The sequence below is a fragment of the Ochotona princeps genome, chromosome 21 (genome assembly GCF_030435755.1).
Source record: "Ochotona princeps isolate mOchPri1 chromosome 21, mOchPri1.hap1, whole genome shotgun sequence".
In the NCBI taxonomy this organism is placed as follows: domain Eukaryota; kingdom Metazoa; phylum Chordata; class Mammalia; order Lagomorpha; family Ochotonidae; genus Ochotona; species Ochotona princeps.
In genome coordinates, this window is record NC_080852.1 from 27,875,330 (window position 1) to 28,118,743 (window position 243,414).

Sequence of the window (243,414 nt, forward strand, 5' to 3'; positions counted from 1 at the left end):
GGGCTGGAGGGATGCCAGACCCCTGGAATTGGCGAGTAGATGGAGGAGCAGTGGAATGGCAGAGCAGACAAGGTTACCAGACTGTGTCAGCCCAAGGTTGGTAGAAGGAGCAAGCCCCTGATTACGTTGTGGAGTACAAATGGAGAATGTGTCTCAGAGACATCACAGAGTATTTTCCAACAGTAGATGGGCAGGTGAGAATCGGGCCAATCCTGCTGTTTCCTGCTGGTCAACAAAGGGGAAGGAATGTAGGTGGGAGTGCAGAATCCGAATGAGTGCTGTGGTGGCAGTGGGAGGTAACCACAGGGGCATCTGGAGCCATTTAAGGCTTCCAAGTGGAAGAGTGGTAGTAACGCAGCCAACTTACTAAGTCTACAGTTAAAAAAGTCCTCTGATGGTGGGTATGGAAACAAACCCCAAAAGCACCTTGCTACAGGACTGGTCAAGAATGCACTGATTCCAGACACGCTGGAACTCAGAGGGAACCCCAAGTGCTACGTGAGGCCTCAGGACCCTGGGATCCGAATGTGGTAGTGGACACTGCCCTTTTCACGTCTGACAGTTCTCCACTGAAACATGGATTTGTTCTTAGTGTCTTTTATGTTTTTATGCTTTTTTCCCTTCCTGCAGAAAAAAACAACCAAACAAAAAAAAAACAAAAAAAAAACAAAAACAAAAACATTTCCTTGGGAAAAAAGTATTTTTCTTTCCAGTTTCTTTCAAATGTCTCTGTTTAAATTTCATTCAGTTTCTTTCAAGTATCTGTTTTTTTCCCCTCTTTCAGTTCCTCCTGGACAAGATGAAAAAGACCTCACTGAAATTCAAAAATTAAACATGAGAAAAACTTCTGTTTTTCCTGCTGACCCAACGATGGCAAGACAATCCTTTGTTTGCGAGGATGGAAGAAGCAGTGTGCTGCCACGCCATGGCTGAACTACTGTGGGCAGGAATGACGCCGGGAGTGTGCGCTGCTGCTCCCGGTGGTAGCCCAGTTTCCAACAGGCTTGGTCCCTGCAGTCTCTCCACGGTGACCTGGTCACAGCACAGATGCAGAAGAGGCAGGCGAGGAGGAGCAGCAGAAGACTTCTGTTCAGGGAGGGCCCACACAGCCATGGCGGGTGGCAGTTATAGTTGGATGCAGCTTGAGCACATGGAAACCAGCAAGGCAGGTCCATGGTACCAGCTGCTGACCCGGCTTCTGCTCTGTGCTGTGCCTCTTGATGACCTAGGATTGAAGGTCTCAAGACCAGCACAGTGAGGCAGGACTTAAGCACCTGGAAAAACTGTATCCCCGGCAAGCTCACATTTTCACCCCCTCTTTGGGTCACTACCTCTCTTTGAGAGGGACTGTCCCTGGAAGGAAGTGCCTTATGTTTGTACCAGATCCCTATCCCACCACATCCTACCATCTCTGCCTTAGATGGTCAGGAGAGGAATGCAGCCCACACCAACCCCTCCCTCGTGGCAAGCCATGGGGGCCATAAACGTCCAGCAGTCTGTCTCTGGGTCGTACATCTCCACCGAACTTAGGTTTGACTGTCCATCATAGCCCCCAACAGCATAGAGGCGCCCACAGCTGGCCACAAGGGAGACCCTACTCCGGCGTGTATGCATGGGTACAATCAGGCTCCATTGGTCTGCCATCGAGCTGTACACCTCGGCGATGCTGAGGAAGCCAGAACCGTCGTAGCCCCCACACACAAACATCTTACTTCCAAGGGAGGCAGCTCCATGGCGGCAGCGTTTGTTGAGCATGCTAGCAGCTGGGTGCCATGTGGCTGTGTGATGGTTGTAGTGCTCCACCTGCAGTGAGGAGAGAGGCACAGGTACAGGGTGGTCAGAGCCAAAGCCTTGTCTAGGGAGTGACCTTCCAGGGCACAGCAAGGCACGTGATGTCACATTCCAGTGGGAGACCTGGGCATGAGGAGCTCTGCCAGCAGATGCTCCGGCTCCTCAGCTGCGTGCCGGCTCTTGGGTATATAGGAATGTGAAACACCCAATCTGCCTCTTTCTGCATCCAAGGAAGCCAAGGATTTGCTGAAGGAAGCAGCAACAGCGCTGGCTCCCCTTCAGTCTGTCTAGAGAGCTATCAATGGGATCACCACTATGGCTGCTCAAAGTTTTCATAGCTTCACACTGATTGTTTGGAACACAATTATCTACATAGTCACACTTGGTATATAATAGAGCTTAATGTGGGTGGGAATTTCACAAGGGCTGATGCAGCATCTAATGGGCAGTTAATCAAGGGAGTGGTGGTAGGCAGGTAGAGCTGACTACATTGGACATCTTTGTAGACACGGGCTCCCACTTTCTAAAAGTTAAGAATTTTTTTTTTAAAGATTTATTTATTTTTATTGGAAACTCAGATATACAGAGAGGAGGCGTGACAGAGAGAAAGATCTTCCGTCCACTGACTCACTCCCCAAGCGGCTGCAACGGCCAGAGCTGAACCAATCCGAAGCCAGGAGCTAGGAGCTTCTTCCAAGTTTCCCACGTGGGTGCAGGGTCCCAAGGCTTTGGGCCATCCTCGACTGCTTTCTTAGGCCACAAGCAGGGTAGGAAGTGGATAGGAAGTGGGGCCACCGGGATTAGAACCAGTGTTCATATGGGATCCTGGCATATGCAAGATAAGGATAAGCCACTAGGCTAGCACACCAGGCCCCATAAATTAAGAATCTTAGAGGATGAGCCAGAGAGCTTGAAATCTCATAAATTATGCAGCATCTGGCAGTGGCAAGGTTGGGGTGACCTTTTTTTTTTTTTTCCCAAGCAAACAGCTTTGAAATAACTATTAGGAAGTGGGCATTTAGTCTAGGAGTTAAGATGCCTGTGCTAGCTAAGGAGTGCCTGGGTCTGATTCTCCTCAGTCAGACTTTGGACTCCATTAACTGGATCCCTGACACTATATGGGAGACCTAGTTTGCATACTTGGCTTGTGGCTCCATGCCCTGGCCATTGTGAACACCTGGAAAGTGAAACAGTGGATGGGAGATCTCTCTCCTTCTCTATCTTTAAAATAATTTTTAACATGGAAGGAGTAGGTGCCCTTAGTCCAAGAGGAGCCCAGACTCACACTGTTGAAGATCTGCAAACCATCATGGCCGCCCGACACATAGATCCTGCCCTCAAAGACTGTAACCCCTGCAGCACTGCGATTTGAGCTCATCGGGGTCACCACTGTCCACCTTTAGGAAAGAGTCAAAACAAAGAGGAGGCATGAGAGCTGGTGTTCCTGGTCTCCTAAGACAACTTAGGAGGGTTTGGGTAGACTGTGGATACCCTCCCCACCTTTCCCATCACCTTTGCTGCTGCTCTCATCCAAGCTTCAGACACACAGCCTGTCTTCTTCACTCATTTCAATGGCCACTCAAGCCCAGCACATCTCAAACCAAGACTCTTTCCCACAGACTTTCTCCTCCCCTGTCCACTCCCTGGTCTTGCTATGGGGAGCCACCTGCTATCCAGTTGATGCATTTAATAAAATTCCGCTTTTTTAGGGGTGTCTCGTCCTTCACCTTTAACATTCTTGGGGTTCCTCAAGTTCTCACTGGTTTGCATCCTGGTCATTGTTATGTTCCCCTACTTATCCTATTGCCATAGCTGTGGTGTCTTACCAGGACCACAGCAACAGGCTTCTTACTAGTGGCCTGGCTTCCACAGCACTTCCCATCCCAATCCCATGTAGCCAGGACTATTCCTCCAGTGGCCATAACACATCCTCCCAGTGGCTCCATATTGTCTCCTCTGAGGCAGACTCCAAGTTCCTTAATGTGTTTCTTTAACACTTAGTCCTCACCACTTTTCAGAGTCACACCACGGCACACTGTGTGCTCCTGCCCATGGGCTAATTGCCATTCTTGGTCACAGTGAGCATTTTCTCACTTAAGCCTCTCACCATGACTGTGTCCCAGCACATGAGGAACGTCCCCCACTGTCTACCCACGATGGGTCTCACCTTAGAAGACAGTCCTGTCACTCAGTCTGTCCTCTCAACCAAAATGACCACTTACAGAATGAACCAAGCTGCCAGGGTAGGTTGATCACAATGCACTCACTGTGATATATTGTTACTTTAAGGACCTCACACCCGGCTTGCTGCCTGAGACCTGGGTAAGATGGTGAAGTGACAGAATACTGGCTCAAAAGTATTCCAGTAAGTTCATCCAACGCATTTGCTTCTATTTTGTTATACAATATGACAGTGTTCAAAAACTGAAATGAAAAATTTAGGCTAATTTTGTCAGTGGTTCCCAAACGCTATTTCAGAAAATAGCCTCACAAGATGTTGTTCAGTGTTACATAAAACACAAGGTTAAACAGGGTTCTTCACTGCAGGAGTTCTCAGAGCCTTCAGAATGTCAACAGGGTTAACTCTGAGGGTACAGAAATCAACATCTCTACCCTGCTCACCTCACCATTTAATGTTTTGGTTTTTTTTTCGAATCATATCCTACCCACCTTGGAACATGTTGCTTGTCTACTGGCTATTCTCTCTCACTCGCATGTCCATAAAAATGGGCTGAGTTATGAAGAGGTACAGACCATCAAACAAATGCTTCCAAGCATTTGCACAGATAATTTGCTTAAAACTTATGTAATCACTCATTTAACCAAAGACTTAAGGGGGAAAAAACCAGTTAAGAATCTGCACACAAAATTGCAGCCCCAAGTCTTTGAACCTTGCTGTTCATTAAGTTCCAGATGCACCGGGGAGCTGGGACCCTTACTTATCCGTCTCGGGTGAGTAGGTCTCCACGGAGTTGAGGGAGGAGTTGCCATCGTAGCCCCCACACACGTAGATCTGTCCATCCAGCACGACTGTCCCCATGGCACTGAAACAGACAGAACTGTCACTCCAGATGGGCCTCAACTTTCTAGGCACTGCCTCTCATGTCCACTGAGAAGTTAACCTGACTGCCAATGCCTCTTTCTGGAACAGGCACTTATCTAAGGCGGTAAAGTCCATGCTCCCCCACCTCTCTGTCCCCACTCACTACCTCCCATCCTGACTTTTCCCAGTCCTTGAGCTGTCTAAAATTGTCCCTTCCAAACTGCCACGATGGTCTAATATACCTTTATGGCCCAGGTCAAATTCTCCTTTCCCTCCCTAAAACTATGCAAGAGTTTCCAAACAAGAATTAACGTTCTCCCGACTCCATATTTCCACAGCAGCTTCTTCCTTCGTTAGAGTACTGGTTGCAGTCATTCATCATCCATCAGATTCCTGTCACTAGGCATACTGTCTCAGGCACTGTGGCAATGTGTAGCGTGCTGAACAAGCCCAGGCTCCTGCCCCCAAGATGCTTATGTTTTGCCTCCATTGAACACTGGCACTCTGCCTGCTACCTCTCAACAGGACAAAGGGTCTTCATGTGACCTTGACAGTAATTAGTGCAGTGCCTTCTATATACCCTCAATATACGGTCACTGTGTTACCTTTATTTGTGCCACTGAAAGTGATAGATGTGCTTTCACTGCAAGTCCGGTCCTGTCTGATCTCTAACTTGACTTAATGGGATGATGCTTCCTTGGTTCACACTTACTGTGTATGGCAGGTGCTCTAAATTTACAATTTGCTTAAAAAATTGTAACAGGAACCTAGTAAGATCATATGCTTCATTCTGTTCCACCTTGATGTGTTTTTAATAAATACTTCAAGAGCAATAATTTCCTAAGATTGATAATAGAAATTAGTCATTTTCTGTTCATATAATTGTTTTTTCTTTTTCTACTTCATATATTAGCTACCTCTGTTTACTAGTTTTAACCCTCTCCACACTCTGCGAGGAAGGTCAGGTCACCATCACCATTGCACAAATGAGCAGTTGTGGTACAGGAGGCTGAGTGCTCTTCTCCACGCTGTCCAGGGAAAGACCTGCCTTTGATGTAAATGAGATAAGCTCCACTCTCCTGCTAAACTCCCTGAGTAGTAAAGACCCAAGAGATCTGGTGAAATCATATAGTCTGTTCTATAAAAAGCCTCAAGAGAAATCAAACACCAACACTGATGGACTGTTTTCAAACATGATGCTGAAGATTATAAGAGGTGCTTCCAAAGTGTCTGAGATCAAACATCAGGACTGATGTGGTACTGCTACTTAAACCATCAGTAGCAATACCAGTATCCCATATGAGCACTGGTTTGAGTCCCAGCTGTTCTACCTCTGACTCAGCTCTCTGGTAATGTGCCTGGGAAAAGCAGTGGAAGATAATCGGAGTGTCTGGGCCCCTGCCACCCATGTGGGAGGCACAGATGGGGTTCCAGGCTCCCACCTTTGGGCTGGGCCAGCCTCAGCCACTGTGTCCATTTGGAGACTGAACTAGCAGATGAAAGATTCATGATCGTTTCCTGTAACTCTTTCTTCCAAATTAATAAATTTTAAAGGACAGAAGGAGAGAGTGGGAAAGAGAGAAAGAGAGATACAAAACAACAACTAAGTGGTAAAGACAAGTGTGTAGAAATATGAGAAAGTGTTGATCAGTGTGAGCTGGAATAGCCCAGAGCAAGAAAAGTTCCATGGATGTGGCCTGGAAGACTGGAGGTGACGGGAAGAACAAAGGAGGCTGTCACTGACAGGACGGAGAAGAGTATGGGATGTCAAAAAAGAAGCAATTGAGAACATTTTAAGGTAACCTGTAATTTAAAAGGGACGGGATGGAACTGGGCCCATGCTACTAATAACAGGGACATTGACCACAGTGAGGAAAGGAATGCCCAGGGGACTTTCCTCCAGACAACACTGTAAACCCAGTGACATCAAAGCAAGGAGAGGCCCAGGGCAAACACAAGGAAGGGCGACCAATGGCTGTTGGAGTGGAAAAGCCACTAAGACTGGGGATCCAGAACAATGAGTCACAGAGACTGCAAAGGTCTGGGGGGGGCGGCAGGAGAGAACTGTGAGAGCATTCCTGGGGGGAGGAGATCCATGTGATCATTGGTTTCCTCCAAGACAAACCTACTCTGACCCTTTCTGAGTCTGGTTAACTGGTACACAAGCAGATCTTTCCTGGCTCATGGTCACATGCGAACACTGCAGTATGGAAGATCTGCAACATGGCCACAACATTTTAATGTGACAAAGGACTTCTACGTTAACTCTTCTTTCTCACATGTGTCATCATTTGATTCTTTTCTCCTTCCCAGCCACATGTTCTCACAAGTAGAAACTCCTAAGCAGGGCTAGGTGAAGGAGTCTGGGAGGCAAATACTTTCTGAATTTTTTAAATAAAAAAATTAACTTATTTTTGTAAAGTTAAGAGTTACAGAGAGAGAGAGTGCGCTTCCACCCACTGGTTCACTCCCAAGATAGTCACAACGGTCAGGGTTGACCAGGTCAAAGTCAAGAGCCGGAAGCTCCAGCCAGGTCTCTCAGATGGGCAGCAGGGCCCAAACACTTGGGCCATCCTCCATGGCTTTTCCCAGGCCACTAGCAGGAAGCTGCCTTGGAAATGGAACAGCTGGGAAACAAACCAGTGCCCAGATGAGATGCTGGCAACAATGCAGCATCTTTATCCACTATGCCAGAAAACCAGTCCTGGAAAGCAAATACTTTGGACACATAATTACAGCAGAAACATCCTTAAAGAACAACCATGGTGGTTGCTAGTGAGTGGCCTCACCAGGGACTGAGGAACAGACTTTGCCTAGTCACGTGGCTTGAGAAGGATCTGCCTTCCCACAATCCAAGTGTGGGAACCCTGGGCCACACATCTACCTGTCACCTCTGCACTGAGAAATCTGAATGTGCTCACTACTGAGGTGTCCTCTAACCAAGTGGTAGAGAAAATGAGTGGCTGGAACGTGTTCAGCGACATATCAACTTGGTCCCCCTTGCTCATGTCCTGAAGAGAAAACTGCTTTAACTTGTGTACACCAGAGAAGTGAAAGCACATACGTGGCAAGAGTCCTGGGGGGAAAGAAAGGATAAAGAACACCCTGCATTTCCTTTCATCACTAATCAAGTTTAATCCTCCTTATTCTTCAAGTTTCAACTTTAATCCAACCTCTTCCAGATGTTCCAGTCCAGTTTCTCTCCCTCCTTGAATCTTCCATAAAACATATTTTCCAGTCCTTATCTGGCACTTAAATAACAATACAACTTCTACATGTTCACAGCTAATCTCCCCACATTCCTCAAAGGACAAGGCAGATACTTTACTGTTGGGCAGATGGGGACTTGTTCCCAGGAGGTCCCGGGAGTGGCTGACCTGGCTGCTGGACATTCCCAAGCCAGGGCTTGTGTTTTACTTTATCACGTGGCCCTGCTTGTCTAGCATGGCACTCTCTAAGTGCTCAGTGTGTATGCTCAGGCTGTACGTGGCTTCCAGAATACCTTCTCTTGCTATTCATGCTCCCCACTCTGGTCCATGTGTCCGTCTCTGGGTTGTAGGCCTCCACAGTGCTCAGGCGAAGTTGGCCGTCATATCCCCCGATGGCATAGAGAAGCCCATTCACCACAGCCACGCCCACACGGCTGCGCGCTGTGGTCATGGGATGGCATTTCTCCCAGCGGTTGGCAATGGGGTCAAACACTTCCACCACATTCAGGGAATCACCTGCATAAAAATTTGCTACTCAAAATTAAAACAGATGAGACCACTTGTTTAGATCATAACTATTAGGCAACAACAATATGGAATGTTGACTGGATTGTGTATTAGCTCTTTCTGTAGAACCACACAGGGCACAATGGCCCATGAAGAAATTTCAGCCCCAATAACTTTTTCCTTTTTTTTAAAATTTAATTTAAACTTCTTTATTATTATTATTTTTTGATATAGTTCCATAGGCCCTGGGATTTCCCTTAGGTCCTCCCTAAATCCCTCCCCCCCAATAACTTTCAATTTGATTCTTCGAGGAAAATATTAATCAGATAGCAAACTACTTTTCAGAGAAGGTAGTTTTCACTTACAATCAGGTTTGCTACCTATCTAAAGCCAAAGACATGGGCAGAGAGGAAAGAATATGGGTTTTAATGTTGTTTTGTGTCCCTACCCTCAGTTTCACACATGAAATAATGTTATGGCAGAATCATCATGATGATTAAGTGATATAATAGGTAAAGCACCCAGCATAGTTCCAGCACATAATTAGTGTTCAATAAATAGTAGTCAAAAGTAGCAAGGGGGGAAAAAAGCCCTATCTTTTTCACGGCATTTTTGTGACATCAAATTAAATGATTTCCCTTTCTGTCGCGTGCTACATTGCGGCACTCAGTGCTTGACACACTCCAATACTTCCTCAGTTTAGGACTTACCTTTCCCAGGTCACTCATCAACCTTCCATTCAAAATAAAACTGCCCAGGACTCTCAGGAAGACAGGACACCTATTGTAGCTTCCCTGAGAATCTGACTGTATAATACAAGGTCTGCCAGTAACAGAGGGGTTGTAAATGTATGTGCACCTCATGGAGAGTAGGGGTGAAGAGTAAAAGCCATTATGAGGTAGCAGGCGCTGCATTCTTTTTCTTGGAGACAGTCTCCTAGTGGGCTCCATAAGCCACAAGACCAAAGAAGAACAGTGTGGTAGATGGATGAGTCTCTGACTATGCCCTATCCAGGACTCAGCTGGTAAGCATTACTGCCATTGCCAATGTGATATTAAGGGAACAGGGTTGCTTTAGAAATGAGGACACCTGAGTTCTACTCCTAGTTCTTTCAAAAACAACCTGTGAGAACAGCGAGAGCTCTCCAGGACTCCGTGTCCTCATCTGTGAGGTCAGGGATAAGGCTTCAAGGATCTCTCGTGAAATGGCAAGAATACAGGATAAGCTCTAACTGCAGAGCAATTACATCAAATCAAGAGGGGGAGAGAAGGTGAGATTATAGAGAGAGACCAGAGGGCTGGGTTAAGTTAGTTTCTGATGTTTCCTCATCCCTGGAGTCTGACATGGGGCTCTGCAAAGGGGAGTTGCAAGATACCTGCTGAGTTGAGGCCCCCTACAGCATAGATGAGCCCAGCAATAGAGGTGCAGCAGCGAGGCCGAGTTCTGAAGGCTGGCAGGTGGGGCCGGCGCTCTGGCATGAGGTGATAGTCCTTGGCTTCGTCTACCAGATCCCTGGAATGAGGTACAAGACGCTGGGTCAGGAGGTATCTTCTCCACCTGGGCCACATTTGTACTTCTGAGCCTGGCTCTCCCATTCCTACTTCCCCCACAAAAAGGGGGAAATATGAGTGAGGAAACCTTCTGGAAAAGTTTGGTCTCAAAAACCCAAATACAGGGTTGATACTGTGGTGTAGCAACTTAAGCCACTGCCAGCAACACTGGATCCTATTTCATAGTATCAGTTTGAGTTCTGGCTGCTCCACTTATGACTCAACACCCTGCTAAAGGACCACCTAGAAAAGTAGGTACTTGGGTCCTTGCTACCCATGTGGGAGACCTGGATACAGTTCCTATCTTTGGCCTGGCCCAGCCCCAGCCATTGCGACCATTTGGCCATTTGGGACGTGAACTAGTGAATGGGAGCTGTCTCTCCCTCTTTCTCTGTCACTGGCCATTTCAAACAATAAAAAATAAATAAATAAAAACTTAAAAAAAAAAAAGGAAAGAAAAAAGAACTCAAGCAAGATCCAAGGAAACCACTCAGCTAGAGAAATGTTCAAAACTGAAAGAGCAAAATTGGGCCCTCCTTTAGTGCATGTGATCACTATGAACTTTTTTTTCTTCCACATGGGTGCAGGGGTCCAAGGACTTGAGGGTCATCTTTTGCCACTCTCCCAGGTACATCAGCAGGGAGCTAGATAGGAAATGGGGAAGCCAACTTGAATAGGTGCTCATATGGGATGCTGATTCCACAGGCGGAAGCTTAACTTGCTAGTCAACAGAGCCAGCCCTAGTGAGTATCTTTCACTAGGTGCAATAACAAGTGATAGCTAGCACAGCTGTGCCTTGGGAGGTTCAACAAGCAGCCTGTGTCCTGCACCACTCGGACCTAACTCCCCTTTCCACCCTAGGACTGCACTAGGGCTCACATCCTGCAACGAATCCTCTGTCCGGCATCATGGCACTCACAACTGACACACCTGATGGATCTCCCTGCCTCCAGCCTGCCCCTACACTACAATCCAGGCTGTTTTTCTAGGAACCACTGCTAGCTTCCTGTTAACAACGCAACAGTTCACACTGCTTAGTAGCACACTTGAGATTGCTGTCTCAGGCCTCCAGTTACCTCTGCCCCTTCCTCACATACACCTTCATACTGCCTGAATTGAGCCACCAATTTCCTCCCAAATCAGCGAATCCAGGGGTGAGAAAATGGCTCTGCTATGCCTATTATACAGAGGTACACAAGTTAAACTTCATTGGCTGGAAAGAAGTCCTCCTCTCGATCATCACTGTAGAGGCAGTAATTGCACTAATTCATATTTACTGAAGAGCATGAAGGTCTCCAGAGTCCTATTTGCACAACCAAGTCAGCTACTGGATTAGATAGGGTCAGGACAGGTGGTATAGTTGCTTGCACATTCATAAAAAAAACTTAGGGGGAACTGGTGCTATGGTTCAGCATGTAAAGACACCACCTGCAGTGCCAACATCTGATATGGATGGTGCTTTGAGATCCAGATGCTCCATTTGCAATTCACCTCCTTGATAGTGCCCCCGAGAAAGCAGCAGAGGTGGCCCAAGTCCTTGGCCCCTGCACCCACGTAGAGATGTGGAAGAAGCCCTGGCATCTGGCCTTAGATTAGCCTTGCTCCAGCCATTGTGGCTATTTGGGAAGTTTACCAGTGGATGGAAGATATCTCTGTCTCTGTCTCTCTCTCTCCCTTTCTCTTTCTCCCCGACTCCTTCCTAACTGCTTTTCAAATAACTAAACCTTTTTTTAAAGATGTGTTTATTTTTATTGTAAAGGCAGATATACAGATATAAATACAGAAAGATCTGTCTGCTGATTCACTCCCCAAGCAGCCACAATGGCTGGAGCTAAGCTAATCTGAAGCCAGGAGCCAGGAGCTTCTTCTGGGTCCCCCACAGGGCTGCAGGGTCCCAAGGCTTTGGGCCATCCTTTATTGCTTTCTCAGGCCACAAGCAGGGAGCTGCAAGGGAAGTAGAACAGCTGGGACATGAACCAGTACCCACATGGGATTCTGACACATGCAGAAGATTTAGCCACTAGGCTATTGTGCTAGGCCCACAAATAACTAAATCTTAAAAGAAACAAACAAAAAACCCTAAACAAACAAACAAACAAAACCCCACAACACAGTAGATGAAGATGCTGGAAAATCATCAAAAGAAAGCTCTTTTGCCTTGTCACTTCCAAACGGCACTTCTTTCTCTTCCCGGTTCCAGACAGGGCAGACCAATCCATATGCCATGATATCACTCCCCATTCTTCCTCCTTTAAGCTGAGGCAGGTGGGCAAGTCCTCTTCTCCATCCAGACCCTCAGCAGTCACTCACCTGCATTTGTGGCAGCAACGCACCAGGTCATCTTGCTGCACTCGATCTGACAGGAACTGGGGCCGACAGAGAGGCAGGCGGATGCTGGACAGCAGCTCAGGCAGGTAGGCTCCTCTCTGCTCCTGGTCATATCTGACCCAGGCCAGTGCAGCTTCAAAGACCTGCATAACAGAGCACAAGTTCTGACAACTTCCCTCACAGAGGATGATTCCAACCTGCACCCCCAATCTCAATCCTTCTGTTCTCTATACCAACATAACCCCTTGGGTTCATCAATCTGCTCCCCAGTTGATTTCATCGCTTTCTTGCCACTTCTCCAGTTACCTCTAAGTGGCCCAGTTTTTTTTTATTTATTGCCATGTATACTTGCAAAGATCTTTAATTTTGTATACTGTTAATGAATTTTTATGGGTGGCCCAGTTAGAGCAAAGTAAACCAGATGACTATAATAGCTTTCTGGATTTCATTATTATTTCTTTCTTTTTTTTTTTTTTTTTAAAGATTCATTTTTATCACAAAGTCAGATATACAGAGAGGAGAGACAGAGGAAGATCTTCCGTCCAATGACTCACTCCCCAAGTGACCACAATGGCCAGAGCTGCGCTGATCTGAAGCCAGGAGCCAGGAGCCAGGAGTTCTTCCAGCTCTCCCACATGGGTGCAGGGTCCCAAGGCCGTGTGTCATCCTCAACTGCCTTTCCAGGCCACAAGCAGGGAGCTGGACGGGAGGGGGGGGCGGCGCTGGGATTAGAACTGGCACCCATATGGGATCCCGGGGCGTTCAAGGTAAGGTCTCTAGCTGCTAGGCCAGGGCGCTAAGCCCTATTTAGCACTCTTTAATGCCAGCCCCTGCCACAGTAACATAACTTCAAATATAACTCCAAAATAACATTTGCTCTCTAGGACAACTCATACCACACGTGTGCTCCACCAAATATACAACCTCCAAGACCCTATGCTCTTTTTCCATTTCAGAACTTCATTCTAGCAACTATTTTCCCATGTGTCCTACATTAACATAAAATATGTTGCCACCTCTCTCATTTAAAACACACACTCTCATGGGAGTTTTACAGCTTAACACTATGGTCCAACAGGTTAAGCTGCTGCTTGCAACACCAGCATCCCATGCCAGAGTACCAGTTCAAGTACCAATTGCTGTGCTTCTGATACAGCTCCCTGTTAATCTGCCTGAGCATGGCAGAGGATGGTCCAAGTGCTTAGACCCCTGCAACCCATTGTTAGGAGACCTGGATGGAGTTCTGGGCTCCTGGCTTCTGCCATGACCCAGACTGCTGTCAAGGTCACTTGGGGAGTGAGCCAACAAACGGAAGCTCTGTTGTGCGTCAGTGTTCCTGTGTTTCCTTCTGTCACTCTTTCAAATAAATGAGTAAAACCTAAAAAAAAAAAAAAAAAATCCCAATTTCACATTCCTCTCCAGCAACTGTCCCAATGTTCTATCCTTCTCTAGGGAAAGATTCTTGCAAAATGTTATCTATCCTTGCCATTTCCACGTCATAGTAGCATTACTTTAAAAAGTAAATATTAAAAATAACCCAGAAATTCCAGAATAAGGGAAGTAACTGTGAGAAAATCAACAGAATACATTTAGGCACTAAAATATTTACGTTTTCATGAAAAACATACATAGTAGAACAAACCCACGCTCAGAGACCAACCACTCTGCCCTACATACTTGCTCCTCTGATTTAACATTCAGCTCATCCCGAGACAACAGCTCCAGCACGTCTTCCAAGGGCAGGGCCAGGAATTCTTCTGACATGGACACCTCCACAAAGTGCTGGTGGATGAAGCTGTTGGCCGCATCGTAGAGCACAGCGCACATCATCGTCTCAGCAAACTGGCGTACACCCAGGCAGTTTTTGGGGTGAAGCCTTTTGGCATTGAAACAAAAAAAAAAAAAAGAGAGAAACAAATTGGAGGGAAACGGGCAAAGGAAGGAAAAGGGAAAGCACAAGGGCTGTTAGTCTGGGATAATGAAGAGAAATAAAGACACGAAGATCTTCTATTCTGTCTAAATATTCACAGTGGCCAGGGCTGGACCAGGTCAGAAGTCAAGAGGCAGAAGCTCAGTCCAGATCTCCCGTGTGGCTGGCAGGAACCCAACCACTGCAGCTATTTCCTGCTTCCTAAGGATACACAGCAGCAGGAATTTGGAATTGGGAATAGACCGGGGATTTGTACCTAAGTGTTCTGATGAGGAAGTGAGCATTTTTTTTAAGATTTATTTATTTTTATTTTTATTACAAAGTCAGATATACAGAGAGAGGAGGAGAGACAGAGAGAAACATCTTCCGTCCGATGATTCACTACCCAAGTGAGCCGCAACGGGCCAGTGCACGCCGATCCAAAGCCGGGAACCAGGAACCTCTTCCGAGTCTCCCACGCGGGTGCAGGATCCCAATGCATTGGGCCGTCCTTGACTGCTTTCCCAGGCCACAAGCAGGGAGCTGGATGGGAAGTGGAGCTGCCGGGATTAGAACCGGCGCCCATATGGGATCCCAGGGCGTTCAAGGTGAGGACTTTAGCCGCTAGGCCACGCTGCCGGGCCCTGTGAGCATTTTTTTTTTTAAAGATTTATTTTATTTTTATTACAAAGTCAGATACACTGACAGGAGGAGAGACAGAGAGGAAGTGGAGCTGCCGGGATTAGAACCAGCGGCCATATGGGATCAAGGCGAGGACCTTAGGCACTAGGCCACACCGCCGAGCCCCCCTGTGAGCATTTTTTTAAAGACTTATTTATTTTTCACTGGAAAGACAGATTTACACAGAGGAGAGAGAAAGATCTTCCATCCACCTGCTGTTACTCTCCAAGTGGCCGCAATGACCAGAGCTGAGCAGATCTAAAGCCAGGGGTTTCTTCTGGGTCCTCCAATGTGGGTACAGGGTCCCAAGGCTTTGGACCATTTGACTGCTTTCCCAGGCCACAAACAGGGAAGTGGAGCAGTTGGGACACATACCAGAACCCATATGTGATCCTGGTACTTGCAAGGGGAGGTTAGGCCAATTGAGCCATTGCTCCAGGCCCAGAAATGTAAGCACCTTAACCACTAGGCCAAACACCCACCACAGGCTTACTTAAATTTATCAGAATATTTCTTTTTCCCCATTGTGTAATGAGTTAAGCCACCACCTGCAGTATCACTATCCCATATGGATGGGAAGCAGCTGTTCCCACAGGTGTTCCATTTTCTACCCAGCTCCCAGCTAATGGCATGGGACAGCAGTGGGAAACAATCCAAGTTCTTCGGCCCCTGCATCCACACGTGAAAACCAGAAGAAGCTTCCTGATACCTGGATCAGCTCAGACCATTGTGGCCATTTAGTGAGTGACCAGCAGATGGAAGATTTCTCTCTCTGATTTCTCTTTGTAACTCTGCATTTCAAAAAAATAATCACTTTCTAAGTACTTTTAGGTGACATTGCTTCTTGACCAAGCCTGGATCCAGTGTTGACAGTCTTGACTTCAACAGCCCCTAGGTGGAGCTGTTGTCCTTTGGTGAAGGCTTGAGGATGGATGGCCGATTACATCTTCTAGTGTCTACTTCATCAGAAAGCCATTCTCTGATTTCTATGAGAAGGGAGGCTAAGCTCAGTCTATGTCACAAATAAGCAGCAAAGACACTGTGTGCCCCACAGATTCCCACATGCCTGCTTCCAGCCTCCTAGGAGGCTTTCCGGGGTCTGACACACTCGACCTCAACACAATATTTACTTTGTTGGGCACGGGCTAATACCACGGGTTGAAATGGCCCTGCATTTTAGGCATCATTAATGCAGTTGTCGACTGGCTGCCACAATGCAGTGCTCAGGGATGCTCATGGGCACCTTGTAGGCAGGAGATGGATAGGGGACAACAAGCAGGGTCCATAGCGCTGCTAAGCAAATAGGATTGGTGGAACAGGAATGGGGGAAGGGCGGATCAGGTCTAAAAAACGATGAGGTTCAGAATGGCAGATCTGAGTCAGGAAGGGTTGCTGGTGGTAAGTGAAGGTTCAGTGGGGGGCTGGGTTGGGAAAGCACTGTACACCCAGAGGTGTTACCCCAGTTTCTCCCTTACTGTGCCTGGTCCAGTACTGTCCCTTACCCTCAAGCCTCTGGCAGTTAAATGGCATTCATCTTTTAACTAAGGGATCCTCTTTTGCAGGGTGGTGTAGGATCTTTTCCTCTGTTCAAAAATTATGAGACCCACAAGGGTTATTACCAAGCACTGAAAACAGGTGCAGGGATAATGTATGACCTTTACCCCTAAACAGCATAGACTGATTACTCCCAGTGTATTGAGGAGGATAGAGAATTCTCGGAGTTGGAGCCAGTGTTGTAGCATGGCAACTTAAGTGGCTTCCTGCAATACATCCCATAGGGATGCCGACTTGAGTCCTGGTCACTTCATTTCTGATTCAACACCTTGCTAATGACCTGGAAAGGAAACAGAGGATGACCCAAGCGTGTAGGTTTCCTGTCACCCATGTGGCAGACCCAGAAGAAGTTCTTGGCTTCAGCGTGGCCCAGCACCTGTCACTGCAGCCTTCTGGGGAGTGAACCAGTGAATAGAAGATCTTTCTCTGTCTCTACTGCTCTTTCAACTAAGCCCCCACCCTGCTTTTTAAAAATATTTATTTTACTTGAAAGAGTTGGAGGGAGAAAGACATGATCTTCCATCCACTGGTTCACTCCTTAAATTGTCACAAAGGCCAGAGTTGGGAATCAGGAGCTTCTTCTGAGTTTTCCATATGGGTGTATGGGACCAAGGATTTTAATCATCCTCATTGATTTCCCAGGCCATTAGCAGGGAGCTGGATAGGAACTGGGCCACTTGGGACTCAAACAAGTGCCCACATGACAGATACCAATGCTGCAGGCGGAGAGGATTAACTTACTATGCCACCACACCGGTCCTTCTAATTCTCCTTTTAAATAAGTAAAATAAAACCTTAAAAAAAAGGGGGGGGTTGTGCCTCCAATGTGGTAGCCTTGTGGCTAAAGTCCTCACCTTGAACGCACCAAGATTCTATATGGGTGCCAGTTCTAATTCCAGCGGCCCTACTTCCCATCCAGCTCCCTGTTTGTGGCCTGGGAAAGCAGCTGAGGACGGCCCAAAGCCTTGGGAACCTGCAACCATGTGGGAGACCCATAGGAAGTTCCTGGCTCCTGGTTTCAGATCAGCTCAGCTCTGGCCATTACAGCCGCTTGGGGAGTGAACCAGCAGACAGAAGATCTTTCTGTGTCTCCTTTTTTCTGTGTCTCAATATATCTGAATTTCCAATACAAATAAATAAATCTTTAAAAAAAAAAAAAAAAAGGCAAGAACTCCCAGAAGTTAAATTTGGTTGGATTCTGAAAAATTTTCGGTATAAAAAGCTGGCTTGGCAATCACTGGCAGTGAAGATGTGGGCAGACAGAGACACTAAAGTGGACTATAGCAGCCAGTGGATTCGGGAGCGATTTCATCATGATTGTAGTGGTGGGAACGCCAACAATTCAGGACTGCTGAACTGTCGAAACCTTTTGAGAAATTCATGGTATTATAAATTTCTATTTTTCGGGCCTGGTGGCGTGGCCTAGCAGCTAAAGTCCTCGCCTTGAACACCCTGGGATCCCATATGGGCGCCAGTTCTAATCCCGGCAGCTCCACTTCCCATCCAGCTCCCTGCTTGTGGCCTGGGAAAGCAGTCGAGGACGGCCCAAAGCTTTGGGACCCTGCACCCGTGTGGGAGACTCGGAAGAGGTTCCTGGTTCCCGGCATCGGATCGGCGCGCACTGGCCCGTTGCGGCTCACTTGGGGAGTGAATCTGGCTGTAATAAAATGAATAAATCTTTAAAGAAAAAAAAATAAATAAATCTTTTTAAAAAATGAAATGCCACAATACAAAATCAACAACAGGAAGAAAAATATAATTTTTTTTTTAAAGATTTATTTATTTTTGTTACAAAGTCAGATATACAGAGAGAGGAGGAGAGACAGAGAGGAAGATCTTCCGTCCGATGATTCACGGCCCAAGGCATTGGGCCGTCCTCGACTGCTTTCCCAGGCCACAAGCAGGGAGCTGGATGGGAAGTGGAGCTGCCGGGATTAGAACTGGCGCCCATATGGGATCCCGGGGTGTTCAAGGCGAGGACTTTAGCTGCTAGGCCACGCCACCGGGCCCTAAAGATTTATTTATTTATTTTATTACAAAGTCAGATATACAGAGAGCAGGAGAGACAGAGAGGAAGATCTTCTGTCCGATGATTCACTCCCCAAGTGACCACAATGGCTGGTGCTGAGCCGATCCGAAGCCGGGGACCTCTTCCGGGTCTCCCATGTGGGTGCAGGGTCCCAAGGCATTGGGCCGTCCTTGACTGCTTTCCCAGGCCACAAGCAGGGAGCTGGATGGGAAGTGGAGCTGCCGGGATTAGAACTGGCGCCCATATGGGATCCCGGGGCGTTCAAGGCGAGGACTTTGAGCCGCTAGGCCACGCAGCCGGGCCCAATGTGGCTTTTCATTTAAGAGGGATGTGTGGAGACTGTAATGGAGACTATCATGTCCAGATATGAGGATACAGTGCAGTGTGCATCTCTACTTCCAGATCAAAGATGGATTCACAATGAAACTATTAGCTGTATCTTGACAATAGGATGCTGGACTCTCTGCCATTGTCCACACCCGCAATGATGAATATGTGACTGTTTAAGAAGAGCTATGCTATAGTAATAATATAAGGGGATTTGGTGGGGGGGGGAAGGGGACTTGGGGAGGGAAGTAGGGGAAATCCCAGGGCCTATGGAACTGTATTATAGAATGATGATAATAACAACTTAAAAAGAAGTTAAAAAAAAAAAAAGAGCTGGCTCAGAAATTCCGGGAAAGGGGAAGTATCTAAACAAATTTGAAAATGGCTATGGAACAGTCAAAGAACACTGAATCACTCACCTAAATGAGTGGCTGGTGAGGTTGAACAGAATGGACCAGAGAATGTATATACCAAATCAAGGCAGAAAACAGGCAGGACTAAGTAAATCTATGTTCGGCAAAGATTCATCCCAAAGAAACAAATGTCGCTTGACAGTGATTCACTAGTCATCACTGCAGAGCAACCTTCATAAAATCCTCTGTACAGGGACCAGTGCAGTGGCATAGCAAGTTAATCCTGTGCCCTGTGGGACTGGCATCCCATGTGGGCACCGGTTCATGTCCTGGCTGCTAAACTTCTGATCCAGCTCTCTGCTTATGGTCTGGGAAAGCAGCAGAGGATGGCCCAAGTACTTGGGCCCTTGCACCTACAAGGGAAACCCAGAAGACACTCCTGGCTCCCAGCTTCAGATCAGCTCAGCCCTAGCCATTGTGGCCATTTAGGGAGTGAACCAGTTGATGGAAGATCTTTCTCTCTATCTTCCCTCTGTAGTATCTGTCTTTCAAATGAAAATAAATAGATCTATTTTTTTTTTAAAAAAAGTCCTCTGTACACCAAGAACTTGGCAAACTGGCAGGGGATTCTAGAAACGAGATGGCCATTCTGCCCACTACAGGCCAGGCCGTCCACATCACCTCACCGTTCTCGGAGGAATGTGCAGCAGGCGTCTTTGATGCTTTGCAGTTGTAAGAAGCTCGCACCCATCAACAGTGATTGCACATTTTGCTGGTCAATAGCAAGGTTGCCGTTGTAAGCAAAGTTGATCAGAGCCTCCAAGGCACTAGATGGAAGGGGGGAAGCTGTTAGAAGCTCTTTAGAGACAAGTCCTCGTGCCCAGCAGATTCAAGCCCTAACTGAACTGACATGACTACACACAGAACACAAGTGCCACACTAGAAAATCCAGTTAGCCTTGGAGAACTAGTCTCAGCAGACTCAGTTTAACACCACAGCCAAAGAATTATACTTTGGAGTTACCGTCACTGGCCAAATAATTTTACTACAGAAAATTCTAAAACAGAGAAAGCCATTACCCACAGACTCACTACTGAAAAAGTCAACAGTGGTCATTCCTCTAGTTCACTTTCGGTTTCTGCCCACAAGCATGCATAAATTACATGGAAATAACCATAAAACACTTATCAAGCCCTCTGCCATGTTACTTTATTATCTTTCTGTTTTCAGGAGTAGAGAATCTTTTTCCTGCCAAAGGCCAAGTGGATATTTATAACATAATTTGTGGGTCATACAAATTACCAGCTTAAAAATTAGCCTGCTATAGATTTATTGAACTTTAAGTCCTCCTGCAGTTGCCTTGGCGAGACTAGACCAAATGACTTTGCATGCCAGGCATTCTCTGCTCGTTAAGTGGCTGATAAGTAATATTTCAACTTACAAATATGTTATAATTTATTTCCTTTATTGGCAGGTATAATAGCTATTATCATCTTATTACCATTATGATGGTTTTGATTCATTACTATTTGGGCTAAGTTTCTTGAATCAGATGTCCAACTTTTCTTTTGGCTTCCAATTCACATGGAAGATGAAGCCTAAGCCACCTACAGAGTTGTCTGTGGCCCAGCCCTGCTCCATCTCTCTGGGCTCATTACTGTGGACTCCTCCCCTTCCTGCTTGGTGGGCTCTGTATTAAGACTGCTGATTCCTTCACTTTGATACGCTAACACATGCTGCCCACAGAGGCCAACTCTGTCTGACATTCTGAAACAGTATCAATCTCTACCATAATTTACTGATCTTTATTTTCTTCACATCACTTTCACTTCCAGTCACAGTAGGTGTCTGTTTCCTGGCAGACCCCCAAGAGAAAGCACCATGAGAAAATGTGATCTATTTAATTTTTTTCCTGTTAGACCTCAGTGCCTAGAACTATGAAAACCACAGTTGCTCACTTGCTGTTCAATGAAACCTCTAGCTAGAGTCCACAGAGTAATTCTGAAGGTTCCTCTGGAGCTCGGAGCAGCACACAGCCACCCTTGGAGATCCAATCCTTGTTGTTCCTCAGAGGCAGCTGACCAGATTTCATCCTGGCAATGGGGGTTAGGGGGAGACATTGCTTCTGGTCATCCAGAGGACATCATGGAGTCTCCTTTCCCTAGCTTTCACCATTAGATCATTAAGCAATAATAAAGTAAGGTTCCTGACTAACCTTGGCTTGAAGCTCTTGGGCTTGAATTTCCTGATCCATTAATTAATTACAACATTGCTACATTTTAGACCAACACTGTCTGACACACATGTGGCTATCTAGAATGAAATTTCAATTCATTAAAATAAAATTTTTTTAAAGCAAGTTTTTCGGTCTCACTAGTCACATCTCAGGTGCTCCAAAGTCTTCTATGGCTAACAACTACCATTACAGACAAATAGTGTATAAATAGAACACTTACTGTTCTGGACTGCTGAGAATAGAAGTGAATGTAGATACATATTTGAAGAACCACTCTGCAGGTTATAATGCCTAGCTTAGAAAAGCACCCAGACTATACTATACCACCACCTTGTACCTAGAGTATCTTGGCTTTTAGGTCTCATAAAAAGTATTATTCTGTACTTTTTCTTTTAAAGCATCCAATCTGCCTTCATTTTAACCCTATCTATGGCCACTGACGGTGGGTCCAATCTATTGACAAATCCCCCATCATGTGGATGGAGTTGCTGTGCTATTATACAACACACCCTGCTGCAGGCCCTTAGCACCTGCTGAAACTGCACCTGAAACCAGCCTATGAAAACAAAGGGAAAGATTCAGTACCTGGGGTCCATGCCTTGCATCACAATCTCATCCTGCTTGCACTCCATCATGTCATTTGTAAACATTGCATGGAAGTATGGAATTGAGGCTGCTAAGACGATCCGGTGAGCACTGAATTTGTGGTCCCCAATCTGTGGGCACAATAAAATACAAAGATAGATGCTGAGTAATGCAAATAAAAAACCCAACCTGGACTTTGCAGCTCAACCTTCTGCCCTCTATCCCTCTATGATAGTACTGAAGGTATTACAGGGACTAACAGCCAAGCTTACCACAGAGATCCTGAAGATCAATACATTCAATTACAGCAGAAAAATGAAAATACACTTTGGTGAGGTGTAAAATATTGAAAAGCCAAAGCCTGAATGCCTCATATACTCTCTCTCAACTCCTCCATCAACTTGGATACTTAATTCCCTTAACACTTTATCCCAACCCCAATTTTAAGAAAGCAGATGGAAAAGACAAACTAAGAATGTTGAAGCTCCCAACAGTATAATATGTTCAAGAAAAATCAACACACAGTGATAGAAAGAGACAAAGAGAAACTAAATCAGACTTCTGCTGGGGGCTTGTGTGTGTAAACAGAGCTAGAGTTATGGGCTTCAATGCTAGAGGTCCCTGGGCAACAAGCATGTTCTGATAGCAAAGATCCCAGAGTTCCTCTAGGCAAAATTACTCTATAGCAACCAGCAGCAACAAGCCGTACGGCAGTGGACTGGCCAGAGCTCTGGATGGCCTTTAGGGACAGAAACCCATTCTTGGTCTAATTTGCATCAAGTTATTCTCAGGGCAGGCACCATGACACAGCGGATTAAGCCACTACTTAGTACATACACTCCCATCTGTATCAGAGTGCCTGGCATAAGGCCCTCTTCCACTCCTCACCCAGCTTCCTGACAATGTGCACTCTGCGCAGCCGCAGATGATGGTTCAAGAACTTGGATCCCTGCCACCTATATGGGGACTCAGGTGGAGTTCCTGCCTCCTGGTTTTGGCTTTGCCAACACCTGGCTGTTGTAGACATTTAGGTAATAAATGAACAGTTGAAAAATTTCTTTCTGCTGCTTTGCTTTTCAAATTAAATAAAACCTCTTAGGGCTTGGCGGCGTGGCCTAGTGGCTAAGGTCCTCGCCTTGACCCCATATGGCCGCTGGTTCTAATCCCGGCAGCTCCACTTCCTCTCTATCTCTCCTCCTCTCAGTATATCTGACTTTGTAATGAAAATAAAATAAATCTTTAAAAAAAAAAAAAAAAAAAAAAAAAAAAAAAAAAAAAAAACCTCTTAAAAAAAACTTACAATCACATTTCAATTAAAAAAAAAAAAAGATCACCAATCTAAGCCTTAGGAATTCTGTAAAGCATTTTCCACCTTTCTGTTAAAAAGCCTTGCCACTTATAGCTTCAATCTTTGCAAACATTCCACTAAAGAACTTCCCATTCTCCAGGAGCAAATTGGTCTGTCACCCTGTTTTCAAGTTCCACATTAGTAGAATGCCTGAACATCTCGCTGCCTGGTGCTCATCAGCTGTGTCACATCCAGTCAGAGATTACAGATCAGGTGAAGTCATTAAGTCCTCTTTCACCGAGCTTCAGGGTTGCAGGTAGTAACCAGCCCTTCAAGGACACATGCAGACTCCAAATGGCAAAGGCATGTTAGTTTTTCCTACAATTCAGCTGTTGTTTTACTATCATATCAGTGTGGGGAGACACTATATGGTTGCATGTTTGGAGCAGAAGGGGGTGCTGATAATTCCTTTTATTTTTTTTTTAAGATTTTATTCATTTTTATTACAAAGTCAGATATACAGAGAGGAAGAGAGACAGAGAGGAAGATCTTCTGTCTGATGATTCACTCCCCAAGTGACCACAACGGCCGGTGCTGCGCCGATTCTAAGCCCGGAACCAGGAACCTCTTCCAGGTCTCCCACGTGGGTGCAGAGTCCCAAATCTTTGGGCTGTCCTCAACTGCTTTCCCAGGCCACAAGCAGGGAGCTGGATGGGAAGTGGAGCCGCCAGGACCAGAACTGGTGCCCATATGGGATCCCGGGGCGTTCAAGGTGAGGACTTTAGCTGCTAGGCCACGCCGCCGGGCCCTGATAATTCCTTTTAAATCATGGTAATACACATACATATCTCTTTAAGAATTGTTCAGTATGGCTTATAATACAAATCAGTGGTGTGCTTCCCTAAATTCCATCTGCTTTCAGAGGAAGCCTCTTCCTTCCTAGGATTTATCTCTTTCTAAACAATATGCCTACATATTACTTCTTGAACTTTCACTTAGCTATTACTTGCAGAAGCCAGTCTCCAAGCAGACCCCAATGACCTCTACTTCCTGGTATTCACACCCTAGAGCAGCCAGTTCTCTCCTACAGTGCCTCACGGTTGGTGGGTGAGAACACAGAACACAGCAAAGTGATGATGAGGCCCGGTGCAGTAGCCTAGTGGCAGTAGCCTGACCTTGTAATCACCAGGATCCCATATAGATGCTGGTTCATATCCAGGCTACTCCATTTCCCATCAAGCTCCTTGCCTGAGGCCTGGGAAAGCAGTGGGTGATGGCCTAAGGTCGTGGAACTTATCTGCATGGGAGACCAGGAGGAGGCTCCTGGCTCCTGGCTCCTGGCTTCAGCTCAGCTCCAGCCACTGAGGCCACCTGGGGAGTGAACCAGTGGATGGAGATCTTTCTCTTTGTGTCTTCTTCTCCCTGTAAATTTTTGCTTTCCAATAAGGTAAATAAATCTTAAAAAAAAAAAAGTGATGATGGGCTCGGCAGCGTGGCCTAGTGGCTCAGGTCCTCGCCTTGATCCCATGAGGCTGCGGGTTCTAATCCCGGCAGCTCCACTTCCTCTCTGTCTCTCCTCCTCTCAGTATATCTGACTTTGTAATAAAAATAAAATAAATAAATAAAAAAGTGGTGATGCTATTTCCCTTTCAAGGTTAGGTCATAAAATGCACTGAAATGCCTCTTCTCTCTCCTGGGTCACTTGCTCAGGGAGAAGCTACGTAACACCTCTTGAGAGATGGAGGCCCGTGGGAGGGGCTGAAGCCTCTGCAAGGCACATGAGTGAGCCCTGGATGATGAGCATTCTCCATCCTGTTCAAGACTTCAGATGAATGGCATCTGGACCGAAACCTCTTTGGGGAAATATGTGACAGTTTTCTCTGGAAGCTTTTATAGTTTTCCTTTTGGGACCAATGCTGTGGCATAGAGGATTTGGACGCCTGTTCGTGTCCCAGCTGTTCCACTTCTGATCCAGTTTGCTGCCAATGTCCTGGAGAAAAAGCAGCATGTTTGGGTCTCTGCATCCACATGGGGATTCCAGATGAAGCTCCAGGATTCATTCAGGCCCAGCCTGGGCATTATAGCCATTTGGGAAGTGAAACAGTGAATGAGAGATTCTTTCTCTAACTCTGCTTATCAAATAAAATAAATTTAAAATAAACAAGCAAAAAACACTTTCTCTTTATTCTTATTGTTCTGAAATTTCATAGTATTATAGCTTCATAGTGATTTTCTTTTGCCCTCTGTGCTATCAACCTACAGACATTTCAACTTTGAAAAAAGAATCTCTTCATAATAATTCTTTGATAAATTTCCTCCCCTCTATTGTCTCCGACTTTTCTTCCTGAATTTCTATTAGTTGTTGGACCTTTTGAAATAATCTTTTCCTTAAAAAAAATTTATTTATTTGAAAGTCAGAATGAGAGAGATGAAGAGGCAGAGACCTCTCATCTGGTGATTTACTCCCCAGGTATCTGCAATGGCCAGGGCTGAGCCAGGCTGAAGTCAGGACTCAGGAGCTTCACCCAGATCTCCGGTGTGGACTGCAGGGGCCCAAGCATTCGGGCCATCTTCAGGTCACTAGCAGGGAGCTGGATAGGAAGTGGAGTAGCTGGAACTGAACCAGTGCCCATATAGGATGCTGATGCTTGGCAGGTAAAAGCTTTAACTGCTTTGCTAGCCCTAATCCTCTACGGTCCTGTGTTCTCTCCTACTTTCCATTTCTTTCATTTGGTCTTTCACTTATGAAACTTCCTTACCGGGCCCGGCGGCGTGGTCTAGCGGCTAAAGTCCTCGCCTTGAAAGCCCCGGGATCCCATATGGGCGCCGGTTCTAATCCCGGCAGCTCCACTTCCCATCCAGCTCCCTGCTTGTGGCCTGGGAAAGCAGTTGAGGACGGCCCAATGCTTTGGGACACTGCACCCGCGTGGGAGACCCGGAAGAGGTTCCAGGTTCCCGGCTTCGGATCGGCGCGCATCGGCCCGTTGCGGCTCACTTGGGGAGTGAATCATCGGACGGAAGATCTTCCTCTCTGTCTCTCCTCCTCTGTGTATATCTGGCTGTAATAAAATGAATAAATCTTTAAAAAAAAAAAAAAAAAAAAAAAAAAGAAACTTCCTTACCTTTCAACTCTTTTGTGGTATACTGTTTTAAATAACTATCATACTGTTAAATTTCCAGGGAGCCTGTTTTTTGAAAGTTGCTTTCTTTTAAGATCTTACATTTGTGTTTTTCTCTTATTTTTCTAAGAGGGTATTTGAAAAAGCTCATAGAAAGTGGAATAAAAAACAGACTCAAAAGACAAGTTTAGGGATCAGTACGGCAATGCAGTGGATTAAGCTGCCACTGTGATGCCAACATCCCATACCAGCAGGCCAGATAAGAGGACCTGCCATTCCACTTCCATTTCAGCTTCCTGCAAATGCTGTTGAGAAAGTAGGGAAGGGATATTTAGGCATCATCTGGGGATTTAAAAAAAAAGTGTGTAAGATGGGCTTCACAATTTATTTTGGGGTTGGGCATTTATTTGGTCTGATCTTGGTTATACCATTTGAGACACTGGCATCCTATATTGGACTGAGCTTCGGACTTAGCTTCACTTCTGATGTCAGCTTACTGCTCATCTGCACCCTGGAGGGCAAGAGATGATAGTCCAAGAGATGTAGATTGATATTTCAGTTTTTAAGTTAAACGTAATTCAGCTCATGGTTGTTGTAGGCAGTTGGAGAGTGAAAGCAGCAGATGGGGAGTTCTTTCTCACTTTCTCTTTTTTTATCTGCTCAAATAAAAGCTTATCTATTCATGTTGGGGATCAGGTACAACGCTGGCATCCCACTATATGAACACATGCTTGAGTACCACTTACTCCAATTCCCTGCTAATGTGTCTTTCCTCTTACATCATTTTAATGGAAGGAAACAACAGGAAGAAACAAAGATTAAATTTAAGGAATATCTTCAAATAACTGTGTATTTTTTATTCTAGAAAAAATAAACAGGAGACAAAAAAGCTCTATGGGCATCAAAGCATAATCCGACTTTTATATAACACAGACAAACTTGGGGAGCTGACACCGTGGCATAGCAGGTAAAACAAGTCCCCTATGGAAATGCATCCTATATGGACCCAACAGTTCGAGTACTGGCTGCTCCACTTCCAATCCAGTTAATGTGCCGGGGGAAGCAGTAGATGACAGCCCAAGTCCTTGGGTTCCTGGTTTTTGGCTTTGGACAGGCCCAACCCCAGCTGCTGTGACCACTTGAGGAGTGAACTAGCATATGGAGGATCTCTTCTTCTCCATCGTTCAAGTGAAAACAATATTTAACCTTGACTATTAAAGAAGAGATCACAGATTCAGAATCTTTCTATTCATGACCCGGCCCTACTGGTATCCTTGATTTGACAGGGACAGTGCAGCATGATACCACAAATCCTGGTCTCTGTTCTAAGCAGATGGGCTCAACAATACAATCAGTTGAAGGCAAAACAGTAGGGCAAAAACTGAGCTGGCAGCAATCTGAGACAGGTGTTCACAAAGTAAGCCAAAAATATACCCAGAATAGAATTATCTCTAATGGAAAGCATCTTTATACAATTGTTCCTGCCTTCTAGGAGCTCTTTATGAACATAAATAAAACAGTAAGTGAATAGTTAAGTGCTCAGCCTGCAGGGACAGATGACCCTTGGGATCAGCAGGTTTAAGACTAAAGCTTTTAGGCAGCCACAAGAGATGCTGAAAGTGCATGATAAGCAATAACCCATAATTTTAGTGAGGACCAAATGGGATTCATAAAGGCTATGAAGCTGGTGTTTAAGAATAGATCTATAAAATGGAGAGGTAGTAGGAATAGATTAATTTCTAGAATTCCCTGAGGCTGGAAAGTCGATAGTCATAAATTCTTTAAGATAGCATTTCATGGCGAATAAAAATAGGAACTCAAGACAAACTACCTAGGAACAATCCATGTACCATGACTAGCTGTGTAACACTGGGCCAGTCTCATTCTCTCTGGGCTTTAATTTATTCATCTGTAAACTTGGGGAATACAGCATCTGCCTTTTGTGGTTATTGTGAGGATTAAATCAGCTAATAGGATCTGGGTGGAGCCACGGTTGCAATCTCCGTTCCACAAAATGGGGTTTGTTAAAGTTGTCAAGAACAAAGCCTACTTTAGAAAGCATGTGAAATTTAGAAGACGGTGCAAAGGTAAAACTGGTTACTGTGCTAAGGAATGCTTGGTGATGCAGGATAAAAATCAGTTCAACACACCTAAAGACTGGATGACAGCTCATGTAACAGACATACTGTCTGTCAGATTACTTTTAAGTACAGAAGGGGGTATGAAAGTCTGTGCAGCTTATGCACACAAACTATCAAAAGCAGAGTGGAAGTAGGCCTGACAAATTACATGCAGCATGTTGTACTGGCCTGCTGCTGGCTCGCAGGCTATTCAGTTAAGTCCAGCATGGACAGGAGCTGTGAAAGCCAACTGGGGTGACTGCAGATAAATACAAGATGGAGAGCATCGGTGGTCAGCTTGGCGCCTTTACCCACAGGCTTTGCCAGTGGAGTTTTTGAAGCCCTGAGGGAGCTGTGTGTGCAGGCTTGCCCATCCCTCACAGTATCAAACAACCCTTTAGTTACAATTTGAAAGCAAAGAGTTTAAGTGGAAACACATCACGGGTCAGAGGGCTGCAGATCCTCTGCTCACCTAATGGAAGGAGATGAAGAAGCAATCCTCTCACTACATAAAGAGCAGAGTAACTCAAGAGCAGTCTAATTCCAGAAATGACAGGGGTGTGTAAGAAAGCTCGTGCAGTTATGGACGAATCCAGCATAGGATAACACATTCAAGAGAGAAGTTAGAAAGAAGAGACGGAACCACTCCAAAATGTCTTATTCAGAAGGAAAGATCTGGTAGCTTGAGAGAAAGCTAGCTTCCTCAGGACAAAACCAACCAATTTTCTGTGAACACTTTTTTGATAAACTTGCTGATCAAACAAAAAAAATTAAAAGAAAATAGCTAATATTTGTAAGGCTTTCAGAAAGCTTCTGGCACATATTCAGTGCTTTGCAAGTACTTATCAAAATTAATATCCTCAAACTTAGACCCCTACAGTTTATTTTTAAGACTTTTAGAGAAGAGGTTGGCAAAGTATGGCTTATGAGCCAATTCTGTCCTGTTTCCTGTTTTTGTTTGGCCCGTGAATTAAGAACAGCTTCTACATTTTTAAACGGGGGGAAAAATCAAAATAAGACAACTATTTCATGACATGTGAAAGTCACATGAAACCTAAATTTTGACTGGAACAGAGACATACCATATGACTTCGAAGTAGTGATGACCAATGGCTCACTGAGCTAAAAACACTTACTTGCTGCCCTTTGATAAAGTGTTTGCTGACTTCTGCTCTAGAATAACTAGGAACAAATATTACAAAGAGGGAAGTGAGCACATTCCCCAGAAAGGAGAAGCTGGTCCTAATCTCAGGATGCTCCCATCTCCACAGCATCACCCCCAGCCCACATCACACCTAATTTCCTGCTGGTATTCATGGACTTCCCTACTGAACTAGCTTCAGTTTTATTGAGTTCAGCACTAAAATGAACCACATCTATGAAGGAGCCATGCCTGAAACAGAGGAACTCACAACAGAGCCAAAAATGGCCCTATAGGCCTGCCACCACCAATATGCCTTTCTGTTAAACTACAGTTTCTTTAGCACGCTTACTCCTTGTTCCTCCCACCTCCCATACAGTTGAAATGCAGGGCATAATTGGCTTGGGCCAATAATGCAGCAATGAAGGAGTTGGACCGCCTGGTGAAGCAGTGAGCCTTGTGCCTTCCTACTGCACATATCAATACTCCACCTTATTCACTCCACCAAGCATAAAGTCAGCTCAGCTTAGCTCTCCACCCAATCAAATCTTACTTAGCTGTTAAGAAAGGCTATTCAGGGCCCTAGCAGCTAAAGTCCTCGTCTTGAACGCACCGGGATCCCATATGGGCGCCGGTTCTAATCCCGGCAGCTCCACTTCCCATCCAGCTCCCTGCTTGTGGCCTGGGAAAGCAGTCGAGGATGGCCCAAAGCCTTGGGACCCTGCACCCGCGTGGGAGACCTGGATGAGGTTCCTGGTTCCCGGCTTCAGATCGGCGCAGCACCGGCCCGTTGCGGCTCACTTGGGGAGTGAATCATCGGACAGAAGATCTTCCTCTCTGTCTCTCCTCCTCTCTGTATATCTGACTGTAATAAAAATGAATAAATCTTAAAAAAAAAAAGAAAGGCTATTCCATGTATGAAATGTGAAGCCTTAGTGTGAAATGCTGGATGGTATTTTCCTACTCTGATGAATTTCAAACTCTCAAAGTTTCTACCAAGAGTTTTGTATATCCACTAAACAGCTAAGCACAGTCACAGAAATTAAAATACTCTGTCTTCCTAGTGCCTGGTAAAATTCAGCAAAATCAACAATTCCCTGTGACACCAATTTCACAGACAAGACAGCAATTTCACTATAAATCACAGTCAAAATAGGCTGTGGGCTATTAGGAAATTCAAAAAAGGATACTAAAGACCAAGCAGGAGGCACTGTGGCTTTCTATTCATTTCCTTAAAGTTTTTGTTCTACATATGAACAAGCACAGTAAATTTTCAAATAACCAAAACATTTGAGGGTTTTTATACGAACAAAGCATTATTATCGATTAATATACATGTATTTCTATAAAACAGGTAACTGTTAAGTATCTTAATCTTATAATACTATATAAAATATCAACTCTGAATTATCAATTTTCTGAAATACTGTAATGATGATGATCTATGAAATATTCTGGACTATTTGAAAGTCAAATGCTTTTAGGAAATGCTTTTAGTTTCAACACAAACCACTAAAAATCTTTCTAAAACTTTTGACCACCTCAGACCCCATCTCACGTCTTCTCTGTCCAGCAGCTGTCCACCACTCACTATTTTTTTCTATTCTTTCTTCATTTTTTCTTTTTTTAAAGATTTATTTATTTTAATTACAAAGTCAGATATACAGAGAGGAGGAGACACAGAGAGGAAGATCTTCCATCCAATGATTCACTCCCCAAGTGAGCCGCAACGGGCCGGTGCACGCCAATCCGATGCTGGGAACCAGGAACCTCTTCCGGGTCTCCCACATGCGTGCAGGGTCCCAAAGCCTTGGGCCGTCCTCGACTGCTTTCCCAGGCCGCAAGCAGGGAGCTGGATGGGAAGTGGAGCTGCCGGGATTAGAACCGGCACCCACATGGGATCCCGGTGCGTTCAAGACGAGGACTTTAGCTGCTAGGCCACGCCACCGGGCCCTTCATTTTTTTTCTTTATTTTTGACAATTTTTACATAGTTAATTAGGGTAAAAATGTTCAAGGGCTACAGGAAAGTGGGTAAGACTATTATTTCCACAATGTTTTTTTCCTGCATTTGGGGTTAAGGGGGAGATAAAGGGAGAAGCCCCACCCAGTCTCCCACCTATCCCAGGTCCCTGATGTGTGGCATGCTCCAAGGGTCTTGCTCAAGTGGTTTTGATAGTTCACCAGTTATGAATCGCTGCCAAACTCACCATTCTAAGCACGATGAGGTCACTGAAGAATCCACTGATTGACATGACATAGTCCATCTTAGTGTCTCTGTTTGCCCAGCTTTTCACTACCAACATATGGCTGAGGTAGTTGACTGACTTGTTCTGTCCTCTGTCTTTTCATGGTTAGTGTTCTGAGTCTGGCAGTTTGGGGAGATCCACAAAGAAACTTTATCTGAGGTGTTCCCAGTCCAGATTCTTATGTGTACTTGCTAATACAGGGCCCGGCACTCCATCGTCCCAATCAGCTGGTGGTTGTAATTGCTGGGTCAGTTCTGTTTCCAGTCCTGTCTTCCACTGGAACCAATGGGTATTGCAGTCCAGCCTGATTCTGCCCAGCACACACTCGGCCCTCACATAAACCAGTGAGCTGCAGCCTAGTCGGAGAGACCCACAATAACCCCCACCAGACCCGCCCCCTACCCTGGTACCCATGCTTGCCAGTATGTGCAGCAGACTAGTCCAGTCTGTTCCATACCCCTTTCAGCTCTCATACATGTCAATGGGCATTGAAGCCAGTTCAACCCAAGCAGCTCCACTATCCAACCCACACTCGTTGCTGGGTGCCTTTCTGTCTAGCCACCCCAGGCCCTGTCCTGGTTTTTGTGCCCTCCAGTGGGAGTGGTAACCCAAGAGCGAGGAGCCCACTATTTCCCGTCTAGGCCACGTCCACTCCTGGATTATGCACTCTCCAGGTGGTTCTGGGATTCAACTTGACAGATTTGGCCCCCAATGCCAGCCTCTGCCAGCTGACGCTACAGCAAAGCCCAACCATCCATCACGCACTCTAATTTTTATTTGCACCAGTAGAACAACCAGCCCAGCCTGGCTTTTCCCTGATCTTGTGCCCACAGGTGTTGTAGCCCTGCCTAGTCTGGTCTGCCCCCATCCCAACTCATGCTCTCCAGTGGGAGTAGCTGTCCAGCAGGAGAGCACCCCCCCCAGAACCCTGCCGGCTCCACCCCCTCTCTTCCTGGTTCTCAAGTGTGCTGATTGGGCACTGTGGTCACATCCAGTACAGGAAACCTCACCTTGACACTCTGTAATGTGCACTGGTTTTTACAGCAACCAAACCTGGCTCGACCCACACTCTGTTCTGGTGCCCAGATTTGCCAGTGGATGATGTGAACTGGTTCAGCCTGGTCTGCCCCTGACCCATGCCAAATGTATCCCAGTGGGAAACTTCCCATGGCCTGTTCTGGCCTCTTCTTAACGCTTACCTGCAGGGTCTGTGACCTGCCAGAGGAGCTGCCCAGGTTCCTCCATCAGAACCTCTCCCAATGCCAGATTTCGCACATACCAGGGGGTCTATGAGCCAGCCCTACTCTCCAAGTGTCTACAATGGCTGGAGCTAGTTCAACTCCTGTCCTAGCAGAACAGTGGCTTTTCCTGACTGGTCTTCAACACAATCTCGTTCTTACTGTTGGATGTTTCAGCCCAGTCACGGTTTGTCCTCACCCACATACAGCTCACACATGGCTCAGACCTAGCCTAGTCCATCCCACATCTACCCTGGTACTGCACAGCACCAGATGATGTTGGAGTCTGGCCCAGCTCGGTGCATCCAATCCCAGGCCACACTTGTACCAAGGGAGACTAAAACCGTTTCCTGATCAGACTGCAGCCCCCATTCCAGCCCCGTGCTCCTTGGTGGGAACCTCAATCCAGCTAGGGTGTCCCCTTAGTTTCCCAACCAGGCCTGTTTCCAGCCTTAGATCACGTGCAGGCCAGTGGTTGCTCTGACATTGCTTGGCACAGTCCCTCACCTGTCCCAGCCCCTGCCTCAGATGCTGTGGCTTAGTGCCCCTGGCTCACACAGACCAGTAGGTGTAAGAGCCTAGCTCACAATGACCTGTGCTCCATACTGATTTCTAATTTTGCTTGTGGGCTAAGGTTTGCTCAGTCTTGCCCGGTCCACCCCGTTCCATTACCAACCCACAGATTAGCCAGATGTTGGAGCTACTTTGCCCAGCTTGTCCGACCCCCAGGTCTGGACCATGTGTTCACCAGTGGGAGCTATGACCTGCCAGGGGAGTTTCCCAAGTTCCTCCACTTGACCCACTCCCAGACCCAGTTCACATACATGCCAGTGGATGTTAGGCCAGGGTCTGGCATAGTCTGGCCTTCCATTTGTCCTTGTGAACTCACTATTTCTTTCTTGAACTCCCTATCTTCATTGAGGTCACACTATGCAACATTGGATCCTTTCTCAGGATTTTTCAAATTAGAAAGAACCAAGGCACAGCAAGGAGCCATCAGGTGTGTGATAAACCAATCTGCAGTGCAAGGACAGGTGAATGGCACAAGCAGCAACCCAGCAGCATATCCACCTTCAACCCTGCCCCTCCTCCAGTTCATAACATTAACCAAGCTGATAAATGGGCGAGTTTAGTTCTCCCACTAAAAGTCAGTGTCCTAAGTCCTGTGGTGCAGAGAACTCACTGCAGGAGTTCAGGAAAGGGGTGCCTTTCATCAGGGTCTGAATGAATGAACAGTAACGAAAAGTGTTTCAGCTCTGTGTGGGTCCCTGTGGTGCCCAAGGGCCATGAGAGGTCTTTAAGGATCAATCTGTATAAGGTGAGTAACAGACCCTAGAGTGATAGCACTCCCTCCAGATAGCAAAGGTACACAGCTGACACTGTCCCACTGACCAGGAACACTGCAGGGCATGTAGAGATGGCCAACAGATATCTGCAGCATAGATGAGTCATTTGTTGAATTCCTAAGCAGCTTGTTTTCTTGGAAAAGTTGTCATTATTTGGGTCAGGAAAAACCAAGTCTACAATCTGAATTTCCACATCAGCTCAGGTATGTGATCCACCTGAGGTCAGGCAGGTAGGAACAGGGCTACTCATCCTCCTCGGAGGAGATGCTATGTCTGTTCCACAGCTCCAGTTTCCTCTTATCCCACCAGAGGCATGCCCAGCTGAGGGCAAACAATGGCTTTTCTGTGTTTCTGGATTCTACTAGTAAAGGCAGCGAGAATGTATGATTTCTTCAAGCGATTTCTCTTTGCACCTGCCTCAGCCTCCTGAGGCACTCTTGCTCCTCCTCAGAAGTTCCCCCCCCAAGTGCAATCCATGTGCACAAAACAGATGCTCCCTTCACTATGCCATTTCTTTGCATTTATACCTTTGCATTTTCTCAAAGGGCCACAGCATTTATGCAAACCTACAAAAACACACATCCTAGGGAATTCACTGCACAGTGGTCACTGGTTAACTACAGAAGCTGTAAAAGACCTATATGCCCATAACAGAGAAATGGTGAAACAGACTTCCTCTTTAGGTGGAAGCCAGGCTTCCAAAAACTGCCATTTCACTGTTTTCTTTCCATACCTGTTAATTAATGCTTTGCAACTCCAAGATTCAGACCCTTTCTTCTCAAACTTTTAACTGGAAAATCACTAGCAGAGACAAGAGAACAGAGGCCAACACAAAGGTGTATGCATACAAATAAGGGATTGAATTAGAGCAGTGAGAACAAATGAAAGAAGCAGAGATGATAACAGGGCTGACTGGCCACTGCAGTGCACAGAAAAAGCCAGCGCCACAGCAGCTACACTGCAGGCAAGAGGAACACCAGCCACACAGCAAACCCAGGTGATGGCATGGATGGGGGTGGGGGAGCAATATACAGGGCCTGGCGCAGGGGGCCAGTGCTGTGACACAGAGACATACTTGCAACTCGGGCATTTCAGATTGAAGTGTCAGTTCAAGACCTGGATTCTCTGCTTCCAAGCCCACTTCCTGCTAATACGCCTCAAAAGCCAGCAGAAGATGACTCAATGAATCCACTAGAAGGCTAACACATGTTTAAATAACCCACAGGTCAAAAAGGAAGTATCAAGAAAAAGAAGAAAACAACAACAAAAAAGAAACAAAAAACAGGCCAACTTAAACATACACTGAATAAAGGAAAATTATAATACAACATGATTTAGGGGACACAGATGAAGTAATCATGAGATTACAGCACTGAATGGTTATCTGGGATGACTGAAATAACTAAGCCTCAAAAACTAGAAAAAGAGGGCCCGGTGGCGTGGTCTAGCGGCTAAAGTCCTCGCCTTGAAAGCCCCGGGATCCCATATGGGCGCCGGTTCTAATCCCGGCAGCTCCACTTCCCATCCAGCTCCCTGCTTGTGGCCTGGGAAAGCAGTTGAGGACGGCCCAATGCTTTGGGACACTGCACCCGCGTGGGAGACCCGGAAGAGGTTCCAGGTTCCCGGCTTCGGATCGGCGCGCACCGGCCCGTTGCGGCTCACTTGGGGAGTGAATCATCGGACGGAAGATCTTCCTCTCTGTCTCTCCTCCTCTGTGTATATCTGGCTGTAATAAAATGAATAAATCTTTAAAAAAAAAAAAAAACTAGAAAAAGAGAAAGAAATAAAGTAAGTCAAAGAAATTAAAAATACAACTGCTTGGGGCCAACACAATGGCCAGTTAAGCTAATCCTCTTTCTGAACATGATGGCATCCCATATGGGCAACTGGTTCATGTCTCAGATGTTCCACTTCCCATCCAGCTCCCTGCTTGTGGCCTGGGAAAGCTGTAGAGGATGGACCAAGCCTTGGGATCCTGCACCTGCTTGGGAGACTCAGAAGACACTCCAAGTTCCTGGCTTCGGATCAGCTCAGCTCCAGCCACAGAGGCTATTTGGGGAGTGAACCAGCAGATGGAGGATCTTCCTCTGTCTGTCTTTCTCTCTGTGACTGCTTTTCAAATAAATACAAAAACCTTAAAAAAAAAAAGTCAATGGATTACTCCATAGCTGTTAAGAAAAAAAAAACTGATTAAATTAAAAAAGGATTAAAAAATGATAAAAAGCTGACTCCCTGAAAAGATCAATGAAATTTAAAATGCTCTAGGCGGGCCCGGCGGCGTGGCCTAGCAGCTAAAGTCCTCGCCTTGAAAGCCCCGGGATCCCATATGGGCGCCGGTTCTAGTCCTGGCAGCTCCACTTCCCATCCAGCTCCCTGCTTGTGGCCTGGGAAAGCAGTCGAAGACAGCCCACAGCTTTGGGACCCTGCACCCGCGTGGGAGACCCGGAAGAGGTTCCTGGTTCCCGGCATCGGATTGGCGCGTACCGGCCCGTTGCGGCTCACTTGGGGAGTGAATCATCGGACGGAAGATCTTCCTCTCTGTCTCTCCTCCTCTCTGTATATCCGGCTTTCCAATAACAATAAAATCTTAAATAAATAAATAAATAAATAAAATGCTCTAGGCAAGATTAACAAAGAAAAAGAGATCATCATGAATGTAGGGAAGAAACAAGTAATATTACTGTAGATCCTGCAATCATAAAAAGATAAAGGAGTGCTCTGATCAACTCTATCCACATGAATTAGATGACTCTGAACAAGTGGCCTAATTCTTTGGAATAATAACTACTCATAATGAAAGAAATAAATTAAGTAGTTCTATAACAAGCAAATTAAATTTGTAACTTTAGAACTCCCAAAAAGGAACTCTACAGGCAGAGTTTCACTAGAGACCTCTACCAAATTAAATACTTACATATATATGTATATATGTGTGTGTGTGTGTGCATATATATATATATATATATATATATATATGCGCAAGTTTTAAGCAATCTCTTCCACAAAATTGAAAAGGAAGGGAGTCTGTCGTCTACGGCCATACCACCCTGAACGCGCCTGCTCTCGAAAAGGAAGGGATAACACTAAATTCCTTTTTTTTTTTCCACATTATTATTTTTTTTCTCTGTGTCTGGGGTAAGGGGAGAGATAAAGGAAGAAGCTCCACCAGCCTCCCACCCATCCCAGGTCCCCGATGTGGGGAATGCTCCAAGGTTCCTGCTCAAGCAGTTTTGATAGTTCAACAGTTCTGAATTGCTGCCAATCTCGTCACTCCAAGCACAATGAAACCTCTTCAGAATCCACTGGCTGACATAGTCTCTTCATGGTTGGGTTCTGAGATCAGCAGCTTAGTTTCAGGTATCCCCAAAGAAATTTTGTCTGAGGTGACCTGATTCTTATGTGTGCTTGCCAGTACAGGGTCTGGCACAGTCCGTCGCCCCAATCAGCTTATGCATATGCTGGTGGCTGCAATTGCTGGGTCAGTTCTGCTTCCAGCCTCGTCTTCTACATGAACCAATGGGTGTCACAGTTCAGCCCATCCTGATCCTGCCCATCTTATTTTACTAAAAAAAAAAAAATCAAGTGGCTAAAAACCAAAACATCAAGGCTTAAATCTAACTAACCAAAGTATAAGACTTGTATGATACGACACAAAATATTGATGAAACAAGCTGAGACTGAAGTAAACAATGAGATATTCATTGTGACTGAGCATTATGACTCCATATGGTAAAGAAGTCAATTCTCTTGAAATTGATGAGCAAGCATGACGTAATTCCTACAAAAATCTCGGCAAGATTACTTTTATAGATAAAATTATTCCAAAATTTATATAAAAGACAAAGAAATTGGAATAACATACTCTGAGTAAAGGTCACATTGAAAAGATATCAACATCATTGGTTAGCACGGAAATGCCAATGGAAACATCAATATCTTACACCAGGCTACCATGCAAGGTCCCCAACGTAATATTTTATACCCATGAAGACAGCTATTTTAAAAAGTCCAGAAAGTGGGCCCGGCACCTTAGCCTAGCGGCTAAAGTCCTCGCCTTGAACGCCGCGGAATCCCATATGGGCGCCAGTTCTAATCCCGGCAGCCCTGGTTCCCATCCAGCTCCCTGGTTGTGGTCTGGGAAAGCAGTCGAGGACGGCCCAAAGCTTTGGGACCCTGCACCTGTGCAGGAGACTCAAAGAGCTTCCTGGTTGCCGGCTTCGGATCGGCACAGCACCGGCCGTTGTGGCTCACTTGGGGAGCGAATCATCAGACGGAAGATCTTCCTCTCTGTCTCTCCTCCTCTCTCTGTATATCTGACTTTGTAATGAAAATAAAATAAACCTTAAAAAGAAAAACGTCCAGACAGTAAGTAAATATATAATAAAATAATTAGAAAATATTGACAAAGATGTGCAGCTATTGAAACCTAAGCACTGATTGAGTAAAATACTGTAGCCACTGTGGAAATGAGTTTGGCAGTTCCTCAGAAGTTAAATGGAGAATTACAGTGGCTGTTACAATGGCTCAACTGGCCAATCCTCTGCCTGCAAGTACTAGCATCCCACATGGGTGTCTGTTTGTGTTCTGGTGCACCACTTCCCATCCAGCTCCCTACTAACGGCCTGGGAAGGCAGCAGAGGACAAAAGATCTGAGGTCTTAGACTCCCTGCACCCATGTGGGAGACCTAAAAGAAGCTTCTGACTTATGGCTTTGAACCAGCCCAGTTCCAGCTGCTGAGGCCATATGGGAAGTGAACCAGTGGGTGGAAGATCTCTGTCTGTCTCTAACTTTCAAAGAGAGGGAGAATCACAACATAAACCAACAATTTCAATACTTTCTGGAAAAATATCCCAAAGATATGAAAACCAGAGACCCAGACACTTCTTCATTAATGTTCACAGTCACATTATTCATAACAGGCAAAAGGTAAAAACAAACCAAATGGATGATGACAGGATAAACAAAAAATGGTACAGATGCACACTGGAGTACTATCCAGCCTTAGGAATAAAATCAAAATGAGACGAGAGATCACAGAATGTGGAAAAATATTTGGGAAAGACAGATTTAATAAAGGGCTGTTATCCAAAACAGGAAGAATTAATGTTCAATAAAAAGAAAACAATTCAAAAATGAGTGAAAGAACTGACAGACTCCCTCACTAAAGAAAATATATAAATGGCAGGAAGTATATGTATGCATTGTATTATCTTTAGTGAACTGCAAATTTAAACAATGAGTTTCTTATATATATCTTATTGGAATGATGAAAATCCAAGCGGTGAGGTCAAGTGCAAAACGCCATGTTGCTTTGAAACATAATTTGGTGCTCCTGAGAAAACAGACACTTGCATCCAGTTTTTGCTTTTTTTTTTTTTAGAACATTAGGAAGCAAAGAACAGTTTCATATCTTATGTCTTTTTTATTTATTTATTTATTTTATTTTTATTACAAAGTCAGATACACTGAGAGGAGGAGAGGCAGAGAGGAAGTGGAGCTGCCGGGACCAGAACCAGCGGCCATATGGGATCAAGGCGAGGACCTCAGCCACCAGGCCACGCTGCTGAGCCCCAGTTTTTGGTTTTTTAAATATCATGTTCATTTTCCTTTTTCAGAGACAGAGACAGAACTCCTATCTGCTGGTTCACTCTCGCAAATGCCCCCTACAGGCAGGGCTTGCCTAAGGCTGGACCCTGCAGTCAGGAGCCAATCCAGATGCATATGCAGGTAGCAGGAAACTACTCAAGTCATTATCGCTGCCTCCCAGAGCCGGCATTGACAGGAAGCTGGAGTCAGGAGCCAGACGCCCAGAGCTGAGAATCAAATTTAGGAATTCTGATGTGTGATGCAGGCGTCTTAATCCCTAAGCTAAACACCAGCTTCCTGCACATGGATAATTATAGCAGCATTATTTGTAACTGTCAAAACTAGGAAGCAACCGAGAGTCCTTCAGTTCCTAAGTAGGTAAATACAGAACTGTGGTATATCCAGACAACGGAGTATCATTCAGCACTAAAAAGATGTAAGCTGGGGCCAGTACTGTGGCATGTTGGGTTAAACCACTGCCTGCAACGCCAGCATCCTATGTAGTCACCGGTTCAAGTTCTTCCTGGCTGCTCTACTTTCAATCTAGCCCCAGCTAGCTAATGTACCTGGGAAGGCAGTGGAAGATGGACCAAGTGTTTTCTTTCTCTCTCTAACTCTGCCTTTCAAACAAAATAAAATAGATCTTAAAAAAAAAAAAAAGATGGGCTGGCATGATGGCACAGGATAGTGCCTTGTCTGCAAGTGCCAGCAAGCCATACGGGCACCAAATCGTGTTTAGGCTACTCTATTTTCAATCTGGCTCCCTGCTTATGGCCTGGGAAAGCAGCAGAGGATGGCTTTCAAATTGAAAAAAAAAAAAAGTATCTTTTAAAAAATATCTGATGAGAAATGGGTAAGAGACATGAAGGAATAATATAATTCATTATCAAAAAGGATTTTTGATTTCATCAAAAAGAATCTGAAAAGAAATATTCAGAATTAAAAGGCCAGAGGATTTAAGTTGCTTTTGCTTTCTGTATTCTGCTTAATATGTTTTTCTTTGCCTTCTGTATTCTGCTTGCGGTGGAGAATAGTGAATAGCTGAAAAAGCATTTTATCATTAGAGAGGGAAGTAAGGTAGTCTGAAATATAGCCTGGGAGCCTGAGAGACAAGGGGCTCCAGCAACTGCATCCTGATTAGGTCATGAGAAGGGTCCCAGGACAGGCATGAGAAAGGTCTTAGGACAGACACCTCAAGAAATATAGCCTGGGAGCGGAAAACCCCTGATTGTGTGACTCGCCCCTCCCTGCTTGTGACTTTAGCCTTTAAAAGAATGCAGTTGGGCCCGGCGGTGTGGCCTAGCAGCTAAAGTCCTCGCCTTGAACGCCCAGGGATCCCTTATGGGCACCAGTTCTAATCCCGGCAGCTCCACTTCCCATCCAGCTCCCTGCTTGTGGCCTGGGAAAGCAGTCGAGGACGGCCCAATACATTGGGACACTGCACCCGCGTGGGAGACCCGGAAGAGGTTCCTGGTTCCCAGCATCGGATTGGCACGCACCAGCCCGTTGCGGCTCATTTGGGGAGTGAATCATCGGACATAAGATGTTCCTCTCTGTCTCTCCTCCTCTCTGTATATCTGACTTTGTAATAAAAATAAATCTTTAAAAAAAAAAAAGAATGCAGTTAAAATGACTTGGGGTTAGTGTGCCTATCCTCCTGCGTGAGGAACTGGCCCTGGCCCCAGCGCGCTGGTGATCGAATAAAACCTCTTGCTTTTGCATCAAGCCTCGTCTTCGGCGGTCATTGGGGAAACTCACTTTCTCAAGACAGATGGTAAGGTTTCCCTGTCAGGGTGCCTTACAAATTGATTTCATCAAAAAGGATTGGTCCTACAATGCAGTGGGTTAAGTTGCCACCTGTGACATGAACATCTGATAGGAGTGCCAATTTGTGTACCAACTGCTCTGCTTCTGATCCAGCTCCCTGTAAATGTACCTGGGAAAGCAACCCATGATGGTCCACGTGCCTGAGCTGGTGCCACCCCTGTGGAAGACCTGAAAGAAGTTCCTGACTCTGGCCTGGTCGTTGTAGCCACCTACGGAGTCCAACAACAGATGGATGAGTCTCTCTCTTCCCCCCACCTCCTTCTCTCTATAATTCTGCCTTTCAAATAAATAAAAACTAATGTTGGCACCTCAGGGAGCAATTTTATCACAACAGCAGTCCTGATAAATCTTTTCATAAAAATTAAAAAAAAAACATATACAGATGACAAACACATAAACAGATTTATAGCTTCATAATCTGTTAGGGGAGTTTAAATCACAATCAATATGCATGAGCAGTATGTTCTCTCTTATATAAGGAAACCAGTGTGGAAAGTGTAGCTTCAATAATCCGATCCATACTGGTTTTATTTTGTTTTGTTTTGATGTTTTTCATTTCAGTTTTATTTATTCCAAATACTCTCTTTTCTCTTGTTGAATTCATTGCTGGCTCATGGATTATACAGTGGCATCATTCCCTCCCCCCTAACCCGCAAAAAAAATATGCATGAGCAGAATGGCTAAAAAAAAAAGTGATTAAAAATGAGATCACCAGATGCTGATAAGTACACAAAAAAATTAGCCAGTTCATGTGCCAGCTGCTCCACTTTCCATCTAGTTCCCTACCTGTGGCCTGGGAAAGCAGTAGAGGATGACTCAAAGCCTTGGGACCCTGTATCCTTGTGGGAAACCCGGAAGAAGCTCCTGGCTCCTGGCTCCTGGCTTCAGATCAGCTCAGCTCTGGCTGCTGTGGCCACCTGGGGAGTGAACCAGTGCCACCAGTGCCAGAAGATCTTTGTTTCTCCTTCTCTCTGTAAACTTTATTTTCCAATAAAAATAAATATTTTAAAAAAAAGGAAAAATGGAATAAAAATGTTTATTTGGTACAAGCCCCCCCCCCCCCAAAATCCATGCATACTCATAAAATTTAGTCTAATCATGTCTGTCCCCAGAATTGTGGGTATTCTACCAACTCCAAGACAGATCCAAATCCTAAACTGGACCCAAACACCTCATTCAGTTTTATCCTCCACCATGATTCATCTCCTCTAAGCTGCTAACAAGTTTCCAGAATTGTCCTGTACCTTTGCCGGGGATTTGCTTTTCTGCCCAGTGAAATCACTCTCCATCCTTGAAGATCCAGTTCTAGTGCTCCCTCCCTTGAGGGGCTTCCCTGGCTCCCCAACACTCAGTTCTTGCCTTCTGGGCCTGGGGCATCTGTTACAAACCTCCACTGTGTCACACGTGATGTCTCTCCATCCAGCCTGAATATTCTTCCCATAGAAAGGGAGGCTGTATCCTAACAGTGTCTCTTGCATGGGTAAAGGTAATGAATCCTAAAGCCTATTTCACCAAAAGATTTTTCATCTGAAATGCAAACGCCTGTTTGCATTTTTCCTCTTTTTAAAACTGTTGACTTTCAGCTCAGAACTGTGGAGCAGGTCAAAACCGGAGCTCAGCAGGAGGAGTTACTCTCTAACTTCATCTGAAAATTCCGCTGACTCAAGCAACATCAAATAAGGCACAGGCCAAACTTAGGGCAAGGGGACTTGGTTTCAGGTTAACAGTGCCAACACTAAAGAGATCAACAGGGGTAGGCACAGTGGCTCAATTGGCTAATTATCCACCTCCAAGCACTAGCATCCTATTTGGGCTGGTTCATGTCCCAGCTGTTCTACTTCCCATCAAGCTCCCTGCTTATGGCGTGGGAAAGCAGTCGAGGATTATCCGCCTCCTTGGGATCCTACACCTGTTTGGAAGACCTGGAAGAGGCTCCTGGCTCCTGCCTTCAGATTGGTTTAGTGCTGGCTGTTGCAGCCGTTGGGGAATGAACCAGCAAATGGAAAATCTTTGTCTCTCCTTCTTTATGGAAATCTGCCTTACAAGTGAAAATAAGTCAATCTTCAAAAAAAACCAAGAAATCAACAAACCATATGAGCTTCATTATTCAGGTGGGTTTCAAACAAAGCGACATGTAAGGCTCTGTACCTTCACTTTGAGTGCTGATGGTCTGCCCAACAGCCTAGAGTGTGGGCAGAGTGATGCCCTGTCCATTTCACTGGATGCAGAAGTGATCAAACCCACAAGAAGAAATAATAAAACTCGGTGGGCTTTATCTGGACTTCTGATGGTATTTTAAAACAACTATAATCTCCTCTATTGATGGAGTCTTGGTCTTTCTGTTTTAGGGAGCTCCACTGTGTTGTGACTCAGGAAGGAGGTGTGGGAGGAAGTGGCTGACCAACTGATACTTAAAAATACAAGCAAGGGCCCGGCAGCATGGCCTAGCAGCTAAAGTCCTCGCCTTGAAAGCCCCGGGATCCCATATGGGTGCTGGTTCTAATCCCAGCAGCTCCACTTCCCATCCAGCTTCCTGCTTGTGGCCTGGGAAAGCAGTCGAGGATGGCCCAAAGCTTTGGGACTGTGCACCCGCATGAGAGACCTGGAAGAGGTTCCTGGTTCCCATCATCGGATCGGCGCACACCAGCCTGTTGCGGCTCACTTGGGGAGTGAATCATCGGACGGAAGATCTTCCTCTCTGTCTCTCCTCCTCTCTGTATATCCGGCTTTCCAATAATAATAAATCTTAAAAATAAATAAAAAATAAATAAAAATACAAGCAAGCAAACAAAAAAACCCAACCTAGAGGGGCAAGTGTTTAACCTAGGGGTTAAGACATCAGTTAAGTTGCTGGTGTTCCCTATAAGACTATCTTATCTGGTCTGCTTCCAGACCTGAATCCTGACTCTAGCTTCTTGGTAATGCAGATCCTAGGAGACAGTAGTGATGGTTCAAGTAACCTGTGCCCCCCATATGGGAGACCAGCATTTAGCTTCTGGCTCCTGTTCAGTCCCACTCACTGAAGCCATTTAGCAGAATGAATTAACAGGTGAGCCCTGTTATTTGGAAGGCAGGAAAGAAGGTGACTGCTCAAGGCTATGGTCCCATATAAAGAACTGACTACAACACTCAGATCTGTCACCTCCACCCATCACCAATATCCAAGAATGTAAAGTGGGAAGAAGAGACAAGAATTGATTGGCAGGTATTTCTCACTAGTTCAAACTCCTTACCGTGAGAAGCGCACCCTCACTCTCACATTCTTTCTCTTCCACATCTTATTTCACAAACATGAGTACTCAATGTAAATGCCTGGTCCTTTAAACAGACTCCTCTGAGCCTGGAATATGCCTTCCCTTCGTATCTGTCAGTCTAGCGAGGCACCAAATACCTTCCTTCCCATTAAACTGCTGCATGCCCTCAGAAGGCAACAAAGGTGCAAAGAACTCCCATCCCTTTGGTGACACTTGCACAGTTAACTGAAAATAGAGCTGGTGTCTCATTCAGAGCAGGGTGCTTCATGTACCTAGTAAAGCATCATGCACAGATAAACGCACTGCTACTATATGCTAACTGAAGGAGCACTTCAAACATAAAGCCAGGGACCTTTTGAGGTCTTCAGAAAACACACCCTAGCACTTAAAGCACACCATGAACTACACCAGGTTAAAAATGCATCAGCTCAGCATCTAAAGAAGAAAAACATGCAAACATATTTTCACTCTATTCAATATGACAAGGGGTAAGAGCAAAATGTGTGAGTAATGCTTCTCGAAATGTCTTGGAAGGAGGAGTCAAGTTCAGTAGGTCTGAGGCGGGGCCTGGAATCCTGCATTTCACACAAGTTCTCATGTGATGCTGATGCAACTGGTCCAATGACCACACTCCAAAGAATGAGGAATTTTACATCACAACCAGGAAAGAGGGAGTAACTACACTTGGAGAAACATAAGAAGACTATCTTCAGAGACAAGGAAACTTGCACAATGCCCCTCTCAAGCCCCCAACAACGATAGTCAAAGGGCAGGGCAAAAGAAGATGGCAAGGTCCCTGGCCAAACACAAACCTACAGGTTGATGAGGAGACAGGTGTGCAAACTTGTAATCAGAAGATAACAGGCTCTAGGAAAACAAATGAGGGAGTGACTGGCCATCTCTCCCTGAAGCACAGATAGGACTCTGCCCAGCAGAGCTATGCAGATAAAGAAACACCACAGCAAAAATCCAGCACTTCAAGAACATGGGGCATGTGCCTGTCACGAAAGCCTAAGGCTAAATTCTCTCCTTGAATGCACCATATGGCCTCAGGTTCATATTCCAGATGTTTCACTTCCCTTCTAGCTCCCTGTTTGTGGCCTGGGAAAGCAGTCGAGGATAGCCCAAAGTGCTGGGACCCTGCACCCGTGCGGGAGACCCAGAAGAAGCTCCTGGTTCCTAGTTTTACGTCAATTCAATTCTGATTATTGCAGTCACTTGGGGAGTGAACCAGTGGATGGAAGATGTCTGTCACTTACTCGCTTTGTAAATCTGCCTCTCCAATTAAAAAAAGAAAAAAGATCTTTTTTAAAAAAAGAAGAAAAAGAAGAACACAGGTCATGAAGAGACAGCCTGTAACACAGCAGATCACAGGCACTTAGAAAAGAAAGATGGAAAGGGGCCAAATCTGGAGGACCCCAGACAAACACAGCCAGCAGGCCTAGAAAAACCAACTGAGAATGGCTGTCAACAACAGGACATCCTTAGCTTCTCACTCTTGTTGTATGCCCAGCAGAGGCAGCGAGAAGCTTAGAAAAATTGGAGGTTATACTGAATAATGCTGGGACAACTTTTCATATAAGGTGGTATCCATATACGAAAGCTGTCAGTAACATGGTTCATACCTGTTGCTATGAGTAAGACTTTACTGGAACACAGCCACATCCATTCATTCATCTATTGTGTACAACTGCTTCTGCACTGAAACATCAGAGATGAGGGATGTGTCTGGAACAGTATTAACCACACATGTGCTAAAATATTTACTAGCTGGCCCTTTACAGAAAATGACTGCACACTCCTAGTTCACACTACACACCTTGGCTCGCCCCATTTGATCTCCAACCCGGAAGCGAGTGGTGACATCATCAGTTATTGGGTACCCTTCCTAAGGTCTCCCCAAGCTAAATGCAGACAAGATTATGGGTACGGGCCTGGTGCGGTGGCCTAGCGGCTAAGGTCCTCACCTTGAACACACGGGATCCCATATAAGTGCCGGTTCTAATCCTGGCAGCTCCACTTCCCATTCAGCTCCTTGCTTGTGGCCTGGGAAAGCAGTCAAGGACGGCCCAAAGCCTTGGGACCCTGCACCCATGTGGGAGACCTGGAGGAAGTTCCTGGCTCCTGATCGGCAAAGCATCAGCCATTGTGCTACTTGAAGAGCGAATCATCAGACTGAAGATCTTCCTCTCTCTCTCTCCTCCTCTCTGTATATCTGACTTTGTAATAAAAATAAATCTTAAAAATATATATATATATGTATATATATATATTACGGATCCATGCCAAAGAAGCGACACAACACAAGTGTCAGCAAGAAAGGACTAGGGACACATCTTCAATGAAACAATGTGATCTCATTTTCAGTCTTAAAGCTAAACAAGGTGGGGCAGAGGGGGCACATAACAGAGTATCAGATACATTAAAGGAACTGTCTACAGTAAGAAGCACCCTCAATACAGGCTCCTTAGCCTCAGTCAGCCAGCTAGCCAGGTTCCAGCAATTCACCTCAGGGTGAATGAACACCATGAATGCTGCTTAGCTGGCAACAGATTTTCCAGGCTGTGGCTCCACCCTTGCCAGGTAGCTTCAAATTTTCATTCACCCAAATGGTGTACAAATGTACCAACTTTTTTTTTTTTGAAAGATTTTATTATTATTGGAAAGCCGGATATATAGAGAGGAGGAGAGACAGAGAGGAAGATCTTCCATCCGATCATTCACTCCCCAAGTGAGCCGCAACAGGCCGGTGCTGCGCCGATCCGAAGCCGGGAACCAGGAACCTCTTCCAGGTCTCCCACGTGGGTGCAGGGTCCCAAAGCCTTGGGCCGTCCTTGACTGCTTTCCCAGGCCACAAGCAGGGAGCTGGATGGGAAGTGGAGCTGCCGGGATTAGAACCAGCGTCCATATGGGATCCCAGGGCTTTCAAGGCGAGGACTTTTAGCCGCTAGGCCACGCCGCCGGGCCCCAAATGTACCAACTTTATCCATAACTTGAACAAGAAGAGATCAGAACTCAATTGCTGATGAATATGGTGGCTCAGGTAAATGGGAGACCTGGACCCTGTTCCTGGTTCCCAGCTCCAGTCCCAGTCAGGGAGCACGGTGCGGCCCGGGAGAGTGAACCTGCGGACAGTGCTGTGCTCACTCCCTCTGCCTCTCAAACCGTGAATCATCATTTTGTTTTTTTAGTGGGGGTGTGGGAGAAAAGGGAGGAAGGAAGCAAGAAGGAAGGCTGGTTGGTTGAAGATGAGTACAACAATTTGGGGAGGGGGAAAGCCAATAGAAAACCCAGGAGTTTAACACAGTACTGAAAAACACAAGTTTTTCAATACAATATCATTTCAAAGTAAAAAAACAATCAAGATTATGATGGTCTAGCAGACTGGCAGCAACAGCCTGCATCTATCTTCTCTCCTGAAACAGAGATGTGCAGTTGCATCTGGTCACGCGCATCACTGCCCTTCAGGCACAAAGACTGAGATGGTTTGTCCCCCCTGCCTTCTACCATCACCAAGGCAAGTGAGTGAGCTGACAGGATTTGGGAGCATCGCCTCTCCCAGTAAAAAGCTGTGTTGGGCCTCCGCTAACACAGCTTTATGCCTTGGTTAATCTCTTAACAGCATTTAGCCTTGGTGTTTTTTTAATCTGTAAAATGAATGGCTTTGATAAAAGACTTCTACAGGCTCCTTTAAATATGACTATTCTAGCTATGTAATTATCCCTGTGTAACTCACTACACTACACACGACACAAAAATGGCATGCATCAACAAGTCCTTACTTCATTTCCTGGTATCCTTCTCCACCTATTCTTTCATTACAAAGGAACAACCAAGTTGGCATGATTCCAGACCCAGATGTTCAACTTCTGAGTCCCATGTCAGCGCACCTGGATTTAGTAGGTCAAAAGCAAATATTCAGACACTATGTCCTTTATTCAGGAAAGAGACATTTTCTTCTGGAAGCTGAATTCTCAGATCCTGATTCAGCGGGATCAAAGCCTCAGCGGGATCTTGGCAAAACACTAACTAACACTGATGTCAGCACAAATTCAGGAACCTTTTATCAACTCTTTAAAACAGAGTGTGTAAATGAAGAAGTTCCTCTCTCCTCTAAAAGTGCAGGTCTGTGAGTAATATAAAATGTTTGGGGACCCCATTCTGCTCTCCCAGGGACAGAAGGAGAACAGAAAAGTGGGTGGGGACCACATGACCCCAATCTCCACACTAACAACCCTCAGGATTCTGAGGAGTCTGCCTAACTGGCTGGTGGTCCCCAATGGGCCTAACAACGCTGCTGGAGCAGCAGTGCCTGGAGGTCTAGAGGAAAAGAGACGGAATCACCCAGTGGGAAGAGGAGATAAGAACTTCCATTCATTTCACTCTCTCCACTGGAACCAAACCTGTGGCTGAGAAGTACTATACTACTGGCCTCTTAACCATTAAATAGTTTGCCAAAGATTATCAGGGGGTTTTTCTGAGAAGACTTTCATGGTATCACAGAAGTACAAAGTAACTGGGGAAAAAAAGATTTATTGGGGTTGATGTGGAGTAGCAAGTAAAGAAGCTGCTGACTGCGGTCTTGGTTCAAGTCCCTACTGCTCCATTTTAGGATCCAGCTGCCTATCAATGCACCTGAGAAAAAGCAGCAGAAAATTTCCCCAAGTGCTTGGGCCCCCGCACCTATGTGAGAGACCCAAAAGGGCTCCTGGCTCAGCCTGTCACAGCCACTGACACTGTGGCCATTTGGACAGTGAGACATTGCATGAAAGCTCTGTTTAAAAGATTTATTTATGTATTTGAAAGACAGAGTTACACAGTGAGAGAGAGCTTTCACCCATTGGTTCACTCCCCAAATAGCCACAACAGCCAGGGCCGTGCCAGGCTGGAGCAGGCAGCACAAGTGGAGATTCAACTTGCTGTGTCACAACAGCAGCCCTCTTGTTTTGTAATTTTTTACTGCTCTAGAGTTTGCAGGATATCGCCTCTGACTGAAATTAAGCAAGGATCCCAAGGCAAAGAAAAGCAGAAACAGACTAGGAAAATCAGCAAAACTCTAGAAGATGAAAAGCAGACAAATGAATAGCAACTATGTGAGATGAGAATTCTGAGTGCTGCAGATGGCAAGCCATTGATGAACATCTCCAAAATTCAAGCACTGGCAGTACCTGTCTCTGTGCTCCGGCAAGCAGCTGCTCAGAAACCACCTCAGAGAAGACTGCAGATCTACTCATCAGGCTCTACTACTAGACTTGAACTTGGGTAACCAGGGCACCATTTAGGGTGGGAGGGATTTATTGAACGTCTATACACAAAAGGAAGAGCCTTCCCCTCAAACAGTAAGGCCAGGTTTACACCACGTGGAAAGATGCCTCAAGGGAGATCTACGGACTCCACATGCGTATCCATTACCCTATATTCTCAGCTCTCACAATATGATGGCTGACCAGGAGCCACTTTTGGGCAACTTGACACAAATGGAAATTCTCAGGCTTGCCAGCCCTACAAATGGGCCATGCTAGGCTCAAGTCCCAAAGTCAGTATGTTAAGAAGACCATCAGCTAACCCTAACGCCCAGTCAGAAAGGCCCACGAACTAATAAACAATCCCACACCAAAAGGCTTCCTGCCAGTTTTGTTTATTTGAAAAATAGTGTGGAGGCATGGGAAGTTTAGCAAAGACTCTCATAAACAAGAGAGAGGCCAAGATCTAGTTTATGGAGCAGCCCTGAAGGAGAGTGGTGAGATGTGACCAGGCTTCTCCACAGGCCCCACCATCTCATGGCTTGGAGCTACACCTCAGTCTCCACACCCACTTCTGAGCCAGCCAATGTCCTGCACAGCACCAGCGTAAGCCTTTATAAAGGTTATTAATGCCTCCAGATCCTTGAAAAGAACACATTAATTCAGACTGACACTCCCCACTGAAAACTACAGCTGATAATTCCCTTGTCCCTTGGAATAAATAAAACACATTTTCATGGGAAAGCCATTTAAGAATTTTTCTGGGGCTCAGCGCGGTGGCCTAGCAGCTAAAGTCCTCGTCTTGAACACGCGGGATCCCATATAAGTGCCGGTTCTAATCCCAGCAGCCCCACTTCCCATACAGCTCCCTGCTTGTGGCCTGGGAAAGCAGTCGAGGACGGCCCAAAGGACGGCTCTACCCACATGGGAGACCTGGAGGAAGTTCCTGGTTCCTGGCTTCTGATCGGAGCAGTACCAGCCGTTGCAATCACTTGGGGAGTGAATCATCAGACAGAATGTCGTTCTCTCTGTCTCTCCTCTTCTCTGTATATCTGACTTTGTAATAAAAATAAATAAATCTTAATAAAAAAAAAGAATTTTTCTGCCAAGTGTTTTCTATGTTCTGTATTTGCCCTACTCGATGAACAAGTGACCACAGGACTCTGGCAGGGGCTTTTCTGCTTTTCTGTGTCTCCTGGGCTCATCCTGGATCACCCGCAAAGCTGAAATCTTAACATGGAACGTCTCCCTCATCACTGCTTTCCACCAGGGTTTACTCAGCAGATGTTACTGCCTCAACCACATTGTTCCTGTATTCACAAATCTCAAGTGGCCTTTACATCTTCCATCACACAAAGCACAGTGAACCCAAATTAAAGAAAACAAAACCAACCACCACAAACTTTCTACCTGTGTCCACCCTCTTCAGGAACACCCACCAGGACAGGTGGACAGTGAAGACAAAATTCTGTCGGGTATCATCCAAGGGACACCTTATATTTTTCTGTTAGTCCTCACAAACTGGGGCTTTGGAAGATTAAGGAAGTTACCCAAGGTCGTGACCACTAAGATTTTAATCCAAATCCTCCTTCCCAAAGCCATCCTCTTAACCATCCCACTCTAACATTTCAGTGGTCTGATGCCAATATACAGAAAGGTTGCCTTAACCATGGTAAAGCGCCAGAAAGGCAAAAAGATCTTTGCATCAATTCTCTCTCAGTCTCTCCGTCTCAAACACAAGGTCACCCACAAATGCTGTAGAGCCTTCCGGCCAAAGCCCCACGGGGAACATCAACCTGCAGGCGCACCTCCCTGCTCGGAGCCGGAAAAGACCCAAAGTCCGGGAGGGAAGCCGGCTCTGGCGACCAGGAATGCGGCTGGGGAGCAGGTAGTGACCACGCCTCTCCCGGCAGCCCAGCCAGGACCTCTGGTATTGGTGTGGTGAGAAGGAGGACGCCTTCAGTGTGGACTGAACAAGGGTTCTCCCCACCCCCTGCAAGGACCCCCCAGGGTCCTCCCGACTACAAAAATCTGCCCTTCAAGGGGAGGGAAGTGCCTCCCAGGAGAAGCCCTCGAGCGGCACAAAGCAACGTCTCCACAGCCGGGGAGGCTGGTTCCAGCGGCCCCCTCCTCCGCAGAGGGGCACCCTGGCCGCTCCGGGTGACAGGCGAGGGAGGCGGGCACACCCCACCGTCTCCCACTCCCGGACTCCCCGCCTTCCCTTCCGGAGGGCTTTCAATGCTGCGCCTCTTCGTCTCGCGCTTGGTCCCCATGCCGCCTCTCGCCAGAGCCCTCTCCGCCCAGCGTGCGGATCCCTCGCTAGCCCCTCTGCCCGGTCCCCCGGCCTCGGCGACCCCTCCACTCGGCCCTTGTCCCCCTCAGCGCCCAAGCCGCCCGGTACCTTGAGCGTCACATCGCACAGCTTGCCCTGCCGCCGGATCTCCTCCATGACACCGTAACCGCGACTGGGCAACTCGGACACCGAGAAGTGCACCAGGTCTTCCAGCTCCTCCGCGCCGTCCTCCACCATCTTCCAACGCCGCCGCAACTGCGCAGGCCTGGCCGGCCGGCCCCACACTAACCAGGGCGGGGCGAGGGTGCACGCCGACGGCGGCTTCGAGCGTGGGGCCAGAACCGAAGAAGCCTGCGCGGCCGCCGTAGTCCAAACTCCTCTGCGCCGGAAGCTCCGCAGCCCCGTTTCCTGATTCATACTCCGCCTCCCTTTCCTGACTACATTGACCTAGATTTCGTTTGGGCAACTGCGGCAGTCCTTCGAGACTAATTAGCCTCATCTCCCGTCTCCCAGATACCGCCCAAACCTCACCGCGGATCCCGGACGGAGAACCGCGGAGTCTCATTTCCGCCACCTTCCTGGACTTCCGGCGTTCCCCCAACGGCCCGTTACCATGACGACCGTATACAGCCCGGCAGCCGTGCACGCGGGTCGGAGTTGTCGGCGCTTGCAACCTTTGCGCTGCTGGAGCGCGGCCACCTCAAGAGCTTGTGAGGTGGAGAGCAGGGAGACGGCCGAGGGAGGCCCCCGGGGCGGGGAGGGTGGGGAGGAGGGAGACGGGGTCGCGAGCGCCGCTTCCTCCGGCGTTGTTGCCGGCGTCCCTGTCAGGGTTCCCCGGGAAGGCCTCTGATCCGAGCAGGAGCGGCGGCAGAGGGGACTGAGTCTGCCCTCCCACCCGGCAGGGGTGCTTGGCGGCAGTTCTCTCCATTCCCTGGAGGAGAGGGCATGTTCCCACAGGCTCTGCTACTGCAAGAGAAGGGCAGTACGAACGAACGGGAGGTGTGGTAGGGGGCTGAGCAGGCTTCCTGTACCTGGAAACCAAATGTCACCGGGCAGGGCTGTGGGTTCCGGGCGAGGGGTGCCGTGGGGGGAGGGTGACATTGTGCGCCCTTGGGACCCACCAGTGGCCACCTTGAGCCAAGAACCTGCCCTGTACGGGGAATTGTTCTGCTGGCGGACTCAAAGGGAGAGAAAAGGCACAGTGCTTGTCCCCAGACAGCTGATAATAAGACTGCCTATGAAGGCACCAGCAAGGGTCCAGCGAGATAGCTTAGTGGCTAAAGTCTTCACCTTGAACGCACCGGGATCCCATATGGGCACTAGTTTGTGTCCCTGCAGTCTCGCTTCCCATCCAGCTCCCTGCTTGTGGGGTGAGAAAGCGGTCGAGGATGGCCCAAAACCTTGGGACCCTGCACCCACGTAGGAGATCTGGAAGAGGCTCCTGGCTCCTGGGTTTGGATTAGCTCAGTTGCGGCCACTTGGGGAGTGAATCATCGGACTGAAGATGTTCCTCTGTCTCTCTTCCTCTCTGTGTATCTGACTTTGCAATAAAAATAAATATTAAAAAAAAAAAGCCAGCAAGCAGTATGGGAGGAGGGGCAGGATGGCACAGGCTTCCCAGCTGCCTGGGTATTGGGGAGCTGCCGAGGGGAAGGTCCCCAGGAGGGCTTGCGTGACTAAGGGAGAAGGCTTAGCGCTTGTGGGCATGGCTCCTGGAATGCTTGGAGAGCTGGCAGAGCATGGAGAGAGCATTTAGCACATTGCAGGCAGAGAAGTGGGCAGGCTTTGGTGGGAGGGCTTCAGGGAGGGTAGGCTGGCCTAGCACTCTGAGTGATACCTGAACTTCCCAGGCCCTTGTGGCTGATGTGAGGAGCAGTTCTCAGAGCTTTGGGAATTGAATGTATTTGAATCAAGCATTCAAACCTCCGTCCAGCTTCTCCACACCATAGTTCAAAGTGCAGTTGACAGATGAGATGTTCATTTCACTGTCCTCAGTTTGGGGTGTGTATTAGAGCTGTTTGTGGTGTTTTACTTCTACAGCTCAAATTGCAGACAGTAATGTTAGAACTTTACATCGGACAAGCTGTCACCTCTGCTTCTTGCAGTAGCCTTCAGATTCACGAAATAATAACTTTGAAAAATGCAAAAAGTATGTGCACACTCAACAGGCAAATATGTAAGTGCAAGTTTCTTGCACATCCAAAGAGCTTGAAAAGGATCAGTTTTGTTTTGTCCATGTCACTGAAGCAGTAAGCTGAATGGGCAGCATGTGTCTGACTTGCTTCTTATGGAAATCAAGTGGTCACCATAAATTGTGTTTGTAAATATGGAAGATTAGTATGATTTTAAAAGATCTGGAGACAATTTTGGTTAGATAAGATTGAGCTTTTCTTGGATAATTATATGTGAAACATTGTCATTCCTTCTTCAATATACTTATACGTTCTTTTTGGAGAGGCTGAGAGACAAGCAGAAGCGCAGGAGAGCGTGCATCTGCTGGTTCATTCTCTGAAGGCCTGTAGCTCTCTCTGACAACGGCTGCAGCCAGGAGTTCAGGTCAGGCCTCTCACATGAGGCAGCAGCTCTTCTATTTCAGATTTATTTGCTTTTATTGGGAAGGCAGATTTACAGAGAGAAGGAGACAAGAGAGAAAGCTCTTCGATTTGGTGGTGCACCCCCCAAACAGCCATCACTCACCTCTGTCTCCCAGGCTCTGCATTAGCAGGAGCCCGGAGCTGGATGGAATACCGTGATATGGGGATGCTGGTGTTCTAACTGCAAAGCCAAACATCCACCCATACATTCCAGCTTGAAGATTGAAATTGTCAGCTCCCTCTGCCTCAAGCGTACTGAGCCCTTCATAAAGTCAGCACATTCCTTTGATGGTTGTCTTTTTCAGAAGTATTTCTAGTTTTCTTCTTTGGCTTGATTTTGTACTCCCCTATGAACATACAAGTTCTTTTAAGAGTAAATGTTTTGGGCTTGGCAGCGTAGCCTAGTAGCTAAGGTCCTCGTCTTGATCCCATATGGCCGCTGGTTCTAATCCTGGCAGCTCCACTTCCTCTCTGTCTCTCCTCCTCTCAGTATATCTGACTTTGTAATAAAAATAAAATAAATCTTCAAAAAAAAAAAAAGAGTAAATGTTTCATTAAACTAATATAACCCTGGAAAGAAAGCAAGAGAACTGTGGTGTCTATCCTTTGGCCTTTTATCAATTTAGATTCTGTTTTGTATATTATGGAGAATTAGTACTAAATGGATTTTGATGTGCCTTATGTTCATTGTTCTGTGAAAGTGAAATTATTGAAACTAAAAAAGCTCAGTCTTGGGCCTGGCATGATATCATAATGGTTAAGGTCCTCGCCTTGAACGTGCCAGAATCCCATATGAGCACTGGTTCTAATCCTGGCTGCTCCACTTCCCATCCAGCTCCCTGCTTGTGGCCTGGGAAAGCAGTCAAGGACGGCCCAAAGCCTTGGGACCCTGCAACCACGTGGGAGACCTGGAAAGAAGTTCCTGGCTCCTGGCTTTGGATTGGCGCAGCACCAGCCGTTGCGGTCATTTGGGGGGTGAATCACCGGCCAGAGGATCTTCTTCTCTGTCTCTCCTCCTCTCTGTACATCTGCCTTTCCAATGAAATAAAAAAAAAAAAAAAAAAGCTCAGTCTTAGGGACTGATAGTGGTAGTATTCAAAATTTAAAAAATTTTAAAAAGGAAGTAAGTATAGACTGTTCTTAGAAGAATGTTTAGGGGCCACGGCAGTGGCTCAGAAGGCTAATCCCTCACATGCAAATGCCAGCATTCCACATGGATGCCAGTTTGTGTCCCGGCTTCTCCACTTCTCATCTAACTCCCTGTTTGAGGCCTGGCAGATCAGTGAAGGATGGCCTAAATGCTTGGGACCCTGCACCCATCTGGCTCCAGATTTTAGATCAGATCAGCTCTGTCTTGCTTCATTCAGGAAGTGAACCAGCAGATGGAAGACCTGTCTCGTAATATAAAATTTATCTTTATATACTCATTCTCTCTCTCTCTCTCTCTCTGCTTTTCAAATACACATTAGTGGAAGAAAAATTGTTTTAATGTAAGTCATACTATTAAAGGAGAAAACATAATAATCAATAATAATTAGGTAATGTGGGGCTCTGCACATTGACCTAACAGCTAAAGATCCCATATGAGCACTGGTTCTAATCCCAGCAGCTCCACTTTCCATCCAACTCCCTGCTTGTGGCCTGGAAAAGCAGTCAAGGATGGCCCAAAGCCTTGGGACCCTGCACCTGCGTGGGAGACCTGAAGGAAGTTCCTGGCTCCTGGCTTCAGATCGGCGCAGTACCAGCTGTTGTGGTCACTTGGAGAGTGAATCATTGGATGAAAGATCTTCCTCTCTGTCTCTCCTCCTCTCTGTATATCTGACTTTGCAATAAAAATAAATCTTTAAAAAAAATCAGGTAATGCATGCATGGATTAATCTTAGAGAATATTTCTAGAAATAACATCTCTGCTTAGGCTACTCAAGGGGCCTTCTTTTTCTTTTATTTTTGATGGTTAAATAGTTGAGAAGGATGTATATCCATGTTGATCACTGACTAGGATGGGAAGGGTTAAGGAAAAGGGAAATGTGGATGAGACAATGGTTTCCATTTTTTCTTCCTGCTTCTGTAGACAGGGAGGGAAGAAGGGGAGAGAGCTGCTCCCTGCAGTCTAACTGCATCAGTACCTAGGGATGTGGGACGGCCTCCGATGTTATCCCAGGGTGCTCAGTGTGGTGAGTGTTCCAAGGGTACTGCTTAAGTGGTTTTAATAGTTCAATAGGCTGTTGATTTCATTGGTCCAAGGTTGAGAAAATCCTTCGAAGGTCCATTGGCTGACATAGTTCACCTCAGAGTCTCCAATCGCCCAGATACATGCTATCAGATCTTGGCCGGGAGAGCTGTCCAGTTTATTCTGCCCTAAATGGTATTGGACATCCGCTGCAGTCCTCAGTGTACTATCATGTCCCCCATGTGCATCAGGGCATGCTGTCCACTGCACAGGCCTCAACAGCCGAGGAGGCCCAGTTCCAATAAATGCATTTCACAATCAGATTGTGATTGTGATTTTCCCTGTGGTTCGAGTTTTAAGACCAGTGGTCCAGTTGAAGGATCCCCAAAAAACCTCAGCAGAGGTGATCCCAGACCTGACTCCTTTGTGTGCCAGCCAGTGTGGGGTTCAGCTCAGACCATCAGCCTACACACATGCACTTGTGGTTGCAGTTGCCCAGTCAGTTCTGTCTCCAGTCCCAGCTCATATGTAAACTGACAACAGATGCTATGGTCCAGTCCTGTTGCCCACAATATACTCAGGCCTCACATACATGAGCAAGAACTGCAGCCTAATTAGAGCAAGCCCTAAAAATCCCACAAACCCAGCCCCCAGCCTCAGTTCATGCACATACCAGTATGTGTAGCAGATTGGTACAATTGGTCCCACATCCCATTCAGTTCTTGTATATACTAATGAATGTTGCAGCCTAACTCAGGCCCAACCAACCCCTCTACCCTGGTGAATGTTATCACCTGTCCAGCCATTCCTGCTCCCAGGTCAGGTTTGCATGCTCACCAGAGGGAGCCCACCTCTACAGTGTGATCGTGTTCCAGATGCCATTAAGAACAGAGATAGATGGCCCGGCGATATATTGGCCTAGTGGCTAAAGTTCTCACTTTGAATGTGCCCCGGGATCCCATATGGTCGCCAGTTCTAATTCCGGCAACTCCACTTCCCATCCAACTCCCTGCTTGTGGCCTGGAAAAGCAGTTGAGGATGGCCCAAAGCCTTGGGACCCTGCATCCATGTGGGAGACCTAGAAGAAGTTCCTGGCTTCTGGCTTCGGATTGGCACAGCACTGGCTGTTGCAGTCACTTGGGGAATGAATCATCAGACAGAAGATCTTTCTGTCTCTTTTCTCTATATATAACTGACTTTGTAATAAAAATAAATAAATCTTTGACTCGATGTTTCCTGCTTGGGATGACTACATTCCACATTGCAATATTGGCTTTGAGTCCCAGCTTAAAAACAACAACAACAACTTTCTAGTGATCAGATTTTTCATTATATAATCTTTTCAGCACTGAAGTAAGGATATCTTTCAGTTGATTACTTTTAAGTTTATCAAAGCAGGCAAGAAAGCCTGGCATGATGGCTTGATTGGCTAATCCTCCACCTCCAAATGCCAGGATACCATATGGGTCCCAACTCGTGTCCCAACTGCTCCACTTCCCTTCCAGCTCCCTGCTATGACCTGGGAAATTAGCAGAGTATGGCCCAAAGACTTAGGACCCTACACCCTGCATCAGAGACCTGGAGGAAGCTCCTTGCTTCAGATCAGCTCAGCTCTAGCCATTATGGCCATTTGGAAAGTGGATCAGCGGATGGGAAATCTTTTCTCTGTAAATTTGCCTTTCCAATAAAAAGAAATATTTTTTGTTTTGTTTTGCTTTGTTTTTTTGAAAAAAAAAAAAAGTGGAGCAGGCAGGAAACTGATCATGAGCTATGGCAAGTTTTTTTGAAAGAGACGTCGCATCTGCTGGTTCACTCTCCAAGCAGCTGCAGTGACCAAAACAGATGGGACCAGGTTGAAGCCAGGAGGCACATTTATGTTTTCCCATGGGCTTTCTATCACTGCTTTCCCAGGCCATTAACAGGGAGCTAGATAGGAAATGGAGCTGTCAGGACACAAACCAACACCTATATGGGTTGCTGGTATATGACACTCTGAAATGTATCATGTGAGATGGGAACCAAGGCCCAGGGAGGTTAAGAGCCTTGGATCCTGAGAATTGTAAAAATACAGATAGGTTTTTTGTCTCAACTGAATTGACAATTCCTTCCTGCTGAGTTTATTGGCCTAATAGATAGTTTCTGGCTCAAGATGCTGAGGAAGATCCCCTTTTGTCAAACCTGCTGCCAATGCCAAAGACAGGGCATATGTAGGACAAAGGTAAATGTGGCTTCCATGGCCCATGGTTGTCCCAGCAGATCTGCTGTGTCAACGCCCAACAGCAACTTTTGGGATGAGATCTGGCTCAAGCTGCCCAAGCCAAGAGGAAGAGTAGGTGGACACCCAGGGTGACTACATGTTCCAAAACCTGGTGGGGGTGGTAGCCCTACAGGTGTAAGAGGAACAAATGAAAGTGCTCAGTGTGGGCAGTGGCACCAGATCATGGCCTGGTCAAGTGGTCCATTTCTGGACCAGGAGTCACATTTGGTCCTATGGGAACTTGACGTCTTTTTTTTTTTTTGAAAGATTTTTATTTTACTTTTATTACAAAGTCAGATATACAGAGGAGGAGAGACAGAGAGGAAGATGTTCCATCCGATGATTCACTCCCCAAGTAGCCACAATGGCCAGTGCTGCGCCGATCCGAAGCCGGGAACCAGGAACCTCTTCCGGGTCTCCCACATGGATGCAGGGTCCCAAGGCTTTGGGCCATCCTTGACTGCTTTCCCAGGCCACAAGCAGGGAGCTGGATGGGAAGTGGAGCTGCTGGGATTAGAATTGGCGCCCTTATGGGATCCCGGGGCACATTCAAAGTGAGAACTTTAGCCACTAGGCCACCATGCCGCCAGGCCCGGGGAACTTGCCATCTACAAAGAATTCTTAGCATTGGCAGAAAATGGCCTCCTCCTTTTCTCCCTTCCTTCCTTCTGCCCTGCCTCCCTCTCTTCCTTTATCTATCTATCTATCTATGTATCTACCTACCTACCTACCTATCTAGGTTTTGAAAGCCCTTCTTGACTTGGAAAAATTGATGCTTCCTGCAGTCCTGAAACCCTAGCAGCTCATGGCTTTGCTACAGAAGATTCTTCTTCTTCTTCTTCTTTTTTTTTTAAGATTTCTTTATTTTTATTGAAAGGCGGTTATACAGAGAAGAGGAGAGACAGAGAGGAAGATCTTCCACCCGATGGTTCACTCCCCAAGTGCCTGCAACGGCTGGAACTGAGCCAATCCAAACCCAGTAGTTCTTCTGGGTCTCCCACGCGGGTTTAGGGTCCCAAGGCTTTGGGCTGTCCCCGACTGCTTTCCTAGGCCACAAGCAGGGAGCTGGATGGGAAGCAGGGCCACTGGGACCAGAATCGGTGATTATATGGGATCTTGGGGCATGCAAGGCGAGGACTTTAACCACTATGCTATCACACCGGGCCCTAGAGAAGATTCTAATGTTCTAATATCTCCATCATCTTTTTAGGAAAACACACACACACACCAGTTACCCTATTACCTAAGATTCCATATTCTCCCCTAGAAGTCCTAAGGCCAGCACAGGGACATTAGGGCATTGTGTAGACCATAGATTCTGGGCAGATGTCTGACTGTTGTAACCAGTAAGGTTCCTGTTCCCTGTCCACCCAAACTCCTCCACTGTGGAATCCCTGCTGTGCCTGACTGCTCACACTGCTCCCCTTCACATCATGGGTCCTGGCTGGCCCTGGGCTTGCTGAGGGGGATGGGATAACTGTCTTTGGAATGATTTTCTTGAGTGTCATGGAGACATGTTTTGAAATGTTTGCAGGCATTATCTGGTGAGATGGACAGACAGGAGCTGGCAGGACATACACCATGACGGGGGCAGTTAAAAATTATAAGCATCGAGTCCTCCCTTGTGCCCTGCAGCAGGTTGAGAATGGGATCATAGGAGGGACGCAACACCAATTTCCCATCTGCCATAAATGCTATCCATCTACTGAAGTAGTGGGATCATGATGCACATGACTGAGGGTCAGGCGGTCGGGGGGTGGCGGGTGAAAAGAGAGGGAAGGAGAGAAGAGGACTGTGTGTTCAGGTTCTGACCCACACACTGAAAGACAGCTGGTGTGCTAATTGACCTCTTCTGCTCTGATAGTCCATGATCCTGTAATTAAGGACTTAGAGGTCTTAATCATGTTCCTTCCTGGTTTTAATGAAGAGAATGGGGACCCTGCAGAGCTTCCTGATTAAGCTGCTCTGCCTTTTTCCACTACCACAGCCCCTGAATCATCAAAGGCCCAAAGCCAAGTGTAACCTCAGCTTTCAGTACTGTCAGCCCTGGGGTCCTGGAAATACAACTGAGCAGAAGTAGAAGGCAAAAGGCCCCTCTCTGAGAGCATCTTGGACTTCACAAAGCCCTGTCCTATAAGAAATGTAGACATCCCTCTAAAATATAAGCTATCTGTGCTCAATTTAAAATTTTGTGTGTTGTTTTGTTTTGTTTTAATGAAAAAGCAGGAGAGAGACTTCTCCCAGCTCCAAGAGTCTTCACACAGTAATAGAGTAATATTACAGCACCTATTCTTTACCTCCAGTTTGCCATGGAGCAGCATGGTGGTTAACACGTACATGTGTGTATGGTGGGGGACAGGTATCAATACTACTGTAGAGGAACTGCTCAATTATGAATGTCAGAATGGACATATTTATCCTGCTTCTCTTCTGTGCTGAGAAAAAGATTGAAAGGTGAGAGGAACAGGGTGGGGGAGAAAAAGATAAGAGAACAGTTTGTTTTCATTTTAAAATGTAAGCAAATCTTTTGCTTGTTCAAAGCGAGGACTTTAGCTGCTAGGTCACCGCACCAGGCCCCTGGGGATTAAATTTCAATCCATGGGGCTGGCGCTGTGTTGGAGTGAAGCCATCACCTGGGATGTTGATATCAATGAGCAATGATTGGAGTTCCAGGTGCTCCACTAGCAATCTAGCTCCCTGATAATGTGCGTGGGAAAGTAACAGAGAATGGCTCCAAGGAACACCCAGGAAAACCATACACAAAGGCACTCTCTGTGAACTGTCAGTATTTTTCTGTGTTCCTCTGTGTTCGGGGCTTAGAATCCCCACTGACTGACCCCTATGGTGTGATGTGCATTTTGCAATGGATTCTGAGAGGACCAATGCTATCAAGGAACCAGGCATTCCAGACTCTAGCCACACTTTCAGCAAGACAACTGTTACTCTGTTACCAAAGGAAACTTGTGCTTGACTCTCTCCCCTTCCCCCGCTCCACAGCCTTTCACTTCAGTTTCATTTCTGATCAGCTAATATTTTTTCTACTCCAACCACCTTCACCAAAAACAGCCCTGGTCTGCTCGTTCAACACGAAGTGACTCCCCACAGCCTACTGTGGCATCTAAGGCACAAGGTCACTATGGTTCTTTTGAAGCATGAAAGACAACACTCACAGGCACCTGTGCAAACTTCTTCATAGACTTTTCTGTGCGGGGAAGTGTGGGGGTGGGGTGGTGACATCTATTTTCCAGGCAAGGCACTGGAACCTCCAGGAGCCACCATGCCCCAGTGTGTTTGGCTGCTAAAAGGGTGGCCAGGAGCCACTGTGCCAGAGACAGCTAGTCAGTTCTTGATCATTGCCCTTTCAGGCATCTACAGAGGTTTAGGGCTTTCCACGTATTATCTCACTTAAGCCTCACAACTCGGAGGACCTGTGCACAATTCATCTCACAACAAAGCGAAGCACAGGGGAATTACTAAGTTTTTGGCGACCAAAGTGGCCACGGGAGACAGCCCTAGCGAATCAGGTGACCACTCCCACGCCCCAAGATTGATGCTGTACTTAAAGGAAAGGTAGGGGTGGGGTGGGGGGGGTTGGTTCGTCGAAATGCCAAGAATCTCCAAGATTGAAGTAATGCTAAAACACAACAGACAGGCTGATTTCCTAATAAATGACACAGGCACAGCTGTGAAGGATGAAGGCCATTACTGAGATCGCGTTTCATTAATTACGACATCCAATTGGTTGCTGGTCAAGTCCAATTTAAAAAATAGTGGGAAAAAAACATAGCTGACCTTAATGAATCCCTAATTTCAAAATGACCAACCGCTGCCAGTTGTTCTTCTAGGCCCCAAACGTTTCAATGCATTCTTGCTTCTCCTTCTCCCATCCCAAATAATGAAAACCTGGCAGTCCTTTCGAATCGTCCTCCTTTATCTCAGTCTTGCCATTTCTGTGTCCAAGTGATTTATAGCCCCTGCTTGAGGCTCTTACTGTCCTCCAAGGCCTCACGGTTAGCTGCAGCCTTTGGGTTTCGGGGTGCTTGGCAGCAGGCCTGACGGGAGGCGGGAGAGGAGAATGGGGTGTCCGGGAGGGAGGAGGGAGGAGGAAGGAGGAAGGGGGAGCTCGGTCTCGGAGCGAAGCCTTCGATTCCACGTTCCTCTGAGGGGCACGTCGCGGAGACCTGGGGGGAGGTAAAGAACTGGAGGAGAAATGAAGTTCCGCGAGGCGCGGCGGCCACATTTACCTCAGAGCCGGGAGTGCTGTGGAGGGACCTCGGCGCCGCTGCAGGCTCCGGGGCTCCGGGCGGCAGGATTGAGGTCTACCGAGGGAGGGTGTGCGGCGGCAGTCTAAGGCGGTCGCAGCGACGCCGCCCGCTAATCACCTCAGAACCGATCGGAACCACACCTCCGCCACCCTCCCTCCCCACCTCCGCTCCGGTTGCCAGGCAGACGGAGGGAGGGGGATCACGGCGCTGTGGCTTCAGATCCCACACCGGCCAACACACCCCTGGGACCCGGGCAGTTATTGTTTGGGGTAGCCGTAGTCAGCCAGGCAGGGTCCGCTGGACTGTGCCCGGCCCCGCCCGCTCCTGCCAGGCGATCTGCCCGCAGCTGCAGGCGCGCCGACTGGCGGCGGCCCGTGTGTGTCTCTTTAAGGGGCCGAGCCTGCCAGGCCGTGAGGCGGGTGGGGAGCGCGTCGCTCCCCGAGTGAGTGTGCGAGGGAGAGGGCGGCAGGCGGGCGAACGAGCGGGCGGGCGGGCGCCGGAGGGAGGGAGGAAGGGAGGGAGGGACGGAGCGAGTGTGCTAGCGACTCGGGCCGCCCCTGCCGCCGCCGCCGCGGTCGGACCAGCGGCCTCCTTCCCTCCCGTCCCCCTCCCCCGCGCGTCGCCCCTGCCGCGGGGAGGAGGGGGCTCGCGTCGCCGCCTCCAGCGGATCCCGATGAAGCAGCTGCCGCCGCAGCCGCCTCCGAAGATGGGGGATTTCTACGACCCCGAACACCCGACCCTAGAGTGAGTATCAGCTCCGCGGCCTCCAGCTGCTGTCCGTAGCCTCAGCTGAGGGCGGCGCGTCCTGATGGGTGGCGGCGACGGCGCGGGACCGGCGTGTGAGGACTAACGGGCCCGCGGCGGCCTCGCGCTATCGGTCGTAAGGAGCAGGCCCGCGTCGCCGGCCCCGGGGGCCGCCTGGCCTTGGGTCCGCGGCGGGCCGGCGCTTGGGGCCCGGCATGGGCGCCGCGGCTCGCGTCGCTGCGGCGGTTGGGCCGGCCCTGTGGGGGAGGGGCGGCCGCGGCCTCGGCGGCTGCTGCTCCTCCGGCTGCTGCCGCGTCCGCAAGGACTCGGCCGGTCGGGACTGGGCGCTCCCGGTGACTTCCCCCACGGGCGGCCCCGGTCCAGCTGTTAGGCGCAGGAGAGGAAGGGGGAGTGCGCCGAGTTGGAGCAGCTGCCGCCGGAGCCGACAGGAGGGCGGCCGGTGAGGGTAGGCCGCGAATCCCCGGGCTCGGGTGAAAGCCTGGCCCGGTTCTTTCCCAGCCTCTCGGCGATGGCGGCTCGAGCCGGAAGGGCCTAGCGTGCGTCGCCTAGCCTCGGGGTTTTGCTGATGGGGGCTCCCGCGCTGCACTCCTGGGATTTGACTTCTTTATTTCTTCCCCCCCCGCCCGGAAACTCGATCCTGGCCCTGCAATGTTTCCAGATTCACATTTTTGCACCTTTGGCACTTGGGTTTTGCAATGGTGGTGAGATCTGGGTGGCCCCGTTGTTGAGGTGACACCGGGTCGGTTTTTCTTTCCTTTTTTTTTTTTTCTGTTTGCCCGAAAATGAAAGCCGCCTGAGCGACCTTAGGTTTTCTTGTAGCTTAAGGGATGTGCACACTTTCGAAGACTTTTTTTTTCTTGGTCACGGGAAGCTCTCAACCCTAAATGGATGACTTTTACTTCTTGTGATGAAGACTTAGAAACCAAGGATCATTTGAGGATTCTTTAAAGAAGACAGTGTTGTAGAAAACCGAAGTAAAGACTTGAATGTACCCTCTTGAGCTTCTGTCTGCTGCTGGTAGCTAAAAGGGCTTCCCTTTTGGACCCTGCAGTCACCTCTTTTTCCCCTTAGCCTGGCAAAACCATTGTTTTGAAAAGCCCCATTTGCGGCGTTGAAGTTTAGGTATAGGAGCACGGAGCATTTCAAACTAACCTGGTTCAGTGTGTGAGTGTGTGTGTGTGTGGGGGGGGCGGGTTTCAAATGAAACTGTCAAACTTTTACCACAGGAATGATTCCAGAAATTTGCTCTTTTTTTTTTTTTTTTTTTTTGGCAAGCGTTTCGCCTTAAATTTGCTGTGTTCTTTTCCTTGCTAAAGCTTTTCACCTTGGTCTAGAAATGTCTGTTAGTTCTAGGACTGGTGGCAACACAGAATTTTGTTGGAGTACTTGTGGTCATCTTGGTGACAAAACATAACTGGTTCTTTTGCCTTTCTGAAACAAAACCGGTCTTCCCTTGAAATAGGGAGACCCAGCATGGCTTTATCTTTTCATGGTTTCTGGGCCATGGTTTAATATTACCTTAATTAGATTTTTGTGTTTTTATTGGACAGCTTAGCCCAATTGCAAAGTTCATGTTACAGATTTTTGGTTTGAGAAATCAGAAGTCTTAAAAAAAATGTGTATCATTGTTCAAGAAATGCTTTTTGAAGTAAGTGCTACAAAGTAACAGGGCAGCCTCTGACTGGACCAAGTGCATGCTTTCAGTTCCTTTTACCAACTGGTATGTTGAAGTCACGCAGCCTTAAGCATAACATTCTTGTATTTCCTGGGAGAAGACAGTTTTTCATAATATGCAGGTAAATGTACTCAGAGGGGGGCATCTTTGGTGAACATGAATGGGAGACAAATCAACATTTTCCCACATTCCAGAAGGTCTTCAGAGTTTTTACTATGTCTTTGTCTCTACTGCTTCAGATTTCTAACAGTGACTAAATTCTAAATATATGTATTTCTCCCTGTGTGTTAACCTGTATGGGATATGTAAGTAATTATACAGTTTCCTTTCATGATACTATATGGACTGGAGGGGGATCTTGTTAGGCATCCTGAACAATATCACCTGCTTTCCAGATGAAGAAAATGAAGCTTAACCCAGAAAATCAGAACTGAAGTGACACCAAACTCTATGAGAAAGTATGTATAAGTTAGTTAGTGTTTATACTATTACAGAGGGAAAGGCAGCACAGTACAGCGTTTAAAGAACTTGAATTTCAGATAGGCCTGAGTTTGAACACTAACTTAACCTTGGACAAATGACTTGCATCTTTCTGAGGTTCAGTTTTCTTGTCTTTGAAATAGGTCTTTGAAATAGTAGTAGCAGCAGCTTGGCAGGACTTTGGGAGGATTACATGAGATAATGCATGAAAAGCATTCAACAAAAATTTAGGGCTTCAGTTGCGCACAGAAGATTACCTTGGTTTGGTGGAGAGAAGAAATGTAGGCTTTGCAGAGTTTGAAATGGTGCTTAGATGTATGAAGAAATTGAGGTGAAAAGTAAATTTATCTTGATTAGAGTAACAGTTGAGGCCTCATGTTCTGTGCTTACTTTTGAAAATCAGATACAGCTGTAAGGTCTGATCTTTTTCATGCAGCATTTAGGATATTGTGTTTCAAGTGAGAATAACTGTAATCACTTGAGTATCTGTGTTAGCTGTTGCGTAGGAGGAGGCCCAAGGACAGGTGTTGGAGACACTGTTAATTACATCTAGTTAGAATGTTTTCTAATGAGGGAAGCAGGCAAGTACTTTGCCATGATGGAGGTGCTGTGCATTGAATGTGTGACTATTTCAGGGTGCCAGAAGTAGACACACTCAGGCCAACCATTTTGCTCATGTGAAGTTTACATTCTAATGAGGGGTAAATTGAATGTTCAAAGGCAAGTGCTTTAGAAAATGGAGGATGAGGGGAATTCAGAATTGTTGAAGAGGAGATTATGGTTTGAAATGGAGTAGACTAGGTAAGTCTCTTGTCATCGACTCCAGGGGAGGTAACCATGTTAATACTTGGAGAGAAAGCATTTCAAGAGGAAGCAGTTACTGCAAGATGCCGAGACTGATTTGTGAGTTTTGTCCATTGTGATTAGAATGGCAGGATCAAGAAGGAAAAGTAAATTGGATCAAAGTGAGATGGGGTACAAATTACATAGTATTTTCTGAAGCCTTTCTAAGAACTCTGCGGGGGATTTTGAGCTGAGGAATGGCTTGGTTTGCTTTCAGTTTTGGAGAGATCACTCATGTTGCAGAGGCAACAACAGTGGAAGCCTGGACACTAATTAGAAAGATAGTAATCCCGAAGAAAAGTGCTGGTGACTTGTACTCAGGTGGTTACAGAGGAGTGGTGAGAAATAGATGGATTTAGGGTATTTATTTATTAAGATGTATTTATTTTTATTGCAAAGTAACATATATGGAGAGGAGGAGAGACAGGAAGATTTTTCATCCGATGATTCACTCCCCACAATGGCTGGAGCCGAGCCGAGCCGAGCCGAGCTGATCCGAAACCAGGAGCCTGGAGCTTCATCCCGGTCTCCCATGCAGGTACAGGGTCCTAAGGCTTTGGGCCGTCCTTGACTGCTTTCCCAGGCCACAAGCAGGGAGCTGGATGGGAAGCAGGGCTGCCAGGATTAGAATCTGCATCCATATGGGATCCCTGCGTGTTCAAGGCAAGGACTTTAGCTACTAGGCCACCGCGACTGGCTCCTATGGTATATTTTGTTGATATAATTAGTAGGATTTGTTGATAAGTCAGATGTGATGTGTGATAGGAGTCAAGAATGGGTTCAGGTGTTTGGTCTGAGCAATTAGAAAGTTAAAATTATCGCTTCTTGGCCTTTTGGCTAAGATTAAGTGTGAAAGTTACCATTGACTCAGATATGGATTAGTGTGGAAAGAGCAGTTTTCAGGATAGATATTAGGATTTCAGTTTAAGATGTAGTAAGCTTGGTGGGACCGAGATTGTGGCACAGCAGGTAAAACCAACCAGTTCTGTGATGCTGGCTTTCCAGAAGGGTGCTGGTTGGTGTTCCCGTGTTCTACTTCTGATTTAGCTTCCTGCTGGTGTGCCTTTAGAAAAGCAGTGGAGGGTGGCTCAGGTGTTGCGTCCTTGCTACCCACATGGGAGATTGGATACCTCTCCTGGCTTTGGCCTGCCACAGTCCAGACGTTGGGGCCAGCTGGGGAGTTTACTAGTAGATGGAAGATCTTTCTCTGTCTCTTCCTCTCTGTAACTCTGCTTTTCCAGTAAACAGCTAAATCTCTTACAAAAAGAAGATTAGAAATTTGAGATGCTTGTTAGACATTTGTGTTGAATTGATATCCAAGTATGGAATTCAAGGAAAAGATCTGGATTGAAGAGAAAATTTTTCGTCCAAATTCAGCATTATTTCAAACCATGAGACTGGATGTGATTACTAAGGGAACCTCTGTAGAAAGAGAAGGATGAAGGATTGGTCCTTTAAATTCCAGGATGAAGAGGATTGTCTCAGTGTGCAGTAGAAAGGTCTTAAGATGGGTAACATTCATAAATTTGGGGGTGAAGTTAACATTTCATTCAGTTACTAAATAAACAACAAGCTAAAGTTTTACTAATGATACTTGAGATGTTACTGCAAGTACAAATCACAGATGTTTTAGAAAAGTTACAGTTATGAAGATATTTGTCATAAACTTTAAAATGACAGTGGATGTGAGAGCCACTTGACGTTTAGGTATTACTGTATCACAGATTAGTCATTTTCTGTCATAATGGGTTTCCTTTGTAATCATGTTTTTCTTTTCTCAATTATTTGAAAGGCAGAGTGACAGAGATCTGTCTGCTGGTTCATTGCCCCAGTTGGCTACATTGAAGCCAGGAACCAGACTGAAGCCAGGAACCTGGAACTACATCTGGGTCTCTGACTTGGGTGGCAGGAGCTCAAAGGGCAGGAGCTCAAGTCTTTGAGCTCCTGTGCTGCTTTTCCTAGGTGCTTTAGTAGAGCCCTCGATTGGAAGTATTATAGCTGGGACTTAAACTGGCACTAAGACACTGCTGGCATTGCAGTGACTGCTTAATGTGCTGTACCACAATGTTAGCCCCTTGTGCATCTAAAAATACTAGACTAAGAAGAATTTACATATATATATATATATATATATTATATATTTTGAAAGGCAGAATTACAAAGAAGAGTTATTCCATCCTCTGGATTATTTCCGAAATGGCTACAGGCTTTAACTGGGCCAGTCTGAAGCCAGGAGTCTGGAGCTTCTTCTCCGTCTCCCGTGTGGGTGTAAGAGTCCAAGGATTTGGACCATCCTCTGCTGTTTTGTTAGGGCATTAGCAGGGAGCTGAATCACAAGTGGAGAAGCTAGGACTAGAACTAGCACCCATATGGGATGCTGGTGTCATAACTGGAGGATTAACCTATCCCAGGGTGCTAACCCCAAGAAGAAATCTTTTTTATTATTATTATTTATTATTTGTAATTCATTAATTACATTGTATTATGTGACACAGTTACATAGGTACTTGGGTTCTCCCCACCCCTCCCCAAACCCTCCCACCATGGTGGATTCCTCCACCTTGTTGCATAACCACAGCTCAAGTTCAGTTGAGATTTCCCCATTGCAAGCGTATACCAAACATAGAGTCCAGCATCTTATTGTCCAGTCAAGTTCAACGGCGTCTTAGGTATACCCTCTCTGGTCTGAAGACAGAGCCAGCAGAGTATCATCCCAGTCAATTGAAAGCTCCAACATACCATCAGCAAAAATTTACATCATTATGGAATTAATTGACATAGTAATGAGTAACCAATATGTTAAAAGTAAATGCGAGTTCCTAGCCACCTTCTGTGACCACCTCACTTACATTTAAGAAGAAATCTTTAAACTTAGACTGCCAAGAAGGTTTAGGGCACACAAAAGTTAAACCTGTGAGTTCTGAGCCAAAATTCCTGGTTTACTTATTTTAAATACGTGTTTATTCAAAATGTAGAGTTAAAAGGAAAGGCAGCAAGATCCTCCATCTGTTAGTTTACTTTCTAAATGATGGCAACGCTCCATAGCCACCCAGATGGAATACCCGAGTTTCAGGTAGTGACTTATCTCAAGTGCCACAGACTGGCTTCAAGAGTTCTGGTTTAGAATCTAAATCCTTTAGTTAATAAGTTTGTGAACTTGAGCAAGTTTCTTCTTCCTCTTTTTTTTTTTTTTTTGAAGATTTACTTCTTTTTATTGGAAAGTCAGATACACAGAAAGGAAAAAGGAAGATCTTCTGTCTGATTCACTCCCCAACTGGCCACAGTGGCCAGAGCTGAGCTGATCCAAAGCCAGGAGCTTCTTCCAGGTCCCCCATGTGAGTGCAGCGTCCCAAGGCTTTGAGCCGTCCTCGACTGCTCTCCCAGGCCACAAGCAGGGAGCTGGAATGGAAGCGGGGCCGCCGGGACACCAACTGGTGCCCATATGGGATCCCGGTGTGTGCAAGGCGAGGACTTCAGCTGCTAGGCCGCTGCTGGGCCCTAATGAAAGTTTTTATTTGACAGTCAGAGAATGAAACAAAAGGAGATTGAGCCCTCTAGTTTAACCATTGTTGTGAGAAGGGATGCTAGAGGGTCATTGGTTTAACCCATTATACCACAGCAGTAATTTGTTCTTACCCTAACATTCATTGTTCTATGAACCTTGTGGGTTTTTGCAGAGAGGCTGTGAATCATACTGGATGATAAGATAACTTAGAGATTAAAAAGCTTCGTTATTTGTTAATTCTTCCAAGGGTATCTATAAAGTACCCTTATAATGCATTTAGAGCTATTCTTTTTTTTTCTTTTTTTTTTTTATTATTATTGGAAAGCCGGATATACAGAGAGGAGGAGAGACAGAGAGGAAGATCTTCCAACCGTTGTTTCACTCCCCAAGTGAGCCGCAACGATCCAAAGCCGGGAACCAGGAACCTCTTCCGGGTCTCCCACGCGGGTGCAGTGTCCCAATGTATTGGGCCGTCCTCAACTGCTTTCCCAGGCCACAAGCAGGGAGTAGAGCTGTTCTTCTAACATGCTGAGAGACTATTCATATTAGAAGCTATGCCGTTTATGTGGTGGTTAAGATGCTTCCCATATCAGAGTGCCTCTGCTTCTGACCCAGCTTCCTGCTGATGCACATCTTAGGAGGTAGCAAATGACTAGTGCTCAACTATTTGAATACCAGCCATTCACATGGAAGATACAGTTTGAGTTCTGGGGTCTTGGTTGTTATGGGCATGTGGGAGAGTAAACTGGCAGATGGAAGAACTCTCTGTCCTCCAAATGAAATAAAAATAAACTGGGGAAAAAAAGGGGAGCAGCCATATACATCTGGTTACTGAATCATATTTAGAAGTCTGTTTCTCTTTGAGAGAGCACACTCTTAATTTATAATTTTTCCCTAAATGCAGGAGCAGAATAAGTGAGACAGAAGATACAAAGGGAGCGCCCATCTATTGGTCTACTTGCTGAACACCTGGGGCAGAAGCCAGGAACTCAATCAAAGGACTCCTTAGGGGTGGCAGGGATCTAGTTACTTGAGCCATCACTGCTGCCTCCCTAGATCTACATCAGCAGGAAGCTGCAGTCAGAAGCTAGAACTGGGTATGTGGCATGTATGCTGATATTGGTTGTAGGCATCCTGTTAGTCTAAACACATACCCCCCCAGATCCATTTTGGAAAATTTATTTTGAAAAAAATTCAGTTGCAATAATGATACATTGAATTCTCATATACGTTTAACTTACCACTTTTTAAAAGGATTTATTTACCTTTTATTGGAAAAGCAGATTTACAGAGAGGAGGGAGAGAGACAGAAAGAGCTAACATGCACTGATTCTCTCCCCAAGTGGCTGCAATGGCTGTTGCTGAGGCAATCAGTTGCCAGAGCTTCAGCTGGGTCGCCATGCTGGTTTAGGATTCCAAGGCTTTGGGTCATCCTCTACTGTTTTCCCAGGCTATAAGCAGGGAGCTGGATGGGAAGTAGAGCAGCTGGGGCACGAACTGGTGGCCATCCTGGCTCATGCAAGGTGAGGATTTAGCCTTTGAGGCACCATGCTGGGCCAAAGTCATATCATTTAATATTTAAAATTTGCTAGTTGTCCAGAAAGTATCAATTTTTTCATTGTAGAATCAGGTTGCATTTAATTATCTTTTGTTTTAACTTTGTGAGGATAACATTACATTTAAGCTTTGGAGGTTATATGTGTGTGTGTATACATATATGTTTTGTGTGTGTGTATACATATGTATATGTGTATATGTTTGAATACAGAATGATCTGGTAGTGTGTTTAAGATGGTTTGTTTTATTGTTTTTTTTTAGGATGTATTTATATTGGAAAGGCAGTTTTCCAGAGAGAAGAGACAGATAGATTTATTTTCCATCTGCCACTTCATTCCCCAAATAACTGTAACCCAGGGCCGAGCTGATCCGAAGCCAGCAATCAGGAGCTTCCTCTAGGCTTCCCACAGGGTGTAGAGGCGGAAGGACCTGAGGGAGCCTCCACTGTTTTCCTAGGCTATAAGCAGGGAGCTGGATGGGAAGAGGGACAACTGGGACATGAACTGGAGAGCGTATGGGATGCTAGTGCTCACAGGTAGAGGATTAACTAGCTAAGCCATTGCACTGATCTTCAAAATGATTTCTTTAAAAAAAATTACTGCATAAAAATTGCTGTAGGCTCAGTACAGTGGCTCAATTAGCTAATCCTCTCCTTCAAGTGTCCCAGCTGCTCCACTTGCCATTCAGTTCTCTGGTTGTGACCTGGGAAAGCAGTAGAGGATGACTTGAAGCTTGGGGAATCTGTACCGATGTGGGAGTATCCATAAGATGTGAGGATACAATGAAGTGTGCATCTCTTTTTAACATATGCTATTTTTTTAAAGATTTATTTATTTTTTATTGGAAAGGCAGATATATAGAGAGGAGGAGAGACAGGGAGGAAGATCTTCCATTTGTTGATGTACTCCCCAAGTGACCGCAACAGCTGGAGCTGAGCCAACCTGAAGCCAGGAGCCAGGAGCTTCTTCCAGATCTCCCACGCGGGTGCAGGGTGCCAAGGTTTTGGGCCATCCTCGACTGCTTTCCTATGCTGCAAGCAGGGAGCTGGATGGGAAGCGGGGCCGCTGGGACTAGAGCCAGCGTCCGTATGGGATCCCAGTGCGTGCATGGTGAGGGCTTTAACTGCTACGCTATCATACCAGGCTGGCAGTATGCGTTTCCACTTAAAAATTAAAGATGGACTCCCAATGAGAGTGTTGAATGTGCTTTAACAGTGGGATACTGGACCCTGTGCCACTGCCTACAATTTCAGAATACACTTAAATAGCAGAATGATGAACTTAGGACTTATTGTGAAGGGCTATACTATTGTAATGACATAGGGGCAATTAGCACAGGATGGTTTGTGACTGCAGCCATTCCTGCTGCCCACTGACTGTATAGTCATCATTAATATTTACTTCATGAGTAGCTGTTTGTGAGTGCCTGGTCTAACTTTTGTATTTTGAGTCCTTTGATATTTGGCCTCTTGGGAATAGTTATACATTTTGTTTGAGTAGGCAGGTGATGCCAGGTTTGAGATTTTTATGAGTTCTGAATGAATGTAAAGTAGAGCAGACACTTTCTGGACAGCTGCAGAAGCCCTTTATCTGGAGACCCATTGTTTTTGATCTTAAATATGCATTACTTCATAAAACTTTTAGAGGCTGATGTTGGGGCACAGTGGGTTAAGCTGCCTGTGATGTCAGCATCGCATATAGCACCAGCTTGAGTCCCAACACCTCTGCTCGTGATACAGCTTTCTGCTTGATGTGCCCGGGAAGGCAAATATTTGGGGCACTTGATGCCCTTGTGGGAGACCTGGCTAGAGTTCTGTGGTCCTGGCTTTGATTTGGTCCAGTCTTGGCTTTTGTGACCGTTTGGGAAGTGAATCAGCTGTTGGAAGATCTTCTAAAATCTAGTGTTTTTTTTTTTTTTGAAGATTTATTTTTATTTTATGACAAAGTCAGATATAAAGAGAGGAGGAGAGACAGAGAGGAAGGTCTTCCATCCGATGTTTCACTCCCCAAATGAGCGCAACGGCTGGTGCAGCGCTGATCCTAAGCCAGAAGCCAGGAACCTCTTCCGGGTCTCCCACGCAGGTGCAGGGTCCCAAGGCATTGGGCCGTCCTAGACTGCTTTCCCAGGCCACAAGCAGGGAGCTGGATGGGAAGTGGGGCCGCCAGGATTAGAACCAGTGCCCATGTGGGATCATGCGTGTGCAAGGCAAGGATTTTAGCTACTAAGCTGTCGCGCGAGGCCTGGGTATGGGCATCTTAAACAGTGCTTGGACCGTCTGCTGCTGCTTTCCCAGGTGCATTATGCAGAAACCAGGTTGGAAATGGAGCTGCCTGGACTCAAACCAGGACTCATATGAAATGCTAGCATTTTTGGTGGTGATTTAACTTGGTGTGCTGTGCCACAAAGCCAGTTCTTGAGACAATCCTTTTATTTTATTCATTGACTGTATATATCCTATGGTGCTTTTAAATGTTTTTGTTTTCCATAGTTTGTGGAAAATGGTAATTATATCAGATCCTCACTCCTACCATCTACAATCATTTATTGGCTACTATTACAGCATATTGCACGTATTAGTTTATTTTTAAGTAGGTTGTGGTTTAGTCAGCTTGACTTACCAAATACACCTACTGGTTTTAGCTTCAATTGATGATTGTTGTCTAGATCCATTCCATAGGGATCATAAAATAGTGTTTTTTCTAATTTCATTCCTTCTGCATTTATTATTAGCTGAAATTCTTCTATAAAGAAGAACTAATCACAACTGTTTGATTGCCCAGAAGTACAGTTCTTGCAGGAAAGGTAGGAAATATATTGGATTCTTTTTCTATGTCAATTTTTAGCTAATATAATAATGTCCTATTGGCAGTCTAACTTCCAGAGATAACCACACACGTACATACATACTTATATACTGTGTCTCAATATGTAGCACTCAGTTTTGTTCTTATTGTTAAGCAGCTTCATTTTTGACCTTTAGAAGCCTTTCAGATGGGCTTCTGTGTCTTTTGCGGGATCCTGGTAATGTTTGATAACTTCATTGCCCCTGGCTTATGGTAAGGAACTCCCTACTTTAGTCCTGGCCATCAGCTATTTTTCTGTTGAGCCTTGGATCCTTTTAGTGAAAACAGCTTTTAGAAACTGTAGACAGTAGTCATTGTTAATGGGTTGTGAATGCTTCTAGCCCACTTCACTGAACAGAGTTAGGATATATGTACTTTTTAGAAGAAAGTTCATCATAGTGGATTTTCAAGTACACAAAAAGTTTTTTGGTTTTTCATTCTGAAAACTTGTTGCTCCTGACATTAACTTATTTGTTTTATCTATTTATAATAAGTTAATAATACCTATATGTTTTTAATTATTTATTTATTTGAAAGAGTTAGGGAGAAACGGAGATATCAATCTTCCGTTTGCTGATTCATTTCCCACAACAGTTGGAACTGAACTATACTGAAACTGGGAGCCAGCAACTCAACTTGGGTCTCTCAAATAGGGGACAGGGGTCATCTGCTGCCTTCCAGATGTGTTAGCAGAGAGCTGGATCCAGAATGGAGCCGCTGATACTTCTATATGGGATGTCAGCATCCGAGCTGTGGCTTAACCTGCTAGTGAGTGAGTCCCCTGTTCTTACTGTTTTGATCCTTAGTATCACTAAGTACAGCTTAAGAATTTAGTTTTTGACTCTAGGCTTTGTCTATTACAGTAAGAGATATATAGTCATAGTGGTTTTTAGTTTAACTTTATGTAGTTATGCTAATTAATCACTAAATTGACATAGTTTATAATAGCTTGACTACAGATTTTAGAAACTCTTTCTCTTTAAAATACATTTTACATTGTTTCCTAGTCAATTATAAGGATGTTCACACAAGCGTATCTTTCATCTCTGTTTTCCTTCTCCCATTTCCTTTATTATGTAGCCATTATGTTTCATTTTGGCTGAGACTCCCATTTTGAAAACAAAACAAGTATGTGTGTGGTATTCTTCACTTCTCTTTACCAGAAAAAAAAAAAACCCCACAAAAAACTTACTTAAATATTTTATTCTGTATTTTGCTTTTTTCATTTAATACATTCTGGAGATCATTTCAGACCAGGAATATACATTTCATGAGAAACTGGATTGAAAGGTGTTTATTTTGGTACAAAAGAACTTGAAATCTACTTGTAGTTTGTCTAATAGGTATTTCCACAAACTTTTTGAAGTACCCTTACCTAGAGAGGTATTCATCATTACTTCAAAGAAAAAAAACATTTATTTTTACTGGAAAATCAGATTTTTAGATCCTCTGCCACGTGGCTGCAACTTCCGGAGCTGAGCTGATCTGAAGTCTAGCGCCAGGAGCTTCTTCTGGGTCTCCCACATGGGTGCAGGATCCCAAGGCTTTGGGCCGTCCTCACTGCTTTCTCAGGCCACAAGCAGGGAGATAGAAGGCAAGTGGAGCTGCTGGGATATTAACTGGTGTCTGTATGGAATCCAGGAGCATGCAAGACAAGAACTCTAGCCACTAGGTTACCATGCTGGGCCCTCATGATTACTTTTTGAAATTGCATTCCATTCCAGCGAATGGATGTACTAAAGTTACTTAGCTACTCAATCAGTGGACATTTAGGATCTTCCATTCTTTCCCTAGTATATTGAGGACATTATGCTCAGTGCATTCGTGTTTATTCTGCATTATACTTGGCTTTGTTTTGGAAATTGTTTTTAAATGGTATGGGCAGTGGGTTACTTTTGCCCTGTTTTCCTCTTTGTTAGATGACTTAACATTTACATATTTCCAAACATTAATTGCAGCTTAAAATTAATGCTTTAACTCTTTACAAAAACCAGGCACTAAACGATGGTTTATTTTTAGTGCATTTAAACATTTCTTCAAGGAGATTTGGATTTCATTTTTTTCCCACTGTGTTCTAATTTGGGTCTGATAGTACTATATTTTCTATGTCACTAAAATAGAAATTAGTCCATGTTCACATTTATTTGATAGGGCCCAGCGCAGTGGCCTAGCAGCTAAATTCCTTTCCTTGAATGCCGGGATCCCATAATGGCGCCGGTTCTAATCCCGGCAGCCCTGCTTCCCATCCAGCTCCCTGGTTGTGGTCTGGGAAAGCAGTTGAGGATGGTCCAATGCCTTGGGACCCTGAACACTTGTGGGAGACCTGGAAGAAGTTCCTGGCTCCTGGCTTTGGATCGGCGCAGCACCGGCCGTTGCGGCTCACTTGGGGAGTGAATCATCGGACAGAAGATCTTCCTCTCTGTCTCTCCTCCTCTCTGTATATCTGACTTTATGATAAAAATAAAATCTTAAAAAGAAAGAAAGAGGGCCTGGCGGCGTGGCCTAGCAGCTAAGGTCCTCGCCTTGAAAGCCCCGGGATCCCATACGGGCACCGGTTCTAGTCCCGGCAGCTCCACTTCCCATCCAGCTCCCTGCTTGTGGCCTGGGAAAGCAGTTGAGGACGGCCCAATGCATTGGGACCCTGCACCCGCGTGGGAGACCCGGAAGAGGTTCCGGGTTCCCGGCTTCGGATCGGCGCGCATCGGCCCGTTGCGGCTCACTTGGGGAGTGAATCATCGGACGGAAGATCTTCCTCTCTGTCTCTCCTCTGTATATATCTGGCTGTAATAAAATGAATAAATCTTTAAAAAAAAAAAAAAAAAAAAAAAAAAAAAAGAAAGAAAGAAAAAAAAAAGAATGAGAGCCTGTTTTTTAGTTTATTTCACAGGTCTGGACCAGGAACCCTGCCCTTGTCTCTCACGTGGGTGGTGATAGGGACTCGGGTACCTAGCCCATCATCTGCTTTTCCAGGCACATTAATAGGGATCTGGATCAGAAGCAGAGTAGCCAGGATTTGAACCAGGATTCAGATATGTAATACCAGCATTGCAGCTGGAGGCTTAACCATACCAGTACCCCTTTCCTTTCTTTGTGACAGGAAAAAACTTTCTTGTGAAACATGAAAGAAATTGTTTTTGCATCATTAAAAAAAAATCTACTTATCTAGCTATCTGTTTATTTGAACTGCAGAATTACGGAGACAGAGAATCTCCAAGAGATAGAAAGATCTATCTCTTGCATCTGTCTGAGGCCAGGAGCTTTTTCTTGGTATTCATCATGCGTGCAGTGGTCCTAGTCCTTGGTGCCTGCTCGACTGCTTTTTCCAGGCTCGGTACCAGAGAACTGGGTCAGAAGTGGAGTAGTGCCTATCTGGGGTGTTGGCATTGCCTGCTATACCACAGTGCTAGCTGCTCTGCCATGGCTTTTTTTTTTTTTTTAATTTTTTAAAGATTTATTCATTTCCATTGGAAAGGTAGATCCACAGAGAGAGGACATGCAGAGAAAAAACTCTTCCATATGCTGGTTCACCCCCGCAAGTGGCCGAAACAGCCAGAGCTGAGCTGATCTGAAACCTTGAGCCAAGAGCTTCTTCTGGGTATCCTACGTGGTTTTAGGGTCCCAAGGCTTTGGGCCATTCTCTACTGCTTTCCTAGGTTACAAGCAGGGAGCTGGAAGGGAAGTGGTATATTAACTGGTGCCCAGATGGGGTCCTGGCATGTGCAAGGCAAGGATTTAGCCACTGAACCATTGTGCCGGGCCCTTTTACCCCATTTTAATAGGTTAAAGCAGATATTTATGGAGAAAGGAGGTCTGTGACTATTATCTTTGTGTATAAATGGAGACATCTTTTTTGTGTTTAGATTTAATTGCATATGAGATTTATTCATTTTTAAAGATTTGTGTACTTAGATATAGAGAGAAGAAACAGAAAGTGGTCTTTCATGTTGTACTGTTCCCTCCCCACGTTCAGAATGGGTAGAGCTGAAGCAGGCTGAAGCCAGGAGCAACCAAGAGCTTCATCTGGGTCTCCGGTGTGCATGGCCAGGGCTCAGGTCATTGGACTATCTTCTGCTTTTTCCAGGCTGTTGACAGGGAAATGGAGCAAAGGTGGAGCAGCCAGCAAATGAATCCGTGCCTAAAGAGATGCTGGCATTGCAGGCGGTGGCTTTATGGGTTTTTAAAATTTTTCTTGTTTTTATTTCGGAGGTTTGTTTTTGAAAGCTTGGTTTCATTGGTAACATTGTGAAAAAACTGACCATGGTGGTTTTTTTTTTTTTTTTTTCCCTGTTTAGTGATCCTGGGAGTCTGGCATAAATTTTCAGTCTGGTAAAATATGGGATAATGCAACTTAAACATTAACTAGATGAGGCTGTACCCTACGGTCTGATTATAACAAGCCATTTTCCTCAGGTTGCATTTATTACATCAATCACTTAGTAGGCATAATGATACCATATGCAAACATGTGAATAAGTACCTACCTTACTGATGGTATTTTGGGTCAAAGCATTACCTACACATCTTTGCTTTTCATGTTGTTTAGGATGTTCTAGGAGTATTTTCCTCGCAAAATAATCTAGTTATAAGTTGAAAACAATAATAACAGCAACCCATGACTTCTCATCTGGTTTAGAAGTTTCTGTTATAGTTCTGATACATGAAAATCAGGATTATTTTTGAACACTCTAGTATTTTTCCCAGGCAGATAAATTTGCTACTATATTCAGTTAAGTTAGGTTTCTCAAACTTTTTACTCTTTTGTCCCAGTTCTGTATAATAGCTAATATATAATTTGATTTAAATGGCAAAGGCTCTGCAGTTAAACTTGTCCCTGTCACTTCACTAACTAGGGCCTTAATTTTTTACTTATTACCTGAGAAGTGGGATATATTATAAACTAATTGCCGTAATAGTGAAGATGGTCTTAGCGATTGTGGCTGGAGGACAATAGTATAATGTGATCAGTTTATAAAAAACTTACCTTAAACTTTGTTATCCGTTGGCTGGTACTAAAGACGGAGTTCAACATTTATACATTTATTTTTTGAAGGTCTTTGATAATGGTAATGGGGGTTCTTCTGTATTGTGCTAATGGGGAAAACAAACTGAGTAATTCAAAAGGTTATCTTCAAATAGTGGGTAAAATTAATGGAATTAAATTTCATGCGGTAGTCTTTAATACTGGGCTTTAAAATGTTCACATTAAGTCACTTCACATCCCAGTTTATGGCTTTTGGAAAAAAATTGCCTTAAGTGGAGAACGTTATTGACTTCAGTATTCAAAATAATTTTGGAAACAATTTAGAAATTTAGTGTAAGTACAAGTGTTAATATTTGGGATCATATTTTGATCTTTCCTCTCTGGCTTTTGAAAATCTGTAGGGATATGTTTGAGGTCAACTTTGTGTATTTTTTTTTAAGATTTATTTATTTTTATTGAAAAGTCAGATATACAGAGAGGAGGAGAGATAGAGAGGACAATCTTCCGTCCAATGATTCACTCCCCAAGTGGCCGCAATGGCTGGAGCTGATGCAGCCTGAAGCCAGGAGCTAGGAGCTCTTCTGGATCCCCCACACTGGTGTAGGGTCCATAGGCCTTGGGCTACCCTTGACTGCTTTCCCAGGCCACAAGCAGGGAGCTGGATGGAAATCAGGGCTGCCGGGATTAGAACCGGCACCATCATGGGATCCTGGTGCATGCAAGGCGAGGAGTTTAACCACTACGCTGTTTCGCCGGGCCCAACTTTGTGTATTAACAGTGAAATCTTGTTTGCATTATACAAAATCTTAAGTTTCAGCCTTTTTTTTTTTTTTTTGAAGCAAACAGTATTTGAAAGGTGAGGAGAGGAGAGAAAGAGGATCTTCCATCTGTTGATTCATTCCTTAAGTGGCACACAATGGCCAGAACTGGACTGAAGTTAAGAGCTTTGAATCTCCCGCATGGGTAGTGGAGCGCAAGGATTTGGGCCATCATCTGCTGCTTTCCTAGGCGTATTAGCAGGTTGCTGGATTGGAAATGGGGCAGCTGGAACTCAAACTGGTGTTCATCTGCATGCTAGTATTGCAAGCAATGGCTCTATCCATTAGGCCGCAGAGCTGGCCCATTACCTATTTTGGAGCTTAAGAGTAGTTGATAGGTATTACTCTGTGGAGACTGCTGCTCTTTTGACCTATGTTTGTGTATTAGAGGTAGTGCAGCTTGTGAAAAAGTCTTGGCTTGTAAAACTTGTAATTATAACATTTTAAAGATATCAATGTGTTTTCTAGATTCAGATTTACTGAATAGCAGTAGGTGCTCTCTATCTTTGATATATTGTGCCTGGCTGAAGATGTGGTTCTATTTTTTTTTTAAGATTTTTTATTTTTTACCACAAAGTCAGATATACAGAGAGGAGGAGAAACAGAGAGGAAGATCTTCTGTCCGATGATTCACTCCCCAAGTGAGCACAACAGCCGGTGCTGCTCCGATCCGAAGCCAGGAGCCAGGAATTTCCTCCAGGTCTCCCACATGGGTGCAGGGTCCCAAGGCTTTGGGCCGTCCTCGACTGCTTTCCCAGACCACAAGCAGGGAGCTGGATGGGAAGCAGGGCTGCCAGGATTAGAACCGGCGCCCGTATGGGATCCTAGCGTGTTTAAGGCAAGGACTTTAGCTGCTAGGCCACGCCGCCAGGCCCAAGATATGGTTCTAAAACAGTAGTTTTAAACCACTGTGGCTTAAAAGTTCTAATTTTATCTTACTGCATTTTGTAATTTAAGAGATTGTGAGTTTTTCTGTTCTGAAAGGTAGATGCAGAAAAGGAGACAAAGATCTTCTATCTGCTGGTTCACTCCTCAAATGGCTGCAACGGCCAGAGCTGAGCCGATCCAGAGCCAGGAGCCAGGAGCCAAGAGCTTCATCTGGGTCGTCCATTGGGGTTGGACTCAAGGACTCGAGCCATCCTTGCTGTTTTCACATGTCAGAAGCAGGGAGATGAATGGGAAGTGGAGTAACTGGGGCACCACTTCATGCCCCCATGGGATGCCAGCATCATAGGTGAAGACTAGCATGATAAAACAACATGCTGGCCCTGGCATTTTTAAAGTAAAATAAATTTTAATAATTTGCTTTATATATTTATTTTTAATTAAATATTTGGGGGCCCTTTGCAGTGGCTCAGTTGGCTAAATCCTTGCCTTGGAAACACTGGGATTGGAACCACTGCATGTGTGTGATAAAATATTCTTCCATGAGCAACCTGGCCTTTGGACTTTGCCACTGACCCTTACTCCACATAATTGTTCACTTGTTTCTGAAGCCTTCTTTCATATACTCAAGTCATGTGAAGTGTTTGTTGTTTCTCCACACATCGTCCCATGTTTTAATTACTATTGCCTGTGATCTCCTTTTGCTTGGAATCTCCCATGAATATCTTCATAAAAATAAATCCTCTTGGAAAGGCCCTTTTGTGTTCCTCCCAATAAGTTGAGCTGCTTAGTATCCTTCATGTTGCTACACTGTATATATTTCTGTGCCTGAATTTACCTAGTTATATTGGAATTACTTTTGTTACAATTATTGTGTGAATTGTAGGAAGCTAAGCTCCTAATGGCAAAGATTCACTTTATTCACTTTTGATCTTTAACACTTAGCACAGAACATGGCATTGTCCTCAGTAAGTACTGAAGTAAATATAACAGAGGCTGTGAAGAAATGAATGGTCTGTGCAGATCATACCTATAGGTATTCAGTGTCATAGGCTTTAATGAGACTTTCATTTCAGTCAGTTTTAAATATTTATTTCTTTTTATTTTCTTGCATGTTTTCTTGGCTGAATGGAAATAGAGAAGAAGAAAATGAGGTGAGTACAATTTAGTCAGCTAATTATGGGATTGACCTATGTACGTTTTAGAGATTGGGTAAACTGAAAACATTCAAACTTTAACCTGTCATTTTGAATATGAAATGAAGTAGCAGGCTGTTTTCTTTTTAAAGAGTTCTTAGCTTTTTTTTTTTTTTTTTTTTTTTAAGATTTATTTTTGTTGGAAAGGCAGAGCTACAGAGAGAAAGATCTTCCATCTGCTGATTCACTCCCCAAATGGCTGTAGCTGAGCCGATCCAAACGTAGAATCCCAGAACTGCTTCTGGGTCTCCCATGTGGGTGCAGGGTCCCAAGGATTTGGTCCTCCTCCTACTTTCCAGGACCACAAACAGAGTGCTGGACAGAAAGTGGAACAGTACCCATATGGGATCCCGGTGATTTGAGGGCCCTGAAGTAGCAGGTTTTTTTTTTTTGTTTTTTTTTTTTTTTTGTTTTGTTTTTAAATTGGGAGATCAAATATACAGAGAGGAGGAAAGAGAGAAGACGACCTCCCGTCCTTTGATTCACTTCCCAAGTGGCTGCAATGGCCAGAACTGCACAAATCCAGAGCCAGGAGCCTCCTTGAGGTTTCCCACACGGGTGCAGGATTCCAAGGTCTTAAGCGTCCTCAGCTGCTTTCCCAGGCCACAAGCAGGGAGCCTGGTGTGAGGGAAGGCTGCTAGGACATGAACTGGCACTCATATGGGATCTTGGCATGCAAAGTGAGGTCTTCAGCCACTAGTTACTGTGTTGGGCCCTGAAATAACAGTTTTTAAAAAATTTTATTTTGTAGCTGCAGTAACTACTTCAATGAAGAATGGTTTGTATTTCAAGAAAATTGAGTTTCCCTGTGATGTTTAGTTTGAAGAGTGACTTGTGTTTTTTAAAAGTGTCTTCAAATCGCTACCCTGTGATAATGGATATGAAAACATGTGCTTTCCTACTTGAATGACTAAAACATATATTTAAAAACTCACTGATTTCATATGTTGAAGTAGGACATTACTTTCTTAAATAGTCAAAAGTTCATTAAAGAACATAAACTGGAAAAATGATCTAGAAAAATTTTGTAGATGGAAAGTATGCAATCTGTAATTTAGGCTTGTTTGTAGACTTTTGTTGTTAATCTAGGGATGTTATGCCTTTAATTTAAAAATTCACAATTTCCTTTGTTTGAGTAAACACAAAATGGCAATGTGCTAGGGCAGAATGATTTAGAGCAAGGCACAAACCTGTTCCTCAGTTACACCATGTGCAAGATGAAGTGGGAGGTTGCTCTATGAACAGTGACATCCCAGGTCTGCGAAGTTTATCACAATTGCTAGTGGTGCTTGTTTTCAAGGAAAAAGAAGACACAAACCACAAAGCAAATGTTTCTTGCTTCACTTTGGAGTTTATTGAAGTGATATTCCTTAGAGTATGAATTACAGACATGTATTTTTTACTTCACATTCAGCTCATCATCTAATGCCATGGGATCACTGGTTTTGATGACTTCTGATGTTTCTTAGCATACAAGAAAAGCTATTTTGAATATAGAAATATTAGCTGTTCTTTAGCCATACATTCTTTAAGTATATCAGTTTTTTAAAGGCTTTATTAAGAAATGCTGCCAGGAATTAATTACAAAACTGATCAAAGTTCTTTAGTAAGAAAATAAAAATGGAAAAATATTAGTTATGTTGAAGTGGGGAGTGAATTTTTTTTAAAAGATTTATTTATTTTAATTGCAAAGTCAGAGATACATACAGAGGAGGAGAGACAGAGAGGAAGATCTTCTGTCCGTTGATTCACTCCCCAAACGGTTGCAACAGCTAGAGTTGAGCTGATCTGGAGCAAGGAGCCTCTTCTGGGTCTCCCATGCCGATGCAGAGTCCCAGGGCCCAGGGCCCAGGGCCATCCTCGACTGCTTTCCCAGGCCACAAGCAGGGAACTGGAGGGGAAGTGGAGCTGCCAGAATTAGAACTGGTGCCCATATGGGATCCAGGCGTGTTCAAGGCGAGGACTTTAACCACTAGGCTACTATGCCAGGCCCTATACTATTCTTCATACATTTGAATATGTATGAAAATTGTAATCCTAATAGTTTTTTTTTAAATGTAGCTTAGTAAACTTTGTTATTTGGAATTAAATGAGTTTTCATTTCTTTGATGCATCTAGCAATTTGTAAGTACTGTTGTAATAATTGTTGTTTTGCTCATTTATAGGCAAAGATTGAAAATGTACAGAAAACGGGATTCATCAAAGGACCCATGTTCAAAGGAATTGCGTCTAGTCGATTTTTGCCCAAAGGCACTAAGACTAAAGTTAATTTGGAGGAGCAAGGACGACAGAAGGTGTCCTTTAGCTTCAGCCTTACAAAGAAGACTTTGCAGAATAGATTTCTCACTGCGCTTGGTAGTGAAAAACAAAATGATACTCCCAGCTCTGCAGCTGTACCTCTTCAAGTAGACTCAGCTCCTAAAAGTAAAATGGATACTGGAGATAATTTATCTACTACAGAAGAATCTTCCCCACCAAAATCAAGGGTGGAATTGGGCAAAATTCATTTTAAGAAACATCTGCTTCATGTAACATCCAGGCCGCTCTTGGGTAGTGTTACGGCAGTAGGATCTCCGCCTTCTTCCACAATACAGTTACCAGCAATGATAGCAGAGTCAACAACCTTAGATTCACCACCATCTTCTCCCCCTCCACCACCACCACCTCCCGAGACCACAGCACCATCTCCACCAGCACCAGTAATGGCTTTGCTGCAGACACCATTATCGTTACCATCCGATATAGCAGTCAAAGCTCTGAAAGAACCACCGCTTGCAGTTGTCACAGAATCTTCAGAAGCAGGTACAAGGCAGGCTGCTATATCTAATAGCTCAGAAGAACATGTAAGTCACAATTTGAATGAGCAAGCAGATACTCCTTCACACAGAGAAGATTCCCATATTGGGAAGGAAGAAGAAATTGTAGATAATGCTAAGACTAGCCTGAGCTCTAAAAAACCAGGTTCTAAGAAGAAGTCTTCACAATTTGAAGGCACCTTTTTTGGTTCAGAATCTGATGAAGATTCTGTACAGACTTCCTCAAGTCAAAGATCACATGATTTAAAATTTTCAGCAAGCATTGAAAAAGAGAGAGATTTTAAAAAGAGCTCAGTACCTTTAAAAAGCGAGGATTTAGGGAAATCTTCACGATCTAAAACAGAGAGAGATGATAAATATTTTAGCTACTCAAAGCTTGAAAGGGATGCTCGGTATATGTCTTCCCGATGTAGATCTGAAAGAGAACGAAGACGGAGCAGATCTCGTTCTAGATCTGACAGAGGCTCTAGAACTAGCTTATCTTATTCCAGATCAGAACGATCTCATTATTATGACTCTGATCGTCGCTACCATAGGAGTTCTCCGTATCGAGAGAGGACACGCTATTCTCGGCCATATACTGATAGCAGAGGCCGAGAGAGTTCTGATTCTGAAGATGAGTATAAGAAGACATACTCTAGGCGTACATCATCTCATTCTTCCTCTTACAGAGACCTGAGGACATCATCATTCTATTCTAAGTCTGATCGGGACTGCAAAGCTGAGACCTCTTATTTTGAGTTGGAGAGAAGAGGAAAATATTCGTCAAAACTAGAAAGAGAATCCAAAAGGACTTCAGAAAGTGAAGCAATAAAGAGATGTTCTCCCTCTAATGAACTGAGGTTTAGAAGAGGGTCATCTTATTCTAAGCACGATAATAGTACTTCCCGTTATAAATCCGCCAGTTCAAAGCCTATATCCAAGTCTGATAAATTAAAAAATTCTTTCTGTTGTGCAGAATTAAATGAGGGAAGCAAACAGTCTCATTCTTCCAGTTTACAGTCTCCTTGTTCCAAAGGTAATGAATTAAGAACAGGTAGTAAAATTCCTGAAAGAGAAAGGACTGGGTCTCCATCGCCATCAAATCAATTAAACGATTCACCTACTTTTAAAAAGCTAGGTGAATCACCTATTTTTAAGTCTGAACTTAAAGCACATGATAGCCATGATAGTATTAAGGAATTAGATTCTTCATCTGAAGAGAAGAATGATCAATTAAGAAGCTTTTGTCCCTCTGAATTGAATATAAATGGATCTCCTGGGGCAGAATCTGACTTGGCAACATTTTGCACTTCTAAAAGCAATGCTGTTTTGATAACCTCTGATGATAGTGTGACTGGATCAGAGGTATCCTCTTTGGTCAAAACATGTATGCTTTCATCAAATGGATTTCAGAATATTAGTAGATGCAAAGAAAAAGGCTTGGATGATACTTCCATGGAGCTTAGTAAGTCAGAAAGTCCATTTAGGGAAACTGAACTTATGTTGTCACCCCACCATGATAAACTCATACCTTTGCCAGTTATGACTCTGGATTATTCTAAAACAGCTGGTAAAGAGCCAGTTGAAGTGAGAGTTTCTTGCTGCAAAACCAAAGATTCAGATGTATACTGTACTACAAATGACAGCAACTCTTTGTGTTATTCAGAAGCTGAAAATATTGAGCCTTCAGTTATGAAGATTTCATCAAATAGCTTTATGAATTTGCATTTGGAGTCAAAAACAGTTACATGTGATAATAGAAATCTGATGGATCAGTACTCAAACTTTACAGTTGAAGAATGTAAGCAAAACATTGGGAGCACTGGTTCAGCTTCTGTTAATGAATTTGATGATTTATGTGAATCAGTAGGGAGTTCAGGTATTGCTTCTACTTTTCAGAATCTTTCACCAGGAGTAAAAGCGGACAGTGTAACCCTTTTACAGTGTGGAGAGAGCACATCTCCAGTTCTGGATGCAGCGCTGAAAAGTAAAAGAAGTATAGAGGTTTTTAAACATGCAGGGAAAGAAACAGTAGTAGAAGTAGGTAGTGGCCTTCCTGATTCAGGAAAGGGATTTACTTCCTGGGAAAACAGGCATAATCATGAAATATCTGAGAGATGTTTGCAAGAGACTGAGGAAGAAGGGAATTCTGTATTGCCTGATAGAAGAGGAAAACCAGAAAACTGTATAGATGAAGAAGGAGGAAGGAGATATATGCATACTTCTGATGATTCGGAAGTTGGGTTTTCTTCTTGCAACTTGAATTTAGCCATAGAAGATACTGACAGTGCAACTTGTATTTTAAAATGTGACAGTAGTGGTCACGCCCCAGAAATTGTCTCTACAGTCCATGAAGAATATTCTGGTTCTTCTGAAAGTTCAAGTGATGAAAGTGATTCAGAAGATACAGATTCTGATGATAGCAGTATTCCAAGGAACCGCCTCCAGTCTGTTGTGGTTGTGCCAAAGAACTCTACTTTGCCCATGGAGGAAACAAGTCCTTGTTCTTCTCGGAGCAGTCAAAGTTACAGACACTATTCTGACCACTGGGAAGATGAGAGATTGGAGCCAAGAAGACATTCATATGAGGAAAAATTTGAGAATGTGACAAATAAAGCCTGTCTTCCAACTGATAAGTTCTTCCTTCATAAAGGAACAGAGAAGAATCCAGAAATTTCTTTTGCACAGTCCAGTAGGAAGCAAGTGGATAACCATCTACCTGAAACTGCTCATTCTCAGAGTGATGGGGTTGATAGTACAAGTCATACAGATGTAAAATCTGATGTTCTAGGTCACCCAAATTTAGAAGAAACTGTAAGAACCAAAATATCTTCTAGGCAGCAAGAAGAGCTGCCAGTTTATTCTTCTGATGACTTTGAAGATGGCCCAATTAAGTCTCGGCAACAGACCATTTTCACTAACAGGCCAGAGAGCAGACTGGGAAGAATGGAATTGAGTTATTCTTCCTCTTGTGAGCTTTCTCAAGCAGATGGCTTGCACTCATCAGAAGAGCTCCAAAGCTTAGGGTGGGACATCTCTCAGCAAGAAAAGCCCACTACCACGTATCAGCAACCTGACAGCAGCTATGGAGCCTGTAGTGGGCACAAGTATCAGCTAACTGCAGAACAATATGGTGCAACACGTAATTACTGGCAAGGCAACGGCTACTGGGATCCAAGGTCAGCAGGCAGACCTCCTGGAACGGGTGTTGTGTATGATCGAATTCAAGGGCAAGTACCAGATTCCCTAACAGATGACCGTGAAGAAGAGGAAAATTGGGATCCACGGAGTGCATCCCACTTTTCGAGCCAATCCAGTAAATTTCTTCTGTCCCATCAAAAGGATAAGGGATCAGTGCAAGCACCTGAAATAAGCAGCAATTCCATTAAGGACTCTTTACCTGTGAATGACAAGAAAGACTTTCCAAAAAGCTTGGAAAAAAATGATATCAAAGATAGAGGACCCCCTAAAAAAAGAAGGCAGGAATTGGAGAGTGATTCTGAGAGTGATGGTGACCTTCAGGATAGAAAGAAAGTTAGAGTCGAGGTAGAGCAGGGACAGACAATACTGCCTCCAGGCTCAGAACTGATTGGGCCGTCCTGTGTCATGGATGACTTCAGAGACCCACAACGTTGGAAGGAATGTGCTAAGCAAGGGAAGATGCCTTGTTACTTTGATCTGATTGAAGAAAATGTTTATTTAACAGAAAGGTAAGCCTGATAAATCTTGTGTGACAAATTTTTACTTTTTTGTTGTTAAAGTTAGCTTTTAAACAGCTCAGCTTATAGGAACTTAGCCATATGAAATGCTTGTGATAAAATGTAAATTTAAGAATTTACATTTTAAATTTGTACTTGGTAGTATAAATTTACCCCCTCCCCAGTTTTGATCCCTAATCAAAAAAGTTGTCTATTCATTATTTGAAAGGCAGAATTACAACGAGAAAGGGAGAGACAGAAATATTCCATCCTTTGAGTCACTCTCAAAGTGGCTGCAACGGCCAGACCAAAGCCAGGAATCAGAATCTTCTGGGTCTCCCATGTGGGTGCAGGAACCCAAGCAGTTGGGCCGTCTTTGGCTGCTTTCTCAGGCATATTAGCACAGAACTAGCTTGGAAGTGGAGCAACTGTAACTTGAACCATCATCCACGTGGGATACAGGTGTCACAGATGGCAGGTTTACCTGCTGTGCCGTAGTGCTTGTCTCTAATTTTTTTTTATATTTTTTCTTGAACGATTTATATATATATATATATATATATATATATTTAAAGATTTATTCATTTTATTACAGCCAGATATACACAGAGGAGGAGAGACAGAGAGGAAGATCTTCCATCCGATGATTCACTCCCCAAGTGAGCCGCAACGGGCCGATGCATGCCGATCCGATGCCGGGAACCAGGAATCTCTTCCGGGTCTCCCACGCGGGTACACAGTCCCAATGCATTGGGCCGTCCTCGACTGCTTTCTCAGGCCACAAGCAGGGAGCTGGATGGGAAGTGGAGCTGCCGGAATTAGAACCGGTGCCCATATGGGATCCTGGGGCTTTCAAGGCGAGGACTTTAGCCGCTAGGCCACGCTGCCGGGCCCTATATATATATTTTTTAAAGATTTATTTTATTTTTATTACAAAGTCAGATACACTGAGAGGAGGAGAGATAGAGAGGAAGTGGAGCTGCCGGGATTAGAACCAGCGGCCATATGGGATCAAGGCGAGGCCCTTAGCCACTAGGCCACGCTGCAGAGCCCGATTTATACATTTTTATTGCAAAGGCAGATAGATATAGAGAGGAGGAGAGACAGAAATATCCCCTGTCCGATGATTCACTCCCCAAGTTCACGCAACAGCCAGAGCTGAGCCAACCTGAAACCAGGAGCTCTTCCGGGTCTTCCATGCATGTGCAGGGGGGTCCCAAGGCTTTGGGCCATTCTTGACCGCTTTCACAGGCTACAAGCAGGAAGCCGGATGGAAAGTGGAGCTGCTGGGATTAGAACCAGCACCCATATGGGATCCCGATGTGTTCAAGATGAGGACTTCAGCTGCTAGGCCACAAGGCTGGGACCCTTTTATCAGTTTTTAACCTGTTGCTAATGGATTAATTTTGACAGTAGTGCAGCAGTTATTTTAGAGATGTTTAAACGGCTTATCAAGAATCTCTGTCATGGGGCCTGACACGGTAGCCTAGTGGCCTGGGAGAGCAGAGGAGAATGACCCAAAGCCTTGGGATCTTGCACCCGCATGGGAGACCCAAAAGAAAATAAAAATAATTAAATCTTAAAAAAAAAAAAAACAAACCTAAAATCCCCGCCATCCGCTGATACTGTGGTCCTGCAGGTTAAGCTGCCACTTGGGATAGCCACATCCTATATGGAAGTTTCAGTTCTAGAACTGGCACTTCTCTTCCAGCTTCCTGTTAGTGTGTCTGAGAAGCTGCAAATAAAGACTCAATTGCTTGGATGCTTGCTGCCATGTTGGAGACTCAGATTGAGTTCCTGGGTCCTGACTTCTTGGGTGTTGTGGGCATTTGGGGATAAAGCAGTATGCAGAAGATTCTCTTTGCTCTGACTCCCCACTCCTGTCACTCTGCCAGTAAAGGTTGATCTATTGGAAAGGCGGATTTGCAGAGAGAAGAGAAAGATTTTCCATCTGCTAATTCACTTCCCAAATGGCCACAATGGCCAGAGCTGATCTAGATCCAGGAGCTTCCTCTGGGTCTCCCACTTGGGTGTTGAACCCAGACACCCTGCTGTGGGGTGTGAGCATCCTGATCAGTGATTTAAGTACCAGGCTAAATTCCTACCTATATTCCGTAATTGTAAGGACCTATTCTATGTTAAACATTTGGGTGCCACCAAGAAGAACATTGTGAAATATGAGCATAATGAAAACTTTCTCTTGAGATAACTAATGAAAAATAGGTTTACCTGCTCATTAGTCCTAATTTGATTGTTTAGAGCAAAATATAAACTGCTTTTCAAAATTATAGCTCTTTAAGTACTTGTAAATCGACACTTTGTCTTTTCTCATTCTTTAAGCTAAAGATCCTTATAATTGTTTTCAACTAAAGTTAAACTATTATAATTTTGTTTCATGCTAAACTGGGACATGTGTTGCAGATTAAAGCAGATAAGAATTAGATTAAGGGGGCCCGGTGCAATGGTCCAGTGGCTAAATCCTTTCCTTGCACATACTGGGATCCCATATGGGCACCAGTTCCTATGGGCACCAGTTCCTATCTGAGCCGTTCTATTTCCCATCCAGCTAGTGCTTGTGGCCTGGGAAAGCAGTAGAGGATGGCCCAAAGCCTTGGGACCCTGCACATGCATGGGAGACCTCGAAGAGACGTTGTGGCTTCGGATGATCTCAGCTCTGACTGTTGCTGCCATTATGGAGTGAACCAGCAGAAGGATGATCTTTGTCTCCTCTATAAATCTACCTTTCCAATACAAAAAAAATCAGACAAAAAAACAAACTAGATTAAGATCTTCATTTATGGACTTGGGGTGTGGTTCTTTGCAAGTGCTGGGATCCCAAAAGGGCACATATTTGTGCTGCAACTGCTGGCTGCTCCGCTTCCATCTAGCCCCCTGCTTATGGCCTGGAAGGCATTGGAGGATGGCCCAAAGCCTTGGGGACCTGTACCTGAGTGGGAGACCCAGGAAAAGCTCCTGGCTGCTGGCTCCATATCGGCTCAGCACCAGTCATGGCTGTTTTGCAGATTTACAGAGAAGGAGAGGCAGATCTTCTGTCAACTGGTTCACTCTCCAAGTCCCTGCCTTGGCTGGAGCTGAGATGATCTGAACCCAAGAGCCTCTTCCAGGTGTCCCACTCAGATGCAGGTTCCCAAGGCTTTGGGCATTCCTCTACTGCTTTCACATGCCACAGTGAGCTAATGGCAAGTGGAGCAACCGGGACATGGACAGGTGCCCAAATGGGATCTTGGCACTTGTGAGGCAGGGATTTAGCCATTGAGCCCTTGCACCAGGCCCAAAATAAATCTTTTTCAGAAGTTCTTCGTTTAAAGCATCTGTTTGTCCTTGCCTCTTGAAAAAAAAATGAAATGAAAATCATATAGCATTTAATCATATATTTTCCTTTTTGAAAATATTTATATAAGCATGATGTCATTGAAGTTCCTGAAAGCTTTTAGTCTCAAAAGTTTTCAACCTTATATCTCAAGTATTACTTGTTCATTCATTAGTTCTTATTCTTTAATTAACCAGTTAGATGGAATTTTCCTGTTTACTCTTGTGCTCGGGATAAACTCAGCACTTGAGATTGATCAGAATTCAGAGTTTAGCTGACTTGTATTAGGAAACAAGCACTAAAATCTGGTATGACACTTCGCCCATCTTCTGCTCCATCCTCCCGTCTGCCAAGGGTAAGGTTGCCACTGTCTTTTGAAACAATTCTTAAAGCTTTCAGCTCTATAGCTGCTGCTGATTAGATATTTTCTTCCTTTTGAATGGTTGATGGTAGGAAAAAAATTCATTTTTAAATCAAAACTAAAATCTGAAAGGCAGATTTTATAGTAAAAGAATGAGACAGAGGAGTCTTCCATCTACTGGTTCACTCCTGAAAAGGCCATAGCAGCTAGAGCTTCAGTGGTCTGAAGCCAGGAGCTTCCTCTGGGACAGATGCAGGGGCCCAAGCCTTAAGCAGGGAGTTGGATGGGAAGTAGAGCTGCCAGTACACCATCCAGCACTCTGATAGGATGCTAGCAGCTGTAGGAGGAGGATCAGCCTGTATGGCACCATGCCAGCCTCATTGGACAGTTTACGTTTTAGGAATTATTAAATGTCAAACTAATGGCATCTGTCACATTTTCTTTCATTATGTTAAATATTATCGGTAGAATTATCTAACCAGTTTTTATTAAACTTGTTCCAATAGAAAGAAGAATAAGTCTCATCGGGATATTAAGCGAATGCAATGTGAATGCACACCACTTTCCAAGGATGAAAGAGCCCAAGGTGAAGTAGCGTGTGGGGAAGATTGTCTTAATCGTCTCCTCATGATTGAGTGGTAAGTGTATTTAAATGCTCTGGTTTCACTCAGTTTTGTATGAATGTCTTTAAGTATTAAAAATAATTATTACTGGAGAGTAAAATTTGACTTTTCCTACCTATAGTTGAATAATTTGTAAGCAGTAAAATCATTAGTGTATAATAGAAAACAGATATTATAAGGATAAATTTCCCTTGCATTATGCGTTAGATTATAGTAGTTGGCATATTTAAAGTGTTCTATAAAATACTCCTGTTACTAATGATAATATAATCACATTCAATCATTTTTTTGTCTTTTGCCATGTTTTGAGTTCTGAGAGGTAAAATGTTGGTGACTGCATTTCATTATAAAATGAGGTAAAACTTTACCATTTCAAAGTTGTAAATCTTGTTCTCTCTCTTTTTTAAAGATTTATTTTTATTACAAAGTCAGATATACAGAGAGGAGGAGAGACAGAGAGGAAGATCTTCTGTCCGATGTTTCACTCCCCAAGTGAGCCGCAACGGGCCGGTGCACGCCGATCCGATGCTGGGAACCAGGAACCTCTTCCAGGTCTCCCACGCTGGTGCAGGGTCCCAATGCACTGGGCCGTCCTCAACTGCTTTCCCAGGCCACAAGCAGGGAGCTGGATGGGAAGTGGAGCTGCCGGGATTAGAACTGGCACCCCTATGGAATCCCAGGGCGTTCAAGGCGAGGATTTTAGCCGCTAGGCCACGCTGCCGGGCCCAAATCTTATTCTCTTAAACCTCAGTCCCATTGTTCGTAATCTTTCCTAGAAGTCTTTTTCTTTTCTTTTTTCCTTTTTTTTGTGTGTGTGTTCATTTGAAAAGCAGAATTACAGAGAGAGAAGAGAAAATATAGAGGGAGAAAAACTAGTAATTTTCCATCCAGTGGTTCACTCTCCAAATGACCACAATGGGCAAAACTGAGTTGATCTGAAGAGGGACCAGAAGGTTCTTTTGGATCTTCTTGCTTTCCCAGGCCACCAGTTGAGAGCTGGTTGGGAAGCTGGTTGGGAACATCCAGGACTTGAATTGGTACCCATGTCGGCTGCCTGCATTGCAGGTGGAGGATTAGCTTGAGAATACCACCATGACTTACAGAGAGGGAGAGATGGAGAGGCTTTCTATCCTGTGGTCTCCCCCAGATGGCCATAACGTGAATGACAGCATCCCATATGCTTTGGCTGTCTTCTGCTTTTCTTAGGCCATTAGCAGGGGATGGAGCACAAAATGTCACCCAAAGGAGATACAGGTGTTACAGTTGGGAGCTTTACCTACTACATCATGATGCTGACTTAGTAAAATCTATATATTCAATCCTTTCTGCTCTTGCAGTTTGTAACAGTTAATAATAATGTTCCAGAAATGATTGATAATTTTTATGATGCATTTCCTCTGAATTCTTATTTATATGTTTGATGACTAGTTTCTCAAATGTAGTTGGTTATAGTAATTATTTTCATTGAAAAGAACAAATTAATGGTGATTGGGGTAGAATGTAAGGAAGGAGCACTGATAGAAACTATGTTAATTCTGCAGAATTGTCCGTGTACCATAAACTTAACATTTAACCTGAAACCCTACTAATAATGAGAACTGAATGACAATGTGACATTGTTAGTCTACTCTGTTAGGTGGCAGTGTTGACACTAAGCTACAAGGTATTCCTTTATTATAGAAATAATTATTGAGAAAGTCTCATTTGGGATTAACCTCGAATATGGTGTTTATGACAAAAAGAATACATTTACATAATATAGTCTAATGAAGATGTTATGCTTCTGTTGCTATTATTACTAATTTTCACCCATTTCTCATGTCAGTTCTTCTCGTTGTCCAAATGGGGATTATTGTTCCAATAGACGGTTCCAGAGGAAACAGCATGCGGATGTGGAGGTTATACTTACTGAGAAGAAAGGCTGGGGCTTGAGAGCTGCCAAAGATCTTCCTTCGTAAGTTATACTTTAATCATCTTTTACTTATTTTTTGTGTTGTTGAATTTATTTTTTGTGGTGTTAAATATTTTGTTGCAAAATAATTTCTGCAATATTCTGACGTTTAGTGGTGATTATTGTGCAGAGTAACTGCTTGGTAGCCGATTTATAAAGAAAATTTTTAAACAATTATAGGAGATTAAAAAGAGCACAACCTTTCTTTATATATTCAAGAGTAGTGTTTTTAAAAATTATTGCAGTTATTTGAAAGGAAGAATTAGAGAGATAGGGAGGGAGAGAAATTTACTAAATGGTTCACTCCCTAAATGGCCATAATGGATATAGCTGGGCCAGACTGAATCCAGGAGCCTGTAACTCTGCTGCAAATTTAAATATTACTAGTGAAAGCTGAGTGATTTTCACTTTAAAATTTAATACGTGTTGTGAAATGTGCCTCACAGGATTATCCGATTGTGTCCTGTATCCCATTGTATGATTTATAATATTAAAGTGAATAATTGGCTGAGTTTCTTTTTGTTTTTTGTTTTGTTTTTAATTTACTTGAAAGGCAAAGTTACAGAGACAAATCCTTTATCTGCTGGTTTTCTCCTTGAATGGCCATAATGGCACAGGGTAGGCCATGCAGAAATTATGAGCCAGGATCCTCTTCCTGGTCTCCCACTTGGGTGTAGGGGCCCAACCAAGCAGTTGGGCCATTTTATGCTGTTTTCCCAGGCACATTAGTAGGCAGCTGAATCAGAAGTGGAGCAACTAGGACTTGAACTGGCACCCATGTGGCATACGGTATTATAGGCAATGGCTTGACAGGCTATGCTATAATGCTGACCTTCTAAGTTTCCTTCTAACTTTGCTGATGACATAGGATTCAGTCCTGCCAAGATAGCCCAGTATTTTTCTAAAATTACCAATTCTACAGCTGGGCATTTGGCACAGTGAATATATACTACTTGGAATGTTTGTATCCTATATCAGTACCTTGGTTTGAATGTCTACTGTTTATTTCCATATTCCTGCACCCTGGGAGACAGCATGTGATACCTTTTTTTTTTTTTAAGATTTATTTTAATTTTATTGTAAAGTGAGATATATAGAGAGGAGGGAGACAGAGAGGAAGATCTTCCATCCGTTGATTCACTCTCCAAGCAGCTGCAATGGCCAGAGCTGTGCTGATCCGAAGTCAGGAGCCCACAGCCTTTTCTGAGTCTCCCACGTGGGTTCAGGGTCCCAAGGAATTGGGCTGTCCTTGACTGCTTTCCCAGGCCACAAGCAGGAAGCTGGATGGGAAGTAGAGCTGCCGGGATTAGAACTGGTGCTTGGGCCCGGCGGCATGACCTAGCAGCTAAAGTCCTCGCCTTGAACGCCCCGGGATCCCATAGGGGTGCCGGTTCTAATCCCGGCAGCTCCACTTCCCATCCAGCTCCCTGCTTGTGGCCTGGGAAAGCGGTCGAGGACGACCCAATGCTTTGGGACCATGCACCTGTGTGGGAGACCCGGAAGAGGTTCCTGGTTCCTGGCTTTGGATAGGCACAGAACCGGCCCGTTGCGGCTCACTTGGGGAGTGAATCATCGGACGAAAGATCTTCCTCTCTCTCCTCCTCTCTGTATATCTGACTTTGTAATAAAAATAAATAAATCTTTAAAAAAAAAAAAAAAAAAGAACTGGTGCTCATATGGGATCCCCGCATGTTCAAGGTGAGGACTTTAGCTGTTAGGCTACTGTGCCAGGCCCAGCATGTGGTTGGGTTCCTGCTCACCCGCATTGCAGGTATAGATTGAGTCTTAACTCTTGGCTTAGGCATGACCTAGCCCTGACTGTTATTTGGGCAATCAGCCAGTGAATGGATGATATGTGTAACTCTGGCTCTTACAAGCAACAGCAGGTGGTAGGGTCTAGCCCAGTCTGGCACACTCCCCAGACCCACCTACATGCATGCTGAAGCATGCTGTAGCCATGTTCAACCTGATTTGCCTCTGGTAATTGTGCTTACTGGTGGCATCTGCAGTCTAGCAAGGGATTTGACCCAGCCTGGTGTGACCTACCTCCACGAATCTCGGCACTTAACGTCAGATGCTACATCCTGGCCTGGCCTGGCCTGGCCCACCTGAAGTCCCTACTTTAGCTTCTGGGTGCTGCAGCCTATCTTGGCCCATCCTGCCTCTATCTGTGGCATTCTTGTGAACCAGCAGGTGCAGTAGCCTAGCCTGGCACAGCCCACCCTCAGACCTGGTTCTCATGCTCACCAGTGGGAGCTGTAGCCTAGCAGGGGAGTTTCCCAAGTTCCACTAGGCTCGCTCCTAGACCTGAATCTCACAGGTGCTAGAGCCCTGCCCAGCATCATTTACCCCCAAGTCCTGGCCTTTGTGTGTGCTGGCAGGTGTTGCAGCCTAGGCCAGACCAGCCTGTACCCAACCCGAGTTCTGTGGTTATACCTGTCTCGGCCCATCACCACTCCCAGCTCTTGCACAAACCATTGAGTACTGCAGTCTCACAAGGGTGAGCCCACAAATCCCCTACAGAATCAACTCTCAGACCCAGTTTTTTATGTGCTGATTGATGTCATAACCCAGCCCTGTGCAGCCCATCCTGCTCCTATACTGAGTGGCAGATACTGTGCCCTATCCCTGCCAGTCAAGCTCTCCACCCTAGCTTTTTGTGTGTGCTGGCAAGTGACTGGTGTATTGGTCTTACCTAGACATGCCCTCCAGTCTCCCCTGCCCAAACTACCCTGTCTCAGCCCCCTTGTTTACCTGCTAGTGCAGCAGCCGGATCTATGGAATCCCACAGAAGTCATTCCATACCTGTTAAGTTTTCCTCTGGAGGTCCCTGATCCTATGCATTCCCTAACCCTCCTCCCTGGGCAATCCACAGCCCCCATGTGAGACACTGGTAGCCCACTGGGGGTAAAAACTTAGGAACAACCTTTAGAAATATTAGGAAAGGGAAAAATAACCTTGGTTAGATGCTAGTTACTTTATATACATTAATTTTTGTGTATTGCCAAACTTAGTTACTTTACATATTGCTGTCTTTTGTGTTTGTTTTGTTTTAGGAACACCTTTGTGCTGGAATATTGCGGAGAAGTCCTTGATCATAAAGAGTTCAAAGCTCGGGTGAAGGAGTATGCACGAAATAAAAACATTCATTACTATTTCATGGCTCTGAAGAATGATGAGGTAGATAGCATAGATATGTTTGTTTTGAAACAGTTTTGGAAATGATTGGATTTGAAAGGATTGCTGATAATAACTGAACTTCAAAATATTAAGGGATAAAATGAAGGACCACATAGAATAGTTTGTTTACTTAAAGGATGGGATAGGAAGTACCATTTTTGTTTATTATTATTTTTTTTAAGATTTATTTTTTATTGCAAAGTCAGATACAGAGAGGAGGACAGAGGAAGATCGTTCATCTGATGATTTACTTCCCAAGTGACTGCAACAGCCATTGCTGTGCCGATCCAAAGCCAGGAACCAGGAGCTCTTCCGGGTTTCCCACACGGGTGCAGGGTCCCAAGGATTTGGGCCGTCCTTGACTGCTTTCCCAGGCCACATGCAGGGAGGTGGAAGAGAAATGGGGCTGCTGGGATTAGAACCGGCGCCCATATGGGATCCTGGTGCGTTCAAAATGAGGACTTTAGCTGCTAGGCCACTGTGCTGGGCCCAGAAGTGCCATTTTTAAAAGATTTTTTTTGGGTGGGGTGGGAAGAGTAACTTTTTGATTGTTTATGAGTGCCTTTAATTAGTACTGTAATGGAAGGCAAGTAAATTCTCATATTAGCCTCTACATTCTGTGTGGAAATAACAAAATTTAGGGACTTACTCTCTCATCCTAAGTGTTCTAATTCTGGGGAGTATGCCCAGCAAGTTTTAACAAACTCTTCAGGGATTCATATATAAAGTTAGATTTGAGAGCTACAACAATGTGGCATAATGCAGTTTTAAACTTAAAATTTTGTGCACCAGAAATGAGGTTGGAATAAGATAGATTGATGTAAGAACTAAAAGTAAATGGGAATGACATGTGACAGATTCTGAGATAATTTTGCCAGTACACAAATATTTATTGTTAGGTCTTCTAGAAGAAGCAGTTTAGGTATTTGTCATTTTGATATGTGAAATATTGTCAGTTCTCTAAAGTAAGGTGAGAGACAAGGGTATGTGTGCATGTGCAAACCATATGTCTTAAATTTGTCTTTTTGCCTAGTTAAAATGCACAAGCATTTTAAGGTCTCATTTGTTATGAACTCTTCAAATTATCTTTTTTCTCCAGATTATAGATGCCACTCAGAAAGGAAATTGCTCTCGTTTTATGAATCACAGTTGTGAACCAAACTGCGAAACCCAAAAAGTAAGTTATGATAAATTTATATTTTAGGATATTTGTTCAGATTGTGGTTCTGACCATGAATTTTTGATCTCTCTCTTTTTTTTTTCAGATTCATTTTCTGTTTATTTTTAAGAATTTTAGATCTCAAATCAGTGATTCTTAAGAGTTTCATTCTTTTTTTTTTTTTAAAGATTTATTCATTTTATTACAGCCAGATATACAGAGAGGAGGAGAGACAGAGAGGAAGATCTTCCATCCGATGATTCACTCCCCAAGTGAGCCGCAACGGGCCGATGTGCGCCGATCCAATGCCAGGAACCTGGAACCTCTTCTGGGTCTCCCACGTGGGTGCAGGGTCCCAAAGCTTTGGGCCGTCCTCTCCTGCTTTCTCAGGCCACAAGCAGGGAGCTGGATGGGAAGTGGAGCTGCCGGGATTAGAACCGGCGCCCATAAGGGATCCCAGGGCGTTCATGGCGAGGACTTTAGCTTCTAGGCCACGCCGCCAGGCCCAAGAGTTTCATTCTTTATAATCATTTTTATTTATTAAAAATTTTAAATAAATTTTGATTTATAGAAATACAGTATTGCAGAAATAGTGCAGAGTGTGTACTTGGGTACCACACTTCACATAGCTAGCCCAAACTATTAACGTTGTATATAGCCATAATGTAATTACCAAATCAACAGAGTGCTAGTAACTGTTACCAAAGACTTGACTTGAGTTTTGACAGCTACCGTTATCTGGTCTGGAGTCTGAGAACTCATGTTGCATTTAGTCACCTTTAGCAATAATTATTTGGGATACTATTTCAAGAGATGTCAAAACCAAAATCAAAGTAAATTTTAATTTTGATTGAAGTATAGTGTATATCATCTTTCAGATTATTTATCAGATCTCATCAAGGTACCAAATTTAATTGTTTTGATAATGCAAGGGACTGAATAACCAAAGTAAGGAACTGTTATAATTATTTTATATTGAGAAAGCTGTCAATCCATAATCCACAAAAACTTACATCACTGAGGTATTGACCCACTCCCCACATTGTCTGTACCATTCATTTGTTCTCATATTGAAGTAGTTCTGGATATTTTTATTCTTTAGTCTGTGAACTAACAGATCTTTTGCATGACTCTTTTTTTTTATAAGATTTATTTATTTTCATTACAAAGTCAGATATACAGAGAGGAGGAGAGACAGAGAGGAAGATCTTCCATCCAATGATTCACTCCCCAAGTGAGCCACAGCGGCCAAAACTGTGCTGATCTGAAGCCAGGAACCAGGAACCTCTTTCCGGGTCTCCCACACGGGAGCAGGGTCCCAAAGCTTTGGGCCGTCCGAGGCCCAACTGCTTTCCCAGGCCACAAGCAGGGAGCTGGATGGGAAGTGGAGCTGCCAGGATTAGAACTGGCGCCCCTGTGGGATCCCGGGCGTTCAAGGTGAGGACTTGAGTCTCTAGGCCAAGCTGCCAGGCACGCATGACTTCTAAAAGCCAATCCGCATAATCAAAAAGGAGAGCCCACTGCAGCTGGTAGTTTCATGTTTTGTTGTGAAAGTCCCAATGTACTGTTAAGAGTCCATTATTCTCATTAAGTTTGAATTTTTCGTTAATAATTTACAGATTCATTGAAGTGGAGCTGTATAGCCTTTGACATGTATGCTGTGGAAATAAAAGAAACTCCCTGTATTCCCTTTCACTGTGCTCAGCCAGATGACCACTGCTTCATCAAATGAAACTTTTAGCATCAGTGTTTTTTCCAGTATTTTATGCCTCATTTTAGCATATGTTCACTTTTAATAAAAGTGGATACAGATGATACTCAGTGTACCGCACATTCCTTATCAAGTATCCCCTGTTTGTGTATGTTCAGTACAGGTTTGTGGGTACTCTCTATAGAAACATGTTAAATAGCAGCGATTTTACTAGAGGCAAGTAGCAGTCAATCTGGTAGTCCTTTAAATAAGAGCAACACTTAAAGTTAGTTTATTTAGAAAATACCATTTGCGGGCCCAGCGGCGTGGCCTAGCGGCTAAAGTCCTTGCCTTGAAAGCCCCGGTATCCTTTATGGGCGCCAGTTCTAATTCCGGCAGCTCCACTTCCCATCCAGCTCCCTGCTTGTGGCCTGGGAAAGCAGTTGAGGACGGCCCAATGCATTGGGACCCTGCACCCACGTGGGAGACCTGGACGAGGTTCCAGGTTCCTGGCTTTGGATCTGCGCAGCACTGGCCGTTGTGGCTCACTTGGGGAGTGAATCACCGGACGGAAGATCTTCCTCTCTGTCTCTCCTCCTCTCTGTATATCTGACTTTGTAATAAAATAAATAAATCTTAAAAAAAAGAGAGAAAATACTATTTTCTCCTTATAAAAACCTTTTTTTGCCTAAGGAGCCATGTTTGTAATTAAGGGAAGATATTAGTGATATTTATGCCATCAGATTAAACAATTGTTAATGGCTTTTGTTCTTTCCCCAAATAACATCTCAGTGGACTGTGAATGGACAACTGAGGGTTGGATTTTTTACGACCAAACTGGTTCCTTCAGGCTCAGAGTTAACATTCGACTATCAATTTCAAAGATACGGGTGAGCATTATTTCCACTCTATTTTCATGCTGCTAATGTGTGAGTAAACTGTTCATAAATAAATGCTTAATGTGAATAACTTAGTTTATTATCACCTTTTAAAAAGAAATTGTTTTTATATATGTGAAAGATAAAGCCACAGAGATGTGCCAGTGTCCACACAGCGAGGGTTGGAGCCAGGAAATCAATTCAATTCTTTCACATGGATATTGGGGACTAAGCTGCTTAAAAAGACACCTGCCACTCCCATGGTATATATTAGCAGGAAACAAGTAGGAACAGAATCAGATATTCTAATAAGTCATGTGTCTCAATCTCTATGCCCAAATTTTACTGTTTGGTTTTGTAGATTTCTTCTTATTGTATAATGCTTCTGGCTATTAAAGACTGTTGTGCAAGAACAGTGTAATTTTTCTCTGAATTTTATGCTGCTTGTTTATATAATTATGTGTTCAGTGTAATTTTTTAAAAATTTATTTTTATTACAAAGTCAGATATATAGAGAGAGGAGAGACAGAGAGGAAGATCTTCCGTCCGATGATTCACCCCCCAAGAGGCTGCAACGACTGGTGCTGTACGGATCCAAAGCCAGGAGCCAGGAACTTCCTCCAGGTCTCCCACATGGGTGCAGGCTCGCAAAGCATTGGGCCGTCCTCGACTGCTTTCCCAGGCCACAAGCAGGGAGCTGGATGGGAAAGTGAAGTAGTCAGGATATGAATCGACACCCATATGGGATCCTGGCTCATTCAAGGTGAAGACTTTAGCTGCTAGGCCACGCCGCTGGGCCCACTAGTTGAAGTTTTTGCTGTTCCACTTCTGATCCACCTCCCTTCAAATGCAACTGGGAAAGCAGTGAAAGATGGCCCAAGTGTTTGAATCCCTTCACTCACATAGGATATCTGGAATAAACTCAGGGTTCTTGGCTTTAGCCTGGCACAGCTCTGGCCATTTGGAGAATGAACCAGTAGAAGGAAGATCTCGGTCTCTGCCTCTTCAAATACTTCCTTTCAAATAGTATTTAAAGTGTACACACACACGCACACCCTACCCCACCCCACCCCATGCCCTATTTTGGAATTGCCATCTCTGTGTGTATGTGAAGAAATCCTGCAATAAACTCCTAAGTATCCTTTATTTCGGTTTAACAAGTATCAAATCTTAACTAACCTTAACTACAACATACAACTAGAAATAATTTGTTACCTAGTGTACCCAAATTGTAACTGAAGCAATAGCACATAACACTTCTACTGCCTAAAATAGAGAAAATTTTGTTGCCACTTATGAATCAATCAAGATAATATGGTATGGTAAACATTTTTGCTCAATGGATTAAACCAGTTGGGATGCCTGCATACCATATTAGAGTGCTGATTTGGATTCCAGCATCTTGACCTATAATCAGGCTTCCTGTTAATGCAGAAGTCAGTGGATGATGGCTCAAGTGCTTGGGCCCCTACCTGTCATCTGGGAGAGCTGTGTGAATTTCTGGACTCATGGCTTTGGCCTTGCCCAGGCACAGCTATTGGGTGCATTCTGCTGGGTGAACTAGTAAAGAAAAAAATCTTTGTCAATTTGTCTCTGTCTCGGGTTGATGAAAAACATTAAAAAATATATAGGTATATAGTAACATAAGAGATTTTATTTTAAAGATTTATTAGAAAATCAGATATACAAAGAGGAGAAGAGAGAAGATCATCCTCTGTCCAATGATTCACTTCCCAAGTGACCTCAACAGCCAGAGCTGTACTGATTCAAAGCCAGGAGCCCAGAGCCTCTTCTAGGTCTCCCACACAGGTGCAGGGTCCCAATATTTTGGGTCGTCCTCGACTGCTTTCCCAGGCCACAAGCAGGGAGCTGGATGGGGAGTGGGGCTGCCGGGATTAGAACCGGTGCCTATTATCGGATTTTGGTGCATACAGCCAAGGACTTCAGCCACTAGGCTACGGCGCCGTGCACCACATAAGAGATTTTAAATGCCTTATTGAGAATCCCTGAGGTTTAATGATCTTTTAACAGAAATAAAGCTCTTAAGCATAATGGAAGCAGACCACTCATGAAGTCAAAGTTTGTTTTAAAATGAAGGATAAAAATCAAACATTTAACCTATCTTTTACAACTGAATTCTTCAGGTTAACCCCAACAGTTGAAGAGAGGAAGTTCTAGATTTCCTGCTAATTTGTGCAGTAAGAAGCAGCATATAGTAGTAATATGCTTGTATGCTATTGGATGGATGAAGTAGTTGGATCTCTGCTACCCATGTGGGATATCAGCTTCTGCCTAACTTAATACTGGCTCTTGCAGGTATTTGGTTAGTGAACAGACAAATGAGAATTCTTTCTCTCTCTGCCTTTCTTTGAGAGGTATTAGGGCCCAGCACAATGGCTCTGTGGCCAAATTCTTGCTTAGCGTGCGCCGAGATTCCATATGGGCACTGGTTCGTGTTTCAGTTGCTCTGTTTCCCATCCAGCTCCCTGCTTGTGGCCTGGAAAAGCAGTGGAGCATGGCCCAAACCTTTGGACCCTGCACTTGAGTGGGAGACCTGGAGGAAGTTCCTGGCTCCTGGCTTCGGATCAGCTTAACTCCGGTTGTTGTGGCCACTTGGGGAGAGAACCAACAGAGGATAGATCTTTTTGGCTGTCCTCTCTGTAAATCTCTCTTGCCCATAAAAATAAATATTAAAAAAAAATGTATTCACATATACACTAGTGTGTGCTTTCTTTTAATGGGAAGGAGAAAAATAGGGGAAGAGCTGATTCACCGGCTGATTCATTCCCCAAATGACACAGCACGCAGGGCTGGGCCAGGCTGAATCCTGGAGCTTGTTATGTGGATGCCATCTTCTGCTGCAGCATTTACAGGAAACTGGATCAGAAGTGGAGTGGGTTAAGTTCGAACCAGTGCCCTTATGGGATGCTGGTACCTCAGGTGGCTGCCTTAGATTCTAGATGACAGCACAGGCCTTCATAAGGAGCATTTTTTTTTAAAGATTTATTCATTTTATTACAGCCAGATATACACAGAGGAGGAGAGACAGAGAGGAAGATCTTCCGTCCGATGATTCGCTCCCCAAGTGAGCCGCAACGGGCCGATGTGCACTGATCCGATGCCGGGAACCTGGAACCTCTTCTGGGTTTCCCACGCGGGTGCAGTGTCCCGATGCATTGGGCTGTCCTCAACTGCTTTCCCAGGCCACAAGCAGGGAGCTGGATGGGAAGTGGAGCTGCCGGGGTTAGAACCGGCGCCCATATGGGATCCCGGGGCTTTCAAGGCAAGGACTTTAGCTGCTAGGCCACGCCACTGGGCCCCATAAGTAGCATTTTTAAGAAATCAGTATTATGAGTGTACACTTAGCCTAGCTGTTAAGATACTTGTGTTCCTCATCCGAGTACTTGGCATGTGGTCCCAGCTGTGGTCCTTGATTCCAGCTTCCCACTGTTGTAGATTCTGGAGGAAACGGTGATGGCTCAAGTAATTGAGTTCCTGTCTTCCACATGGGGTATTGATATTGAATCCAGTAATTGATAAGTAATGTTGCCATCCCATGTGGTGAATTAACTATCTGTCCCTAGGTCTATATTCTTCTCTACCTGTCTCTCATTGTTATTTATTTATTGCTGCATATTTTACAGTAGCTCATCTTTATATAATGCTAACTTACAAAATTTTGGACCCTGTGTGTTAGCTTGGTGGCTAAAGTCTTTGTCTTGAATGCTCCAGGATCCCATGTGTGCGCTGGTTCTAATCCTCGCAGCCCTGCTTCCCATCCAGCTCCTTGCTTGTGAGGATGGCCTGAGGTCTTGGGATCCTGCATCTGGTTGGGAGACCTGGAAGAGGCTCTGGGCTCCTGGCTTTGGATCTGTGCAGTTCTGACTGTTCTGGCTGCTTGGGGAGTGAATCATCGGACGGAAGATCTTCTTCTCTGTCTCTCCTCCTCACTGTGTAACTGACTTTACAATAAAAATAAAATAAGTCTTAAAAAATAAAGGATAGGGCTTGGCGGCGTGGCCTAGTGGCTAAGGTCCTCGCCTTGATCCCATATGACCGCTGGTTCTAATCCCGGCAGCTCCACTTCCTCTCTGTCTCTCCTCCTCTCAGTATATCTGACTTTGTAATAAAAATAAAATAAATCTTTAAAAAAAAAAAAGATATTTCTCTTTCAGTCTTTCAAATAGAAATGAAGCAAAAAAACAAACAAACAAAAAAACCAACAAAAAGACGCTCCTTAGGAAATATGTATCTCAAATCAGAGTGCCTGCATTTAAGTTCCAGCTCCACTCCCAATTCTGACTTCCTGCTAATGCACAGCCTGGCAGTTTTTTTAACATTTTTTTTATCTTTTTCAAAATATTTTATCTATTTATATCTATAAATATTTAACATATTTTATATTACACAATTTCAAAACACATTTTATATTTTAAATATTTATATTTTTATCCTTTATTTTATTATTTTTTTTAAGATTTATTTAATTTTTATTACAAAGTCAGATACACTGAGAGGAGGAGAGACAGAGAGGAAGTGGAGCTGCCGGGATTAGAACCAGCGGCCATATGGGATCAAGGCGAGGACCTTAGCCACTAGGCTACGCTGCCAAGCCCGAGAAATATCTTTTAAGTGCTTCACTCCCCAAATGCCAAAACCAGCTGGGTCCAGCTGAATCGGAGCCTGGAACTCCGAGTCTCCCTGCCGGGGACAGGGCCACAGTATTTGTCATCATCTGCTGTCTCCTAGGATGGATGTTGGCAGGAAACTAGAATTAGAGGCCAGGTTGGGACTCAGTACCAGGCCCTTCAGTGGGAGATGTGCATGTCCCATACCTCTTCACTGCTGCAACAGTTTGAGAGTCCCCTGTAGGTTAGCAGAGTTGTTGAGTTTTTTAAATGATTAGTTTAATGTGTTAAGTTTTCAGTTGTTTTTGTTTCATCAAGCCTGGTTGACTTCTCTCCTGTGTAATTGCTATGTTATCAGCTTGTTTGTATGATTTATGTTCCCGTAACTGACTTATTTCCTATGCTTTTTGAACAGGAAAGAAGCTCAGAAATGTTTCTGTGGGTCAGCCAATTGCCGGGGTTACCTGGGAGGAGAAAACAGAGTCAGTATTCGAGCAGCGGGAGGAAAAATGAAGAAGGAACGATCACGTAAGAAGGATTCAGTATGTATTCCATCCTTTTTTCTACTTGCACAGTAAGAATTGTAATAAGGGAAGTAGCTTTTCTGATTCAAGTTTGAAAAAAAATCAACTTCTTTTTTTAAAATTCAACTTTGCGTGAACTTTTTCTTTTTTTCTTTTTCCTTTTCCCTTTCCTTCTCTTCCCTTCCCATCTCGTTCCTGTTCCTTATCCTGTTCCTATTCCTTTTTCTTTCATTTTTTTTTTTTTAAAGCAGATATATAGAGAGAAGGAAAGACAGAGAGAGAGAGCTTCTGTGCACTGGTTCACTCTCCAAGTGGTTGCAACAGCCATAGCTGAATAGATACAAATCCTGGAGCTAGCATCCTCTTTTGTGTCTGCCATGTGGGTACAGGGTCCTGAAGATTGGAGTCATAGTCTGTTGTTTTCCCAGGCCACAAGCAGGGTGCTGGATGGGAAGTGGAGCAGGTGGGACACAAAGTGGTGCCCATGTGGCATGCCGGTGCTTGAAGGTGGTTTAATATATTGAGCCTTTGCAGGCCCCTGCCATGAACTTTTGGAAGTTTTAGAGTTTCCCACAGCTTCTTAAAATCATGTACAAATGAAGTAATATCTATCTTTGTGTTTGGCTCACTTAAGTTTGATGTGTATTTATAATCTTTTATTACTGGCTTGTCTATATGATTGGGAATTCTCACCCTTTGAAAGTGTTCCTAAGATCTGTGAAAACTTAAAAAACTTGCATATCTCTGAAATACAAATACTAAGAGGCAAGAGGGAACCCAAGGAGAAAGAGTGGTCTTAGATGTGCTTTTCATTTAATGAAACAATAGTTGATAGTCTTTCTATCTTGTATTACCTGAGTTACTCTTGGAGTGTTGCACAGAGAGAGTCCTGTTACTAAATGGTGTCTCAACAGGCAAATAACTTTTGTGTTTGAAAATATTCCTCCTGGGTTCCATATTACAGAGATTAGTAACTACATGTCATTTGATGTGAAGAAGCAGAAAAATAACAAATAGAGCAAAATAGGCATGATGAGCTTACTGTTTAAATAGGGTGGCTGGTAAGGGACTGTGTGATGAGGTGAAAATTGCGCCTAAAGGAAGTAAGGGAGCAGGCCATCTCACAATCTTTGTAGTGGTAATCTCAAGAAAGAATACATCAAATATGAAGACCTGAAGATAGGATTATATTTGACATGTTCAATGCCAAGTATGGATGACAGTAAGTGAAGGAAAATCTGGTAGGAAATAAAACAGAAGAGATAGTAAGGAAATAAGACTATTTGTGCCTTAAAAACAATGGACAAGATTTAGCTTTAGTTTTAAGTGACGTTCAAGTCATTGACCTAAAAGAACAGGTGACAGACATGGTTCAAAGTCTGCCTTAGAAAAAGTGGATTGAATGGAGAGTAAGCCCACAGAGAGGAAGAAATCAGATTTTGCAGTTTGAAAACAGATCCAATAGGATTTGCTGGTTGATTGATGGTGTGAGAGAGAAAAGTGAGTTCAAGATACCCCTGGTGTCGTGAGAAACCAGAAGATTGGAGTTACAATTTATGGGATGTGGGAGGCTACCAAAAGGACAAATTGGAACAGTGGGTGGGAAGATAATCATCATTCCACTTAATTAGTGTCATGGCATGGTTATACACTGATGAGAGTCATGCAGCAGAGAGTGAAAATAAAGCAACACAAAACTAGCAAAAAAAAAAAAGAGAGAAAATATTCCTCCTGGGCCAATCTCAATGGCTCAGTGGCTAAACCCTCACCTTGCACACTCAAGGATCACATATGGGCACCTGTTTGTGTCCCAGATGCTCCATCTCCCATCCAGCTCGCTGCTTGTGGCCTGGGAAAGCAGTGGAGAACGACCCAAAACTTTGAGATCCTATACCCACATGGGAGACCTGGAGGAAGCTCCTTGCTCCTGCGTTTAGATCAGCTCAGTTCCGGCCGTTATAGCCACTTAGGGAGTGAACCAGAAGACAGGAGATCTTTCTGTGTCTCCTTCTCTCAGTAACGCTACCTTTCCAATAAATATAAGTAAATCTGTATTGGAAAGAAAAAACAGTGTAATTGTTGTAGAGTAGGGAGTTAAGGGTTTAAAGGTGTTAGCAAATCCGCATGTGGCTCCTTTGCAGTTACCTCGTTCCTAGACTTTGCTGGAACCAGTGCTGTTAAGAGCTATAAAGGACATTAGTGTTCCTGTTTAGACTGGAAGATAGAAGTTTAGAATTCAGTGAGGAGATAAATGTATGGAAGGATGGTGTTAAGAAACTATTTGAAGAAGTCAGTTCTAGAGAATTAGAATTCTTTAAGAAGATACAGTTCAAAGGAATCTAAAAGAGGACATCGATAGCAGATACATTAGAAAGGGAATTTTGAAATGCAAACATAGGGGTTGGTGTTTGACCCAGTAGTTAAGATGCCTGTGTCCCATCAGGGTACTTGGGTTTGAGTCCTAACTCTAATTACTTGATTCCAACTTTTCTGGCTCCAAATAGTTGGGGCCCTGCTACCCATGTGGACTTCAGTAGTCAGCGTCAGAATCCATCCCAAGTACTCCACTCTGACGTCTCGGTTTCAGCCCCACGCCAAATGCTTGTTCCAAAAGTGGAGGTACAGTGTCTGTGATGCTTTCTATTGTTATCACCTGGAGATTATGACACAGGAAGTTTTTCATTTAAGACATGCAAAGAAAATAACCTAACAAAATTGCCTGAGATTAAGATTTAACTTTAAATTTGCTTTTGTGATCATTTACTGTCTTTAAATATTTTCTGTTCATGTATTAAATGTACTAAAAAACATACCAAATTGAAAAACATTGAGTGTTAACTACATTTCTTTAGCAGATTTACTTATTTTTATTTGAAAGGAAGAATTACAGTGAGAGGAGAGACAGAGATCTTCCATTTGCTGTTTACTCCCCGAATGGCTGCAATGGCTGGAGTTGAGTAAGTCTAAAACCAGGAACCTCTTCTAGGTCTCCCGTGTGGGTGAAGGGTTCCAACCAAGTGGGCCATCCTTTGCTTCTTTCCCGGCCCATTAGTAGGGAGCTGGATTAGAAATGGAGTAATTAGGGCTCAAATCCACAACTATATGAGATGCCAATGCTTCCAGCAGAGGCTTAGCTAGCTGTGCCACAATGTCAGCCCCTTACCTGTACATTTTAGAAGAGAACCTGAATTGAAGCATTTTCAGTCTGTGGAGCAGCATTCATGTTTTCAAATTCTTGTTTACTAGAATGTAAGTTTTGAGGTAGAGTTATGAAATAGAATTGCTAAATATTTTATCCTAAAATTGTGCAAGAGCATAAATAACTGGTTAAATAAGCAAAGATTCCCTTAGATCCTTTCAATTCAGATTGGCTTTTTTGTGCAGTATCATCTTATTCTAGACTTTGGTCTTTTTCTGTCAAGTTTGTTTAATGCTCTTTGTCTTTTCCCTTCATCTGAGTATTGTTTGAATTTTGCTCTACTATTGCCACGTTACTTATTCTCAAATTCTATTTTGATTATACTCTCCTATTTGAGATTCTGTGATAGAATCCTTGTTTGCTTGCTTCAAATCCAAGTTCTTCTGTAACTTCTGTTCTAATACTGAGCTGATCTTCTGTTTGTTACAAGTTTTCTCAGTTCCTCATCTTCGCACCCAATGAGGCTGAACTGTTTTTCCTAGGTTTTGTGTTGTACAAGTTTTCCTTACTACTTTATACTCACCCTGTCCTCTTGTCTATCATTCCTGTTTCAAATCCCATTTATGTGGATTACTAATTTCGTACTAATTACTGCTTTCTCAGGACTTGGGTTTTTTTTTTTTTTAAGATTTATTTTTATTGGAAAGGCAGATATACAGACAGGAGGAGAGACAGAGAGGAAGATCTTCTGTCTGATGGTTCACTTCCCAAGTGGCTGCAACGACTGGAGCTGAGACAATCTGAAGCCAGGAGCCAGGAGCATCCTTCAGGTCTCCCACGCAGGTGCAGGGTCCCAAAGTTTTGGGCTGTCCTCAACTGCATTCCCGTTCTTTCAAAAAAAAGGAAGTTGATTGATCCTTTCAGTGTACAAGTTTTTTGTTTCATTTTATTTTGTAATCAAATGTTTCCTTGCTGTGATAGGTGGATGGAGAACTAGAAGCACTGATGGAAAATGGTGAGGGTCTCTCTGATAAAAACCAGGTACTCAGTTTATCCCGACTAATGGTTCGAATTGAAACTTTGGAGCAGAAGCTTACCTGTCTCAAGCTCATTCAGGTGAATACCTTAATGTTATTTTTATTTCTGTTGTTGGGGTGGGACATTTAAATGACAATTCACATGATGGAAAAAGCAATCCTTTTAATGAGAGTTTATTTTTACAGTGGACTTGTAAATTTTGTTAGACTTTGAAAACGTGTATTTAGTATTAGTTAATCTCTTTATAAAATTGGCTTACCTTCTTTTTCTAATTAAACATTGTACAACTTCGTGGTATTTGGTATAGGTTCTGTTGACCTCTGCTTTAGCCTGCCACAGCCAGTTTAAACATGATCTCAAAGCAAGGAGTTTTAACAGTAATCTCATATTTCTGCTTTGTTATTCAGAGTGTTAAAGAAAAACCTATGATTAAAAAGAAAGCTGTTAAGTGCTTGCTGCAGCAGCACATATACTAAAAATAAAGAAAAAAAGCTTTTTGCAGATGCATCTGAGAGGAAAAAGGACACTGGTTTAAACACTAGTTTTCACTTGTTTCATATTATATGTGGTTCTTAATATTTATGTAACTTTAGTAAGTCCTGGTTGATCCTGGTACATTATATAAGTATATTTTAGGTATATCTTAAGGCATCTGTTCTAATGGGGTTCATGAAAATACAGTTTTCAGGGTTTTTGTTACTTTAAAACTCTTTGTTCCTCTCCATGGATCCTCTGTAATGCTCTTTCTGGTATTGCCTCTTCAATATTCTTCTCCTTATGAAAGAACACACACTCGCAGTCCTGTCTGAAGTCTTTTCTGGAACGCCATGGGCTATCTCTGTTGTGGATCTGGATGGCAGAGCTGGGTGATGGCGGGGAAAGTAACCAAAAGCTTCAGGAAGAGGTTAGTTCATATTCAGCTTGCTTGTTTCTGAAAGTACTGATTCCTTATGTTGAGGCTGTGTGGTAATATCAGTGATTATGAATTTATCCGTGTATATACTACTGATACTAAAGAAAGGTATTGTTGCACAACTGGTTAAACCACTATTTGAGATGCCCACATTCCATATGCAGATGGCAATTTTAGTTCTGGCTAGCTTCCTGCTACTGCAACAAGGAAGGCAGTTCATGATGACTCTGGTGCTTGGGTGAGCTCCTGGTTTAACCTGGCCAAGGCCTGGTTGTTTTATCCATTTGAAGAGAGTGAATCAGTGGATCAAAGATCTATGTTACTCTTCCTTTCTAGTAGAAAAAAATTTTAAGAGGAATTACTATTACCATGATTAAATGATGTTGTCCTTCCTGTATCATTCTTGAAATTATAAGTTGATGTATACTTGGCTAGTAGTGATTTTATCCTATTGTTTTACATGTGTGTGTGTGTGTACATATATGTATTTAAGATTTTATTTAATTGAGAGGCAAAAAGAGACAGAATGAGAGAAATCTTCCATCCGCTGGTTCATTCACCAGATGGTTATAACAGAGGGGCCAGAGCCAGCAGCCAGGAGCTTCTTCCATGTCTCCCACATGGGTACAAATACCCAAGCACCTTGGACATCTTCCACTGCTTTTCCAGGCACATTAGGAGGAGTTAGATTGAAAGTGGAGCAACTGGCACAGGAACCAGTGCCAATATGTGATGCTGGTGTTGTAGGATGGCTTAACCCACTACACCACTAGATCCTATTTACTGAAGGATTTAGTTTGTTGCCTAAAACAGCCTTTAGTGATGGGAGACCATGTAATATTTAATTATTTGAAAGGCAGAGAGAGAAAAACAGCACAGAAGGAGATGGCTCCCTTTTACTGCTTTACTTCCTAAATGCTCACAACAGCTAGAATGTGCCAGGTTGAAGCCGATAGACAGGTACTCCCCATGGGTATCCTGCCTGGGTAATAGGGACCCAAGTCCTTGAGCCATCCATGGGTATACGTTATTAGAAAGCTGAAATCAGAAGTAGGGACAGCATTTGACCCCTGAAACTTCAGTATGTGATGTTGGCATGTAACCACTGTGTCACCCCTACATATTTCTTAAAATTTACCCAGGTTTGGGAACTACTACCACTACTGCTTCATATTCTGTTCTTGCTGATCAGTCTTATTAAGCATTTTGTTCTAAAAGAAAATAACATTATGTAATATTGCAACTTTTAAATACATTTGCATTTACAGAGAGACATGGTTAAGAAAGTACCAAAACATAGAGCTCCTGTAGAAATAGAATCTAAGTCCTGTCCAGGAGTTTGAAAGGTTACATGTATGGAGTGATGTGATTTTTTTTCTTTCAATTATGTTTAATCAGATTATAAAGACTTTGGAGCACTTGCCTATTCCTACTAAAAATATGTTGGAAGAAAGCAAAGTACTTCCAGTTATTCAACGTTGGTCCCAGACTAAGACTGCTGTCCCTCAACTGAGTGAAGGAGATGGGTATTCTAGTGAGAATACATCACGTGCTCACACACCACTCAACACGCCTGATCCTTCTACAAAGCAGAGCACAGAGGCAGACACAGAAACTCCCAGGAAACTCATGTTTCGTAGACTTAAAATTATAAGTGAAAACAGCATGGACAGTGCAATCTCTGATGCAACAAGTGAGCTAGAAGGCAAGGATGGCAAAGAGGACCTTGATCAGTTGGAAAATGCACCTGTAGAGGAAGAGGAAGAGTTGCAGTCACAACAGCTGCTCCCACAGCAGCTGCCTGAATCCAAAGTTGATAGTGAAACCCCCTTGGAAGCCAGCAAGCTACCTACATCTGAACCGGACGCTGATATTGAAATGGAGCCCAAAGAGAGCAATGGCACAAAACTGGAAGAACCGATTGCTGAGGAAACACCATCTCAAGATGAAGAAGAGGGTGTGTCTGACGTGGAGAGTGAGAGGAGTCAAGAACAACCAGATAAAACAGTGGATATAAGTGATTTAGCCACCAAGCTACTGGACAGTTGGAAAGACCTAAAGGTAAGAAAATCTTTTTTACTATTTTTAACCCGAATCACTCAGATTTAGATCTAAGCTCTCGTTTATGTGTGAAAAATGAAATGCCATTTCTTTTAGTATCAGCCAGTTAATCTCTCTGACATCCTTTAGACTTCAGCAAGAGTCACACCACTGAAAATAACACACAGATGTTCCCGTTTTCCTCATTTGGAAAGCATATCACAACAGTGACTCCATCATTCAAGTGCTCTTCACAGTAAAAACTAAAAAAAATCCATGAAATACCATACTGATGATTCTGTATCCAAAAAAAAAATTACTGTTTAATTGGAAATCAATGTATTGGCTTAATGGAAAGTTAATTAAAATGAAAGTGATTGGAAAACCAAGATAATTTGGCAAATTATCAAAAATTATTAAATATAAATTTTTGTTGTAGACAACTCCTTTAAGATTTATTTATTTTTAATTTTTATTGGAAAATCAGATTTATAGAGAGGAAGAAAGATCTATGTCCACTGGTTCACTCCCTAAGTAGCTGCAATGACTGGAGCTGAGCCACTCCAAAGTCAAGAGCTTTTTTTTTTTTTTTTTTTTTAAAGATTTATTTTATTTTTATTGCAAAGTCAGATATACTGAGAGGAGGAGAGAGAGAGAAGAAGTGGAGCTGCCGGGATTAGAACCAGCAGCCATATGGGATCAAGGCGAGGGCCTTAGCCACTAGGCCACGCTGCAGAGCCCAAGAGCTTTTTTTGGTCTCCCACGCGGGTGCAGGGTCCCAAGGCTTTGGACCGTCCTCGACTGCTTTTCCAGGCCACAAGTAGGGAACTGGATGGAAAGTGGAGCAGCTGGAACATGAACTGGTTCCCATATGGGATCCTGGTGCATACAAGGCAAGGATTTAGTCACTAGGCTATCATGCTAGACCCTAGACAAACAACTTCACAGATCTAGTTTGTATATTGAATTCTGAAATAGGCCTACTTTTAAATGCCTGGTTTTTAATTTTTTTTAAAGATTTATTGATTTTTATTACAAAGTCAGATAGACAGAGAGGAGGACAGACAGAGAGGAAGATCTTCCTTCCGATGATTCACTCCCCAAGTGAGCCGCAACGGGCCGGTGCTGGGCCGATCCGAAGCTCGGAACCTGGAACCTCTTCCGGGTCTCCCACGCAGATGCAGGCTCCCAAAGCTTTGGGCCGTCCTCGACTGCTTCCCCAGGCCCCAAGCAGGGAGCTGGATGGGAAGTGAAGCTGCCGGGATTAGAACCGGCGCCCCTATGGGATCCCGGGGCATTCAAGACGAGGACTTTAGCCGCTAGGCCACACCGCCGGACCCAAATGCCTGTTTCTTTAAACAGAAGATGGTATCTAGCTGAAAAATAGAAAAGTCTGGGAGCCATTGTCCATAACATCTTGTTTAAGAATGTAGCAAATTATGGAGGATTCACTTTGCAGAAAACCTAGTGTGGGGAGGAAAAAATAAAAAGAAAGGAAAGAAAACCTAGTGTTGTTCACAAGAGTGAGTAACAAGGTGAAGCAAAAGAGATGTGGTAGGTTTTGATAGTGGTCTAGACTTGGGAGCCTGGTCTTAAGGACTGTAGATAAGTCACCTATTCATGACTTCTTTGCTCCTGTTTTCTATTGATCCTTTTCTTTTTCTGGAGGTGAAGCAATCAGATAAAGCAGCAGTTCAGATTCATTTGCCAAAACTTAAATCCCCCTGGCTCCTAAGGAGGACTACAATTTCAGCCTCTTGTGATCCTGTGATTTGACCCACTGGAATTGGCCTCACACTGAGCATACTGGATGGTTGATTGTGTACTGTGCTTCCTCATTTGCTGTGTTGAGTCCCTTTAGGATGGTAGATTAACTTTTTTTTTTTTTTTTTTTTTGATTATTTGAGCTCTATTCTTGCCATACTTTCAGTATTGGGATTCAGCACAAGTTCAGCCTTATGTTCTTAAGAAATCTGACTTTTATGTAAACATAAAAGGAAAGATTAATAATAAATCTGCTTATGATGCAATATGTGAACTTTCAGGAATTGGAATTGTAATAGTTGAAAGAAATTTCGGATGGTCATGTGGTGGACCCTTATTTAAAGCCAGCATTGTGACAGCACAGGAATCCCTAAAATAAGTCCTTCTTGTGTTTGTAGGCTACTAGTGAAGCTGGCACCCTGACTGTAGCTCAATAACAAAGGCAAAGATAGAGACAAGTACACAATGTATAGAGACAGGCCTCTCAACCATAGTTCTGTAGAAGGAGAATGAATGGAGTTGACAAACCCAGTAGTTTGCCTAAGTCTCTGGTGGATGTAGTTCTTAAATATCACAAAGATATTACAATAAGCTTAATTTTCTTAAAATCTGAAAAATATAAATATCTTTCTCTATATGATTATTTTTGTAATTGTAACAGTGCGAATTACTCTGTAAGATATTCTTGACCTGATTAAACTGGAGTAATTTAAACTCATACATTTGAGTCCTATAAAATTATTTCTTCCTTTTCTTATACCATTTCTGTCTGAAAGATCAAAGTAATTTTACAACGCCATGTAGTTTGTGATTCTCTTGAAGTTTAAAATTTTGTTTATACTTAAAATGTGTCCTTCATACTTTGGATTTATCCTAATTCTTAGCATCAAGGGAGCCAGTAAACAAAATTCTTTCTTCTTTAAACTTATTTTGCTCTGGAATCATTACCCATGTAGAAATGTTATTATTGAAAATGGTCTTACTTGACTGTGAACTATGGTGTTTTAACATATTGGCACAGGCGTTCTTAATTTATCTGTCGTTTTGATCAACATTTGCTATGGTTCTGATTTGATTATAAAGCTAATTATATTGTCCTTAAAAAAAGATACTTTAGATAGTGTTAACTAGAATCCTGAAAATTTGAAAATGTATTAGAGAAAAAACAGTGACCTAATGTGATTATTACATGTTCATACTATCCCGGCATTGAATGAGTTAACTGCTTCTGTCTGACTTCCACCTATGTTCAAGTAGACATTGGCTGAAAAGAAATTGTCTTACTCAACCAACGTTTATTAAGCACCTCTTGCCAACCTCTGTTAAGTTGCTGATATTTAATTCCAAGATCACTCTAAAAAGCATTGATCTAAGATTGTGGTTATGTTAACCACCCCAAGTCAGCATGGCCTTTTGGGGACACTATATCACATTGTGTTCCGCTTGGCTTTTCTACACACTGGATGGAATGAAGAATGGAAAGGGATTGCTTCTGGTGCCTAATTTTTGTTTTGCTATGAAGGCAGACTGTAGGGATCATCAGTAAATGACAGAGGGTGGGAGGGAAGGGGATGAAGCTTCGTGAATTACTCTTTGTCCTCCCAGATCTGATGATGATCCCCCTTGTAACTTGAACCATTTCCATCTAGCTTCTCAGGGCAGCAAGGAGCTTGTTAACATCACCAGCTGACCATGTGTCTCCTTTTCTCAACTCCATTTCCAACTTCGTGCTGAAGAAAAAGCGAGAACCTAGAGTGCATTCTGTGAAGAAGCAGGAAGATGGTTGGGAAGTTGGCTGATGCATGAAAAATAAAATAGGTGAAAAGAGGACAGAGGTGGTTAACTCACTGGCGCCGGCGTTATTTTGGTGCGTCCATTGCCGACAATGGATGTCGATCCGGGAAAATCCCTACTCCTGGCGAGAAACGATTAAGTGAGCTACTTTTTTTATACCTATATACACAGGGCCACTGCCTTGACTCCACAAGGCTTACACATTTTGACTCCTAAAGTAGAACTTCAACCAGAAACATTACCTAGCACATTGCCACTTATGAGCATGTATTCGTTTTCATGTGCAGATCTGCTGGGCTGCATTTTCAGCAGGGACATGTGCATATATTTCTGTTCGCAAAGGAATTATTGTACATTATCCCTCTTGCTGAAAATATACCCTAGACTTCACAGGGCAAAACAACTGGTTACAAGTGATGACTAATTATAAATTAACTCGAAAGTCTTCATTCCTTTGGATCGTGAGGAGAGGAGGTAAGGTTCCTGTGTGTATTTGGCAGTTTGGGTTGCCGTTAAATATTAAGAGGTTGAAATGGTTAATGATTCCAGAGCCTCTCTTACAAACACTTGGATTACAGCACGGTATATTTTTCCTTATGGTGAAGTTTGCTCAGGATTTAGATAGTTTGTGGACAGCATTCCCTATGTGTGAGACCTTGAGCTCTGCTTAATAATCTTCTCTTCATCTTTATCTCAGGACATTATTTTTAATTTAAAACTACAGTATTCTCCTGCAAAGCTAAGCATTCATCCTTACAGAGATGAAAAAAATTATTTCACAGTTTTGAGTGTTGAGAATTTCATTGCATCACTAATACTGTAATGTAAAATTGGTTATGAAACATTTTAAAATGGAAATTACATATGCTAGACTCCTGCAGTAAAGTTTAAGATCTTTACTAGGATAAGGTCATTCAGTTATCGATAAGGATCATATTATCTTCTTAAAAAATAATTTCAGAATTCTCTCTCCTCCCTCCAAGAAAGCTATTTTAATACTTTTACATTGTAAATTTTATATGAACATGTCTTTTGATAAAAGGTGAAAATTGTCTAACATTCTTTTTGCTTTTGTATTTTATTAACATTCATTTTTCTTGATACATATTTTCATCTAAATCAATTATTGATCACATCTGTCTAAGGGCCTGTTTTTGTATATATTTAATATATATATATATTTTTAAAAAAATACAGCCATGCTTGTGTGTTGTGTGTGGCTGCTTTTGCCTTGTGCTGGTAGGGTTGAGCAATTGCAACAGACAGGATGGCCCAAAAAGCCTAAAATATTTACTATTTTGTCCTTTACAGAAGAAGTTTACCAATACCTGATCTGAATGATAAAGTACAGAATCTGGCTGTTCTAACCATTCTGATTTTTGAGTGAAGTCATTTTCACTTTACTCTTTTGGGTGAGCTCTTAATTCTGTTTCCCTAGAAACATACTGATAAGTTTCTGTTACCCATAAAGTTAGTTTAAAAAAGAAGTCTTGACTTTTTAGGAAAAAATAACTGATTTGGATATAAACTGTGAAGTGGGAAGGTTTATGTTATAGAGTATGTAGGCCAGAAGTAGATATTTATGGATTGTTGTTCTTCCTGGGGTACCATGGCCAAGTCATTCAGGACCTTAGGAAACTTTTCTAGTAAACATATAGATGGTATACTGTAGTATTATTTTTTTTTTTAACGATAATGAAATTTTCATAGAATTTCAGGCTTACAGAAAATCATGTGTTCCACGTACAATACGTGTTCTAGTCACATACAGAAACACTTTGTTTAAAAATTCCTATAGCCCCTTCACTTATATTCTCCAGTGTTAATATTCTATCAGATTTTATCCTTTTCTCTTAATTAGTATTTTTGTATTCAATCAACTCCCATGTGAGTGGCAGGGACCCAACTATATCTTTTATAAACTCCACATTACTTAGTATTTTTAATTTTGTATACTGTCCCTCAGTTTGAATTTGTCTGAAATTTTCTTTTGATTTGGTTCAAGTTCAATTGCTTTGTCAGGATTACTGCAATAGTAGTATTCTTCACATGATGTTTATTTTTCCCATTACTGTCATTGTCAAGTCATCTGGTTAAGGTATCTTTAAGACTTCTTCAGTACAGTTAATATTTTTTACGTTATAATGATCACATATGAGAAATTTTGGAAATATGTAAAATGCAGTTTTTCATTAAATTTACTCATGAGATTCAGCATCCAATGATCTGTCTGAATCATTTACTACTATAATGATTACCAAGTGCTGATTTGGCTAAGGTATTATTTGTTTTACTTCTGTGTTTATTGATTGGCTTTACCTGCTCCGTTATTTATTCTTTATTATTTACTACTTTCGGTTCATGGTTTTTTTTTAAGACTCATTTATTTTTATTGGAAAGGCAGATATACAGAGAGGAGAGACAGAGAAGATCTTCCGTCTGATGGTTCACTCACCAAGTGACCACAACAGTTGGAGCTGTGCCATTCCGAAGCCAGGAGCCTGGAGCCACTTCTCCCACGCATGAGCAGGATCCCAAGGCTTTGGGCCATCCTTTACTGCTTTCCCAAGCCACAAACAGGGAGCTGGATGGGAAGCTAGGCCACCGGGATTAGAACAGTGTTATATGGAATCCAGGAGCGTTCAAGGCAAAAACTTTAGTCGCTAGGCTATTGTGCTGGGTCCTAGGCCCACTCTTAAGATTTCTTGTTAATCTGAGGCCACATCTTCTTCTGTATCTCCTTTACTTTCTTTTGTTTATCACTGGCTATTCCTTTTCTGCCTGCCCCTACAAAGCTGATAATTCTTGGAACACCTAAAATTTCTTTTGCCCAGGAGCTTCTTCCTGGTTTCTTCCTTCTGGTCATCCTGCACTGTTTTTCTAGGTGCATTGAAAGTAGAGCAGCTAGGACTTAACTGTAGGGGCCCAAACACTTGTGCCACCATCTGCTGCTTTTCCAGGTCATAAGCAGGGAGCTGGATTGAAATTGGAGCTTCTGGGACATGAAACAGTGCCTGTATGCAATGCTGCCATTACAGGTGGAAGGCTTACTTGCACACACACCCAGCATTTTGCTGTTTTGAATTTAGGCCCCTATTGTTTCTTGCCTAGATGGTTGTAGCAACCCATTTCCTCTTACTTTGCGTTCTTCCCCGTCTCCCTGCCCCATATGGAATCTGTCATTGTGCTATAGCATTGTCTTACAAGAACATAAATACAATTAACAGGATTCTGTAGAGGCATCCCAGACACTCCTGTTGTGCAGAGAACAAAGCTGTTAGTTTACAGTGTCTGTTCACCATGTTGTCCAACCATTTCTCATACATACTGGTTTCTGTGACTCATACTAGTTTTCATCTCTCCTGTCCTTGAACATGCTATTTCCCTTGCTTGGGATATACTTTCTTAAAGAATACTTTATTAAAGATCTTATTTTACTTAGATATGCAGTTATGTTGCATCCTTTTTGATGTTAAATATTTTGTTTGTTTGTAAGGCAGAGTTATGATTGGGGGTTTCAGGGGAACTTTAACCTGCTGGTTCACTCCCCTGATAACCCTGTTGACTAGGACAAAGTCAGGAGAATGGAACTCCATCTGGGTCTCTTGCATGAGAGACTCATCTTTCACTCTTCCCATGCACGTTAGATTGAAAGTGGAGCAGCCAGCACTTTGAATGAGCTCTTATATGGCATGCCAGCTTAACCTGCTGCCCACAAGTCCCTGTGGTTCAATCTTTGATGATTTTATCTTTTCTCTGTCCTTGTACAATTGTGCTCTTCTTAACAAATTACTTGCTTAGGGCCCGGCGGTGTGGCCTAGCGGCTGAAGTCCTCGCCTTGAACACCCCGGGATCCCATATGGGCACCAATTCTAATCCCGGCAGCTCCACTTCCCATCCAGCTCCCTGCTTGTGGCCTGGGAAAGCAGTCGAGGACTGCCCAAAGCTTTGGGACCCTGCACCCGCGTGGGAGGCCTGGAAGAGGTTCCAGGTTCCCGGCATCGGATCGGTGCGCATCGGCCCGTTGCGGCTCACTTGGGGAGTGAATCATCAGATGGAAGATCTTCCTCTCTGTCTGTCCTCCTCTCTGTCTATCCGGCTTTCCAGTAATAAAAAAAAAAACAAAACAACACTTGCTTAAATTACTTGCTTACATACTTGTTTTCTCTGCTTGACTTTGAGGTCTTCAGAGGTGGGAGGTCCTTTTTTTTAGAGGGGGAGTGAGAGCCATTTCTCAATCTTTATTTTTAGGAGTTACTTTTGTACTGATATCTACAGATTTTTAAAAAGTATGCTAATGACTATTAATGAATAACTACTGTTTCCCCTATAATCTATTTAAATTTTTAAAGTTGCTTATTATGCTGTTAAAATTAAGTCTGTTTTTCCTAAAATGGCTGGTGTGTCATGGCGTAGTCTTGTCCCTGTCTTTTTTTTTTTTTAATTATTTATTTTTATTACAAAGTCAGATATACAGAGAGGAGGAGAGACAGAGAGGAAGATCTTCCGTCCAATGATGATTCACTCCCCAAGTGACTGCAATGGCCAGTGCTGCGCCAATCCGAAGCCAGGAGCCAGGAACCTCTTCCGGGTCCCCCACGCGGGCACAGGGTCCCAATGCATTGGGCCATCCTCGACCGCCTTCCCAGGCCACAAGCAGGGAGCTGGATGGGAAGTGGAGCTGCCGGGATTAGAATTGGCGCCCATATGGGATCCCGGGGCGTTCAAGGCGAGGACTTTAGCCGCTAAGCCACGCCGCCAGGCCCTGATTTTAAAATCTTAAAACTCTGAGTTCACTTTATAATCACCGAAAAAATTTTTGTGTCTTGTTCAATGAATTTTTTTATGCTGAAAAGATTATTGACTTGTGGTCCATTATTAAATTTGGAAGATTTTGAAAACTTGAAAACCGTGAAAGAAGTAGGATTTTCTTGGAGATCAGGGCCCATTAATGAGGTCAGCATTTGTGACAGTTCAAGGAGTGTTCAAAATATTTATGGAAAACTATGCATTGTTTCAAAAACATCGGTGCCTAAATAAATTTTATTTTTCTGTGAACATTTTGAAGTACTTTGCAGTGTGGGGAGGAATAAGCCATGGTCAGGGAAATATTTTCCAGACGATTGAGACATCAGAAAGGCCCCTACTCATAGCTTCACAGTGGAAGTGACAATCATAACCTCAGTACAATCAGTTAGAGGGTGTGGTGATTTTTAAAGGCCTTCCTTCTGTTGGTTCACTCACCAAGTGTCTGCAGTGGCTAGAACTGAGCCGACACGAACCCAGGAACCAGGAGCTTCTTTCTGCATGCAGGTGCAGGGTCCCAAGGCTTTGGGTCATCCTCAACTGCATTCCCTGGCCACAAGCAGGGAGCTGAATGGGAAGTAGAGCAGCTGGGATATGAACCAGTGCACATTTGGGATCCCCGTGTTTGCAAGGCGAGGATTTAGCCATTGAGCCATCATGCCAGGCCCAAGGGAAATTCTTGGATCCTGAAATAAATTTGCCTTGGAAAGAGAATTTAATATATAGAAACATTTAATCATGATCCTGATTTTTTATCAGTGATTACTAATTATGAAAGTACTTTTGGTGTTTTATCTATTTGTATGCTGCTAGACTAGGGGAAGCCTTAAAAATAGGCACTGTATTAGCTGTTTACTTTCATGCTTTAGTGTTTAGCCCAGCATACAGGTGTAGAATAAAACATAACATCAATAAGGGGGTATCTCTTGAATTGTAGTCAGGTAAGTACCTTAACAGGAGAGTAGTGTGAGTTGGAGCAGCAGTGAGCTAGGGTAGTTTTTACGTGTGGTAGTATGTTGAAGCTGCTTGGTGAGAACCAAGTGTCTTTCACCTTTGTCTCTTGGTCTGTGCCTTCAGAAGAAATACAGTTAGCGCACCAGAGTCCTTTGCAGCTATGCCTAGGGCTTCTGAGACATTGTATCTTTAGGTCTGTTTTTCCGATTTAGTTTTTCATGGTTGTATAGTATTTTGTTGTATTGATATGCCACAAATTATTTCATCAGTCTCCGTTTAAGTTGCCCTTTGTTTGGTCTAATAATAAGTAATTTTTGGCTAAGTTATTTCACATACATGGAAAATAGACATGTTGGATAAATTACTGAAAGTATTGTTGAGTAATGGTCTGTAATTTTGATAGGGATTGCCAAATTGTCCTTTGTAGCTATTGTGCTAGTTCAAAATTTCCTCAGTAATATATATGCATAAAAGTACCCATTTAACTATGGTTAGCCAACTAGGTTGTTATACTTTATCTGAGTCATGCTGATGACTTGATTGGTACTTTTTTTTTTTTTATTGAATCCTCTTTACAGAGAGAAGGAGAGACAGAACAAGCGAGATGTTCCATCCATTGGTTCACTGAATAGGTGGCCACAGTGATTGGGATAGGCGAGTACTAATCCATAAGCCAGGAATTTCTTCCCAGTCTCCCATGTTGGTGTAGGGGCCCAAGCTGCTGGGCCATTAATGGTCACTATCACAGACCATTAACACAGAGCTTAGCAGAACAGGAGCAACTGAGACGTGAACTTGCAGCTCTGTTATGCCAGCTTTACCTTTTGTGTTACAACACTAGCCCCAAATTGGTAAATTATTGTGGTTTTTAAAAAGATTTTTGTGGAAAGGCAGATTTACAGAGAGTAGGAAAGACAGACAGATCTTTCATCCACTGCTTCGCTCTGCAAATTGTAGTTTTTTTTTTTTTTTAAAGATTTATTTTATTTTTATTACAAAGTCAGATATACTGAGAGGAGGAGAGACAGAGAGGAACTGGAGCTGCCGGGATTAGAACCAGCAGCCATATGGGATCAAGGCAAGGACCTTAGCCACTAAGCCACGCTGCTGAGCCCAAATTGTAGTTTTAATTTGCCTTTTTCTTATTCATTGCATAATGAACATTTTTCTGTTTATATGTCCAGTTTTAAAAACTAGTTTAATTTTCTTGGTAAATAAAAAATATCTTACCACTTTAATTTGAGACAACAGTTATCTTAAAATGTCCCTTCAAGAACTTAATTAAAAAAAAAAAACCAAAAAACGTTTACTATCACTTCTCCCCTTCCTTCTTGTCAATCTGCTTGCCTTTCCCTTGAAAGTGTTCTTTCCATTTTTCCCAGTCAGAGCTCTCTGGCTTGTGTAGATACTCCTCTGTGCATGTGCAAGCCATTATGCAGGCCACAATTCTCCTGTCTCCTTTTTGGGCCTCATAGCCTTTCATAAGTATTTCATGTTTTTTTGTTTTTTTTTTTAAACTGGAAAATCAGATATACAGAGAGGAGGAGAGACAGAGAGAAAGATCTATCCACTGAGTTTCTCCCCAAGCAGCCACAACATCCGGAGCTGAGCCCATCTGAAGCTAGGAGCTTCCTCCAGGACTCCCACTTAGGTTCAGGGTCCTAAATTTTTGGGCCATCCTCGACTGCTTTCCCAGGCCACAAGCAAGGTGCTGGATGGGAAGTGGGGCCGCTGGGACATGAACAAGTGCCCATGTGGGATCCCGGCATATGGAAAGTGAGAACTTTAGGCATAGATAGTTTCCTAAAAGAATTCACTCTATCTCAGAATTCCCTTTACCTGAGTTGGCACTTGAACTTTTGGCATCATTGCTTTGGGTTTACATTGTTCTCTTTATGCGATCCTTGTTGCTTTTTGTCTGTTCTTTAACTAGAAACTGGCACTTTGCTCACAGCTCTTCTCAGTCTCAATATTGATCTCATTTAGGAAACATTTCAAGGAAAAAGATTACATTGACATGAACAAGATTTGATTAATTACTAACAAGGGAAATTAGTGTGTTTTTCTAGTTTAAGACATTAAGTTATTTAATTGCTTTTAGAAATGTCATTGCTGCAAAAAAAAAAAAAAAGCAATTTCGTTTTTGATTTTTTTTAAGACTTATTTGAAAATCAGAGAATGACAATCTTTTATCTGCTGGATTGTTCCCAGAGTAGCCATGACAGCCAAGGTTGGTTCAGGCCGGAGCTAGCAGCTTCTTCCAGGTCTCCCATTTTGGTTCAGGGGCCCAAGAACCTGAGCCACCCTCCACTACTTTTCCAGGCCATTAGAAGGATGCTGGATTGGAAGTGGAGCAGCTGGATCACAAACTGGTGCCCACGTAGGATGCTGGCACCACAGATCAGATTTATGGAGAGAAGAAGAGATAGAAAGATCTTCCATCCGTTGGTTTAATCCCCAAATGGCCACATTGGCTGGAGTAGAGCTGATCAGAAGCCAGTAGCTTCTTCCAGGTCTCCCAAGTGGGTCCAGGGTCCCAGGACATTGGGTTATCCTCTACTGCTTTTCTGGAGCTGACAGGTGAATGATTAGCCAATTAAACCATCATGGCAACCCCAAGCTTTATACCTTTTCTTTTCTTTTTTTTTTTAATCATACACTGTCAATTTGCAGAAATTTGGGTTGGGTTTGGGATAAATAAATGTATTTAGTCACATAATATATGTCATGTTTATATATTTCTCATATCGTGTATATATTTCTTTGTTTATACAACTCCAAGACATTTGAAATTTCTTTTCTTTCAAAATACAATTTTCAGTCTGTTTCCAAAGATTCACACTCTTTTTAATTTCCATTCCGTGCATTTCTTTTGGCTTTTTTATATATAACCACCATACAGTCTTTGGTACTTCCTGATGTTTGTGAGGGGATAATAGTAGACTAACACAAATCTAGGAGTGGATTTTTTACTTTTTTTAATCATTATCATTTTATGATACAATTCATTAGGATTTCCCTCCTCCCTTCGCAAGTTCCCTCCCCCACCACTGAGTTCCACTGTATTACTGTAGTGGACTTCTGCATAAACAGTCCTATGTCCATCATTGCAGGCATGGACAATGGCAGAGAGTCCAGCATCCTATTGTCAGAATATAGTTAACAGTTTCATTGGAATCCATCTTTGATCTGGAAGTAGAAATGCATACTGCATTGTGTCCTCACATCTGGATATGATAATCTTCATTACACAGTTACCATACATCCCCTTAAATGAAAAGCGACAAATCAAAATCAACAGGAAGAAAATAAGACATTAAAACATCATGAAGTAACTTGCTATGAATGACTAATATGTTGCTAAAGAAATGAAAAAGAAAATCAAGAACCTTCTTGAAGAAAATGATGCTACTGTGTAATCTGAGTCAAAGACTTATTTATTTTTATTACCAAGTCAGTTATATAGAGAGAAAAGAGACAAAGATCTTCCGTCCGATGATTCACTCCCCAAGTGACCGCAATGGCCGGTGCTGTACCAATCCGAAGCCAGGAGCCAGGAACCTCCTCCAGGTCTCCCACACGGGTGCAGTGTCCCATGGCTTTGGGCCGTCCTCAACTGCTTTCCCAGGCCACAAGCAGGGAGCTGGATGGGAAATGGAGCTGCCGGGATTAGAACCGGCGTCCATATGGGATCCCGGTGCGCTTAAGGCGAGGACTTTAGCCGCTAGGCAACTGCACTGGATCCGTCAGTGAAGAATTTAATGAGTATTTTAAAGAGATTAAACTAAAGAAAATCAAAATCCATGAGTTTCCACTGATCGTTGTTGGTGAGATATGTCTTCTGTAAGCAACAAATAGATGGGTCTTGTTTTTTTAATCCAGTCTATTAATTAATGAGCTTGATGCATTTACATTCAGGGTTAATATGAATGGGTGGTAATTTGGTCCTGTCATTTTAGCAAAGGGTTGTTCATTGATTTAGTCTTCTATTGTTATTTTACTGGGATGTTCTTCACATTTGCCTTTGGTTTTGGTGGATGCTATTCCTCTGTCAAGAGAACATCTTTAAGTAACCTTTGTAGGGCAGGTTTGAAAGAGGCATATTCTTTTAACTTTGCTGTGGACGAATTTTATTTCATTTTTAAAGACAATGGAAAGCTTTGCTGAGTACGTTATCCTGGGCTGACAATTTTTTGCTTTTAGAATCTGGAATATGTCATTTCATTCTCTGCTGGCTTGTAGCGTCTCCTGTGAATTTAATTGGCATTCCTTTATATGTCAATTGATTATTTTTTTGAGTGCACATTTAAGGATCTTTCCCTTGTGTTCGATTGAAGAGAGCTTGATTATCATGTGTCGTGGTGAAGATCTCTTTTGGTCAGCTCTGTTGGGAATTCTGTGCCCCTCCTGAATGTTATTGCCCATTTGTTCTCCAGATTGCTGAAATTTTCTCTTATTTAATTAAATACATTTTTAAACCCAACTTTCTTTTCTGCACCTTCTGGGACTCCCATCGCTTTTATGTTTGGCCTTTTAATAGTGTCTTTCAATTCTTAAATACTTTTTTTAGCTTGATCCAGTTCTGCTTCCAGCTTTGTGTTTGTTTCCCCCTGGTGACAGGAAATACCTTCCAATTCTGAGATTCTTTTGTCTGCTTCTTTCATTTTATTTTGGAGACTCTCCACTGTACTTCTAATTTGCTTCACTGTATTCTTAATTTCTGATATCAGCTTTCATTTGATTTATTTCCTGTGTGACATATTCCTTAAAATCTTTGAACTCCTGTATTACGTGCTTCTCGTGTTGATAAGCTTTATGACAAATGTTTTGAATATTGTATCCCTCATTTTCTTGATGTATTCTTCAGTTAACTCTGAGGTTGGCAAAATTTTGCTGCTTTTGCACGGAGTTTTCAGTAACATTCATTGTGCCTTTGTCTCGTCTTTTGCTCTTGGTCATTGTACTTCTGGTTTTTAGATTCTTATTCTTGGGGCAGGTTTCTAAGTTGTATCACCCACAGGTCTACAGTTCAGTTTTACTTATTGTGGTTGGCACATGGCTCTTTGTTTTTGTTTTTGTTTTTAATTATTTTTTAATAATCTTACTTAGTTGATTAGGGTACATAGGGTCAAGGGCTACAGGGTGAAAGTGGGTAATAGCATTGTTTCCACACTAATATTATCATTTTTCCCTGTATCTGGGGTTAGGGGAGTAACAAAGGGAAAAGCCCCACCCGACCTCCCACCCATCCCAGATCCCCAATGGGAGATGCGCTCTGAGGGTCCTGCTCAAACAGTTTTGATAGTTCATCAGTTCTGGATTGCTGCATATCTCACAGTTCCAATCGCAATGAACCCTATTCAGAGTCCACTGGCTGACAGTCTCTTCATGGTTGGGGTTCTAAGATCAGCAGTTCAGTTGGAGGGATCTGCAAAGAAACTTTATCTGAGATGATCCCAGACCTGATTCTTGCGTGAGTTTGCTAGTGCAGACTCCAACACCGTCCATCACACCAATTTTATGCACATGCTGGTCGTTGGGATTACTGGGTTCGTTCTGTTTCCAGCCCTGTCTTCCTCATGAACCAACGGGTGTTATAGTCCAGCTCGATCCTACCCACTTCATACTCAGTCCTCACGCAAACCAGTGGGAGCTGCAGCCTAGTCGGGGCAACTCCCCATAACCCCCACCAGTTCTGCCCCCTACCCTGGTTCCCATGCTTGCCAGTATGTACCGCAGGCTTGTCCAGTCTGTCCCACATCCCATTTAGCTCTCGCACATGTCAATGGGCATTGAAGCCTAGTTCAACTAAACCAACCTACTATCCAGCCCATACACCTACTGGCAGGTGCCTTTCTGTCTAGCCACCCCTGCCCCTGTCCTGGTTTTTGTGCTGTCCAGTGAGAGTGGTATCCCCGAGGGAGGTGCCCACTATTTCCCTTCTAGGCCACACCCACTCCCAGATTGTGCACTCTCCAGGTAGTTCAAGCATTTGACTTGACAGAATTAGCTCCCAGTGCCAGCCTCTGCCAGCTAATGCTGCGGCTAAGCCCAGCCATCCCTCACCCACTCAAATTTTTGCTTGCACCAGTTGGAACAGTCAGCCCACCGTGGCCCTTCCCTTATCTAGCCCACATGAGGCCCACAGGTGTTATAGCCCTGCCTAGTCTGATCTGCCCCCATCCCGACTCACGCTTTCCAATGTAAGTAGTTGTCCAAGAGGGGAGCCTACATTCCCCTGTCAGCTTTGCCTCCTCCCCCTGAGTATCACATGTGCTGTTTGGGCGCTGCAACCACATCTGGTACGGCTCATCTCACCTTGGCATTCCTTAATGTGTACTGGTATATGTCACAACCAAACCTGGCTCGACCCACACTCTGTTCTGGTGCTTGGACTTGCCAGCGGATGATGTGAACAGTTTCAGCCTGGTCTGCCCCCACTGCATGCCATGTGTATGCCAGTGGGATAATTTCAATTGCCTGTTCTGGGCTGTTTCCTATTGTGCTTCTTGCGCTTACCTGCAGGGACTGTGTCCTGCCAGAGAAGTTGTCCAGACTCCTCCATCAGAAACTCTCCCAGTGCCAGATTCCGCGCATACCAGTGGGTCCATGAGCCAGCCCTACTCAGTTCACCTCCTGTCCTAGCAGGAACAGTGGCTTTCCTGACTGGTCTTCAACCCAATCTCGTTCTTACTGTTGGATGTTTCAACCCAGCCACGGCTCTTCCATACCCCTATACAGCTCACACATGGTTCAGTAGGGGCTGAGACCTAGCCTAGTCTGTCACACATTTCCCCTGGTCCTGCAGAGCACCAGATGGTGTTGGAGTCTGGCCCGGCTTGATGCTTCCAGTCGCAGTCCACACTTGCGCCAAGTGAGATTACAATTGTATCCTGACCAGAACACAGCCCCAATTCCAGCCCATGCACTCCTTGGTGGGAAACAACCCAGCTAGGGTGTCCCCTTAGCTCCCCACCGGGCCTGTTCCCAGCCTTAGATCACGTGCAGGCCAGTGGTTGTTCTGACTCAGCTTGGTAGAGCCCCTCACTTGTCCTGGCCCCTTAGATGCTGTGGCTTAGCGTCCCTGTCTCATGCAGATCAGTAGGTACAAGGACCTACTTGGCATGACCTGTGCTCCAACCTGATGTTTCTTGTGAGTTAAGGCTGGGGTAGTGATAGACTAAGCTATGTGTGACCATGCCACCTGCCATCACTCATGGGTATAGGAACCCACAACAGGCAGGGCAGGTCAAGGCAGCAGTACCTGAATGTGCATCATAAAACAGGATGTGGGGTGGTCCGGGCTGCCACTAGAAGGAGGCAGAATGGGCAGGGCTGAACAAACCTTAACTCACATGGCTCTTTGTTTGCAGTCTTTTGTGCCACTCCCTCCAGTGAGTTCCAATTTGGGGTTCTTATGTTAGATTTACACTGTGGTCTCTGTAGCCCCAACTACTGGCTCACCACTCTCCACCTCCTGTGATACTGTGCTGCGGCTGCACCATTGTGTAGGAGTAGATCTTATTTTATTTATTTTTTGTTGTTGTTGTTGCAGACAGAAAAGTTCATTTGTGAAGGGACCAGGTGAGCAGGGAAGGGAGAGGGAAGGGGAAGCACCTCCAGAGAGAAAGCCAGGAGGTGGGGTGCCTCTCCAAAGAGGAGGGAGATAGAGACACCCTAGGAGTGGATTTTAAATCCAGCTCATAGTTGGGGGGGGGGGTAGTTCACTGTTCTTAGCCTATTTTGTCAGTGCTATAGATGTAATAATCTTTATTTGAAGCGTGAAAGTATGTAAGAATGTATTTAAGGGATATGTGTTAGGGAACTTCTCTGTGGCAGGTGCTGTGTCTTACATATCCAAAACTAAAAGTGCTTTAATGTGCTTACAGCAGATGATTGCTTCACAAACCTGGTTATACTGATGAGCAAACTAGATTTCACAAATAGCTATCATCTAAGGGAGCTCAAGTTGGTTGTGTTTGGGTGTGGGAGGTGGAGGAGAGGGTTTTATTTTTGGTTGTTTATGATTGGTTTATTTACTAAGAGAGTTGGAAGGGACAAAGAGAAATCTAATCTCTGGTTCACTCCCCCAAGATGGCCATGACAGCCAGGATTGGGCCAAGCCAAAGCCAGGAGCCAGGAGCTTCTCCCTGTCTCCCACTTGGGTGGCAGAGGCCCAAGCACTTAGGCCATCTTTTGCTGCTTTTCTAGACCATTATTAGGGAGTTGGATTATTGGTGGATCAGTTGGGATTCAAACCAACAGGCATGTGGGATGCTAGAATCACAGCTGGTAACTTTACCTGCTTTCTGCAACTCTGGCCCCCTCTCATGCTGTTTTTGTGTTCTTATATAAAAATGTCTGCAGTTATATTTTACATACTTTAATTTTAATGATTGATTTATTTGAAAGGCAAAGTTATAGAGAAGGAGAAACACAAAAAGAGAGCTACTATTTCATGGTTTACCTCCCAAAAGACCTCAGCAACTGGTTCTGAGCCAGACCAAAGTAACAGCCAGAAGCTTCTTCTGGGTCTCTTACATGGGTTCAGGGGCCCGAACACTTGGAACATCGTCACTGCTTTTCCAGGTACTTTAGCAGAGAGTATGTGAGTGAATAAAGAAACGTGCTTAAGAGCTGCCTGCAGGACTTAGAATTGCAGGCAATTGTCAGAGAACAAAACAGCTTCTAAAACTTAGATTCACACACCAAGACAGGTTAAAAATGTAGCTGTCTTTACTGTGTTTATAATAATGATTTAAAAGTAATTGCTAAATTTGGCCATTAGTTGAGTTGGTTTTGCATTTAGAGAAAATCATGCAGAGTACCTTTAATTGTCCTTACACGTATGGTGTTTCTGAAATTTCTGAAAATTTTATATGTAACTGGTTATTACTAAGTTTTCTTCTTGAAGTGGGTACGGCAAGGGAGATGGTTTTGAGTATTCCCATTAAAGAAACTGTAAATGACTTCCATTTGTTGGTAGAAGTGCATTTGTAGTTAAGATTCTCACAAGTGTATATTCTTCCTAGAAATATAATGCCCCAGTCACGAGATCTGCTCCTTTGCTGCTGAGATCATACTTGCAAAAGGCTTGGCAGATACTAAAATATATGCATGTGTGAGTCACATTTTGGAGATTAAATGCTAGCCCTTCAATCCCCACTGCCCCCATTTCTTTGTATTCATGTGATATCAATCAGTTTGAAAGCAATCACTACTTCTACCCCCTACTAATAACCCTTCTTTCTGGCTTTGTTTTTTTGCAGGAGGTCTATCGCATTCCAAAAAAGAGTCAAACTGAGAAGGAGAACACAAGTAGGTATTCAGAGGAACTGCATAGAAGACTTTCCAATATTCTTTTGATTTATGCAGAGATAACATAAGAGCTCCCCCATAGTTGAGGTATTAAAGCTTAGCACAGGGCCCAGCACAGTAGCCTAGCAGCTAAAGTCCTCACCTTGTACGTGCCGGGATCCCATATAGGTACCAGTTCTAATCCTGGCAACCACTTCCCATCCAGCTGCCTAATTATGGCTGGAAAGCAGTCAAGGACAGCCCAAAGCCTTGGGACCCTACGTTCGTGTGGGAGACCCAGAAGAGGCTCCTGGCTTCAGATCGGCTCAGCTTCAGTTGTTGCAGCCATCTGGGGAGTGAATTATTGGATGGAAGATTTCTCTGTCTGTCCTTTTTTCTGTATATCTGACTTTCCAATCAAAATAAATTTTAAAAAGATGATAAAAAAATAAAGCTTAGCGCATCAGGCTACTCTTACATTTTTTGTAAAGATTATTATTATTATTTTTTTTAATATTTGAGAGACTTTTACAGTGAGAGAAAGAGATTAAGAGAGAAATCTTCCATCAGTTGCTTCACTCCTCAAATAGCTGCGATGGCCAGAGCTGAGCCAATCAGGAGCCAGGAGGTTCTCTCAGGTCTCCCATATTGGTGCAGGAGTCCAAGGCCTTGGGATATCCTCCGCTGCATTTTCAGACCATAAGCAGAGAGTTGGATTAGAAGTGCAGCAGCTGACTCCAACTGGCACCCATATGGGATACCAGTGCTTTCAGGTGGAAGATTAACTTGCCATACCACCATGCTGGCCCAATCAGGCTGCTTTTATACAAGTTACAGGAGCAGTCGAAGGCTTTTACATTTTGAATTAGTAAACTAGTAAAAAGTAATAGGACCACTTGCATGCAGTGTGCTCATAGAACTTACTAGAAGTGTTTGATCTAGAAGGCTTGACCTGAAACTTGGGGAAATAAATTAAGAATATTTATGAAAAAGAGTTTTACCAAGCACAGTGAATATCTGATTTGGGGTTTCATCCAAATTCAAGACTGTATAAACAACAGGGTCCATAGATCATTTGTTGACTAGAAATTTAATTATAAAATGGACATACTATCTATGCTTGCAATGAGGGAATCTCAACTGAACTTGAACTGTGGTTATGCAACAAGGTGGAGGAATCCACCATGGTGGGAGGGCTTGGGGAGGGGTGGGGAGAATCCCAGTACCTATGAAACTGTGTCACATAATACAATGTAATTAATGAATAAAAAAAATTTTTTAAAAATGGACATACTATCATGGTAAAAATAAGTCTAACAAGTTAATTTTTTAAAATTCTGTTTTCCCCTTAGTAACTGAACGAGGAAGGGATACTATTGCCTTCAGAGATCAAACAACTGTCCCAAAGACACCTAACAGGTCAAGAGAGAGAGACCCAGACAAGCAAACTCAAAATAAAGAGAAAAGAAAACGAAGAGGTTCCCTCTCGCCACCTCCTTCTGCCTACGAGCGGGGATCAAAAAGGCCAGATGACAGGTAAGTGTCTCTTTCTGGAGCAGGTCACAGAGACCCAGCTCACTCACAGTCGGCTTGATTCCACATCTAAGGATTCAACAAATGACAGATTGAAATATTTCAGAGGAAAATTATGTCTGTACTGAACAAGTACTAGCTCTTTTTGTCACTCTTCCCTTGCTTTACTGTAGCTATTTACATAACATTTGCATTGTATTGGTTATTATAAATAATCTTACAGATGTTTTCAAAGAGGATGCACATAGGTTATATGCAAATATTCAACCATTTTCTGTAAGGGGCTTGAGCACCTGCAGAGCTTGGTACCCATGGGACACCCTGGAACCAGTGCCCTGCAGATAGAAATAAAACTGTACCTTGGTTCGGGCCTTGGGTTTGGGGGCAAGTGCCGCTCCTCACAGTGTGGCGGCTGTGGGGGGTGCCCCTGCCGGGTTGGACCCAATGATGGGGGCTCACGCCAAAGACACTGCCGCAAGGCAGTGAAGGAGTCCTCGGCCTCACCCAGGACCCAAGAGAGCTCTTTCCTCGGGGTAAGTGTGCCATGAGGGAACTTGGGAACTGGATTAAAATTCCTAGCTCCGCCCAGCTGCTAATATCTTGCGGCTAGGTGAGTTTGGGAGGGGTTCGGGCCTTGGGTTTGGGGACAAGTGCCACTCCTCACAGTGTGGCGGCTGTGGGGGGTGCCCCTGCCGGGTTGGACCCAAGGCTGGGGGCTCATGCCAAAGACACTGCCGCAAGGCAGTGAACGAGTCCTCGGCCTCACCCAGGGCGGCCAGTGAACCATGTGGTTCCAGGCTTTGCCTGCTGGCCACCCGGCAGCCTGCTCTGGGGTTTTTTAAGTTATGTTTGCTGCCTGGGGACACCCATGTGAAGTCCAATTTTAGTGTAGGTCAGTAGTGAATCTTGAGTGATTCCCAGTGACAGAGTCATGGAAGGTTTAGGCATGCGTGGGGACTGAGACCTGGTGGTTTGGAGGGAAGTACCCAGGAGACAATTACGGTTAGTCAGATACACCAACCCAATTCGGAATAGAGAATTGGCCTGTTTGCCTAGAACATCACTGATCGTCACACATCAGCCCACACCAATACTATGGATGGGGGCCTCTTTGGCAATAATGGGTACCATTACCCAACTGTTTGGTGGAGTGGTAGAGTGGTCACATTTGGCAGGGTCAAGACTTTATCCAGCACGCGAGAGAACTTGGTCTGGGGGTAGACTCTATGGTGTTGTGTGGGCCCAACCCTGTGGAAATAACACCCTAACAGGGTTGAGGTTCCCACCAAGGTGCACGTGTGCTGGAATGGGGGCTGCGTTGAATCTAGGAAACAGTTGCAGTTACCCGAGGCACTGGTGTGGGCTGGGATTGGATGCACCAGGCCAGTTTGGAGCCCAACACCATCTGGTGTCATGGAGAACCAGGGTAGATGTGGGACTGACTAGGCTGGGTCTCAACCCCCTACTGAGCCATGTGTGAGCTCTATGTGGGTATGGACGAGCCATGGCTGGGCTGAAACATCCAACAAGAAGAACCAGAATGGGGTGAAAGCCAGCCGGGAAAAGAGTAGGGTTGGCTCAAGGACCCCCTGGTATGCACGAAATCTGGCGTTGGGAGGGGTCCTGATGGAGGAGCCTGGGCAGCTCCTCTGGCAGGACACAGTCCCTGCAGGTTAGCGCAAGAAGCATGATAGGAAACAGCCCAGAATAGGCCATGGAAAGTTTCCCACTGGCACACATTTGGCATGGGTCAGGGGCAGACCAGGCTGAATCAGTTCATGTCATCCACTGGCAAATCCGAACACCAGAACAGAGTGTGGGTTGAGCCGGGTTTGGTTGTGACAAAACCAGTACACATTATGGAATGCCAGGGTGAGGTTGCCTGTACTGGATTTGACTGCAGCACCCAACCAGCACACGTGAGATCCTGGAAGGGAGGGACAGAGCTGGCAGGGGGATTGAGGGGCTGGTCCCCTCGCCGGACAGCTACTCCCACTGGAGAGCGTGGGCTGGGATGAGGACAGACCAGACTAAGCAAGGCTGCAACACCTGTGCGCTGCATGAGGACTAGATCAGGGAAAAGCCAGGCTGGGCTGATTATTCCTGTGTGCAAGCGTAAATTAGAGCGGGTGAGGGATGTTTGGGCTTGGCCGCAGCATCAGCTGGCAGAAGCTGGCACTGGGGACTAATTCTGTCAAGTCAAATCACAGAACCACCTAAAGAGTGCATAAACCGGGACTGAGAGAGACCTGGGAGGGAAAAAGTGGGTTCCCCCTTCCTGGGTCACTAGTCCCGCAGGAGGGCATGAAAACTAGGACGGGGGCTGGCGTGGCTAGACAGAGAGGCACTCAACAACATCCATGAGGGCTGGATGGTTTAGTTGGTTAGATGGAACTAAGCTTTAATACCCAGTGACAAGTACAAGAGCCAAATGGGATGGGGGACAGACTGGTCTACTGCTACACATACTGGCAAACCAGGGTAGGGGGTGGGCCTGATGGGGGTTATTGTGGGTCGCCCCGACTAGGCTGCAGCTCCCACTGGTTGATGTAAGGGCCGAGTATGTGCTAGGCAGAACCAGACTGGACTGCAACACCCATTGGTTCCAGTGCAACTCGGGACTGAAAACAGAACCAACCCAGCAATTGCAACCACCAGCTGATCGGGGTAATGGACTGTGCCGGGCCCTGTGCTTGCTAGAACATACAAGAATCTGGTCTGGGAATACCTCAAGGTTTCTTTGGAGATCTCCCCAATCGAACTGCTGGACTCAGAACTCTAACCAGGAAAGGACAGAAAACAGAACAGGCCAATCATTCATCTCAGCTATATGTTGGCAGCGAAATATGGGGCAAACGGAGACTTTATGATGGACCATATCAATGAGTGGACCACCTCATCGAGCAAAACTGGCAGCGATTCATAACTGGAGAACTATTAAAACCACTTGAGCTGGGCCCGGCGTCGTGGCCTAGCAGCTAAAGTCCTCGCCATGAACGCCCTGGGATCCCATATGGGCGCCGGTTCTAATCCTGGCAGCTCCACTTCCCATCCAGCTCCCTGCCTGTGGCCTGGGAAAGCAGTCGAGGACGGCCCAATGCCTTGGGACCCTGCACCCACGTTGGGGACCTGGAAGAGGCTCCAGGTTCCCGGCTTCGGATCGGTGCGCATTGGCCCGTTGCGGCTCACTTGGGGAGTGAATCATCATTGGACAGAATATCTTCCTCTCTGTCTCTCCTCCTCTGTGTATATCTGGCTGTAATAAAATGAATAAATCTTTAAAAAAAAAAAAAAAAACCACTTGAGCAAATATCTCAGAGCATGCCCCACATCCGGGACTTTGGGTGGGCGGGAAATCGGGTGGGGCTTCTCCCTCAATATCCCCCTTTACCTCAGATACATGATGGAAACAATATGGACATAATAGTATTACCCACTTCTCTATACCCCCTGAACCTTTTTTTTTTTTAACCGCAATTAACTATGTAAAGATTGTCAACAACAATACAATAAAAAAAAGAAACTGTACCTCTGACTTATTGTAGGAAGCACTTCGGAAGTTGGTGTTTTCTCTTGATGAGTGAGTATAAGACTTCACTGAAATCTTGAGGCAAATTCTTTTTTGAGTGAGGACTTATGAAATTGTTGGTACTTACATACCTTATTTGAAACATTTAATTACAGTTGGGGAAATCAGATATTAAAAAGGCAATGGAGGATGATAGGAGACAATTCTTTCAAGGTACTGATAGTTTTTCATGAGGTAAAACTTTGTTTCCTGGTGTACCATACTGATTTAAATGCTGATTTAAAGAAATTTTGGGTAGGGGTTACTTTGTGCTGATAAGGAAAAAAATCATAATTATGTATTAAGGTGTAGAAGTATTTATCTAAAGGAGTTCTTAATTAAATATACTCTTTTATTGAAATGTATTATTAATCTAATGCAGTAGCTAGAATTCTAAGTTTTAGGCTGTATGAGCATATTATAGTGGCAGCTTGCCATGATTTTAATTTTTACTTCCCTAATTACTAAACAGAAAGAAGATCTCTTATATTTATCATTTGCCCTCTAGAGTTTTAGGTGTTATTCATATTTACTGAATATAATTTTGTTTTGGTGTCAATTTTAAAGTATTTTCTCCCTTCTTATAGCTTGTGTTATAACTTTTTAAATATATCTTGATATACAGAAATTATTAAAGATGGTATAATTGAAAGTATTTTTTTATAATTAATGTTTATTGTGCTTTGAGAAAAATACCCTACCTTGAGATGATGATAGTCTTGTCTTAAAGAGAACCAAATTTGTAATCCATTTGGAATTAACATTTATGAATATTATTAATTAATTTCTTTTTATTTTTTCAGATGAATACCCTATTGTCCTACTACTGTTTTCTTGTACCCAGTACTGATAACCCCAAAGTAGATGATAAAGACTTGACATCCCTATAACTTTTGAGCATTCATATTTCTGTCTAAATAGGCAGTTGACTTTTATTATTGATCTAATGTTTGGAGACTAAACGCCATTAATTTTAATGATTTGTGTAAGAGCTTTTGTTCCCCCTGTCTTTGATGTTTGCATACAACAGTTATATGGATTTTTCATTTCTAGCTTTTTTGCTTTTTGAAGTTTTATTTTGGTGCCAAAATCTCCAATATGTATCATAGAATGATGGTGTTTCTTATCTTGGTAATTAATTTCTACTCATGTTTTTAATTGCTTTTTTTTTTTAAGATTTATTTTTATTGCCAAGTCAGATATACAGAGAGGAAGAGCTCCTCCCCGCTGATTCATTCCCCAAGTGTCTGCAACAGTTGGGGCTGAGCAGATCCAAAACCAGGTGCCAGGAGCTGCTTCTGGGTCTCCCTCACGGGTGCAGGGTCCCAAGGTTTCGGGCGATCCTTGACTGCTTTCCCAGGCCACAGGCAGGGAGCTGGATGGGAAGTGGGGCTGCTGGGATTAGAACTGACGGCCATATGGGATCCTAGTGCGTGCAAGGTGAGGACTTTAGCTTTTAGGCTACTGTGCCAGGCCCTAATTCCTACTTTGTAAGGAATTTTTTTTTTTTTATTCTTAACTTAATTATTGTACTGTTAACCTTATAATTTTGGGAATGTTTTCTCTCATAAAGATATTAAGTAAACATAAATAGCATTTGATAGCATTTGACCTATCAGTATTACAGTTCTGTTATTATCCAATTCTAAATACTTTTAATACTCATTAGAAATCATAATGAAAATTTTTAATTTCTTGCTAAATTTCAGACTTAAGTGGAAGCCAATTTTGTGGTGTAGCACGTAAAACTGCCGCTTTTGATGTCAGCTTCCATGTGACTTCTGGCTTATTTTCCATCTGCTCCACTTCTACTTCAGCTCCCCTAACGTCCATTTTGGAGACCCAGATGAGACTCCTGGCTGGTCATCTGGGAAAGTGAACCAGTGATGGAAATTTGTTTGTAAAGATTGATTTATTTGAAAGCAGGATAGATCTTCTCTCTGCTAATTCAGATGGCCTTGGGCCTGGTGCTGTAGCCTAGCAGCTAAAGTCCTCCCCTTGCATGTGCCAGGATCCCATATGAGTGCTGGTTCTAATCCTGGCAGCCCTGCTTCCCATCCAGCTTCCTAGCTGTGGCCTGGAGAGCAGTCGAAGACGGCCCAAAGCCTTGGGACTCTGCACCTGTGTGTGAGACCCGGAAGAAACTCCGGACTCCAGGCTTCAGATCAGCACAGTACTAGCCATTGTAGTCACTTGAGGAGTAAATCAATGGACGGAAGGTCTTCCTCTCTGTCTCTACTCCTCTCTCATATCTGCCTTTCCAATAAAAATAAATCTTCGGCCCAGTGTGATGGCCTAGTGGCTTAAGTCTTCATTTTGCACGCGCTGGAATCCCATATGTGTGCCGGTTCTAATCCCAGCAGCCCCATTTCTCTTCCACCTCCCTGCTTGTGGCCCGGGAAAGCAGTCGAGAACGGCCCAAAGCCTTGGGACCCTGTACCCGCATGGGAGACCTGGAGAAGGTTCCTGGCTCCTGGCTTCGGATTGGTGCAGCACTGGCCATTGCAGCCACTTGGGGAGTGAATCATCGGATGGAAGATCTTCCTCTCTGTCTCTCCTCCTCTCTGTATATCTGACTTTGCAATAAAAGTAAATGAATCTTTTTTAAAAATCTTAACAAAAAACCAAAAAACCCTCAGACGGCCACAAAGACCTGGACTCAGTTAGGCCAAAGCCATGGGCTTCTTCCATGTCTCCTATACAAGTGGCAAGGAACCAAGCACTTTGCCATTGTCTGCTTTTCCTGGCCATTAGCAGAAAGTTGGATCCAAAGTGAAATGCCAGCACATGGACCCTTGTCCTTATGGGATGCTCACATCATAGTGTCTTTACCTGCTACTTCACAATGCTGGCACCTGGAAAAGCTCACCCTGTGTCTCCCTTTTCTTTGCATTCTGCTTCCCCAGTTTATATCCTAGTGTTACATAATGTCCAGTATTATGGTTCCCTGTCCACTCCTTTTCATTATCACTGCTGCTTCCTAGGATCTGCTATGTATTAAGCCATAGAAATGTTTACAATTAGGATAATTGATGTACTTGAAAGAGTTAGAGACCGAATTAAGAATTTGAAAGAGAGCTTCCATCACTGGTTCACCCTGCAAAATGGTTGTGATGGTTGGGGCTCAGCTAGACAGAAGCCAGAAGCCAGGAACTTCATTGGACCTTCCATTTGAGTGGCAGGGTTCCTAGTACTTGAGCCATCTTCCACTGCTCTTCCCAGATCATTAATAGCCAGCTGAATAAGAAATGAGAAGAGCCAGGACTCAAACCAGCACCTTCATGAAATGCCAATATCATAGTGATGGCTTTAACCGGTATGCCACAATATCAGCCTGAACTGTTTAATTTTTGAAAGAAGTTTTACTGGGTTAATTATTATCAGTACTGTGGAAATATTAATCTTACATCTTATCGCTTTTGTGAAACTTGTTTTCTAATTATAATGATTTAAGTAATTGGCTTTTTTCTTCACCTGTTTTTTTTTTTAATTTATTTTTAAGATTTGTTTATTTGCTTGAAATACAGTTACACACAGCAGAAGAGGGAGAGACAGTGAGATAGTTATCTGCTGTTACATTGCCCCGAATGACCTTCAACTGGAGATCCTTGGGGTCTGCCATGTAAGTGAAAGGGCCCAAGGACTTGGGCCATCCTCCACTGCTTTCCCAGGCACCTTCACAGGGAGTGGATTGGAACTTGAGCAGCAGGGACTCAATGCAATGGCCATATGGAATGCTGGTACCTCAGATAGTGCCTTTATCCCTATGCCGTAGCACTGGCCACTCCATCTCCTTTTAATTTTTTTTTTTTCTGACTTTGTGTTCTGCTATGTGTTTCTATGGCATTTTCTTTTCATTTTACCTGATTAGAATGTAAAGATTAGTTTCCAAGTTACTATTTTTCTTTTGTTCAGTTTCCTGTTTCAGCATGCCCTAGACCTCATGTGCCCTGAATTGGGTTGTATGTTGGATTATTTCTTGGATTATGACATCTTCAAAATGTCATTTCAATATTTGGGGCTATGGAATTGTCGTTAACTTTATGTACTTTGTATATGTTTAATTTGAAGTTCTGAAACCTTAGAATAAAGATGAATTTGTCAGTTTCCTCAGAATTTTTTTCTGTCTGCAGGACTTCTTAAATAACTTGATTATAATTTTTAGCCATTACGAAATTGGAGATAGCATGGTTAGTGCTTTAGAAATGAGTGGCATTGGCCCGGCGGCATGGCCTAGCAGCTAAAGTCCTCGCCTTGAACGCCCCAGGATCCCATATGGGCGCCGGTTCTAATCCCGGCAGCTCCACTTCCCATCCAGCTCCCTGCCTGTGGCCTGGGAAAGCAGTGGAGGACACCCCAATGCCTTGGGACCCTGTACCCGCATGGGAGACCCGTAAGAGGTTCCAGGTTCCCGGCTTCGGATCGGCGCAGCACTGGCTGTTGCACTCACGTGGGAAGTGAATCATCGGACAGAATATCTTCCTCTTTGTATATCTGACTTTGTAATTAAATAAATAAATCTTAAAAAGAAAAAAAAAAGATGAGTGGCATAACACTTGTGCTTTGATTGTATTTACAATTTAGGGAGAATAATTCTGTGGTCCTCTTACTGTTTCCTTTCTAGGTATGATACACCAACTTCTAAAAAGAAAGTACGAATTAAAGACCGCAATAAACTTTCCACAGAGGAGCGCCGGAAGTTGTTTGAACAAGAGGTGGCTCAGCGGGAGGCTCAGAAGCAGCAACAGCAGATGCAGAACCTGGGAATGACATCACCGCTGCCCTATGACTCTCTTGGCTATAACGCCTCTCATCATCCTTTTGCTGGCTACCCACCAGGTTATCCTATGCAGGCCTATGTGGATCCCAGCAACCCTAATGCTGGAAAGGTGCTCCTGCCCACACCTAGCATGGACCCTGTGTGTTCTCCTGCTCCTTACGACCATGCTCAGCCTTTGGTGGGACATTCTACAGAACCTCTTTCTGCCCCTCCACCAGGGCCAGTGGTGCCACATGTGGCAGCTCCTGTGGAAGTTTCCAGTTCACAGTATGTGACGCAGAGTGATGGTGTTGTACACCAAGATTCCAACGTTGCTGTCTTGCCAGTGCCAGCTCCAGGTCCAGTCCAGGGACAGAATTACAGTGTTTGGGATTCAAACCAACAGTCTGTCGGTGTACAGCAGCAGTACTCTCCTGCACAGTCTCAAGCAACCATATATTATCAAGGACAAGCATGTCCAGCTGTCTATGGTGTGACATCACCTTATTCACAGACAACTCCTCCAATTGTACAGGTAACCAATTCTGGAACCTCTCTCATTTGAAAGACAGAGTCATAGAGGGGAAAGAAACAGAGAAAAAAAAATATTCCGTCTGCTGATTCACTCCCTAAATGGCCTCAATGGCCAGAACTAGACTGGTCAGGAGTCAGGAGCTTCTCTGAAACTTTCACGTACATGCAGGGACCCAAACACCGGGGCCATTTTTTGCTGCTTACTCAGGCACCTTAGCATGGAACTGTGCACTCCCGTACTGCAAAGAGTGGCCTTACATACTATGCCACAGTGCTGACCATTTTTTTCCATCTTACAGTCTGTTCATGTGATGCTAATTAAATGTGGCACAAGCAGAGTAATTCTTCCATCGATCCTTTGTATACCTAGGTCAATTTAGATATACTGATTATTACCACAAAACCTAACATCCTAAGGCAGTATATAGTTACCTCACATATCCATGGGCCAGAAGTTCAAAACAGCTTATGTAGATCTTACTCAAGGTTTGTATTAGTGTAGGGCTGTTAGCCAAAGTTGCCATCATCTGAAGACTACTGGGAATGCAGGCTCCACTTTAACTCACTCAAGTGGCCAAGAGGCCAAAGTCCTTGTCCTGAAGGCCTCTCGGTAGTGCTGCTCACAGCATACCGGTGCTTTCCCCATGGAAGTGATTGAGGTAGGGAGGAGGCAGCAATCTGGAAGCTGCAGTGTCTTCCAGTGCAGTCTTGGAGTAAAACAGTAATTTTCTGGGATTCTCCTGATGACAGATAGCAACGAGAGATGGCCAAAGAAGGTAGTGATTATAGGGTGCCAGCATGGAGGGCTGACGTTACAATACACAGGGAAAGTAATTTAATCACACTTATCTTTTTGATTACTCTTCTCCTTTCTGTTTTCATTTATATAATTAGTTTATCCTATTTGAGAGATGACTTGTTGCCATAATACTCATAAAGTAAAAGTTTTCTTAATATTTTTGGCATGATTAATTCTGCCTTATAGAAAATTTTAGTAATACTAAACTGATTGCTTAGGTTCTAATTTGCCCTGCTTTATATTGCCGTAATCTTTCTTAGGCCAGTCCCTTAATTTCAAGTTTTTCTCTGAGAATGAGTATCATGGATATAACAAATGGCTTATTTCTCTCCCATTTCTGTTTCTGAAATACGTGCTTACGTGTGTTAAGCCTAAACAATAGCAGTGGGAAGTATATTTAAAATTCTAAAGTAGAATGCCTGCTAGGTTATTTGGCTGTTTTTATAAATAGAATCTTTAATATCCCAGCCAACAGAAAGACGTGCCTTGGATGTTATCATCAGCCTTGATAACCAAGCATCACAGTTTTACTTGATTCCAGTCTTTCATTCAGTTCCCATCAAGGATTCTTCATTGACCCGCTAATCTACTTCTCATGTTTTGGAGTAGGAGGTAAATGAACTCAGTAGTTCAGACCATCCTCTCTTCTTCCCTATTTGAGATTAGTTGGTCAGAGATGATTTAGGCTTGGGTAATGAAAGACATACAGTGTGCACTGGTGTATGTACTGAGTTCTGGCCCATCAATTACTGTATGTCTTAGAATCAATATTTCTCTCTCTCCCCTCCTCCTCTCTCTTACTCTGACTTTTAAATAAACAAATATTTTTTAAAAGAGATAACTTTAGGGGCTGATGTTCTGGTGTAGCAAGTTAAGCCTCTATTGGCAACACAGGCATCCCATGTGGGTGCTGGTTTAAGACTTTTCTACATCCAGTTCCCTGCTAATGCACATGGGAAAACAGAAGATAGCCCAAGTGCCTGGGCCCCTGAGAGACCTGGAAAAAACACTGGGCCAGCCATATCAGCAATTTGGGTGATCAGTCAGCAGATGGAGTATTTCTTTCTAACTCAGTCTGCTAAACACATAAAAATAAAAGCACCATATACCTTGAACATTTAGTTGTGATGATTACTTGGTATTTATTTTATTAGCAAAATACTTATTGGTCCAGGACAAGCTAGGAAGCACATTTGCAAGGAGCTGAATGGGAAATTGAGAAGCAAGAATTTGAACCAGTGTCCAAGTGGTATGCTGGCACTGCAGGCAGTGGCTTAACGTGCCATGCCAGAGTGCCACTCCCATATTTTTCAATTTATAAAGTCTTAACAGATGTAGTAAAGTAGCAATTAAGTTTATCCCTCAATGGCATATTAGTCTTAGATTTCTCTTATAATTTCTATTGAAATATATTTATATTGGGCCCGGCGGCGTGGCCTAGCGGCTAAAGTCCTCGCCTTGAATGCTCCGGGATCCCATATGGGCACCAGTTCTAATTCCGGCAGTTCCACTGCCCATCCAGCTCCCTGCTTGCGGCCTGGGAAAGCAGACGAGGACGGCCCAAAGCCTTGGGACCCTGCACCTGCGTGGGAGACCTGGAAGAAGTTCCTGGATCCTGGCTTCAGCGTAGCACCGGCCATTGCGCTCACTTGGGGAGTGAATCATCATTGGATGGAAGATCTTCCTCTCTGTCTCTCCTCCTCTCTGTATATCTGACTTTCCAATAAAAAAAAAAAGAAATATATTTATATTTAATACATTTGTTATAGTAACATTTCTAGTTAGATTTATATTTCAGAAATTTAAGTTTGTGTGATTTCAAGTTATTTGGAAGTAGGACCCAAGCTCCTACAAATTTTTTCCTATCGAACAGATTTATAGATACATCTATATCTCACAGATGTGTACAGCTTGCATTATTCCAGTTGGATTGCAAATCACTTCCTCCTTTTGGTTTGTATTTGATTTATATAAACCTAGTTAGTACTTCCTGTTAATCTTGAGAATTTTATTTATTTTTAAAGATTTATTTATTCATTGACAGGCAGTTACAGAGTGAGATTGATCAACCTTCCATCTGCTGGTTCAATCCCCAAATGGTAAAAATGGCAGGAGCTGGGACAGGCTGAAGCCAGGAGCCAGCAGCTTCATCTGGGTCTCTCATGAAGATGTCAGGGCCCAAATGCTTGAGCCATTCTCCACTGCTTTCCCAGGCACATTTACAGGAAACTAAATGGGAGATGGAACAGCTAGAACTTGAATCAGTGCCCATGCGGGGCACCACCACTACAGGCAGCAGCTTAATTTGCTGTTCACAGCATTATCCCCTACCCTTTTAAGATTTATTTATTTATTTGGGTCTAGCATGGTAACCTAGTGGCTAAATCCTCAGCTTGCATGTACCAGGAATCCATATGGGAGCTGGTTCTTGTCCCAGCTAATCTATTGCCCATCCAGCTCCCTGCTTTTTGCCTGGGAAAACAGTCGAGGATGGCCTAAAGCTTTGGGACCCTGCACCCACATGTGACACCCAGAAGCTCCTGCCTTCAGATCAGTCAGCTCCAGCCATTGCAGCCACGTGGGGAGTGAACTAGCAGATGGAAGATCTTCCTCTCTGTCTCTCCTTCTCTCTGTAAATCTGCCTTGGCAATAAAAATAAATATTTTTAATAAGATTTATTTAAATGTTATATAGGTATGCATTGCTGTTATTTCAGTTTTCCTATATATTGTCTTGTTCAGTCTGTACAGGTCAGGATTACCAACATGTAACTATTACGCCACTACAAGGAACAGTAATTTGCCTATGGTACCTGCTCAAAAGATGCTTCCTTCTGACCATTAAGACTGTTAGAAACTCATGTTAGAAACTCATATTCCATATCAGTTAAATTGGCCAATCACGGAACTGAACCCAATTAAAACTTCATCAGAAATGGAGTAGAACTTTATACTTGGGCTTTAGAATATATTTTTGAGAGTTTTAAACATTATATGATAAACTTTATTGCTGTTATCTCCATCCTTACTGATTTCTGATGGAATACAATTTGGATAAACGTCAGGTGTTTAAAAAAAAGTTGTTTTGTTAAGCCAGTTCTCAGGGCAGAAGTTCTTAGGACAAAAGTTAAGAGAGCGATACGAATATTTGTTTTTATAAAATCTGTGATGTTGTACAGGGTTCCTATTTAATAACAGAATACCTAAAGATGGAAGTAATTTTCACGTATACTTTCCTCTCTGGCTTTGTGAGATTATTCTGATCATTCTCAACAATTAACATTGAGTCTGGTTATTTATGTAGATTAAGGCATTCCAGAATGCCGAATCAAATATTGGATTGCACTATTTTGTGCTGTTTTCTGTGTTCTGTCAAAAATTACTCATCCAGACCCCTGCTAGTAGCTACATTAGCCTTCAGTCCTTCTTAGAGCAGGTTTTCGGTAGTTAAGAAGTAATTGTCTAATGCACATTTAAGTCTTAGCCACAGTATTTAAATATTGCTTGTGAAACTTCAGAACATGTACAATACTTGGATCTGATGGTTGTTATACCTAAGTGAAAAAACATGTGAAGGGGTGTTTTGCATCATAACACACTATGTGTATTGAGAATTTCAGATGCATGTAATTCTGTCTTTCCAGAAAGGAGTGTTATAGAAAACTAATTTTTTTTTTAAAAAGCCAAAAATTAGTTTGAAATTTGATGATGACCTTTTCTGGTGAGAGCAACCTGTTAGTTATTACTGGTTAGTGGCAAAAGACTTTCTGATAACATCAGCATGCAGCAGGGTTTTTTTTAAATATTAAAATGAATTTTTAAAATCTTTTAAATGTGATATTTTATACTTTGTATCCAAATCTATGTACTGAAAGTTTTAAAATTATGGGTGTATCTTCCAATAAGGTTGTCACCAGCTTAGAAGTTATTGCTGCTTTATTAGAGCTAAAGCTGGGTAAATTACTGATTTTTTTTTTCATTTTCTCTTTCAGAGTTATGCCCAGCCAAGTCTGCAGTATATCCAGGGACAGCAGATCTTCACAGCTCACCCACAAGGGGTTGTGGTGCAGCCAGCTGCAGCTGTGACCACGATAGTTACGCCAGGGCAGCCTCAGCCCTTACAGCCAGTAAGAAGTATTGCAGTTTTTCTGGCAGACTATCTACCTTGTATTTTGGTTTTGGTTTTGTTGTTTTTATTCCCATATGTGTTTTTCTTTAATTTAAATACTTAATGGTTTCACCTGAGGGACCCGAGTACCTCTACCTAACCATTCTATCAATATTTATTTTTCTTTGGTTCTTACCATTTATGACTATGTTGACTGATAAATGCTTTGCATCTAGGATCCTTTTTGTTACTCTGGCAGACCTTGTACTTTTATACTTTTAAGATTTATATTTGATAGTCAGTTTACATGGGCCTGGCGCAGTGGCCTAGTGGCTAAAGTCCTCGTCTTGAACGCCCCGGGATCCCATAGGGGCGCCGGTTCTAATCCTGGCAGCTCCACTTCCCATCCAGCTTCCTGCATGTGGCCTGGGAAAGCAGTCTTGGACAGCCCAAGGCCTTGGGACCCTGTACCTGTGTGGGAAACTTGGAGGAAGTTCCTGGCTCCTGCCTTTGTATCAGTGCGGCACTGGCCATTGCACTCACTTGGGAAGTGAATCATGGGACAGAGGATCTTCTTCTTTGTATATCTGACTTTGCAATAAAAATAAATAAATCTTTAAAAAAAGGAAGTCAGTTTACAGAAGGATCTTCCATTCACTGGTTCATTTGCCAGATGAATGCTTTTGGCCAGCACTGGGCCAGACTGAAGTTGGAAATACGAGTTTCAGCTGAGTCTGCCATGTGATTGCAAGGGCCCATGTACTTAGGCTGACATTGACTGCTTTTCCAGGCACATTAGCAAAGAGCTAGATTGGAAGGGAGTAGCAGTGCTTGAACTGACACCCATATGGGATGCCGGCTCTGCAGGTGGAAGCTTAATGTGCTGCACCACAGCACAGGCGGATTTATTTATTTAGGGACTAGCATTGTGATGCAGAGGGTTAGGCTTCCTATATGGATACCAGTTCAAATCCACACTCCCTTCAGTCTAGCTCTCTGCTAATACTCCTGAGAAAGCAGTGAAGGATTATCCCCGTAGGAGACCTGCCACCCATGTGGGTGACCCAGCCCCTTTCCCAGCCATTGCAGCCAATTTGAAAATGAATCAGGATAGAAAATATCTCTTGCTGTCTCTCTATGTAACTCTCCCTTTCAGATAAATAAATAAATAAATCTTTAAAAGTGGTAATAAAATAATTTTATTTTGAGACAGGGCAGGCATTTGGTGCAGCAGTTAGGACACTACTTGGGGTGCCAACAGCCAGTCTGAGTGCCTGCTTGCCATCCCCCTCCTCTGCGTGCACTCCAGCTCCCTGCTGTGGTGTGCTTTGGGAGATAGCACATGATGGTTCAAGGGCTTGGATTTCCTTGTTGAGGTTCTGGACTCCTGACTTGAGCATTTGGGGAGTGAACCAGTGCATGTGTCTTTGATTTTTAAATAAAGTGAAATTAAACAAGCAAAATACAGAATTCCTGTCCCATGGCAGCGGAGACTGAAGCTTCAGCTCTCACACACAGACTGCAGGTACCTGGCTACTTGAGCCATCGTTTCTGTGTCTCAGAATCTACATTAGCATAAGCTGGAATCGGGAACAGAGGCAGGTGTTAAACCCTGATACTCTGATAAGGGACCAGGAGGCCTTGGCCAATGTGTACTAGTGTAGCAGCATCTCTAGCTCATGAAGTGTATTCTGTCCATGTCTTAACTGACAAATCCGCATCCTTTGAACAATAGCATGATGTTTGCAGGGCTAACAGTGAATTTTATAGTTTTTAAAAACATTTCATTAACAGACATATACAGAACATACTTCCACTTCTGAGAATAAAGATCATAAAAAAATGAATGGCTTAATGTGGGGGGGTGCATTGATGAGTTTGTGCTGTAGCATTTCCATACCCTCATGATAAATTACTCTGTGGTGCTATATATGGTAAGCGGTGGCTCAAGCAACCTGTGAGAGGAAATGAGTGGGGAGAGGAGGCTGGGACAAGGACGGTCCAACTGAGAATGGAGCCTAGACTGGTAGGAAGCAGGTGTGCTGTCCTTGTGTCCTCACCGGGCTTTGCTGGCTAAGCACCCCATCCCAGTCTCCAAATTTGTGCCCTCAGTTAACCTTATTACTTCAGTAAAGGTATCGTCTCCCAGGTTCATCACAGTAGGGACACAATTCAGTCTATTGCTTTGAGGGTTTTTTTTTCTTTTTCAAAATATGCAGTAAATTTAAATATATATATGATTTAAGATATATAGAAAATTATATTGTATTTGCTTTTCAGAGCTTCCTTTTAAGGATTCATTTATTGAAAAGGTAGCTTGGGGCTGGCACAGTGGCTAAGTTAGTAGGCTAACTCTGCACCTGCAGTGCCGGCATCCGATTTGGGCCTTAGGGCAGAGTGTTACAGAGAGAGAGCAAGCTTCAGTCCATTAATTCTCCCCCAGGTGATTGCCATAGTTAATTAGGGTTAGGCCAGGCTGAAGTCAAGAACCAGAACTCCCACCCTGGTCTCCCACGGGTGGCAGGCACCAAGTTGTTGGGCCATTTCTGTGTTGTAGCTTAGACTCAGCTGGCAGTCCCATATGGGATCCCAACATCACAAGTGACCACTTAATCCACTAACCTCTGGATTTTCTGGTGGATCCCTGGGGAAAAAAATTTTTTTAAGTTGTATTTATTTATTTTTTTATTTATTTTTAAAGATTTATTTTATTTTTATTACAAAGTCAGATATACTGAGAGGAGGAGAGAGAGAGGGAAAGTGGAGCTGCCGGGATTAGAACCAGCGGCCATATGGGATCAAGGCGAGGACCTTAGCCACTAGGCCACGCTGCCGAGCCCAGTTGTATTTATTTTTATTAGAAAGGCAGAGAGGAGAGAGTGAAAGATCATCAATCTGCTGTTTTGCTACCCAAATGACCACAACAGCCGGAGCTGAGCTGATCTGAAACCAGGTACCAGGAGCTTCTTTTGGGTCTCCCATGCAGGTGCAGGGTCCCAAGGACTTAGGTCATCCTCTGATTTCCCAGGACACAGTATGGAGCTGGATGGGAAATGGGGCTGCAAGGATACGAACTGGTGCCCATATGGGATACTGGTGCGGGCAGCAGAGGGTTAGTAAGTCAAGCCATTGCGCCAACCCTGATCTCTAAAATTCTTTCATATATGTGAATATATGTTGTCTCTTTAGCCATTTGCTAGAATGTGCCCTCTTTTCAGTCCTTTTTAATTTTATTTTTGTACTTTTCTATTATTGTTTCCGTGATAGTTTTGTAAATATAAAAATTCCGCCCTCCCTTGCAGTCTTTTTTAAAAGGAAAGTAGATGTACATTTTTTCCATATTGCATAGAAGTGGACTCTTCTGTCCTCTTCAGCCAGATAGCTGTCACTAATCAAAACTGTGTGTTTTCTCTGTAGCCTGAAATGGTTGTGACAAGTAACCTCCTGGAGCTGCCACCTCCCTCTCCTCCGAAACCAAAAACCATTGTCTTACCTCCCAACTGGAAGACAGCCCGAGACCCTGAAGGGAAGATTTATTACTACCATGTGATCACAAGGTAAGAGGACCCGTGGGCACCCCAGGTCTGCTTCCCTGGCTGAAGAAGCTGCGCTTGTAGTATGTGCATGTGAGTTCTACACATGCAGATTCCTTGTTGCTTTCCACTTTTCAAGGCTGCTGCATTTCCAGAATCACATCTTAAATAAATGTCAATTTTTAGAGTTTGATTCTTGGATAATTTTGATGTATTTTTTACTTTTTATTTATTTTTTGTTGGAAAGGCAGATTTACATAGAGAAGGGAAGACTTAAGATATTCCATACACTGGTTCACTCTCCAAGTGACCGCAATGGCTGGAGCTTAGCTGATCTGAAGCCAGGAGTTTTCTCTGAGTCTCCCACTTGGGTGCAGAGTCCCGAGGCATTGGGCCTCTTGGACTACTTTCCCAAGCCATAAGCAGGGAACTCTAAGGGAAGTGGAGTAGCTGGGACAACACTGACACCCATATGTGATCCCAGTGCTTGCAAGGGGAAAGTACAGCTATTGATCCATCATGCTGGGCCCATACATATTGCTTAAAACAAACACAACAGAAAAATATTTTAAAAGTGTAAGTATTAGAAGCTATACTATGCAGAAATAACTTTTATATTTTTTATGTATCTTTTTTTAAAGATTTATTTATTTTTATTGGAGAGTCAGATTTATGGGGAGACAGAAAAAGATCTTCCATCTGCTGGTTCACTCCCCAAGTGACCACAACAGCCAAAGCTGAGCCAATCCAAAGCCAGGAGCCTGGAGCATCTTCCAGGTCTCCCATACGGGTGCAGGGTCCTAAGGCTTTGGGAGGTGGATGGAAAGTAGAGCAGCTGAAACAGGAACCAACACCCATATTGGATCCCTGTGCATGCAAGGCAAGGACTTTAGCCACTAAGCTACTGTTCCAGGTCCTATGTATCTTTTTTTTTTTTTTTTTTTTTAATTATTTATTATTTAACTTCAGTAATTACATTGTATTATGTGACACAGTTACATAGATACTTGGGTTCTCCCCACCCCTCCCCAAACCCTCTCACCATGGTGGATTCCTCCACCTTGCTGCATAACCACAGCTCAAGTTCAGTTGAGATTTCCCCATTGCAAGCGTATACCAAACATAGAGTCCAGCATCTTATTGTCCCGTCAAGTTCAACGGCTTCTTAGGTATACCCTCTCTGGTCTGATGACAGAGCCAGCAGAGTATCATCCCAGTCAATTGAAAGCTCCAACATACCATCAGCAAAAATTTACATCATTATGGAATTAATTGACATAGTAATGAGTAACCAATATGTTAAAAGTAAATGCGGGTTCCCAGCCACCTTCTGTGACCACCTCACCTATACTTCAATTTTAGTCCTATGTATCTTTTTAGACAAATAGTTTTAAGTGACTGTGTGATTCTATGTGTCTTTGTAAACTCATTGGTATGTAATAACCTTGAATTGTTAGAACTCATGTTTTATAGTATGTTGTTTACTGATATCTTAATATAGAAGTACATTATTTTTCAATGCTTGTACTTTGCTACAGGGTTGGCAAAGAGCCTGTGGGCCACATGTATTTGCAAATAAGGTTTTATTGGAATGCAACCACATTGTTTTACTTACACATTGTCAACAAACTGCTTTTGTATTGCAGCTGCAGAGTTCAATAGTTGTAACAGAAAATTTATGGCTTCTAAAGACAAAATATTTAACTGTCTAGTCCTTTACAGAAAGGTTTGTGTACCCTTGCTCTACTGTAAAGCAGCATCAGATTTTACTGAACTCGCTTTGATTGAGTCTTCCCTATACAAGCTTTAAGCCAGGACTTTCTCAGGAATATTAATGTTACCACACCCAGTAGATTTTTAGTAGTATAGTTGATTGACAGAACAAAAAGCTTGTTTTTGTTTTATCTATAAACTTTTTAAATTAGGAAATATTGATAGCTTAATAGGAAATATTTTGTACCAATTTAGATTTCTAAAAAAATACACCTAAGTATTTTTAGCTTTTTGGGATTTTTTTGTTTGTTTAGTTTTGTTTTTTAATTAGGGCATCAACCTGTTTTCTGTCCCCATTGATCTCCTTACCAGGATAATGCATTTTTTGTGTGTGATTGAATTAAAATTTCCACCTAGTTCAGTGTTTTCCGATTATACTTTTTGCTTTGAAAAGCCTTTGTAAAAAAAAAAAAGCCTTTGTAAGTCATAGTAAAATATCTTTGCAAAATCAACCCTCTTTATAGTTGCTAACCGAATATATTTGTGATTTAAGAGCCAAAGTGTGAAAATTCAACCAGGACTTTGTTTTTACTTTGTTTTTCAATACTAAAGCAACCTTTTTAATATGCTATCATTCTCCAAATATTAAAAGGATGTGTGTGTGTCTGTGTGTGTTCGTGCGCACTAACCATTTCCACAGTAAAGCCACAAGCTGCTTGTGCTTCCTTTATGATAGTAGAGATCTTGAGCTTATCTTGTAATAGTTCTTTAGGTCAGAGGTGGGCCTGTGTTAAAGAATGTGTATAACTGTCATAACAACCTTTATAAAGTTGCTGGTTAAAGATTGGTGTGATGGAAAAGGCCAGAGTGTCAAGGCTGACTTGCCAGATAGATTGCTGGCTCCTTGGAGCCCTGTGGTGTTTTAAGGCTGTCCTCTTAACATTCTGGACAGCTCACTCCAGATTCCTGGACATGAATGTCCTTCCCATGTTTACCCTGCAGATCTACCTTTTCAAAAAGAAAATCTTTGCCTGTTTCTTTTCTTCTTTTTTTTATGATTTATTTATTTTTATTGCCAAGTCAGATATATATAGGGAGGAGGAGAGACAGAGAGAAATATCTTCTGTCTGATGATTCACTCCCCAAGTGACTGCAGTGGCCAGTGCTGCGCCGATCCGATGTCAGGAGCCAGGAGCTCTTCCAGCTCTCCCACGCGGTTACAGGGTTCCAAGGCTTTGGGCCGTCCTCGGCTGCTTTCCCAGGCCACAAGCAGGGAGCTGGATGGGAAGTGGAGCTGCCGGGGTTAGAACCGGCACCCCTATGGGATCCTGGTGTGTGCAAGGTGAGGATTTTAGCTATTAGGCCACGGCGCTGGACCCATTGTTTCTTTTTAAAAACAGTTGTCAGCTAGCAGTAAGGTAACTTGCTAAAGCTCTTTCGTGCTGTCAGTTGAGACTATTTGGAGCAGGAGGCACAAATTTTCAACCTGTACGTCTTTCCACACTGTCAGTCATTAAACCAAAGGAGCAGAACTCTAATCCAGGAAGCTTCTAAAACCAGAATCACTTTTTTTTTTTCCACTTTCAAGTATTGTGAGGAGTGTGTTGTGCCTTGGTTTGTTACACATTACATACTAGGTACAATCACTGTTGAGGGATGGCCTACGCAGGCGTCTAGTCTTTAAACTTTGTAGGCTTTGCTAAGCCCTAATTACAGGATATTCAAAGTAGGTGAGTGGCAGATAACAAGTTTAGTGATGTGCTTTTCAAAACATTACCAGCATGCTCATATCATTGCCACTCATATGGTACTTTAATCAATGTTGGTGATAGGTCTCCAAGCTGGGATTATTGCTGCTGAGAAGATACCAAAACCTGTTTTATGGGGTTGACTTGGATTAGTTGATTTGTTTAATTGCTGTTTTTATTTGGAGCTGACTTGTTCTAAGTCTCATCGTGTGTCCTATGTTAGGTATGTATGAGCAGAGATCCTCACACCAGGCTTCTGTTTTCTAACCATGACATCATGGTTGTTCTTAATTTCCTTTAGGCAGACTCAGTGGGATCCTCCTACTTGGGAAAGCCCAGGCGATGATGCAAGCCTCGAGCATGAAGCTGAGATGGACCTGGGAACCCCAACGTATGATGAAAACCCCATGAAGGTGAGTCTGCCTTACACATATTCAAGATCCTCAACAAGGTCAGGAACTGGGAACTTCATCCCGATCCTCCCAGGGTGGCAGGAACCTGAGCACCTGGGCTCTCTAGTTCCACTTTCCCAGGTGTGTTAACAGGGAGCTGGATTGGAAATGGGGTAGTTAGGACACAAACTGGTTTGCACGTGGAGTGTCAGTGTCACATAGAAAAGGTTTTTTTTTGTTGTTGTTTTAAAGATTTATTTTTATTGCCAAGTCAGATATACAGAGAGGAGGAGGAGAGACAGAGAGGAAGATCTTCCATCTGCTGATTCACTCCCCAAGTGAGCAGCAACGGCCGGTGCTGCGCCAATCCGAAGCCGGGAACCAGGATCCTCTTCCGGGTCTCCCACGCAGATGCAGGGTCCCAAGTCTCTGGGCCGTCCTCGACTGCTTTCCCAGGCCACAAGCAGGGAGCTGGATGGGAAGTGGAGCTGCCGGGATTAGACTGGCGCCCATATGGGATCCCGGCGTGTTCAAGGCGAGGACTTTAGCCACTAGGCCACGCCGCCGGGCCCAAAATAAATAAATCTTTAAAAAAAAAAAAAAGTATACTATGGAATTTTCCAGAACATATATGACATAATTAAATGTGGAAGGACATGAGACTCCAGCTGTCTTATGTTGAGTAAACATTAAGGAAATTTCCAAAATGAAAAACAGTGCCACTCTTGCCACATTCTCTAGTTTTGAGAAAGTTTATTTTCACAAAAAAAATTATGTTGTTATTAACATCTAGTGGTTTTGTTACTGCCATTTTGAGATAAATTCATTTATTTATTTATTTTAGTTTGAGTTATTTAAAAAGAAAAATTTACATAAGAGTTAGACTCTTCCATCTTTTCCCCAAATGGTAGCAACGGCCAGAACTGGGCTCATCTGAAGTTGACACCAGGAGCTTCTTCCAGGTCTTCTCATGGGTGCAGGGCCCAAGGAGTTGAATCAGAAGTAGAGCAGTAGGTGCTCAAACTGGTGACCGTATGAGATGCCAGCTCTATAGGCAGGACAACAGAGAGACAGAGAATGAATGATTCTTCCATCTGATACTTCACTCCCCACATGGCCACAGGAGCCAGCACTGGCCAAACTACCAGAACCAGGAGTGCTGTCTGGGTCTCCCTTGTGGATGCAGGAGCCCAAGTACTTGTCATCTTCTACTGTTTGTCCAGGTGCATTCACATGGAGCTGGACTGGAAGTAGAACATGGGAAACCTAATATAGTATTCCAGTATGGGAGGCTGCCATCAAAAGTTGTGGCTTAACTTGACCAGCCCCTCAAAATTTGATTGATGAATTTCAGGGTTTCTTAATTTGTCAAAGAGTAGAAAAGGATCCTGAGATAGAAAACTTTGAGAACTGTTGTTCTAAGCTTACTACCATGAACATTTTATCTTATTACCGCTTATTATCATATGTACACCACTTTCTGTAATTACATATCTGGTTTACCTTTTAAGAACCTACTTTGGGTCTGGCAAATAGCCTAGTGTATAAATCCTCCCTTTGCACACACCAAGATCCCATATGAGAGCCAGTTCACGTCCCAGCTGCTCCGCTTCCTATCCAGCTCCCTGCTTATGACCTGAGAAGGCAGTAGAGGACGGCCCAAAGCCTTGGGACCCTGCACCCATGTGGGAGACCCAGAAGAAGCTCCTAGCTTCAGATAAGCTCAGCTCTGGCTGTTGTGGCTACTTAGGGAGTGAACAAGCAGATGGAAGATCTGTTTCTCGTTCTCTCTGTAACTCTGTCTTGCCAATAAGAATAACTAAATCTTTTTAAAAAATGTATTTAGCCACTTATTATCCATTGTGTTTGTCATGTTTTATTTTGTCATATTTAATGAACTTCAGGATTGTTTGTTGCTTTAGAGTGTTAACCGTTAACGAAAAATTTTGAACTTGCCACAAGATCTGTATTTACCCTCATAGTTACCATTTTTAGCACTGTTCGTTGTTTTATGTTGAGTTGAATTTCCATCTGGAATCATTTTAGTCCAGCATGGAGAATTTCCTTTAATATTTCTAGTATTTCAGATATAGTAATGAATTCTCTCAGCTTTTTTTTTTCTTGTCTGGAAAGGAATTTATCTTACTCCTTCCTAGTAACAGGTTTTATTTTAGAGCAATTTAGTTCTATTTTGCCACAGAGAGATTGGTCAGAAGTAAATTGAACACAGAGAAAAGTGAGACTGCAGAGTTCCAATTTACTCCCAGCACACCAAGTTCCCCCACCATCATTGTCTGGTAGCTCGATCATAACATCTGTTATAGTTGATGAATCTACCTTAATGCACCATTCTCATCCAAAGTGATAGTATTTGATCCTGATGTAGAGCATCTTCAGCTTCAACACACGTATAATCTCATACAGCCTCCATTATAGTAATATACTAAATAATTTTGCTGGTCTGAAAATCCTTTGTTTCTCCTGTTCATCTTTTCCTCTCCTCTTCCATCCTCCCTAGCTCCTAGAGACTGCTGATATCTTCACTGCCTCCGTAGCTTTGCCTTTTTCTAGACTGTCATAAGGTTGGATCGTACAATATGTGACCTTTCACACGGGCATCCTTTTACTTAGCAATATGCATTTAGGGTTCCTTCTGTGTTTTCATGGCTAAGCAGCTCATTTGAGTGATAGTATTCCATTGCCTGAGTGTGACACAGTTTATCCATTCATCTTCTGAAGGATAGCTTGATGACTTCCAGGTTTTGGCAATAAATAAACTGATAAAAATCCCTGTACAGGGTTGTGCCGATTTTCTACGGACATAAGTTTTCGTTTGAATTAAATACTAGTGAGTTTGATTGCTGAATCCATGTGGTAAGAGTATATTTAGTTTTTGTGGTGGCCTGTTGACTGAAGTCCTCGCCTTGAATGTGTCAGAATCCCATATAGGTCCCAGTTTGTATCCCATCTGCACAGTGGTTAAGTCTCTGCCTGTGGCACCGGTATCCCATCTGGGTGCTCGTTAAGTCCTGTCTGCTTCACCTCCAATCGAGCTCCCTGCTAATGTACCTGGGAAAGCAGAGGGTGAACCTATTGCTTGGGCCCCTGAACCCACCTGGGAGACCTGGAAGAAGCTCCTGGCTTTGGACTGGACCAGCTTTGTCTGTTGTGGACATTTAGGGATTAAAGCAATGGATGGAAGATCTCTTCCCTTCCTTCCTTCTCTGTAACTCTGCCTTTCCAATAAAAGCAAACAAATCTTTTTTAAAAAAGCAAAGAGGAGCAAATATTTGAGCTGGGAGAAAGGAGGGTTCTAGTACAGTAAGATATTACTGAAACTGACTTCTTGTGCTAGCTCTTGTATTTTTTAATTCTAGACATCAAAGAAGCCCAAGACAGCAGAAGCAGACACCTCCAGTGAGCTGGCTAAGAAAAGCAAAGAAGTGTTCAGAAAAGAGGTAAGGCTTGGTGGATGTGGGCGCTAACATAGGCTTCAGTCTGAGACCTTTTTTCTTCTTGTCCTGCATAGAATTCTTCCCTTGACCAGGACATGCAAGAACACAAAGTTTCCTTAGGTTGTGGCTCGTGCTGTCATACTGCTTCTCCCATTGAGAACTTCTCAGCTGTATCTTGTTGGCTTTAAGGGCTGCTCTGCAGACCACGCTTTCCCAGTCCAGTGCAGATTTTGCTGCAGCAAAGGAAACTCGCATGAGGTGTTGATCTGCCCTGCCTGGTGTATGTGATTTGACCATATAGTTGGCAGTCATGAGATGTTGGTATGTTTCTTTACAACTGGATAGGCACATTCATGTACATCATCTGATTTCATCCCCACAAGAATTCTTGAAGTAGGCATTGTCATTCATCATAAATTGGTCAAATGTTCAGAGAAGGCCAGTTCTAGACTCTGGCCTTACAGTTCACGTTCCCATTCTCTGTCTCTACTGGGTCTGTCGGTGACTACCTAACCTGTAAGGGCTTGAGAGAAAGCAGCTCCTCTCACTGCCAGCAGCATACCTCCAACCCTGAGGACACTGAGCTTCTGTCCTGCCTCCTGGCATGCGGATTTATACACTGAGGGGCCAAGAATGTAGGCAAGGAGACAAACCTGTAAATAAGTAACAACGGCCATGTGGAGAGGGACCACCCTTGGACTGGAGGCCCCCATCTGAGGTGCTAGGAAGGGCCTTAGTGTCAAGTCACCATTTTCCAGTTAGATCAGGAGGGGTGTAATTTTTGGTAGTAGGAAGTACAGAGACAAGGGAGCATTGTCTCTTCCGGGTAGCTAGAGGTCACCCTACAGGGTATGATGAAATAAAATTGGATGGCATTTACTTAGCTGCTTCATTTGGGCCTGTGGGCTATAGGAAACTATTGGCAGAATTTTAAACAAGAGGCATTTAAATCCTTGACTGTTTTGAAAGGGGAAAATATGGAGACCAGAACACCACAGAAAAACTTTAAAGTCTTCTCCAGAAATTAAGTTCCGTCTTTCTCCGTCCCCCAGTGGCTGTTGGTCTAATGGTGCCTGTCTTATGACGCGGCCTTTGCCTGCAGGTGGGCTGAGTCCGGGAATCCGCAGTCTTTGTTCGTGTTGCCCCCTGAGAGGGTGGCAGTCACTGATAGCTTTGTTCTCTCTGCACCCTGGCTGTTCGGCCATGTTTGTCTGCTCGCCCCAGCTGTGCTAAGAATGCAGTGACATGCACCCTGGACAGTCTCTAAGTGACCTTCAGATATGAGATGCCTGCAGTTCCTGCAGTTGCTTAGCTGCTGAGTAGGTCTTGGAATGCCTGCCCTGTCCTCTTTCTCTAGGGACCAGAGAATGAGAACCTAGCTACAGTCTTTTCAGGCTGAGCTCACAGCATTCTGGCTGAAACCTGAGGCTGCTGGAACCTCCAGCTGCTGCTGCTGCAAGTGAGGCTAGCTTGTCCATCCACGGGCCTGTCCTGCTCAGGGCTGACCAGCAGCCCTGTGTCTCGTGAGCTCACTGCTGTTTCATAGTCCAACAAGCCATCCTGGGGGCGAAGGTCAAGGATTGGCTGGCGGGCCTGGCTGCCTTACCTCAGTACACCAGGTCCTTTTTGTCCCTTTGAGCACCACGTTCTCTTTACTCTGCTTGCAGATGTCCCAGTTCATCGTCCAGTGCCTGAACCCTTACCGGAAACCTGACTGCAAAGTGGGAAGAATTACTACAACCGAGGACTTCAAACACCTTGCTCGCAAGGTACTCACCCTTCTCTGGTCTGTCAGTGTTGTAGCACAGCTAATTTTCCCAAGATGCTAGGACCGAGGAGGACCCAGGAACAGAGGGGCTGTGATTTTGGGCGGGGGCATACCTTGAGCAGGGAGAGGTGCACATTTTCTAAGAGACTTAGAAAGCCTAGGTTCTTCTTTCTGCTAATCTCAGTACCAGCCTGCCCCAACTTACCAAGTGTTGAACTCCCGCTGTTGATGAAAGAACCCAGAGGCAGCAAGTTGGGTCACTACCTCTTCTACCCTTCCTCCCCTACCCCCGATCATTTCCACTCCAACTGATGTCTGTGCCTTTGTTCTTGTGCCCTGGACAGCTGACTCATGGCGTCATGAATAAGGAGCTGAAGTACTGTAAGAACCCCGAGGACCTGGAGTGCAATGAGAATGTGAAACACAAAACCAAGGAGTACATTAAGAAGTACATGCAGAAGTTTGGGGCTGTCTACAAACCCAAAGAGGACACTGAATTAGAGTGACTTGTAGGGCCAGGGTGGACAGACAGGTGAATCAGGTAGGACAGACTGGGAGAAGAGCTCCCGTGGGCCTCTGCCCCACGCTGTCAGGGTGGCACTCCTGATGGCACTGCCACCCTAGGGGACTCAGCTGGAAGCCCCACACGAGCTGCATCTCCAACAGGTGATCCTTCCGTAAGCCATTGGGTTGTGGCTCGAGGCCACCAGAAGCAGCGGTCTCGGGAAACCCTGGCCGGCCCTGACCCCACTCTCAAACTTGGGTCTCCTCCTTGGCGGTGCTGTCAGCGCACAGACCCATGCGCATCCCCACCCAACACCCTCTGCCCCGATGATCTGTATTATATTTTAATGTATATGTGAATATATTGAAAATAATTTGTTTTTTCCTGGTTTTTGTTGCTTTTAGCCTCTGCGTGCTAGGATCACAGGCAGACTTTGTAAGGACAGTTTACGTTCTCCTGCAAGGTTTAATTTGTTATCATGTAAATATTCTAAAGCAGGCTGCCTTGTGGTTTTGGTCAGCCTTGTGCTATGTTGATAAGATTGATTTACTGCTTAAAATCACTTTACTTTATCCAATTTTTACTGAACTTTTTATGTAAAAAATAAAATCAATTAAAGAACTTGGCATTGGTGTTCCCTCCCTCAGGCATGGTTGTGTGCAGTGCCGTCCCTGGGGAAAGCAGGTGATGGTTGCTGCCATTGGGTTTTGTCACAGGCCTCATTCCGCACTGGGTCCAGCTGTGGTTGAGGCAGACATCGGCTGGCAGCTGGTGCCTGTAGGCTTGTGATCTTGTAGTTTGTGCTCAGGGGTGATGTCAGGCGCAGAGCAAAGGAAGCACAGCCCGAAGCCTCAGACACTGACTTGAATAGGCTATCAAGAAACGGGTGAGGGCCTGGCGCGATGCCTAGCAGCTAAAGTCCTCGCCTTGAATGCACTGGGATCCCATATGGGTGCCGGTTCTAATCCCGGCAGCTCCACTTCCCATCTAGCTCCCTGCTTGTGGTCTGGGAAAGCAGCTGAGGACAGCCCAAAGCTTTGGGACCCCATACCCATGTGGGAGACCCGGAAGAGGCTTCTGGCTCCTGGCTTTGGATCGACACTGCTCCAGCTGTTGCAGTCGCTTGGGAGTGAATCATTGGATGGAAGATCTTCCTCTCTGTCTCTCCTCCTCTCTGTATATCTGACTTTGCAATAAAAATAAATAAATCTTTAAAAGTGAGAAAGAAAGAAACAGTTGAATGGGGGCCAGTTTAAAAAGGGTGAGGGGGAGAGTAGGGGGGAAGCACAGTAGTATGTGAGTTTAGTCACCACCTGCAGTGATATCCGTTGTTTACAATGACATTGGTGGCCAGTAGTGAGTTAAGCCTCTGTGCCAGCATCTCATAAGAGTGCTGGCTCAAATATTAACTGTTCCACTTCTGATCCAGCTCCTTACTGATGTGCATGGGGAAGCAGCAGCAGATGGCCTAAGTTGCTTGGATCCCCACACCCACACAGAATATACAGAAGAAACTCTTGGCTCCTGGCTTTGGCCTGGCCAAGTTCCAGCTGTTTGTCATTTGGGGAGTGAACCAACAATCAGAATTCTGTCTCTTCTGTCTTTCAGATAAATCTCTCTTCCCCCGATACCTCCTGGCTGGAGAGGCATCATACTTCTTTCTTCCACATACTTGATGTGTCTGGGCCCACTGATTTGTTTTCTTTCTTTTCCCCTTTCTTCTGTATTTTTTTTTTCTTCTCTGAGTTCACTGGGATGATGTTCTAATCCTGAGCTTGGACCTGCAAGGGATGGCAGGAGTCCTTTGAAAAGGGAGCAGTGCATAGGCTGGGATGAGAGTGGACCTCTGCAGAAGGATGCTGGGCCCAGGGGAACCCCTGCTCCTTGGACAGATGAGTTGCCTGGGCAGTGAGGGCCAAGAGCCTCAGGCCCAAGTGGGTTTCTTCACAGAGGCCGGTCCTGTCTGCCTCGCCAGTGTCACTTTGTTCAGGATAGAAATGCTCTCGGGGAGGACACAACTATGGCTTGCCAAAACTCCGGTAGCTACTGTGCTTAGACTTAGAGCTCAGCTGTGCTCATTTAATTTTTTTTTTAAGATTTATTTTTATTGTTAGAATGTTCCTGTCTCTCTGTATTTTTATTTTTGCAATAATGTATTTTAATGCAATAAAATCTTTGCAAGAAAAATAAATCTTTTTAAATAGCAAAGTCAGATGTATAGAGAGAGAAGGAGAGAGGGAGAGGAAGATCTTCGTCCACTGATTCACTCCTCAAGCGGCCACAATGGCTGGAGCTGAGCCAGTCCAAAGCCAGGAGCCAAGAGCTCTTCCGGGTCTCCCATGTGGGTTCAGGGTCCCAAGGCTTTGGGCCGTCCTCAACTGCTTTCGCAGGCCACAAGTAGGGAGCTGAATGGGAAGCAGGGCTACCAGGATTCGAACCAGCACCCATATGGGATCCCGGCACATTCAAGGCGAGGACTTTAGCTACGCCGGGCCCAAACTAAACAAAAAAACTCCAGGGTCCTGGCTTAAGGCAGGTAGCGCAGGTACTCAAGTCCCTGCCACCACATGTGAGACCCAGAGGTTGGCTTGCAGTACAGGCTGCAGCTGCATACAACTCAAAACAGCTCAGACTTAGGGTTGTGATGCAAAGCTGTAGGTTTCCAATTTTTCAAGGCATTTCAGGCAGTATTCATTAAGTGGTCAGGGAGCTATCAATTTCAGCAAGACATCTTTGAAGAATTCTACAGTTAGCTCCCAGTCCAAAATCCCTTCCCCTTGGTGCAGTGGGTTAAGCCACCACTTAAAACACCTGCATCCTATATCCAGTGCCAGCATGAGTCCTGGTCTTTATTTTTACTGGATAGACAGATCTACAGAAAGAGCTTTCATCCGTTGGTTCACTCCCTATGTGGTTGCAGCAGCTGGAGCTGAGCTGAGCTGAGCTGATCCAAAGCCAGGAGCCTCTTCCGAGTCTCCCACACCAGTTCAGGGGCCCAAGGCTTTGGGCCGTCCTCGACTGCTTTCCCAGGCCACAAGCAGGGAGCTAGATGGGAAGTGGAGCAGCCAAGACATAAACTGGCACCCATACTGGATACTGGCATACGCAAGGTAAGGACTTAGGCACCAGGCTACCGTGCTGGGCCCTGCTCCAATTCTGACCCAGCTCCCTACTAATGTGCCTGGGAAGTCAGTGGATGATAGACAAAGCCTTGGCCCCTGCCACCCGTGTAGACGTTCCCAGCTTCTGGCTTCAGCCTCACTTGTGGCCTTTTGGGGAGGGAGATCTCCCTCTCAGTGACTCTAGCCTTTCAAATAAATGAATGAATGAATAAAATTTTTTTAAAAGATTTATTCATTTTATTACAGCCAGATATACACAGAGGAGGAGAGACAGAGGAAGATCCTCCGTCCGATGATTCACTCCCCAAGTGAGCCGCAATGGCCGGTGCGCGCTGATCAGAAGCCGGGAACCAGGAACCTCTTCCAGGTCTCCCACGCGGGTGCAGGGTCCCAATGCATTGGGCCGTTCTCAGCTGCTTTCCCAGGCCACAAGCAGGGAGCTGGATGGGAAGTGGAGCTGCCGGGATTAGAACCGGCACCCATATGGGATCCCGGGGCGTTCAAGGCAAGGACTTTAGCCGCTAGGCCACGCCGCCGGGCCCAAATGAATAAATTTTTAAGGGGAAAATTTTTAGGCTCCATCCCCGGGATTGTGATAATGTGTTCGTCTACATCCTGTGCATGCCACTCCCTCACCACAGGATGTGGCACTCTGAGCTGTCTCCAGTGTGCCCCAGGACGGAGCCATTGGGCCCTCCCAGGTAGGCCCGTCCACGGCCAGGGAGCCGACCTGGCTGCTTCCCCCTCTGGCCTGGGCACGCCATACATGGAGTGCTGGTGGTTTCACTTAGTGTCCTGTCCTTGAACTGCCCTTCGGGTAGGTGTTCTGACCATGCGAGCCGCAGCAGAGGCTCTGGAGCTCCCTCTGCTGGCGGTAATTGGGGCTTGGCAGCGTGGCCCTGGCTGTTACAGCAGTCACCTGAGACCCTTGGGTGCCAGCTTGCCTCCTGCCTCCTGCTGGAGGGTCAGGCTTCCAGCAGAACTCAGCAGAATGGTCAGCACCAGTACCTCTGGGACCACCTTGGGAACTAAAGCCATGGGGGATCCGAGGAGAGCTATTTTTTTAAAAAAAGATTTATTTTTATTACAAAGTCAGATATACAGAGAGGAGGAAAGACAGAGAGGAAGATCTTCCATCTGCTGATTCACTCCCCAAGTGAGTGCAATGGCTGGTGCTGTGCTGATCCGAAGCCGGGAACCAGGAACCTCTTCCAGGTCTCCCACATGGGTGCAGGGTCCCAAAGCATTGGGCCGTCCTCAACTGCTTTCCCAGGCCACAAGCAGGGAGCTGGATGGGAAGTGGAGCTGCCGGGACTAGAACCGGTGCCCATATGGGATCCTGGTGTGTTCAAGGCGAGGATTTTAGCCACTAGGCCACGCCGCCGGGCCCGAGGAGAGCTATTTTTTACCTTCAGCCCAGGAAACGGACACTGAGCCAGGCAAGATCACTTCCCGATGTGCCACAGCCAGTGAGTGGGGGGCGCACAGCACCACAGCCTGCCACCTGGGTGCTGCTGAGGATGCCCCCATCCTAGGGATCACCTCGCCAGCCCTGCCCTCCCTGGGCTTCTGCCTCAGTTACCCAACCATCACAGATCCAAGACGCGAGGCAGCCAGCTCAAACTAACCCAAAGTGCCTTTAATGTGGGATGCAAAAGTATAGAAAATAACTGCAGCTAAATGAAGGGGTGTGGAGGAGGGGCTGGGAGGGCGGGACCACGCCTCGTCCCCCCTCCCCCTCCCCCCTGCACCACACCCCATCCTGCATGGGAGAGTGGCAGCAGGCACGTCAGCTGCCTCCCGAACCAAGAGGTTGAGGCCGGCAATGCCGAGAAGCCCCTGAAGGGGAAGGTGTCAGGGGAGGATCACAGCCGGTCGGCGTCACTCACACCACTGAGCAGTCTTGAGCTGCCGGGCTCAGGGCCTGCACATCTTCCCGACCCATGGCAGCCAGGGCCTCCTCCAGCGCCTTGAGGGTGGCTCTACTGCCCTCCTGGGTGGCCCAGTCCCTCAGCAGGGTATGGGCTGGCGCCTGGCCCTGAGCCATGGTCGCCACATCCTCAGCCTGGCAACCCCCGCCAGCCCTTGCCAGGTTCGGGTTCGCTGGGAGCTTCCAGGAGCCGCTCTACTTTGTCCTGCTGCCTCCAAGGGAGATGAAGGTAATGAAGGTAAAGTCGGCAGCCAAGCTCTGAGTGTGGCCCTAGGGTGGGGAGTCACCACGTCACACAAGGGATGGGTGGTGGCGCAGCAGCACCAGAACCAGAGGCCTGCGAATGGAGATGGGCTCACCCTGGCTGCTTTCGCTGTGAGAGTCTAGGAAGACACTGTGTCCGCGGGCCTGGTTCCTGTCCAGGCCCCCCAGGTCTGCAGTGCAAGCTTTGGCCAGCTGCTGTCTTTGCTTACGTGAGCGCCAGCTATGGGAAACAGCAGAGGGGACCTGCCAACCTGCTCCCCCTTCACCAACACGGAGAGCAGGCTGGCAGTCCAGATCGGGGGGTGAGGGGAAGGGGGTGCCCGAGCCACCTACCACTTGAAGGCCACGTAGGCAAGCAGACCAAGGACCACAGTGGCCAGCAAGGCGCAGTAGACTGGGATGATGTTCCCTGAGGTGTCCAGAGGCTCAGCCAGGAATGAGGAGGTGTTAAGGGCCAGGGCTGCCACACCCCTTCCCTGCCCCTGTCCTGCCCTCTCAGGGCCGCATCTGTGGAAGGAGGAGAGAGAGTAAGGGCTGAGGAACTAAGGGAGGGTCCTTGACACACTCACACCTCACTGCCAAGAGGGTTTGAAAACATCCATCGACCAGACCCTGCAGGCAGAAGGGGAGAGACTCCCATGACTGGACTTGGGAGTGACCCTCCCGGCTGGGGTACCTCCTCGCCAGCACACTGCCCAAGCTGTGGATCAAAAGACACTTACCCACAAAAGCCATGCCCTTGCTGGGGTGGCTATGCTGCCCTGTGCTGCCCTCGCGCTCCCCAGGGGGTGTTTCCAGCAGCAGCCAGGCAGGGGACGCAGGAGGCTGGAGGGGGAACCCTCAGGCTGTAATCTTGGCTCACTCCATTCCAGAGCTGGACCTGCCACTTCTGTGTCAGAAGGGACAGAGCAGGCCAGAGGAAAAGGCAGACAGGGAGCCAGGCAGGAGAGGGGGGCTGGAAGGCTGTCCCCCCGGCCCCGCCCCAGGGCAGGAGGCCCTCCTGTAACTCTTGGAGCCTGAGTGGGTGGGAACCCTGGTGGGCGCAGCAGCCGCCTGCTGGGACCCTTCTCTCCCCCAAGGCCAGGGCCAGCTCAGGCCCCACCTGGACCTGGGGCCTGGGGAAGAAAGAGAAGGGACCCTCCCCGCAACTCGCCCACTTCACCGGGTGCCCGCTGTGCCCACTGCGTGCCCGCGTCAGGAGCCGGGCTGCGGCGCCCGCCCGAGGTGGCACGTGCACAGGGGGCCACTGCCCCCCAGGGGCTGCTCTGGACCGGGCCTGGGTTCGGGGCCGCCCGGAGGTGGGAGCCGCGGGGCCGGGACAAAGAGGAGGCGGCGCGGGCGGGGCGAACACGCACATGGAGACGCGGCAGCTACAAAACGAGGCTGGGTTTATTGCTGGAAACGGAGAGCAGGGCCGCCATCAGGGAGTAAGGCCACGGGCGGTCCCCGGCTCGGCCACGGTGGGGGACTTGGAAACCGGGGACCCCTCACCCCCAGTGTGTGCAAAACGAGCAGCCGCGGCGGGCGGGGTCCCGGGGCGGCCCCTCAGCCGGCGAGAGGCGGGACTTCCTGGAGTGAGGCCGCCCGCCAATCCCTGAGCTGGGCGGGAGTGAGGCTCCGCCCACCCGCCTGGCGCGGCCGACTCCGCCCAGTTCCCCGCCCGCTGGGGGCGGGGCCCGCTGGGGGCGGGGCCCGCTGGGGGCGGGGCCCGCTGGGGGCGGGGCCCGCTGGGGGCGGGGCCCGCTGGGGGCGGGGCCCGCTGGGGGCGGGGCGTCAGCTGCAGCAGGCTCTCAGCGTCCCTCTGCAGGCCTGTACTCGGTCTCCCCGGAGGACACCTGCGTGATGCGCCGTGACGACGACCGCCAGAGCTTCCGAGCGAACTGGTTGCTGCGCACCTGGTGCAAGCCGGAGCGGGCGCGGAGTTAGTTGGCGCTACCACTCTGGCCCCTTCCTGTGGGTCTCCCGCCCCTACACTCACCTCCAAGGGCTTCCCCGAGCCCACCACGATCAGCTTGCCATCCTCCAGACCCACAAGCACGTGGCTGCGCTCCTTGGTCACCGCCACGCTCCAGATGGGCACGTTCATGGGCAGGGGGGGCGCAGCCGGCTGCAGTCTAGAGGGGCAAAGTGCAGAGGGTGTAACTGCAGAGGGCTTTGCCGCCAGCACGTGGCTGTCTTTATTGTCCAGTCTGGGAGGTCTCAGGCCTCACTTGAAGGAGGGAAGGGATCGCCCAGCAGTGGGCGGGCTCAGGCAGACCCCTGACAAGGTCTCCCCTGGGAGAACACATCCATGGCTAGACGTGATGACCACCCTCCCACCACCCCACCACCTGGAGAGGCTCACTTGTTCAGGTGGAGGATGTGCAGGGCACACTGGGCCGTGCCCAGCAACACAAAGTCTTCGGCCACCGCCAGGGCTGTGGGCTGCTCGACCAGGAGCTGGGATGCCCGCAACCTCCCATTCACAGAGTATGAATGCAGGGAGTAGGTGACCTGGAGGGAGTGGGGTATGTCAGCAAGGACAGAATCCCAACTGTCCCCAAACCCTTGCCTCTTCCCCGCTACTTCCCTATACCTGAGCCCCAGGACGTTCCCGCGCTGAGCTCAGTACCACAATCTGGCCTTCAGATCCAAGAGCCAGGTGGGACACGGGCCCTGGCAAGGCAGCCCCTGGGGGCCGTAGTGCTGCCACAAACTGGCCTCGGCGTACAGTGTGGATGATCACCGTCCCGTCCTGCAGACAGGCAGCTTAGGGTGCAGGGCAGGGGCAGCACCAGCAGTCTGGCCCCCCACCTCAAGAGCACACACCAGCATCTACCTCGGATCCCGATACAGCAAGGTCCAGCTCAGTGCTGAGAGCCACACAGCTCACCGCAGTCTCATGGCCGTACAAGACCTGCTCGGGCTTTGGGTCCAGCCCTACTGACAGACCACCCTGAGAGGAAACCGGTGCTGACTTACGAACTGGTCCCTGCAGGACACAGCCGAGGCTCGGCAAAGGGAAGGCCTGGTCCAGGGGCAAGGAACTGGATGGCCAAGGGGCCTCAGACTGCCGCAGGGAAGGGAGACTGGAGAATCCCTAAGAGGCTGACGGGTTGCAAGGACAGGACCCGGGGAACCCCACAGGGCTGCCCCCCAACACACCTGCTGCAGGAGCCGCCACACCATGCACGTGGTATCCCGGGAGCCTGAGATGAGGTAGATGCCACAGGTGTCCAGTGCAAGGCAGGTCACTACATCTACATGGAGAGGGGAGGGTACAAGCAAGACAGAATGGCCCTCCCCTCCTGGTCAGCTTCAGAACCCCAGCCTACCCGTCTGCCCCACTCCCCCGACTCCAAGGTTGCTCATACCCAAGTGCCGGCTGAGCTGACTCAACAGCTTGCCTCGGGGTAGCTCAGTCACTCGCAAGCTGCCGTCCCAGTGACCACCGCTGAATAGCAGCTTTCCATCGGGGGCTACTGCCAGTGCTTGCCCAGTCACACCACTTCCTGGCACCCACGGGCCACTCAGCACTCGCTGCATCCTGACCCCAGGGGGGCGGGAGACGAGACGGAAGATCATGGCTGGATTTTCACCCTGCATCTTGCTTAGCTCTGATGGGTTAGGAGAAGACTCTGGGGTGCTGAGCCTTTACCAGCCTACTCCCACCCACAGCCTCCTATCTTACTTGGGGTTGCCCAAGGTGGGGTCTTTGCTAAAGCTGAAGTAGTTGCTGATGTTGTGATCATAGGGCAGCCAGCTATGGGTGCCCAGCAGCCCACTGGCACTCACAGTCACCTGTGGGCAGGTGGGAGGGAACAGAGGTGGGTTTGGGGCAAGTCAGAGTCAGAGCCTAAGTGGAGCCCTGCCCAGTGTACTTACCAGCAGGTCAGGGGAGCCCTGGGTGATGAAGGAGTGGGGCTGCCGGTGGGGGACCAGGGCTAGCACCAAGGGTACACCCTCACTGACCACCTGTGGAGTGAAGTGCAGGGTTGGCTGTGCCCGAGAACTGGCTAGGGGTCCTACCACAGGAGCTGCTCCTTTCCCCCCTGCCCCTAGGGGTCGCAGTCTAGGTGCTGGAACTGTAGGCATGGGAGACAGGCACACCTTCAGGACATCTCCGAGAGTGGACGGGATCCCTTCAGAATATCAAGCTTGGTCTCAACTTTGGTCCTCCACCCCATGAATCCATGAGTCCCTAGCCCAGAGGCAACAGGGGAGGGCAGCCTCAAAGTCAGCTTAAGGGTCAACAGTTTGGCACAGCAAGTTGAGCCATTGCCTGCAATGCAGGCACCATGTATGAGTGCCAGTTTGAGTCCCAGCTGCTCCACTTCTGCTCCAGCTCCATGTTAATATGCCTGGGAAAGCAGCAGAGGATGCCCAGGTGCCCCTTCCTCTCACCCCTGCAAAGAAGGCTTTGAGCTGGTCTAGGTGCTGGAAAATGCTGGGTGAGTTAGTGTCCAGTCGTGCAAGGCGATTGGCTGCTTCTTCAGCGGACAGGCGCACTGGGTGTGGCTCCTGGAGAGAAGCGGTCAGTCAGCAGCATGGCCTGGGTGCTGTGGAGCACCGCCCTCCAAAGCTGACCCTACCTTCAGGAGCTGACAGGGAGTCTGCCCGAAGTTGCTGATAATGCCCTCTAGAGCCTTCCGTTCTCGCTCATCTGCCACATGGTCCAGGTCCACAGCCCCTGGGCGGGAGGCAGAGCAGTCAGTACTTCCACTGCACCCTGTGCACCTGCCCCTTTGTCCATCTGTGCCCTTCTCGCCCCTCTGGGGTGCAGCGCGCCACCCACCCTCGTAGGTGCAGTAATAGAAGACATTGAGGGCTTCCTCGGCTGCCGGCCCCCGCTGCTTGTAGCCAAAGATGAGGTCGATCCACTCGTGGAGGTGGGCAGACACGTATTCTGACTCCTGAGGGTACAGGGTGGTGTGGGAGGGGCTGCTAGCCCATCCCATGCCACCCCAGCCGTGCCACCATAGCTCCCAACCCTGGCCACGGTACCCTCCTCACCAGAGCCCTGCGGTGCTGTTGGATAAAGTCCTCGGGAGAGCTGGCCCACGGAGGCAGCACCACGTCACCCACCTTCTCGTTGGTCAGCTGCAGGCAGCCCAGGTCAAAGCCTGGCATGGGGAATGGGTCAGCAGAGGGACACACACACACACATACACACACACACACACACACAACCCTCATACCCCGCCCCCATGGCCCAGGGCTCTCTCTGTTCACGTGGCCCATTTTCTACCGTTCTGGTTCTCCAGGAAGTCGGGGAAGTAGAAAAACTCTGGGATGAGCTCCTTCACGTCGGCAGGACTCTCCAGGCGTGCCTGCCAGGCTGCTGCCACTGAGTGGAACTGCCGGTCAGAGCAGTCGAAGCTGCAGAGGGATGTGTGGTTGGCTGAAGTGAGCTGACACGCCAGCCAGTGACATGGTGTGGTCATCCGCCCAGCACCACCCCCGTCCCACTTCCCCCGGGGCCGCACCGGCCACTCTGCAGCTGCACGTGCAAGGAGGTGAAGGGCTCCACGCGGATGAGGTAGTGCATCACGCCCGCGGCGTTGGAGTAGTGCGTGCCATAGTGGAACTTGTCAATGGTGCCCGCCGGGTCCTCAAAGCTCTCGTACCTGGGCCGCATAGTGAATGGTGGTCAGCAGTAGCAGTGGCCCCACCCCCGCATGCCCTGCTCCTCCACCCTGACCATGGAGCCCAGCCCTGCCCATGTGCTCACTTCTCCTTCACGAGCTGGGCATGCTTGGGGTTCACCACACCGATGGGCTTGGACAAGTCTCGGAAGACAGCTGGGTTGCTGAGATCCAGGGTTGGGGACACATAGTCCTGCAGGACCCAGGGGAACTGGCCACCAAAGGGGACAAGAGACAGTGTGAGGGCCCCGGCAGCCTGCGTGCCCATACCCTGCCCTGGGAGCCAGGCCCAGAGCTTATCTACCAGCTAGGGCACCATTAGGAGGATCAGAGGAAACCAAAGTAGAAATCCCTGGGACAGTGGTCCTTTGGGGAGGGGGAGAACAAAGGCAAATATGGGAAGGGCATGGGCTGGAGGGGAATGGAGACCAAGCTGTGGCCAGAGACCCACCTTCCCCAGGACCTAGCTCGGGGTTTGGTCCGCTGGCAGGTCCCAGCCTTAAGTGCACCCAGGGCTGACAGATAGGAGGGATGGGACAGAGGTATGGGGAGGGGCCCTCACCACGGGGTACTGAGACAGGTCATTGTAGGTCCGCCCTGCGATGGTGTTGAGCTGCATCAAGTACTCGAAATTGGATATCTCTCGGTGTACCCATTTCTGTGAGTCAGCGCAGGTCAGAGATGGACCAGGAATCCGGGACAGAGGTGGGGGCGGTAGGGAAGGGAGGTGTCCAGTACTCCCCCTCCCAAGCTCCCTACAGCTCACACTCAGGGCAGGTACTCACCTGGGTAAGGCCTGAGGCACGCAGCATCTCCTGCGGGGAACGGCTGCTTAGGTAGCCCTGGCTGGGAGGCCGCAAGCGCAGGAGCCTTGAGTACACCTGGTTCCGTACCTGAGTGTGGGGTGGGGTGGGATGGGGCTGGGGTCGGGTAGCCTGGGAAGGAGATGAGGCTGGGGTCCCGCCCACTTTGCAAGGAAAGTTGAGGAAGTAGTTGGCCTGGTCGATAAAGAACAGCTCCAGGGCTGAACGGCGCAGGTTGAAACGCCGCAGGTGCACCTCGCGCAGATGGGCCAGTGGGCGCCGGAAGTCGTGGCCCACGCCTGCAGGGACCCACAGTGGGTGGGCAAGTCAGTGACCCTAGTGGCTCCCCTGTCTCCAGACCTTGCCCTTCCCAGCCATACCCGGCAATCGGCTGCACCGGGACGTACCCTCCTCCGTCTCCACTCGCTCGGCACTGCCATCATAGAAGTACACGTTCTGGGTGGTTACCTCCAGCAGTCCCGAAACCACGGCCACCACCGTGACCAGTTGGCACTCGGCTGACAGTACCAGTTTCTCCCGCTGCTCATCCAGTTCTACCGCCTCCAAGCTGGGGAGCAGCAGCCGCCTCAGGCCCCAGGCCCTGGGGTCTGGATTCCCAACAGACCCACGTTCTGCATGCTCTAAGTACCACCAAATCCAACAGGAGTGGGAAGAGGTGCCTAGCACCCACCGGCCTGAGTTCTTGTCCCACTCCCAGTTATTGCCAGGACGCTGACTCCCTCTCCCCTGCCGCCCCCTCCCTGGTCCCTGCCAGTCCATGGTCCCCATCTTGCTTTTCTCATGTCTCTCAGTCCTGCTCTGGGCCACCTGGTCACTGGTGGGCACCGGTTAGCCATGAGACAGCCATCCCCTTCAAAGCTTCATTTGATCCCAAGGCCCCTACCGACATCTCTGCCCCCTGGCAGCCAAAAGGACAAGCACTCAGAGGCCCTGTGGCACAGCAGGCATACACCCACTGGCAACCCCCCTGCCCTCCGCCCAAAGCAGATCTCTGCCAGCCCCACTCACGGGGTCTCCAGTGCGGCCAGCTCATCCTCATCCAGCTGGTCCTCCTGCAGCTCCTCTGGAGGGGTACTGACTTTGGCTTCTTTGGACACCGCCAGAGGCAGCGAGGCCTCCTCGGTGAGTGTCAGGGGGGCCTCCCCTGCAGGGTGGGGAGGGTGGAGAGTACTTCAGAACGGCATGGAAAGAAAAGCTGGTTCCAGGACAAAAGAATTTTGAAACCCAAAGTTTTACGGGTACTTCCTATTCAGCCAGAGGCAGGCAGCACTGAGCTCAGCACACTCCTCACCCAGGTTGTCCCTTAAGGCGCTGGCTTCCAGGTGAGGGTCGAAGTGATGGTTGGGCACCAGCTTCAGGCGCATACGCGAGTACGTCTCAGCACTGGATAGCTTCCAGCGCGGGGTCGGAGGGTCCCTGCAGGTAGGGCCCCGGGTGTGGATCAATAGAGGGCTTGTCTACCTCCTCACATCACTCCAGAGCCAGGTAGGAAAAGGTAGTCAGAGCCCAAGCCCTGCCCTTCACCCCGATTATAGCCCATCCCCGCCAACCTCAGTGCCCAGGCCCCACGAGGGCAGGAGAGTTGGCGCCACAGTGTCCCCCAGTGCAGCAGGGCAGTCGAGTGCTGTGCTGTCTGCTGCTTCAGTGCTGCAGCATAGCGCAGCCCCTCCAGGCGCATGCGCCGCTGGGCAGGTTCCAGTACCAGCTCCTGGATGGGGCAGAGGAAAGGAAGAGGTCTGTCGGGTCGACTGCACTTATCAGAGCTCGATGGCTGCCTGTCCCACCCTGCGCAAGGCCAGCCAGTTTCTGGGCACCTGAGTGGTGCAGGTCCCCAGGCTCCCACCCTGACTGCCCACCTGGAAGGCCCGTCGGCTGCGCATATGCTCTCGCTGGCGCCGCTGTCCGCTGCTCATGAGCGTGTCATAGCAGGCATTCCAGAAGCCGGACATGAGGTCGTGGCTCTTAGCGTAAGTTTCCATTTCAAACTGCGACATAGTGGGCTGTACCTGAGTTCCCAAACAGAGAAGCTTAGTGCTTGACAATCGCTCCCAGCCCCCATTCCTCTCCCTCTGCCCCCACCCCTCTCCCCACCTTCAGGCACCTGCTTGTCAATGAAGTGGCGCCATTCAGGTGTGGCACAGAAAGCCTGGAAGTCCTCAAAGAAGGTGGGGCTGCCGTTGGTGGGTGGCAGGGAGGGCAGCCCCCATTGCAGTCCCAGTGGTCCATAGGCACGGTCCAGCAGTGTACGCACCAGCGGCACCAGCCACGAACAGCGCTCTGTGGCGGCCACGGCCGTGGGTCGGGCTCGCCCGTTCTCTGGGACCGTCTGGGAGGAGGAGGTGTTGAGCGCCCGTCCCAGGGCAGCCTCCAGCTTGGAGAGCACATAGGAGGCCTCCTCCCGGCGGGCAGGCACCACGGTCTGCAGCAGCATGTGCAGCTTCACGTAGGCTTGGGCGTGCAGCTGGGGGTGCAAGGAAGGGGTGTAGGTGGCACACAGCCACTCTCAGGGCTGCCCACACCTGCCACCACCCACAGCGGCATCTCCCTTAGGGTTTACCTGAGGGTCCTCCAGCAGGATGTAGCCAAGCACAAGACGCAGGCCAATCTGTGCCATTTCACGAAGATCGGCCGTGCCGTTGGCCAAGTGAGGCCAGGCTCCCAATCGGTCCAGTAGGCTGCACACACCCTCAAAGAGCTGCCGCATGAAGTTGGATGCCTCATGAGGTGAGGTGAGCCAAAGCCAAGAGTCCCCGCCGCCCCCTCAACCCCCTGGAGAAGTGGTAGGTGCAAGTTTGGGCAGGGGATCAGGGAGTGCATGTGCACAAACTCAGACAAGTCCATGCCCATGGCTACCCATACTGATGCCCCCAGGACTGCACAGTACACTCATCTAACCCCAACACCGCCCCCCCTCACTGACTGGGTGCCTGAGTGCTCCCTCAGCTCACAGTAGGCAGCCATACCTTCTCACTCCACAACTCCTGGTTACCGTGGCCCTCAGCACATAGGAAGTCTTGGAGCAGGCGCAGCAGCCAGAGTGCCTGCTGAGTGAGGCTGGCCAGGCTCCCAGGGGCTGCCTCCTTAATGTCCGTCAGGGCTGACTCCAGCATCATCTCCAGGAGGCTGAGAGTGGGTGAGGGACTTAGGATGGGCCTGAAGTCCTCCCTCACCCCTGCTCTCTTACCCTAGGCTCTCAGAGACTCTTTACCCTCCTAAGTGCTCCCCCTCACCTGCGTTTGATACAGTCTGGGGGACGCACAAGTGTAGCTGAGGCACCCAGCTGGGTGAGCACCGAAAAGACCTGGCCCCGTTCGCGCCAGGCGGCCTCGTCACTGCCCTCCACGCCCCTCCACGTCACGGAGAACAGCACGTTGGTGAGCAGGTTGCACAATTCCTCCTCCGAGGTTTGCTGTGGGCACAGGATATGTGTGCGTGTGGTGGGCCAGGAGGCCAGAAAATTGGGTGCATTCCTACTCTTCCACTCTCAGCACCCCATGCCCACTGCTAATAGGGACGGTCAAGCAAAGACTTGGCTAGTAATCAGCCTGCCCCCACTCCCTGAATTCTAAGAGGACATTGTGGTCTCCAAGAAGAGATGGAGCCACTTCACCCCACAGTCCCCAAGACCTGTCTGGAACTCTCTGGAAGGTTGCTGCAGATGGAACATAGACCTGTTTCCCAAACAACAAGCATGAGGTGGGACTCTTGCAGTTCTGCCACTGCAGCCCCTTCAGGGCTTAGGCCTCCAAGACCTCTCTAGCGCCCTTCAACAGCCTGGCCAATGCCGCCCCTCAGGATCCACGTTATCTGTCCTATCCCAGGGCTCTCCCACCCCCAGGAACACAACAGCAGAAGAGAGGCATTGACAGGGAGTTGCTGCAGACCTGGCAGGAGACTGGCCACCCTTGGAAAGGCCACCCTGCCACCTGTGTGCTCCATCCTCACCTGAGGGTTGCTGGTGTTAGAGGTGTCATCCCCGCTGATGGCGGGCTCTGGCAGGCTGCCGTCCTCCAGTACGTTGGAGAGGCTGGAGCTGTGGCGGCCATGGGCAACAAGGAAGGGCCGTGGCCCATCCAGTGGGGAAGGTGTGCCTGGTTGGCTGGCAGGAGTTAGGGTCCCACTGCCACTGCCACCACCGGCTGTGTTGCCTGAACCCATGCTGGCTCGTTCCAGGCCCAGGTCAAAGGGTGTGCAGAATGGGGACAGGGCGTGGTAAAAAGTCTCAGGGTCAGAGCAGGGGGACTCTGAGGGCAGGAAGACATCAGAAGGTTCCACAGGTGACTCGGTGGGTGGCTTGGGCAAGGCTGGCTCTGGAGAGGTGGGTGGCTCTGGGGGGAAGGCCAGGGGGCTGTTGGCTGTGGCAGCTTCCAGAACATACAGCCGGGTTAGCACATCCTGCCAGCCGGCCTGCTGGGCCAAGAGCCGCAACACGTCTGGCTGTCCATAGATGAGGTGGAAGAGCTGCCGGACCAAGGCACAGTGAGTGAGGGGCTCGCCCCAGTGAGGGGCTCGCCCCACTGCCTCCTCTAGACCCTCATCCTGGGGTCTTTTCTTGTAGAAACTTCCTGAGACTCCTTCCTTACAAATGAGCCAAGTGAAGCCTAGAGCGTTAGAAGTCACTGGTCCCTCTCCCCTCATGGAGCTTTCTTCTCTCAAACTCACCTGACGACAGATGTCCAGCCGGATGCTGAGGTCAGCCTGGAGTGACAACTGCACCATAGCCAGCAGATCTGAAAGGTTCAGGACATCTGCGGGGAGGAGGCCAGAAGGGGTATGAGGTACTGGCCCCAATAGGAATGGGGTGCACTCAGTCCTGGCCCTATTCCAACATCACATCTCAACCTTCTCACCCTGCCCTCCCAGCTATCTATTACCTGTCATCCCCTCCATCTGGCCAACTTCTTAGCCCCAACTAGCTTGTACCTGCTCCCAGGATCAGCTTGTACAGGCCCTGGCAGAGCTGGGGGGAAATGGTCCCCTCGGGGAGGCAGGCAATGAGACCCTGGAGACCACAGTCCCGCAGCCGGAGCCGCTGGCGGCTCCTCTCAGGTAGCCGCTCATTCTGCTGCAGTCTGCGCAGGATCTGCGGGAGGGAGGATTACTGGGGGGCTGTCAGCAGCAAGTTGGGGGGCATCCAGCAGTTTTACCCCTGACCCCAAGACCCGCTCTGCCTCCCTGCACTCTGAACAATGGAATGCTGGAGTGGGGATGGGCTGAGGGCACCTTGCACACTCGGTCAGGCAGCAGAGGCAGTGATCTTGGCCGCACCAGCAGCGTCAGCAGCACCTCAAGGTTCCCTGCCTCCAACAGGAAGACAGCCAGGGCCTCCTGGGCTGGGGAGCCCTGCAGCAGGGCCAGCAGTACATCCAGGGCTCCCACTACCTGGGGATACAAGGTCACATCCTGGGCTGAATTCCCTGATCTCCTCCACCATGGTCCACACCACCACCTCATCCTCACTAACTCTGCCACCACCCTCCCCGCCAGCTTACCTGGCCATCGTCACTTGTGGCAGCCAGAAAATTCAGCATGACCTGCAAGTCATCAGCTGAGAAACTGCGCAACAGGAACTCCCGTGCCAGGCCCAGGAGGGAGGTCTGCACTGTGCGCAGGTCATCAGCCGCGAGAGGGCGCTCCCGCTGTGGGCTGCAAGGCCCAGCAGGCACAAATAACCAGGTCCAGGGAAAGGGAGGGCAGAGATCAGCAAGACAGGAATGGATAGGTGAACTGAGGCAGTGCACTTGCCTATCCATCCCCAAGACCATTCTGCTGATCTCCCCACCACCTTCCCCAACCCCAACACCATCCGGCTATGCCAGCCACACCTGTAGTGAGTGCGCAGGGCATCAAGGATGAACTGGACCCCGTACTTCCTCCGCAGCTTCTGTCTGTGCTCCCGCACTATGCTGGACATGTACTGGATGTGGCCTGAATGGGCATCAGCAGAGGACTCAGGCTGCGAGCTGAAGCTCAGCCCGCTTCACATGCCCCCTTGCCTAATCTCCCAGCACAGGGTGGGGGGGACAGTTTCCTTTCAGACACCTCAGGACAGGGCTGGATTCTGGTCAGATGCACTCAGATCAGGGTTATCCACTCCTTGCCAAACTCCTGCCCCGGCCAGCCCCTCACCCCAGGCCGACTCGTACCCAGGCGCACAGCAAAGTCGCTGAGGGTCCAGAGGTGAAAGTTGAAGAGCAGATGTTGATAGAGCCCGTACAGGAGGGGCCCGCTGTTCTCTGCCGCCACCTGCTCCATCAGCAGCTGGGCGGCCATGAGCACGTTCATGTCCATGGCCGAGCTGGGGACCTGGTGTGGAAGCAGGAGCTGCGGTGAGACGGCAGGCCCTACCCACCTGCTTTGGAGTCTCTAGCACAGATGTGATGGAGAGATCCCTGCCATGGCAGCCCACTGTGCCCCAGGTCCTCTGGCACTTCCATCTGTGCTCAGACATACCCTTGCCGCCACCTTGCCCCCACCTTGCGCAGGAGGGCCCCGATGATGGCAGGTCCCTGGCACTGCACCAGGCTCTCCTGGTTGACGCTGTGGCCCTGCAGGAAGCTCCGCAGCATCAGCAGAAAGGCAGCCACTGCATTCCTCTCCATCCTCTCCTCTGCCAGTTGCCAGAAAGGGGGCAGAGGCATGTCAAGGGTCAGCTGGGACCAGGAGGCTGCACCACTCTGACCACTGTCATGCCAGGGGCTCCCTCCCGTAATCCAGGCTCCAGGAGTCTCACCTGAAGACTTGCCCAGGGGGAGAAGCAGGCCCGGGGTGTTGTGGCCAGAGGTCAGCTCGGGGCCCACTAGGTCATGTATCTCCGTTGGCCCTGCTTCAGCTTCTTGGGGGCGTTCAGCCACTCTCTCCAGCAGGGGCAGCAGAGCTCCCATGCCCCCCACGCAGCTTACCACATCCTGGAGGAGGGTGACGGGGTGGCTCCCAGCCAGCTTCCTACCTGTACCGCTCCCCGCCGCCTGGCTTTCTAGGTCCTACGAAGCTTTTTGCCCCGTCTAACTGATCTCTACAACCCTCCCAGGGCACAGTGCTGCTCACTAGCCTTCCCACACACAGGGCCCTGCTCCTGTTTCCTGCCCACGCATGTGTACACACACACACCTTCACATCCCAGGTCACCACCCTGTGACCTGTCAGGCGACCGTCCAGCCCCTGGCCAGGGGACAGGTCCAGACAGATGTTGTTCCTGCAGGCCTGGGGGAAGAGAGAGGAACAAATAGAAGATGAGAGCAAGGTGGAGGGCGCATGGCAGAGCCAGCCATCCCCAGCCCTGAATACCTGAGGCGAGTAATAGAGGAGGAGCTTGGTGCTCAGCTCGTGCAAGTCACCCTCGGGCTTGAAGGGCGCTGTCTCGTTGGGCCCTGGGAATGGGCAAGACCTTCAGACCTCATTGGCCTCTAGTCACACCCCATCTAGTCTGCCTCTTCCCTGCCTGATCAGAGCATACACCCTTCCCACCCCCAGAAACCTGCTCCCCTCCCTGGCCTAGCATTTTCCTGGGTCTAGAATGGGATGGGGGATGCAGCAGGGTACACAGCACCACATACCTAGGGTGCACAGGGTTCGCAGGGCTGCCGCCTGCAGGGCTTCATGAAAGATGGCCACGGCCCCCAGTTCTCCCTCCAGTGAGGTGGGACTGCCCCAACGGGTGTCCTGGGTGCCTGCAAGGGTGGAGCTGATGCTGCCCTCCTGAGGAGGAGCTACCAGTCCTGACCCCCAGCCAAGCCCCGTGGAGGCTGGGACTGACTGAGAGCGGGTGAGGGCAGGGTGAGCATGCTCCAGGGCAATGGGGCCTGGTGGCGTGGGTAGCCCTGTGGTAGTGGTGGTTGTGCGGTGCCCAGCAGAGCCAATGCAGCAGGAGGAGAAAGGCTGTGGGGACGTTGTGGGGGTGTGGTCAGGTCACAGCAACACCCGGGTGCCACCAATACCCAATGCCCACAGTGACGGCCCCCACCCCTCTACCTGTGCTTGCAAGGACCCCAGAGGATGAGGCCTGGATGGCAGGGAAGGGCCAGCAGGGGACCACAAGGACTCCAGGTCCCAGCCAGTCAACTGTGTTCCACGTCCCTGACCCACCCTTGGCCTCCTCCAGCCCCGCCTGGCACACCTCACTGAGGGAGGGGCAGCGAAGGGCTGCCGTCCGGACCAGATGGCCATCCTTATAGACATGGACCAGGTTCTGACTGAAGGGCCGGCGTCCAGGCACATGGACGATGGCCACGGAGTGCTGCAACAGAAGTCAACACTGTAGGCCATACCTGGGAGTCTCCACAGGGTCCTGTGAGAAGCAAGGTGCGAGGCTCACCCAGGCAGAGTCGGCGAAGGTCACTTCAGACAGGCTCAGAGTCAAGTACTCCTTCCGTGTGCACACAGCCACCACCAGGGTCCCAGCTGCAGTAAAGAATGCTTCGAACCCTGAGCCACTGCTGGTGAAGAAGCTGGGGACAGACAAGTTGGTTACATCTGCAGTCCCTGCATGAGGATTCCTGGGCTTTCTCTCCACCCACCCTGGCAGCTGGTCCCTGACCCTAGCTGTTACCCACCTGTACAGCTGCTTTCGCTGGAGTGGCCGGGTGGGGGCCAAGGGTGGGGTGGCCTCTGTGGGGTGCAGGCAGAGCCAGGCGTGGAAGGTGAAGCCAGGCCCTGGCCATCGTTGCACAGGTGGCACCATGATGCCTGCCATGCTGGGTGTGAGGTCAAAATAGTGCAAGGCACGGGCAGGACCCTGATGCCGGGCCATGCCTGAGAGTGCACGGATGACAGCCCCTGCATGTCGGGCCTTAATGCCTGCTTCACTTCCTCCTGGCCCTGTGTCCAGCCCAGGTGGGGGGTGCAACAAGCGGCGTAGCTCCAGGGGCCTCAGTGACACACGGCCCAGTGCTTGCAACAGAGCCAACAGCTGTTCCTGGCAGCGGGAACTCAAGGTTACCCCTGTGCTCAATGTCTCCAACAGGTAGCCCACCAGGCCTGCCTGCACACAGGTGGCACGGCTGGCAGGGCAGCTGTCACACAGCCACCGGAGCCGTTGTGCCAGGAAGAGCTGCAGCCCGGCGGTGGGTAGTGCTGGCAACCACTGCATGAGCACCAGCACGGGTTGCTCATTGCGGATCGGTGGAGGTGGGTGTACGCTGTGGTCTCCCTCTACTGCCTGCGGATGGAGAGACCGTGATGGTTTTGGCTCAGCAGTGACACCCCACCAACACGGGGATGTCCTGTCTCCGTGTATGGGAAGTTACTCCCCACCCTTGACTCTGGCTGCTCACAGGGACAGTTGGAGGTGCATAGATGACCAGTACTAACCACTGCCCTTCGGCATCACTAGCTTCTGAACATGGGTCCAGCCTGGCTGGGCTTGATCCCCAACCATAGATCACCAGGACTTCCCCGGGACTAACATGCATTGCAGTCCTCACCCCAGTGACAGGGATGTGCACGGTCGGGACATAGGTTACATTGCATTTTGGCCATCGTCAGCATCGTCATCTAGGGGTGGACAGCTTATCCCCAACTCAATCCTGGCTGCCCCAGAACCCTGGCCCATTCCCCTGCCCTCACCATATCAAGCAGTTCTTGCAGCAGCCGGTGGGTGGGGGGACCGTGACTCTGCAGAACTTCATGCAGGTGCAGGTAGCCGATGCGTTCCTTAAACACCTCCTGCATGATGGAGCAGGTGCAAGAAGGCAACATACACGTAAGCCCCTCAGCAAACCCGCAACCCACTGTAACCCAGGAAAGCCATCATCTTTCAGGGCCTCCTGTCCAGCTCTGCCTCTGGGTCACAGCACCAGCAAGGGTATGGGCCATGGGTCCAATCACACGGAGGTTGACCCGTACGTGTCTTCCCCACCCAGCCCTGACAACCAGGACATCCAAGCCCCTTGACAGAGTGATGCCTACACCTACCCAGGGTGCCATGCTGTAACCCAGAGGCGGCAGGCCAGTCACCTCCTCAGCCCACTCACTTGGTTCCAGCCAGGCCAGATTTGGGGACATGTGGTCAACTCAACTCAACCCCATATTCCCTCCTCACCTTGGCAGAGGGGGACCCACTCATGATGCAGGTCAGCACCCTGACCACGTGCACAGCAATGGTATCTGTGTCCTGGTCCAGCACCTTGGAGTAGAGTGGAGGGGGAGAGTCAGGAGAGGCAGATCCCAAAAGCATAGAGAGAGAAGATGCCAGATGCAATCAAAGCATGCAATGGATTGGTAACCCAGCCTGGTCACCAGGCCCTTTGTTCCCTGCCCCAAATGCTGTGACCCCATTTTGAGGGTAGGTTTCTTTCTGAGCAACCTGGTAAGGTCTCCTCTGACAAAGACAATAAACCAAGGCTGGGCAGGCTAAGGACATGATGGTGAACATGCTTCCTGTGCTCCTTCTCCAGCGGATTTAGGGGCCCCAGCCTCCCACCCATCCATCCTCACCCAGGCTAGACACACACGTGCAGGCAGGCTAGCAAGTGCCCCATAACCCAGGATGATTGGCAGGTGTCAAGGAATTCAGGGATAATCAATCACAAGATGTTAGAACCAGAAGAACCTTCGAGACCTTGGAGTCCGACCCTGACCCAGGTGGAGACACTGAGCCTGACAGCCACACTATGCTGTTCACTCAATTTGTCAGCAGATGCCATGCCCTATTTTGGCTCTTTGAAGTCTTTGGTCAGCTTTGGCCACCTTGCCAGGTGACTTTCAGCAGCCTTCTTTCTTCTAAAACCAAAGGCACTGCCTTGCTTATCCTGCTTCACAGGCAGATCTGCAGGTTCTCAGCAAAGAACCATTATTCAATGGATACACAGGGCTGCCTCCTGAAGAAAATGCCAGGGGAAAGATTGGCTCTGGAGGCTGAGACTCGGGCACTGAGCTGAAAGAATGGCAACCTGGGACCAGCACTGCAACATAACAAGTTAAGCCTCCATCTCCGATGCTGCCTTAACCTGTTACATATGGGCACTGGTTCCTGTCCTAGCTGTTTCACTTTCAATTTAGCTCCCTACTAACATGCCTGGGAAAGCAGTAAAAGATGACCCAAGTGGTTGGGTCCCTGCACTTACACAGGACACCCAGAAAAAGCTTTTTTATTTCTGGCATCAACCTGGCTCAGCCCTGGCTGTTATAGCCATTTGGGGAGTGAACCAGCAAATGGAAGAGCAATCCATCTGTCTCTCTGTTTCTTCTTATTTCTCTGTAACTCTGCCTTTCAAATAAATAAATAAACCTTTTAAAAATCAGTATCAGAGGGGCCCGGCAGCGTGGCCTGGTGGCTAAGGTCCTCGCCTTGATCCCATATGGCTGCTGGTTCTAATCCCGGCAGCTCCACTTCCTCTCTATCTCTCCTCCTCTCAGTATATCTGACTTTGTAATAAAAATAAAATAAATCTTTAAAAAAAAAAATCAGTATCAGAGTGTTCCTCCATACACTCTGTGGGCTCCTGCAGCTGCTGGAGTGTCTGGGGACTCCTGGGGCCTGCATAGTGTGGCTGGGTACAATGATCCATAAGAGGCACCTCCTTTGCCTGCGAATGCCCATAGCTAACCTGGAATTTTCCCCTTCTGAGAAATGGAACTGGGTGGCCAAGTGTCGAAGGTTCCTTCTGGCTTGGCACAAGCCAAACCCCAGCCCCCAGTAGGAACCCCAGGCAGAATCCAGACCACCTTCTAGCCTGCTCTACAGGACAAAGATGTGGAAGGCCACTGAGACAGCATGGGCCCCCCTCATGGGTAAGCCACATCTGTCATAGTGCAAGAAAGGGTAAGTGCCCAGGGAGGCAGGTGTCAGAGCTGGTCAGCCCCAGGGTGGTACCTTCTGGACATTGGGCTCGGTCAGTAACCGGGTAGCCAGGTCACTGTCCCCCTCAGGGGGTGCCTGGGCTTGCAGGTATAGCTGTGGGCACAGAGTAGAGGAGGCGATGGAGAGAGGAGAGGAAGACAGGAGAGGGAAGAGTTAGAGCAGGACCTCGGGCAGGTGTCAGGGCAATGCCCCAGAGAGATCTGGGAGGAGTCTCTGCCAAGCACCAGGGAAGAGTAGGACATGGCGCCACCCATGTAGGGCAGATGAGTGAACAGCCACTGCATCCAGAAGCAGTTGTGCCCTCCTCCTCCAGCCCGTCTTGGGACCAGACAGCTCCCTTCTTCCTTCAGGAACACCCCTCCTCTGGGGTGTAGAGCCAAGAGAGCTTCGGCACAGCACTGCAGAGGACCCAGGGACATGGGACCCTGGATCAAGCCCCAGGAACTATAGGCCATGTTTGCTTGGCAATTGATGAATGGGGCACCTGTGAGCAGCTCCCCCACACCCCAATCCCTGGGCTTTAGGCCCACCTCCCCAGCAAGGACCCCATCTCCCTAGCCGGGGCCCTATCCACCTTGCTGTTCTGGATGAGGCGCATGAGGTGCTCGAAACAGTTGTTGCTGAGGAAGGTGGCTTGCAGCACTGGGCGGTCCTCACACGCCAGCATCATGGGGATGGCGTCTGTGAAAGGTCCAGTTCAGACCCTGGCTGAATCCTGCAGGCAGCCTTCTTCCCACACTGCCTGGTACACCCTTCCATCATCTTGGGGGGCCTTCCCTTCAATGGGAGCCTGTACGCACCAAGCATGCTGACCCGCAGGGCGACGAGGGCCTCTTCAGGGCCTGAGCTTGGACCCGCCGGCCAGTCAGTGTTAAGGACACGGAAGTAGCCTTCCAGCAGGGCACGGAGCTCAGGACCACGGGGTGGAGCACGGCTGGCATGCAGGACATGCACAGCGCCCACCAGTGCTTCCAGTGCCAGTGACACCAGGCAGCAGTCCTGAATCATTCCTTGGCCACGGTCCCGCACCACACCCAGCAGGCCTTGCACAGAGCCGGCGCTCACAGCCATTTCCCCATTCTCCTGCAGGTGTGGGCATAGATGGACAGGGGTGAGGGGTCACCCAACAGTGAGACCCTAAGACAGCCATCCTGGGGCCCCAAGCTCACCTCCCGACCTACCTTTCCTCCTGCCAGGACAGCACCAAAGAGGTGGATGAGCCGTAGCAGCAGCGTGGGAGGCCATCGGTCTGCATCCTGCAAGCTCTCTGGGTAGGGGGTTGGGCAGGGCAATGTCACTGGGGCGGTGGGGACTGCACAAGAGATGGGCATCCTGGGGTGGAGGGAAGGAGAGCTGGGAAATGTAAGACACTTGGCTCTCCCCAGTGGTGCTAAGAAGTCACAGGTTCCTTCTAGGGTGGGCCTGAGTGGGACTCAGCCCTTCTTTGGCCCTGTCCAGAGTCTAGCCAGCAGCCCAGATCCTTAGGCTCCAAGGTGGGGGAAGGGACCCCATGGGGAACACAGGGTTGGGGGGAAAGGGGCAGGCGGGGGGGCCCCCTCGGCCTCCCCACTGTGACCCAGGGTTTAGTTTCTCAGATGTAAATCTCCTGTTACTCCTTCCTTTTGACAGTTGGAACTGCCTGTGCCTGCTGTAGCCACCTTGTTTTCTGTACACTATACCCATCCCCCACTCCCATCAGTGCCCCAGCCAGGGACTTCTAGGGACTTTCACAGCCTCATATGTGGCCCTTTTCCAGTAAAGCTGGACAAGATGCTTGGCCATAGGCTAAGACCCAGAGAGCAGAAGGGAGCAGCCCTGGGTCTCAAGGTGCTGAAAGCTGGGGTGGGAGGCCTTAGGCAGTGGCTTTTGAGGTACGCCATGACAAGGGAAGGGCATAGCAGACAAAGATCTCAAAGCGGAGCCATAGCAGGAGATGATGGGAGCGTGGCTGGAAGCAGGGAGTGAGCAGGAGGAACAGGACGAATCCTGAGGGTTTAACAGAGTGCAGGCTGGGAGAGATGGAGGGCGGTGAAGTTCCCAGGGGCAACTCCCTCCTCTCCCAGAGCCCCTGCCCTCACCCCACAGGCACCTACTATCCTAATGGGCACTGCCTTCCCATGGCCCTGCCTACCCCTGTCCAGGCCACATCCTGCCCTCTATGAATGTGGAGTTCTGAGCAGAAGAGCAGGGCTATATCAGCAATAACAGGTGGCCACAGGTGGCCAGAGCATCAGCTGGGGGAAGAGGGAGGGAGCGGGAGGTGGGGACAGTTAGCAAGACAAAGACAGGAGGTTGGGCACAGGCCCCAAGACAAGGCAACTGTAGCGGGGAGCTTTAAGGTGGTCCAGATCACAACAGGGTAGGTAGGAGTGGCTGGGAGGATACACCAAGTCCAGGCATGCAGACAAGTGGACCCCACATCCCTACCTGATAGGGGCCCTCCTGTTAGCTGAGGAAAGAAGTCACCTGATCCACCCAAGCATGTCCTTTCTCTTCTCTTTGCCCCAGACTCCCCCTTGGTTTATGGAAGCCTCCCTCAAAGGTTCATGACTCTCCTGACCCTGTGTGTGGCCACTGCTGAGCAGCATTGGGACCACTGGGAACTGCCAGAAGGGGATTCAGATGGGGCTGAGGGGGCAGAGGCAATGGCTGACCTTGGAAGAAGGTGCTGAATTCATAGGGCAAAGTGGCAGGAGGAAACTTGTATTTGCTCTTCTCTTTGGAGCTGATGACTTCCCTGGAAAGTAAGGGAGGATAGAGAGGTGGGCAAGGGCTGGAGGTAGGGGAGCCAGGCCTTTCAGCCCTGAACCACTGTAGGCTCAGCCTCACTGTGGCCCAATGCCCCCTCATTCGCCAGTCTCTGTGGGGTCTCACCCACTGTGCTGGCGCCTCCAGATCTGGTAGGGGTCAAATAGACCCTCACAAAGGAGCAGGGCGTGTAGGGCCACGTTCTCCAGCTGGGTCCCACGGCCTTCCTGAGTTGGAGGGATCCCCTTCAGCTGCAAGAGGAGCACGGACAGGGAGGGGAGTTAGTCTTGCCAAAGCCACAGTCTGTATTTCCACTGCCAGCAGGTAGAGCCTACCTCACCTCAGCCACCAATCCAGTCATTAGGGCCAGTACTCGGGGCACTAACACCTGGCCCCAGCCTGCCTCTACATTCTCCAGGTTCCTGGGGAATGAATGATGATGCAGGTTATACGCCATGAGGCCAGCCCCACTCCCTTCATGCCACCCTCCCCTCCGCCACAGCAGCAGGCACCTGCAGAGGAGGATAAAGAGCTTCAGTAGCAGCAGGGCTTGCTCCAGGTCCCCCTGGTCCAGCTGCTCGGCTAGAACATGCAGCGCATCCAAGGGGAGCAGAGGCACCTCCGCGCCTGCCTCCTCTGGCCTGCAGAGATGCGGACGTCAGTGGAGGTGCTCCAAACCCCTGCATCCTCCCTGCCCACTGCGCATGTCCGGTCTCACCTTCGTGGCTCCAGGGAGGACAGGGAGATGCTCTTCTCAAAGGCACCCACAAAGGCCTTCAGCCACTGCTGCAGGTAGGCCAGGTCCTTCTGCAGGCACAGGGGAGAGCCAGGGGCATGGAAGCAGAGGTAAACAGGGCGTGAGTGGAGAAAGGAAGACAGGAGGGCTGGCAGGAAGTTGGAAAGTCAGCGTGAGAAGGCTGTGGTGCACACTGACCACTCATGCACGTCCCTCTGTCTCTTTGCTCCCACCCTCCTAACTACTTCTGACTCCCAGGCCTGACCTGGCCTGGGGAGGGACCTCACTGGGTATGGCTATGGCCTACACTGCTACTGGGCTGATGGAGTCCCGCCCAACTGTCCACTTGGGCTGAAGCCTCTCATCACTTTTTCCCAGCTCAGCAGCCACGGTCTCCAGGAAGCCTTTCTGGACTGTTAGCTCCCAGGGCACCATGAAGGTTATACACCATGAGGACCCCTCAGAGCAGGCAGCCAGGCCACACACATTCCCTCTGCGCACAGGTGTGGGCCCCAGCAGGTTTGCCCTGTCCTAGGAACCTCTACCCACCTCGCTGGTTACCTGCACCTCAGGCCCCAGAGCTGGTTCCATGGGCAAGAGGGGTTGCGGCTGAGCCCAGGTCTGGGCACCGCCAGGGAAGCTTTGGTGTGAACGGGAAACGTCTCCTCCCTCCCCTGGCCAGGGCAGGAAGCGCAGAGTCATGGTGGGGGAGGGGGGCCGCTTCCTCCCGGCAGACCGCAGGGATGTGGGGGGGAGGTGGGTGTTGGGGCACCCTGGGCCCAGTGAAAGAGGCTGCAAGGAGACTGCAAGGAACTCAGCCTGGTGCTAGGGGTGTGGCCTGGGCTCAGGTGGCGGAGCACCACTATCCAGGTGGGGTTGGAAGATTTTTTATGGGATCTGGAGAACCTTCTACCTGGGAACTGGTCCAATCCCTGTTGCTATGATTACTCCTCACTCAAGACTGGAGAAGATGGAAGGGACCAAGGCCACAGTCGGTCTCCATCCTGTAACAGCAGCCCTCCACAGAGGCTTCCAGACTTCATGCCCCAGGACCCCCAGAGTCCAGGCATGCAGCCCTGGGTACTGAGGTCAGCCACCCTGTGCCTTCTGCCCACCAGTCAACTTTGGTGGCCTCCCCATGCCCTGCTCCAACAGCCTCTCTCTCCACCAGCCAGCAATGAGACCAGAAGGCCTGGATCCTGAAATGGCCAGGGCTCCTAGATGGCTTCCTGGGAATCTCTTCCATAACAGATGGGGAAAGGGGAGGTCCTGGAGGATGCCTTGTCCTTGACTACTGCATCTTTGAACATGAGCATGTTGAAAGCCACAGCTTGGCTCCAGGCCAGGACCACCCCTGGTGACCAGCCCAAGCTGATCAGGGAACCCCTAACACCTGCTGTGATGGCCTTCCAGACCTAGTCTCCCTTCCAAACTGGCCCAACACTGTTTTCCTACTCCCGCCCCAAACTAGCACTGGTTAAACCAATTATCTCTCACCCAGATGAAGGTGGTTTTTTTCGCCAATTTCAGGCCTGCTGAACACCTGAAAAACCAAAAAATGGCCACATCCCCTGTTCTGCCCAGTTCATTACTTCCTCCATCCAGTCCACCAAGATGAAGGCCCAACCACTAAGCCTGGCATTCCAGGCCTCTCAGTCTGACTAGAGCAGGTCCCTCCAGCTTCTTCAGCCCCCATCTAAGCCACACCCTACTGTCCTCTTCCCTGCTCACTCTGCTCCCACCTCTCCCATCCCTGAGATTTGGGCTTTTGGTTTTTAAGTGGGAACTTCCCACCCTCTTCCTGGCTAACACCTGAATCATCCCTCCCAGACCTGGGCGGGCCCCTCCAACTGCACTCTGCTTTCTGTCCCCAGAACCACACCCACGGCCTGTCCAGTCCTGCAAATCTGTAGCATACCCAGCTGGGGTCAGAACAGGGGCAACCAAACTGGCCTTCCCGGGCTCTGGGGAAGGCCTGTAGGGTCCCTAAAAGCACAGCCCCAGGCAGGGGACAGGGTAGCAGCCTGTTCCATGTCTCTGGCTCTCACCTCTTCTCCCCAGGAGGCTTCAGGCCAGCTTTGGCCTGAGTCCTGTGGCTTGAAGCTGCAGCATTCAGGGGTATGGTGGTGCTTGCAGGAGCCAGGGCCGAAAGGCAGAGCTGGCAGGGGGACACGAGCATGATGGCAGCAGGGCCGGTGGAGGCATCCAGGGCCCAGAGGGTGGCTGTGGTACTTGCATCCTCCATGCCCCTCTCAGAGCCACTGCCCTGGCTGACGCCTCCCTTCCGTTTCAGCTCTGAGCAGGTACATGGCGCAGGACCAGCCCAGCTACCTGCCCCTCCTTCAAGGGCAGGTCAGAGCAGTCACACATGCCAAGGCTTCCCCAGGGCTCTTGGCTCATAGCAAGTGACAGGGAAGCAGGCTGTGGGTATACAGGAGTGAAGGGGGCTAGTGGGAGGCTGTGGTGGTGGCAGGGGTGCTGTATGCCTGGGGAACAGGGACCACCAAACTGGCTGACATCGGGCTACCCCAGAGCTTGCTTGATAGATGTCAAGGCCAGCACATAGGGAGCCTCTGGAAGGCTTAGTGATCAGCATCTCCCAGCAGCCGGGCCCAGCCTTGCCCAAGCTTCCAGGTTTATGGCAAGTCCACAGCCTCCTCCTAACCAAGGACCCTGCAAATGGGGTGCCCACCTCATTTCCAATGACACTGCCAGCTGCTACCACACCCACAGGTTCATGTGCTTCCTGCATCGTGGTTTCTCTACCAAAATGGCTTTCCACCCCTGGCTGGTGCTTCAGAGACTAGGGCATGAGATTTGGAAGTCCAGCTTCCATCCTAACACTTATAACCTCTTTGAGTCTCAACTTCCTCTTTAAAATCATCCCTTTGTGGTGGGCAATTGGCCTAGTGGTTAAAGATATCGGTTATGGCACCTGCAACTCACATCACAGTGTCTGGGTTTGAATCCCAGCTCCATTCCTGAACTACTAGCCACCTGGGAGGTGATGTTGATGGTGCAGGTGACTGAATTTCTGACACTCATGTAGGAGACCTGGCTGCAGCCTCCACCATGTGTCATTATAGGATGGGAACTCTGTCTTAGCTCTCAAAGAAATAAAGAGATTCCTTTGCTTAACAGGTAGTAGGTAACGGTACAAGGTAAGGGCAAAGTAATTGGTAGCTTCAAACCAGGGGCTCTGGCCTGCCCAAGCTCCTGGCATTGAAGGTCACTCCCCCAGATGGCTGCCCCAGGCAGGTGCAGCAGTGGCTGGACCCACAGGGGAGAGAGGATCACAGCTCAGTAGTGGGAGTTCCTCTCATGAGAGCTGCCCCATCTGCAGGAACAGACAAACAGAAACAGGACAGGTGGGGTAGCATCAGGCATCCCCCAGGCCTGCTCAGCATCAGGAAGAGGGCAACATGTAGCCACAGCATGATGTCTGGAGGCCAGGGGTGCAGAAGGAAGATGGGGACTCAGTAAGGTCTGGGTGCCTGGGCAGCTGACCCAGCCTCCCAGTCACCTGAAAGAGAGCACTGAAAAGGGGGAGGCACCCCTTTAGGCTTCACCATCTCCTGTCCTGTCACCATGGAAACCAGATTCTCATCTCAGGGTCCCCATAGTAACTGATCCTGTTTCCATGGGGACAATGTACTTCCCCATCAGCTCCTTGGTTGCCATAACAACCCCAGGATTATCAACCCCTCCCCTAACCCTGGGCTCCCTTGTAATCTCCCCATCACCTCGGCCCCTCCCCCTTCAGTTGCTCTGGTGACAGGGAGGGAGACCAAGCACCCAGCAGGCTATTCCACTCTTCATTTATCCATTTCAAGAGGGTAAACTGAGGCCCAGGGAAGCAGAGATTGCCTCAGCTAAGGTGCCATGGAAAACACAGGGCCTGATCATATGTCCATGAGGCTATAAAAAGTCACAGGGTCAGGGCTTAGGGGCTGCAGGGAAAGAGGGCTCTGATGTGACACCCCTGGAATCCTGAATCTCCCCTGATGATAGACTGGAGACTGGCTTTGCTTGGGACTTGGGCGTGTGCCTTGACCCAGGCGCCCCTCGGCTCTCGATGTCCCCCTTTCACCAAGGGATCATGAACAAGTATTACTGCTCAAGCCTGCCCAGGGGTCACTCATGTGCACGCTGTTTTGCATGAACTTTTTTACACACAGCCCAACTGCCAGCTTGACAGGTGCTGCCCTGGGGAAGCCAGGGTGGTTAGAGTTCTCTGGTTGTGCCACTCCCCGAGCCACCCTGCATCCTTGGCTACCTCTGCTTTGGCTCCCCTACTCCTGACAACTTCCTTCTTATTCTCTCCTAGGCTGGGTGCTGCTTCTGCCACTCCTGTCCCCCAGGCCCTCAAGCTCTGCCTCCTCTGGGATGACTTCTTGGGACAGTGAAGACTGTGGGCCTCTCTCTTCTGCCCAGGCTCAGCTCTAACACTCAGTGCACACCTACGAACGAGGAGGCACCGGAGTAGCCAAATAGCAACTGTAGTGAGGGTTCCAACAAGGACGTGGCTGAGTCGAGGTCTGGCATGGGTGGGGAGGGACATGAGTGAGAATGTCAGAGAGCAGGGAGGCATCAGGCAAAGGCTCCAAGTCCAGGCTACTGCCTGTGGTGTTCCCAGGGCAGGCCCACCTGAGGTTTCCTGCCCACTAGGCCAAATCCATCCTGCATAAAGCAGCTCTTTGGAAGACCTTGGGACCCTGCCTTAGTTTCCCTATCAGGGCATAGAGGGGCTCCAACCCAGGGACACACTTAGTCCATCCTTCTTCCTTCTCGTTGCCCCCCCTCAGTAGCCATTTTCAGCTTCCCCCACCCCTACTCCACCAAGGGACAGGGTCTATGGGGCAGGGGTAGGTGGGTCTACAGGAAGGGCTGAAGGGAGGGTGCTTCCCCCTCAGTCCTCACCCAGACCCACAACTGGGGAAACAGGTTTGCCAGCTGATGTCAGCTCTGGCTGCTAAAGGGAGGGGTGCAGGTCCTGCAGGCTGGGTCTCTCAACACCTCCTGAGCTCCATCCTGCACACTGCAGGTCTTCTAGCAGGGTTCAAAGTCGCCTGGTGTACCCTCCCTGAGAGCCCAGCACACAGGGGTGGGGATGGTGTTCTGTTCCAGGCAGGCAGGAAGGCAGCATTCGGAGGCTGGCCTAGGCTTCCTCTCCCTAGGGCAGGAGGCCTGGCCCCGCCCTGATCCTGGATTTGCTCTTACATCCTGGATTTGTTTGCTGGCCCTGGGTCTGCCCCCTGCCTGGCCCAGGCTTCCAACCTGCGCCCATACCTGTTCTGGGAGGTATGAAGGCAGGGGAAGGCAACCTCAGCTGCCTCCAGACAAAGTAGGGGGTGCTCAGCTCCAAGAGATGCTGGGGGTCCACTATGCTAGAGAGGTGCTGGGAGACTGCACCCAGCCAACCCCAGCAACCTTTTTCCCAGCCTGAAGAACCACCAGGAAGTCCCTCCCACTCAGCAAGTGGCTTAAGCTGGGAGCAAGTCACAGCCATGGGCCAGCAGAGGTAGGAGGGTTGGGGAGGTCTCCCTGCAGACATTTTACTCTCACCCAAGCACCTGCATTTGAGGATGAAAACTGGGAGGCTGGGGGAGGGGGATCAACAGGACAAGCAAGCAGGAGGCCTTCTCTAGCTTGGACCTGGTGGCACAGCATAAGCCTCAGTCTCCTTGTTGGGGGTGCAGGTTGGGGTATAACACAGAAAACCCCTGGCATCAAGGCTGTGCCAGTTTCAGTCAGGGAAGTAGAGGCTCGGAAGTGCCAAGAGCTTGGTCACCCCAAAGAGGGACACTACCCCATGGCCTGCCTCCTTCTGGAGGCCTGAGCCCAGCCACAGGCTGTGCTGCTGCCTCTCCCCACTGGCCTGAACTGCAGGTGCCTCTTCAGGAGGGTTGGCTGGGCTGAGCCTTAAACTTCCCCCCAGTGACAAGGTGCTCAGGGGCACACAATGCTCCTTTGTGCCCAGGGTGCACCTGAGCCAGCAGCATGATGCCAGGCAGGTGCAGGGAGGGAGGCGTGGCCCCAGGGTTGCTGAGGGGAAATGGGGGCCTCTGCGTTGGGGCAGAGTTAGGGGGACACCAGAATCAGGTGTCCAGAATCAGGCCAGTGAGGGAGGGCACTTAGGCCTCGGCCACCGTCCATCCTCCTCAGACATCACGCCCTCCGCAAACTAGCCCACCTCAAACTTGCCCACCATGCCCCGTCCCAGCATGGGAGAGGGGTGGGGCCGCCTCCAGTCCAGCAGGAGTCCCCAGGAATCCGCGGCCGCCGCCAGTTCGGAGGGATTCTGAGGTGACTCAAGTCAGACCTGTGCTTGCCCAGATCCCTTAGTCCGGTCCGACATGCTGGCTTCGACCACCCAACTAGGCAGTACCCACGGGAGGAGCAGCTCACAACCAGTCTTCCACCCCCCTCTAACTCCGCCGGGCCTCGGTTTCCCCCATTGTAAAGGGTCTCTGTCGAGGCCCCCCTCCCCTCACGACTCAGGATGCGCAGTCCTGCTGAAGGGCTTGCTGAAAAAGTGAGCACCGGTGAGGGCTGCACATCTCCCACCCGCCACCACCCCGCTTCCTCCCCGCCAGCTACGGGGCCAGAGGCAGCCGGGAGGCCGGGGACACACGCTTGTGAGCCGAGCCGGAGCACACCAGGCTTTTATCCACGCGGCCCCGGCGGCGCGGGGCGCAGGTGCAGCAAGCGCGCAGACCGCGCGGAGCTGGGGGCACTAGCAGGCGCGGCGCGGGGCGGGCTCACCTGCGCGTAGTAGAGCAGCCACAACTCGTACAGCCGCTCGGAGGCGGCCATGGCCTGACCCGGCTCAGGCCGTGCTGCGCGCCACCTGTCGCCGCCTCCTCCGCGCCGCCCGCCGGTTGCCCCCGGCCAGGCCCATGGGCGGAGGGCGTCACTCCGGGGCGGAGCGGCGCGGTCCTGCTGGGGAAGTCCAAGGCTCTAGTCGGCGCCGCATTGAGCCACCCAAGCCGACACCCTCCTCCTCCTCCTCCTCCTCCCCCCGCAGCGGGCCACCGCTCGGCTTCCTGCACTTCGCCGCCGCGGCCACCGCCACCGCCACCGCCCCGCCTCTCCCGGGACCGTGCAAAGGGCGGGGAGCCCAGTGGGAGAAGGAGGAGCCTGAGACCGGGGCGGCCGCATGCCTCGCAGGCCGCGCCCCTCGAGCGCCAAGTGGAAGGGCGCTTCGGAGCCCCTGGGACTCCAGACCTCTCTGGGCTTGGTTTATTCCTGGAGCGCGGCTGGAGAGACCGCCATCTGGGGACAGGGATCGGGACTGGGTCGTTCTACAATAATAACCACCACGTGCCAGGTGCTGTTGGAAGAGCTCTAGGGGCATTCTGATGGCTGCTTTGGCGCTCCTGCCTGCTGCGAGTGAAGGGCGGAGAAGGGCGGCAGGATAAGCTTGACTTGCCTTTGGGAGGAAGCCTTGGCCTCCGTCCTGGGAGGCTCAGGCTGTCTCCACAGGTGCTCTCCTCCTTCAGGAAGCCTCCCCAGCTGCTCCAGTAGAAATCTTTCCCACCAACCCCAGTTCTTGCCTCATGCCTTCCTGTCACACACAGAGGACCCAGACTGGCTAAAAGAGGGCTGGGTTGGCAACTGGGATGGGGACCTAGGCCTGCCTGAGACACCACAGAACCCTCCCCATCCCCGTGTCCCTGACCAGGTGCCCAGCCTACCTGTGAAGTGAGGATACTCCTGGTGGTAAGTGTTCTCCGTTAAGGGAGAAGGGGAAACAGTTTCCTGGGCCATTGGTCCTAGAAGCTGATCAATCTTCAGTCCATTAGAAGAGAAACCCCCATCCCTGCCCAGGTCCTTCTCCAGTTTCCTGGGTGACTCCTTCAGCCCGGCCTTTTCTCCTGCCTCATGCCCCAGAGCTCTGAGCTAGCTTCTAAGAACCCACAAACTGGGTGCCAGGCCTTGCAGGACACTCCACCCACCCACAGGGCCTGGACAGATTTGAGTTTGTGAAGTCCAGTGGGGCAGGGGTGAGTGGACAGTGAGAGAGCTGGGGCAAGAAGGCATGGGCAGTCACTTGCAACCAGCCAGGTATGGGAGATCCTGGGCAGGGTGGCCATAGATTTGCTAAGAGAAGAGCTGTGCCCTGTGGATGTGGCTCTGAGGGCCCCCTTCTCCCAGGTCCTGACTTGAGCTGATGTGGTCTCTGGTGAGGTAGGCAGCTAGTTCAGGGTCATGAACTTGGAAGCCACTCCCCCCCACCACCTAGGTGTTCCCTCCTGCCCACCTGTAATGCTCACATTACCATCACCTGGAACCTGAGAGTGGGAAGTATTGCACTGTTGTGTAATCACTCCCCTCACAAGCCCCACAACCTCGCGATAAGGAGGGGGTTGCTCTCTTGATCTTGTGCCTCCATCACTCTGGCACTGTGACTCTTGGCCTCCCCAGTGCCTGCTTGCTCTCTGGCTTCCTGCAGACAGACTCCGAGGACAGGTGGCCCCTGAGCATGGCCCCTGTGTCTGTATTCCTCACCCTCTGTCCTGCTTGGGTGGAACAGTGATGATAGAGTGATGACAGCAATGCTAAAATGCTCTGTATTCCTAATGTGCGTATTATCGGGAATTCCAGGAGAGGTGAGGCCTAGCAGCAGTGGAATGTGGACAGAGGGGCCAGGGAAAGGTGAATGTATGCAGCTTTGTAAGTGTGCCCAGGTTATTCATTGCATGTCTCTTAGGATAACATACTCTTAGGGAAGCTAGGACATAGGTCTGCAGCTTAACGGATGGACTTTAGGGTAATGACCATTTGTCCTTTTGAGGTTACGATTGGATTGCCATATGGACTTGTGATTTGCTATTTCCAGTGGGCCCTGTTATCACCAATCTTGGTTAATAAAGACTCCTTAATAAACCTTGGACATAATCTTGCTCACACCCCGCAAGTCTCCTATCACAACACACTCCCTGCTTTGGTTGGCGAGCCAGGCTCCTATGGCCAAGCACTTGCAGCTACAGCCGAAGCCACTTTTACTAAGCTGGGCAGTGGGGTGGGGATGGGGACTCCTAGGTCTTGCTGCGGTTTGCTCTCCTCCAGGAGGGGCTGCGGGTTCACAGGTGAACCTGCCATCCAGCTCCTCTGCGAGCGACGGAGAACTACAACAGGAGTGTAGGGTACTGCTCAGGGAGCGCGGGGGACCACTGACAGCCGTGGAAGAGGGAAGACGCTGACCTCACGTCTAACCTCATGTCACGGTGGGATCGGAATGGAGGGTCAGGAGGACTTCTGGAAACCTGACGACTCGGGACAAGCGCTCAAGGATGAGCCAGGGCCCTCCGAGAGGCCGACATGGAGTCAGCTCTTTTCCTTTCCTCAGGTCTGACTATATTTGCTCTTTTTTTCCACTGACGAGCGTTGGAAACACCAAATCCTAGCATCTCTATACATACATTTTTTTCTTTTCCTCAGTCAGCAACCCGGTTCAGTAGACCAGCCGCCCGTGAGAAAGAGGACGGGCCCTTCTGTAGCTACTAAGCATTGATTGGCTTTCCGGACTTCCGGCTTGCCCTTCGCAGCCTCGGATTGGCCGCGAGACACGCCCTCGACTTTCCTCAGGCTTGTGCGACGCGGCGCGACGGAAGAGGAGGGGGCGGCAGGCAAGATGGCGGCGGCAGCGGCCGGTGTGGGCCGGTTAGAAGAGGAGGCCCTGCGGCGAAAGGAAAGGCTGAGGGCCCTACGGGAGAAAACCGGACGCAAGGTGAGACATGCGGGATGAAGCCCGTAGTTCAAGCTGCCATTGCTCAGGCTCCATTAAAGAGGAGGGCCCGAGACGACTAGGGAACGAGCTTCCGCGGGTGCGCATGTGCAGGCGGCTGGGCGCATGCGCAAAGCACAGCGCCCGCCCATCGAGTCTGGCGCATGCGCCGAGGAAGTTCTCGGGGGTTTGGGCCGGTGTTGGTAGGGTTTCTTCTCGTTTCTTGGGTGAGGCGGGTGGTTCGGTTTCTCCTTGTCCTGGTTGGCTTTTCAGCAGCAACCCCTTGGTTAGGTATCTCCTTAGTCTGCCTGACTGTCTCGTGCAGTTCAGCGAGGGTCTGCAAAAACCCTAAAGATCCATCACTTCGGAGTCTGGAAGGGAAAGAAGAAGGCGCTTATTTGTTTGTTTATATTTCCAGCCGTACTGCTTCTCTGGGGATAAACCTACTTAGTCCCGTCACTTGTCAGATTCAGAAGCGTTTGATTTTTGACCCTATAGGGATCCATCCCTGCCTTGTTCCTCTTTCCAAGTAACAGGAGGGACAACCTTGAAGTTCACTACCTGTGTGCACACTCACTTCGGCCTTGCACCTTCGGGCCGTGAGGCGTGTAACTCGGGGAGCTTGGCTCCCATACACCCTGCACATAAATTATGACGGAGTTGTTTGAAGAGGATGAAAGGTCCCCAGATACCCTTACGGGATAGATGTTGGAGGGTGACAGTCCTGTGCAGAGAATGGGAAAGCATCTAGGTCTGCTATGACGGGGCAAAGGGGAACACGTCTGTGAGTCTTCCTCCTGCTTTCCTTGGGACCTGGCTGGCTGGTGTCCAGTGGGAAGCAAATGGGGAAGTAACAGTGAACGTTGGCGGGATCGGCTTCTGCTTTTGCGTGGCAGCCTGTTGGACTTGTCGGTTATCCCCCTCCCCCCAGCACCATAGGACAGTGTCATCCTGTCGTGTCGCGGTTTGCCCATCTGTGCCATGTGCCTGGATCACAGGCACAGGCTGTTGGGGCTGAGTTTGAGGGCCCAACGCGAGAGAAAAGAACATCCTTAAAGTTGATCTCCTGGGGGGACAAGAACAGTGTGCCAGGCCTTCAGAACTGCCCACTAGTGGGCTGGCAGAAGAGTCTGATGGTTGCTGGGAACACAGAAGCAAAGAACTTTCCTAGCTGTTTCACTCTCCCCTGCAATGGCTGAGACTGGAGATCAATCTAGGTCTTCCTGGTGGGTGGCAGGAGCGCAGTCAGCTGGGGCATTCCCCCTGCCTTCCAGCGTCCACTGGAAGCTGGAGTAAAAACGCAGAGCTGTGTGTTGAACCCTGGCCCTCCAGAGTGGGCCAAGAACCTGCCTTTTTATACTGGCCTTAACTGTAGTAAATAAACTTGAAAGTCGTCATTTTAACAAGTGTACCATTGAGTGCCGTGAAGGACAGCCACAGTGTCAAATAGCCATAGCACAGTCTGATTCCAGAACTTCATAATCCCGAGCAGAAACTCTGTTCCCATTAAACTGGAGCTGGCCAGTACCAGTGGCCTGGCCCTCTGCGGCTGAGCGCTCTGCATAGTTCCCGTAATCGGAACCACAGGGTGCTTTGTCTTGCTGTGACTGCCTGTCTCACTTAACAGGACCGATCCATGTTATCAAGATATCATTTCTTTTTAGGGCTGGACAACATTCTGCTGCCTTTAACTGTCACATTCATCTGATAACATCAGCAGTTGGGTTGCTGCTGCTTTCTGGCCATTGTGAACGATGCTGCTTGAAATATGGAAAATCAAATTCTGTTTGGGTGTTTTGAATCCTCTTGAGTATGTGCCCAGAAGTAGAACTGCTGGATCATTTAGGAATTCAATGTTCTACCTTTAGTGCAACCTCTTCTATGCTTTGTGGAGCGGCCGAGCCATTTCACATTCCCAGCAATGATGCACAAGTGTTCAAGGTTCTGTCCTCCCCAACATGTGTTCTTTCCTCTTTTTTTTTTTTTTGTTTTTTCTTAAGATTATAGCATTCATAGTGTGCGTCAAGTAGTATTTCATTGTAGTTTTGATTTTATTTCCTTCATAAGTGATGTTGAGCATCTTTTTTGTTTGTGGCCATTCGTGTTTCTTCTTTGGAGAAAAGTCTGTTTAGAGTCTTTGGCTGCACTTGAATGTGGCTGTTTGGGACTTTTGTATTTGTTGTTGTGGAGCTCTTTTATATTCTGGATTTTCATTCCTTCTCAAGTTCATGATTTGGGAATACTCTTTTCCCATCACTTGGGTTGTCTTTTCACTTTTTCTGATAATGTTTTATTTTTGATGAAGTGTGATTTATCTATTATTTTTGTTGATCCTGTTTTTTTTTTAAGATTTATTATTTTTTTTTTATTGCAAAGTCAGACATACAAAGAGGAGGAGAGGAGGTAGAAAGATCTTCCATCTGATTCACTCCCTAAGTGACCACAGTGGCTGGTGCTACGCAGATCCGAAGCCAGGAGCAAGGAGCTCTTCCAGGTCTCCCATGTGGGTGCAGAGTCCCAAGGCTTTGGGCCATCCTCGACTGCTTTCCCAGGTTACAAGCAGGGAGCTGGATGGGAAGTGGGGCTGCAGGGATTAGAACCGGTGGCCCTATGGGATCCTGGTACCTGCAAGGCGAGGAGGACTTTAACCACTAAGCTATCGTGCTGGGCCCTCCCTCACAGTTTTATCTTCCTCTCCTCCCATCCCCAGCAAAGTACAGATATCATTATCTATTGATACCATAGTCCACCAGAGGCCTGAGATTGTGGTAAAAGGAGGCAAGATTGGGATTGCCTTGTTACCTTGCCTTATTCAACTGAAAAACCTCTGTTGTAGTTGTACAGCTGTGTAGGTTTTCAGCCCACCTGACATGATGGATTCATGGCACGAGGAATCAAGGCAAGAGCCTCTCGGGGGCTGGAGGCCCATGGTCCTGAAGGAGAAGCGATGTCTCCTAAGGATAGTGGATTCTGTCCAGGATCCAGCACTACTGGCAGCAACATGCTGCAAGTCAGTCAGCCCAGCGTGACAGGTGGAAAGACTGCAACCAGGAGCTGGTTAAGACCACCTCTGGTGCCAGCATCCCATATGCTTCACTGGTTTAAGTCCGCTTCCAGTCCAGTTCCCTGCTAAATGCATCTGGGAGAACAGCAGACAATAGCCCAACTACTTGTGCCCCTGCCACCCACATGGGAGACCCAACTGGAGTCAGGCTTTGGCCTGGCCGAGCTCCAGCTGGGAGGGTAGCCTGCCTGGACACACTTTTCTGAATTGTATTTGAGCTGGTTGATGTTCACCCAGAAGTTCAAGCTGAACAGGTAGCAGAACACTTGGAGGTGGTGCAAATGAAGGCCTGTGGCTTCTGTCTCTGGTGCTGTCCAACAGGGCAGCATGCAGCTTCTGTGGGTCCTTTATTGCTCAGCAGCCACTGGAGACTCTCAGAGTGATGGACTTGGCAAAGACACTTAGCCTACATTGGGCTACCTCTTGCTGTCTTGAGACAGAAGGAGGCTGGCTGTCTTCTCTGGTCGACCACTCCTCAAGGGTTTGGTGAGACTTCTAATGAGGTCTGGCTGTCAGCATGCAAGTTCCGTGGCATTCCTGGTTTTCACCAGGAAGAAATGAGAGGGATGCTATTCAAAATTTTGTTTAGGGCCTGGTGCAATAGCTCAATGATTAAATCCTCGCCTTGCACGCACCAGGATCCTATGTGGGTGCCTGTGTGCATTCTGACGGTTCCACTTCCTATATAGCCCCCTGCTTATGGCATGGGAAGGCAGTAGAGGATGAATCAAAGCTATGGGACCCTGCACCCGAGTGGGAGACCCAGAGGAAGCTCCTGGCTCCAGGCTCCTGGCTTAGAATCAATCAGCTCTGGCTGTTGCGGCCACTTGGGGAGTGAACCAGCGGATGGAAGATCTTTCTCTCTGTGTCTCTGATCTCTGTAAATCTGATCTGCCTTTCCAATAAAAAATAAATAAATCTTAAAAAAAAAAAGAACTTTGTGCAGTGGGAATATTTTGCTATCTGCCTGGTGTACTATGAGCCATGTAGCCTTTGGAGGACTTGAAGTGTGGCTCATGTGACGTTTTACCTAATTTCAGCCAGGTATGTCTCGTGACCGCCTTATGCACAGTGCATCTCTGAGGAACTTGCTCCTTCTTGCTCGACACAGGGTGTTTGCCCTTGCTTCCTTACCCCTTTGGAAGTAGGCGGGGGGCATTCTCTGTTGAATGACAGTGGGTGGAGCAAGCTCTAGCTTGCTCATACTAGCCCAAATTCTTGGGTGAAGTTCATTTTTAGGGCAAAATGTTAGATTACAAAGAACATGGCTTTCAGAGCCACAGCTAAGATGGGATGGGGGTAGTGGAGGTGTGCTCGTTCTTTCTGTGGCCTGGCTTCCCCTGGGCTCTCAGGACCCAGGGACTTAGAGGCAGTGAGAGGGAGATTGCTGTGGTTGGGAGATTCGGGACTGCGGACACAGACACCTGTTGGTGACCCGCATTAACACTGAGTAGAGTCATCTGTCCGCTGGCCGTGACTTGTCTCTGTAAGATGAAGGTGCTGATGAATGCAGGACTCAGACCTGCCCCTGCATCGGGATCATCTGGGGAGACCCCAGACCTCCTCTCTGATCCAGCTTCTCAGCCCAGGCATCTGGTGGATTTTGCACTCCCCATGGGGGTCTGGGACTGCATTTACTGGAAGTATCTGGTTACTCCTTGGCATCTTCTTGAGCACAGTTGCCCATGCTTGCCACAGGACCTCTGCAGCCACACCCAAACAAGTATCCACTGGGCAGCAGGTCTGTGCCAGACCCTAGGGATAGAGCGGGATGCTTTCTTGCCCCCAGGGACTTCTGTGGGAGGGAGGCTGGATGTATACTGTAAGACAGGGAATGTCAGGAATTTAGGTGGAGGAGGGGCCACACCAAGGTCCCAGGCTAAGACCTCTTGGAGGGGGAGCTTTGGGTCCTTGGAGTGGAGGTTTGAGATGCCAAGACTCAGACTAGGCTTCCAAACTGAGCTCTTACCATAGAGAGAACGCTGCAGGGGTAGTAAACAGTGGCAGGTGGGGTGAAGGTGGCAGCCTGAGTAGAGGTTGGGGGCTCCAACCTGCTTTGGCTTCATGGAGGTAGGTAGCGGCTGCTGCAGTAGCATAGCACAGAGGGATGCAGGATGTCCTGATGGATGGATAGCTTGGTGCAGGAAAGTGCCTGTGCCTGAGACAGTGAGGTCCAGGGGAAAGTGGCTTTTTAGTGGGAGCTCAGGAGGCTGACTCTGACCATGCTGTAGTCTGAGAGCATTGTCAGGGGTCAAGCAGACATCTGTGTGGGAGGAGGACTGTGGGTGGGATTTGAAGCCCTGGGGCTGGATGAGGCTACTAGCAGTGGAATTTGTTTTATCTTATTTTTAAATTATGTGAGAGACAGAGATTCCCAGTTTGCTTGTTTACTCCCCAAATGGCATGACAGCTGGGGCTGGGCTGGGCGTGGCCAAAGCTCAGAACTGGGAACTCAGGTCTAGGTCTCCCATGTGGGTGGCAGGGACCTGAGCTGGCTTCATTGCCTCCCAAGGTATGCCTTAGCAGGAAACTGGACTCAGAAGCCAGAGTCGGGTGTTAAAACCAGGGGCTGTGATGTGGGAACAGAGTTTACACAGCTGAGGCTCAGCCTGCAGGCAGTTAGAAGTTGGAAGGATTGGCAGCACTTGACCTGGCAGGAGGGGAGGGAGGACCTGCACTAAGAGAAGTCAGGTAAGGACTGGAAGCAGGTTTTGGCAAGACAAAGTGGGAGGTGAGCTTGGTCCAGCTGTTTCCAGGAAGTGTGTGGGAGGGGATGGTGCCAGTGGGGTCTTGGCCAGCCACATTGAGGTGAAGCATGGCACCCACAGCCGCACTGTGAATGAATGCCAATGTGTTGATGCTGGCAGTGCCGCTGCGGCTGCCCAGCACCAGCTCGCTCCACGTCTTCCAGGGCTTCCCTACCCCTGCCCTCTCTGCACCTGCACCACCTCTGAGAGCTGCCCCAGCACTTGTGAGTGTGCTGACCTCCACCTGCTTCTCTGTGGTTCCTCTCAGCTGTGTGCTGTCCCTCAGCTAACTCTGGGACTAGGGTCTTCATGTCCCTGAGCTTACACTTGTGTAGGTGAAAGGTGGACACAAGGAAGCTGACTCAGGAAGAGAGAAAGAGAAGTGGACTGTGCAGGAGGGAGAGTGAGAGGTGGGATGTGCAGAAGGGAGAATGAGATGTAGGGTGTGCAAGAGGGAGAGTTGGAAGCTGCAGTGTGTACATTTATTCTTTCTGCCTCTGGTTTTCCTCCTGTGAGGACCCCTTTATTTTACAGAGGAGCAAGGGACCATGCACAGTCATGTAGGATCTGTCCCTCACTCTTCCCTTTGCCCTGGCTGCTCTCCTGGAGGTGGGTACTGCACACTCACCTCCTGCCCTCCAAGTTCTGTGGGTTCTTCCTGAAGGGTAGAGGGGGGACTCCCACCTCAGTGCTAGGAGACATTCTCTCAACTTGGTCTGGTATGTTGGGAAGAAACAGCCTGTTTGAAGTTTCCTCAGAGGGCAGGATCCCATATGACACATGCTTGGCTTTTCTGGATCTTTCTATTTAGCTCACCTGCAGTGGCCAGAGCATCCCTTCATGCAGCAGAAGAGCTGTAGGCAGTTGCAAGACAAGGTTCTTCTTTGTTGTTTGAGTGACTTTGCGGTTTTACAAGATGTAACTGACTATCCCAGGAGCTCATGATGCAGAGGGGGGGGGAGGGTGAGCAGGGAATTGAAAAACAAAGGAATCTTGGAGTTTAGGCTGATTTTAATCTTCCCATGAGCTTTTGCAACACAGCAGTTTTGTGTGACCTTGTGTGACCAGGAGGTTGTGGAGGTCAGGGGTATGCTTCCTCCCCCTTGGTGTCGAAGCAGCTAGATACCGTCTGCTGGCCTTGGGGCTCCCCTGGGATGGACCTCTCTTTGGAGCATTTCTCTCCTAACAGTCCTCTGTGCTGTACTTCTCTGTTAAAATTTTATGTATTTGGGCCAGGCGCGATAGCCTAACGGCTAAAATCCTTGCCTTGCATGCGCCAGATTCCTATATGGGTGCCAATTCTAATCCTGGCAGCTTTGCTCCCCATTCAGCTCCCTGCTTGTGACCCGGGAAAACAGTCGAGGATGGCCCAAAGCCCAAAGCCCAAAGCCCAAAGCCTTGGGACCCTGCACCCGTGTGGGAGACCCAGAAGAGGCTCCACTTGGGGAGTGAATTATCAGATGGAAGATCTTCCTGTCTCTTCTCCTCTCTGTATATCTGACTTTGCAAATAAAATTTAAAAAAAAAATCTTAAAAAACTATGTATTTTTAAATATTCAACAGGAAGGAAGAGAGCTCCATCCACTGATTGCTCCCCATTTGCCTGCCACGGTTGGAGGGGTTAAAGGTGGGAGCTGACAACTCAGTCCAGGACTCCCATGTGGGTGGCAGTAACCCCATCACTTGAGCCATCACTGCTGCCTTCCTGCATTAACAGGAAGCCGGAATCACAGGCCGAAAGCTGTTTTGTTTATTTTCATTGGAAAGACAGATTTACAGAGAGAGAAAGAGACAGATCTTCTATCCACTGATTCACTCCCCGAGCAGCTGCAGCAGCCAGAGCTGAGCTGAACCGAAGCCAGGAACCAGGAGGCTTCTTCCATGTCTCCCACATGGGTGCATGGTCCCAAGACTTTGGACTATCCTTGACTGCTTTCCCAGGCCACAAGCAGGGAGCTGGATAGGAAGTGGAGCAGCCAGGATTAGAACCCGCAATGATATGGGATCCCAGTGCTTGCAAGGCGAGGACTTTAGCCACTAAACTACTGTGCTGGACCCTATCATTCGCTTATAAGATTCTTTTGATGGGGCCTCAGCTGGCTTCCCAGGCCACAAGCAGGGAGCTGGATGGGAAATGGGGCTGCTGAGATTAGAACCGGTGCCCATATGGGGTCCTGGCGCATGCAGGGCGAGGACTTTAGCCACTAGGCTACTGTGCTTGGCCCTTAAAAACCATTCTTATTGAAGTATATTATGCAGAAAGTTGCATGAATCAGCTCAGTACAGATCTTCGTAAACATACTCATGCGATCACTCAGACCAGGAAATGTCGTGATTCCCCAGAATTGCCCTCTGCTCCCTACACAGGGGTGTGTGTGTGTGTGTGTGTGTGTGTGTGTGTGTGTACATACACAGGCACACCTTCTTTAAACTTCCAGGACCCCAGGTTGGGTTTTCTTGCTTCTGAACCTTGTCTGATAGAATTCCACATTATGTAAGAGTTCAGTCTTGCATCTGGCTTCCTCCACTCCTTACTTGAATCTGACTGCTACACACTCTTCCTCTGTTAGAATGGGCCCCTTTGTCTTCGTGCTGCCCTGGATGTTCAGGCTGGAGGTATTATAGTTTGTGCTGTGATGTCCAATCTTGTATGTGGCTTGAATGTATGTATGCATACGTACTGGGGTTATGTCTAGGAGTAGAATTGCTAGTTCATAGAGCAGATAAAGAATTAAAAAAAAAACAAACAAAAAACAGGATTGAAAGTACGAGTTTGGGGCAGGCATTTAGAACAGCAGTGAAGGTGCTTGGGGTGCCCAGATGCCATGTTTGAGTGCCTGCTCTCTGCTTCTGATTCCAGCCCATTCCTGCCGATGAGCACCCTGTGAGGAAGCAGGGATGGCCCAAATAGTTGGGTGTCTCACTGATGTAGCAGACTGGAATTGAGTCTTATCCTATAGGATACTGGCATCACAAGGTGGTAGCCTAATTCACCATGCCACAAAGCTGGCCCCAGACTTATTTTAATATGACCTTCAGACATTCCCTAGGTGGCACGGTACTGGGTATGCCATGTGTCGTGACTTTGAGGTGTGCACCAGGAGGACTTTCAAGGACCTGCTGAGCCGGCCCCCAGCATGGCCCCTGACTTGCCTTGCAGACTCTGACCATGGTCTGGGCCAGCTGACCCCAGTGTTCTGGCTGGAAATAGGCCTGCTCTCTGGGGTCATTTGTCCCAGACGTGGGCAGTGCATGTTGGTTGTTGACTTTCCATTGTCCCCTGCAGCATTTGGACCAGGATGGTGGATAGTATGAAGTGAAATATTATAATAAGGAATTGAAAAATAGTCCCTATAATGTGTTGTTTGCAGGGCCCAGGTTTCATTTTGGTGCACCAAGGATATCTTCCAGTACACACCGATACATCTCCCTATAAACCTCCGACAGCATCCTAGTGGCATCTCCATCTTGAAGCCACACCCATGCCCTCTGTACCCCCAGCATCCCACAGCATCCCCAGTCCACACCTACACCCCACCATCACACCTACAAAACTCCGCCCTCACAAGTACCACCTTCTTGTCCCCTCCCCCCTGCACAGCTGGTAGGGACTGTGTCCTCCCTAGCCAGGTGTTCAGAGATGGGGCGCCCCAGAACAGGGCTGACTGTGGCCCACTTCACTGTGGCTTTCCTGCCTTTGGAGCCTTTCCGTAATTCTGACTCTGCTGCCCTGGCTCTGTTGAGGAGGGAAGCAGCAGCTGTGCTCTGGTTGGAATTCCAAAAGGAAAACCTGTTGCTGTGGCAACGCCTCCCTATGGGGAGTAAAGCCACACTGTTTTGATTCAGTGCTCTGAAGAGTCCTCTGTCCGGAGGCAGAGTGAGTGGCTGCAGTGCAAACCTTTGTCCTTTCAAGGACAGGCCCTCCCCATCCTCCCCATTGTTTTGCAGGCAAAGTGCTGGCCAGGTTGCTTGCAGGGTAATTTGAATCCTGAAGAAAAAGCACCTGTGTCTGATTTGGGCCAAGACAGTCATTGGCAGAGACAGCTTTCCTGCCCTGGCCCTGGCACAGCGGGTGACAGTCCTGGCCTGGCTGAGCTGCGCTCGGGGCCAGGGTTGAGCTCTGCACTGGCTCCTTCTGTCCAGGGCATAGAGTGCGTAAGGGAGTGAGGTCAGTAAGGCCCACCTTTGCCTCAAACTGACCCTGTGTGCCATCTGGTGTAGTGCAGTACACTGAAGTGCCCCAGGAAAGTTCTCTCTACGTGGAAGAGGGAGTTTCTGAGCTTGGGGTGGATACAGCACCCCCATCATCCCCTAGCTTGAAGGGGGCTTGGGTGGAGATGTGGAGGAGGTGGGAAGGAGGGGGGTGTTACATAGAAGCGGAATCAGAGCAGAGCAGGCATGTGTGGCATGAATCTTAGTTTGGGAAGGTCTGTGTGGAAGGCCCCTCATATGTCTCTGTCCCTTGCACACTACAGCATGCCTGTTCCCACTGGGATTCATGTTTCTCTGCATGTGGGCAGGATGGGTCCCATCCTTCCGGTCTGGACTCTGCTTCTGGCCAGGCCTGGGTCTTGCCTGAGTGAGACCACTGGCCACTCTGAAGGCACGAGGCATGAGGGGAACCTCACCATGAAGACACAGGCCAGAGTGTGGAGTGCCCACTGTCAGTGTCACAGTGAGTGGTGTCCACTGATGCGAGACTTACTCCGTGGTGGCCACTGCATAAGGCTGTCGTCATGTACCTAATGCCCCGGCAAATGCAGCTCCAAGAAGCTGAGGCACTCGTCCAGAGGCCCTCGTGCACAGGTGTCGGGGCAGGGCCTGGTGCCTCCGAGGGTTCTGCTCTCAGTCTCTCAGCTGAGCATGTGAATAAAAGAAAGATGCGTTGCCTCCCTAGGAAGAGTGTGTAGGTAAAGATTATGACCCTGTTGAAGCTGTATATTCTCCCACAAATAAATGTGCCACTTGCGTCTCGTTTGGTTTTATTTAGGATTTTATCACTTGTAGCTCACATGAGAGAGGAGACAACTGTGTTATCCTTACCTCTCATACTGTGATGCTTCAAGAAGCAGCTGATCAGAGGCTAAAATAGCTCCTGATCTCCTAGGAGCTTCAGCTCATTATGTTGCTGTGTAAACCTCTAACTTGCCTGGAAATTGAAGAGTAAAGAACTATGCAAGAACTTGAACCATTGTTGCTATCTGAGGCACAGAAACAGGGAACTGGGTTGGAAATGGAGCAGTTGGGACCCAAAACCAGTGCTCACATGGGCTGTCAGCGATACAGGCAGAGACTTTAACCCACTGTCACAACGCTCACCCCCAGGTTCTGCTTTTCAAACTCCAACACCCATGTGCGTTATGTTCAGCTCTGGGTGGGGTTAGGATTGGAAAGAAGACCTCAGGCCAAGTAAGGGTCTTGGTTTGCTTGCTGATGATCGTTTGAGAAGGCTACGAGCAGATGCTCAGAGGTTCAGAATTCTGGCTTCTTGATTTTTTTTAAGATTTATTTTTATTGCAAAGTCAGATATACAGAGAGGAGGAGAGACAGAGAGGAATATCTTCCATCCAATGGTTCACTCCCCAAGCGACCACAACGGCCAGAGCTGAGCCAATTCGAAGGCAGGAGCCAGGAGCTTCCTCTGGGTCTCCCATACGGGTGCAGGGTCCCAAGGCTTTGGGCCGTTCTTAACTGCTTTCCAGGCCACAAGCAGGGAGCTGGTTGGAAAGTGGGACCACTGGGATTAGAATTGGCGCCCATATGGGATCCTGGCAAGTTCAAGGCGAGGACTTTAACCACTATTCTATTGCGCTGGGCCCCGATTTTTTTTTTTTTTTAAGATTTATTTTCATTGGAAAGTCAAATTTATAGAGAGAAGGAGAGATAGAGGGAAAGGTCTTCCTTAGCCGGTTCACTCTGCAAGTGGCCACAACAGCCAGAGCTGAGCTGATCCAAAGCCAGGAACCTCCTCCGAGTCTCCCACGTGGGTGCAGGATCCCAATGCATTGGGCCATCCTCTACTGCCTTCCCAGGCCACAAGCAAGGGAGCTGGATGAAAAGTGGAACAACCAGTACATGGACTGACATTCAAGGGATCCTGGTGCATCAAAGGAAGGATTTAGCCACTAGGCTACCAGGCCAGTTTCTTGATTTTTTAAAGTGGGCATCAGGCCCTTCACCCTCCCTGGATCCCGTGGTCTCTCTCAGGTTGCATAAGCTGTGGAACATAAGATAGCTTGAAGCCTGTGAGGTGCTGCACAAGCTTTATTATTAAGGATTTTTGCTGTGAGTGGCCATGTGTTGCATGCAACAGAAATCCTCTTCAGCTGGTTTTAGAAGAAATACAGAGAGGGGTGTGTGTGTGTTCTTAGAAGTGTCTGGCCAGAAAGAAGCTGACATTTCACAGGGTGAATGAAAAATGGCTTGATGAGGAAATGCCTTCGTGTAGCAGGCACTACAGCTTGCTCCGCTGGCCCTGTGCCCTGGAGTTGATCTTGGATCCATCTGCTGTGGCTGCCACCAGAGAGAAATCTGTCCCCTCCCCTTGGGTCACCACTCTTCATTTTGAGTCTCTTGTGTGGGTGTTGAGTCCTGCTGCAAGGCAGGCTGGGAGGTACGTCTTGGCTTCTGCATGTTCTTCCTACTCCCCAGAGCCTTCCCTGGAGTAGGGAGGCCCTGGCCCTGGGCAGCCCATGGAATGACCTGGGGACTTGCTCCAACACTGCACACAGGTCAAGTGGGCAGAGTAACCCACATGAGAGCAGGAGACTCAAGATGTCCCGCCTTCGGCCCGTTTCTTGCTGCACGCTTCAGCTGGCCCCAGGATATTACATAAGCGTAATATTGCTCTGTGTCCAGAGCCCACCCTGTGACCACAGAAGCGTTTGGGTAGCTGGATGTGGTGTCCTGCAGGTCACTTCTTCCCCAGACTGAGTGCTCAAGGGGAGGATGTGGGCTGACTCAGAGGTGGCTCAGCTGGGCCAGGAGTTAGAGCTGTTGCCTGCTTCCATGGGCCCGGTGAGCATTCGGATTGCTCCTGGGCCTCACTCCAGAAGGTGCTCATCTAGTGGGCGCTATAGGTAACACGTTGCCCCTGGGTTAATGCATCCTATGTCACATGGCATCTGCACCTCTGCAGCCCTGCCGGTGTGTGGTTTTTGCATTTCTCTCATGTGGTCTTAGAACGGACATGGTCACACTTCTCTGGCTGTTGCACAGAAAGTACACCCAGGCCTTAGGCTGTTTGAGAGTCGGATAACCTCCACTGCAAGGCTGGCCCACCTCTGCTTAGGTGAGAGCCCTGGTGATTCCTCATCTGGCTGTTGGGATGGAATCACATGCCTGATCCCAGGGTGGTTTTGAGGCTGGAGACCCCAGCATGCGCCATAGTGAAATGTGAGCGGCTGTGGGCGCTCTGTGGCCCTGTGTGGCGGAAAGGGGATGTCCCTCCAGGCAGGCTCAAGTAGCTGTTCCTGCGTCCTGGGGTAACAGGATGGCTCTACTGGCGTGTTTCTGGCTTGATCCCGTGGTGGGCTCCTCCAGTGACCCCTGCCCTCTGCTGGCTGGCCTCTGCTAAGTGCTTTTTTATAATAGGCACTCTCATCTGCCCTGCTGGCCCACAGGGCTCAGCCTCCTCACATCCGCTCCTTGAGGGCCTTGCCCTCCAGCCCTGAGTGTCCCCTCTCCCCCTCCCTGGACAGCAGCTCCGTGCTCACAGCACAGGCACCGCAGGGCTATCTCTGGACACACTTGTCGTTTCCCCTTCAGCAGTACCAAACTCGTGGGGGCAGTGTCCTTGACTTAGTCACCAGATGACAGCAAGACTCAGAAGCAGCTGAGCAGGCACGCGGGTGTGGGGATTGGTAGACTGAGTTGTCCTTGGTCTGGTGGCTTATTTATAAGTGCAGACTGCATTGATGGCTTGCAGGATGTACGTCATTGGATGATTACGAAATCAGACAATTATGGGGCCCTGACTACTGTCCCTGTGGAAAAGAACTGGGTGTTTCCAGGGTTTGAATAGGCCAGTGATGTGATGCGGATACCAGGAGGCCCTGGGGTGTCCCCAGGTGTGGGTTGATTGTTGCCTGAGAGTGGTAGCTCTTACTGGGTTCTTTGGCCCAACCTATTTCTTTTCTTTTTCTTTTTTAAGATTTAAGATTTATTTTTATTGCAAAGTCAGATATATAGAGAGGAGACGAGACAGAGAGGAAGATCTTCCATCCAATGATGTGCTTCCCAAGTGACCACAATGGCCGGTGCTGCGCTGATATGAAGCCAGGAGCCAGGAGCTCTTCTGGGTCTCCTGCATGAGTGCGGGGTCCCAAGGCTTTGGGCCGTCCTTGACTGTTTTCCCAGGCCACAAGCAGGGAGCTGAATGGTAAGCAGGGCTGCCAAGATTAGAACCGGTGCCAATTTGGGATTCCAGCGTGTTAAAGGAGAGGACTTTAGCTGCTAGGCCACCTAGCAGGGGTGGTTCTGGCTGCAGGAAAGCTCATGGGTGCTGCTGAGGTTGGTACCTCTGTTGCCAGGAGCAAGTGAAGGCTGTTGGAGGCCATCAAGAAAACTGGTACCTGGGACCCAGCGTGATAGCATAACGGTTAAGGTCCTTGCCTTGAACACGCCAGGATCCAATATAGTCACTGGTTCTAATCCCGGCTGTTCCACTTCCCATCCAGTGCCCTGCTTGTGGTCTGGGAAAGCAGACGAGGACGACCCGGAGCCTTGGGACCCTGCACCCGCATGGGAGACCTGGAAGAAGTTCCTGGTCCTGGCTTTGGATTGGCGCAGGACCGGCTGTTGTGGCCACTTGGGAAGTTAATCATTGGACGGAAGATCTTCCTCTCTGTTTCTCCTCCTCTCTGTACATCTGCCTTTCCAATGAAAATAAGTAAAATCTTAAAAAAAAAAAAAAGAAAGAAAAGGAAAGAAAACTGGTACCCGATGGGTAGGGTGTGTGTAGTGGAAGTGACTGCTTACTGAGGAGTTGAAGCTGCTCCTGTTTTCTTCATGGTATCCAAGCGTCGTGACACAGTGGTCGGGTCTCTCCCCTGTCTCTCTATCCTGGGCTCTGCCTGCCGTTCACCAGCCAGAGCTCCTGGAGAGAAGGGAAACCTCTACTCCTTGGCCCTGACAGATTGCAGAGTCAGGGACCAGCTGTGTGTTCGCAGTATCAGAAAATCTGGAGGGTGCAATTCCAGGGCCCAGAACAGATCACCTAGGCCCCCAGCATCTGATGATCGGACTGTTCAGTGTGAGGCATGCAAGGGGATCTTCCACAGTGCACGCCTTTTACTGTTTGCGTGCTGGTCTGCTTGCTGCTACTGCAGTTGAGAGCTCAGCCCAGAGAGGAAGTCTTGGTGGCTGTGAGTTCTGCTTGTGGCCAGGGAGGAAAGGGAAATGATGGGGCACAGTGAGAGCGGGGGAGGGGAGCTCGACACTCACCTCCAGTTAATTCTGTAACTGAGGTGATGGGAATGTTAGGCCTGCAACCTGGCAAGGGTTTGTTGTTGAGCTTGCATACAGGCCACAGTCTGCCCTCCTGAGCCTGGTTGAAGCTTAAGGAAGGTCCTGAGACTTGGACAGGGCTGTGCGGGGCCTGGAGACCAGAGTACCCACGAAAGGAGTGCAGTTAAGACAGTGAGTCCCAGGGCACCTGGATCCTATGGTCGCTTTGACTTTGTTGTTAAATCATTTTGGTAAAAGAGTTAAAATGGGAGCAGGTTTTACCTACAGTTATGTTGGCCATTTGTATGTGTGGTGTTGTGGTTGTATAGCATGTGTGTGTGGTAATGCCACCCACCAGGCTGTTATGGGCTGAGCAACTGGCCTGCCCCATGTGCCTAACCCAGCCAGTTGCATGCAGCCCCGCTGCCATGACAACCACACTCCTATGTTTGCATCCTTCTTCTCCTCCATCGAGGTGCATCTCTAGGTGGGCATTGCTGGGCCAGAAATGACCATGGCTGGGGGATCCCAATTGTTTGGTCTTTTTGTCTCTGAGCTGTTAGCCTCATAATATGACACACTGGTGCCTTCCACACCAGCAGACCACTGTGTGTGCCAGTGGGAGTAGGGCCTGCACAAGATACAGGGGTTTCCCAGGGGGCTCAAAGCCTGACTCCTCCCATTTGGATCCTGGCAACCCCACTCCTGGTAGGCCCTGGGGTCCCAGTTTCCTCAGCTGTGAAAGCAGAAGGGGTGCTGACCTTACTAAATGTTCGCAGTGGTTAATTGAATACTATTGATTCTAGTCAGTAATGTAAAGTTGAATGGTCAGTTTGCTGGCATACCTACTGTCACTCAGTAAAAATGGCAGCTGTTACTGCAGGAAATAATAGGAGGCTGGGAGAACATAGCTGAACAGCATTTGGGTGTAGTTCTCTGTGGCGGGGTCCAGATGAGATCTGCTTGCTGTATTCCAGGTGGTTGGAAGGTATGGTGGAATAGACAGCCCTGGGGTTCAGCGAGCAGCTGGACATGCCAGCAGGGAATTGGGCTGCAGGTGTCTGTGTCCCATGCCTGGAGCTCTGCCAGATGGGAAAAGCAGGTTGGACATTAGGTATCAGTGAGCCTCAGTTCTCGCGTCCATGCAGCAAGGCTGGTGATGGGCCAGTGTGTATGACCACTGTCAGGAGGCTCTGGGTATGTAGAGGAGAAACTCCAGACAGTAAGGTGGGGAGCCAGACCTGAATCCTGCTCGCTCAGTGGTGGTTCTCTCATTGCAGTTAGCTGCAGGTGCTGGGCACCAGTGGTGGGCAGGCATTTCAGAGGGAAGACAGGTGACAGGCAGGTCCAGGCAGAGTCGGCTATCATGGAGGGCCTAAGAAGACCTTTCTGCTAAGGATAGGCATAGCCTTGGCCCTCGGAGCTGGGGAAGTGCAGGAGTCCAGCAAACTGAGGTTAGCTGCGTTATTTTTTTTTTCTTAAGATTTATTTCATTTTTATTGGAAAGTCAGATGTACAGAGAGGAAGATCTTCTGTCCGATGATTCACTCCCCAAATGACCGCAAAGGCTGGTGCTGCGCCAATCCAGAACCAGGAGCTAGGAACTTCCTCCGAGTCTCCCGTGCGGGTACAGGGTTCCAAGGCTCTGGGCCGTTCTTGACTGCTTTCCCAGGCCACAAACAGGGAGTTTGTGGAGCTGCCGGGATTAGAACCAGTGCCAGTTTGGGATCCCGGCACATTCAACGTGAGGACTTCAGCCGCTAGGCCACGGCGCTGGGCCCAGCTGCATTAATTTTGTGGTGGGAAAGAATGAAGGATTCTGTGAGGAAATCTCATAGATGTGCTTCCAGCCCACCATCCTCAAGGGGTCAGACTGGTCACTCTTAATGGACAGATAAAAATTGCATGTTTATGGAATACAATGTAATAGTTGATACATGTACGATGTGTATGTTTTAGAAAAATCAAGCCACTTACCTGTCACCTGATCTTAAGGAGGGCTTCAAAAAGTTTGTGGGAAATGTTTATTATGAAAAGACTGGATGGACTTCAAAATTTTTGGCATCAAAATAAACATCTTTTCATTCTGTTTCCTATCATCTTTTTGCAATCTGTGGTTGAATAAAGAAAGATCTGGAGGAATCGCCTGTTGTCTTTTATGCGTGTGTGGCAGGGGTGGGACTGGAGTTGGCTCAGGGATTGCTCCTTACCCCTGCCACATGCAGGATGCCAACTGTGCCTGGGGCAGAGCTGTGCAGTGGATGTCGCCAGGAGCCATTTGACTCTGTGTGTCATGACCTGGGCTCGGGATGAGAAAGAAGGGTGAGGCCAGCCCTGTCCCTCTTCTGCAAGGAGTGGGGCCTCTTTTCCCCTCTAGCTTGGCCCCTCAGGCTTTAGCAGTTGCTTTCATCAGACCTTAGGCTCCAGGCCTCAGCTCTGGGCTTTCTGCCTCACCCTTTCTCTCTGTCCCCTCAGCGGCAGCACCTCTTTTGTCTGAGTGAGTCAGTGGCAGGGCCTCCATGGGTTCTGGCCCCTCCCTTTCTCCCCAGAGCCTGTTCTGTGCCACTGCTGGCCTAGTTCCGGCTCTTATCGCAGCCTTATCGTCTCCGGCCCCACTGCTGCAGCCCCGCCTCCAGCCTCAGTGCTTTGTTCTGTCTGTCCAGGCTCTGGGGAGGCCTTGCACCCATGGGACAGCCCTGTCTGCTCCCTAACCCCAGCACCTCTGCTCCACTCAGACCCTGCACAGGTGGTCCTAGGCGTCCTCTGATGGCTTGCTGCATCGCCCAGTCTGCTCACTCTGAGTGGCGCTGGAAGTGAAAGGCCTTGCCTGGTGGGAGGTCTGCTCTCTCTCTCTCTCAGCTCTCCCTTCCAGTCTTGGCCCCCTCTCCTCCCTCCTCCCCCAGGTCTGCTGCTGGTCCACCCAAGCTGCAGGCCTTTCACCTTCCTCCTCCCTTGTCATTTCCTTCTTGTAACAGTGCTGTGCAGTCACTGTCATTAGGACTCACCCAGAAGAAAGGGAAGGGAGATTTCCTTGGGTAGCCTCTGAGTCAGAGCTGTGCCTGCGCTAGTCTGTGGGGACAGACGGGTAAGACAAGCAGCTGCCTTCCGGGATATCACAGCATGGACACTTGGGCCAGGTGCTCCCAGCAGCAGACTGAGTGCAGGGGATGCGGGGTGGGCAGTGCTACAGCTTGGTGGGCTTGTATTGGCCTGGGGCAGTCAGGACCTCCTTGGCTGTCCGTAGGCTCTGGGTAGCAGAACTGGTCCCAGGTGTGGTGGTGGTAGCTGTGGTATGCTTAACTCAAGGGCTTATCAATCCATCTTTCAGGGTGAGTCAGACCCCAGGACTGCCCTACCCACTGAGCTCCCTACAGGAAGTTCCTCCATCCTGATGTAGCGCTTCTCTAGCTCAGAGGACAAGCAGCAGGGATGATGACAGAGCAGGCCAGGTTTGCCCCTAGCTTTGTCAGCTCTTCTGAATGGCCATCTCTCTCTGATTTTGTCCTTGTCTGGGCTCCAGTCACAAGCAGCGATGCTCCGACTGGGTTTCTAGGGGACAAGGGTTTGGGCACTTGGCTTTCCCTGGATTGCCATGGAGGGCTGCTTCCAGGGAATGTGCAGCGGGCACACTGAAGGCTAGGGAGGGAGAGCAGTCTGCACCTGGCATTCCTGGTGTCTGGCTGCTTCAAGGAGGGCTACCGGACAGGAGGAACTTGCAGTCTTTCCCTCAGCCCTTTGCTGCCTCTCTTACTCCTTGCAGAAAGGAAGAGCCCCAGGCTAGTGTCCTTGGGGAGTAAGAATCAGAGTTTAAATCCTCAAGAACTGTGTGGTCATAGCTTCAGTATCCAGTATTCCTTGGTGGCTTGTTGTTTTAACTGTCGAGGAGGGGCTACTGATTTCCTCTGTTATATGTAAGACTGGTAAAGGACAGGTGATTAGGATGAAGACAGTGGCTGGGAGAATAATGCAGTTTCTACTTCTGGATTTGTTCCTCAGCCCCTCAGCTAAAGCCCTTCAGCCTGGGTACACCTGCCCCTAACGTCAGCACCCAGCCCTCAGATGTATGTAACCTTACTAGCCCATCACACATGGCACTAGACTTCTGGGTGCTCTGTCTTGGTATCTAATTGGTTGCCCGAGGGTCCTCCCCTACTGTCCTACCCTGCTGCTGCCTGCCAAAGGAAGCTGCCAGCTCCGCCCTCCTCACCTCCTACGCAGGTCCTTCCAGCGCCCTGGCTCTGCTCTCAGCCTTTGCCAGTTACCCCTCCCAGGAATGTTGCCCCACCTGGGAACCCTCAGCCTGCTTCCCACTGGGTACTTAGAATTGAGTTAAGGATTCTTTCTTTCTTATCAGTCCACCCCACCCTGGCATACACAGACATGAATGCAGCCTTCCTCCAGATCTGCTCCTCTGAGTAGCTTGGAGCAGGGTTCTGTTTTCTTTTTGAACCACACAAGAGGGGCTGTGCAAGGGAAGAGGGACCCTAATCTTAGTGTGGAAGGCAGGGGACAACAGGAGACACGGCAGCCTTCCTTCTCCCCCCCTCTCTTGCACATCTGGAAGTTGATTGAGTTTCTGGTGGCAGTGACCCTATGTGTAGGCAGCAGTGCCAGCTGATATTGTGCGACCCTCCTGTCCATCCTGAGACAGTTGTACTCACGTTTGAGGACAGAAGACAGAGGCACATGCCAGGACGCTAGACCTCTGGCTGGCCTGAAGAAAAGACAAGGATCTCCAGTGGACATCACCGCAGACCTTTCCTACATAGAAGGGCTAATAGAAGTGAATTCAGCAACTCGGCTGACACGAGTGTTCCTGAAGCAGCACAAATGAACACTACTTGCTGCACAAGAAATAGAGAATCTGTATAGTAGTCCTTTCTAAAGGCTTGCAGGAAAAGCCTCAGATCAAGCTGGCATTACTGAAGTCTTTGTTGAGTATTTAGGGAACCGGTGTTGATCCTGCATGATTCTAATTTTATTTGTGGGAGTTTAGTCCCTGGCAGAGGGTTTCAGACATTAGGAAGCAGGTTGGTCAAAGCCAGTTTGGGCAGAACTGGGTTTCAGATCCCTAAAGGCCCCCTCAGAGGCTCTTACCTCTTGTGAGCTCGTGTAGGGAGTGTGTGGGAGGCCTTACATAGGCCAGGCCTCTTCTGCCCTGCAATCCCCAGTGCTCTTCGGGCTTTGACCATTGCCCGGTGGAGAGCAGCAGTTAAGTGCAGGAAGTTTGCAGAGGAAGGTCTGTGTAGGCAGAGTCTGGGCAAGACCTTGAAGAGGCTCCAGAGATGCCCACACTGAGAAGGACTTAGGAAATGGGTGTCAAGGCCTGGGTGTGAATAGGAGTGGCCAGTGGTCCGTGGCCTGGCCTGGGGTCTGGTTCTGATGTGCGCTGGGTCCTCTGCCTAGGAGTCTTGAGAAAGCTACCCCTGGGGAGGCTTTGAGCTAGCCTCCAGGACTGGCCAGACAGTGGGCTGAGGAGATGGTAGAGAAGAGGGGTCAACAGATGGAGGGGTTTGGGAGGAGTGCATGGAGAGAAATCTGGATTCAGGGTCTCAGGACGAGCCTGGTGTCTTGGCTCCTGGGAGGCTGTGTGCTATGCCTGCCTTGCCTGCCAGCTGGTGTGCGCTGGGGCCTGGGCCATTTGGGTGCACAGGAAAGGCAGCTGAGATCAGAGCTTTTTTTAGGAATGCGGTGCCACTCTTGATAGGCCGTCTCCTGTCTCGCTGGCAACAATACAGGACCAGGATCAGGAGGGCCCTTGACCCAGAGCCGCAGCTGCCACCCACGGACGGGGTCTGTATCCAGGAGCAGATCTTTTCCTGTCCTGGGTTTCCTCCTGGGTGAGCTTCAGACCTTGAGATGGGCTATCCTGAGAGCCCTCCAGTACTGAGGGCAGGTGGGCTGCAAGGCTGGGCTGCACCGGCTGCCACCCTCCCAGGCTGGGGGCTGGGGCGGATGTTCAGGCCTGGTGACCCAAGCCAGAATCTTCCAGGAGCCATGTTCCTTGCTGTTTGCCCCACTCCCCTTGGTCTCTGACCAGAACCCCTGCACATGCAACCCTTGGTTTCGGGTTCTGAATCATCCACACATGTAACTTATCAAGCAGTGTGTCCGTGAGCCACTCTGACGGGAGGGCTGGATTGCAGGTGTCCCCGTCTTTCTCTCTGTGTCTCTGTACCAACCATTCCAGGCCACCTGCCTGGCAGTCACTTTTTTTTTTTTTTTTTTTTTTTTTTTTGTTTAATGTTGTTTAGACAGTAGGGTGCTTTTTCACTTATTAATGAATAACTTGGCCTTTACCAAGGCACTTGAGTGTTCCTGGGAGGGTGGTGGCACTGGTGGGGGCCGGGTTTGACCTTTCTCAAGGGCTGGGAAAGGGCCTGGTATTTGCAAACGCTGATTCCCTTGCCTGCGGTTGCCACCCTCTTCTGTCAGGTGGTTCAGGTTAACAGAGCCCTTTATGGAAAGAAACCTTCTCCTGGAGTTAGGGGACCTCCACTGAGCCATGTCTCTCCTTCCCCTCTTGGCTCTCACCAGTCTGCCCCCGCCTGCTCAGCTGGAGCTCTGTGGCAGGCCCCCAGTTGCCTTGACAACCTTACCTACCATCCATCTTTGCTACCTCCCCTGCTGCCACTCCCATCCCTGCCCAGCCTGACTCTAGTTCTGGAACATCCCTGAGATCCATGTTGAACCTCCTCCCATAGCTGCCACCACTGGGTCAGTTATTCTGTGCCTGCTGCCTCGTCCCTGTGAGACAGGGCAGCCTGGATGTGGGCCGCCCTGCCTGTTCCCATTGCGGAAGCTGTTCTCAGGCCAGCTCTCCTGCCTGGTTTGGCAGTCTCCTCCCTCACAGGTTGTGGGGCCAAAGTATGGCAAGGTCCTCAACCGGAGAACAGATGCCACTCTGGGACAGGCAGGCCGTTGTCAGGCACACACAGCTGCCAGCAGGCTTCACCCCTGCAGCTGTTGTAATAAGTTTGAGGTACCAACTTGTCCTTGTTCCTGGGGAAGGAACTCGGGGATGGCTCCTCAGGTCAAAGGCAGATTGCTGTCTCCAGTGAAGTGAGTCGGGGGACAATCCTGGCATGCAAAGACACCTGCCAGGGTTCCGTCCTGGGCTTCTCAGGTCTGCATGGTCCACTGGGCACTCCCATGCATTTGAGCTCACAGTGTGTCTGCAGGACGGGTTGATCTGATGAGTGACCGCATAGGAAAGGAGAACGTGCTCCCAGGAGTGTGTCATCTGTGTCAGGAGGCGGCGGCCTGACCATTTCCTTCTGCTGTGGCCTTGGGTGCCCCTGGAAGAGAAGTGTGTACCCCGTGAAGGCTGAGGTAAATAGGACTTCTCTAGACAGAACAATAACAACAAGACAGGGCAGAGGGGGAGTGTTAGAGGAAGCGCATTTAGAGGAAGTGATTTTTCTCATAGAAACTGTGATTCCTCACACCTCTGTCTCCCCGTACGTAGGTTTTTCAACCTGCTTGTGGAAAATATGCACAATGAAAAATCTGTGTGAACTTCAAATTTTTTCCACCAAAATACACTTACCTTTTAACTTCATTTTTTTCCATGATCTTTTTGAAATAGCCTTGTACATCTCAGGCCTGGGCAGTGACTCTTGTTTCAAGTGCAGTACTAGGTTAAAAGTTGCCATTTCCTGAAAGAAACCAATTGGGTATTTTCTGAGAAGCCCGTGGCCCAGCGGGGGAGTTGGGAGATGGAGCTCTTCCTCCTGCCTTGGTTGCTCTGTGTTCTCTCCACCCCACCCCCACCTCCTCAAATCCACGTGGTGATGGTTTTCAGCTCAGTAGGTGCTGTGGTAACCTGAGAAGAGCGGGCTGGCCTCTGCAACCTGACCCCCTTCCTTTCTCACCCTTCCTGCTGACCTCCCGAGAGCCACCACATGCCTGACACTGGATCAGGGAGTGAGGCTCAGAAGCGGCAGGCATGAGCCCCATGCGGAGCCTGGGACACAGAGCTGGTCCTGGCCAGGGGCCAGGGTGTCTCTGGCTTCTGAGAATTCCTGTTCCTTCTTAGCTTCCGGGCACAGAAGCCTTCATGATAGCCGTGACTTTCTCCTTTTCTTTGCAGGACAAGCAAGAGGGGGAACTCAAGGCCAAGCAGCCCAGAGAGGAGGAAGAAGGCGAGAAGCACAGGTGAATGACCCGTGCAGCTCTGCTCTGCTTCCAGCTCCAGTTCCCACTTGTCTCCATGTGGTCCCAGCCCTGCCTCTGCCTGCCTGCCTCCCCTTCCTCCCATGGCTCCCTCATCTAGGGCCTTCTCTACATCCTCCCCCTCGCTCCCCGCCATTGGCCTTCCGGTAGCTGCACAGCTGCTCACAGTTTCCTTCTAACTTTCACACTCTGCCTTTCTACTCTGTTCACACTCCTTTGATGTCTCAGGCTTTGTGTAGAACTCAGCCCAGAGACTTCTCATTCTTCGTCTTTGCCTCCACCCTCATTCTCACCCCCCAGTTTCATACCCTTATGTAGGAGAAGTCAGTTTTTGCCAAAAAACAGCATTGGGTTGAGTCAACTGAAATCGCCTGAACAGCACATGCAACAGGGCTTGGGCGTTCTTCCCTCATGGTGTCAAGCACAAGGCTTTCCTCCCTGACTGGAGGGCTGCTCCTCCCCAGGGCAGCATGAGCTGCTTTGCATCAGAAGTGGTGGGGACTGTTTGCAGGAGTCAGTGTGAGGACAAGGAGAGCAGGGCGCCTGACCCTCGTGAGCTGGGAGAACCTCCAGATGCCCCAGTCCCAGTGGTCCCTTACTCCATTCTGTGGCCAGCCCCAAGTTGGAACTCTGCCTGGGACCAGACTTTGTGTCAGTGCTGACAGATGGCCTTGATGTCCTCTTCCCTGAGCAACAGTTGTGTTCATCCCAGCCAGGGGAAATCCTTTGCCTCACATGCAGCTGAGTGTGGAAAGGCACTCTGGTTAGGGAACAGAGCAGACCCCATCCCCAGCTTCCTTTGCCTCTGGGGAGAAAAGGATGACCTCTGTGGTCAGCAGCCAGCGAGCATCTCGGATTGCTGTGCTCTTGCAAGCAGGGAATAGCCAGCTGAGTCTACTGGGTTGAGCCTGGGTGCCAGGTGGAAGCCCCATGGGCGGCAGCTCTTGCAGGTGTGCTAAGAGGTGTGCAGAGCCTGCTCTGGGCTGCCTTCAGCCAAGGCCTGATGGAGAGCGTGCTTGCTGAGTTCAGGCTGGGATCTGCAGGGTAGAATTCTGTTATGGAAGGCTCAGTGCTGCAGACCTGCAGTGGGTGGTGGATTAATCTCTTACTGGGGAGACGTGGACAGACGTCAGTCACTGTGTCCCCTTGACCCCGACTCCTAAGCCCTGCCGTGTCTCGGGATGACTCCAGGTTAGTTAGAAAGATCCGTCTCTAAATCTGCATCCAGCCTGGGTGCTTCTGTGACTCACTTTCCTCCTTCCTGGCCTCTTCCCTCAAGCCTCACTCTGGTGTCCTCCCTGAGCAGCTCCATCCCGCATGACTGCCTGGCTATGACCTCTGACTGCCAGGTGACCCTGGGTGTGCTGGCTGTGAATGCCTGGCTTCAGCTTTCTTCGTGGTGCTGTCAGGTGTCGGCGAGCAAGATCCTCTTGCCCTAAATACCTTCCAGGTCTCAGCGCCCCTTGCAGAGGTCCAAGGGCCTTGCAGTGGTAGCCAGTTGCATGGATTGGTATGACTGGTTCATCAGGCACATTTTTCACTTGGGGACCTGGGGAAACAACAGCTGTGAGGCAATTCTTGGTTTAGCAACCAGCCCTGAAACTGGAGGATTTGGGCAGATGGAGCAAGCCCCTTAATTTGGAATTCAGCCTCAGATTTGAGGGCAAGCCACATGGCCTCAAGAAACCTCAGTACTTCAACTTTAAGATGGGTTCAAGACTAGAACTTGTTTTGCCTAATGACTAGCACAAATGCCACAGCTGCTTTCCCACTGGAGTTTGGGTGGTGGGGACTAGGGGAGACAGACCCTGGGAAGCAGTGCTGAGAGCTGAGTGAGGTGGATGCATGGGAGTTGAAGTAAACAGGTTTGACTGAGGAGTGCCACGTAGCACCTTGCTGCCTCAGCACATAAGACAGGCCTTGGAGATGGGCAGAACTGCCTCGGTGTCTAACCCAGGACATGGGAAGACCTGTCAGGTTGGGGGGAGATACCTCATTGCCTGATCCTCTCCAGCTGTGCTGGCATCACCCACCTGTTCTCTGCCTGTGCACCTGCCCCACTGTCCAAGGAGACTTCTTTCTAGCTCTTTTGTCCTTCTTTTAAGTTTTTTGTTTGTTTTAAAAATTTATTTTTATTTTAAACTCAGATTCATAGAAAGATCTTCTGTCCGCTGGTTCACTCTCCAAGTGGCCGTAATGGATGGAGCTGAGCTGATTTGAAGCCAAGAGTCAGGAGCTTCTTCTGGGTCTCCCACGTGGGTACAGGGCCTCAAAGCTTTGGGCCATTCTCTGCAGCTTTCTCAGGCTACAAGCAGGGAGCTGGAAGGGATCCCGGAGTGCTCAAGGCGAGGATTTAGCCACTAGGCTATCGTGCCAGGCTCTTCATTCCAAGTTTATGATCAGCTTGTTAAGATCTGGTTTTAAAAACTTGCTGGGATTTTGATTATAGTTGTGTTGAATCTACAGATCACACAATTCCTTTTAAAATTCTTTAGTACTCTACTTGGATAAGTCCTGTCCGCTGCACCTCTACCCTATACAGCCACATCCTCATCTGATAGACAAGGTCTGCAGCAGGTAAAGCAGCCGAGGCCAGGCCTGACCTGGTTGTTGGGGGGCAGGAGGTGCTCCATCCCCATGAGGGCCCCTTCTTCCCAGAGCCAACCTTTTGTGGCTAACTCTGGTAGTCAATGACTCATGCCTGAGGCAGCCCCCTCCGCCAGCCCCTTGTTCGCTACCCAGATAAGAAGAGGTGCCCTGGAAGGCTGGCTCACAGAGAGGGCCCTCTTGTCAACTGCTGTTCTGGTTTTCTTTCCTTTTTTCTTTTTTTGTTTTCTATTATTTTCTTTTCTAAGCCTCTGTAATTCTTGCTGGCAGAGTAAGTGCTGTGTGCCCAGCCTTGTGGGAAGTGCTGTTGGGTTCTTGGGGCTGGTTGGAGAGTAGAGGTGTTGCACATCCCATGTGGGCCGAAGGGGCGTGTGTCTTGTCAGGTGGCTGACCGAGGGAGCAGGTTCCAAGCCCCTAACCCCTGCAACTGCCACCACCCTTATGGCTTTGAGTGGAAATGTGCACCTAGCTTGGGTAGTCGGTTACCTTGAGGGCCAGTGGTTCTCCCCGGGGTGCGGGGCATATAATGCAAAAGAAATCAGCACCCTGACCTTCCTTCTTCAGGGATGAAGAACCTGTTCCCCAACTCAGCACACACATGACCCTCCTGTGGAGAGAGGTCCCACCCTCGCTGAGGCTGAGAGACCTGGCCCCGTGCCCAGCCCGTTTGGTCTGGCCAGTGCCAGGCTCCTCCCCTATGTGGGTTCCTTTCCAGGGGTGGGTCTGCACTCCTGGGTGTGTGGCCAGTCCATGACGTCAGCTTATTCTGACATACATATCTCCATTCACTGGTACCTCCAGGGTAACTCCCATCCACACCTCACTCCAGGCCCAGGATGTCTCAGGCCCAGGCCATGAGGGTGGACCACAGTGCCACAACTCGTGTTGAAGCAGTGGACTGGAGACCCACAGCCACCCTGTGCCCCAGGACTAGCCTGGAAATGTGGGTGAATGCATCAGAGAGCACAGGCTTGAGGAGATAGTGAGATCCACCGACCACGATTGGCACCGGGGGTGGCCCTTCTATTTGAACAGAGCACAACTGGGTCCTGATAGCCTGTTTGTTGTGATATTCAGTGCTTCCCAAGCCCTGCTCTGGCCATGGCCCCTGCTCTGGGGCTGGGTGCGGTCTTCAGTTGTAGGTAAGGAAACCTCAGTCGAGGCAGGTGGAGTGACAAGTGGAAAAGAGCTTGCACTGAGACTTCTCCCAGGTGTCTGATGGGGAGCCAGGGAGGGAACCAGGAACTAACCCAGCCTCCTATTGCAGGCGAGACTGAAGCTGGTCCTGTCTTTGCCCTGCAGGCTCCCGAGGCAGGCCAGTCATGGCTCTGCCCCACACCTTGCCCTGTATACCCTCAGTAGGAGCCTCGTGACCTCTATCCCACATGCCCTTCTGGCTGAGGCTTGCTTAATGGGTACCAGGGATGCCAAGCTGAGGTTCCAGTGCCCAGCAGCAGGGGCTGACCCCTTGCTGCCCCAGGTGAGCTGATGGTTGTGGGCACCGTCCAGCTGCTGGGGCAGTCTGCGGAGTAGGTGGCCTGGGAGGCTGAGGAGCAGTGGACTCCTGTCCTCCACCATCTGTGGCCAACCCTCATCCTAGACTTTGGGATTCAGCGGAACTCCCTAAAACTTTATTCTCCTTCCTCTTTCAAAATAAAATTGGTGAAGTTCATAAAGTGTAGTTTCTTTAGAAATTCAGAATTTCTGTAGAGATGTTAGAAAATAAAGATTCATGTATCTCTGCATATCCTGCCTTTTAAAAACTTTTTTGAAAGATTTACTTATCTGAAATGCGAGTTGATCTGCTCTCTCCTGGTTTATTCCCCAAATGGCCACAACAGCTGGGGCTGGGCCAAACTGAAGCTAGAAGCTAAGAAATTCTCCTGGTCTCCATATGCAGCTGCAGTGGGGTCCCAGCACTTGGCCATCTTTAGCTGCTTTCCCAGGCACATTAGCAGAGAATTGGATTGGAAGAGGAACAGCTAGGACTCAAACCAGGTCCTTATATGCACCTACATGGTGTGTCCCCATGCAGATGGCAGCTTAATTTCCTGTATCACAGCACTGACCCCTTGTTTTGTTTTTGTCTTTTAAGCTTTATTTATTTATTTGAAAGAGAATGTGGGGAGTAAGAGAGATCTTCCATCTGCTACTTCATGCCTCAAAAGCTGCTGCAAACCAGGTACCCAGAACTCCATCTGGGTGTCCTGCATGGTGGCATAAGCTCCATTACTCGTGCCATCACCTCCTGCCTTTTGGGGTGCACATTAGTGGGAAGCTGGAAAGCTGAATCAGATAGTCAGTTGTGAGCTGGAGGCGTCAGACGTCTGCCATTTGCAACCTTTTTTCACAGAGTGTGTCTTGTCTGTCTGTCTTTTGGTGAACTTATTTCCGTGAAACCTCTGTAGCTGCTCAGTATCTCTGAGGTATCAGGGTTGAGTTCCTGGTTTATCCTCTGTCTCACATTCTGTAAGTACCCGTTAGTCGTTGGCTTTCAGGTGGACCAGGTGCAGTTTGACCTGTTGGTGGAGAGAACCCAAGTCAGATTGTGCAGCATCAAGACCATGTGTCCCAGATGGAACGCATTGTTCGCTGTGCAGGGGCCACGTTTGACTAACCCCTGGGTCTGCCGGTTGCCTGGAGCAGCTGCCAGCTATTTGTAAACCACCCCTCAGGGGTTTTTGATGGACCTCAGGCTGACACAGCTGGGTGAGTGTGGGTGGCCAAAGTTGTCCTGTGTTTCAGTGGGACTCCCAGGCAGTCTCAAGCCAGCTGGCTCTGGCTCTTCTGGCCTGTCTGTGTGAAGACCAGGGCCTTGGAGCTGACACAGTGGCTCAACTGACTAATCCTCCATCTGTGAGTGCCAGCATCCCATATGGGTGCTGGTTCTTGTCCCAGCTGCCCGATTTCCTATCCAGCTCCCTGCTAGTGGTCTGGGAAAACAGTGGAGGATGGCCCAAAGCCTTGGGACCCATACCGTATGAGAGACCCTGAATAAGCTCCTGGCTCCCAACTTCAGATCATCTCAGCTCTGGTCCTTGCAGCCATTTGGGTAGTGAACCAGCAGATAGGAAATCTTTCTGTGTCTCTTGATAAGATTCTACTGTGGCCAGGGTGATGTGCTGGGCTGGCCTCTGCTGGGGTGGTAACCCACAGGGCTTCTTGCCTTGGGGAACACAGAGAGCCCAGAGGCCTGGCTGAGGCTGGTGCGGCTTCAGACACCATGTGTCATGGATACACAGTGATGGGGTCTTGGTGGGCTGAAAAAAGAAGCTAATTGCATGAATGTAGGACCAGAAGATGAATGAGTGAAGGGGCTGTTGGTTGTGAAGCCCCCATGAGCAGGGTGGGTGGTCTCCGAGGCCCACTTGCCAGATACATCATTTATATATCACCTCTAAGCTTTCTTTCATTTGTACATTCTAGAACTTTTATCCTGGGTTTACAGAAAGCATCATTTTTCCCAACCTCTTTCCCTCAATGGCGAATTTGGAAGGTGTGAAAATACCCCAAGGGGTGATTTCCCCCAAATCTCCCTGGCCAACCCATGCCTGGGGCTCCTGGCCTTGGGGAACGCCTGCCGTACCTGCCAGCACTGGCCCAGGCTTCTAGGTCCTTGGGGAGGAAGCCGAATAGAGGAAATGCAAAAGGCTGCTTCTGTTTTATTTTTTGTTTTTAAAATTTTTTATTTATGTATGTATATGAAATGCTGAGTGACATAGAGGGAGAAATAGAGAAAGATCTTCCATTTTCTGGACCACTCCTCCCACGTTGCCACAAGTGTCAAGGGCCAACCCTATACCAGGAGTTGGGAACTCCATCCAGGTAACAGGGACCCAAATACTGGGACCATCACTTGCTGCCTCCCGGGCACATCAGCAGAAGCTAAATGGGAAGTAGAGCAGGTCTCCGTTCCAGGCAGACATCCCAGGCAGCAGCTTAACCCACCATGTCGCAGTGCCTACCCTCCTGTCTCTGTACTTTAGAGCAACACTCTAGGGTTTGCTATCTGTGGTCTTTTTAGTGTTCTTGATTAACCCCAAGGGTGGAGGGGTAGGAACGTTTGCTGAGTGAGCCAGCTCTAGAGCCAGGGCTATATGAAAAAGTTTGGACTTGTCTTGGGGATCTTGGGGGGTCCTTGCCCAGAGGGAGTCAGTAATCTGCCTCCTGACATGGAGGGGACTGGGTGGCCCAGGGCACTTGGTGTCCTAAAAGGCTGGCTGTCTTCTGTCCTAGGCATCAAGGCAGGAAGCCCTTAGAGCAGGACTGGGTCTCGGCTTCCCTTGGCCACAGAGCTGTGGGGTCGCTGGAGACTCCCTGGTATGAGGCTCTGCCCCTGGAAGTGAACTTCTCATGAGCCCGCTCTGCCCACTTCCTCTTGAGGCTTGTTTTGTTCAGATGGCTGTTTCTGTGCAGAAAGAATAACAGTTGTTTTACAGATTCTGGGAGCCACAGAAAAGCACTCTCGGGGTCACCGCAGTCAGCACTTCTATGAATTTTCTATTTCGTGCTCAAAACAGTCCTTTTAAACATTATTCTCAGAGGTTATGAAGTAATCCACATCATGGCTATAGCTTCACATGGGACACATGGGAGATTCATGGGGTTCCAAATTCAGAAGATACTGAAAGGTACACAGGAAGTGTTGTCTTCTGCACTTGTGACTTCCTGCTGGGCAGCCTACGTTTGAGACCAGCCTCTCGGCCTGTCCAGAGGCAGGTTGCACACAGATGTGCTGACGCATGTTCTCTCCTGGCATGTGTGTTTCCACACACACTTGTTCTCTGTCCAACAGAGCACCTTAGCATTTAATTTATCTTAAGGAAACTCAGAGGGTAGTCCATGGTCTCTGGTCCTCTTGGATTCTGCAGTCGATGTGGACCAGAGGGTTTGCATGACAGCTGCTGGCCCCCGAGGAGAGAGTGAGCTCCTGGAAGTTAGAGGACTCTGGTGTCTGCATTGTCCAGAGCTCCTAGCTCAGGGCTTGTGCTCTGTTCCTTCCTGGGAACAGGGCCGGTTGGCTGGAAAGCTCTTGGCTTCCACACCTTGCCTTTCAGTCCTTGGGGGCTGGGGCTCTTCCCACACTGTGACCAGGTGCCCAGGCATTGTCTCAGGCCTAGGAAGTGCCATGGAGTTGGATTCTGTCTTCTGAGCCCAGGTCTGCTCCATATCCTGTTCTAAGCAGAAAGGGCTGCAAAGGTGACTAAGATAAGCCAGGCTCTCTGCAGACTGGGTTTCCAGGGCTCAGTAGTGTGCAGTCCCAAGCTTGTGGTCCCAGACAGACTGGGAAGGCAGGCAGAGAGAGAAAGGAGGCTGTTCTTTGGCTAGGCCTTCAGGGCTGTGATGTGTCCTGGGTGGCCCTGCCACAAAATGTGTAGTATGCAGAAAGAGGTGCACTCTGCCACCTGTGGGCCACACAGGAATCACTCGCTGCTTGGTGACCCATGCTGTTATTGGGGGAAGAGTTCGGTGGGGCCCTGGCATGTTTGCTGGACTGCTTATTCCCAACGTTCTGTGCCAGCACATCTTGGGCTGTGGATCTACCACGTGCCCATCTAGCAAGTAGTGTCCTTTGGGTCCATGGAGGAGCTTCTGGGGCAGTAGCCTGGAGTGGGAAGGTGGTCCTCCTGGGAGAGGAGCCCTCTGTCACCTAGGACAGCTTTTTGTTCAGTGTGGATGTCCACAGTTGGTGCCAACCCCACACAACCTCATGGTAGACAGGTAAGTGTTCTTGATTTCCATATGTACACTTTTCCATATATGATCCCCATCCCCAGTGCCTCCAAAACAGCAAAGCTGGGATCTGGACCCGGTTGGCTATTGGCAGGCAAGACTCTTAACAGTTCTCCCGTCAGCAGCCTGCTCTTTTTTTTATATTTTTTATATTTTTTAATTGTATGGTATAGTTTCAAAGGGTCTGGGATTTCCCTACCCCCTACCAAAATTCTCACTCCCTGACTGATTTTCCCATATTCTCACAATAGTATCTCTTCTTTTATTGGAAAGTCAGATAAACAGAGAAGAAGAGATAGAGAAGATGATCTTCTGTCCACTGATTCACTCCCCAAGTGACTGCAATGACAGGAGCTGAGCTGATGTGAAACCAGGAGCCAGAAGCCTCGTCTGGGTCCCAAGGCCTCAGACCATCTTTGACTGCTTTCCCAGGCCACAAGCAGGAAGCTGGAAGGGAAGTGGGGCCACCGGGACATGAACCAGCACCCGTATGGGACTCCGGTGCATGCAAGGCGAGAACTTTAGATGCTAGGCTACCACGCCAGGCTCCAGCCACCTCCTCTTAAAACAGGAATAGCTGCATCAGTAGTGGCTCCAGGGCCCCAGCACAGTGGCTTCCAGGTGCCAGGCCTCCTAATGAGAGCAAGCGCTGCGGTGCTTCCCGGCTGGGTGTTGGCCTGCTCTTCTGGTCTGTCTGGCGGCACATTGTCATGCCCTGTCCAGTCCCCGGGACAGCTGCTGCAGCCTGCTCACTGTGTGTACCTGTGTCTTCCCGCTTATTTCCTCACTTTCCTTTTTGATCTCAGTCTGGTCTTTTTGTGTGTTTTATCCCCCCCTGGTGGGGTTGCTTCTCACACACACACACACACACAAACACACACACACACACACACACACACACACGCACACTTTTCCTTCCGCTCTCAGTTACCTGTTCTTCATCCCTTTCTTTTCAGAGGGCTCACATCACTCTTTATGAAGTCTGATGAACAGTAGTAGTACTTGTGCCGGTGTTGGTGCAGTGCTAGGCTGTTGGAACACTGTGAGTGTCATTGGCTGCTGTCCTCTAAGTCCTACATGTCATTGTTCCTGTTTGGGACAGTCCATATAAGCTCACCTGCATGCTACTTTTTTCCTCAGTCTGCTCTCCTTTCTTTGTCTGCAAGGATTTTTCTCTTAAAGGCATTTTAGCCACGTTTGGAATTCTGGCATCGATTCCTTCACTCTAAGACCCCATCCCCATTTTTTCTCTGCCATCCATAGTTTTAATTCAGAAGTTGGCTGCTCCATTGAAGGGTGGTTGTCTCTGCATTCCCCCATGGTTGGCTTCCAGCACTTTAGAAGTGGCTTCCCTGCGTGTGCTTTTCATTTCAGTTCATGATATTGCTTTATCCTGTGGCTGATTATTCTCTTGTGAATTCTGTGTGGTTCTTTCATTAGTTCTGTAAAAATTTTTAGTCTTTAAATATTGCTTTGGACACTCTAATTATGTATTAGGTGTGTGTGTATGTGTTTTACCATAATTCATATATATTATTTCTTGTTTGTGCTTTACAACTTCATTATTCTGCAGCTCGATCTGTGTGTTCATATGCCGTTTGTAGTTTTAACTATCTTTTTCGCTTGTAAAATGTGCATCTGATAACTTTTTTTGTTTTTGTATAAACATGTATTTTTATTGCATTTCATAACAGCGTTTCTTAGGCTCTGAAGTTCCCCCTCCCCTCCCTGTGCCCCCCCATGGTGGGTTGCCCCACCTTATTGCAGTATTACAGTTCAAATCTAGTCATCTGGTAACTTTTAATGGCTTTATTTCTCTACTGAAACTTCTTTTCCTGTGGTCTGCCATCCTAGAATTTTACTAATGGCAGGGTTATTCTTTTTATTTTTTTAATTTGTGGATTCTTTTGCATTTTATTTATATTTAATCCTGTATATTTAATATTTATATGTAACTTCTTTTTTTTTATTCTAGATGATATTAACATAGTTGATCAGAGTGGTCTGGATCAAGGGTTAGGGAAAAGTGAGTGTGATCATTACTTCCAAATTTTCTATTTTTCCTTCCTGTTTTGGGGGCTGGAGGTGGATAAGGGGAGAAGCCATACCCAGCCTCCCAGCTACGCCAGCACCCAAGGATGGAGATGTCTACCTGATGTCAATCCAAGGTCCTAATGTGGCACACATGCTGAGGGTTCTGCCCAGGTAGTTTTGATAGTTCTGAAATTCTGTCGGTCTCGCCAGTCCAAGAATGAGGGAGCCCTTTCAATGTCCATTGGCTGACTAGTCGACCTCAGAGTTTCCATTACTCCAGTTGTTTGCTGTCATCGTTTGGTTGGAGTAGTCCAATTTGTTCTGTCCTCCTTCCTCTGGGATGGTACATGTGTCCCCTGCAGGGCTCAGTGGGCTGCCATGTCCTCCATGTGGATCTGGACCAGCTGTCCAGTACGTCTTTTCCACTGAGGAGGACCAGTTCTCACAAATGTGCCAAGGACCCGAGCGAGGCGACCCAGGTCCTACCAGACCTTGGCAGGGGTTTTAAGTTTAGTTTTTCGATCCAATATCTACATCTCCTCTTGCCTGTATTTTCCTTTTGGTTTTGAGTCTTAATATGGTGTATGAGATTGTCTAGAGGTAACTTGAGACTCTAGGTCGTTTCTTTTCCTTTGGAGACTAATCCACCTTCCACTGGACAGTTAAGCCAGGTCTGCCCCGACTCTTATTCAGGGCTGGTGAGGAAGCATCCTCTCCAGTAGCCACCAGCTCCATTTCCCCCCTGCCAAAGGGCTGGCCAGTCTCAGTCCCTGAGAACAAGTGGTTCACTTTTAGGATGTGGGTCATGGGAGGGGACATAGCGAAGCTGGAGGTGGGGTGCCAGAACTCTGTTCTCTACTTGCCATGAACGCACTCTCTTCTCCCTCCAGCCTGGGGAGAGTGCAGGAAGCTCTGCCTCGCCTCGCCTCGGCTTACGTGTATGGAATGCTGTAAGGGGAGAGCACTGCACACACAGTCACTGCCATCTTATCTCTGCCATTGCAGCCCATCAAATCCTGTGGTCTTCATACTTCTCCAAGTAGATTTTTTTCTCTCTTTTAAAAGTTTTTATTCATAAGTAGATTTCTTAAAAACATGTCTCTTGTTAACTTCCAGCAGAACCCAGTGCTCCCTGACACGTCTCAGAGACTCCTGCCCTTGGGATGGAGATGGGGGCACTGCTAGTTGGGCATCAGGGAAGGGGAAGTGTCTTCATTCCTTGGGACAGGGGAGAGCTTGGCCCTGGCTTGGTAGAGCTGGCCCCATCCTCAGCACCAGCTCCTTGGTTCCCAGCATAACTAGGGAAATCAAGCTCCAGAACAAGACTAGCCCTCGTTGGTGGGGAGCCAGGTGGTCTTGCTGCTGGACCAGTACTCAGCTCTGGGGATGACAGGGCCGGTGTTCTCTCCTGTCTGTCCCTGTCCATCCCTGTCCCCTGCCCTGTGCTGCCCTTCAGGAATTGGGGCTGGAGGTCCATATACCTCTCTGGCTTCTCTGGCTTCCTGCCATAATTTAACCGATTCCTCTTTCCTACCCGTTTCCCTGAGTTTCCAGAGCCTTGGGCCAGTTTCTGAGAGTGACAGTTCTCCCACACCCAGTTTCGCTTCCTCTTTTCCCCTACCCAGTTGAGAACGAAAGTCACCAATCCTGCCCTTCTTCATCCCTCAGTGCCTTAGTGACCTCGCAGTTACCCCAGGCCTGGGGCAGACATCAGGGCATGAGGACCAGGATGGCCTTTCCCTGCTCCTTAGAGCAAGCGGGTGCTAGGAGTATGGCCTTGCCCCACCCGGGCAGAGATCTTCAACCCAACTCCAGGGTTCTCAGCCCCAGGGGCTCTGGCAGGAGGAAAGGAGATGGTGTAAGAGTCCAGGACATGCAGCAGGTAGAGCTGGGGAATGGGGCTGAAGTTCCAAGTTAAGATTGCAGTAGCCTGTAGGCTGTGTAGCCACAGCTGTCAGTTGCCTCCAGGGCTCAGAGCCGGTGACAGCCTGTGTGAGAGGCCCTGTTGGGAAACTTCCCTATCTTGGAGGTCCAGAACTTTGTGCTGAGCCTCCAGCTGTGACAGACCTGAAAGAAGCAGTGGGAAGGAGTTGGATTCACTCCAATCTCCCCTGGCTGGCATGCAGGGGCTGCCTCTACATCCCCAAGGGCCTGTGTGTCATAGGTCTTGGGCTAGACTTTTCATGAGGCTTGGTAGTCCCCAGGAATGCTCACCCTACTGCCGTCTGGGGTCCTCCAGACCCCTCTTTCCTGGCTTACAGAGTGATGCACGCAGCAGCTCTGCCTGGGCCATAAGTCCAACCTTGCCGTGATCTCCGACGTGCACTCCCTGCTGTGGTTCTTTTGGCCCTGTGTCCCCTCGACTGTCAGACACAGATAATCTGGCAAGATACCTGGCCCAACTCCACAGAAGGCCTTGGAGAGCAGCCACACAGCTGCTGGATGATGGAGACCACCAGAGTTCAGGTTCCGCTTCTGTTGCCTGCGAGATGTTAAAGTCGGGGGGTGACCAAGGATTGCAGGCTCAGTGTGTTTTGGCCTGCAAGTTATATGAAGTGTGTGAGACACTGTCACTCCGTCACTTCCCATCCACCTTCTTTGTTCCCACAGGGAACTCAGGCTGCGGAACTATGTCCCAGAGGATGAGGACCTGAAAAGGAGGAGGGTACCCCAGGCCAAGCCAGTTGCAGGTAGGTGGGCAGACATCACCAAGGGTGAGGCTGTGCCTCCTAGACCCTCTGCTGCTATCTCATCACAGGTGCACAAGCGGTTCTGGGTGCCTGCCTAGTCCTGCAGAGGTCCTGGAAGTGTTTGGGGGAGCCGGGTTTGGAAAAGGGCTCTTGCCTGCCTAAGGCCTTTGCTCCCTTCCCCTAGTACCAAAGGGTGGTGTGGCTGCTTCTTTCCCACGGCCTCCCTTGTTGTCTTGCGCCCTCTAGTGGAAGAGAAGGTGAAGGAGCAATTGGAGGCCGCCAAGCCAGAGCCCATCATAGAGGAAGTGGTGAGTGCCCTCTCCCCAACCCCCCTTCATCTGCTCTCCCTGTGCCCTTCCTTCTCTCTAGGTCTTTCTTCTCCCGCCTACTTGTCCTCTCTCCGATTTCCTTACCGTTATATCTTGCCTCCCCTCGTCCTTCGGGGCTGGGCCGCCTAGCTCTGATATATCTCCTCCCTCCCCAGGACCTGGCCAACCTCGCCCCCCGGAAGCCTGATTGGTGAGTATAGCCTTGTAGCCTTGCGGCCTGGTGCAGGCTGACTGGGGCTTGGTGTAAGGAGTGCGCCTTGGGCTGGGCCCTGCCAACCCTCTCAGTGGAGGCAAGATAGAGGGAAGGGCAGACACAGGTTTCTGCTACCATTCTGCCCCAGCCAGTCTGTTTCTCTCGGCTTCAGGGTCGTCATCACTGAAATATGGGTCCTGCCTCCTCCAGGCCTCCCTGCCAGCCCCTGGGTTCCTCTCTGAGGAGTCCATGGGCTGGGGGGCCTGGATCTTACTTTGCCCTGGGCCACTGGTGGGGGCTGTGTTCTTGCCACCTGCCCTTCTAAGCAGCCTGTGTCTGTGTCAGGATGAGCACCAGCAGCAGGGCCCCAGCACGATTATGCCCTTGGCAACCCAGAGCCAGTGAATAGGCTCAGAGCACGCGTACTTCCGGAGGCCCCCAAGGCTGAGGGTGCACCTGTGGCTGGAGGGGCAGGTGGGTCCTGACAGCAACTGGGGGGACTCAGCCGACAGAGGATCCCAAAGGACCATCCCTTCCCTTAGTCCAGATTTAGTCCCTTATATCGGGAGGTTCAGCAGAAATGGTCCCCTTGCCTCAGTGGAACTAAGAAGGACAGCTAGTTCTGGGTTTTGGAGGACACAGAGAACGCGAGTGGGTTGTAGAGGGCCGTAGGCCATGTCTCAGCTACTTGCCTGCCCCTCCCTCCCTGCTCTAGGGACCTCAAAAGGGATGTGGCCAAGAAACTGGAGAAGCTGGAGAAGCGCACCCAGAGGGCCATCGCCGAGCTCATCCGTAAGTGTGGGGCCTGGCCAGCCAGGGCCCTGCCCCCTTGAGTTTTGGCCCAAGCGCTCAGCCCTGTCTACCCCCTCTGTGTGCCCTCTGTCCCAGGTGAAAGGCTGAAAGGCCAGGAGGATTGCCTAGCCTCTGCAGTGGGTGCCACCACCGAGCAAGAGGCCTGCGACTCTGACTGAGGCGTGGCCCACACCATCTGCCGTCCGGCCTGTCCTGCAGGTGGCTCGGCTGGCCTGGCCTGGGTGTGAGGTCAGCTCCTCACCTTCTCAGAGCCCCCATCACCCCGAGGAGACAGAGCTCTGTTGCACGCCTGGGTCTGTACATATGGATTTTTGATCTTTTCTGTTTTCTGTATTTTTTATTTACTCTCTTGAAATAGAGACCAGTAAAGGACTGTGTGTGACCACAAGCTGTTCTCTACTGTTGGACCCCAGCGTGCTATGGGAGTAGGCTCCAGGACAGGGCAGAGGTGGTATCTAATGTGATCCACCCCTGCCCTGGGCTGGTGCTGTTGAGGCTGGAAGCCAAGGGGGTTCAAGTCCCAGATCAGGCTGGGGTTAGTGGTGGTCATCTCAGAACCAGTGTGTGGTGAAGAAAGGGTCTGACAGTTCCCTGAAGATCTGCCCCAGGCCTAGGCCAGGTAGTAGTCTGTGGGACCGCTGGAGAGCCCTGACTCCCATGGGAGAGGGGTCCCTGCGCAGGAGGCTGGGCTGTCATCTACACCTTTGGTAGGTTGACCCCATGCCGGCTCAGACACAGGTGCCTCTAACCAGCACACACCCTGATGTTCCCTGCAGGGTCTGCCCCTGCACTAAGTCATCAGATACAGCTGTGCCTCTGAGTCACGTTGCAGAAGCACAGTGTCCTAGCACTGGTAGTCGGTGCCAAGGAACAGGAGTCACGGGCATGGAGTTAGTGTGTGTACAGTCAGTCCACACCTCCCAGGAAGCATTTGATGTGTTGAGAAGAGACAGCAGCTTGGATGATCACAGTAGAATCCACACCTACTTATAAAATGGCGTTTAGACAGAACCAGGGGCTTGGTCATTAGGAGACTGTCAGTAAGAGGAAATCCATTTTGAAAAGTGAAAATGTCCCATGGTTGATTGTGGTGGGGCTTGCACGGATATGTGAATCGGCAAAAGCCATGGAATTGTATTCTCTGCATTGGCAGACTGAACGGCATACCTCAGTAAACTGTTGTTTAAAAGCAAAGTAAATGTTCTGAAGATTTGCTTCTTTTCCTGAAGGATGTCTTCACACTGAAGGTGCTCAATCTAAGACATAAAAATGGATGAAGTGAAACAAAATATAAGCCAAAATAGGCGTTGACCTCAGGCAACAGATGTGTCATGGAGTGAAGGGGTGTCTGCAGAGCAGCCACCACCAGTGAGCACAGGCGGGAGGGGAAGACTGACTGGGATACTGGCAGGTCCACTCGAGACGAATGGAGCCGATTCTACTTTCAGAATTTTTGAGAAGAAAGTAGAGTAAGAAAAACCCAAAAGGATGGGCCCGACGCTGTGGCCTAGCGGCTAAGGTCCTCGCCTTGAACACGCCGGGATCCCATATGGGCGCCGGTTCTAATCCCGGCAGCTCCACTTCCCATCCAGCTCCCTGCTTGTGGCCTGGGAAAGCAGTCGAGGATGGCCCAAAGCTTTGGGACCCTGCACCCGCGTGGGAGACCCAGAAGGAAGCTTCTGGCTCCTGGCTCCAGATCAGCGCAGCTCCAGCCATTGCAGTCACTTGGGGCGTGAATCATCGGACAGAAGATCTTCTTCTGTATCTCTCCTCCTCTCTGTATATCTGACTTTGTAATAAAAATAAATAAATCTTTTTTTAAAAAAAAAAAGAAAAACCCAAAAGGAGAGAAGATGGAATGATTAAGTTGATCCAAATGTGTCAATAATTAGAGACATGTATGTATGTGTGTTTAACTCATTTGATGCAGTTTAACAGGAAATTTGGGGGCCACCGTTGTGGTGGCAGTGGATTAAACTTAACAGCACCGTCATCCCATTTTAGGGTGCTGTTCACGTAACATCTGTTCTGTGTCCAATCCAGCTCCTTCTTAACGCATCCAAGAAGGCAGCAGAAGATGGCTCAAATACTTGGGTCCTGCCACCCACCTGCGAGACCCAGATAGAGTCTTTGCTTCTTGACTTTGGTTTGGCACAGCCCTGGCTGTCATTGGCGTTTGGGGAGTGAACCAGTGACTGGAAAATCTCTTTCTGTCAAAGCTTAAAACTAACAAACAAGGGCCTGGCCTCGTGGCTAAATCCTCACCTTGTATACACCAGGATGCCATGTGAGTACCGATTCGTATCCTGGCTGCTCCACTTCCCATCCAACTCCCTGCTGTGGCATAGGAAAGCAAGGGAGGACAGCCCAAAGTCTTGGAACATTGCACGTATGTGGGAGACTCAAAAGAAACTCCTGGCTCCTGGCTCCTGGCTTCGGATTGGCTCAGCTCCAGTTGTGTACACTTGGGGAGTGAACCAGCAGACAGATCTTCCTGTCTCTCCTCTGTATATCTGACTTTCCAATTAAAAAAAAAAAAAGACTAGACCATCTGCAAGACGCACAGAACCAGCAAAGCAGAACGGAGGCGATGGCAGTGTTGTGAGAACACAGCCCCAGAGGCAGAGATGTTGCTGGCCGCAGGGCCATGTCAGTGCCTCCCGCTATGCAGGGGAAGGTTAGATGGTGTAGCTCCTGGGGCAGCGTGACGTGTACACTGCTGTGACCCAGCTTCCACCGAGCGCCTGAGAGAGCAGTTCCACACAACACAGGGACGAGAGTTCCAGAACAGCACGCTGTGCACGCAGCACCAAGCCTGCAGGGTGGTCGGCTGTCACTGTGGTTCTTGCGCTGACATCCTCCAAAGCCCTGACGTGAGCTGCAGCCACATGGGATGTGGAAAGATTTGTGGAGAAATGAGTTTTGGGAGCCTTGAGCACACCTGTGTGAGGACAGTGGAGCAAGCTAGGGTCATCACTGTAGCTCACAGGTAGCTCCCCAGAAGGGCCTCTGGAGGTACTGATGATGATTTTTCCTTCTGGGGAAAAATTTATTCTATTTTTCATGCATGTGGCTGCTGTATTTGCAAACATTCTCAGTTCACTACGATGCACTAGATGAGAACATTTAAGGTAAAAAGAACGCTGATACGCACTACATGTAAGAAGTAGGGCTGGCAGATTGCCTACATGCTGAGGAGACGGACTGCCAGCCTGATTCATTATGGACAAAGACAAGCCAGGTATACATAGGCTCATGATGCTGAGTGTTGACTCGGCACTGCTATCCAGTGAAAGACCTGAATTACGTTCCAGCAGGAGGACAAGCTGGCAGTGGGACAGAGCGGTCAAAACCACAAGGCACTGATAACCCCACAGGAAGGGCTTTCATCCGTGCCTGAAGGCCAAGGTCATCCTTGAGCCCTCCAGGGATGTCAGACCCCTGAGTGTCCCAGTTGCCCTTCTTGGCTCCCCAAGAAGGCTTCTGCCTTGCTCCAGGTGGCAGCCAGCTGAGAGAGCCTGGCTTCCAGCCCTAACAGACTTACTGTCATTCTGTCACAGGGCTACTGTGGGGACAGGAATGAGGATGTGTGGAGCTGGGCACATTGCCATGGGGATTGCAATTGAAGAAAGGGCAGAAACACTGGGAAGGCAGCCAGCAGTACTTGCTGTGTGGGGGTGCAGGCGAAAGGGTAAGCAAAGCAACTTGTGAACTGCAAAGGGATCAATAAACTGGACTAATCTCCAGCAAGACTGACAGGACACAAGTTGTAAGTAAGGATATAAAATAAGGAATGTCATCAGGGTTCTGTACTCCATGGACATCAAAAGAACAATAAAGAGGATTCTGTGGGCCCGGCGCCGTGGCCTAGTAGCTAAAATCCTCGCCTTGAGCGCGCCGGGATCCCATATGGGCACCAGTTCTAATCCCGACTGCTCCACTTCCCATCCAGCTCCCTGCTTGTGGCCTGGGAAAGCAGTCGGGGACAGCCCAAAGCCTTGGGTTCCTGCACTGTGTGGAGATCTGGGGGAAGTTCCTGGCTCCTGGCTCTGGATCGGCACAGTACTGGCCATTGCGACCACTTGGGGAGTGAATCACTGGATGGAAAAATCTTCCTTTCTCTCTCTCTTCCTCTCTATATCTGACTTTGCAATAAAAATAAATAAGTCTTTTTTTAAAAAAAGAGGATTCTGTAAATACCTCTACCCACCTCAATTTGACAGGTCGTTGAAACGGACCAGTTTCTTCAAAAGCTACCTTGTAGGGATCTAGTTGACATGACTGCAGCCATCTTGGTGGTAACCACTACCTTGCCCTTCAGTTGAGACCGTGATAGTCATCATCCTGTTCTCTGTGAGGTAACCAAGTCATTGAGGTCACCTGCCCTGCTCTGACACTTGCTGCCAGTCCTGCTTCCTGTTAGAGTCTACACTAGCAGAAAGCTGGGGTCAGGGTCAAGAGCCAGGTATCAGATGCAAGTAACACCAGAGTAAGATGGGAGCATCGTACTGGCATGGTAACTGCTAGTCATCCGTCCCAGCCAACTAAGAAATTGAGGAAAGGAAGCCGTGTTCTCACCAGATGGTACTGACTCAGTTGGATAGACATAAGTAAGTCCCAGCCTTCATACAGAATGAACTCGGTTTTTATCAGATCGAAGTGCACAAGTAAAATGTGAAACGCAAAACCTGGAGGCAGACAGCAAAGGAGGAAGCTTTAGAGGAGGAGGCATTAATGATGAGTTTTGAGACCACAAACCAAATGTTCCACCCCGAAAGGTAAAAGCTGATGTTTGACTTTAAATGGAAAGCTTTTAATTTGCCAAATCCTGCTAAAAGAATAGGGGGAGGAGGGAAGTAAGCTGTGTCTAGTCTGACTGTCCACTCCCTGCACCATCTTCCTAGCTTCCCGTCAGTCTGCATTTCCAAACAGAAAGGCCTGGGTAGCCTTCAGTGCAATGGTTAAAGGTGCACCTTGGGATGCCTGCATCCAAGTCCTGCCTCTGCTCCTGCTTCCGGCCTCTGCTGACAGTGCCTTCTGGGAGGTGGCAGGCACAGGCTCAAGGAAGCAGGGTGGGTCCCTGACACCCACATGGGAGACCTGGACAGCATTCATAACTCCTGGCTTTGACCTGGTCCAGACCTGGCTGCTGCAGGCATTTGGAGAATAAACCAGCAGATGGAGTATTTCTCTCTCTCTCTCTCTCTCAAATAAAACGAAAATAACTTTTTTTTAAGATTTATTTATTTTTATTGCAAAGTCAGATATACAGAGGGGTAGAGAGAGAGAGAGGAAGATCTTCCGTCCGATGATTCACTCCCCAAGCGGCCGCAACCCAGAGCTGAGCCCATCCGAAGCCAGGAGCCTCTTCCGGGTCTCCCACGCGGGTGCAGGGTCCCAAAGCTTTGGGCTGTCCTGGACTGCTTTCCCAGGCCACAGGTATGGAGTTGGATGGAAAGTGGAGCAGTCGGGATTAGAACCGGTCCCATATGGGATCCTGATGTGTTCAAGGTGAGGACTTTAACTGCTGCGCTATCATGCTGGGCCCAAAAATAAAATTTTAAATATTTAAATAGATTTTTAAAAATTAAGTAATGAGTAAAGAAATTCAGAAACCATGTTGACACATTGAAGTACCTGTTATTGTTTCAAGATATATTTATTTTTGAAAAAATTAAAGAGCAGGAGAGACAGAGATCTTCCATCCACTGTTCCACTCCACAGGTGGCCAGAACAGCCAGTGTAGGCAGGAGCTGCTTCTAAGTCTGGACCAGCAGTGCTCTCTGGAATCTTCTTCCTTGGGACTCCCTCAACACCTGGCCCTGAATCCTCAGGTTCTGCAACAGCAGAAGACACCTGGGACCTGTGCCTCTTCTGCCCGCCAAGCTCAGAATGTCGGGCTCAGCAGGGAGGGAACGGAAGATGCTCCTGGGAACATCAGCACCTCTGGGAGCCCACTGAAATCAGTGCCTAGTTCTTGGGTCTCTGTCCTGTGCCAGACACTGATGCAGGTGCTGGAATGCAGTAGTGAATCTGACCAGGCCTCTGCCTTCTCAAGGTGACCCTCCAGGCAGTCTCTGAACGTGTGCTGGGAGCCAGACCTCACTGTGCTCCGATGCGTCTGGCTAAGCCTCACCTGGGGTCCGAAGAGTTTGTGGCGTGGACAGGAAAATCTTGTTGCTGTG

At 47.7% G+C, this 243,414-nt stretch overlaps 4 protein-coding genes and 1 long non-coding RNA gene across 9 annotated transcripts; 2 read left to right on the plus strand and 3 right to left on the minus strand.

Annotated features, from left to right (window-relative positions):
- Nucleotides 1-1,300: 1,300 nt before the first annotated feature.
- Nucleotides 1,301-53,379, minus strand: KLHL18 (kelch like family member 18). 2 transcript variants are annotated; one of them, XM_004581421.2, is made up of 10 exons: nucleotides 52,914-53,379; nucleotides 22,103-22,233; nucleotides 19,968-20,108; nucleotides 14,106-14,304; nucleotides 12,411-12,571; nucleotides 9,926-10,062; nucleotides 8,337-8,559; nucleotides 4,731-4,835; nucleotides 3,077-3,188; nucleotides 1,301-1,803 (listed from the first exon to the last, which is right to left on the minus strand). In XM_004581421.2, exons 1-10 carry the CDS (start codon nucleotides 53,220-53,222, stop codon nucleotides 1,417-1,419), a joined length of 1,905 nt encoding a protein of 634 aa, XP_004581478.2. In that variant the 5' UTR covers nucleotides 53,223-53,379; the 3' UTR covers nucleotides 1,301-1,416. The 2 variants fall into 2 exon arrangements, with proteins under 2 accessions (XP_004581478.2, XP_004581477.2); XM_004581420.2 differs by having other exon boundaries at nucleotides 8,337-8,574.
- An 11,190-nt stretch (nucleotides 53,380-64,569) lies between these two features.
- On the plus strand, nucleotides 64,570-163,244 carry SETD2 (SET domain containing 2, histone lysine methyltransferase). 4 transcript variants are annotated; one of them, XM_058678973.1, is made up of 22 exons: nucleotides 64,578-64,835; nucleotides 75,647-75,718; nucleotides 83,582-83,597; nucleotides 85,805-90,147; nucleotides 94,334-94,465; nucleotides 96,276-96,404; nucleotides 99,458-99,581; nucleotides 100,681-100,758; nucleotides 103,223-103,320; nucleotides 108,352-108,478; nucleotides 112,581-112,715; nucleotides 113,422-113,541; nucleotides 114,949-115,611; nucleotides 134,178-134,226; nucleotides 135,558-135,741; nucleotides 143,931-144,600; nucleotides 149,390-149,524; nucleotides 152,923-153,062; nucleotides 156,801-156,912; nucleotides 160,269-160,349; nucleotides 162,014-162,115; nucleotides 162,459-163,244. In XM_058678973.1, the coding sequence occupies exons 4-22, from the start codon at nucleotides 85,850-85,852 to the stop codon at nucleotides 162,618-162,620; spliced, it is 7,539 nt and encodes a 2,512-aa protein (XP_058534956.1). In that variant the 5' UTR covers nucleotides 64,578-64,835; nucleotides 75,647-75,718; nucleotides 83,582-83,597; nucleotides 85,805-85,849; the 3' UTR covers nucleotides 162,621-163,244. The 4 variants fall into 4 exon arrangements, 2 of the variants coding, with proteins under 2 accessions (XP_004581476.2, XP_058534956.1); XM_004581419.3 differs by lacking the exon at nucleotides 75,647-75,718 and having other exon boundaries at nucleotides 64,570-64,835; XR_009247378.1 differs by lacking the exons at nucleotides 75,647-75,718; nucleotides 143,931-144,600; nucleotides 149,390-149,524; ... (3 more) ...; nucleotides 162,014-162,115; nucleotides 162,459-163,244 and adding exons at nucleotides 119,004-119,287; nucleotides 120,460-120,560 and having other exon boundaries at nucleotides 64,573-64,835; nucleotides 135,558-135,693.
- Nucleotides 163,245-167,903: 4,659 nt separating this feature from the next.
- Nucleotides 167,904-168,547, minus strand: LOC101531498 (uncharacterized). The gene is made up of 3 exons (XR_009247380.1): nucleotides 168,269-168,547; nucleotides 168,031-168,155; nucleotides 167,904-167,941 (listed from the first exon to the last, which is right to left on the minus strand). It is a non-coding gene; the product is annotated as an uncharacterized LOC101531498 (long non-coding RNA).
- Nucleotides 168,548-169,647: 1,100 nt separating this feature from the next.
- Nucleotides 169,648-199,075, minus strand: NBEAL2 (neurobeachin like 2). Its single transcript, XM_058678971.1, has 55 exons — nucleotides 198,887-199,075; nucleotides 196,433-196,606; nucleotides 189,650-189,738; nucleotides 189,444-189,572; nucleotides 189,272-189,353; nucleotides 189,058-189,182; nucleotides 188,838-188,920; nucleotides 187,365-187,450; nucleotides 186,984-187,266; nucleotides 186,758-186,864; nucleotides 186,196-186,276; nucleotides 184,423-184,506; nucleotides 183,948-184,046; nucleotides 182,936-183,540; nucleotides 182,698-182,830; nucleotides 182,500-182,619; nucleotides 181,940-182,261; nucleotides 181,671-181,753; nucleotides 181,494-181,586; nucleotides 181,117-181,291; nucleotides 180,860-180,993; nucleotides 180,530-180,689; nucleotides 180,209-180,311; nucleotides 179,876-180,029; nucleotides 179,607-179,765; nucleotides 179,307-179,466; nucleotides 179,046-179,131; nucleotides 178,329-178,844; nucleotides 177,614-177,792; nucleotides 177,347-177,506; nucleotides 176,941-177,078; nucleotides 176,481-176,844; nucleotides 176,240-176,385; nucleotides 175,934-176,091; nucleotides 175,675-175,799; nucleotides 175,392-175,527; nucleotides 174,770-174,930; nucleotides 174,345-174,661; nucleotides 174,122-174,217; nucleotides 173,646-173,770; nucleotides 173,401-173,541; nucleotides 173,163-173,293; nucleotides 172,928-173,037; nucleotides 172,710-172,827; nucleotides 172,507-172,604; nucleotides 172,319-172,435; nucleotides 171,800-171,889; nucleotides 171,606-171,715; nucleotides 171,289-171,461; nucleotides 171,080-171,174; nucleotides 170,754-170,870; nucleotides 170,511-170,669; nucleotides 170,280-170,428; nucleotides 169,914-170,049; nucleotides 169,648-169,830 (listed from the first exon to the last, which is right to left on the minus strand). Exons 2-55 carry the CDS (start codon nucleotides 196,481-196,483, stop codon nucleotides 169,726-169,728), a joined length of 8,256 nt encoding a protein of 2,751 aa, XP_058534954.1. The 5' UTR covers nucleotides 196,484-196,606; nucleotides 198,887-199,075; the 3' UTR covers nucleotides 169,648-169,725.
- A 71-nt stretch (nucleotides 199,076-199,146) lies between these two features.
- CCDC12 (coiled-coil domain containing 12) lies at nucleotides 199,147-237,617 on the plus strand. The gene is made up of 7 exons (XM_004581416.4): nucleotides 199,147-199,400; nucleotides 222,748-222,812; nucleotides 235,815-235,894; nucleotides 236,141-236,202; nucleotides 236,379-236,413; nucleotides 237,132-237,208; nucleotides 237,305-237,617. Exons 1-7 carry the CDS (start codon nucleotides 199,305-199,307, stop codon nucleotides 237,385-237,387), a joined length of 498 nt encoding a protein of 165 aa, XP_004581473.1. The 5' UTR covers nucleotides 199,147-199,304; the 3' UTR covers nucleotides 237,388-237,617.
- Nucleotides 237,618-243,414: the final 5,797 nt, after the last annotated feature.

Coding starts and splice junctions, on each gene's coding strand:
- KLHL18 (XM_004581420.2), bottom strand. CDS start 53,222: ATGAATCAGGAAACGGGGCTGCGGAGCTTCCGGCGCAGAGGAGTTTGG. Junction 8,575..9,925: donor AGGGGGCCTCAACTCAGCAG/GTATCTTGCAAC, acceptor AATTTTGAGTAG/CAAATTTTTATGCAGGTGAT. Junction 4,836..8,336: donor AGCATGAATAGCAAGAGAAG/GTATTCTGGAAG, acceptor TGTCTGTTTCAG/TGCCATGGGGACAGTCGTGC.
- SETD2 (XM_004581419.3), top strand. CDS start 64,765: ATGAAGCAGCTGCCGCCGCAGCCGCCTCCGAAGATGGGGGATTTCTAC. Junction 99,582..100,680: donor TGGCTCTGAAGAATGATGAG/GTAGATAGCATA, acceptor TTTTTTCTCCAG/ATTATAGATGCCACTCAGAA. Junction 100,759..103,222: donor CAAACTGCGAAACCCAAAAA/GTAAGTTATGAT, acceptor ATAACATCTCAG/TGGACTGTGAATGGACAACT.
- NBEAL2 (XM_058678971.1), bottom strand. CDS start 196,483: ATGGCCGCCTCCGAGCGGCTGTACGAGTTGTGGCTGCTCTACTACGCG. Junction 180,312..180,529: donor CGACTTTGCTGTGCGCCTGG/GTACGAGTCGGC, acceptor ATGCCCATTCAG/GCCACATCCAGTACATGTCC. Junction 174,218..174,344: donor GTGCCTCAGGCCTTACCCAG/GTGAGTACCTGC, acceptor GCTGACTCACAG/AAATGGGTACACCGAGAGAT.
- CCDC12 (XM_004581416.4), top strand. CDS start 199,305: ATGGCGGCGGCAGCGGCCGGTGTGGGCCGGTTAGAAGAGGAGGCCCTG. Junction 222,813..235,814: donor GAAGAAGGCGAGAAGCACAG/GTGAATGACCCG, acceptor TTGTTCCCACAG/GGAACTCAGGCTGCGGAACT. Junction 237,209..237,304: donor GGCCATCGCCGAGCTCATCC/GTAAGTGTGGGG, acceptor CCTCTGTCCCAG/GTGAAAGGCTGAAAGGCCAG.